Source organism: Symphalangus syndactylus, chromosome 22, assembly GCF_028878055.3.
Source record: "Symphalangus syndactylus isolate Jambi chromosome 22, NHGRI_mSymSyn1-v2.1_pri, whole genome shotgun sequence".
In the NCBI taxonomy this organism is placed as follows: Eukaryota; Metazoa; Chordata; class Mammalia; order Primates; family Hylobatidae; genus Symphalangus; species Symphalangus syndactylus.
In genome coordinates this window covers 12,198,411-12,452,500 of record NC_072444.2, presented here as the reverse complement: position 1 = coordinate 12,452,500, position 254,090 = coordinate 12,198,411, and the positions used below count along the sequence as shown (strand labels likewise).

The window sequence follows — 254,090 nt, the reverse complement described above, 5'->3', positions numbered from 1 at the left end:
TGGTCTTGGGAATTCTAGGGAAGATTTCTCCCCCGCCTGTGGCATGAAAGCATGAGTCATTTTTGTGAACCACACTAGCGCGGTGTCTAGTGAAGGAATGTGCCATTGGTGGAAAGATCTGGACGGGAACGTTATAAATTTTTAAGCACAAGTGAGGTCAACCCACTATCACTTGGTGTAAAATACGGTCATCTGCCAACCCTTCCCGCTGAGGGCCGAGCTCACTGGCAGAAGGAAACAGGACCTCAGGCCCTCACCGCATTTCCGGAAGGCGGTAGAATACGCCATCTAATGAGAATGTGACATGAGGAAAATATATGGACGCCTACTGAAGCCAGAGAACAGATTCCAGCTGATCCTCCATCTCTCTGGCCTTTGCAAAAGCAACAATAGTTTCATCCTTCAACCACTTACCAGGGTGGCAGATCAGCAGGCGACAATGGTCAGGAGCCCATCTCTGGCCTCACGTGACCCTGAGCCAGTAACCTGTGCCTCAGTTTCCTTATGTGTAAAACATAGTCGGTGATAATTACACGTTCCTCCCTGGGCGGCTGTGAGGATTTAATGCGACTACACAGGTTTCGGTTCTTAGCAGAGGACTTGGCACATGGCGAAGTCTCCCCACGCAGAGCTGATTTAGTATGGCGTTCCCTCCCTCCAGGCACCATGCTAAGTCTTGGCCTGCACCATTTCATGAACCCTCACAACACCTCATGAGGTGGATATTTTATTTTCTTGTTTTACAGAAGAGGAAACTGAAGCCCAGCAAGGTGAAGTGCCTTTGGCCATGGGCATGTAGCCTCAAAGCCTGGCAGGACTCTGTGGGCCACCCCAGCTGCCTGCACAATGCCCTCCCACGGTCCTCACCGTCCTCACCACCCTCACCGCCCTGCCTCACGTGCAAAGGCCTTCCTGAGCCTTGCTGCACCCCTCCTTCATCTCGCCACCCTTTCTTGCCGCGGAGTCAGCTTGCTCTCCTGAGACCGGGTTCCAGTTATCTTAACACAAAAGCAGCCCTATTGGAGGCAGCCTCTGGGCCAGGGCTCTCCACGAGGGGTCTTCACGTGGTCAGGACTGCCCTCACCCAAGCTGCAGCCTCCTCGCAGGCAGCCCAGCCCCACGGACCTGCCCGTGGGCCTTCTGCTCCAGCCCAGGCCTGTCCTGCCTCTCTGCCCAGATCCAGGCTCTGCTGTGCCTTTTCTCATCTATAGCCCAGCTCCTAATTACTGCCCAGCAAGCATGCTGCCCTCACTCCAGAACCAGCCAGCGAAGGAAAAGCTTTAGGCTCTCAAGCAGCCTCCTCGAGCCTCCCAGCCATGAGGGTGAGCCATGTCCCTTTCCCTGGCAGGTTCCCTTAGGGAGGCAGACCCAGGGATGGAGCCACACACCCTGGGCCAACTGTGCCATTAGAGATGTGTTTCATGGGAACCAGAAAGGGGGAAGTGTGTGCGTGCATGCGCGTGTGTTTCCCAATGCCTCCTGGGGCTGTGCCCAGAGCAATTCGAGAAGAGGGATATGATAGGGGTAGGCTCCTGCTACTGCTGCTTCTGGAAGGGTCCAGGGCCACCTGGAGGGCCCCTAAACATGAAAACATCTGCTTTCCCACCTGAGCAGGCAACAGTGTTTGCCCCAGGGTCAGGGGTGGACATGGACCATTGTCTTCATGTGGTAAATGGAGAAACTGAAGAAAGGTGTGTGGGCTACATCCTGGCCTCTCCCACATCCACCCTCTTGAGCACACGGTGCACAGCCCCAGGCCTCCAGTGCCTGGGCGTCATGGACTGGCTGCCCTAGGCTCACAACATAGCAGCTTTGCTGTGTGACCTGGAGCAAGGCCTCAGCCTCTCTGGGACTCAGTTTGTCCTTAGTCTTAGTATCAGTGATGACTAAAAGGTGACAGAGGCCAGGAGTGGTGGTTTACATCCCAGCACTTTGGGAGGCTGTAATCCCAGCACTTTGGAAGGCTGAGGCAGGCGGATCACGAGGTCAGGGGTTAGAGACCAGTCTGGCCAACATGGTGAAACCCCATCTCTACTAAAAATACAAAAATTAGCTGGGCGTGGTGATGCGCACCTATAGTCCCAGCTACTCGGGAGGCTGAGGCAGGAGAATCGCTTGAACCCTGGAGGCGGATTTGCAGTGAGCCGTGATCACACCACTGCACTCCAGCCTGGTGACAGAGCGAGACTCCATCTCAAAAAAAAAAAAAAAAAAAAGGTGACGGAGCGCTGACTGGGTGCCAAGTACTGTTACCGTCATGACAACCTTTTGCTGAAGGGAACTGAGAGATGATGCCGTGCACAGTGGCTCACGCCTGTAATCCCAGCACTTTGGGAGGCAAAGGCAGATGGATCACCTGAGGTCAGGAGTTCGAGACTAGCCTGGCCAACATGGCAAAACCCTGTCTCTATTAAAAACACAAAAATTAGTGGGCGTGGTGGCAGGCACCTGCAATCCCAGCTACTTGAGAGGCTGAAGCAGGAGAATCGCTTGAACCCAGGGGGCAGAGGTTGCAGTGAGCCAAGATCGCACCACTGCACTCCAGCCTGGGCGACAGAACGAGACTCCGTCTCAAAAAAAAAAGGAAAGAAAGAAAGCTGGACTGAAATCCAAATACATATGTCAGTACTGATAGACACCAAACATCTTTGAGATCATAGAGGGGAAGGGAAGGGTGCCCTGAAGGATGGAATGAGTGGGGTTTTAATCAGGTAAGAGAAGGCGGGCAGAGGCTGCTAGTTCCTTCCAGTTCAACTTTATAAAATAACTCATCCAGTTGAAAGCTAGAAAGCCCCCACCTCTCACTCCACAGAAGCAAGATGCTGTCCAGTTCCCATCTCAGCACCTCCCAGAGAGCCTTTCCAGCTGGAGCAGCTCTGCGAAACATTTTCCAAACTCATTAAGCCCTGCAACAATCTAATTTTGCTTGCAAAATTTCCCCCGGCCCTACCAACGCTCTCTAAAATTGCTCCCCCTTTCATTCCATCCTTCCCCCCAGGTCTCACCAACCTCTTCCCACATCACCTGGCAAAGAGAAGCCTCAAGCATTTACTGCCTACAGAAAAGAACTTGAACTTGAGTTTGGATTTGGTGTGAGAGGGAACTACCCTAGTTTTAGCAAACAGCTTTGCTCTGCACTGCAACCCCCACCCCACCCACCCACCCCCAGCCTGATTTTCTTTAGCCGGTTTCTGTTTTCTTTCAGGCCTTGTACCTGGGACAGTTTTCACATCTACAGCTCAGTGCCAGGGCAGACCCTGCCTGGCTCTGAATCCCACCTAAGTCCCAGCCCCCCAGAGCAAACATAGAGCCGACAGCAGCCTGGAACAGACGCCTTGATTTACAGTCAAGCATAAGCTCTGCAAATTCTATTTCCCCAGAAACACATGAAAAACTTGGCTCTGTCATTTTGCTGACACAAATCTTTTTTTTTTTTTTCCGTTATTCCTCCCTCCACGGTCCCTTCCTTCCCCACCCCTCCTTCCACCCCAATCACCAGTACAAAACTGAAAAGTTGCAGTTGTGCAGGCAAAGAGATTGGACAAACTGACTCAACTTGAACATAATCTTCTTTCTGAAGCTGCAGCTCCGGTGGTGCATACATTGCTTATCACATGTCAAGGGCAGGAGGAGGCATTTCCTAGCTCCCCGGCTTGCCTTTGCCCGGCACCCAGCAAGACCACTCACTCTGAGAGGCTCAGCAGAGTGGAACAAAATTGGCAGGCCCTGCGCCCTCCTTAAGGAGTGAAAGCCTGCTATGGAATCCCCTACAACCCGCGGGGCCACGGAGCCTCCCCACTCCTTCCCCAACACATTCTCCCCAAATCCCACTATGGCCCAAGTCAGATGCATTCACTGCACATCAAATGAGAAAGCTCCCCCCTCTCCTTCCGCCCACACAGACTCACCGAGGACAGTCCCACCATCATCCAGGGCATAGAAATGTCAGAAGCAGCAAAACCTCAGAGCAAAACCACGGGGCCTCAGAGTCCTCCCCAAGGAAGAAAGTCCCCATCCCCTGTCTCAAGTCCTCTGCAAAAATGCTCACTCTAGGGGCTGGGCATGGTGGCTCACCCCTGTAATCCCAGCACTTTGGGAGGCCAAGGCGGGCAGACCACTTCAGGTCAGGAGTTCAAGACCAGCCTGGCAACATGGCGAAACCCCATCTCTACTAAAAAGAGACAAAAATTAGCCAGGCATAGTGGCACACACCTGTAATCCCAGCTACTAGGGAGGCTGAGACAGGAGAATCACTTGAACCCGGGAGGCGGAGGTTGCAGTGAGCCAAGATCATGCCACTGCATTCTAGCCCGGGTGACAGAGCAAGACTCCATCAAAAAAAAAAAAAAAAAGACTCACCATCTAAGCAAGTTGTTTAGATGTTGGAGGATTTTGGTGTGTTGAAGGGGGGTGCTGGGTGGTTTTTGTCATTTCACATTGCCTGTTGCTTTTGGGTCAGGGACAGGAGTCACCAGCTGACTTGGGGGTGTAGAAACCTGATTAGGACATTTCACACAACACAGGAGGAAAGCATCCGCTTAGCAAGGGCTGTGCCAACTGGCAGGTGTTCACACCTGTCTTCAAAGGCCTTATGACCTATGACAGCATCAGCACCGTTCAGAGGCCAGGGAGGGTTGGGCAGCACAAAATCTGGAGGGAATCTAGAGTAGCCCCCACCCCGCCCCCTCAGCACCCTCAGGTCCACAGGGGAGATGAGCGATCTAATTAAAAGGTTGTGAGGGTGCGATGATGGCGGCAATAATAACCTCCTGGCTCTCTGGAGGTCTCTGTCCTTCCTGAGAGCCCTAAGGGTCTTCTCAAAGACAGTCTTATTTGTCCTGCAACAGTTCTGTGAAGGTAAAATTCCACAGAAGCTGTATCATTGAGTTCTAAGCAAAGTTGAGGCCCAGAGAGGTTAAAGGTCATGCTGGGTGGCTTTTGTCCAAGGTCATACTGTATGATAAAAAAAATAAACTGAAATTGGCAGTTTCTTAAAAGTTAAACACATATCTAACATGCAACCCAGGCATCCCACTCCTGAATACTGACCCAAGAAAAATGAAAGCATATGTGCACATGAAGACTTGTACCCAAATATTTACAGTTTTATTCATAACAGCCAAAAACTAAAAACAACTGAAATATCCATCAAAAGGTGAATGGATAAGCAAATTGGGATATACCCCTATGCTGGAATGCTATTCAGCTATAAAAAGAAATAAATTAGGCCAGGTGTGGTGGCTCGCACCAGTAATCCCAGCACTTTGGGAAGCTGAGGCGGGGGATTGCTTGAGCCCAGGAGTTCAAGACCAGCCTGGGCAACATAGTGAGACCCCATCTCTCAAAAAATAAAAATAAAAATAAGGGCGAGGCACAGTGGTTCACACCTGTAGTCCCAGCACTTTGGGAGGCTGAGGCAGGAGGATCACTTGAGCCCAGGAGTTCGAGACCAGCCTGGGCAACATAGTGAGACCCCATCTCTCAAAAATAAACATAAAAATAAAAATGAAGAGCTGGGTGCAGTGGCCTCACTGGTAATCCTAGCACTTTGGGAGGTCAAGGTGGGCGGATCGCCTGAGCTCAGGAGTCTGACACCAGCCTGGGCAACACGGTGAAACCCCGTCAACACTAAAAATACAAAATACTAGCCGGGCATGGCGACCTGTAGTCCCAGCTACTCAGGAGGCTGAGGCAGGAGAATGGTGTGAACCCGGGAGGTGGAGCTTGCAGTGAGCCAAGATAGCTCCACTGCACTCCAGCCTGGGTGACAGAGCGAGACTCCGTCTCAAAAAAAAAAAAAGGAAGCCAGACTGAAAAAGAAAAAAAAACAAAGAGTACATACTATAGACTCCATTTATACAAAATTCCAGAAGATGCAAACTAATGTATCTTAGTAGAAAGCAAATCAAGATCACCTGGGGACAGGCGGCATGGATTACTAAGCACATGAGGAAACCTTTAGGGGTGATAGAGCTGTTCACTATCTTGATTGTGGTGATAATTTAACAGGTACATACATATGTTAAAATTTATCACATTGAGCACTTTAAATATATGCAGTTTATTATATGTCAATTATACCTCAACAAAGCTGTAATAAAAGTTGTTGTAATTTTTTGTATCTTCCTCTATAAAAGCAATTTTTGTACTTTTTTAATATAAAAAGGGAAGCGAAGCATGGCAGCATGTGCCTGTAGTCCCAGCTACTTGGGAGGCTAAGGTGGGAGGATTGCTTGAGCCCAGGAGTTTGAGAACAGCATAGGCAACATCCGAAGACCCCATCTCTTAAAACAATGATAGTAATAGGCCGGGTGCGGTGGCTCACACCTGTAACCTCAGCACTTTGGGAGGCCGAGGTGGGTGGATTGCTTGAGGTCAGGAGTTCAAAACCAGCCTGATCAACATGGCAAAATCCTATCTCTACTAAAAATACAAAAATTAGCCGGGCATGGTGGCAGGCACCTGTAATCCCAGCTATTCAGGAGGCTGAGGAAGGAGAATCACTTACCCAGGAGGCGGAGGTTGCAGTGAGCCGAGATCGCACCACTGCACTCCAGCCTGGGCAACAGAGTGAGACTCCATCTCAAAAATCAATCAATAAATAATATGGTGTGGGGGGGTTTTTTGTTTGTTTGTTTGTTTGTCTGTTTTGAGACAGAGTTTTGCTCTTCTTGCCCAGGCTGGAGTGCAATGGCGCAGTCTCGGCTCACCACAACCTCTGCCTCCCAGGTTCAAGTGATTCTCCTGCCTCAGCTTCCCGAGTAGCTGAGATTACAGGCATGCGTCACCACACCCGGCTAATTTTTGTATTATTAGTAGAGATGGGGTTTCACCATGTTGGCCAGGCTGGTCTCGAACTCCTGACCTCGTGATCCGCCCACCACGGCCTCCCAAAGTGCTGGAATTATAGGCGTGAGCCACTGCGCCCGGCCATAAATAAACAAATAATATGTTTTAAATGTTCTCTTAGCCTTAGTGCCATCTTCTTAGAAACCTACATGCCATGAGAGCCAAACACAGGCTAAAACGCAAAAGAAGAAAGACGGGGCAGAGGTGCAAGCTTGTGTACCCATGGAGGCAGAGGGAGTGCCAGAGGCTGAGGACACTGGTATAACCGTTGGACTGCATGCTACTGTCTACAACTTGTCTTTCAATGGATCCAGAACATCCATCGCCATCTGATCACCAAGAGCACCTCTAAGAGATCTCCCTGGGTCACCAAAGCAGTCCCTTTGGTCCTCTGCCCTGGACCTGGGACAGCCTGGACCAGTTCTGTTCTCAGTGGTGGCTGAGTGTCACACATATACACTAAGTCATCTCTTCTGTTGTCACAGCCAAAGCATCAAAAAAATTTTAAAAGAGGAGGGGATGACAAGTAAAAGAAGAAACACAAGGAGGAAAATAAGGTGCTAGAAATGGTGTCAGGATGCAGAATATAAGCTGTGCTACTTGCTAGAGGTGGGACTCAAATTTGTTTCTAAGTTTTCTAACAGTGAAGGCAAAGAAGAGGAGGGATATTAACATGATTCCGTGTCCAGGAGCTAGAAATGAAATCAGTTGTTTAGGAAGACCCACTTCTGAGCGCATGAGGCTGTTGGTCTCATAATTTCTCTGGAATAGTACACACCCATTGTCAACAAGATTCCTAATAGTGCAGGCAGAAGCTGTGGTGGGCTAGTAAATGTCTAACAACCAGCTCATGGGGTGGATTGGGTGATGTGTAGTGTCTGCCAGTTTCTGTGGTGTAAATACGCCCACCACAGCCAATTTCAAGCTGCATATGTGAAGTCACTGAACACTAGGTAAAATAACCTCAAGAGTATAATAATAGCAAAGTGTAGAAAAATCATTAGGCAGTGGGGAGTTTTGAATACTTATTGTCTTTTTAAATAAAATCCAATTGTAAGCTTATATAATTTGATTTTTTTTTTTTTTTTAGACAGGGTCTCACTCTGTCACCCAGGCTGGAACACAATGTTGCTGTCACAGCTCACTGCATCCTCAACCCCCTTGGCTCAAGCAATCCTCCCACCTCAGCCTCCTGAGTAGCTGGCATCCCAGGCATGTGCCACCACGACTGGCTAACTTTTGTATTTTTTTTGTAGAGACAGGGTTTTGCCATGTTGCCCAAGCTGGTCCCAAACTCCTGGGCTCAAGCCATCTGCCCACTTCAGCCTCCCAAAGTGCTGGGATGACAGGGGTGAGCCACTGCACCCGGCCTATAATTTGATTTTTAATGCTGCTGGCTCATGAAATGCCTGAAGATTGAACGATTGGATCTCACAATCTACTATCAGTTCCAGTTCACTGGCTGAAGGCATAAAATGTTCTAGTAAAGTTATCAACTTTTCTTTGTTGAAAATACTGCTTTTTAACCTGGCATATGTTGCTTGCTTTTTTTTTAAGGTCCTTTCTTTTAGGACATGTTGCCTCAACTGGCAAAATAAACAGGCTGTCACCTCAAGTTGTCCTGAGATTGAGAAAGGTGGATTTTTACAAATCTGTGAAAGCCCAAAGGCCAGGGACTCGGCTGTCCCCTTTGGGCTGGGACTCTCCTTGAAAGTCCGCTAAGGTCCCGGCGCCACCCCAGTGGGACGGTCTCAGGGAGGACCCCTGCCTCTTCGGTGTCCACTTCGGGGTGGCTCAGCCTCACCTCCCTCCCAAGAATTCCAGAGAAAATTACTCCCACCCACCACCACTGGCCCATTTGCAAAAAGGTTCTGGTGGCTCCACTGACCCACCGAGGGCAGAACCCTTGCTCCCCAGGTTGCGCCCTGAGGGTCCAGTTGACAGGTTGGCCCAGAGGAGCCCCACTGTCCCTGGCAGGGGGCGCAGAAGTAGGGCTTCACCCTGGAAGGAGGGTAGCGTGAGGGTGGTCCTGAGAGCTTGGCCTAAAAACCTGTATGCCCAGAGCTGGGGGCAAGGGAGGGAGGAGGAGACTGAAGGAGGTGCTGCTGCCAGGACCCAGGCGGCGGGGCCGGCGGCCGGGCGTGAGGACATCTCCGGGGCTCTCAGAAGTCAGGGATAAAGTCCACGGGGGACCTTTCCTTCCGCCCCAGCTGGGGGATCCAACAGAATTCCTCTCCCTCCCTCTCAGACCAACCCCCCAGACACCCTCAGACGTGTGCACACACACTGCTCCTCACACACACACATTCTCACTCATATTCACTCTCACACTCACACATACACATACTCTCATCCACACACTCTCATAACACACCCTCACGCATATAGCCACAGACTCACAGCGACATGCTTATACACCCACAGCACACACACGCTCACACACACTCACTGACACACTCACACTGACACACAGTCTCACACTCATTTACTTTTTTTTTTTTTAATGAGTCTCACTCTGTCCCCCAGACTGGAGTGCAGTGACGCGATCTCGGCTCACTGCAACCTCTGTTTCCCAGGTTCAAGTGATTCTCCTGCCTCAGCCTCCCAAGTAGCTGGGATTACGGCGCCAACCACCATGCCCGGGTAATTTCTGTATTTTTTAGTATAGATGGGGTTTCAGCATGCTGGCCAGGCTGGTCTCGAACTCCTGACCTCAGGTGATCCGCCCGCCTCGGCCTCCCAAAGTGCTGGGATCACAGGTGTGAGCCACAGCACCAGGCCAACACTGTCATTTAGTCACACACACTGACACATTATTACACTCATATAATCACACATTCTCATATGCACACTCTCGTGCTAACACACAGCCATAATCATTCAGCCACTCTCATAACATTCTCACGCATATATTCACACACTCTCCACACTCATACTGACACACACTGACACCCACGGCACACCCCACCCACACCCTCATACCCACAATCATGTACACACTCTCCACACTCATGCTGACACTCAGACACCCACAGTACACACACCCATGCTTACACACACTCCCACCCACATCCTCGCACCCACAATCATGTATACACTCTCCACACTCACACTCACACACACACACACACACTCTACTCCAAAATCTTTCCACCAAGACATCCCGGGCACATCCCCACAGCTACGCCAGCCACGCCCCAAACTCCCCCAACCCAGGTCTAATCTGGCTCAGGGAACTGGCTTTCCTGTGGCTCAGACTCTGCCCTGCTGGGGTAACGCTGAACCCTGATTTGACATTTCAGTCACTGCCTGCATCAAGTCTGGCCGGGGAACAAAGGGACGTCAACAAGGAATGGAGCTACACCGTCAGACAGCCAGGGCCCTGTCCCTGCGTGTCCACAGATGCCTTCCCCCGGGCTGCGGCGGCCGCGTGACAGCTCAAGCTGCTGCAGTCAGTGAGCAATGCAGGAGCCACAGGCCAGCTCCTTCTTGCATAGGGGGAAACGCCAAGGCCACTTGGCAAATGCCACGTCAGCTCTACACAAAGGTCATGCCTACTCAGGCCTCTAGAGAAACAGCACCACCAAAACTTCCGTTCTACAGAAGGAGACACCGAGGCTGGGCTGTGACCTGGTGCCCTGCCAGCTGCCTGTCCTTGCTCAGCTCCAGAGCAGGTGCTGCTGCAGCCTCCACACCCAGCCGAGGAGCCGAGGGAAGAACCAAGTCTCAGAGCTCAGCTGCATCCTCCCATCCCATCCTGGCAGCACCCCCTCTCATCCCATCCTGGCAGTACCCTCCAGGGCAGGGACTGGGAACGCTCCCATTTTGCAGATAAGGAAACTGAGACTCAGTGAGGTGGGGTCAGTTGTCAACAATCAGCCTGCAGGTGGTAGAGCCCGGAGCTGAGCGTGGGCCAGCCCAGCCCAGTGCCTGAGCTGCTCAACACCATGCCTATGGATGAGAGAGTAGACGCTCAATTAATATTTGTAGGATGAATTTTTCGAAGTTCCCTGGGTGATTCAGAAGAAATTTCCATCCCAGATGGCGAATGGTCCCACCCAAGCTCCCAGTGGACACTGGACTTTCCCACAAAAATGGGGCCCATCTACCCCGCCCCTGTCCTGATTCCTAATAAAACAACAAACATGCAGTACTGGCTTCCTCCACGCCAGGCATGGTCCTGGACGCTTCCTGTGACAGAACTCGCTGAATCCTCCATTACAGCCCTGTAGTGTAGGAATTGTTATTATCCCCATTTGACAGATGAGGAAACTGAGGCACGGCACGATTAGGTAGTACAGCCAATAGGAGGCAAGGCTGGACTTTACAGCCAGGCAGGGCAGCTCCGCACTCCACCCTGGGTGGTGACCCTTGGCACTGCCCCCTGGCACATCCCTGAGGCTGTCAGCAGCCAGGGCAGTGGCATTGTTGAGCAGTGTGATTTTTATCTTGACAAGTGGCTCTTTCACAATTGCTATTTCCCCTCCACAGCCCAGGGCGGAAATGAGAAGGGGAGAAAAAGAAAGAGGGGGCAGCGGAGCCTGATGGATGTGCCGGGCAGGATCACACCTTGAAACCAAAAATCCATTCTCTTTTGTCTACATAAACAATGCGTGCAAGCAGTGGGCCGGAAGCAAAGGCACACCCCAGCCACCCCCAACCAGAGAGCTTGGCACACCTCTGGTGCCCACACGGCCACCCCCCTTCCTAGGGACAGTGGCAGGAGGGGAGGGGCAGGTGCACACAGGTTCTAAGCAGATGGTAATGTCAGGGAGGAGTGGAGCAGGTAACGTGACAGCCCAGAGGACAGGCCTCAGGGAAGACGCCCAAATGCCCCAGAAGGACAGACTGGAGAAACACTTTTCAAACCACCAGGCCACAGCCCTCCCACCTGCGAACAACCAGGAAAGAGTATCAGGAAAAACCTTTCCTATGTGGCCTCAAGTCCCCAAGAAACCCAGCCTACCCCTCCCAGGCTACAAGATTCAGGGAACCTGGGGACCTGGGGGTGTGGGGACCAACACCCATGTCGATTTGACACTGAAGCCTTGTCTGTGCTCCTCCTACATGCAATGCCTAAGGAACACAGAGGTCTTTAAGGGCCCCCAAAAATGAGCTAGATGGCTGGGCGCAGTGGCTCACACCGGCAATCCCAGCACTTTGGGAGGCCGAGGCAGGTGGATCACTTGAGGCCAGGAGTTCGAGACCAACCTGGCCAACATGACAAAGCCCCATCTCTACAGATATTACACAAATTAACTAGGCATAGTGGAGGGCGCCTATAATCCCAGCTTACTCGGCAGGCTGAGGCAGGAGAATCGCTTGAACCCAGAGGTGGGGGTTGCAGTGAGCCGAGATCACGTCACTGCACTCAAGCCTGGGCAACAGAGTAAGACTCCATCTCAAAAAAAAAAAAGAGCTAGACACACACATTAAGTGTGACACCAGGCAGGCCGTCTCACTGAAAGGACCGGCAGGTAGTGTCTGATGAGCTGGCACAATGATGATAATAACATAAATTAAAAGTTCACAGCCGGGCGCGGTGGCTCACACCTGTAATCCCAGCACTTTGGGAGGCCGAGGCAGGTGGATCACAAGGTCAGGAGATCGAGACCATCCTGGCTAACACGGTGAAACCCCGTCTCTACTAAAAATACAAAAAATTAGCCGTGCTTGGTGGCGGGCGCCTGTAGTCCCAGCTACTCGGGAGGCTGAGGCAGGAGAATGGCGTGAACCAGGGAGGTGGAGATTGCAGTGAGCCGAGATCATGCCACTGTACTCCAGCCTGGGCGACAGAGCAAGACTCTGTCTCAAAAAAAAAAAAAAAGTTCACATTTATCAACCATTTGCTATGGGCCAGGCACTTACATGGGTTATCGCATGCAATCCTACAACAACCCTACAACCACGTGGGCACAAGGTAAAAACCTGCCTTTTACAGATGAAAGAATGAGGCCCAGGGTGGTTAAGTGATGTGTCCGAGAGCACGCAGCAGTGAGTGACACAGCAGGAAGCTGAACCGGGCAGCCCGACTCCGGAGGATGAATGAATACCAGCAGGGACGGGGATTTAGAGGGCTGGTGGTGGGGACGAGCCAGGGCACGGAGCAGGTGGAATCTGGGTGGAGAGGCGGTGTCCCTGCCCCGACCCTGAGACCTGCCATTTAGGAACCCTAAGGATCCATGTCTCTGCTAATACAACCAAGCGAAAGGTTGTTCTAAGCGGGCAAAGCCACCCGGGCCGGGGTGGGTTGGAGGGGTGGGAGGTGGAGGCAGCCTGGGAATGGAATAGCTGGGAAGAGCTGTAGGGCAGTGAAGACTCGCTCCACCCCACTGGGCAGCCCGGGAGTCAGGATCCTGGCTCAGCCCCCTGCCTGAGTGTTGAGGGCAGGAAAACAGTGCATAGAGCACTCCTAGCCCAACGCCTGGGTAAACAGCAGCGGCCACCAGTCCCATTAAGGGACCACACGCCCTCACTCATGCTAACTAAGCCTTGCTGTCTTTGAGTCACCCGTGTGGCCATCATTTGCTGTGCTGGGCAACTCCGTATCTTTTAATGCCTGTGCTGGTAACCTGTGGCTCCCCCAAAACTATGGCTGGGCCCATAAATCCTCACCCAGCACCTCCAAGATGTCAGCCAGCCCCTGGGACACCCCGCTGAATTTACGAGCTCTAAAGTCCAGGCTTGCTCTGATGAGGGAAGCAAAGGATCATGTTGCCCATCAGGGACCTGGTGCTCAGAAGCCATAAACCACGCTGGTGACAGCGCCATGACAGGTCGAGGGCCCTCGGTGGGTTATTTGCACGCTGGTTAATGGCCATCATGATGAGGCAGTAGCTGCTTGAGAACCCCTTGTGGGCCACTAATGAAGCTTTAAATCTGTCACGGGAGGTTAAAGGAGGAGGTGCCTATTTTATCTTCTTTTTGGGGTGCTTAATCCCAGCTCTTGTCTTTTTCCTCTCTTATTCCTTTTTGTTTGCTCTACCTTGGCAGGCACAATCTCACCACGGCCCCCTGAACACACACGTCGAATTGTAACTTGAGGGCACTGGGGAGTGACAGTCACTGCATTTCCCAATCTTTTTTATTGTCTTTGGAACAATAGTCTGCTGCGTTCCAAAGCACACAGGCTCATCTCAGACGGGGCAAAACAGAAGGAATGGGGAAGTCTGCGAGGAGCAGCAGCTGAGCGGGCAGAGGAGAGAAAGCTGCCTGGGGCAGTGCCCACCTGGAAGCAACGATGGGGAAGTCAGGGGTGCTCATGTCCCCACCGGTCCTGCCAGCCTTAGCATGGCCTCAGCCACCACTTCCTTGACTCCTCTCTCCCTGGACCCAAACCTCAAGCCCACAGGACTAAATAGCCATTGGAGAAAAGAGCTGGGACTAACTCTCTTGCCTTGTCCTGGGGCAAAAACTATCCGAGTCTTAACCAAGGAAATTACTAACAACTAGTATTCTTATTTGATCTAAGACTCTGTGGGCGTGGGTGTGGATGTGGGTATGTGAGAGAGGAAGAGAGAAACAGACAGAGACACAGATAGACAAAAAGAGAGAGGCAGAATTGAGGGCAAAAGAGGGGCATAAGAGGAACTATTTGTTGGCACAGGAAAGAAAGATCTAGCATCTCTTGGCAGGCTGTGAATACCCTTTAATTAAGTAATAAATTTGGAACCAGGGAAATAAGTATCAGTAGGGAAACACTCGGTTTAATTACCCATTCATCTGCTTGGCTCTGCCAGGGCGCTGCTGGGCCACTGTTGCCAAGACACACCAGCTCGTGGGCACTCAGGACTGAGGCTGCCCAAGCACACATTCCAGTTTGGTTCCAGCTCCTTCCGTGTTGACAGAGAGAAAGAGAAACAGAGGTTGAGCGAGACAGAGGCAGAGAGACAGCGACGGCCCAGAGGAGCAGCTATAATTCCATCAAAGGGCTCTGGGGACCCTGTAAGCCACCAGACACAACCAGAGTGGTTTGTCACCAGAGCCCCAGTGGAATTGACTCAGAAGGCATTGTTGCAGATTTTTCCAACATGAAGCCAAAATACAGAGGCTGAGTGTGTTCTCGGAGCCGTGCATTACTGCGAAGAGCAAACCCGGCAGGGTTGATCCCGTGTTCAGCTCCTATAGCCATCGCAGTGAGCAGTGTAGCCAGCCACACACTGTGTGCGCCTCCACCAGGGATTCAGAGCCCCGCAGAGGGCGAGGCAGGGTCCGGGGAGACAGCCTAGAAATCCGGAGCAAAAAGCCTTCAGGATTCTATTTCTGCGTCCAGGGTAGAGCTGAAAGACCTGAGGCTCTGGGCCTAATTACAGAGCTTGGGGTCCTGGGTCAGTGCCACAGAAGCCACTCACAAGGCCCTCCCAAGGGGCCGTGCAGAAGGAGAAGCTGGGAGGAGCCGAGAGGAAGGGAAGACCCCCCTGAGCAACGTGAGACCAAGGCTCGTGAGACCTACACTGCCTTGTAGGTCTCTGGGGTCTGTGGCTTTGAGTTCAGCAGCATTTCTAGAATCCAAGAGAAGAGAAAAGTGAGGAGGCTTTGGGAGACGTCTCTAAGGTGCCCAGGGGTGACAGAGGAGGTACTCCCTGACCTCCACCAGGGATCCCAAGCCTCAGTCCCTTGTTTCCAGGGCTTTCTCCCCACGTGGAGGATGGAGGGAGGTGTGCTTAATGGGATGGACCAAACCTTTCTTGCTTTAGCCTCTGATTCCTAAAATCTGCTCCTATAAACAGCTCTCACCCAGCAAGTTCCTTGTGATGTGTCAAGAGTAAACGGATCTGAAACAGCAAAGGAGATCGCCTTCCAAATAGTCTTGACTTTAAAAATTAAGGCAAAGAAAGCATTTGCTGAAGGACGTTTCCAGTTTGGCCAAATCCAGGGCTTTGGAAAAATATCTTAAGATATTTCACCAAACCCCGAGCAAAGCCGGCAGGGCCCCGCTCTGGTCATTATGAGTTATTTGTAGCTTGTTTCTTATTGAGGTCATTTTCTTCTATCTGCAGGCTGAGCCCTTCTGAGCCAGCTTGATTTCGGCAGCTGTTATGCACAACGCTTCGCCTTTACAACCTGACAGGCATTTGGAGACAGGGCTGGCAGGCAGTAGGAATGTGAGGGCCCCCACTCCAGTCCACGCCCTCAAGGACCCTGGCCCAGTCTCTTTGTGCTACAGAGGCATCCACCACAGTGCCCAGGGACGGCGTGCTCACAGGACACCACGAGTCGACATTCGCCCAAGCTGGGCATGGCCAGGCTGGCAAAGGCCTGCCTATCTGGGCCAGGTCTGTAGGGAAGAAGCATCTACGGGAGAAGGCCAAATACCACGTGGTATCCAAGCTCTGACAGGCAGGGAGTCAGGACAGATGGCAGGGGCACTGGGAGAGGGTATGCGGGCACCTGGGGCCTCCGAGAAGAGCCTTAATGAGCAGGCAGGGCTGAGAGGAAGTGTGGCTTGGTGGATGAACAATGGGGCTTTGGCAGCCAATAGGGCTGGATTGGAAGCCCCACCTTGCCACTCACAGCAGTGTGGTCTGGAACTGGTAGCGTAAACCTCTGAGCCTTTGCTCCCTTGTCTGGAGGGCAAGGACAACCACAGTGCCCAGCCACAGGGCTCTCATGCTCCGAAAATCAGCTCCTGTGTGTGAAGTTTTCTCTATGTGAGTGGAATGGCTCTTTAGGCTCCCACTTGGTGTGTGTTTGTTTGTCTGTTTGCCTTTTGAGACAGGGTCTCACTCTGTCATCCAGGCTGAGGCCGGAGTGCAGTGACGTGATCATGGCTCACTGCAGCCCCAAACTCCCAGGCTCAGGTGATCCTCCCACCTCAGACTCCCAAGTAGCTAGAACTACAGGCAGGCACCACCACACCTGGCTAATTTTTTTTACTTTCTATGGAGATGAAGTCTCACTATGTTGCCCAGGGTGGTCTCAAAATCCCAGCCTCAAGCCATCCTCCTGCCTTATCCTCCCAAAGTACTGGGATTACAGGTATGAGCCACCATATCTGACCCCTCTGCATCTTTTCTACATTTCTTGATCCTCCCGCCTCATCATATTTAGTCCCTCCTCTGTTACAGTTGTTTCTGGACTTGCCACTCCCCTCAGCTTCATTCCGTCCCACACGGGCCTCCCCATCCAGTAGACCCCACCGCAGCTCCTCTGACAGTCAAGGCCATCAGCTTCCATGTTCACCCTTCACCCACAGCGCTGGAGGTCGCCTGTCGGAAACAGACTCTCTGGAGCCCTCCACGAGATCCGATCAACAGGTAAACAAATCCCCGGGAATGTGTCCTCTGAAACTGCCTCCTCTCCCTCAGTAATGTGATCCTAAAGGCCTGTCCCACGCCTTTGTTCTCCAACAGCGTGGCCAATTGAGAAATGCGGAGGACTTGAGGCCAAGGAAGGATCTAATTACCAACACCTTATGCTCATAAGCCACGACCCTACTTCACCTTCCGCACCTCCTGCAAAAAATGAGAGTGAGGGCTGTTGAGAACCAGGGGATGTCTTTCTATATGGTTTGGATGTTTGTTTGTTCCCCCCAAATCTCACGCTGAAAGGTGATTCCTAATGTCGGGGGTGGTGCCTGGTGGGAGATGACTGGGCCACCAGGGCAGATCCTTCATGCATGGGTTAACGACATCCCCTTGGTGATAAGTGAGTTCTCGCTCCATGAGTTCTCATGAGTTCCGGTTCTTTAAAAGTCTGGAACCGCCAACCCCCCACTCTTTTGCTCCCACTCTCGTGCCTGCTCCCCCTTTACCTTTCACCATGATTGCTTCCTGAGGTCCTCACCAGAAGCCGAGCAGATGCTGGCACCATGCTTCTCATACAGCCTGCAGAACCGTGAGCCAATTAAACCTCTTTTTATAAATGACCCAGCCTCAAGTATTCATTTACAGCAAGGCAAAAACAGCTGGCCGGATGCGGTGGCTCACACCTGTAATCCTAGCACTTTGGAGGGCCAAGGCAGACAGATTGCCTGAGCCACAGGAGTTCGAGACCAGCTTGGGCAACATGGCAAAACCCCGTCTCTACTAAAAATACCAAAAAAAAAAAAAAAATTAGCTGGGCGTGGTGGTGGGCATCTGTAATCTCAGTTACTCAGGAGGCTGAGGCAGGAGAATCGCTTGAACCTAGGAGGCAGAGGTTGCAGTGAGCTAAGATCACACCACGACACTCCAGCCCAAGCGACAGAGCAAGAGTCTGTCTCAAAAAAAACAGCCTAGCACACCTTCCCCCAAGAGCACCCACAAACACTTTTGTTATTACTTCTGCCTTGTGCACCTGTCGACACTTCCCAAGACAACAAACATAGAACGCTGGGGAATAAAACACCAACGCGCCCCAGCACATTTATTTCCAGATGCCCTAGTACGACTCTGCTTACAAAAGGGACCTTTTTCCAGCGGTCAAAGTCAGTCTCGGGGTGGGATCATGAGCCCACTCCTAGGCGGGCTAATGCGTTCCTCTACAGGCCAACACTGAGAGTTAAAAACTAGCCCTGGAGCTAACAAATTGTCCTGACCATGCAGTTTGTTTCTTGCCTCGTTTCCTTCCCATGGCCTGACAATGGCAAGCTGCAGGCACATGTGTTCTGAAGAGCAGCCTCCTGCCCTTGGTCACTCTGCCCTGTGTCTCTCAGACGTTTAGTCCCGCGGACAGGGACTGCCACAGTTGGACCAAGGCTTCCGGCTCCTCTCACTCACTAAAGACCTCAATTTAACTTAATGGACTAAATAAGGAACCATTTCTATATGATTAATTAATTAGGGTCCTACTAGGAAGGATAATAATATAATAACGTAAGGAAGACTGCAAGGCCTAGCTACCAGTCTATAAAAAGAACACCAAGAATAGCATAATTAGGAAGATGTTCAAGACAGAGGAAGCTTGGAGCAGGGGACTCAGCTCTGACTAATGCTAAGATTGGTTCATGGGGTTCAAATTCAGGGTCCAGCTGGCCTTACTTAGAGAGTTACCTGACTTCTTCTTTTTTTTTTTTTTTTTTTGACAGAGTTTTGCTCTTACTGCCCAGGCTGGAGTGTAATGGCACGATCTTGGCTCACCGCAACCTCCGCCTCCCAGGTTCAAGTGATTCTCCTGCCTCAGCCTCCCAAGTATCTGGGATTACAGACATGAGCCACCATACCCAGCTAATTTTGTATTCTTAGTAGAGATGGGTTTTCTCCATGTTGGTCAAGCTGGTCTTGAAATCCCAACCTCAGGCAATCCACCTGCCTCAGCCTCCCAAAATGCTGGGATTACAGGTGTGAGCCACTGCGCCCGGCCGAGAATTACCTGACTTCTCTGAGCTGTTGCCTTCTTCTGAAAGATAGAAGAATTGATGTGTATTTGTCAGAGTATTGTGGAAATTCAATAAATGCAATATATGAAAATTACCCAGCACAAAATAGGCTCAAAACACCTGGAAAATATTGCTTAAGAAATTCCAGACCGGGCGCAGTAGCTCACACCTGTAATCCCAGCACTTTGGGAGGCTAAGGTGGGCAGATCATCTGATGTCAGAAGGTCGAGACCAGCCTTACTAAGAAGGCAAAACCCTGTCTCTACTAAAAATACAGAAATGGTGATGCATGCCTGTAGTCCCAGCTACTGAGGAGGCTGAGGCCGGAGAATCACTTGAAGCCAGGAGGCAGAGGTTGCAGTGAGCCAAGATCACATCACTGCACTCCAGCCTGGGCAACAGAGTGAGACACTGTCTTAAAAAAAAAAAAGAAAGAAAGAAATTCCAGTGCAGTAGCTGGTACTAAAGATGGAAATAAATGCAAAGAGGTTTGTCTAATGTGGTCCATTCTGTTTTATTGGCAAATGTCTTCTTTTTCTCTGCACTTTTAATTTGCACACTCACCACAAGTCCTTTGAAAGTACATGAAAATTTAAAACAGATGTAAATTAAAATCCCAACAGGAATCATCTTCATTGATTACAGATGGATAAATAGTTGTTATTTACAGATGAGTCAAGGTGATCCTAATTGGTGGGTTTGCTGGTTGGTATTTGTATTTGTGGGCATTAGCATATCAATTGAAAGCATCTGGTTGTCCCCTCTCCACGCCTCACCCAAGCCTCTTATCTCCTCCATACTGCTCCTACTCTCCCCCCACCCCCCAGAAACACTCTTAGCCATTTCACTACTCAACATCTCCCACCTTGGGTCCCTCAACTCTCCTGGAGCTAATGACCCAATTCCTCAAGGCCTTGCTAAATAACCTCTGCATCTATCTAACCCTTTTTACGTAAAGAGCCAGATAGTAAATATTTTAGGCCATCTGTCAACTCTGCCACTGTAAACTGAAAATAGCCAGAGACAATATGCAAATAAGTGTGGCTGTATTCCAATAAAACTTTATTTACAGGCCAGACTTGGTGGCTCACGCCTGTAATCCCAGCACTTTGGGAGGCTGAGGCAGGCAGATCACGAGGTCAAAAGATCGAAACTATCCTGACCAACAAGGTGAAACCCCGTCTCTACTAAAAATACAAAAATTATCTGGGTGTGGTGGCGTGAACCTGACTGAGACAGGAGAATCGCTTGAACGTGGAAGGTGGAGGTTGCAGTGAACCAAGATCGCGCCACTGCACTCCAGCCTGGGTGACAGAGCAAGACTCCATCAAAAAAAAAAAAAAAAATTAACTGGGCGTGGTGGTGCACGCCTGTAATCCCAGCTACTCGGGAGGCTGAGGCAGGAGAATCACTTGAACCAGGGAGGCAGATGTTGCAGTGAGCAGAGATCACGCCACTGCACTCCTGCCTGGGCGACAGAGTGAGACCTTGTCGCAAAAAAATAAAAATAAAAATAAACAGATTGCTGGGCCCCACTCCCAGAGCTTCTGATTCAGTAGGTCTGGGTGGAGGCCAGAGAATTCACATTTTTAACAAATTCCTGGGTGCTGCTGTTCCAGGGAGGACAGTATGGGAACCACTGGCTGCATGTTAAAAAAAACCTGAAAGTGCACTGCCACCTAGTGGGCAATTCCTAGAAGTACCCTATGCCAAATATTGCTTTGATTTTAGAATATACAAAAAATTGCATTATCTTTTGTCATGGAGAAGAATCAAATTCACAAAGCCAATTTGTCATTCATATACTTGGGATTCCATAACCACATTCCAAGCTTCTTTCAAGAAATGAAGTGTCACATTATTTACAATAACATGGCAGTGATTTAAAATCAAGTTAAACCAGAAACATATTATTTTCCACCAGGGGAAAAACACTTTAAATAATCTAAATAGAATAAAACTGCTGCTGGCTCTGTTCTCTGGCCACTCTCCCCTTGCCAGACGCACATACCTCTCCTGAGAAGCAAAATCCACACCCGATCCGAGCTGAGGCAGCTGATGAAATTCAGCAGGAGATGGGTCAAAATCAGCTCGTGTCAGACCCCAGAGTCTGTGATCTTTGGACACACAGAACTGTATCAGTGGTGAAGGACCCCATTAATAGGCAACTGTTAAATATTTGCTACACATGGTAGAAAACAATGAAAGCCTCTTGTTAAAGCTGAGAGCTCCTGCTCACCTCTGGTTTTCGTTTCTCACATCATATTTACATTAACCCAAATTTGTCACTGGTTTCCACCGTGCATTCAAAATTTCCAAAAAGCACTTCTGTTTTCCCCATGAAAACTGCAGTCCGACATGCCGGAAGTGAAATTACCCACTCCTACCTATCTGTCCCAGCAAAAGACCTGGGTCTCTAACTCAACCTCTCACAAAGTAAAAGGGTATTACAGTCACCAATGGCAGATGACTTGGGAGTCCATGCTTAGCAAGCTACAGGGTTTTTGTCAGCATGGAGGAACGTATTAGAGCCATGCTACAAAAGATGGCCTGGTACCAGGAGAACGGAAATGACAGGGACCGGAATGGTTTTTGAGGCCAAAAATTTATATGTGATCTCCAGATGTGATGCAGCTGACAGCTAATTAGTTAGATCTACACAAATCCAACCCCCCTTTCTTCCACACATGCTGTGGGGAGGCTGGTGTGAAAATGTGTCTGCCTGGGGTCGTGTTTTGATTGAGAATTCTCTGGAATGAACACTTGGAATCCCTGAGAACACCGAAGCCCCAGCATGTGGGACATCTGGTGAGATGCTCTTTCTCCTTTCAGCTTGACCCAAGAGCAGGTAATGAAGTGGTGTTCTTTATTCAAGTGGCTGATTCCATCCTAACAAGGCTGGGGTAAACTGTTCAGCTTCATGTTTCAGTGTGCGAGGCCACCATTAACTGCAAACCTCAGTGGTCAAGAGCTACTGGATGTGAATGCTGCGGCTACTAATGAAAAAGCAATTGTGGTACATTAGCTGCAGAGCTGTTTGTGAGCAATGAGAAAGACACACAGAGCAAGATGGGGGCCCTCCCTGGCAGGACACACTGAGGCAGACATAGGTCCTGCTTGTCCGGCTGCCATTCCTCCCTGCTTCCTTGCTGGTTAGGGTGTTATAGTTATCGAGGACAGCAGAAGTACCAAGACCTTAGCTACCCAGAGGATCAGAGCTAACACTTATGGCGCCTTACTATGTGCAAGGCAATTTTAGAAGCACATTTTTTTTTTTTTTTTTTTGAGATGGAGTCTCGCTCTGTGGCCCAGGCTGGAGTGCAGTGGCACAATCTCGGCTCACTGCAACCTCTGCCCCCTGGGTTCAGGCGATTCTCCTGCTTCAGCCTCTCAAGTAGCCGGGATTGCAGGCGCCCGCCACCATGCCCACTAATTTTTGTATTTTTAGTAGACACGGGGTTTCACCATGTTGGTCAGGCTGGTCTCGAACTCCTGACCTCAGGTGATCCACCCACCTTGGCCTCCCAAAATGCTGGGATTACAGGCATGAGCCACCGCGCTGGGCCTAGAAGCACATATTAATATAATCATCACAACAACCCTAAGAGGTAGTACCATAACTACCCTCATTTTACAGATGAGGAACCTGAGGCTCAGAGACATAAACAAATTGCTCGAGGACAAATAGCTAGCAGGAGGAGAAGCTGGGATTTGATCCCAGAAGTTCAACTCTACAGCCCATGCTCTTAACCACTATGCCATACAACTTCATAAATTGTGCTTGGACTAAGCTGTTCATGGCAATCCCAAATCCTGTTGACTGGTCTCGGGAAAGGCAGGATGTTTGGCCTTCAGTCCCCAGTAGGGGAATCATACCTGTACCCCTTATCATGTCTTCATGGAAGACTAAGTGGATTTCCTGCCCCTTTGACTTTGGTCTTGGCCATATGACTTGCTCTAGCCAATGGGACATTTCATAATATCAAGCAGGGGTTTGAAATGTGCTTGTGGCTGGGCACGGTGGCTCATGCCTGTAATCCCAGCACTTCTGGAGGCTGAAGTTGGTGGATCACTTGAGGTCAGGAGTTCAAGGCCAGCCTGGTCAACATAGTGAAACCCCATCTCTGCCAAAAAAATATAAAAAATCAGCCAGGTGTGCTGGTGCATGCCTGTAATCCCAGCTACTTAGAAGGCTGAGGCAGGAGAATCGCTTGAACCCAGGAGGCAGAGGTTGCAGTGAGCCAAGATCGTGCCACTGTACTCCAGCCTGGGCCACAGAGTGAGACTCCGTAGCAAAAAAAAAAAAAAAATAGAAATGGCTTGTGCCATTGGTGTGCCCTCCTTGTGCTAACGGGCCCCAGAACGAGACCCATGGAGCCCACCCAAACCAGACCTGAAGCCTAGAGCCACACGCAACTGAGCCCAGCCTGAATCAGCAAACCCCAACCAACCCATTGAGTGTTTACTGCACACCAGCATGGGGCTGATACAGCTCATGATCCTGTTCTAATCAATGACACCAGGAAAGATTTCCAGAATAAGCAGAGCCTCCAGAGAAGAAACATTTTTGCTGCTGCCCCTCTGCTCCCTACTGGGCACTGCTATGAGGACATAATGGTTAGTGTTGGGGCACCGTCTGGTGACCACAGGCAACCAGGACAAAGGCAACAGGCCAATATGCTGAGGATCCCCAAGCTGAAAAGACTGAGCCTAGGACCATGATGATCTTGTCCAGCCACTGAGCACTCACCCACCTCTATATTTTTGTGAAAAAAACAATCTCCTCTGTTTCCAAGCCTTTGTTAGTTGAGATTTCAGCTGCTAATGGCCAAAGCCATTCCTCACTGCTGTTGACTTTCCCAGGTATGGCAAAATCTGTTACAGATGCTAGATCTTTATATCTCCCTCTTTTTTCTTTAGATTGGCTGGTTCCCCCACACCTTAGAATAGCAAGAAAGAAGTCACAAATTCTTGCTAATATCATTCAATCAATACCTGCTGCTACTTGCCCCGGAGGGAGCAATTTAGAGTTGACCATGTGAGAAGCTGCATCTCCACCAACCTAAAAACATCAACCCTTAAATTCAGAGCTGCTGCATTTCTACTTCAAGCTCAAGCTCAAGTTCTGTTTTCTCTGCTCATCTGGATCCACTCCAGCCACACTGGCCTCCTCGCTGCTTCTCAAAACACACCAGCCACATTCCTGTATCTAGTTCTATGTTCTTGTTTTGCCATAGCACTAAAAACCTTTGGACATAGTATATCATTTACTTATTCATTATGTTTCTTTTTTATTCGTTTGTCTTCCCCTGCTAGGACGTAAGCCAAAGACAGGAATCTTTGTTCTGTTCATTGATATAGCCAAGGTTCTAAAGCACTTCCTAGCATATAATGGGTGCTCAATATAACTTGTTAAATGAATGATTTAATTGATTTATTGATCTTTCTCTGCATGGGCAATCACATGTGTCTCTTGGGAATCTGTTTTGGCTGTTTTGTCTTTGTCTTCTCAAGGGGCCCCCTAGATATCATAGCCAAGTGAATTCTGCAGAGACCACACAGCCTACATATCAAGCAGACCTTCCAAACTCAGTGGAAGTCTTTTCACAGTATGGTTACAAACAGAAACCATAGCAGCTTTACTGAGATATAATTCACTTACCTTGAAACTTACCCTTCTAGGGGCCGGGCACAGTGGCTCACGCCTGTAATCCCAGCACTTTGCGAGGCCAAGGCGGGCAGATCACGAGGTCAGGAGATCGAGACTATCCTGGCTAACACAGTGAAACCCCGTCTCTACTAAAAATATAAAAAATTAGCCGGGCGTGGTGGCGGGCGCCTGTAGTCCCAGCTACTCAGGAGGCTGAGGCAGGAGAATGATGTGAACCCGGGAGGCGGAGCTTGCAGTGAGCCGAGATCGCGTCACTGCACTCCAGCCTGGGTGACAGAGCAAGACTCCATCTCAAAAAAAACTTACCCTTCTAGAATGCACAGTTCAGTGGTTTCTACATATTCACAGGGTTACGCAACCATCACCACAATATAATTCTAGAACATTTTCATTACCCCAAAAGGAAATCCCATATCCATAATCAGTCACTACCCCACCTCACCCAACCCCTGACAACCACTAATGGACTTTTTGTCTTTTATGGATTTGCCTATTCTGGACATTTCATACAAATTGAATCATACAGTATGTAGTCTTTTGTGTCTGACTTCTTTCACTTATCAAAATGTTTTAAAAGTTCACACATGTTATATCATGAGTCAGTACCTCATTCTGTTTGTTTGTTTGTTTGTTTGTTTGTTTGTTTGTTTTGAGATGGAGTTTCTCTCTTGTTGCCCAGGCTGGAGTGCAATGGCACAATCTCAGCTCACCGCAACCTCCACCTCCCGGGTTCAAGCGATTCTCCTGCCTCAGCCTCTGAAGTAACTGGGATTACAGGCATGCACCACCATGCCGGGCTGATTTTGTATTTTTAGTAGAGACAGGGTTTCTCCATGTTGGTCAGGCTGGTCTCTAACTGCTGACCTCGGGTAATCCACCCGCCTCGGCCTCCCAAAGTGCTAGGATTACAGGTGTGAGCCACAGCGCCAGCCAGTGCCTCATTCTTTTTTATGGCTAAATAATATCCTGTGACCCTGGCAACCAAAATCTGTGGAGATTTCTCCCCACCAACCACCAATCAATTCTGTGTCCACACCAGCTGGATGTCCTAGAATGTAACCCAATTCTGACAGTATCTACCTGGAGACAGCATCAGATCCCACAGGTAAGGGCTCAGTCCCACAAGACTGCCCCCACTCCACATATCAATTGCAAGTAATAGGTTGTCACCCACACTTCTGACCACCTGGCTATAAACTGGAGTTCCTACTACCCCCTCCCTGGGTTCAATTTCATTTGCCAGGACAGGTCACAGAACTCCGGGGAACACATTTGCCAGTTTATTAGAGCGGATGTGACAAAGGATAGAGATTAATGGCGGAATGGGCAAGGTAATGGAAGGGGCACAGAGTTGCGCTCTCTTGGGAACCATCCTCCAGGAGCCTCCATGTGTTCAGCTGTGGGGAAGCTCTCTGAACCCTGTCCTTTTGGGATTTTATGAAGGCCTCACTACGTAGGCATGATTGATTAAATCACTGGCCACTGATGATCAGCTCAATCTCAGCCCTTCGCCCCCCTCCCCTCCCTGAGGTCTAGGGGTGGGAGGAAGGAGAGAGAGACTGGGGGGAGGAGTTGAAAGTTCTAACCTTCTAATCAATCACTTGTTTAGTTCCCGTGGCAACCAGCCCTCATCTGAGGCTATCCAGGAGCCCACCAAGTCACTTCACTAAAACAAAAGATACTCCTATCACCCAAGAAATTCCAAAGGATTTAGGAGCTTTGTGTCAGATGCTCCTATCACTCAGAAAATTACAAAGGCCTTAGCAACTTTGTGGCAGGAACTGGGGTCAAAGACCAAATATTAAAACAAAAGATTCTCCTAGTGCCTCTTCTACATGGGTTTTAGTACCTCTGTCTCAGGAACCAGGGGCAGACACCAAATATATATTTTACAATATCAGCCAGGCACAGTGGCTCACACCTGTAACCCCAGCACTTTGGGAGGCCAAAGAAGGAGGATTGCTTGAGGCCAGGAGTTCAAGACCAGCCTGGGCAACATGGTGAGACCCAGTCTCCAGCAAAAAATACAAAAATTAGCCAGGTATGATGGTGTGCACCTGTAGTCTCAGCTACTGGGGAGGCTGAGGTGGGAGGATCACCTGAGCCCCAGAGATTGAGGCTACAGTGAGCTGTGATCATGCCACTGCACTCCAGCCTGAATAACAGAGCAAGATTCTGTCAAGCAAGCAAGAGAGAAAGAAAGAAGAAAGAGAGAGAGAGAAAGAAAGAAAAGAAAAGAAAAGAAAAGAAAAGAAAAGAAAAAAGAGAAAAGAAAAGAAAAAAGAAGGCCGGGCGCGGTGGCTCACGCCTGTAATCCCAGCACTTTGGGAGGCCGAGGCGGGCGGATCACGAGGTCAGGAGATCGAGACCATTCTGGCTAACACGGTGAAACCCCGTCTTTACTAAAAAATACAAAAAAATTAGCCGGGCGAGGTGGCGGGCACCTGTAGTCCCAGCTACACGGGAGGCTGAGGCAGGAGAATGGCGTGAACCCCGGGGGGCGGAGCCTGCAGTGAGCCAAGATCGCGCCACTGCACTCCAGCCTAGGTGAAAGAGCGAGACTCCATCTCAAAAAAAAAAAAAAAAAAAAGAAAAGAAAAGAAAAGAAAAGAAAAGAGAAGAAAGAAAAGGAAAGAAAACAAAAGAAAAGAAAAAAGAAAAATCAACCCTACAAGCATCTTGGTTTAGGGCTTTTGCCCTCCAGAACAGTGAGAAAATACATTTATGTTGTTTGGTCCACTGGTTTATTGTACTTTTTTTTCACATCTTAAGACCCCTTTTTTTCTGAGACAAGGTCTCACTCCAATGCCCAGGCTGGAGTGCAGTGGTGTGATTAGGGCTCACGGCAGCCTCAACCTCCCGGGCTCGAGTCATCTTCCCACCTCCACCTCCTGAATACCTGGAACTACAGGTGCATGCCACCGTGCCCAGCTAATTTTTATATTTTTGTAGAGATAGGGTTTTGCTTTGTTGCCCAGGCTGGTCTCGAACTCCTGAACTCAAGCGATCCTCCCACATCAGCCTCCCAAATTGCTGGGACTACAGGCATGAGCCACTGTGCCCGGCCTTGGTACCTTTTTACAGCAGTCCCAGGAAAGTTGTATGTCACCTCCTGATGGAGGACCATCAGCTCCATATTGCAAGAAGGGCACAGATGTTGGTGTGGCCATCCTCAGAAAGTACAATCCTCTGCAGCCCGTCCTCTCTCTGGTCACAAACATTTATTGTCCTCCCACACGCAAAATATATTCACCCCCCTCATTCAAAACCACCAGTCTCATCCCTTTCAGCATCAGCTCAAAGTCCGGAATCTTTTTTTTTTTTTTTTTGAGACAGAGTTTCACTCTTGTCGGCCAGGCTGGAGTGCAATGGTGTGATCTCGGCTCACTGCAACCTCTGCCTCCCAGGTTCAAGTGATTCTCCTGCCTCAGCCTCCTGAGTAACTGGAATTACAGACGCCCACCACTGTGCCCAGCTAATTTTTGTATTTTTAGTAGAGACAGGGTTTTGCCATGTTGGCCAGGCTGGTCTGGTACTCCTGACCTCAGGTGATCCATCCGCCTCGGCCTCCCAAAGTGCTGGGATTACAGGCATGAGCCACCACGCCCCGCCCGGAACCTTGTCCTCTAAATCTAGTCCACCTGAAGTTGCAGCTTCAGAGAAGAGTTAAAGAAGACGGCTCCTCTCAACCTGAAGAGTTGTCAGTTAAAGAGACAAGTTATCTGACCCTCCCCCCGCCTCCCGACAAGCCACACACAATCGTGGGACAAGTCATTGAAGACTTCGCCTTTCAAAGTAATCATTATTCTCCTGAAGAGCTTGAAGCCATCAACTCTAAAACGACATCAAGGATCTCTCTCCAATTTTATTCTTCCCTCATTTCCTCCCTCCTTACAGAATCAGACAGTCTCAAAGTTGGAAAGCAATTTAAAGCTGAAGCTAGTCCTACACACAGCCTGGACAAACTTCACAGACAAAATGCTGAGCAAAGAAAGTCAGACTCGAAAGAGTAAATACTGTAGGATTCCATCTGTAGGAAGCTCAAAAACTGGCCAACAAATCCAAGGTGATAGAAGTCAGAACATATTTCTGGAATTTTCCACTTAAAAAAATGCCTGTAGTCTCAGCTACTCAGGAGGCTGAGGTGGGTGGATCACTTGAGCCCAGGAGTTCAAACATATTGAGACTCCATCTCTATGAAAAATAAGAATTTAAAAAAATGCTTATAAAAGAAGTCAGGGCCAGGTGCAGTAGCACACGCTTATAATCCCAGCACTTTGGGAGGCCAAGGTGAGTGGATCACCTGAGGTCAGGAGTTTGAGACCAGCCTGGCCAAGATGGCAAAACCCCATCTCTACTAAAAATACAAAAAATTAGCCAAGCGTGGTGGCGTGCACCTATAATTCCAGCTACGCAGGAGGCTGAGACATGAGAATCACTTGAACCTGGGAGATGGAGGTTGCAGTGAGCCGAGATTGCACCACTACACTCCAGCCCGGGCAACAGAGCAAGATTCTGTTTCAAAAAAAAAAAAAAAAAGTCAGAATAATGGTTACCTTTGAGGGATGGTTTGACTGGGAGATGTCATGAGGGATCCCTCTACAGTTTGAGCTAGTTGGTGGTTGCACAGATTCACCAATGTGTAAAAATGTATCCAAATATACACTCAAGAGTGTGTAGTTTACGGTTTGTAAATTTTATCTTAGTATTTTTTAAAGAGGTATAAGTAGTCCTGTAGTTCCCATACTTAAGTATTTCATAAACCAATAAGACTTCATACTTCCCTCAATCCCTCTCTTCAAAATCAGAGGAAGTAACTTTATACAATGACTATGGATTAATATTATAACTCAAAAAAATGCCTTTTTTTTTTTAAGGCTCCCCCATAACAACGCCTCTGGTGGAATGCTTGCTGCTTGGGTTTTAAAAATACAGAACTGGGGCCAGGCGCAGTGGCTCATGCCTGTAGTCCTAGCACTTTGGGAGACTGAGGGAGGCGGATCATCTGAAGTCAGGGATTCGAGACCACCCTGGCCAACATGAAGAAACCCTGTCTCTACTAAAAATACAAAAATTAGCCAGGCATGGTGGCGCATGCCTGTAATCCCAGCTACTCGGGAGGCTGAGGCAGGAGAATTGCTTGAACCAAGGAGGCGGAGGTTGCAGTGAGCTGAGATCGTGTCACTGCACTCCAGCCTGGGTGACAGAGTGAGACTCCATCTCAAAAAAAAAAAAAAAAAAAAAAAAACAGAACTGAGCCAGGCAAGGTGGCTCAAGCTTGTAATCCCAGCACTTTGGGAGGCCGAGGTGGGAGGATGGCCTGAGCCCAGGAGTTCAGGACCAGCAAGACCCCATCTCTAAGAAAAAAAAAAAAAAAAACTTTGCTGGGCATGATGGTGCGTGCCTGCAGTCCAATCTGCTCGGGAGGATGAAGTGGAAGGGTCACTTGCGTCCAGAAGTTCAAGGTTACCGTGAGCCATGATTGTGCCAATGAACTCCAGCCTGAGTGACAGAGTGAGATCCTGTCTCTAAAAAAAAAAAAAAAAAAATTTGATTTTGAAACTATGCTTCTCCAATCATCCCATAAGAGGGCGATAAACCGTTGCTGTGCTCACTTTGAGGAGCTGTTTAATTTTTCCCAGATTCCCAAAGGGGAATGTTCGGTCACTAAACACACAGGCCTCTGAGCAACAGGAGAGGACTAAGCTGGTCTTTATTCAAAGGCTCCTATTATAGTAATAAGAATGAGAAATGGCTCACGCCCGTAATCCCAGCAATTTGGGAGGCCGAGGCAGGCGGATCACCTGAAGTCAGGAGTTTGAGACCAGCCTGGCCGTCAAGGTGAAATATTGGCCGTCTCTCGTCTCTACTAAAAATACAAAAAATTAGCCAGGTTGGGCCGGGCGCGGTGGCTCACGTCTGTAATCCCAGCACTTTGGGAGGCCGAGGCAGGCAGATCACGAGGTCAGGAGATCGAGACCATCCTGGCTAACACAGTGAATTGACCCCGTCTCTACTAAAAATACAAAAAATTAGCCGGACGAGGTGGCGGGCGCCTGTAGTCCCAGCTACTCGGGAGGCTGAGGCAGGAGAATGGCGTGAACCCCGGGGGGCGGAGCCTGCAGTGAGCCGAGATGGCGCCACTGCACTCCAGCCTGGGCGACAGCGAGACTCTGTCTCAAAAAAAAAAAAAAAAAAATTAGCCAGGCATGGTGGGGCGTGCCTGTAGTCCCAGCTACTCAGGAGGCTGAGGCAGGAGAATGCTTGAGCCCAGGAGGTGGAGGTTGCAGTGAGCCAAGATCGGGCCACTGCACTCCAGCCTGGGTGACAGAGTGACACTCCATCTCAAAAAAAAAAAAAAAAAAAAAAAGAATGAGAAATGCCAAGACAGGATTTTCTAAAAATTGTGGTATATTTTAAATGTTTTACTTTAACCTTGACATATATGTGGTGAATACCTTCCACACATTCTAGGGTGTATTTCTGACATTACTGGGTATTTTCTGCATCTCTCCCCAATGGACCATTTCCAGCTGAAGAAACACGCGCATCTGCCCCGACTGTCACATACACTCGTGCACCAGACAGGCGAGATGTCAGTATCTCCCAATTTCTTGTGGTGCCTCCAGCCTGTAGAGCTCCCAACAGCATGTAGGTTTCCAAACAAAAACCCAACAACCCCATTCACAGGGACAAGATTGAATCCAAAGCTAGATGATTCATCCAAAATGGGACTTTTTTTTTTTTTTTTGAGACAGTCTCACTCTGTTGCCCAGGCTAGAGTGCAGAGGCACAATATCAGCTCACTGCAACCCCCGCCTTCCGGGTTTAAGTGATCCTCCCACCTCAGCCTCCTGAGTAGCTGAGACTACAGCTGTGTGCCAATAGGCCCAGCTAATTTTTATATTTTTAGTAGAAACGGGGTTTCACCATGTTGGCCAGGCTGGTCTCAAACTCCCGACCTCAAGTGATCCACCCACCTCACCTCCCAAAGTGCTAGGATTATAGGCGTGAGCCACCGTGCCCGGCCTTAAAATGTGAACATGTTTAAAAGATATTTTGGATTGTTGTTTTTAACAAATTTACCTGAAGTGCTGCTTCTGTTCCAGCAAAAAGCCAAGGAGAACCTCCGGCCCTCAGATCCCTGGGTTCTGCAAGGAGTCGCCGTTTCTCAGAAACTAGATTTTGACTCTAACTGCTTCGGATTGGAGAAGCCGACCAGGGAGCGTGTAAAATCATCTTGCATAAGTGATGAGCTTATAAAGAGAGCCCCAGGGGAATGAGCATCACTTAGCTATTGCTACCTGGCCGACTGATGCAGGAGAAGAGATTCTGGGGAAGGGAGGCTTCAAAGCTCCCGGATATCCTATTGTTTCAAACCATCAGATTGGCAGAAAGAGGAAGTCTCTGCTAGTTCTTCTTGAGAAAACGGCCAACACCTTCATGAGCAGGGAGCAAGTCACATGGGAATTCTACCCCCCTTGATGATTTCTGAAAGTTCAATTTGGCATTATCTTGATTTGGACGTGAGGAAAAAAGAGCAGATGGAATGCAGGGAATGTCCATGAGGATGATACTACTTATTGATTATATTATTACTATAAATGGCTTCTTAGCCTTTTGGCTAAGATCAAGCAGTTTATTATTACTATAATGACTCAAACTGCCGGGTCCAGTGGCTCACACCTGTAATCCTAGCACTTTGGGAGGCCAAAGCGAGCAGATCACAAGGTCAGGAATTCGAGACCAGCCTGGCCAACATGGTGAAAACCCTGTCTCTACTAAAAATAAAAATAAAAAAAAATTAGCCAGGCATGGTGGCAAGCGCCTGTAGTCCCAGCTACTTGGGAGGCTGAGGCAGGAGAATCGCTTGAACCCAGGAGGCGGAGGCTGCAGTGAGCAGAGATCGCACCACTGCACTCCAGCCTGGGTGACAGAGTGAGACTCTGTCTCAAAAAATAATAATAAAAATATAAAAATAACTCACACCATGCCCACTTTGAAGCAGGCACTGGTCTGTACATGTCACACTCATCTGATGCTCACAATAACCCTCTAAGGTAGGTATTAATAACACTTTTTAAATCCAGGGAAACTGAGGCACAAAGTGGTTGGGTGATGATATGCACTGAATTGTGTCCCCTTAATGTATTTGTTGAAGCTTTAACCCCCAATGCGACTGTATTTGGAAACAGGGACTTTCAGGAGGTAACAATTAAGGTCAAATGAGGTCATGAGGGTGGAGCCCTAATCTAATAGGACTGATGTCCTTATAAGAGGAGGAAGAGACACCAGGAGTGTGAAAGCAGAGGACAGGCCATGTGAGGACACAGGGAGGAGGCAGCCATCTGCAAGACAGGGAGAGGGATCTCACCAGAAACCAACCCTGCCGGCACCTTGGTGTTGAACTTCCTGTTTTCCAGAACCGTGAAAACATGAATTTCTGTTTGAGCCACTCAGTCTGTGGTACTCTGTTATGGCAGCCCAAGTGGACTAACAGAGTGAGTTGCCGGAGATCTTTCACCCGGCAAATGGGAGAGCTGGCATTTGAATCCAGGCCGTTTGGCACCTGAGTCTGTGCTTTTTATCAGCTACTGGAGTGCTCCGGAGAAAAGGAGAGAGTAAGAGCGAGAACTACTGGAGAACATGATGATGATCACAGGAGCCGCCAACACTCGTGGGCATTGACTCTGCACCAGCCCGACCATCCTGGCTAATACGGTGAAACCCCATCTCTACTAAAAATACAAAAAATTAGCCGGGCGTGTTGGCGGGCGCCTGTAGTCCCAGCTACTTGGGAGGCTGAGGCAGGAGAATGGCGTGAACCCGGGAGGCGAGGCTTGCAGTGAGCCAAGATTGCGCCACTGCACTCCAGCCTGGGCGACAGAGCAAGACTCCGACTCTGCACCAGCCCACCTAGAGAAGCACTTCCCATGGATTAGCCACTTAATCCCAACAACAATCCCATGAGGTTAGTATTATCATCACCCCCACGTCACCAAGGCCTGAAGAGAATTCCAGTGGGGCACACTCCCTCCAGAGCCATCCCAGAACACGATGCTCTACTGCAAGCCATTCTAAGCATGAGACCACTTTGTTGTGCTCAGCTCCACCACCTGGCCAAAAGCTGTGCAACTGTGCCTCCGAGGGAGAGAACAGTGTTGAGTCGAGTCGTAATGAAGCCCCCACATCTCTGAGGAGGTCTTTGAAATAAGTGGGCTAATGAGGAAGGCATCTTCACCAAGAAGTCACACCCTTGGAGAAAAAGGGCCCATGGGGAGGCAACCCTTCCCTGATGGGCAGGAGCAGGGCAGAGGGGAGCACCATGAGAGGAGCAGAATTAGCCAGGACTGTTGCAGCTGGGGGTGAACAGAGCCGCCCATCTTCCCTTGAAATAAGCAATGGCTGACAAGGATTCAGCAGCAGTCACGTGAGAGTCAAGGGTGACCTAACATCATCCCTGTCCCCAGCCACATCCACCCAGAGAGAGAGAAACCCCCATTTCCATTTCCACCACTCTCCTGTACCTCCCCACAAATAGGCCTTGTTGCCTTGTTTAGGTGCCCCATTTTGTCAGTCCCACGGATAGGTTAGGAATGACTGAAATAAAAGCTCTCCATTCTGTGGGCACAGCATTTTCCAAAGGGTTAGATGTGTCTCACAGGTAGGCACACCTGAGACAGGCCCTTTGCAATTCTTCCTCACTCTTGCCTAGTCAGTGCCCAGGAGAAAGCCTCAACTTGGTGCTAACGTATCTTTCGTACACCTCTCATATTTGCTCATATTTGAACAAAGATCAGATTTGAGATCCAGAGCCTTCCACGGGGGGCAGCGTCTGCCCTTCTACCTTTGAGGAACTCCAGGTCACACGTACAGGGTCCCACGATTCACGGAGGCTTTGTTCCTATTTGTTCATTCTTTTTACTTTCTGTGCTTCACGTTGGATGGTTTCCGTTGCTGTATCTTCAAGTTCACTAATGTCTTCTGTGATATGTCATCTGCAGTCAAATCCATGCTGTACATTTCCCATCTCAGAAATTGTCATGTGCATGTCAAGAATCTCAGTGTGGGTCTTTTTATATCCCGTGTCTTTTTAACTTTTCGATGATATACAGTGATAACTTTTAACTTCCTTGCCTCTAACATTTGTGTCAGTTCTTGGTTAGATGGATTGATTTTTCTTCTCCTTATGGGTCCTATTTTCCTGTTTCTCTTATGAGACACTGGGCATTGTGAATGTGACGTTCTTGGGTACTGAAGGTTTCTGTGTTTGTTTATAATTATTCTTGGTCTTTGTTCTGGAATGCAGCTAAATTATTTGCAAACAGTTGGATTATTTCAGGTCTCTGAAGATTTGTTGGGCAAGACTCAAGCAGTGTTTAGCCTAGGGCTAATTATTTTCCACTGCTGAGGCAAGAACCTTCTAAGTATTCTACCTAATGCCCCGTGAATTATGATGATCATAGGAGCCACCAACACTCGTGGGCATTGACTCTGCACCAGCCCACCTGGAGAAGCACTCCCCATGGATTAGTCACTTAATTCCAACAACAATCCCATGAGGTTAGTATTATCATCACCGTATCTTCCATTCTGGCTGGTGGGAAAAGCACTATTCCTGGCCATGAGTGCCAAGTACTGTCCCCTCTAATCTTTTCAGGTGGTTCTTTCCCTCGCCTCTAGGAGTTCCTTGCATACACGTGCTGATCAGTACTCTGCCTGGTATTTGAGGGGATCCTCTGCAGACATTCCTGTACCTCTCTTCTCCCCAGTGCTCTGTACTCTGAGCTCTTGCCTTGGTCCCTCTAGACTTTCAGCTCTAGCTCCTAAACTAAAAGAGTCTTCTGGGTTCCTCTGGGTTCTCTCTCCACACACCACAGCCTATACAGCCATCTCCAAAGAAAGCAAGCTGGGGCGATCATAGCTGGCTTTCCCTTGGGTATCACTCTTCTTCTATGTCTCATTTCCAGTATCTTGAAAACTACTGTTTTATATATGACATCCTTTTCTCTTTTTTTTTGGTTGTTCCACCGGGAAGGTAAACCCATTCTTTGTTAGTCCATCCTGGTTTGATGCAGAAGTCTCCTATTTACTCTGTTTTTGTTTTTGTTCTTGAGCCGAGTCTCACTGTCACCCAGGCTGGAGTGCAGTTGCACAATCTCAACTCACTGCAACCTCTGCCTCCCGGCAGAGTTCAAGCGATTCTCCTGCCTCAGCCTCTCGAGTAGCTGGGATTACAGGTGCGTGTCACCACAGCTGGCTAATTTTTGTATTTTTAGTAGATACAGGGTTTCACCATGTTGGCCAGGCTAGTCTTGAACTCCTGACCTCAGGTGATCCGCCCGCATCAGCCTCCCAATGTGCTGGGATTACAGGCGTGAGTCACTGCGCCCAGCCCTGTTTACTCTCTCAATCAGATTTTATAATCTTCTTCACATAGATCCTGTGCTTTCTCATTAAATTTGTGCCTAAATATTTTTGTTGCTATTATAACTGGACTATTTATTTCCTCCCCTTCTCCATTTCTAGGTACTTACTTCTAGAGTGGAGAAAAACTATTGATGTTTGCTATCATTTACATTTAATTTGTTGACATTTGCCCTGAATGAACCATCCATGGATAGGCTACCACAAAAGTAATTGCCATTTTTGCTATTGAAAGTAATGGCAAAGGCCGGGCATGGTGGCTCACACCTGTCATCCCAGCACTTTGGGAGGCTGAGCTGGTGGATAACCTGAGGTCAGGAGTTTGAGACCAGCCTGGTCAACATGGGGAAACCCTGTCCCTACTAAAAATACAAAAATTAGCCAGGTGTGGTGGCAGGTGCCTGTAATCCCAGCTACTTGGGAGGCTGAAACAGGAGAATTGCCAGAACCCGGGAGGCGGAGGTTGCAGTGAGCCGAGATCGTACCACTGCACTCCAGCCTAGGCGACACAGCAAGACTCCACCTCAAAAAAAAAAAAAAAAGTAATGGCAAAAACTGCAATTACTTTTGCACCAACCTAATAAATTTATTCAACAGCAAGTAAGGGTAAAAGAGGTGAGCATCTATGTGTAGATGCTCAGCACTGCAACACAAGCTCTGCTCCACTCTCCTCTTCATGCTGACTTTCGCCCTCATGCTTGCTACTTCATGACACAGAAGGGCTTCTGCAACTCCAGGCCTCCTAGATGTGATCCAAGGTGGAAGGCAGGAGAAAGGGAGGAGCAGCACCTCCTCCCATATCAGGAAAGAAAAGGTTTCTCAAGATAAATTTAGCGTATGTCCTATTAGCCAGAATTATAACATCTGACCACCTATAATAGTAAGTCAGCCTGGGGAACTAAGCGTTTACCTGGAAATATTACAACAAATTCACAAAAAAAAATCTGCGTGCTGGTTGGTAATAAAGAATTAAATTAGGCCAAGGCAGGTGGATCACAAGGTCAGGAGTTCAAGACCAGCCTGACCAATATGGTGAAACCCCGTCTCTACTAAAAATACAAAAATAAGCCGGGTGTGGTGGCGCGAGCCTGTAGTCCCAGCTACTCAGGAGGCTGAGGCAGGAGAATCGCTTGAACCTGGGAGGCGGAGGTTGCAGTGAACTGAGATCATGCCACTGCATTCCAGCCCAGGCAACAGTGCGAGACTCTCTCAAAAAAAATTAAATTAAACCAGGCAACTCATAGTCTAAAACACTACTCTTGCATTCTTAGAACAAACCCTGCTGAGTCACAGTGAATTGTTCCTTTAAATACATTGCCATATTCTATTCGACAATATTTTTAAGGTGTTTTTTAAAGCTATTGCGATATTCAGGATCAAAGACCTAAGGTAATGGAAATGGGAATAAAAAGATTGAAACATAGTCAAAGTATTTTCAGAGGCATCAAGGCTTTGTGATAGATCTGTGATTAAATGCACATAGAAATGCCAGGAGAGGAGCTGGGCTCAATGGCTCACACCTGTAATCCCAGCACTTTGGGGAGGCCAAGGCAGGAAGACAGCTGAAGCCTAAGAGTTTGAGACCAGCCTGGGCAACATGGTGAGACCTCATCTCTACAGAAAAACAAGTAACCTTCTGTTATGTCCTTTTTCACGCTACAGGTGGGTATGAAAAAAAAAAGAAAGAAAAGAAATGCCAGGAGAGGAAACAAAGGGAGAACAGAAATTTTTTCTAAAGTGCTGCTAATTTAAAAAGAGAATAATTAATCACCAGTGGCATCATATGTTATGTTGTCTTTAAACACTAAAGTTGAAGTATTTGGATTTTTTTTTTGAGACAGAGTCTTGCTCTCTTACCCAGTCTGTAGTATAGTGGCGTGATCTCGGCTTAGTGCAACCTCTGCCTCCCAGGTTCGAGCAATTCTCCTGCCTCAGCCTCCCAAAGTGCAAGGATTACAGGCACCCGCCACCACGCCCAGCTAATTTTTGTATTTTTAGTAGAGATGGGATTTCACCATGTTGGCCAGACTGGTCTCAAACTCCTGATCTTAAGTGATCCACCTGCCTCAGCCTCCCAAAGTGCTGGGATTACAGGCGTGAGCCACCGCACCCAGCCAATATTTGAAATTTTCTGAGCTTCAGATTTCTTTGAATTTAAAATATCCCAATTAGATATTTAGCATTTAATTCAACATACAGAAAAAATAACAACCTTTCCCTCGGGAGTTTTATAAAAATAAATCTATTGCAGTGATAATAGTATTGTGGTCATTTACGTCTTTATCTTTCAGAGATACATACTAAAATATTTACAGATGAAATTATATATCTAGTATATGCACCAAGTAAGAGTCATGAAAAAAGTACATGGAAATAAAGATGAAGCAGGATTGGCCATGAGTTGATGATTGTTGAACAGGGTATTGGGTATATGGGACTCACCAAGGGTATTGGGTGTATGGAATTTCCCATAATAAAATGTTCTTGCAGTGTTTGTAGAATGGAAGCATGTATGTATATAAAGAAATGTATATATACAAATATCTGTTTTAAATGATACATTAAAAATGTTAGGAATTCTAATCCCAAGCATTTTATTGCTTTTTAAAAAGGGAACTGTACATGGTCAGATCATGGAAGGATAGCTCCATTCCTCCCTGACCTTGGTCACAGGCCGCCATGAGGAGGGACTGCTCCAGTCCTCCGGTGGCCACTGCCATCTTCCTCATCACTGTCCTTGGCTTTGGAGTCCACAACCCCAAGTGGCCCGAGTCTAGACTCTATCAAATTCCACACTGATAGCAACAATGACTGCATCTGATGTGTGCTGCTGGCAATCTTAAGCCCAAAATTCTTCAAAGATTAAACAGCCATATACATTTAAAATACATAGAAAAATAATATAATTAGAATGTATACAAAGTAGATTACAAAACAACTTCACTACAAGAAATACATCATATCCAAGCACAAAAATGTGGAAATATACATGAAAGAATATATGCTTAAGAAACCACATTTTTATTTCTAAATGCTGAGTGAGAAGGCATAGACTACTAAATTCTGGATTACTGATAAAATTTCAAAAAGAATTTGATTTTGCTAGCAGAAATTTTTACCCCATTCTCAAGCTTCTATAAACAGTTCTTGAAGGGATTAGACAGCTGTTCCTCTTTCCAAATTCTGTTTAATTTCAGCTGTGTATTTCCCATAGAATCTTTCGGCTTTCTTGTTGAATTTGGCATTCCTTTCATTAATGTAGTCGATATCTGCATCATCATTATAAGGACGTCTCCGGCTATATTTGTCTCGTTTTTCAATCCTGGGGAAAGAAGAAAATTTACAAAATTCAAAATTGCCTTCTCTTTTGATCTTTTTTTTTTTTGTAAGAATTATTTTATTTTTTTTTGCACACAAAACAATAACATTTTCTAAAAGTACATACAAACAAAAAGATGCATATCAAACATATTAGGAAGGCTGCACATGGGAAGGTGGGGAATAGAAATGGGGGGTGGGAATTAAAGAAAATAAATGAGAGAGGGACTTTGTATGGATCAATGATAATAACTCAATCCTCTATTTGACAAAGAAGAAGGAGAAGGAAGAGGAAGAAAAAGAAAGTGGGATAAAGGATCAGAAAGGGAGGAAAATAGAAAAAATTAGTGTATGACTCCAGGGTAGACCTGTTTTGTTGTCGCTTGGTTGGTTGGTTGGTTTGTCAGTTGTATTTTTCATATGTTTCGCCATGTTGGCCAGGCTGGTCTTGAGCTCCTAGTCTCAAGTGATCAACCCGCCTCGGCCTCCCAGAGTACTGGGACTACAGGCGTGAGCCACCACGTCCAGCCCCCACATTGCTTCTGGCCTCTGTGGTAGGCCTCCCAGATGGGGCGGCCGGGCAGAGGCGCTCCTCACTTCCCAGACGGGGTGGCCGGGCAGAGGCGCTCCTCACTTCCCAGACGGGGCGGCCGGGCAGAGGCGCTCCTCACTTCCCAGAAGGGGTGGCCGCGCAGAGGCGCTCCTCACATCCCAGAAGGGGCGGCCGGGCAGAGGCACTCCTCACTTCCCAGACGGGGCGGCCGGGCAGAGGCGCTCCTCACTTCCCAGATGGGGCGGCCGGGCAGAGGCGCTCCTCACTTCCCAGAAGGGGCGGCCGGGCAGAGGTGCTCCTCACTTCCTAGACGGGGCGGCCGCCCAGAGGCGCTCCTCACTTCCCAGAAGGGGCGGCCGGGCATAGGCGCTCCTCACTTCCCAGACGGGGTGGCCAGGCAGAGGCGCTCCTCACTTCCCAGATGAGGTGGCGGCCGGGCAGAGGGGCTCCTCACATCCCAGACGATGGGCGGCCGGGCAGAGGCGCTCCTCACTTCTTCCCAGACGGGGCAGCCGAGCAGAGGCGCTCCTCACTTCCCAGACGGGGCGGCCGGGCAGAGGCGCTCCTCACTTCCCAGACGAGGTGGCGGCCGGGCAGAGTCGCTCCTCACATCCCAGACGATGGGCGGCCGGGCAGAGGCGCTCCTCACATCCCAGACGATGGGCGGCCGGGCAGAGACGTTCCTCACTTCCTAGACAGGGTGGCGGCCGGGCAGAGACGCTCCCCACCTCCCAGACGGGGCGGCGGCCAGGCAGAGGCTGCAATCCCAGCACCCTGGGAGGCCAAGACAGGCGGCTGGGAGGCGGAGGCTGCAACGAGCCAAGACCACGCCACCGCACTCCAGCCCGGGCAACACCGAGCACCGAGTGAGTGAGCCTCCGTCTGCAGTCCCAGCACCTCGGGAGGTCAAGGCCGGCAGAGCACTCGAGGTCAGGAGCTGGAGACCAGCCTGGCCGACATGGCGAAACTGCGCCTCCAGCCAAAGGAGAAAAACCAGGGAGGGGTGGTGGCTCGCGGCGGCACTCCCAGGCAGCCCGCAGGCCAGGGCAGGAGAATCACGGGAGCCAGACGCAGGTCCCTGCAGTGAGCTGAGTGTACTCCAGCCTGGGCCACAGAGGGAAACAGGACGGACGGACGGAGGGAAGGAAGGAAGGAAGGAAGGAAGGAAGGAAGGAAGGAAGGAAGGAAGGAAGGCAGGCAGGCAGGCAGGCAGGCAGGCAGGCAGGCAGGCAGGCAGGCCTCTTTTGATCTTAATAAAACACGACCAAACATAATCTACATTTAGAATAGCACATGTTGTGAGGGCTAGAGGAAGCCAAGACAGTTTTCATCAAGTTCAAGTTGAAACTGAATTAATGGCACAACTCAGAATATGAACTGTGAAATCCAGTAAATACAAATTCATCTTCAGAATGCTAGAGCAATGACTCATTGTTGGAAATTTGACTGTACTGAAGAACCACTTAAAAGAAGATAACTTTGCAACCTACTCATCTGACAAAGGGCTAATATCCAGAATCTACAATGAACTCAAACAAATTTACAAGAAAAAAACAAACAACCCCATCAAAAAGTGGGCAAAGGACATGAACAAACACTTCTCAAAAGAAGACATTTATGCAGCCAAAAGACACATGAAAAAATGCTCATCATCACTGGCCATCAGAGAAATGCAAATCAAAACCACAGTGAGATACCATCTCACACCAGTTAGAATGGCCATCATTAAAAAGTCAGGAAACAACAGGTGCTGGAGAGGATGTGGAGAAATAGGAACACTTTTACACTGTTGGTGGAACTGTAAACTAGTTCAACCATTGTGGAAGTCAGTGTGGCGATTCCTCAGGGATCTAGAACTAGAAATACCATTTGACCCAGCCATCCCATTACTGGGTATATACCCAAAGGACTATAAATCATGCTGCTATAAAGACACATGCACACGTATGTTTATTGCGGCACTATTCACAATAGCAAAGAGTTGGAACCAACCCAAATGTCCAACAATGATAGACTGGATTAAGAAAATGTGGCACATATACACCATGGAATACTATGCAGCCATAAAAAATGATGAGTTCATGTCCTTTGTAGGGACATGGATGAAACTGGAAACCATCATTCTCAGTAAACTATTGCAAGGACAAAAAACCAAACACCGCATGTTCTCACTCATAGGTGGGAATTGAACTATGAGAACTCATGGACACAGGAAGGGGAACATCACACTCCGGGGACTGTTGTGGGGTGGGGGGAGGGGGGAGGGACAGCATTAGGAGATATACCTAACGCTAAATGACGAGTTAATGGGTGCAGCAAAACAACATGGCACATGGATACATATGTAACAAACCTGCACATTGTGCACATGTACCCTAAAACCTAAAGTATAATAATAAAAAAAATACAAAATAAAAATAAAAATAAAAAAAAAGAAGATAACTATTGGCTGGGCATGGCGGCTGTAATCCCATGCCTGTAATCCCACTACTTTTGGAGGATAAGGCCTCCCAAAAGGTCCTCTGGGAGGATCACTTGAGCCCAGGAGTTCCAGACCAGGGCCTGAACAACATAGGGAGACTCCATCACTATAAAAAAAAATTTTTTTAATACATTTTCTAAAAAAGAAGATAACTATAACAATATTAAATAGGCCAGGTGCAGTGGCTCATGCCTGTAACCCCAGCACTTTGGGAGGCCAAGGCAGGTAGATCACCTGAGGCCTGGAGTTTGAGACCAGCCTGGTCAACATGGCGAAACCCTGTCTCTACTAAAAATACAAAAATTAGCCAGGAGTGGTGGTGCACGCCTGCGGTCCCATTTACTCAGGAGGCTGAGACAAGAGAATCGCTTGAAACCGGGAGGCGGAGGTTGTGGTGAGCCAAGATCATGACACTGCGCTCCAGCCTGGGCAACACAGTGAGACTCCGTCTCAAAAAAAAAAAATTATATTAAATAATAACCACAGCTAATACTGAGTGCATAATATGTGCCAGACACTTTTTTTTTTCCTGAGATAGGGTCTCGCTCTGTCGCCCAAGCTGGAGTGCAGTGATGCAATCACAGTTCACTGCACCCTCCACTTCTTGGACTCAAGTAATCCTCGTGAGTCTCCCAAGTAGCTGGAACTACAGGCACGCACCATCATGCCCAGCTAATTCCTGTATATTTTTTGTAGAGAGAGTTTCGCCATGTTGCCCAGGCTGTTCTCAAACTCCTGGGCTCAAGCAATCCTTCTGCCTCAGCCTCCCAAAGTGCTAGGATTATAGGCAGGAGCCACCACGCCCAGCCCAGACACTATTCTTAATACTTTTCATGTATTAACTCCTAAAATATATTTTCATTCTGCTCTACCTAATAGTCGCCTCTATCAGTATTAAGAAACACAAACCTAAGTGAGGAACATTTACTACAACATTCTTGCTTCTTCAAATCAAACAGCATTGTGGTTAAAGTAAAACCCTTGAAGAAGGATCATTTTTTTAGACCTTTCCCCTTCAATAATAACAATTCAATTTCATCAATATTCTTCATCTCCATTCCAAATCAGATATATTCAACCCATACTTGCTATCCATCCCCAAACCACTATAAACAGGTCAAAAATTAGCAAGTATAACTGTATAATTTCCATCTTTTGAATTCATTCTAAGCACGTCAGATATAGGTGCATATTCTAAGTGCATTTTGTCATGAAGTATTTACAACGTCAGGCTGCTCTACTGAATACTTACTGTTTTTCCAGATCTATGACCATCCTGTCAATTTCCTCTGTGGAAGGCACATGTGTTCCATGAAGAAGACTATTGGATGTTGGGAAAAACTCTTCTCCACTGAAAAGACAGCAAAATGAACTTACAGTAACACTATAAATGCTCCATTTTCAAATTTCAAACTAAAGCACCATACACAATAAGAAAATATACACATATATTTACTGTGAGATCCTACTTTAATTTTTTTTCTTTAAAAACATACAGGCTAAGTGCAGTGGCTCACGTCTGTAATACCAGCACTTTGGGAGGCCAAGGCAGGCGGATCGTTTGAGGTCAGGAGTTCAAGACCAGCCTGGCCAACATGGCAATACTCTGTCTCTACTGAAAATATAAAAACTAGCCGGGCATGGTGACACACACCTGTAGTCTCAGCTACTCGGGAGGCTGAGGCAGGAGAAGCACTTGAACCCGGGAGGTGCAGGCTACAGTGAGCCAAGATCGCCCCACTGTGCTCCAGCTTGGGCGACAAAAGTGAGACTCCATCTCAAAAAAAATTTTTTTTAATTAAAAGAATTAAAATAGGGCCGTGTGTAGGCCAGGCGCAGTGGCTCACGCCTGTAATCCCAGCACTTTGGGAGGCTGAGGCGGGCGGATCACAAGGTCAGGAGTTTGAGACCAGCCTGGCCAACATGGTGAAACCCCATCTCTACTAAAAATACAAAAATTAGCTGGGCGTGGTGGCAGGTGCCTGTAATCCCAGCTACTTGGGAGGCTGAGGCAGGAGAATTGCTTGAACCCGGGGCGCAGAGGTTGCAGTGAGCCAAGATCACGCCACTGCACTCTAGCCCGGGCGACAGTGAGAGACTCCGTCTCAAAAAAAAAAAAAAAAAAAAATAGGGCCGTGTGCAGTGGCTCACGCCAATAATCCCAGCACTTTGGGAGGCCAAGGTGGGCACATCACCTGAGGTCAGGAGTTCAAGACCAGCCGGGCCAACATGGTGAAACCCCGTCTCTACTAAAAATACAAAAAATTAGCCAGGCGTGGTGGCGGGCACCTGTAATCTCAGCTGCTTGGCAGAAGAATCACTTGAACCCAGGAGGCAGAGGTTGCAGTGAGTCAAGATCGTGCCACTGCACTCCCGCCTGGGCAACAGAGCGAGATTCTATCTCAAAAAAAATAAAAATAAAAATAAAAAATAAAAAATTACAGAATTGAAAGGAACCTAAGACATCATCTACTCCAACACCTTCACTGCACAGATCAAAGAGCCAACAGGCAGAGAGGCTCCAGGACGTATCAGAGGTCACAAAGTGGTAGGAAAGAGCTGGGATTAGAGCTGCATCCTGAGGTTATTTCCTTTTCCACTAAAACAAGCTGCCAAACTACAGCAGCCCACCACCTGTTTATGAAAAGAGGACTCATTTATGAATCCTCTGCAGCTGCTTTTGCACTGCAGCAGCACAGATGAGTAGCTGTGACAGAGACTATATGGCCCACAAAGCTGAAAATATTTACTATCTGGTCCTTCACAGAAAAAATTCACCAACCCCAGCACTAAAGCATTCTGCCTCCTAAAATAATATCTAAGTAACTATGACAATCAGGGTGTTAACCAATCAACAACCAGTCTTAGAATGCCCAGTTAAGAAAAAAACAAAAAACAGGTGATTACTTTAATTGCTGTGAAGTAAACAATAAACAGTGCTGTCAAAACAGAGACTAGGCCTGGCACAGTGACTCACACCTGTAATCTCAACCCTGTGGGAGGCCACAGAGGGAGGATCCCTTGAGGCCAGGAGTTTTGAGACAGCCTGAGCAACACAGTGAGACCCCGTCTCTACAGAAAAATTAATTAGCCAGGAATCGTGGCACATGCCTGTAATCCTAGCTACTAGGGAGGCTGATGTGGGAGGATCCCTTGAGGCCACCAGTTTGAGGTTACAGTGAGTTATGACGGTGTCAATGCACTCCAGCTTAAGCAACAGAGCGAGACACTGTCTCTTAAAAAAAAAAAAGGAAGGGCCAGGCGCAGTAGCTCACACCTGTAATCCCAACACTTTGGGAGGCTGAGGTGGACGGATCACTTGAGGTCAGGAGTTCAAGACCAGCCTGGCCAACATGGTGAAACCCCATCTCAGCTAAAACTACAAAAATTAGTCGGGCATGGTGGCGGGCGCCTGTAATCCCAGCTACTCGGGAGGCTGAGGCAGAAGAATCACTTGAGCCTAGGTGGCGGAGGTTGCAGTGAGCTGGGACCACACCATTCACTGCACTCCAGCCTGGGTGACAGAGCAAGACTCCATCTCAAAGGAAAAAAAATCCAGAAAAAATAGAGACCATCCTTAGGCAACTGTTAATAACCTATACTTTAGCATTAAAGCATGTTTCTATTTATGTACATGTATACACACACACACACACACACACAAATACATCCACATCACCTCAGGTTGAAAAAAGGACTTACTGTTTTTCTCTCAGTCTCTCATATGTTTCCATGTCAGGTTTGATCTGCTTGGTCAACCGATGATACTGGCGTAACTGGGCAGCAGCATAATCTAAAAATATGAAATGAGAATCAGAGATAATATATTTCCTTGTTTGGACCTTCCTATTGAGAGAAAAATCTAAATTATCACAGGTGAGTATCTTTTATCCAAAACGCTTGGAATCGGAAGTGTTTCTGATTTTTTTCAGATTTTGGAATATCTTTATTATACTTAAATTCAAAATCTGAAATGCTCCAATCAGCATTTCCTTTGAGCATTATAGCACCATGTTGGCACTCAAACAGTTTTGGATTTTGCAACATTTTGGATTTCAGATTTTCATACTAGGGATACTCAATCTGTGTGAAGTAATATATGCCCATAACACTATTCTAAGCACAGCTTCTATCCTGAAGATGCTGACAAACAGACTTTGATAAATTTTATCATCAAGTATTTAAAAACCTGGCTAACTGAAGTACAGCCTTTTTTTAACTTCTCTCGTAAGAGACATATTTGTACTTTTCTTGGTCTTAAGCCTCGTCAAGAATATCCCATGGCCTGCCTTCCTTCCTTCCTTCCTTCCTTCCTCTCCCTCTCTCTCTCTCTCTCTCTCTCTCTCTCTCTCTCTCTCTCTCTCTCTCTCTCTCTCTCTCTCTCTCTTTCTTTCTTTCTTTCTTTCTTTCCCTCTCTGGCCCAGGCTACAACCTACTCTGCTGCCCGGGCCGCAAACTGCCTGGGACTGCCGGCGCGCGCCACCGCTGCCTGCCTTTTCTCCTTTGGACGCAGGCACGCATTCGCCATCTTGGCCACGCTGGTCGCCAGCTCCTCACGCCGAGTGCTCTGCCCGCCTCAGCCTCCCGAGGTACTGGGACTACAGACGGAGTCTCGCTCACCCAGTGCTCGGTGTTGCCCGGGATGGAGTGCAGTGGCGTGGTCTGGCCTCGCGGCAGCCTCTACCCCCCGGCCGCCTGCCTTGGCCTGCCAGGGTGCTGGGATTGCAGCCCCTGCCCGGCCGCCGCCCCATCTGGAAGGTGGGGAGCGCCTCTGCCCGGCCGCCCCGTCTGGGAGGTGAGGAGCACCTCTGCCTGGCCGCCCCGTCTGGGAAGTGAGGAGCGCCTCTGCCCGGCCACCCACCGTCTGGGAAGTGAGGAGCGCCTCTGCCCGGCCACCCACCGTCTGGGAAGTGAGGAGCGCCTCTGCCCGGCCACCCACCGTCTGGGAAGTGAGGAGCGCCTCTGCCCGGCCACCCACCGTCTGGGAAGTGAGGAGCGCCTCTGCCCGGCCACCCACCGTCTGGGAAGTGAGGAGCGCCTCTGCCCGGCCGCCCCGTCTGGGAAGTGAGGAGCGCCTCTGCCCGGGCACCCATCGTCTGGGAAGTGAGGAGCACCTCTGCCCGGCCTCCCATCGTCTGGGAGGTGAGGAGCGCCTCTATCCGGCCACCCCGTCTGGGAAGTGAGGAGCGCCTCTGCCCGGCCGCCCCGTCCGGGAAGAAATGAGGAGTGCCTCTGCCCGGGCGCCCCATCCGGGAAGAAGTGAGGAGCGCCTCTGCCCGGCCGCCCCATCCGGGAAGAAGTGAGGAGCGCCTCTGCCCGGCCACCCACCGTCTGGGAAGTGAGGAGCGCCTCTGCCCGGCCGCCCCGTCTGGGAAGTGAGGAGCGCCTCTGCCCGGCCGCCCCGTCTGGGAAGTGAGCAGCGCCTCTGCCCGGCCGCCCCGTCCGGGAAGAAGTGAGGAGCGCCTCTGCCCGGCCGCCCCATCCGGGAAGAAGTGAGGAGCGCCTCTGCCCGGCCGCCCCGTCCGGGAAGAAGTGAGGAGCGCCTCTGCCCGGCCGCCCTGTCCGGGAAGAAGTGAGGAGGGCCTCTGCCCGGCCGCCCCGTCCGGGAAGAAGTGAGGAGCGCCTCTGCCCGGCCGCCCCGTCTGGGAAGTGAGGAGCGCCTATGCCCGGCCGCCCCATCCGGGAAGAAATGAGGAGCGCCTCTGCCCAGGCGCCCCGTCCGGGAAGAAGTGAGGAGCGCCTCTGCCCGGCCGCCCCGTCCGGGAAGAAATGAGGAGCGCCTCTGCCCGGGCGCCCCATCCGGGAAGAAGTGAGGAGTGCCTCTGCCCGGCCACCCATCGTCCGGGAAGTGAGGAGCGCCTCTGCCCGGCAACCCACCGTCCGGGAAGTGAGGAGCGCCTCTGCCCGGCCACCCACCGTCCGGGAAGTGAGGAGCGCCTCTGCCCGGCCACCCACCGTCCGGGAAGTGAGGAGCGCCTCTGCCCGGCCACCCACCGTCCGGGAAGTGAGGAGCGCCTCTGCCCGGCCACCCACCGTCCGGGAAGTGAGGAGCGCCTCTGCCCGGCCACCCACCGTCCGGGAAGTGAGGAGCGCCTCTGCCCGGCCACCCACCGTCTGGGAAGTGAGGAGCGCCTCTGCCCGGCCGCCCCGTCTGGGAAGTGAGGAGCGCCTCTGCCCGGCCACCCATCGTCTGGGAAGTGAGGAGCGCCTCTGCCCGGCCACCCATCGTCTGGGAAGTGAGGAGCACCTCTACCCGGCCACCCCGTCTGGGAGGTGAGGAGCGCCTCTGCCCGGCCGCCCCGTCCGGGAGGAAGTGAGGAGCGCCTCTGCCCGGCCGCCCCGTCCGGGAGGAAGTGAGGAGCGCCTCTGCCCGGCCGCCCCGTCCGGGAGGAAGTGAGGAGCGCCTCTGCCCGGCCGCCCCGTCCGGGAGGAAGTGAGGAGCGCCTCTGCCCGGCCGCCCCGTCCGGGAGGAAGTGAGGAGCGCCTCTGCCCGGCCGCCCCGTCCGGGAGGAAGTGAGGAACGCCTCTGCCCGGCCGCCCTGTCTGAGAAGTGAGGAGCGCCTCTGCCCGGCCGCCCCGTCAGGGAAGAAATGAGGAGCGCCTCTGCCCGGGCGTCCCATCCGGGAAGAAGTGAGGAGCGCCTCTGCCCGGCCGCCCCATCCGGGAAGAAGTGAGGAGCGCCTCTGCCCGGCCACCCATCGTCTGGGAAGTGAGGAGCGCCTCTGCCCGGCCACCCACCGTCTGGGAAGTGAGGAGCGCCTCTGCCCGGCCGCCCCGTCCGGGAAGAAGTGAGGAGCGCCTCTGCCCGGCCGCCCCGTCCGGGAAGAAGTGAGGAGCGCCTCTGCCCGGCCGCCCCGTCCGGGAAGAAGTGAGGAGTGCCTCTGCCCGGCCGCCCCGTCTGGGAGGTGAGGAGCACCTCTGCCCGGCCACCCATCGTCTGGGAGGTGAGGAGCGCCTCTGCCCGGCCACCCATCGTCTGGGAGGTGAGGAGCGCCTCTGCCCGGCCACCCATCGTCTGGAAAGTGAGGAGCGCCTCTGCCCGGCCACGCCCCATCTGGGAAGTGAGGAGCGCCTCTGCCCGGCCACCCATCGTCTGGGAGGTGAGGAGCGCCTCTGCCCGGCCACCCACCGTCTGGGAAGTGAGGAGCGCCTCTGCCCGGCCACCCACCGTCTGGGAAGTGAGGAGCGCCTCTGCCCGGCCACCCACCGTCTGGGAAGTGAGGAGCGCCTCTGCCCGGCCACCCATCGTCTGAGAAGTGGGGAGCACCTCTGCCTGACCACCCATCGTCTGGGAAGTGAGGAGCGCCTCTGCCCGGCCACCTATCGTCTGGGAAGAAGTGAGGAGCGTCTCTGCCTGGCCGCCCCGTCTGGGAAGTGAGGAGCCCCTCTGCCCGGCCGCCCCGTGTCTGGGTAGAAGTGAGGAGCTCCTCTGCCTGGCCGCTCCGTCAGGGAGGTCTACCACGGAGGCCAGAAGCAATGTGGGGGCTGGACGTGGTGGCTCACGCCTGTGGTCCCGGCACTCTGAGGGGCGAGGCGGGTTGATCACTTCGGGCTAGGAGTTCGAGACCAGTCTGGCCAACTTGGCGAAACATGAAGTATACAACAGACAAACCAACCAACCAACTCAATGACAACAAAACAGGTCTACCCTGGAGTCATACTCTAATTTTTTCTATTTTCCTCCCTTTCTGATCTTTTATCCCACTTTCTTTTTCTTCCTCTTCCTTCTCCCTCTTCTTTGTCAAATAGAGGATTGAGTTATTATCACTGATCCATATAAAGTCCCTCTCTCATTTATTTTAACTCCCACCCCCATTTCTATTCCTCGACTTCCCATGTGCAACCTTCCTAATATGTTTGATACGCATCTTTTTTTGTATGTATTTTTAGAAAATCTTTATTGTTTTTGTATGCAAAAAAAATTAATAAAAAAAAAAAAATGAAAAAAAAAAAAAAAAAGAATATCCCATGAAGCACAAGAGGCACATCCTTTCTTGAAACCAGAAACAATGAAGGAAATGACTGTCTAACAGCCCAGTCAATAAAGTTCAATAAACGTCAATCTGACCTGAAAATCCCAGATCAGGGTTTTTCCTCTTCTTTTTCCTCTCCCATCTTTCTGCATCTTCTGCACTGATCTCCAGCAACTTCACTTTCTCATAGTCTTCTCCTCTTGCTGCACATTCCTAAAAAGAAGAAAAAAGCTGACACCTACAATTATGATACATGCAATAATTTGATCTACTTTACATCAAGAAAGATCCAATAAATATCAACCAATACTTTAACAGTATTTTTTTTAGTTGGAGTTTCACTCGCTCTGTCACCCAGGCTGGAGTGCAGTGGCGTGATCTCAGCTCACTGCAACCTCCACCTCCCAGATGCAAGGGATTCTCATGTCTCAGCCTCCCAAGTAGCAGGGACTACAGGCATATGCCACCATGCCCGGCTAATTTTTGTATTTTTAGTAGAGATGGGGCTTTACCATGTTGGCCAGGCTGGTCTCAAATTCCTGACCTCAAATGATCTGCCAGCCTCAGCCTCCCAAAAGTGCTGGGATTACAGGCATGAGTCACTGCATCCGGCCACTTTAATAGTATTTAAAGGAAATTTGGGAATATACTATGGTATATAAGTGAGCACATGATACTTATTATCAGGTGTCAGACCTTGTTTTAAATGTTTTACATGCATTAACTCACTTAATTCATAATGAACTCAAATAATTATTGTTACAGTCCCTGTTTTATTGATGAGAAAACAGAGGTACAGAGAAGTTAAATAAACTCACCCAAGGTGTTCCAGTTGGTACTGAGCAGAGCCAGAATTTCAATTCTGGCAGCTTGGCCTAAGAGCCAGTGTATACAACCACCATGTTGTAGTGTCTTGATACAACAGAATGATTGACTAAATCACTTATGAAAACAGAATAGTTCCTAACCTTTTTCTTTTCTTCTTCCTGTAGTTCCCACTCCAAACGAGCTTTTTTGGCTTCCCAATTTGCAGGTAATTTTAGTCTTTTATCTTCTTCCACAACTTCCTGGTGATTTAATTTACGAGCTTCATTCTAAAACCATAACACAAGAAGTCTGTCAGCTAGAACATGAAAATAAATCCAGATACATCTTGCCTTCTTTGAGGAGGGTCAGGCAGGACATATTAATAAGCTGACCCCATTTTATCCTAAAAGCAATAGAGAGCCATCATAGGATTTTAAGCCAGGGAATAGCCTAATAGGGTCTACATTTTTATGCAGTCCAGAAAAATGTGTTGAGTTGCACTGGTTTGCTGTTCCAGAGCCCTGGAGGTTAAAATCAGCTTTGCCTCTATTGAGTTGTGTGGTCCCTTTTTATTGGATCAGAACAAGGTTTTGCAATATTGGAGACCATACTATAGTGGCACTTAAGTAGACTTTATTTGGCATTAATATTAAATTAGCCAGGCACGGTGGCTCACGCCTGTAATCCTAGCACTTTGGGAGGCTGAGGCAGGTGGATCACCTGAGGTCAGAAGTTCAAGACCAAGCTGGCCAACATGGCGAAACCCCGTCTCTACTAAAAATACAAAAATTAGCCAGGCATGGTGGTGCGCACCTCTTTAATCCCAGCTACTCGGGAGGCTGAGGCAGGAGATTCACTTGAACCCAGGAGGTGGAGGTTGCAGTCAGCTGAGACTGTGCTACTGCACTACAGCCTGGGTGACAGAGCAAGACTCCATCTCAAAAAAAAAAAAAAAAAAAAAAAAAATTATGTCACATGATGTGAAAGACACTCTTTTTTTTTGAGACAGTCTTACTCTGTCACCCAAGCTGGAGTATAGTGGAGCCATATCAGCTCGTTTCAACTTTCGCCTCCGGGGTTCAAACAATCCTCATGCCTCAGGCTCCCGAGTAGCTGGGATTACAAGCATGTGCCACAATGCCTGGCTTATTTTTTTGTATTTTTGGTAGAAACAGGGTTTTGCAGTTTGGCCAGGCTGGTCTCAAACTCCTGGCCTCAAGTGATCTGCCCGCCTCGACCTCCCAAAGTGCTGAGATTACAGGCATGTGCCACCACACCAGGCCTCAATTATCTTTTAATCCTAATTCAAGAAAAAAGCCTCAATTTGGGTTAGAGGATTTAAAACCTATCTTAATGCCTCTAATGCTTTCCAAGTTCCCCTCCTTTTAAATATTTTCACAGTTTACATTGACAAATGAAAAATGAAAGGAATTTTCCATTTGAAGTACCATTGAAGAGTCTTTTTTTTTTTTTTTTTTTGGAGCTGGGGTAGCAGGGAGAAGAGTCTATTTTTAAATAAACTTAATTGCATAAAGCAAAATAAGTGTATCGTCTTAAGGAAAACTTGAGTTAGGCACTCCTTAGGTCACAAGCTGGTGGCAGTTTGTCCAGGAAGCCCTGCCTCCTAATTTCCAGACATGTGTTCCTTACACAATCACTCTAAATATTTAAGCATGTCTTTTTAATTGTTTATTAGATTAACTTTCCCTTGGCAAAGAGAGATACTCCTCCTAACTACCATCCCTAGTATATTCTTGGCCCTGGAAAAGCCATGCAATTAAAGACACCAAGAACACACCTATGGTCAACAAAGTTGAGTCTGTTGCACAGAAGACAGCAAACCACGGGAAACCGTGGGCATTTGAGTGACAGCGTGTTAGGAGGGGCTTGTTCCAGGATATGGGTTTGTATCAGGTGACTGAGGGGAGGAGGGTTAAGGATGTGGATTGGGTACTGTCACAAAGCAGGGGCTTTCTACAATTAGGTACTTTTTTTTTTTGAGATGGAGTCTCGCTCTGTCGCCCAGGCTGGAGTGCAGTGGTGCGATCTCGGCTCACTGCAAGCTCCGACTCTCGGGCTCACGCCATTCTCCTGCCTCAGCCTCCCGTATAGCTCGGACTACAGGCACCCACCAGCACGCCCAGCTAATTTTTTCTATTTTTAGTGGAGACGGAGTTTCAACGTGTTAGCCAGGATGGTCTCGATCTCCTGACCTTGTAATCCGCCCTCCTAGGCCTCCCAAAGTGCTGGGATTACAGGCGTGAGCCACCGCACCCGGCCCAGTATCTTACATTTTTATATAGGAGGCAGAAGTAACAGAGTGAGACTAATGCTGTATTTGGTAATAACAGTCACTGGTGTTAGCCAGAAGAAAGAAATATGTGGTCATTCTTGTGATTTGAAAAGTCTTCTTTGTTTTATCTCACTACAACAGTCGGAGTGATGTTGGGATTTTGTGAAACCATGGCCTGTCAGGTCACTCCATGCTGAAACGGGGGCTGCTTTTCTCTTTCTCTGCTCCAACTGCAGCCAGCTATTTGCTGGACTCTTATCCCTAACACAAATTCTCTTTCTTTGAATTTGTTCCCTTTGCTTGGATATCTCTTTCTCTAACTCCTTTAGTTGTCCGGCTTTCAAACAGTAGTTTAGGTGTCACCTATTACACGAGGCACCCCCTGGAGACCCACAAACCGCATTCCTCTCTCCTCCTCTGCACTTCCAGGGCACTTAAACATCCGATTCCCTATCAACTGGCTGAACTACCACACTGTAGACTTTCAAAAGTTTGCCATTTTTTTATTTTCTTTTTATTCTTTTCCCCCAGAAGTCCTAAAGACAGATGATTATCTTCTTTTCACTCAAACAGATTCTGACAGAAGATTATTATTTTTTAAAGTAAACCAGGTCTCTTACTGACACTAGACAAGTTTCTTCCTGCCTCTAGCTCTACATATTTCCCTAGGTAAAATGAAGAATTTGTTAGAATCACGGAGCAGGGAGGTTGTTAGTAATGGAGACTCCCAAACCTAACCCAGATACATTAAATTGGATGTGGGTGGGAGGGGGACTGGAGTGAACAGGTATATTTTCAAATGTTCTCAGAATGATCCCAATGTGCTGCCAGGGTTGAGTATCACCGAACAGAGCTTTCTTCTCAGATGATCCTGCTCTGCTGGTCTGTCAGACGCAGTGGTGTGGCTTCCTCGTCCCCTCTACAAAAGCGCACAGGCTTGGCCAGGTGATGGATCTGAGCCGGCCTCCAAGACTACTCACCCGCATCAGGTGCAGCTCCCGGAATTTGCGCAGTCTCTGTTCGCGCTTCTGGGCGGCCAGCTCCGCCGCCGCAGCGAGAGACCCCTCTTCCGCGCTGTCCACCAGCACCTGCAGCAAGGAGAACTGGCTTCAGGCAGAGCCGGCTCAGCTTCTCCCAGGACTGCCCAGGCCGAGTCCCCGCCGGTCCCCACAGGCTGGGCCTAAGGCCTCCACCGCCGACTTGACCGCAGTGTCTGAGCCTCCCTGAACCGAAACTAGACTTCGCCTCCACCTCTCTCCAGGCCGCTCTCCGGAACCCTCCCCAACAAAAGCCCCGGGGTAGGGTCGGTCGAACTCACCTCGGATGCAGCGACAGCCGCCATCACCACCTTTCTCTCTTCCCACTTCCGGCAACAACATAGAGCATTTCCGGCAATCTTCAGACAACCGGGCTGATACGTACGAAAGGGCTACCATAAGCCCCGCCCCTTCCGGGCGGCTTCCGGAAGTTGGGACTCTTTCAGCTATGAAATGTTTTGGATTGTGCCGGGTCTTGCGCAGCCGCGAAAAGTAGCCTGGGCAAGGACAGCGGGAGATAAGTCGCCAAGAAAAGGATTGGGAAGAGCTCAGAATCGGACGGCTAGGAAGAAATGACCAAAAGGAGCCTGATAGAAAGCCCCCTACTCTGCACGCTGTTCCTGGAAACCGCCTTTGCAAAGACAGTGAGAGAAATCTAACATGGCTCACTCCATCTTGCTTCTAGCCTCGCAGGCCGGCTGTCTTCGCTCATTCTTGGACATAAACCAAGCTAACCATGGGAGAATTTATAGTTTAACTTTTAAGCAAGGATGATCATAGTCCCTCCCTTAAACAGGGCCCCTCCTTGTTCGGGGGCTGCAACTGCCCTTATAAAACTAATGAAAGACCGGGAGGTTAGGATTATGAGGGGAGAATTCTGCTAAAATATAGTTAAACGATAACCAGCCATTGTTTCGGAGGACATCGGATGTGTAACTTCCCCAGTTATTCCTGTAGATAACGTTATCGTAGAACCTAAAAGATTGGTCTTTTGAGGCATTTTTCAGACTTTCGCATTCTGGCAACTAACTGACCCCACCCAGGCTCTTGACCCATGACCCAACTGCTTCTTCTGCCCCACTCCTCCCCCAAGAGGCGGACTCAGCTGTTGAGGAGTGTAGTCCACACCCCTATGATTGCATCTCCAACCAATCAGCAGCACCCATTCCCTAGTGCCCTGCCCACACCAAACTACAAAAAGCCCTAACCTCTGAGCTGACCCTTCAGGAAAACTTACTTGAGTGGTAACCCTTCTTCCCTGAGGCCAGCCTCAGGTTAATACAACTCTATACTGCAGTAGCACTTCTCAGAAATTGGTTTTGTCTGCAGTAGGCAGGAAGAACCTGTAGTGCCATTTATTCCCATGAGTGGAAAGTTCTTTCCATTTAGAGCTTAGGGTGTTGTCACTTTCTCCAAGAAGCAGGTCTTGCCCTTGGCCGGGTGTGGTGGTTCATGGCTGCTAATCCCAGCACATTGCGGGGCAAAGGCGGGAGGATTGCTTGAGCCCAGGAGTTCAAGACCAGCCTGGACAACAAAGTGAGAATCAGTCTCTAAATTAAAAAATAAAAATAATTTTTTTTGTTTTTTGTTTTTTTGTCTTGAAACAGAGTGTTGCACTATCACCCAGGCTGGAGTGCAGTGGCACCGATCTCGGCTCACTGCAACCTCCGCCTCCTGGGTTCAGATGATTCTCCTGCCTCAGCTTCCCAAGTAGCTGGGATTACGGGTGCCCGCCACCATGCCCAGCTAAGTTTTGTATTTTTAGTAGAGACAGGGTTTCACCATGTTGGCCGGGCTGGTCTCGAACTCCTGACCTCATGATCTGCCTGCCTCAGCCTCCCAAAGTGCTGGGATTACAGGCATGAGCCACTGTGCCTGGCCATAAAAATAAATTTTTAAAAATAGAAGCAGGTCTTCCCTGACTACCCTGTCTCACTTTTAGTACTGTCATTTGACACTATTTTAATTCTCTCCAATTGCATAAGTTTTATTTTTGTCTGTTGATTTTCCATTTTTCTCATCAGCGTTATTATTGGAGAACAGCAGGGTCCACCAATCTTGTTTACTCTTACATGCTCAGTGGAGAGGCAATGCCAGAATTACTAACAGTGCTAAAGTTATTAAGATAATTCAGGCCGGGCGCGGTGGCTCACGCTTGTAATCCCAGCACTTTGGGAGGCCGAGGCGGGCGGATCACGAGGTCAGGAGATCGAGACCACGGTGCAACCCCGTCTCTACTAAAAATACAAAAAAATTAGCCGGGCGTGGTGGCGGGCGCCTGTAGTCCCAGCTACTCGGAGAGGCTGAGGCAGGAGGATGGCGTGAACCCGGGAGGTGGAGCTTGCAGTGAGCCAAGATTGCGCCACTGCACTCCAGCCTGGGCGACAGAGTGAGACTCCATCTCAAAAAAAAAAAAAAAGATAATTCAGTAAGGTGCTGGATATAAGAGGAATATATGAAAATTATTTTTTTATGCACTAACAACTACTAGTTAGATACAGAAATGAAAAAGTAGGCCAGGTGCGGTGGCTCACGCCTGTAATCCCAGCACTTTGGGAGGCCGAGGCAGGCAGATCACGAGATCGGGAGATCAAGACCATCCTGGCTAACACGGTGAAACCCCATCTCTACTAAAAATACAAAAAATTAGCTGGGCGTAGTGGCGAGCACCTATAGTCCCAGCTACTCGGGAGGCTGAGGCAGGAGAATGGTGGGAATCCGGCAGGCAGAGCTTGCAGTGAGCGGAGATTGCGCCACTGCACTCCAGCCTGGGCAACAGAGCGAGACTCTGTCTCTAAAAACAAAAAAAAAAAAAAAAAGGAAAGAAAAGTAATCCCTAAAATGAAAAGATACCTAGGTACAAAATTTAAATGGTAACATAAAAATAAAAGATAATTTGAAGTAAATTAAATCTGAATAAATGGTGGATAACCTATTTTCTGGTTGGAAGACTTCATATCATAAAAACAATATCACAAAGGAGTATCTCAAATGAGTTTATAAATGTCACGTTATTCCCATCAGAACCTCAATGGGTCATTGTTTTTGTTTTTTGGAACTGGAAAAAAATGTGGCAAAAATCTTAAAAGTTCAATAACACACCGTGTTGATGAGACCGAAGAAAAATGAATCCTACACATATTGCTGGTAGGACTAAAAATTGATTGAACCCCTAGGGAAGGCAATTTGGCAATATCTGCAGAAATTAAGGCATTTACTCTTTGACTCAGCTATCATAATTCTGGGAATTTATGTTACAGATACAATTACACATTGAAAGGAAAATAAATCTTGGGGCCCCAAAATCTCTAAGCCAAAGGGAAAAGTCAAGCTGGGAACTGCTTAGGGCAAACCTGTCTCCCATTCTATATGTGAAAAATCCACTAAGATAAAAAAGGTACATACCTTCCTCACAGGGAATGTCCTTGTGGACAAAGGACAGACAGAGGCAGGCGGATCACCTGAGGTCGGGAATTCGAGACCAGCCTGGCCTACACGGTGAAACCCCGTCTCTACTAAAAATACAAAAATTAGCCGGGCGTGGTGGTGTGCAACTGTATTCCCAGCTACTAGGGAGGCTGAGGCGGGAGAACTGCTTGAACCTGGGAGGCAGAGGTTGCAGTGAGCCGAGATCGCTCCACTGCACTCCAGCCTGGGCGACAAAGGGAGACTCCATCTCAAAAAGAAAAAAAAAAAAAGCCATCATCTGTTTTGGGGTGTAATAAGATATATGTACTTCTGAACCATGTAAGTATTTCGGCCGGGTGCCTTGGATCACACCTGTAATCCCCGCACTTTGTGAGGCCGAGGCAGGCAGATCACCTGAGGTCAGGAGTTCGAGGCCAGCCTGGCCAACGTGGCAAAACGCCCTCTCTACAAAAAACACACACACAAAAAAAAAATTTAGCCTGGCGTGGTGGCAGGCACCTGTAATTCCAGCTACTCTGGAGGCTGAGGCAGGAGAATTGCTTGAACCCGGGAGGCAGAGGTTGCAGTAAGCTGAGCTCACCCCATTGCACTCCAGCCTGGGCAACAAGAGTGAAACTCCATCTCAAAAAATAAATAAATAAATAAGTATGTCAATTCTAAAATTAAAAAAAATTTAAAAGTTTGTATGGAAAAACAATAGTCAACAGTATTTCTGAATGAAAAATAGAATCGTGGCTGGGCACAGTGGTTCACGCCTGTAATCCCAGCACTTTGGGAGGCCAAGGCGGGTGGGTCACGAGGTCAGGAGATCAAGACTATCCTAGCTAACATGGTGAAACGTCGTCTCTACTAAAAAATTAGCCGGGTGTGGTGGCGGGCGCCTGTAGTCCCAGCTACTCAGGAGGCTGAGGCAGGAGAATGGCGTGAACCCGGGAGGCGGAGCTTGCAGTGACCCCAGATTGTGCCACTGCATTCCTAGGAGACAGAGCGAGATTCTGTCTCAAAAAAAAAAAAAAAAAAAAACTATATTTGGTTTTGTGCCTCTTGGATTTTTCAGGAAATCCAATAGTTATTGGGGAAGAGTAGTGCCTATATCTTATTTTACTGTTATTAAGAATTGTGGCTGGCACAGTGGCTCAAGCCTGTAATCCCAGCACTTTGGGAGGCCAAGGCAGGAGAATCCTTTGAGCCCAGGAGTCCAAGACCAGCCCTGGCAACATAGCGAGACCTCATCTTTACAAAATAAAAAAATAGCCAAGCATAGCGGCCTGCCCTTGTAGTCTCAGCTACTCGAGAGGCTGAGATGAGAGGATTGCTTGAGCCTGGGAGGTCAAGGCTGCAGTGAGCCCTTATCGCACCACTGCACTTCAGCCTGGGTGACAGAGTGAGACCCTGTCTCGAAAAAAAAAAAAAATCCTATTCATTATTTTCTCCATTCCTGCCAGTAAAATTGAGCTCTATATTACCAATTTGTTTAAATTGCAAATTAAAATCTGCAAGTCTGGACTTAAAAAAATGGAAATGTTCGTAATTAACTAATGAAGTTTCTGGAAGTGATTAAAAAAAGAAGCAGTATAGAAAGGAAAGATTATGTGTGGTAAAAATTGTTCAACTCTGATTTTATAAGGATGTATTAAGAATATTCACAGGATTTTCAATGTTGCTTTTCTGTGCAATATGATAATTTGTGTGATTTTTAAAAACTGGGCTGGGTGCAGTGGCTCACGCCTGTAATCTCAGCACTTTGGGAGGCCGAGGTGGGTGGCTTGCCTGAGCTCAGGAGTTCCACACCAGCCTGGTCAACACGGTGAAACCCCGTCTCTACTAAAAATACAAAAAATTAGCCAGGCGTGACTGTGTGCGCCTGTAGTCCCAGCTACTCAGGAGGTTGAGGCAGGAGAATCACTTGAATCCAGAAGGTGGAGGTTGCAGTGAGCTCAGATGGCACCACTGCACTCCAGCCTGGGCGACACAGCCAGAGTCCAGCTCAAAAAAAAAAAAAAAAAAACTGTTCTGAACTGTATCATTTCTCTATTGTGGCATAACAAATCACCCCAAAACTTGGTACTTTAGCACAAATATTATTTTATTATTATCTCTCATAGGTCTGAGAATTGGTGTGGTTCTCACACAGGGTCTCTCGTGCAGTTGCAGTCAGATTAGGGGCTGGGGCTGGAATCATCGTAAAGGTTTCCTCACTCAGAAGTCTTGTGGTTGATGTTGGCTGTCGGCCTGAACGCCCACACCTGGCCTCTCCATTGGCCTGGACTTCCTCAAACATGGGGGCTGGGTTTTAAGAACAAGTATCCCAAGAGAACTAGGTGGAATCTGTTAGTCTCAGAATTCACAGGTCACTCCCTCCATAGTCACAGATACAAGGATTAGGGATAGAGACTCTACTTCTAGATGGAAGGAGTGCCAACGTCACATTGTGAGACTAGCACATAGGATGGAAGATCTTCCAGCATTTAGAAAAATTCAATTAGACACATCACTTGTTCTGTTCTTTGTTAATAAATATGTATAAATATAATTTGAACAGACTTCTTATAAGACTCCAATTTTTTTAATTGTTGCCATGTCCTGTTGAAAAAAAATTTGTGCTAGATATTTTCTGTCTGCCCTGTTAGAACCACTCTCCATTGGCCGGGCGCGGTGGCTCACGCTTGTAATCCCAGCACTTTGGGAGGCCGAGGCGGGCGGATCACGAGGTCAGGAGATCGAGACCACGGTGAAACCCCGTCTCTACTAAAAATACAAAAAAATTAGCCGGGCGTGTTGGCGGGCGCCTGTAGTCCCAGCTACTCGGAGAGGCTGAGGCAGGAGAATGGCGTGAACTCGGGAGGCGGAGCTTGCAGTGAGCCGAGATTGCGCCACTGCACTCCAGCCTGGGCGACAGAGAGACTCCGTCTCAAAAAAAAAAACAAAAAAAAAACTCCTCTCCATTGGTCTCCATGTTCTGTGTCCCTGAGTGCTAGCCTGAATGGACTGCATCAGTAAACTCTCTTGCCCTCTACCTTCTTGGGTCCTACCAATGCATAGTACCTACATAAGATCAGAGGTTTGGAAGAAATGAGGTCAAGGTATTTATTCCCTGGCTAGATTATGGATTTGGTATATTTCTGTAGTCACCGCTTCTGTCTGAAGACTATCTTCTATCCCTCCTGTCTCAGCCTCCCGAGTAGCGGGGACTACGGGCACCTGCCAACATGCCCGGCTAATTTTTGTATTTTTAGTAGGGTGAGTTTCGCCTTGTTGATCAGGCTGGTCTCAAACACCTGACCTCAGGTGATCCACCCGCCTCGGTCTCCTGAAGTGTTGGGATTACAGGCATGAGCCACCGCGCCCCGCCTAACCCTGTACTTTCTGGATTCCCATTGCTGCTCCCTTCTTTTGCCTCTTTTGGGATAGTACTAGTGATGGATCCCCCTATTGCTAGCCCTGGTATGCTTCACTCTTTGGTTGGTTTTTCTTACCCAGTCTACAACTTTATAAACAATCCCTTGATTAAGCTCTCCTTAATTACTTAGCACATGTAAGCCTAGTAACATAACTTTCAAAACCTGTAATTCTGATAAGTGATCTTACTGAAAATAATTTTATAATTGACCTTATTTTTAAAAGACAGGGTCTCATTATGTTATTTAGGCTGGTTCCGAATTCCCAGCCTCAAGTGATCCTCCATCCTCAGACTCTTCCTCTGAGTAGCTGGGATTACAGGCATGAGCCACCATGCCTGGTTTATAATTGACATTTTTATATTCTTAAAGAATGTAAATACCTGTAATATTGCTCTATCAAATCATCTATAACATAGAAAAAATTCCTGTTACTCTGCTATATTTGCTTTTTTTTTTTTTTTGAGACAAGGTCTTGCTCTGTTGACTAGGCTGGAGGGCAGTGGTGCAATCTTGGCTCACTGCAACCTCTGCCTCCTGGAGGATACTCCCACCTCAGCCTCCCGAGTAGCTGCGACTACAGGCACCTGCAACTATGTCTGGCTAATACTTCAATTTTGAGGGGGTGGCAGGGTCAGAGGTAGAGACGGGGTCTTGCTCTGTTGCCCAGGCTGGCCTTGAACTCCTGGGCTCAGGTAATCCTCCCACCTCAGCCTCCCAAAGTGCTGGGATTACAGGAGTAAGCCACAGTGCCTGGTCAAATATTTGCTATTTTAATAGAGGTTAAGAAATGTCTCATTTAAATTAACTATCCATTAGGCCGGGCTCAGTGGCTCATGCCTGTAATCCCAGCACTTTGTAAAGCCTAGGCGGGCGGATTACTTGAGGTCAGGAATTCCAGGCCAGCCTGACCAACATGGTGAAACCCCATCTCTACTAAAAATACAAAATTTAGCCGGGCGTGGTGGCGGGCGCCTGTAATTCTAGCTACTCAGGAGGCTGAGACAGGAGAATCACTTGAACCCAGGCAGCAGAGGTTGCCGTGAGCTGAGATCGCGCCACTGCACTCCAACCTGGGCAACAGAGCGAGATCCGTTCAAAATTTGGGGTTCAAAAGAAACCCAAATTAACTACATTAAACAAGCAATTCCACACTTATTTAATTACATTTATGTAAGTGCTGCAAAGAAAATGTAAAAATGTATGAAGAGCTGTAACAGGGGAAACTGACTTTTAAAGTGGTAAGCTGGCTTCCCTAAAGAAAGGCATTTAAGGAAATCTGAGGAAGGAGGGGGATACGTCTGCCTTCAGGTTTTTGTTTTTGAGATAGGGTCTCACTGTCACCCAGGTTGAGATCATAGCTCACTGCATCCTCGCGTCTCCAGCACAGGTCCAGGTTTCTCCACCCAATGCGCCTGCGCACAGGCCTAGCCCAATTGGACACAGCCCAGGACTGCCAAGGGCGGGGATTGCTTGGGTTCCCCAGGAAAGGCTGGATTACGTCCGGAAAAGTGAGTCTCCGGGGCCGCCGAAAGTGAGGCCCGGGGTTCCAGTTAATTGTTACCGGAAGTGGGGGGAAGCGTTGCCAGGGGAGGGCGGAGACTGTGGCTGACACGATGGGTGACAGGCCCTTCCCTGGGGGTATCGAGGTAGGGAGGTTTGTGGCTACCTCTGTCCTAGAGAAGGAGGCGATGCCGGGGGAGAGGGAGGAGCAGACACTGGGACTAGGTGGCCAGCCGAGGCCCTCGGAAGCTAAGCCACCCCGTCTGAAGACGCTTCTCCTCACGGAGCCCAGAAGCGCGAACGGAGACTACGCAAATCCCGGGCGCTGCGCCGGAAACGGATGCATAGTGTCGGACACTAGCTCAGACCTGCCGCCTGGCCAGGTCCGTGCGCGTTTGTAGTTTGTAAAGAAATGTTCTAATGTATTTCCACGTTTATCTGTATATTATTCACTTGGGTTGTCTTCTGTTTGTGTTTAACGTGAAGCCTAGAGTTGACCTTGGGAGCTTCAGAGGCAGGGTGCTAATTTTTCTTGCAAGCTATGTAGGCAGTGAAAAGAATGTGACAATGGCTACAGGAAATTCACCCTAGTCCCTCCTCTTCCCCAGAAGTGGTCACAATTACAGGTGCTTTCCTGTTCCATGCTCTATTGCACAGCCCAGGTGCATTTATGGGAACAAAACCGTAGAGATGGAGACTGATCTGTGATAACATTCTGTAAAATGCCATCCTTCAAAAACCAAATATCCTTGTAAGAAAGTTAAGACATTTGGTCAAACTATTATTTTAGGCCAGGCACAGTGGCTCACGCCTGTAATGCCTACACTTTGGGGGCGCCGAAGCAGGAGGATTGCTTGAAGCCAGAAGTTCAAGACCAGCCTAGAGTAACAGAAATCCCACTCATCTTTACCCCTCAAAAATTAGCCAGGTGCGGTGGCATAAGCCTGTATGGTACAGGCTGTGGCAGGAGGATTGCCTGAGCCCTGGAGTTCAAGGTTGCAGCAAGCTGTGACTGACTGCACTGCAGCCTGGGTGATGGAGCAAGAAACCCCTTCTCTAAAAAAATAAGAGTCGGCCGGGCGCGGTGGCTCACGCTTGTAATCCCAGCACTTTGGGAGGCCGAGGCGGGCGGATCACGAGGTCAGGAGATCGAGACCACGGTGAAACCCCGTCTCTACTAAAAATACAAAAAAATTAGCCGGGCGTGGTGGCGGGCGCCTGTAGTCCCAGCTACTCGGAGAGGCTGAGGCAGAATGGTGTGAACCCGGGAGGTGGAGCTTGCAGTGAGCCGAGATTGCGCCACTGCACTCCAGCCTGGGCAACAGAGCGAGACTCCGTCTCAAAAAAAAAAAAAAAAAAAATGAGTCTATCTATAAAAATCAGTCTACTTACTTAGAACAGCTGTCTAGATTCTCCAGTTCATAAAGTTTAATACCCACTTAAAACTTTATGTGCTTAAGGGTCAGGCGCGGTGGCTCACACCTGTGATCTCAGCACTCTGGGAGGCCGAGGCTGGTGGATCACCTAAAGTCGGGAGTTCCAGACCAGCCTAACCAACATGGACAAACCCCATCTCTACTAAAAATACAAGCCTGTAATCCCAGCTACTCGGGAGGCTGAGGCAGGATAATCGCTTGAACCTGGGAGGTGGAAGTTGCGATGAGCCAGGATTGTGCCACTGTACCACAGCCCGGGCAACAAGAGCAAAACTCCGTCTCAAAAAAAAAAAAAAAAATTATGTGCTTCATAAAGATCCTTCCCAGCTGGGTGCAGTGGCTCACACCTGTAATCCCAGCACTTTGGGAGGCTGAGGGTGGATCACCTGAGGTCAGGAGTTCTAGACCAGCTGGGCCAAGATAGCAAAACCCCGTCTCTACTAAAAATACAAAAATTAGCTGGGTATGGTGGCACGCACCTGTAGTCCCAGCTACTCAGGAGGCTGAAGCAGGAAAATCATTTGAACCCAGGAGGTGGAGGTTGCAGTGAGCAGAGACTGTGCCACTGCACTCCAGCCTGGGTGACAGTGTGAGACTCGGTCTCCAGAAAAAAATCCTTCCCAGTTCCAGTAGCACCAATAAATTTCAAATTAAGAGTTTATTTAGAATACTTTGGCCGGGTGCAGTGGCTCGCACCTGTAACCCAGCTCTTTGGGAGGCCAAGGTGGGCGGATTACAAGGTCAGGAGATCAAGACCATCCTAACACGTTGAAACCCCATCTCTACTAAAAATACAAAAAAAATTAGCCAGGTGTGGTGGCGGGCGCCTGTAGTCCCAGCTACTCGGGAGGCTGAGGCAGGAGAATGGTGTGAACCCGGGAGGCAGAGCTTGCAGTGATCCCAGATTGCACCACTGCACTCCGTCTCAAAAAAAAAAAAAAAACAAGAAAAGAAAAGCATAATAATTTTAACTATACCTCGGATTTTACAGCTTAATGAGGGATTCCATTTCTCCTCTTTCTGGCTTACTTTCTTGCCTTGAAGCCCAGTATTCCATAAATTTTTTAGGGCAATTTTTCAAGTTGAAGTATTGACCTCAATTGGGAATACTGTTAAAATTCAGTTTCTAATTCAGCAGGTCTAGGGTAGGGACTTGAGATTCAGCATTTCTAAAAATCCCAGGTAGGGCCAGTCAGCCTTGGACTTGGGATTAACAGGGCTTTAATCAACACACACCTCCTTATATCTCTACATTAAATAAAGACCCATTAGGTAATATATATACAATAAAGACTATAAGAACGAAAACAAGAAATTTATTAAATATACAAAACAGGAATACAGTTCAATTACTGTGTCTAAAAAATCTCATTTTTACATAACCAAGACAATATTTACAACTATATACAAAAGACTCCCACCTGTGCATAACCTTTGGTCCATCTGTGCTATCTCTCATATCTGCAAGAGAAACCTAAAATGTTAATATTTGAGTATTAAGTATTTACATCTTTTTGTGTTGGTTTTTAAATGCACAAGTACCCCTGAATGGCTCAAAGGGATGGGATAATGCTAGAAACACTAACTTGCAATAAAGTGCAGTTTTCATGCAAACTTCGCCATTAGTTTTCTTCTTTTAGATAGGTATCCACAGTCCATATGGACTTTTTTTCTGATCTATTTTTGGTGATCTTGAAGATGTCTCTTCTGTGGCAGCTTTAGCTGATTTTTGTATTGGCTTTGCTACAGAATTCTGTAAAAGAACAAATTCAGTCAGCTTCCCAAACATACATTGTACACTTTTTTCACACAAAAAAGTACACTGAATAATCCCATGTATGAGCCTTAGAGATATTATCAACTGCTGGGCACAGTGGCTCACGCCTGTAATCCCAGCACTTTGGGAGGCTGACGTGGGTGGATCATGAGGTCAGATGTAGACCATCCTGGCCAACATGGTGAAACCGTGTCTCCACTAAAAATACAAAAATTAGCCGGGCATGGTGGCATGCACCAGTAGTCTCAGCTACTCGGGAGGCTGAGGCAGGAGAATCGCTTGAACCCAGGAGGCAGGGAGAGGCTGCAGTGAGCCAAGATCGTGCCACTACACTCCAGCCTGGGTGACAGAGCAAGACTCTGTCTCCAAAAAAAAAAAAACAACAAAAAAAGGATTATCAACCAAACACATAGTGTGAACCTTAATTGTAGCTTCATTCAAAAAGTGAAGATACTGGGGCAGCGGGGAGACGCTGGACATACACAAGGTATAATGATTTTGAGGCTTTGTTTTTGAAATTCTTATTCTAAAACATTGTGATTAAGGAGTATTCTAAAGATTTCCCTTTAAAATATTTCAATAAGAGGGGACACTTAAAAGAAAGGCAAAATATCGAAGCTAATGTGAATGTTATATATGTTATGAACCCATTATAATGGCCACTTATAAAAGTGGCTCAAAAATAAATGATTTTGGCCGGGCGCGGTTGCTCACGCTTGTAATCCCAGCACTTTGGGAGGCCGAGGCAGGCAGATCACGAGGTCAGGAGATCGAGACCACGGTGAAACCCCGTCTCTACTAAAAATACAAAAAATTAGCCGGGCGTGGTGGCGGGCGCCTGTAGTCCCAGCTACTCGGAGAGGCTGAGGCAGGAGAATGGCATGAACCCGGGAGGCGGAGCTTGCAGTGAGCCGAGATTGCGCCACTGCACTCCAGCCTGGGCGACAGAGCGAGACTCCGTCTCAAAAAAAAAAAAAATAAAATAAAATAAAAAATAAATGATTTTAATTCTATTTAAAAAGTTTGTCAGTAGGCCCCCAACTATCACCACAAAGATAAAAACACAAAGATGCAAATATATCCTCAATCCAATTTTTGAGTGATCAATGCCTGGATATACTTACATTAGAGCTAAAAGCTATGCTTCTTTGCTGGGTAGGTTTTTCATTGGGATTTCGAGTTCCATCTTCTGTTACCTTTTCCAACAGCTAGAGAGGTTAAGAAAAAGTGTAATTTTAAAACACATACCCTTGGTTTCTAAATCCTATATTAAAAAATAGCCTAATTGTATACAAAATTTAGTTGTAGACACAAAAACCAACTTGGATCTAACAGCCTAAGTAACAGAACTATTGAGTTTTCCCCTTAACAAAACCGATTTAATATTAGGCTCAAGACACTCTTCCCATAATTATTTTACTTCCCTGATGGCAAATTTAAACTAATTTTTTAATCAGTTTTCTCAGGTTGAATCAAGTTAACTTTTGAAAAGTAAAGCCACGTCAGAAAATACCTCGTTTTAAGAAACTAAGGCATTTGCCAATTAGGCACCTAATCGTCTGAACGAAGACCTTGTCTATTAACACTGAGCAAACCCACGTCTGGGCCCAATTGCACAGATTCATTTAGATACAGCATCTTTTTTTTTTCTCTTTCCCCCGAAACGGGAGTCTTGCTCTGTCACCCAGGCTGGAGTGAAAAGTACAGTGCAATTTGCTAATGCACATCCTGCACATTTCTGGAGAATTATAATAAACTTATCTGCAAGTGAAGCAGGCCTCCTCTTCTGTAATCTCTCAAAACATCTGGAATATATTGCATATATTATGAAAGGGACATCTTTTTCACAGATGCCCCACCATTACAACGTGTACCTTTGCTTAGTTTAAAAATTGACTTTAATACTTTATGCAAATAGTACCTGTCCCAAATTCTAGCATGCACATGGATCTACCAACAAAAAAAACTAAGTTTTCAGTGTGTGAACATAAACTTCAAATTAAACCTCTGATGCTTTAGCCCATGTATCAATTACCAACAGATTTTCTTCATCAATGTCTGCAGACCACATTCATGATTTCTATAAGACAGAAATAAAGCAGATAAACTCTACTGTATATGCTGAGTACAGAATTTGTGGGAACATAATGCTGCAAATGAATGCTACAAACACTCTGTAAATAGCTTAGAAAAACTAGTAATAGAAATCACCAAAGTACCAGCTAATAACGGTGTTATAAGAGTATAGTGTTAACTGAAAATGAAAAAAATAAATGTATTTTTTGAGACAGGGTCTCACTCTGCTGCCCAGGCTAGAGTGCAATGGTGCAATCTTGGCTCACTGCAACCTTAGCATCCTGGGCTCAAAGATCCTCCTGCCTCAGCCTCCCAAACAGCTGGGACTACAGGCATCACCATGCCTGGCTAATTTTTGTATTTTTTGTAAACACGTGGTTTTGCCACATTGCCCAGGCTAGTCTGGAACTCCTGGACTCAAGCCATCTGCCTCATTACAGGCATGAGGCACCATGCACGGCCAAATAAAGCTCATTAATCTCCCATTTTCATGGGTATGACCTTGCCTATCTTCAGATTTGCTACTTTGAATTTAGCACATTATATATATCTCTAGACTTCCCAAAAAGTATAGTCTTAAGGTAAGATATAAATGGCTAATCAGATTTGACAGTTGGCTTTCTGAAAGCTTTGTTCGGACAAACCTAGAATACTTACTTCAGGCTTTGCACCATTACTTGACACACCTATTCCACGGCTTGTTTCTTTGGCTACAGGTACAGTTCTGAGACTAGGTGGCAAGTCAATGTTGGTTGTTCCTAAAGCTTTCGCTGCATTGGCTTTTGCTATTTCTAACAGCTCCATTCGATCTTAAAAAAAAAAGAGAGATTTTAAAATACTCATTAATCTGGTAGTTATTTCCCAAGAGAACTCAGAATTACACGATATGTTATTTTGTGGTATTAAATATATTAAGTCATTTGTTTTACAATAGGTAAACTAAGGTTGCCCTTGAACACTGGTAGCTGCGCTGGTCCACTTTATACTTTACTAAATGCAGATAGAAAGTACCACAGTAGCCGGGCGCGGTGGCTCACACTTGTAATCCCAGCACTTTGGGAGGCCGAGGCGGGCGGATCACGAAGTCAGGAGATCGAGACCACGGTGAAACCCCGTCTCTACTAAAAATACAAAAAATTAGCCGGGCGTGGTGGCGGGCACCTGTAGTCCCAGCTACTCGGAGAGGCTGAGGCAGGAGAATGGCGTGAACCCGGGAGGCGGAGCTAGCAGTGAGATCGCGCCACTGCACTCCAGCCAGGGTGACAGAGCGAGACTCCGTCTCAAAAATAAAAAGTACCACAGTATTTGAGAGACTGTAAACCCCAAGTGTGCGCGAGAGTTCCATATGCGTCCTGGCACCAATCCCCCGAGTGAACAGAGGGACAACTGTGTAACTTTATTCACTGAAAATTCTATTCTCCAGCTCATTTCTTGCTGAAAAGAATAAAATTCTTAAATTGGCCGGGCGCGGTGGCTCACGCTTATAATCCCAGCACTTTGGGAGGCCGAGGCGGGCGGATCACGAGGTCAGGAGATCGAGACCGCGGTGAAACCTCGTCTCTACTAAAAAATACAAAAAAATTAGCCAGGCGTGGTGGCGGGCGCCTGTAGTCCCAGCTACTCGGAGAGGCTGAGGCAGGAGAATGGCGTGAACCCGGGAGGTGGAGCTTGCAGTGAGCCGATATTGCGCCACTGCACACTCCAGCCTGGGCGACAGAGCGAGACTCCGTCTCAAGAAAAAAAAAAAAAAAAAAAAAAAATTCTTGAATTATCAACAATTAGTTTTCAGTTTTCTTGACTAAAGGCCTGAGCGTCCTATTATTTTGTCTTTTTGTTGTACTTAATTTTCTCTAGTTAATAGTGATATTTTGTTTTCTCTTCAAAGATGTATTTCTCAAAACCAGGGTTTTCTGCTATACATTCTTTATATAATACAATCATCACAACCACTGAACCAATACTGGTAACACTACTGAAGTGTATTTCTACCAGCACCGCCGGCTAATTTTTGTACTCTTACTAGATAGTGAGCTACGTTGGCCAGGCTGGTATGGACCGCCTGGCCTCAAGTGACCCGCCCGCCTCCGCCTCCCAAAGTGCTGGGATTACAGACGTGAGACACCGCGCCCGGCCTCCTAGGTCATTTAGAATACTCGACAATCCAATTTTATTCCGCAATAATGTCAGCTAAAAAAAGGCGTGTCTTGATATTGTTCTTCCCAATCACGTTAACTTAGAACCTTTAACTTAATCATAACATTTAAAAGGCTCCACCAAGAAGAGTCAGCCAATAGGAAAAAAAGTTCCCTACGTCCTGAGCCATTTAACATCTAGTTGACCTTTAACCCTAAAGAGAATGCTGTCCACTTAAATACAGGTAATGTCCTTCCTCTTTCCTCCAACAAAAAACGATTTCGGGCACTAAAAGAACTTACATTGAAACTACACAGCAACGTTGGTTCCCTAGCCGCCTCGTACACTGTCGCCATACGTTACCACAAATGGAAAGGTAAATGACCCACCCACCTTTTTCACTTAAACGAAAGGGGGTTCTGCTCCGCGACCTCGTCCTGGATCTGTCCCTCCATCTGCTGTGCTCCTCCGGGTACACCGTGCGACCAAAGCCGTAGTAGCGCTGCCCCCGCGCGATCGCGTACGCCCTTCCGCAATATGACCTTCCCCGAGAGTGCGACCTGCTACGGGACCGGGACCGGGACCGGGACCGCGAAGGAGACCGGTAGTATCTCCTGGAGAATCCGTGGCGCCTCTCTCGGTAACGGCGGATGCGGGATCGCGACCGGCTCCGCGAGTATGACCGCGAGTAGCGCCTGTACTTCCGCTGGTGGCGCCTTCGGGAACGGGACCTTGACTTGCTCCTCCGGCTCCGACTCTTGGACGAAAACCGACTCGAGACGCGGGAATGGGACCGAGAGCTTCTGGAAAAAGAGCGGCTCCTAGACCGCGACGAGAGCCGGCTGGACCCGCCCGACCGCGAGGTCGAGGGCGAATCCTTCTCCTGCGGCGAGCCCGGCCACATGTCGTTCACGTAGTTGGACATCTTCCCCTGCGGCTTTAGCCTGCGCTTTCTCCGGAAAAGATCCCGCAAGCCTCAACTCCGGACTTCTAAAAAACCGAGAGAAAAACAAGTCGCGTCGCGGAAGCCGGCGCCTGGCCACCCGGAAGCCACAGTCCGAGGCCCTCCGGGAGGCGGAGCCACGGCACGGGCGGCGGCCGCCGCGACGGGAACCGAGCCCTAGAAACTCCGCTCGGCGCCCTGAGGCCACGGCCTTGAAGCGAAACGCTGCGTTCCCCAAACGCGGGGCCCGGCACGTTTCCCGTCCCTCACTCCTGAGAGACCACCGCGGTGGTCCTGAGAGACCCCGTCAGCAGAAAACTTACCGCAGGCCGTCGACGCCTCCCTCACGACTGAAAGAAAGGCCCAACGCACGCCTTCTTTTCGGAACGTAAGACCAAGAAGGGCTTTTCGTCCCTGCTCTCGAACAGTGAAACCCACAACCTCCACCTCCGACGTCTGGACGCGCACTGAGGGACTACATCAGCAGACGCGTCGAAAGTACTAGAAGCTGGCGCCCGGCGCATGCGCAGAGACGTTCTGTGGTGGGCGTGGCTCTCCTCTCGCCCAACCACCGCCCTGCCTCCTCCCTCCCCAAGCCGCGCCCTGTGCGTCGCGCCCTTGACTCCAGGCCGCGCATGCGCAATGGGGCTCCAGGGGGCGGTGCTTGATACATCTGGGTGTCCCGTTGCCTTTGCCTTTCCTCCGCTACCCTACCTGGGATAATTGCGGGACCGACCCAGTCACCAGAAAACTTCGAAGAAGGGACGGCCCCGCGTGGGGCTACACCAGGCTCTGGCCTCACTGCACGGGCGGGGCTGGACGTCAGTGCCGGGCGGGGAGTAGGGCCGGGAGAGGAGCGGCCGCAGGCTGTAGAGGGCTCGGAGCAGGGCTCGGAGCTGGGGCCCTCTGACGGGCTGGTGCCCACAGGGTCGTTGCCGCCACCCACCGGCAAGTCGCAGACCCGGCCTGAGCCTCCCTGGACACTTCCTGGCCTCTTCCTCCTGTCCTAGGTACCGCGGCGCCAGGAGAAGGCGACCGCGTCCACACCCCGCCATGACGGAGAGGGGACCGCACTCTCCCCCCGGAACACCCCAAGATCCCTGGAAATGCAGTATTGACGTAGAAAAGATGTTTTACTTCCATGTTTTGGCTAGGAAGGTAATAAGGTCGAGACAAAATAAAAAGACAACTGACCTTTAATCTGGGGATAAGAATGAAGTCTGAGATACCTCTTCCAAAAACTGGTGTGAGTGTAAACAAAGGTGACTATTTTACTTCTAGGGATCTACAAATGGGATGCATTTCAAACACTTCTTGTAATAAAGCATAACAATTGCCTTGAAAATTGTGGGTTAATTGCCTTTTTTTTTTTTTTTTTTTTTTTTGAGACAGGGTCTCACTCGCCCAGGCTGGAATGTGGTGGGGCCATCACGGCTCACTGCAGCCCAGGCTCCCGAAGAGCTGGAACTACAGGCATGCACCACCATGCTAATTTTTGTATTTTTTTACCCACGGGATCTAACTGTGTTGCCCAGGCTGGTCTCCAACTCCTGGGCTTAAGCAATTCTCCCACCTCAGCCTCCTAAAGTGCTGGGATTACAGACGTGAGCCCCTTTGCCCAGCCTATACACTTCTTTACAAGTACATTTTGACAAAAGCCACTTTCTTTAGAGGGAGATACAAACTCACTCATCTCTTGTTCATCTTCACCCCACATCTCCGCAGTTCATCCACATCTCCTGAGGATGCATCATGATGGAAGTAGTTCTTAAACAGTTTCTTCTCTAAATCTCAAGACAGTGAAGATACAATGCCCATCCATCAGAAACTTTTGCCGAAAGTTCTCATAAAGCTGTGTGAGTGGACAGAAAAATAACACAAGGCCAGGCGCGGTGGCTCACGCTTGTAATCCCAGCACTTTGGGAGGCCAAAGCGGGAAGATCACCTAAAATCAGGAGTTCAAGACCAGCCTGGCCAACATGGCAAAATCCCATCTCTACTAAAAATGCGAAAATTAGCTTGACATGGTGGCGGGCGCCTCTAATCCCAGCTACTCGGGAGGCTGAGGCAGAAGAATTGCTTGAACCTGAGAGGCGGAGGTTGCGGTGAGCTGAGATCATGCTATTGCACTCCAGCCTGGGCAACGAGCAAAACTCCGTCTCGAAACAAATAATAATAACACGAGTTTCACATTTGACAAGTATAAAAATGATGTGTTAGGGGAACTAAAGTTAAACTATACTTATGATACAGTTTTGAGCTCTTGGTTATGAATAGGAAAGGATGGAACAAGTCTCCGTAGACAGTTCATAGTATCAGTTAATGTGTGCCTAAAAAATGGTGATCAGAAAAATCCTAATTTTTTTTTTTTAAGACAGTCTTGCTTTGGCGCCCAGGCTGGAATGCAGTGGTGTGATCTTGGGCTCACTGCAGCCTCTGCATACTGGGTTCACACAATTCTTGTGCCTCAGTCTCCCGAGCATCTGGGTTTACAGACGTGCACCATCATGCCCAGCTAATTTTTTTTGTATTTTTAGTAGAGATGGGTTTTTGCCATGTTGGCCAGGCTGGTCTCGAACTCCAGACCTCAAGTGATCTGCCTGCCTCGGCCTCCCAAAGTGCTGGGATTACAGGCGTGAGCCACTGTGCTCAGCAAATCCTAGATATTAACAGGATTTTGGAAACAGTGGGAAACATTACTTTGCCCTCGTGCAGAATGTTGGTGTATTTGTCTCAAAAACATACGCGGTCTACCTGAGTTAAAGTCTGCAAAGGATGTCCCCTTCCTTTATTTCTCTAAACAATACATATTCTCTGAGCATCTATCCACTCACCTAATGAAAAAAATTCAACTTTAGTTATTAGAACATCTAGCACCTAATTTGTAGGCTAATTTAGGCAGAAATAACATCTTTACAATAGCAAATCTTCCCATCTAAGAATGTGACAATGTTGTAACCAAGCGAGTTATAGAGAAACGCCACACTTTGAGACAAATTATGGAGTCCTTTATTAGCCAGCGACCGAGAGACAGCTAGCACTCAAAATTGTCTCGGCCCCGAAGAAGGGGCTAGATTTTCTTTTATACTAAGGTCTAAATAGGGGAGGGGGGTTTAACTGAAGCAGTTTTACAGAAGCAGAACAGGCAAAAAGTTAAAAAAATTAATTGGTTATAGAAGCAGTTACAAAAAATAAACAGTTCCAGGTAAGGGGCTTAAACTATCACTAAGAGATAAATGCAGGGGCTTTAGGTAACTTCCACCGAGCACATTCCCAGGAGCTGCTGGTACAGCCTGTCTCAATATCTTATCTTATGCATTCCTGGATGTGCTTGGAGTCAGCTTGCACTAGTTACTCCCTTAGAGGGGATAAAGGGGGCTGCAAGTGAAGAAACTAAAATGGAGTCTGTCCGGCTCTCTCTGCTAGGAGAGAGTCACTCAGGTTTAAACAAGGTAGGGTATCACAACAAGTTTTAAATATGCCATTTAAGTTGGTTTTTTTGCTTATGTCCTTCATTATGGTAGGCAAACCAATCGCCTCCCGAACATGTCCATTCCCTAATTTCCTGGAACCTGTGAATATGTTACCTTAAAGTGGCAAAAGGAATTATGCAGATGTAATTACGGTTAAGGATCTGGAGATGAGATTATCCTGAAGTATCTGGGTAGGCCCAATCTAATCTCAGGAGACAGTCAAAGCATGAGAAGAATTTCATGCCCTGTTGCTGCTTCTGAAATGTAGGGGCGGGCCAGGCGCGGTGGCTCACGCCTGTAATTCCAGCACTTTGGGAGGCCAAGGCAGGCGGATCACCAGGTCAGGCATTTGAGACCAGTCTGGTCAACATGGTGAAACCCCGTCTCTACTAAAAAATACAAAAATTAGCCGGCCGAGGTGGCGTGCGCCTGTAATCCCAGCTACGCAGGAGTCTGAGGCAAGAGAATCACTTGAATCCAGGAGGCGGAGGTTACAGTGAGCTGAGATCACACTGCTGCACTTCAGCCTGGGCAACACAGCGAGACTCGTCTCAAAGAAAAAAATAATTGGAAAAAAAAAAAAGAAATGTAGGGGCTTATGTGTAAGGGCAGGGAAAGAACTCTAGGGGCTAATGGTGGCTTCCAGCTGACAGCCAGGTAACAGACCTCAATCCTACATCATAGAACTGAATTCGGCCAACACATGGATGAGCAAGTGTTGGGGATCTTCCCCTAGAGCCTCCAAAAAGAAACAAAATGTGACTGACACCTTGACTTTAACCTGGTCAGACTCCTCACCTATAGAACTATGAGATACTAAATTTAGGTTGTTTTAAGCCACTAACATTGTGGTTATTTATTACCACAGCAATAGGAAAATAAAACATTCAGTAGAATTTATAGTTTTCCTTTTTTTTTTTTTTTTTTTTTGAGACGGAGTTTCACTCTGTTGCCCAGGCTGCAGTGCAATGGCGCAATTTTGGCTCACTGCAACCTCCACCTCCTGGGTTCAAGCGATTCTCCTGCCTCAGCCTCCTGAGCAGCTGGGACTACAGGCGTGCACAACACCCAGCTAATTTTTGTATCTTTAGTAGAGACGGAGTTTCACCATGTTGGCCAGGCTGGTCTTGAACTGACCTCAGGTGATCCGCCCACCTTGGCCTCTCAAAGTGCTGAGATTACAGGCGTGAGCCACCACACCGGGGCTTTTTTTTTTTTTTTGAGACAGGGTCTTGCTTTTTTGCCTAGGCTGGAGTGCAGTGGTGCAGCCACAGCTCACTGCAGCCTCAACTTCTCAGGCTGAAGTGATCTTCCCAGCTTAGCTGCCTGAGTAGCTGGGACTACAGGCCTACACCACTACCCCCAGCTAATTTTATTAATTTTTTGTAGAGATAGGGTCTCCATTATGTGACTCAGGCTGGTCATGAACTCCTAGGCTCAAGCAATCCTCCCACCTCAACATCCCCAAGTGCTGGGATTATAGGCATGGGCCACCACAGCCAGCCCTATAGCATTTTTCTTTCTTTTGTTTTTTTTTTTTTGAGACAAAGTCTTGCTCTGTCGCCCAGGCTGGAATGCAGTGGCGCAATCTCAGCTCACTGCAACTTTCACCTCCTGGGTTCAAGCAATTCCTCTGTTTCAGCCTCCCAAGTAGCTGGGACTACAGGCGCACACCACCACACCCAGCTAATTTTCATATTTAGTGGGATTTCATCATATTGGTCAGGACAGGATTTCACCATATTTGTCAGGGTGGTCTTGAACTCCTGACCTTATATGATCCACCAGCTTTGGCCTCCCAAAGCGCTGGGATTACAGGCGTGAGCCACCACACATGGTCCTATTCTGAAATATTTTAATAATATTTGTAGATTGTGAATAAGATTTTTGTTGTTAGATGTTAACTTTGGGTTTTTTTATTTTTTTATTTTTTTGAGACGGAGTCTTGCTCTGTTTCCCAGGCTGGAGTGCAGTGGCACAATCTCAGCTCACTGCAACCTCCACCTCCCAGGTTCAAGCGATTCTCCTGCCTCAGCCTCCCGAGTAGCTGGGATTACAGGCGCCCACCACCATGCCCAGCTAATTTTGGTATTTTTAGTAGAGACAGGGTTTCACCATGTTGGCCAGGCTGGTCTCGAACTCCTGACCTCAGATGATCTGCCTGCCTCAGCCTCCCAAAGTGCTGGGATTACAGGCATGAGCCATTGTGCCCCGCCTAGATGTCCACTTTGTTTTAAATGTTTCAGCAGGTGAACAACACCTCCTAGCTGAGTTAGATGAATAACATCTGAGTTTTTAAAGCCAATATGAAGTTATTTTCCTTTGATAGGTAAATTCAACCCTTTTACTGGAACAAGTGCAGTGTTGACCTTATCCCTTTTATTGGTGTCTATTTTTCATTACAGACTGTTTTTTTCACTTTTTCCCATTTTATTTTGCCAGCTTATCAAGTATCTTTTTTCCTCCCATCCACTGTTTTTTTTTTTGTTTTTTTTTTGAGACGGAGTCTCACTCTGTTGCCCAGGCTGGAGTGCAGTGGTGAGATCTTGGCTCACTGCAAGCTCCGCCTCCTGGGTTCACGCCATTCTCCTGCCTCAGTGTCCCGAGTAGCTGGGACTATAGGCGCCGGCCACCACACCCGACTAATTGTTTTTTGTATTTTTAGTAGAGACGTGGTTTCACCGTATTAACCCGGATGGTCTCAATCTCCTGACCTCATGATCCACCCGCCTTGGCCTCCCAAAGTGCTGGGATTACAGGCGTGAGCTACTGTGCCCAGCCAGCAACTAGTGTTCTCATGGGAGAAGAAGGCTTTTTGGAAGACCCTGTCATTGCATTTGTGAGACTGGCTCCTGCTGTCCTCCTCTCAGAGCTATCTGAGGTTTCTGTTTCCATGACATAAAGAATTAGTTCCAATTATTCTCTCAGTAGGTTCAAAACCAAAAATTTTTATCTGCTGAATGAACAACAATACTGCTTTATGTAATAAAAACTCATTTAAATTTTTAATATTCAGTCATTATACCAAATACTTTGAGTATTAAAGCATAAAGAATTATCTTTCTTTCTGGAACCAAACAATGAAATAAATATCTCTTAAAAAAAAAAAAGCTGTGTTTGTATCGTTATAAGTTTGGCATCGGCCGGGCGCGGTGGCTCACGCTTGTAATCCCAGCACTTTGGGAGGCCAAGGCGGGCGGATCACGAGGTCAGGAGATCGAGACCACGGTGAAAACCCCGTCTCTACTAAAAATACAAAAAAATTAACCGGGCGTAGTGGCGGGGGCCTGTAGTCCCAGCTACTCGGAGAGGCTGAGGCAGGAGAATGGCGTGAACCCGGGAGGCGGAGCTTGCAGTGAGCCAAGATTGTGCCACTGCACTCCAGCCGGGGCGACAGAGCGAGACTCTGTCTCAAAAAAAAAAAAAAAAAAAAAAAAGGTTTGGCATCATAGGAGATTTGGCCTAGAAAACACTGTCATTTCAGGTGTTATCCAATGTTCTGCGCAGGCACTGGAGTCAGAGAAAATGGAGTTGAATCCTTTCTCTGCCACTCTTTGAGGAGAATCTCACCATTTATTATGCACTGTAGAATACAACAAAATAGGCCGGGCACGGTGGCTCACGCTTGTAATCCCAGCACTTTGGGAGGCCGAGGCGGGCGGATCACGAGGTCAGGAGATCGAGACCATGGTGAAACCCCATCTCTACTAAAAATACAAAAAAAATTAGCCGGGCGTGGTGGCGGGCGCCTGTAGTCCCAGCTACTCGGAGAGGCTGAGGCAGGAGAATGGCGTGAACCCGGGAGGCGGAGCTTGCAGTGAGCCGAGATCGCGCCACTGCACTCCAGCCTGGGTGACAGAGCGAGACTCCGTCTCAAAAAAAAAAAAAAAAAAATACAACAAAATACAGCCATATACCATATAACAACATCTTGGTCAACAACAGACTGCATATATGATGGTGGTCATCCAGTAAGCTAAGGTTAATTTATTCTTCTTCTTTTTTTTTTTTTTTTTTGAGATGTAGTCTTACTCTGTCACCCAGGCTAGAGTGCAATGGCACCATCTTGGCTCACTGCAACCTCCGCCTCCTGGGTTCAAGCGATTCTCCTGCCTCAGCCTCCGAAGTAGCTGGGATTACAGGCGCCCACCACATCTGGCTAATTTTTTGTATTTTTAGTAAAGATGGGGTTTCACCATGTTGGCCAGGCTGATCTCAAACTCCTGACCTCAAGTGATCTGCCCGCCTCGGCCTCCCAAAGTGCTGGGATCATAGGCCTGAGCCACTGTGCCTGGCTTTGTTTGCTTTTTAAACAGATAACAGTGTGCTCATAGAAACTGCTTTGACATGACTGCAATCATGTGCTTCATAGAAACTTAATTAGATTATATCACTAGAGTCTTCAGATTTTTATACTTTTTTTTTTTGAAACGGAGTCTCACTCTGTCACCAGGCTGGAGTGCAGTGCTGCAATCTCAGCTCACTGCAACCTCCGCCTCCCAGGTTCAAGTGATTCTCCTGCCTCAGCCTCCCGAGTAGCTGGGATTACAAGTGCGCACTACCACGCCCAGCTAATTTTTGCATTTTTAGTAGAGATGGGGTTTCACCATGTTGGCTAGGATAGTTTCACCAGGATCTCTTGGCCTCCTGATCAGCCTGCGTCGGCCTCCCAAAGTGCTGGGATTATAGGTGTGAGCCACCGTGCCCAGCCTATACTTCCCTTTTTGAATACCATTTGGTGTTTTGAAGAATTAACAGCTTTGTGAACGTGGCAGTGCTTGTGATTCAGGCTTCCACTGAGACCAAGGGGAGAACCTGGCTGCAGGACAAACAGATGGACAGCGTGTGCCAGTGTTTAAATGCTCTTCTGAAAGCTGATACCACAGCTCTCTGTACACTGATTGCACATGCATCCCAAGATTATATTATTGTTTTCTATTGCTGTGTGTCACACTTTGCCAAACAGGATGTGGAAAATGAATAAGCAGTTTTCTTAGGCACTTCTTAACAGACAATTGGTCAAATGAGCTCCATTGCTTAAGAAACGCATAAACACCATTTAGTCACTGAATATAGCTATATGTATAGTTGTTACTATGGGGAATCTTGTTTTGCCAATTTTCTTTGAAAATTCTGGCAGGCCAAGGTTCTTTTTGTTTATGTAATACTTGAAAAATAAAAATGAACAAGCTAACAAACTACCAAGTTTTCACTTACATAAATGTATTTGCATACAGAAAATGTGACTGTGAGTTAATTTTTCTAGGACTTTTAAACTATAAGCACTATTTGCATGAAAGAGAACCAATCTATCAATTACAAACTCACAGAATTTTATAGATTTTTTTTTTCCTACCCAGCACATAAAACAGAAGGAATTTGAAGGCACCCTCCAAACACAGGGGAAGGAAGTTGTGTGTATATCCTCATTGTCTTTCACATTCTAAGGTGGTTCCACTCAGTGACTGAAATCCTTAAGCATTGTATTAGTCTGCTTGGGCTACCATAACAGCAGCTTAAACTGTTGTTAAGCCACTCAGACTTAAACAACAGAAATTTATTTCCTTATAGTTCTGGAGGCTGAAAGTTCAAGGTGCTGGCAAGGTTGGTTTCTGGTGAGACCTCTCTCCCTGTCTTGCAGATGGCTGCCTCCTCCCTGTGTCCTCACAGAGCCTGTCCTCTGCTTTTACACTTCTGGTGTCGTCTTTTTTTTTATTTTTTATTTTTTTTTGAGACAGAGTCTCGCTCTATCACCCAGGCTGGAGTGCAGTGGCCCGATCTCGGCTCACTGCAACCTCCGCCTCCCAGGTTCAAGCAATTCTCCTGCCTCAGCCTCCCGAGTAGCTGGGACTACAGGTGCCCGCCATCATGCCTGGCTAAGTTTTGTATTCTTAGTAGAGACAGGGTTTCACCATATTGGCCAGGCTGGTCTCGAACTCCTGACCTTGTCATCTGCCTGCCTCGGCCTCCCAAAGTGTTAGGATTACAGGCGTGAGCCACCGCACCTAGCCTCTTTCTCTTCTTATAAGGACATCAATCAGTCCTATTAGATTAGGGCTCCACCCTCATGACCTCATTTGACCTTAACTATTATTTCTTTAAAGCACCTATTTCCAAATACAGTCACTTTAGGGGTTAGGGCTTCAAAATATGAATCTGAGGGAGATCAATTCAGTAAATAGCAGTAGTCATTAATGGACAATATATACAAAGATAATTTCATGATTACTGTCCTATGTATAAACGTCCTCAGTGTTCCACTACCTTTATCCAGATTTACTGTCACAGACTTTGCTCTGAGAAAAACGTGATTTCTTTTTTTTTTTTTGAGACAGAGTCTCACTCTGTCACCCAGGCTGCAGTGCAGTGGCGCAATCTCGGCTCACTGCAACCTCCGCCTCCTGGGTTCACGCCATTCTCCTGCCTCAATCCCCCGAGTAGCTGGGACTACAAGTGCCCGCCACCATGCCCAGCTAATTTTTTGTATTTTTAGTAGAGACGGGGTTTCACCATGTTAGCCAGGATGGTCTCAATCTCCTGACCTCGTGATCCACCTGCCTCAGCCTCCCAAAGTGCTGGGATTACAGGCATGAGCCACCACGCCTGGCAGCTTTTTTTTTGAGATGGAGTCTTGCTCTGTTGCCCAGCCTGGAGTGCAGTGTTATGATTTTGGCTCACTGCAACCTCTGCCTACCATGTTCAAGTGATTCTCCCACCTCTGCCTCTCGTGTAGCTGGGATCACAGGCACATGCCACCACACCCAGCTACTTTTTGTATTTTTAGTAGAAATGGGGTTTCACCATGTTGGCCAGGATGGTCCCGAACTCCTGACCTCAAGTGATTCTCCTGCCTCGGCCTCCCAAAGAGCTGGGATTACAGGTGTGAGCCACTGTGCCTGGCCAAAAATGTGATTTCTTATTTCCCACATTGCCAATTCCATTTCAATTAACTATAATAGCTATGTCTATTGAGCACTCAAGTGTATTCTAGAAACTGTTCCTGATTCTGGGGATATATCCATGAATGAACTATAGTCCCTGTTATTCAGTAATTTGTAGTCTGACTAAACCATTAGAAATTCAAAAAATGGCTACTTTCAAAGACATCTTGGAGTTCAGGAGTCCCACACTGCAAACCATATTACCTAATAATCCAACCTGCTTGTAATTCACTTATTTAACTAATATTTATTGAGTGCCAACTTTGAGCCTAAGATACAGCAGTAAACAAACGGATAAAGTCCCTGTCCTCATGAAACTTGTATTCTAATGGAAGAAACAAAAAACAAACAGATACAGGATGTAGTATCAGGTAGGGATAAATACTTTGAATTCAAACAAAAGTATACGTAGTCAGGGTTCTCCAAAGAGACACAGCCAATGGATACATAGATATATAAGAGGGGATTTATTAGTTAGAATGGGCTCACATGATTACAGAGGCTGAGAAGTCCCACAACAGATTGTCTGCAAGCTGGAGACCCAGGGATACTGGTAGCATGGTTCAGTCCAAGTCCCAAAGCCTCAGAATCAGGAAAGCTGATGATATAATTCTTAGCCCAAAGGCCTTAGAACCCCAGCAGTGATGGAAAGGCTGGTGTAGGTCCTGGAGTCCTGAGACCCAACAGCCTGGGATCCTGAAATCCAAGGGCAGGAATGGAAGCATGTATTCCAGCTCCAAGAGAGTAAGACCAATTTGCGTTTCTTCCGTTTTTGTTCCAAGCCAACTGCACGTTGAGGGCGGATGGTTTCCTCTTAGTCCATTCAGTCATGTATCAATCTCTTCTGGAAATACCCTCACAGACACACTAACAAATAATGCCTTTCCAGTTCTCTAGGTATTCTTTTTTTTATTTTATTTTATTTTATTTTCTAGGTATTCTTTAATCCAGTCAAGCTGACACCTAAAATTAACCATCATATAAGTTAAGGAGAAAGAAGACAACTTGTAGGGGAGGCTGCTATGCAAGACAATGTGTGAAGGAAGGGCTCTTTGAAGAGGTTAACATCTCAGCAGAGACTTGAATGAAGTGAAGAAGTGAGCCATGTGGGTATGCGGGATACAACTTCCAGGTAGAGAAGATAAGTGCGGTGTGTATGAGGGTCAGCAAAGAAGCCATGTGACAGAGAAGGGTGGGCCAGGGAGAGAGAGATAAGTGATCTAACTCCTGAGGAGGTGGCCTGGAGCTAGAGCATGAGGATCTCGTAGGATTTTATTCTGCAAGGTGAAAAGCCATTGTATTAGTCTGTTCACAAACCCGAGACTAGGCAATTTATAAAAGAAAGAGAGGTTTAATGGACTTACAGTTCCACATGGCTGGGGAGGTCTCACAACCATGGCGAAAGGCAATGAGGAGCAAGTCACATCTTACATGGATGACAGGCAAAGACAAAGAGAGCTTGTGCAGAGAACCTCCCCCTTATAGAGCCATCAGATCCTGTTAGACTTATTCACTATCACAAGAACAGCATGGGAAAGACCTGTCCCCATGATTCAGTTACCTCCCACTGGGTCCCTCCCACAACGCATGGGAATTCAGGATGAGATTTGGGTGGAGACACAACCAAACCCTATCATTCCACCCATGGCCCCTCCCAAATTTCATGTCCTCACATTTCAAAACCAATCACACCATCCCCACAGTCCCTCAAAGTCTTAAATGATTTCAGCATCAACTCAAAAGTCCACAGTCTAATGTCTCATCTGAGACAAGGCAAGTCCTCTCCATCTATGAGCCTGTAAAATCCAAAGCAAGTTAGTTACTTCCTAGATACAATGGGGGTACAGGCATTGGGTAAATACAGCCATTCCAAATGAGAGAAATTGGTCAAAACAAAGAGGCTACAGACCCCATGAAAGTCCAAAATCCAGTGGGGCAGTCAAATCTTAAAGCTCCAAATGATCTCCTTTGACTCCACATCTCACATCCAGGTCAAGCTGATGGAAGGGGTGGGTTCCCATGGTCTTGGGCAGCTCTGTCCCTGTACCTTTGCAGGGTACAGCCTCCCTCTCAGCTGCTTTCACGGGCTGGCATTGAGTGTCTGCAGCTTTTCCAGGTACACGGTGCAAGCTGTCGGTGGATCTACCATTCTGGGGTCTGGAGGACCTCTTCTCACAGCTCCACTAGGTGGTGCCCCAGTAGGGACTCTGCGTGGGGTCTCTGACCCCACATTTCCCTTCTGCACTGCCCTGGCAGAGGATCTCCATGAGGGCCCTGCCCCTGCAGAAAACTTCTGCCTGGGCATCCAGGCATTTCCACACATCCTCTTTAATCTAAGCGAAGGTTTCCAAACCCCAATTCTTGACTTCTGTGTACTCGCAGTCTCAACACCACATGGAAGCTGTCAAGGCTTGGGGCTTGCACTCCCTGAAGCTACAGCCCAAGCTCTACCTTGCCTCCTGTCAGTCATGGTTGGGAGTGGCTGGGATGCAGGGCACCAAGTCCCTAGGCTGCACACAGCACGAGGACCCTGGGCCTGGCCAACGAAACCATTTTTTCGTGATACCTCTGGGCCTGTGATGGGAGGGGTTGCCATAAAGACCTCTGACATGCCCTGGAGACATTTTCCCCATTGTCTTGGGAATTAGCATTTGGCTCCTGTTACTCATGCAAATTTCTGCAGCCAGCTTGAATTTCTCCTCAGAAAATGGGAATTTCTCTTTTCTATCACATTGTCAGGCTGCAAATTTTCTGAACTTTTATGCTCTGCTTCCCTTATAAAACTGAATGTCTTTAACAGCACCCAAGTCACCTCTTGAATGCTTTGCTGCTTAGAAATTTCTCCTGCCAGATACTCTAAATCATCTCTCTGAAGTTCAAAGTTCTACAAATATCTAGTGCAGGGGCAAAATGCCGCCAGTATCTTTGCTAAAACATAACAAGAGTCACCTTTGCTCCAGTTCCCAACAAGTTCCTCATTTCCATCTGAGACCACCTCAGCCTACGGACTTTATTGTCCACAGTGCTATCAGCATTTTGGGCAAAGCCATTCAACAAGTCTCTGGGAAGTTCCAAACTTTCGCACATTTGCCTGTCTTCTTCTGAGCCCTCCAAACTGTTCCAAACCCTATCTGTTACCCAGTTCCAAAGTCACGTACCCATTTTTAAGTATCTACAGCAGCACCCCACTCTACTGGTACCAATTTAGCCACTGAAGTAGTTGGAGAACAGAAGTAATAGACTCTGGTTTACATTGTAAAAGCCTCTCTGTGGCTGCTGTGTGAAGAAAATATATGAGAATGAAGCCCCAAGATGAAGCAGGGACACAGCTGCAGTGGTTAGAGTAAGAAATGATGCTAGCTGGCACTGAAGTGATAGCCTGGAGGTTTGCGTGTGCACATGCATGTGTATGTGTTTTACAATGGTAGGCCCAACAGATACTGTAATCCACACTATTTTTTTTTTTTTTTGAGACAGAGTCTCACCTGTTGCCTAGACTAGAATGCAGTGGCACAATCTTGGCTCACTACAACCTCCACCTCCCAGGTTCAAACGATTCTTGTGCTTCAGCCTCCCAAGTAGTTGGGATTACAGGTGTGTGCCACCGTGCCCAGCTATATTTTTTGTATTTTTAGTAGAGATGGGGTTTTGCCACATTGGCCAGGCTGGTCTTGAACTCCTGGCCTCAAGCGATCCTCCCACCTTAGCCTCCCAAAGTGCTGAGCCACCACACCTGGCCGCAACTGATTTTTAATCATGAAATGACACATACATTTAAAAAACCCAATACCTATAATATTCCTGGCTAGTACTCTTCAAATCTATATCATCAAAAACAAAGAAAGTATGTGAAACTGACACAGCCAAGGGGAGACTAAGGAGACATAACGACTAAATGTAATGTGGTATTCTGGAGGGGATCCTGGAACAGAAAAAGACATTAGTCAAAAAACTAAAGAAATCTGAATAAAATGTGGATGTCAGTTAATAATAATGTATCATATAAGTCCAGTAATTGTAACAAATATACCACAATAATGAAAGCCATTAATTATAGGGAAAATGGAGGGGTTAATATGGGTGGCTGGCTTTTGCTATTTCTAGCAGCTCCATTTTATCTACAAAAGACAAACATTCATTAAGTCCCAAAAAGGTAAAGAATGACAAATTAAGCATGTATCTTATTAATAGGAGTAATATAAAGATGTTCACTCATATTTATAAATATTTGACAATCATGTTAAGGCCAGAAAAGATAAAAAAGGGTAGGGGCAAAAAACGCAAAGATAAAGGAGTTAATATCTTTTCTCCTGCAGTCATTAGCTTATTAACAGAGGATGTTTGTTTAAAGCTGCTCAGAGCTGGTCAACTAATGTTAAGTCACTAACAGGAATTTAAAAGGTTTCATTAAGAACTGCCTGCACTAGATTCCTCCACCCTGAGACATTAAACAATCACGATAAACCTCCTGAGTGGTAAGAAATTGTCCATTTAAAAATAGGCTATAGATTGTATTATGCAGTTTTATCTACTAATCGGCTAATACCCCGCCAAAAACAAACAAAAAACCCCAAAGGGATATAAGTTTCATCCATCAAAGGAAACAACAGTCACCTTGGTTCCCATCCCACTCATATACTGCCGCCGTACATGTAAATCAGATGAACCTGTGCGTATCTCTTAACGACAAGTGACCCACCTTTTTAACTGAAGTGAAAGGGGGTTCTGCTCCGCGACTTCTTCCTGGATCTCTCCCTCCACCCTCTGGGTTCTTTCGGGTGCACCACAGGGTCAAAGCCGCAGCAACGCCGTCTCTGTGTGATCGCATGTGCCCTTCTGCAGCACGACCTTCCCCCGAGAGTGACCAGCTACCGGACAGGCACCAAGGAGGGGTACCGAGCACCTCCCGGACCGGCGGCTGCAGGATCGCGAGCGCCTCGCTAGGGAGACCGCACGTTGCGCCTGTGCTTCCTCCAGTGGCGCCTTCTGCAAGGAGACCTCGACCCTGCTCCCTCTCCGGGGCTGGATCTGACTCCTTGACGGTGATTCCAGACGCGAGACCCAAACTGACGGCTTCTAGAAGAGGGGCAAGCCCGGTCACAAGTCGTTCACGTAGCTAAGACATCGTTGCTTCCGGCTTCTTACCGTCCTCCCCTTTGTAAACGGTCACCTCCCGAAAACTCAGGCTCTCCTCCAACAGTGGTTCTCAAGCGAGGCGATCTTCCCCGGGAGGGGATATTTGGCAAAGTCTGGGGGAATTTTTGGTTCACTGGGGCTGCTACTTGCATCCACTGGGTAGAGGCGGGGGATGCAACTACACATCATCCTACGAAGCACGGGACGTCACCCTCCCCAACCCAGACAGAATTAGCCCGCCCAAAACCTCAGTAGTGTCCAGGCTGAGAAACCCTGCCTTAAACAAACAGCAAAGAAAGGCCAAGTCCCATAAGTGGGTCACCGCGCCGAGACTGGGGTCCACGGGACCCCTCAGCCACGCCAAGCCTGGAAGTCCCCGCCTCCTGGAGCTGAACCCGCCCCTCTCCCAGAGGTGGAGCTGCGGGGGGCGGGAACAGGCACGGAGAAAATAAACAAGGCTAAAAAGTCCTGAGTAGCGCTGTGTGGCTGCAAACCTGAACCCACCTTTTGCACGGGACCCGGCACTCTTCCTGCCACCCACACCTGAGAGGGCTAAGAGGCCGACCCCAGTACTAGAAAACACTCGTCACCTCACTCAAGACGGGTACAAAGGCCAACGGACCCCTTCCTTTAGAAAGCTCAGCACACAGAGCAACTTCTCACGCCTCCTCTCAAAGGGCGTACCCCAAGCTGGCACTTCCGACGTCCAGCTGTGAACCCAGAACTGCGGAAAGCCCCTTCGCCGAGCGCCCGGGCACACGCAGACGCGTTGGCGTGGTGGGCGTGGCTCCCTCCGTACCCCCCCCCCCCGCGCTCCGCCCTCCGCCCCGTGTCCGCATGCGCGGCTGAGCCGCGGGGGTGGTACTGCTGCATCCGGGTGTCTGGAGGCCGGGGCCGTTTTGTTTTCTTGGCTGAAACCGGGGGAGTGAGGCGGGCAGGCGCGGCGCGACACCGGGCTCCGGAACCACTGCACGGCGGGGCTGGACGTAAGTGTCGGGCAGGGAGTGGGGACAAGAGAGTAGCGGCCGCAGGCTGGAGAGGCCTGGAGCCGGGGCCGTCTGACGGGCTGGTGCCCACAGCACAGGCTCGTTGCCGCCACCCTCCGGGAAGCCGCACACCCGGGCTGAGCCGCCGCGGACCTCTCCTCTGCTGGGTCCGGCGGCGCTGGGAGAAGACGACCGCGTCCAAACCCCGCCAAGACGGAGAGGGGACCGCGCCCTCCCCCAGGACACCCCAGAATCCCTGGAAATCCCCCGGTCCCGCACTTCACAGCTGGACAGGCCGAAGCCCGGAGAAAGGAGCGTGACCCGGCCGGCTCCCTCAGCGAGGGGTGGCCGGGCTAAAGGTGGCTCCCCGATCTTCCAGCCGCGCCCCTCGAGACCTAAAATTCCCAGCGTTTGGAGGGCGGGGTCTGGCTTGAGCGTGCCAGTCGTCGTGCAAAGAAAAATGGATTCGGGGCGGGGCCATTGGGATGAACCGAAAATAACACTTACTGGATTGCAGTTCTTCCCGGGGAAGAATCAAATGAGTGAATTTCCTAAATTGAACTTGTCCCAAAGGCATCTTAGCAGTGGCTGTAATCATATATTTTAATACTTAATTTTTAAAAGAGAAGTTAAAAATGGGAGACGTTGCTCTTTTTTAGGGTGTCATATTTTTGGACAACGATAATTGCGGGCTACAAAGTAACTTAAGGGACTCAAGTTCGCTGTAGGAGTTTGGGTGTTGTTATTCGCAAATTATACGTATTTCAGGCTTTTTCATACTCTGAAATAGAACATGGCTGTGTCTCAGGTCTGTACAGCTCGGCTTACAGGAATGTTTTATATAATTTGTAAAGACAGCTTGGGTCGGCTATATTTAAATAGCAGTTGGATTCTTGTAATCTGAATTAATATTAACCACGATTCTGTGTTTGCTTTTGGCTGGAATCACCCGTTAGGATCAGAGATAGGGATATTAAAGTGAATGTTCTTTATATAGAAATGACACCAAAAGGCAGGCTTGCAGAAAGACAAATAATGAAGTGAATGAAGTGAAAGGAAATGATGTGGGTAGAGGTAAGAAGTGCAGTGCAATGTTTAATTTCTTAATTTAGGTGTGAAGAAACACGTTCTGTGATAAAAGATGTAAACTAGAGAAATATTTTTCATTTGAATCTGTACTTCCACTCAGAACCAAAGTTTATCACTTCTCTCTCTACTAATGTTAGTGCTCCTGGACTATAAATATCAAATTCATTTAATAAGTTTGGAATCAAAATGATACAAAAGAGCTCTTGTGGACTAGTAATCATATACTTGGTATTAAAAGTACCACCTAAACTAATTTAATACCTACTTAGAAATAATAGGATGTGACAGATTTTCAGGAGGAGGTCAACCAGTAGTTAAAATTTTTTCAATATTTGGAGACCCACCCTTGTTAATATTGCTTAAATATATCCAAACCATTTATTTCTATTTATTATTATTTTTGAGACAGAGTCTTGCTGTGTCGCCCAGGCTGGAGTGCAGTGGCACGATCTCGGCTCACTGCAACTTTCGCCTCCCAGGTTCAAGCAATTCTCCTGCCTCAGGCTCCCAAGTAGCTGGGATTACAGACATGCGCCACCACGCCCAGCTAATTTTTGTATTTTTAGTAGAGATGGGGTTTGCCATGTCGTCCAGGCTGGTCTCAAACTCCTGACCTCAGGTGACCCACCCACCTCAGCCCCCCAAATTGCTAGGATTACGGGCATGAACCACCACGCCCGGCCCCGAAACCATTTTTTACATTAAAAAAGATACTAAATGAATCCAGATGTTACTTTCCAAAGTTATAATGTGGAAATTCATCAAAAACTAAATCAAATATTCTGAAGAAGTATGTGGAACCAAAACAAAGCATTTGTAATTTCACTTTTATCTAATTATTCCTGAGCTATTAATTGTTTTTCAGGTTTGAAGCAAGTAAATGGAAGTACTTATTTAATTGTTTGTTTGTTTGTTTTTAAGTGACCTGAAAAAAATGTCTGGATTTCTAGAGGGCTTGAGATGCTCAGAATGCATTGACTGGGGGGAAAAGCGCAATACTATTGCTTCCATTGCTGCTGGTGTACTAGTAAGTGTTACTGATTATTTGGACCTTACTTGTTGGTGCGTTCGTGTTTATGGGCTTTGAATTCTGCAGGATGTCTTAAAATATGTACTATTTATTTTATATTTGACCACTTTGACCATGTTGATATTTTGTTGTTTATGGAGAGTTATTAGTTCCACTTTAAGAGTTTATGGTTTAAAATTTGATTAACAGAGTGGGTGGGTTATTCTAACTGCATGGTAAAAATGGCATAATAAAACATTTGTTCATTATATGGATTATATCTCCTTTTAATGAGTACATTAAGGTACAAGGAAGTGTTTAAGAAGCAATCAGGTCAAAACCAGTCAATAGATACGATTGCATTTCTCCATAATCCAGTTAACTTTCTTCTCAGTCTCAGGAAAAAAAAAAGTGCTCACTTTGGCAACAAATACACTAAGATTGGAATGATACAGAGAAGATTAGCATGGCCCCTTAAAATTTTTTTTAAAAAAGCAAAAACAAAAAGGAAACTCATTAAAATACATGGTGTAGAAGTAATTTACAGAATAAAATTCTTATTTACACTTCAGATCCCGCAAGGGATCTGCTATTAGTTTTTTATGATCATATGGTGTCATAGGCTCTAAAGAGTAATTTTTTATTTTATTTTTTTTTTGAGACAGAGTTTTGCTCTTGTTTTTTTGTTTGTTCGTTTTTGAGACAGAGTCTCGCTCTGTCGCCCAGGCTGGAGTGCAGTGGTGCGATCTCAGTTCACTGCAAGCTCCGCTTCCCGGGGTTCACGCCATTCTCCTGCCTCAGCCTCCCGAGTAGCTGGGACTACAGGCGCCTGCCACCGCGCCCAGCTAATTTTTTTGTATTTTAGTAGAGATGGGGTTTCGCTGTGGTCTCGATCTCCTGACCTCGTGATCCACCCGCCTTGGCCTGGCAAAGTGCTGGGATTACAAGCGTGAGCCACCGCGCCCAGCCTTGCTCTTGTTTTAGTAGAGACAGGGTTTCTCCACGTTGGTCAAGCTGGTCTTGAACTCCCGACCTCAGATGATCTGCCTGCCTTGGCCTCCCAAAGTGTTGGGATTACAGGCTTGAGCCACTGCACCAAGCCATTTTTTCTTAAGCTTTAAGATTGATTTATTTATTTTCGAGACAGGGTCTCACTCTGTCTCCCAGGCTGGAGTACAGTGGTGAAATCACTGCTTATTACAGCCTCGACCTCCTGGGCTCAGGTGATCTTCCCACCTCAGCCTCCGGAGTAGCCTGGACCACGGGTGAAGGCCACCGCACCGGGCTAATGTTTGTTTTTTGTTTTTTTTTTGTAGAGATGGGGTCTTTCCATGTTGCCCAGGCTGGTCTCCTACTCCTGGGCTCAAGTGATTCACTGGTCTTGGCCTCCCAAGGTCCTGAGATTACAGGCCATTGCACCTGGCCAAAAAGCTTTGAGTTTTTAGTCTATGAAGAAAATATCTTAAATATATTGAGCTGAGGGTAAAAAGAAAGGCATACGTACTCATGCTAGCCATTAAAAATGTTATTAATCGAGTATGGATCTGTCTGTAACCTAATAAAAGTAATTTGACTAGCCTAAAATTGTTATTTTAAAATCATTACCAGAAGATGTCAGTTCCCAGAGCTAACTGAGCCAGGGTTTGGTGTGGGGATAGGAAAGGGGGTTACTTTTAAAATCTAGGCTGCTTCTCAGAATTTGGTTAATATAATTTTATTGTAAATTTCTGCTCAGATAATAAAAACTATTTGTGAAGTTTTGGGGTTATTTTGTTATACCTTTGCCCTTGTTAATATCTAGAGCTAAATTCAGTTAGATAAATTGTAATCTGGTGTTTAAATTGAATTTAAAATCACACCTGAAACCATCTTTAGACTGCACTGGAATTCATCAAAAGCAGAACCTCAGAGCTGTTATTTCACACCAAGAAGATAGCTAAAATTCTGTGAACAATAATTGTTCTCCATATTAATTTGAATGCTTTTTTCTTGATTTTGGGGACTGTTTCTCTGGAAGCTTATCATATATCAACAGGACACTTCTTCTGTCAGTTGGAATTTGAGTCACTTTTTTCCTTTCCCCCTCCACGAGATAACTGGTTTCTAGTTCACCAAATTAGATTACAAGGCTTTATTATGATAAAAATTAAATAATGATTGAAGTAGGCTTAGAGAAAAGTTATTGTTAATAAATGTAAATTGCTGTCAGATTTAAGGGTACCTAATCAGCTATTAGGCCATGTGCAAATTACGTGTCGGAAAAAGCTAGAACATTTTTGAAATGTATTAAAAGGTATCTCCTCACTTAAATCCCTTGCTTTTAGCCAGTGAGATACAGAATTGCTATGATTTCTCATTGGTATCTCCTTTGTTTTAGTTTTTTACAGGCTGGTGGATTATCATAGATGCAGCTGTTATTTATCCCACCATGAAAGATTTCAACCACTCATACCACGCCTGTGGTGTTATAGCAACCATAGCCTTCCTAATGTAAGTGTCATCATAATTGGCATTACTTACATAGTTTGCCACCAAATAAAAATGTTTCAAATATAGTTGCATAGATTTAAAATTCTAAATATTATCAGATTAACATACTGGACATGATTTAAAAGTCATACAGTAGAGATGGACTTACACAGAAAAGCAGCAGTCCTCTTTGTTCTTTTTGTGTACCTCTCCACTCCCTCCCAGCTTCTCTCAGCTATTCTTTTATTTTTATACCCCCAGGGTTTATAGCTTTATATTTAAGTCAGAAACTGTATTTTGTCTGAGGGATAATTCTTTCAACGATATTAAGCTTTTATATTCCAGACTCTGCTCTAGGTACAGGGCATATAGTAGTTAATAAAACAGGAAAAATCCATGTCTTTTTGTCATTTAAAATAAGTGCAAAGGAGAAAAAAATAGAGAAAAGAGATATGGGATGTCAACAGGAGGGATAGAAATTTAAAAAAAAAATTTTTTTATAGAGAGGGTGTTTCATTATGTTGCTCAGGTTGGTCTCCTGGGCTCAAGTGATCCTCCCACCTCGACCTCCCAAAGTGCCAGGATTACAGGTGTGAGCCACCACACGTGGCCAGAAATTTTCAGCAGAGTCAGAGAAGATCTCACTAAGAAGGTGACTTTGAGTAAAGACTTGAAGAAAGTGAAGGAGCTGACCAGGGGATGGGGATATATAAGAGAAGTTCATTCCAGGCAGGTGGAACAGCAAATACAAAGGCTTTACGGCAAGGAGACCAGTATAACTGCAGTAGCAAGATCAAGGGAAAGAGAAATTGATGAGGTCAGAGAAGTGATGGAGAGGGACAGATGGTATAGGGCCTTGAAAAGCATTATAAGAACTTTGCTTTCAGCTGGATGCAGTGACTCATGCCTGTAATTCCAGCACTTTGGGATGCCGAGGTGGGTGGATCACTTGAGCTCAGGAATTTGAGACCAGCCTGGGCAACATGGCGAAACCTCATCTCTACCAAAATACAAAAATTGGTAGGGCATGCCTGTGGTCCCAGCTGCTCCAGAGGCTGAGGCGGGAGGATTGCCAGAGCCTGGGAAGTCAAGTCGAGGTTACAGTGAGTCATGATTGTGCCACTGCACTTCAGTCTGGGTAACAGAGCGAGACCCCATCACAAAAATAAGAACTTTACTTCATTGTAAGCATAATGGAAGCCATTGGAAGGTTTTGAGCAGAAGAATGAAATGACCTTATATTTTAATAGGAGCATTCCTGTTGAAAAAATTTTTAAAACCGGTAAACAAAATTTATTGCAGTGCCAACTAGTATAAGCACCATGACTCTGTGCTTCTCAAATTTATCAATATATTTTGAAAATATTCTTGTATTCTTACCAGTTTCTCAAATTCATAAAATCGTTTAGTTTGCTTCATACTTGGGCTATGACTTTCTTATTTAGTATTGTTTTTTTCCTATAGTTTTTTTTTTTCTTTAATTAAGACGAGGTCTCACCATGTTTGCCAGGCTGGTCTTGAACTCCTAGGCTCAAGCGATCCACCTGCCTTGGCCTCCCAAAGTGCTAGGATTATAGGCGTGAGCCACTGTGCCTGACCTTTCCTAGAGTTTCTGATTGCTTTTTTTTTTTTTTTTTGGTGGTCGTTGGTAGAAAGAATGTGTATTTTCTTTAGGATTCATTTCATTCTTGAATGCCGCAGTTCTAATTTGGACAGTTACTATGTGGACTGTAGTTGTTAGGTTTTTTGTTTTTCCTAGAGTTTCTAGCTGCCTTTTCTTTGTTTTCTTGCGTTTTCTACTATTATCACATCTTTATTTTTTTCCCAAATTCCCAGTTATATTCTTTAATATATTATAACCTCTTTTGTAATAGAAATCAACATCCCAGAAGCCCATATCTGTCTGTTTCATTATGAATTGATGACTGTGTAAGCCTGCTGCAGCACTGTCACCGTGGGACTTCCCTCCCCTGTCGATCAGGGTTGAATCCACTGTTTTTCCAGTTACCACATCTTTTTTTTTTTTTTTTTTTTTTTGGATACAAGAAGTATTTACTTTGGCCGGGCATGGTGGCTCACGCCTGTAATCCCAACACTTTGGGAAGCCGAGGCGGGCAGACCACCTGAGGTGAGGAATTTGAGACCAGCCTGGCCAACGTGGTGAAACCCCGTCTCTAATAAAAATAATTTTAAAAGGCTGGGCGCAATGGCTCACGCCTGTAATCCCAGCACTTTGGGAGGCCAAGGCAGGCAGATCACGAAGTCAGGAGATCGAGACCATCCTGGCTAACACAGTGAAACCCTGTCTCTACTAAAAATACAAAAAATTAGGCGAGTGTAGTGGCACACGACTGTGGTCCCAGCTACTCGAGAGGCTGAGGCAGGAGAATTGCTTGAACCCGGGAGGCAGAGGTTGCAGTGAGCAGAGATCACGCCACTACACTCCAGCCTGGGCGACAGAGTGAGACTCTGTCTCAAAAAATAAAAAATAAATTAGCCAGGCCCAGTGTTGGGTGCCTGTAGTCCCAGCTACTCGGGAGCCTGAGGCACAAGAATCACTTGAACCTGGGCAGCAGAGGTTGCCGTGGGCCGAGATCATACCACTGCACTCCAGCCTGGGCGACAGAGGGACTCTGTCTCAATAAATTTAAAAGAAAAAAATATTTATTTTAATTTATTAATTTATTTTTTTGAGATGGAGTTTTGCTCTGTTGCCCAGGCTGGAGTGCAACGGCATGATCTCTGCTCACTGCAACCTCCACCTCCCAGGCTCAGTCGATTCTCCTGCTTCAGCCTCCCCAAGTAGCTGGGTTTACAGGCACACGCCACCATGCCTGGCTGGTTTTTATATTTTCTGTAGAGATGGGTTTCACCATGTTGGCCAGGCTGGTCTTGAACTCCTGACCTCAAGTAATCCGCTCGTCTTGGCCTCCCAAAGTGCTGGGATTACAGGCGTGAGCCACCACACCCAGCCAATATGTTTTCTTAGAATTCTCATCTCTGTATCTTTTTATTTTATATTGCAATCTGTTAAACATTTTTGTACTTCAGTTCTCATGTTTTAATTTCTAAGGGGCTTTTTTTGTTTCCTTAATTATGAATGCTTCCTTTAGGGATCAACTCTCTCTCTGGGCCTTTTTTTTCTTTTTTTTCTTTTCATGTTAGACGGGTAAGGTGCTGATGTAAGAACAAGGTTTGAGGGAGGCACATCTCAAACATGCACATGAACACCCAATCATCATGTCTAAGAACTGCAAAAGAATCAGGTTTTCCTTTTTAAATTAAAAAAAAAAAATGTTTTAGAAGTAGGGCTTCACTTTGTCACCCAGGCTGGAGTGCAGTGGCATGATCATAACACACTGCTGTCTCAAAATCCTGGGCTTAAGCAGTCCTCCGGCCTCAGCCTCCCCAGTAGCTAGGACTACTTGCACATACTACCACACCCAGCTATTTTTTAAATAGTTTTTTTGTGAAGACAGGATCTCACTATGTTGCCCAGGCTGTTCTCGAACTCCTGATCTCAAGTGATTCTCCTGCCTTGGCCTCCGAGAGTGCTGGATGACAGGTGTGAGTCCCTGTGCCTCTCTGCCTTTGTTATTTTAAAAATGTAATATAAAATGCATTCTGGCCAGGCATGGTGGCTCACACCTGTAATCCCAGCACTTTGGGAGGCCAAAGTGGGCGGATCACTTGAGGTCAGGAGTTCAAGACCAGCTTGGCCAACATGTGGCTCTCAACCCTGTCTCTACAAAAAATACAAAAATCAGCCAGGCATGGTGGTGCATGCCTGTGGGTCCCAGCTTCTCAGGAGGCTGAGGTGGGGAATCGCTTGAATCTGAGAGGCAGAGATTACAGTGAGCCAAGATTGTGGCACTGGATTCCAGCCCAGGAGACAGACAAAAAAAAAAAAAAAAAAAGCATTTAGTGAGATACATAAAGTGCACGAGTCATATATACATCTCAACAAATTTTTACTTACATATACACCCATGTAAACAGCATCTAGATCAAGATTTAAAACATCACCCCAGAACGTTCTCAATCAGCACTTCCGTCACAGCTGTATAGCCCCCATCCTGACCTCTACCATTGTCCATTAGCTTTCTGTAGAACTTTTTTTTCTTTTGAGGTAGGCTCTCGCTCTGTTGCCCAGGCTGGAGTGCAGTGGCATGATCTCGGCTCACTGCAACCTCTGCCTCCCGAGTTCAAGCAATTTTCCTGCCTCAGCCTGCCGAGTAACTGGGATTACAGACACCCACCACTGTGCCCAGCTAATTTTTGTATTTTTGTAGAGACAGGGTTTCACCATGTTGGCCAGGCTGGTCTCGAACTCCTGACCTCTCAGATGATCCACCTGCCTTGGCCTCCCAAAGTGCTGGGATTACAAGCGTGAGCCACCATGCCCGGCCTTCTGTAGACTTTTAATTTAGGTTGTAGAGCCATCTCTTCCAGGCTTCCAGGTAATCCAAGTTGAAAATTACACACATTTTTAAATTTTGCTACAGTTACTTAAGTGTAAACACAGTAACTTGTATTTTCAGAGTAAAGCAAGTGGCTAAGGGCAGCCAGTTTGACTGTGCCTGGCGTGGAGTCAGTGCCAGAGTAGTTATTCATTCGCAGAAGTAAAGGTCTGACTTCAGAAGCCACTGATAGCAAAGGGCTGTGGTCTTTTTCTTTGAAGTTCGGCCAGTATGCAGCTATTTCTAGTTCTTTCCATTTTGTTGCAATTTATTTTACTGTAATAATGATGCTGTTAGAATTCTTTTAGAAAGCTGACACCTAAATTTCAACATTGGTTTAGATTTAAAAGTTTTACTTTTGTAATTGTATTTTTGTCCTGCTTTTGTCCTCAGATCTTTAAAATATTATTTTGTTCCCCTTTGAAGCAGTAGCAAGTCTGACTATGGAGGGGAAGTATAGCTGTATATGAGCTTGAATGTACTATTCAAACGTGTTTCCTGCTAAACTTACACTCTGTTGCATTAACATAATTATAGCAGAGCTGACTTCATGTTTTTATAAATGTTTATCATCTATTTGGCTTCAGTTTACATCTTTTTTTATAGTGTCAGATAGTATCAGGCCATAATTTTAAACAAAAACTGTTAGTTAATTATAACTCAAATGGATAGGAGTCAAAAAGCAGCTATTCTTTCATTAATAACTTTATTATTTTTTCTCTTATTACAAAAGTTCTCTGATTTTGTGGCTTTAAAAATGTTAATAAATGTTCTGTGTATTAACTCTGTATTTTTTAATTTTAAAAATGTAGGGTAGGCCAGGCACGGTGGCTCACGCCTGTAATCCCAGCACTTTGGGAGGCCAAAGCGGAAGGATCTCAAGGTCAGGAGATCGAGACCATCCTGACCAACATGATGAAGCCCATCTCTACTAAAATACAACAAATTAGCTGGGTGTGGTGACACGCGCCTGTGGTCCTAGCTACTCAGGAGGCTGAGGCAGGGGAATTGCTTGAACCCGGGAGGTGGAGGTTGCAGTGAGCTGAGATCGTGCCACTGCACTCCAGCCTGGCGACAGAGCAAGACTCCATCTCAAAAAAAAAAAAAAGTAGGATATACCAATAAGCAAAAACGAAGTTGCCTGTAATCTCACCAAACTATAACATTTTGACAGATACTCTACCAGTGTTTTCTTCTGTTTTCTCTTTCTGTAACACACATCTATATGTTTTAAAAGTAATATGTAACTCTTCTCCTCTTCCTTTCCTCTTCCTGGAAAAATTCAGTCCAAAAACTATTAGGTGAGGTCAAGCATGACAGGCATCCTCTATAGAAAGACAAGTTGTGGTGGCCCAGAGCAGGCTGCTGGGCTCAGGCAGGGTGGGAAGGGGCAGCTCAGCATGGGCTCAGATCCTGAGCGGGGTGAGGAGGGGATCCATGCAGCGGAGTGCGGGGTGGAAGAAGGCAGCCCTACGTGGGATGCTAGAATCTGAGTAGGGTGAAGAGGCTGTCCAGATGGGGCAGGGGAAGCAGTGTGGCAGCTCTGTCCGCTCAGAGTGCCCAGAACAGCTATACCCCAACACCAGGAGCACACCTATAACCCCCAATTATGGAGCATCATGTTGACAAATAACAGACGTTTCAGGAAAAAGATTATTTAACTAGTAACTTTTCTATAAATTTGAGAACATACATAAAAATAGTCATAGCAGGGAACAGATAGAGATTGTTCATTCCAAAGTGTCCCTAACAGTGAAGACAGGATTGTGGTGGCTCACAGAGGGCCCTGAAGTTTATTCAGATGGCTCAGCAAGGAAGACAAGAGCTGAGAACCAGTAACCCAAGAACATTTATTTGTGTTTTACTTTTAAATATGAAGCCTGTTTTTAATGTATTTATTTTATATACAAAATAATTTAGTACTGTACAGAGATCACTGAAAATAATTGAGTATTTTGATCATTCTGAAACTTAGATTTGTATGAATAAATTAAGACATCATATTACTGTGAAAAAAACTAGGATTCCTATATTCAACACTTTTTTTTTTTCATAGATACAAGGTCTTACTATGTTGCCCAGGCTGGTCTCAGAAGTCCCAGGCTCAAGCAGTCCTCCTACCTTGGCCTTCCAAAGTGCTGAGATTACTGGCACAAGCTACCAGGCCTGACCTAAACACATTTATTGAGCACCTACTATGTGCGAAGCCCCTAGCCTTGTGCTAGGCATTGAGAATGAAAATGAGAAGCAAGACAGACAATGGCTCCTGTCCTCATGAAGCTTATATTCTAGTGTTAGACACACACAACTAAATGGGTATATATATCATAGGTATAATGTTTTGTCACTTTAACTTGATGTATTGTGAACATTTTCCCATGACATTTGGAATGTTTCAAAGGATACTTAGAAAGAAAGCAAGCCTATCTCAATTTAGAGTGGTATGCTATGAAAAGTTAGTAAAACAATTCTTATGTTTAGAGCTTGTATCAAGGATTAAAAAAAGATTTTACCACTTGAATCTCTATTCAGTAATGTCTTCAGAGCAAAAAGTTATTGTGTTGTTTGAAATATAATTATTTCTCCAAAGATTTGACATCAGTACAAAATTACTACAAAAAATTTATTCCAAAGCCAATTTTAAGAAATATTTGGATTATCTAGGGCCCATTTTCTCCCTCTGCCATCGCCATACATGAGTACATGTTATGTCTGATGTATACAAATGGAATATCAGATAGAACCAAGGGAAATTATCTTTTTACCTGTTCCAATCTTAGCAAAAGAAAATTTTGAGAATTTTGTTCCCGATTTTTTTTTTAAGAGATGGAGTTTCACTCTTGTCACCCAGGCTGAATCGCAATGGCGCGATCTCAGCTCACCACAACCTCTGTTTCCTGGGTTCAAACGATTCTCCTGCCTCAGCCTCCCGAGTAGCTGGGATTACAGGCATGCACCACCACGCCCAGCTAATTTTGTATTTTTAGTAGAGATGGGGTTTCTCCGTGTTGGTCAGGCTGGTCTCGAACTCCTGACCTCAAGTGATCCGCCCACCTTGGCCTCCCAAAGTGCTGGGATTATACACATGAACCACCACGCCCAGCCTCGTTCACAAATTTTAACAATCCAGACTCACCTGAAAGACTTGTTAAAACTCAGATTTCTGGGCCCCATGCTCAGAGTGTCTGCTTTGCTAGGTTTAGGTTAGGGCCAGAGAATTTTCTTGTCAAATAGGTTGCCAAGTAATGCTGATTCTGCTAGTCTGGGGCCCATGACCACTGCTCTAGAGAGTATCTGGCCGGGCGCAGTGGGTCATGTCTGTAATCCCAGCACTTTGGGAGACCGAGGCGGGCAGATCACAAGGTCAGGAGTTCGAGACCATCCTGGCTAACACGGTGAACCCCTATCTCTACTAAAAATATAAAAAAATTTAGCTAGGCGTAGGTGGTGCATGCCTGTAGCCCCAGCTACTCGGGAGGCTGAGGCAGGAGAATGGCGTGAAACCCGGGAGGTGGAGGTTGCAGTGAGCCGAGATTGCGCCACTGCACTCCAGCCTGGGAGACAGAGCGAGACTCCATCTCAAAAAAAAAAAGAGTATCTGGTTGAAGAGACCAGTCATATGAACTCTTTACTCAAGAACTGAAGGCCTATGAGCCAGGTGTGGTGGCACTTTGGGAGGTCAAGGCAAGGAGGATCTCTTGAGGCCAGGAGTTTGAGAGCAGCCTGAGCAACATAGCGAGACTTTGTCTCTACAAAAAATTTTTAAAAATTCGCCGAGTGTGGTGGTGCACACCTGTAATTCCAGCTACTCAGGAGGCTGAAGTGAGAGGATCACTTGAGCCTGGGAGTTCAAGGCTGCAGTAAGCCATGGTTATGCCACTGCATTCTAGCTTGAGCAACAGAGTGAGACCCTGTATCTTTAAAAAAAAAAAAAAAAAAAAGGACTTTCAGGCCTAACCTTAAATTTGAGAAACTGTAGATTATTGTTTCTGGTAATTGGTGTCATGGACCCTGATTTCTTGGTTTTATTTTATTCATACAGGATTAATGCAGTATCGAATGGACAAGTCCGAGGTGATAGTTACAGTGAAGGTTGTCTGGGTCAAACAGGTAAATAGGTGCAAACAGCATCTTTTTATACATGCTTAAATCCTTAAGATGAGAATTTCACATGGAAATACCACTTTTCTATTTGTTTTAATATATCTGTGAGTAACAGCTTATTATTTTGAATCTATTGTTTTATGTTGTGGGCTTGAAATTGGGAATTAACATATAACATTGTATTTGCTGTGCTTTATTGAGCTGTAGGCAATGTTTTTATTAAAATGTATTTATGCAAATTAAAGAGGCCCTATCAGAATTCATTTTAGGCAGTCATGACTCCATTTATTATTTATAGCAAATCTTCACAAACATGTTAATGTGATTTGAAGGTTGGCTGTCCTCCTCTGTTAACATAATTTTAATGCAACCTTCCTAAGTTTTAGTGACAGTAAATTTGAATTTATTTTGCTGCCTAACTTCCCAGAAAGTGAAATATGGTAGCTTTGAGATTCGTGTATCACTGAATATGAATTTTTTACTGTATGTCTGTGTTACTGTTTGAAAGTACTCTTGGAGGATCTGGGAGCGGCCGGGCGCAGTGGCTCACGCCCGTAATCCCAACACTTTGGGAGTCCACGGCAGGCAGATCACAAGGTCAGGAGATCGAGACCATCCTGGCTAACACAGTGAAACCCCGTCTCTACTAAAAATACAAAAAATCAGCTGGGCGTGGTGGCGGGCGCCTGTAGTCCCAGCTACTCTGGAGGCTGAGGCAGGGGAATGGCGTGAACCTGGGGGACGGAGCTTGCAGTGAGCCGAGATGGCGCCACTGCACTCCAGCCTGGGAGACAGAGCAAGACTCTGCCTCAAAAAAAAAAAAAAAAATGTAGGAGCATTGTCCATATAAAAGCATAAGGAGAATGAGCCTCTAAATATGGTGAAACAGATTTTATGAGATGTTTTATAGGAAGGTTGAATATAGGTTTTCTCAGTGTAGGCAGTTGGGGAAAGTAAGTATATGCACTTATACAGACTCATAAATAATTTTTAAAAATCTATACAGACCAACCAAGAAGAAAAAGGCCAACAGGTACACTGATGAAGTTGTTTAACACATCTTCTACTGTTCTTACATTAGACTTTAATGGCAGTTGCACTTTTTTTTTTCTGTTTGGGTTTTGTTTTCTTTTTGAAAGTTCATTGTACTGCCCTATGAGAAAGAATTCTGGTAAAATATTATTTCTTTCAAGGTGCTCGCATTTGGCTTTTCATTGGTTTCATGTTGGCCTTTGGATCTCTGATTGCATCTATGTGGATTCTTTTTGGAGGTTATGTTGCTAAAGGTAAGAGAAAACATAGGTTACAATTTACTTCAGTGGAATACTGGAATTTCGCATTAAAGTTGGTTATTTTAGAATAAAACTTTTTTCCTATAGATGGGCCAACTACTAGCGATGCATTTATATCCGGGACCCCCCGCCACTGACAGTGTTTGGTTTTCTTTGTCTTGTGTATTTTTAGTATTCCTTTCTTCAGTCTTTTTTCTTCTTATCCAGAGCCTGGAAGGGATGAGACAGCTCTAAACACTGCTTTTCTTTGGCTTCCAAAAATCTCAAAAGCAGAACATATGTTATCTAGCTAGTTAGCAAGCTTTGTTTGTTTCTTTTTTAGAGACAAGAGTCTCACTATCACCCAGGCTGGAGTGTAATGGCATGATCATGGCCCACTGCAGCCTCAACCTCCTGGGCTCAAGCCATCCTCCCACCTCAGCTTCCCAGGTAGCTAGGGCCACAGGCACACACGAACGACCACACCCAGCCAATTTTTAAATTTTTTGTAGAGATGGATCTTGCTATGTTGCTAAGGCTGGCCTTGAACTCCTGGCCTGATGCCTGGCCTAACAAGTTCTGACTTTCAGAATATCTGTGCAAAGCTCTAACATCCCAGAATTGAGTTTTATTCAGTTAAACCTCCCTGGTAATATGATGTCACCTCCTTTCAAACAGAAAAGTAAACTAACATTTAATATACATCTGCTATATAAGGCCACTTTAAGGCAAGCTCAGGAAAAGGTATACTGTTAGACCCTGGGTGAAATTTCACCTTGAGGGACCCTAGAAAAATAGAAAACCCATTTAATGGTCCAGGTAAAATTGCTATGGCTGTCATAGTAAAAATACAGTATTAATGATTTATAAAAACTGGACCAGGTTATATATATTCTGCTCATATTTTAACACTTATTTGAATAAAATGTAACTTGTAGATTAAAATAATGTTTCCTAAATTTTTATTAAAATCATTTAATCTCATAGACAGGAGTAATAGATATTTCCAAATATTTGTATTTTTTATTTTATTTTTATTTTTATTTTTATTTTTTGAGACAGAGTCTTGCTCTGTCACCCAGGCTGGAATGCAGTGGCACAATCTCAGCTTACTGCAACCTCCACCTCCCAGGCTCAAACAGTCCTCCCACTCAGCCTCCTGAGTAGCTGAGATGATGGGCACATGCCACCACGCCCTGCTAGTTTTTTGTATTTTTTGTAGAGATGGGGCTTCACCATGTTTCCCAGGCTGGTCTCAAACTCCCGGGCTCAAGTGATCTGCCTGCCTCAGCTTCCCAAAGTGCTGGGATTACAGGTGTGAACCACTAGGCCTAGCCATGTGTAATTTATTATTAAAATCATGTAACCAAAATTGTAGAAAATAAAAGAGGGTGGGTGCAGTGTAATCCCAGCACTTCGGGAGGCCAAGGAGGGAGTACTGCATGAGGCCAGGATTTTGAGACCAGCTTGGACAACATAGGGAGACCCCATCTCTACAAATAATAAATATTTAGCCGAGTATGGTGGCGTGCACGTGTGGTCTCAGCTACTTGGGAGACTGAGGTGAGAGGATCACCTGAGCCTGGGAGGCAGAGATTGCAGTGAGCTGTGATTGCACCACTGTACTCCAGCCTGGGTGACAAAGTGAGACGCTGTCTCAAAAAAAGAGAAAAGAAAAGAAAAAAAAAAGAAAAAGAAGTAATAATTTCACCACTCTTAAATATTTTGATTTCCTTTTGTTCTCTTTTCTTATGTTTTTAGTTATTATAATTTTTATCCCCCATTTGCATTTAACATGATATTATAAGTTAGTTGTTCTTTTGCTGCTATAAAATCTGTTTTATATATATATATTTATTGCCCAGGCTGGAGTGCAGTGATGCGATCTCAGCTCACTGCAACCTCCATCTCCCAGGTTCAAGCGATTCTTCTGCCTCAGCCTCCCAAGTAGCTGGGATTACAGGCGCCTGCCACCATGTCCAGCTAATTTTTGTATTTTTAGTAGAGACAGGGTTTCGCCATGTTGGCCAGGCTGGTCTTGAACTCCTGACCTCAGGTGATCCACCTGCCTTGGCTTCCCAAAGTGCTGGGATTACAGCAGTAAGCCACCACGCCCAGCCATATATATATTTTAAAATGTATATATTTTGAGTTTGAGACCAGTCTGGCCAACATGGCAAAACCCCATCTCTACTAGAAATACAAAAATTAGCCAGGCATGGTGGCACACACCTCTAATCTCAGCTACTTGGGAGGCTGAGGCACGAGAATCTCTTGAACCTGGGAGGTGGAGGTTGCAGTGAGCTGTGATCATGCCACTGCACTGCAGCCAGGGCAACAGAGGGAGACTCTCTCAAAAAACAAAACAAAAAAAAAGGAAAAAAATTGCCTTTTTATCATGGGAATTGCATAATACTTGTTCATTATAGAAAACTAAGAATGTAAAAGAACTCAAAAGAAGAAAATGAAATTACTGATAATTCTTTCCCAGATACAACTATTAATACAGGGCCCCTTTTTATAGGAATGTCTTTATCTCATAATTTTAGGCTATTTTCCTGAAAGCTTCAGGAGCAAGGTTATGTTTTGAGAATTATTAGCAGTTGATCTGTAATTTTATAAAGTTGGCTTAATAACATTTTTAGAAGCCATTCTAGTGGTAATGGTTATTTAACGTGAAATAGTGGTGAAGACCTATGCAAACCATCTGTTACGTTAATCAGATTAACCAAAGCTGTTCTGAAATGAGAAAAATTTGACAGTTCACCTATTTATTGTGCCTCTGTCAATGAGCAGTCATTAACAATTCCAGTAGTGGAAATTTATGAGAATTTCAACTTCACTTCTAGATACAATCAGAAAAAAATGTTGCTCCAGCAGTCCTTCCAATCTTAGTTAATGGCTGGCTACTCTGTCTTTCCAGGTGTTTAGGCCAAAAGCCCTGGATGTTCATGAAGGCCTGTCAAAGATGACATTTGTCTTCCTCCCATGCCCATATCCAATCTATCTGCAGATCCTGTTGACTGTGCTGTAAAATATATCCTGAGTCTAACCACCATTTACCATCTCTCCATTGCTACCACCCTGGTTCAATCCATCGTAATCTTTCACCTGGTTTCCTGGAAGAGCCTCCTAACTGGTTTCTGTTTCCTCTCTTGCCTCTTTTAATCTACCCTCAGCACAGCAGCCAGAGGGATCCTCCTAAAATATGTCAGCTCAGATCACTTTTCTGCTCACAACCCAGTGGCTTCTCATCTCACTCAGAGTAAAAATCAAAGTCCTAACTGTGACTGCCAGGTCTCCGCCGCCCAGTTGCCCTCTTTCTTTACCCTGTCCCTGCTCTTCCCTCTTTTGCCTACGTGGCTGTTCCTGTAATCACTGGCGTGCTCCCTCAGGGCGTGTGCATGGCTTCTGCCCTCACTTCCTGTGTGTCCTTACTCCAGTGTCACCTTCTCATGGGGTCTTCCTGGCCATCTGTGTCTGATGTCACACTACACTTCTCCACCTTTCCTGCATTATTTTGTCTTCTTTTTATTCAGTATATTCTCTAGTTCCATAAGGGCAAAAAAAATTTTACCTGTTTTGTTCATTGCAGTATCCTCAGCATTAAATAGGGCCAGCATACAGTATGCCCCCAGTAAATATTTGTTAAATGAACTAAGGGAGCTATCATTTACTAAAGCCGTGCTAGACTAAGTTACACATCATGTCTTTTAATACTCAAGCCAACCCTAATTCTAAGAAAAATCAATTCTTCTAGGCAGGAAAACTGGTATTTGCCAATATATCTGAAACTAAATGTTTTGAGATCATAACCCTCTAAACACTGCAATTATTTTTACAGAAAAAGACATAGTATACCCTGGAATTGCTGTATTTTTCCAGAATGCCTTCATCTTTTTTGGGTAAGTTTGTTTTGCATTCTTTATCTTTTTTTTTAAAAATAGCTTCTTTTATATCATTTTCTATATTGAGTTGCCTAATTACTCATCCAATGCCCCTCCTCCATGATATTTTCATAAAACATGAAGAGTAAGGTTGAGAAGGATATTTTAAATAGATGAGTTGGTTTGCTGCCAACCTTAGGAGCATATATTAATTTTTAAGATTGCTACCACGCCCCCTTTTAATGAGTGAGTAACTATGATTCATGAAGATTTAGTTATATAACACTGGTGATGTTCATTTTAAACTTAGATCTCTAACAGTTGCTTTAAGTGAAAGCCTGCCTGAAACCATTTATCCTTAAATTTTGGTTTCTGATATATTTTATAGTTCTTCTGTCCTTGATATCATAGAATTTGTGAGTGAGATTTGAGGTGTGGAGGAAAAGCCCAAACATTTTTTATCCTTCCCTTTCAATTATAAATGAAAAGATGACGAAAATCTCTAAAAACCTCAAGGCTTTTATCAATAATCTTCTCTGATGTTCATCTTTCCTAGAAATTTAGGGCCTGCCCTTTTCTCTACCCATGCTATTCCTCCAACCACCACCACCCCCTCCAGCCCCCACAACCTACCCCCGTGACTGGCCGAAAAACCCCATAAACAAAACAGCTCAACAGCTCTTAACCCTCTGCATCAGGAGTGTTTTTTTGTGTGCGTGTGTGTGTTTTTTTCTTTTTTTTGAGACGGAGTATCAGTCTCTCACCCAGGCTGGAGTACAGTGGCACGATCTCAGCTCACTGCAACCTCCACCTCCCGGATTCAAGTGATTCTCCTGCCTCAGCCTCCCGAGTAGCTGGGACTACAGGGACACGCCACCACCCCTGGCTATTTTTTTTGTATTTTTACAGGGTGGTCTTGATTCCTGATCTTGTGATCTGCCTGCCTCAGCCTCCCAAAGTGCTGGGATTACAGGCGTGAGCCACCACACCCAGCCTGCATCAGGAGTTTTTGTTTGTTTGTTTGTTTGTTTTTGAGACAGAGTTTCACTTTTGTTGCCCAGGCTGGAGTGCAATGGCTCCATCTCGGCTCACTGCAACCTCCACCTCCTGGGTTCAAGCAAGTCTCCTGCCTCAGCCTCCCAAGTAGCTGGGATTACAAGCATGGGCCACCATGCCTGGCTAATTTTTTTGTATTTTTAGTAGAGATGGGGTTTCTCCATGTTGGTCAGGCTGGTCTCGAACTCCTGACCTCAGGTGATCCACCCACCTTGAACTCCCAAAGTGCTGGGATTACAGGCGTGAGCCACCACGCCCGGCCTTTTTTTTTTTTTTTTTTTTTTTTTAGAAGGAGTCTTGCTCTGTTGCCCAGGCTGGAGTGCAGTGGCACGATCTTGGCTCCCTGCAAACTCTGCCTCCCAGGTTCAAGTGATTCTCCTGCCTCAGCCTCCTGAGTAGCTGGGATTACAGGCACCTGCCAGCACGCCTGGCTAATTTTTTGTATTTTTAGTAGAGACAGGGTTTCACCATGTTAGCCAGGATGGTCTTGATCTCCTGACCTCATGACCCACCTGCCTCGGCCTCCCAAAGTGCTGGGATTATGGGCATGAGCCACCATGCCCGGCCAAGAGTTCTTAACCTTTATTCTTTCAGTAGCCTTCTGAAGGTGAGGTATCACCGGACATTTCCATATGCAGGAAATTGGTGTTTTGCGTATTTCTGGAAAGAGAGAGTCTGTGGCTTTCATCGGATTTTCAAAGAAGTCCCTAATCCAAAAAAGGCTAGGAATCTGATGTACATTACAGGACTTTTCCTTCCCCTTCCCTTCCCACCCACCTCCAAAAAAGAAACAAAAATCCCATGTCTACTGAAGCCCTCTTGAAATAGTAATAGTTGCCCTTGAGAAAGAGCCACCAGTGGGTATTCACACCTGTTCTATTCCATCACCAGGCATGTAAACTTAGATGTGACAAGATGCACAGCCTCGTTGGGTTATACCTTGTATCCTGTAAGCAAATTGAACCCCAGGTAATGGATGCAGTTAGCAGAGTAGTTGTAGGAGATTGCCTGTTGTGTGAGTCCATTTGCATTGCTATTTAGGGGTACCTGAGGCTGGATAATTTAGAAAGAAAATAGGTTTGTTTTGGCTCATGGTTCTGCAGGCTGAACAGGAAGCATGGTATCAACATCTGCTTCTGGTGAGGGCCATAGGAAGCTTCCAGTCATGGCAGAAGGCAGAGTGGGAGCCAGCATATCACATGAAGCAAGCGAGAGAGGAAGAGGAGGTACCAGCCTCCTCTAAACAACCTTTCATGTGAACTAACAGAATTTACTCATCACCAAGGGAATGGCACTAAGCCATTCATGAAAGATTTGCCCCCTTGGCCGGGCACGGTGGCTCATGCCTGTAATCCCAGCACTTTGGGAGGCTGAGGCAGGTGGATCACGAGGTCAGGAGTTGAAGACCAGCCTGGCCAACATAGTGAAACCCCATCTCTACTAAAAATACAAAAAAATTAGCTGGGCATGGTGGCGTGTGCCTGTAGTCCCAGCTACTCAGGAGGCTGAGGCAGGAGAATCGCTTGAACCTGGGAGGCGGAGTTTGCAGGGAGCCGAGATCACGCCACTGCACTCCAGCCTGGGTGACAGAGCGAGACTCCCTCTTAAAAAAAAAAAAAAAGATTTGCCCCCATGACCAACACCTCCCACTGGACTTTACCACCAACATTGGGGATCACATTTCAACATGAGATTTGGAGGGGACACCTGCCATTCTGATTCATAACAGAATGGTACTCAGCAACAGCATAGAATTAATATTTCAGAAGTCAGAATGGACAGATGTCAGTACCAGAGGTGACCATCTGACAGTGTAGGAGGGACTGGTCCATGGCTCCTGCCCATGAAACTCTTCAAATTAGAGTTCATATCTTGTGACGAGTATTCTGAAGTTACAGCATCTCTTTTAAGCTATTTGGACAGTAGAGGCCTCTAATAACCAACTTCAGTTTTTCTTTGTTACAGCAGTAGATCCGATATTAACTAGAAGAGCAAAGATCTGGGATTACAGGCGCATGCCACCATGCCCGACTAATTTTTGTATTTTTTGTAGAGACGGGGTTTTGCCATGTTGCCCAGGCTGGTCTCAAACTCCTGGGCTCAAGCGATCCACCCACCTTGGCCTCCCAAAGTGCTGGGATTACAGGCGTGAGCCACTGTGTCTGGCTTATGGCCCCCATTTCATTTGGTGCCTGGGACTGTGCGCCAGCTGCCCCATAGAGCATGCAGGCAGGCATCTGCACTCTGGCTCATCTAAGGCACCTGTGGGTAATTTGCCACCCTTGGCAGTTGGCTTCCCAAAGCCTGGCTGTGTCCATTCCCTGCCTCCTCATGGCCAACCATAATCTGGTCATGGTGGATTCTTTCTTGTTCTGTTAACACCTCAGGTGTCATTTTATGCATACAGTTGCCCTCTTGCCTCTTTTAAATTGAAGCCTCAAGGACAACTGTAGACATTCCTTCACCTAAACCCTAGACCAGGGGTGTCCAATTTTTTGGCTTCCTTGGGCCATATTGGAAGAATTGTCTTGAGGCCCTCATAGAATACACCAACAATAGCTGATGAGCTTTAAAAAAAAAATCACAAAATAAATCTCATAATGTTTTAAAAAAGTTTACGAATTTGTGTTGGGCCACATTCAAAGCCGTCCTGGGCCACGTGTGGCCCACGCTTTGTGGGTTGGACAAGCTTGCCCTGGACTGTAAGTTCTGTGAGGGCAAATTCCTGTCATACCAGTCTCCTGGGCTTTTCCAGAAGCCCCATGCTTTTTTATGCCTCTGTCCCCTTTGATGTACTGTTTCCTGTCCCCGAAACACCTGCCTTCATCATCCTGCTAGGTCTTGTTCTACCAATCTCCCATTCAAACCCCTGTTTTTCCACAAAAGCCCATCTCAAATATTATGGCCCCCATTTCATTTGGTGCCTGGGACTGTGCGCCAGCTGCCCCATAGAGCACCTCTGTAAATCCTTTTCTAACTTATTCAGGGCGACTGAATTCTGTGTTTCTGTGCCCCCTTAATACTTGGTGTATAAGTCTCCTTCTCCAACTACCCCCACACTTACCACATCACGTTAGCAAGAATAAGAGCAATTTGAGGGCAGTGGCTATGTATCTTATTTTATAGCCCTGGCACCAAAACAGTTTGTTGAATGAATTTTATAAAATCAGACATACAGGGCTGGGCACGGTGGCTCACACCTGTAATCACAGCACTTTGGGAGGCTGAGGCAGGCAGATCACAAGGTCAGGAGATCGAGACCATCTTGGCTACCATGGTGAAACCCCATCTCTACTAAAAATACAGAAAATTAGTCGGGTGTGGTGGCGGGTGCCTGTAGTCCCAGCTACTCAGGAGGCAGAGGCAGGAGAATGGCGTGAACCTGGGAGGCGGAGCTTACAGTGAGCCGAGATCGCGCCACTGCCCTCCAGCCTGGGCAACAGAGCGAGACTCTGTTTCAAAAAAAAAAAAAAATCAGACATATAATGGTTACATAGTAAACACTGGTAACTTTCAGTACTGGAAAGTTAAGGTTGTTGGGAATATGGTGGTTAATAGCACAGTTGAACATAATGGAAGAATTCACTACCTTAGTATGATCAGTTTCTGTTTTGATACATTTCGTACCAAAATTTCTTCTACAACTCATCAGTTATTCTTTGTTGCTTGTTTCACACCATTCTCGAAATCTCACATATTCTTTTCTCAAATTCAGGGAGTCATGTGATATTTCTTGTTTTATTCACAGAGGGCTGGTTTTTAAGTTTGGCCGCACTGAAGACTTATGGCAGTGAACACATCTGATTTCCCACAGCACAACAGCCCTGCATGGGTTTGTTTGTTTTTTTACTGCTCACTCCCAACCTTTTGTAATGCCATTTTCTAAACTTATTTCTGAGTGTAGTCTCAGCTTAAAGTTGTGTAATACTAAAATCACGAGAACACCCTATTTAAACAACAACCAAAAATCTATTGTGGTATGCACTTGATTAACTTATAAAATGTTAAAGGAAACTTTCACATGAATAATTTTTGTCAAATTTTATCATGGTATAATTTGTAAAAATAAAAATAAATTACAAAAGAAATTATGGATTTGTCAATATAAGTATTTGTCATATCTGAGGTCCAAAACCACAATGAAAGTGCTCTGAAGATTGAATGTGTTTATTCAAATGTGGTCTCTTCTGTGTCAAATGTTAAATGAAATATAAACATTTTTTAGTTTTTAAAATATTTCATGGTCAAAGTTCTTCCTCACTATAATTGGTATTTACTTTTACCAAAAATTCTGTGAACATGTAATGTAACTGGCTTTTGAGGGTCTCCCAAGGGGTGAGTGGACGTGTTGGAAGAGAGAAGCACCATGATCCAGGCACCAGTCTCCCCGTGTCCCTTCCGTGTGAAGCTCTTCCGCTGTGCCTCTCATTCCAAGGGCAGGAGGATGTGACTCAGCCATGACACGTGGTTCTGGTGGGACGCACAGTCACTCCACACCCACCATTGAAGGAAAGAGGAAAAAAGGGTGCAGAGACTTGACACTCCAGTCTTACACAGGGGACAATTTCTTTGTAGTTGTTCTGATAATAAACTGGGTTCCATGTTTCATTTCATCTGTGTACTGAACCACTAGCCTAATAGACCAGCACAGTCAACTAGAATGACAAACATTAGCTACTGGGAACTCTCGTTGTCTCTTCCTCTTCAGAACTCTTGTCCCCACAGGCTCCCCACCTCTGCAAGATGGGATACACTCTTCAGGACCACAGTTTGCAATGTCTTTCATAAAATGTGCTACAGTTAGCCTTCGGAATATTTGCTGGGTGATTTAAATATGTGGGTCTCATTTCCATGCTAGCCATCGTCATCTGACAGTCTCTATGCTGTGAATATTGCCTGGTGATCAAGACTCTTCTCAAAGAAATGACTTGCTGTCATCCCACATGAACTCCTGATGTTTTTTCTACAAAGGTCCATAAAATGTGAAAACTGGAGAAGATCTTAGAGGTTGAAGTCCACCTTCTCTTTTCACATAGGAGGGAACAGACCATGGAAATTTAAATGACTTCCTCACGGTCACAGAACTAGTTTTTTAATCCTCAGGCAGTGCATCCCCCCACCCTACAACTGAGCACAACCTCTTACAGTGCAATTCATAATATGCTCAGGGAATGCCAGCCACCTTGTGAAACTGCTGGGATAAAAGCATGATTCCCACAAGGACTAAGTGTCAGTGATTCGTAATTTTCCTGTTTTGTATTATCTGCTTTGCTGATGTAGATAAGAGTTAACTGGGTAGCAATGCTTTATTAAGCATGAGAAAGAATCTTAAGAATTGTCAATAAAATTAACCCAAAATTTTAATAATGTGTCTGTAACCAAGAAAATATTGATAGCATCATCCTAATGAAACTAAACATTTATTTTAAACTTATTAAATTGACTCAAACTAAGTTTTTAGTCTTTTATTTTTTCATATCAAATCTGTCTCTGACCTTGTTTCATTGTACATAAGGAGACGTTGCTGTCATGAGCGTTTCTCATGTCCAAATGCAGGCAACAGTGAAAGGAAGTTGTCTTGTTTTTGAACAGGGTCTTGTTTTTCTTGGATGCTTTTGCTTAAAATCCAACAGCCAAATGAGGAAACTGTAAAAGCAAAACAAACATTTTTATTGCAGATGAACCCACATACTGATTTTGGCTTGATCTCTTGAAACAGCCTAAATGTCTCATTACAAAGACCTTAGAAATTATTTAATAAAGTCTGAATTTGAAGAGATCTTAGATACATAGGTTTTATTTCATCTAACGTTTTACATGGATTGTTGATAAATGGCCATCTGGCTTTTGTTTGAATGCCTGCAAAGACAGAGGACTCACTACTGCCATATGAAGTAGCTCATTCCATTTGGCAGACAGTTGAGATTGTTAGAAATTTATACTGCACCTCCCCTGGACCTAGTTAAATTCTTTGGAGAAGCGTAGAGAAAAAATATTTTTCTTCTACATGCCAGTTTTGTTTTTGTTTTTGTTTTTTTTGAGATGGAGTTTCGCTCTTGTCTCGGGCTGGAGTGCAGTGGTGCAATCTCAGCTCACTGCAACCTCCGCCTCCTGGGTTCAAGCAATGCTCCTGCCTCAACCACCCGAGTAGCTGGAATTACAGGCACCCGCCACCATGCCCAGCTAATTTTTGTATTTTTTAGTAGAGACGGGGTTTCACCATGTTGGTCAGGGGGGTATCAAACTCCCAAACTCAGGTGATCCATCCGCCTCAGCCTCCCAAACTGCTGGGATTACAGGCGTGAGCCACTGCGCCCGGCCTACATGCCAGTCTTTCAAGTGTTTGAAGAGCCTTCTTAGGTCTTTGGCCTTCTCTTCTACAAGCTGTGCATTGCGCTGAGTTCTGAAGTGGTGCCACACCACAGCCTACCATACAACATCACTGCATGTGGCATAAACTGGGACCACAGAGCTCTGAAACCGGAAATCAGGGTAGCTAACACTTGTTTGCTAACATTTTACGTACATTATCTCCTTTAAACCGTAACAACACAGTGAGACAGTTACTGTTATCTCCATATCAGAGATGATGAGACTGAAGCTACAAGATCACAGAGCTGGCGGTGGTAGAACCCAGATTTGTCTGACTCCAGAGCACAAACTCTTAGAACATGGGATTTGATCTCATTTTATAGAGGAAGAAACTGAGCCCCAGAGAAGTGACCTGCCCAAGGGCACCAGCCTGCCAGTGGGTGAACTAGGACTAGAATTCAGATCTGCCTCCCAGAACACTGGCCCTCACCGAGGCTAGGGGAGTCTGTTGGCAGGCTGCTGATGTGTTTTCCTACTTTACTTTTTCTTTCTTTTTTTTTAATATATGTATTTTTTGAGACAGAGTGTCCTCACTCTGTCGCCCAGGCTGGAGTGCAGTGGCAGGATCTCAGCTCACTGCAACCTCCCCCCAGGGGTTCCAGTAATTCTGCCTCAGCTTCCCAAGTAGCTGGGATTACAGGTGTGCACCACCACACCCGGCTAATGTTTTGGTATGATTTTGTTTTGTTTTGTTTTATTTTGAGATGCAGCCTCCCTCTGTCCCCCAGGCTGGAGTGCAGTGGCACGATCTTGGCTCACTGCAACCACTACCTCCCCAGTTCAAGCCATTTTCCTGCCTCAGCCTCCTGAATAGCTGGGACTACTGGTGTGCACCACCATGCCTGGCTAATGTTTGTATTTTTAGTAGAGACAGGTTTTCACCATGTTGGCCAAGCTGTTCTTGAACTCCTGACCTCAAGTGATCTGCCCACCTCAGCCTCCCAAAGTGTTGGGATTACAGGTGTGAGCCACTGCGCCCGGCCTGTTTTCCTCCTTCGAAAGCTGGCTCTCCTTGGGTTGTTGAACAAGCATTTGTTGGGCCCTTACTGTGTCTCTAGAACATTTATTTGAAATCAGAAGTAGGGGTGATACCACTGTGACAAGAGTAGGTTTTTAAAACTTTGCGTAAAACAGCAAGAGGGACTCAACACATTTTGTTGTTTTTGTACCGAAACAGTAGTGTTTGTATTTCTTGGCAATAAAATCATTTTTAAAAATAAACTGCAAATACTCATTCAGAAGCCAATGGATGATCTTCAGCACATTGCAGTTATTTCAGAATTCGGCCTACATGCTTAATTCGATCACTCTACTTCCCTCTCAAACTTTCATTGTAAGCATTGCTTCCCCACTCAAACCTTTGGGAGTTTCCCATTTGCCTCAAGGATGAAATGGAAGTGGCTCTAGCCACCTTTCAGCCTTTTCACACACTGCCGAGCCAGGCTGCTCATGCTGCTTCTGTTCTTGCACATGCTCCCCACCCGCCCCCCTCCGCTTGCTTGGAATGCCTTGCACTTCCTGCTGCTTAGCCAAATCCAACACAACTCCATGCTCCATTCTCCCCAACCTCCCTATGACCTCTCCCTCCTCTCATTCCAGCAGCTACTGTCAGGATTGCTTGTTTCTTATTTTACGTTATTTGTATGTATTTCTTTTTATTTATTTATTTTTTGAGAGAGAGTCTCACTCTGTCGCCCAGGCTGGAGTGCAGTGGCGCGATCTCAGCTCACTGTAACCTCCGCCTCCCGAGTTCAAGAGATTTTTCTGCCTCGGCCTCCTGAGTAGCTGGGATTATAGCCACGCACCACCACACCTGGCTAATTTTTTATATTTTTGGTAGAGACGTGGTTTCACCATATTGGCCAGGCTGGTCTTGAACTCCTAACTTGAAGTGATCTGTTGGCCTCAGCCTCCCAAAGTGCTAGAATTACAGGCGACCAGCCAGAATTAGTTTTAGGAAGTGCATGTCAGTGAGCCCTTGTGTTTTGCAAAGCATGAAATAAAATCCATGGTTTATTAAACTGAAATAAAGAAGGGAACTGTTTATTCTTTTAATGAAAGCAGAAGACGCATGAAAGATTGTGTTATAAACTGAAGTTTTGGCCAGGCATGGTGGCTCACGCCTGTAATCCCAGCATTTTGGGAGACTGAGATGGGCAGATCACCTGAGGTCAGGAGTTCAAGACCAGCCTGGCCAATGTGGTGAAACCCTATCTCTACTAAAACTCCAGAAATTAGCCGTGGTGGCAGGTGCCTGTAGTCCCAGCTACTCGGGAGGCCGAGGCAGGAGAATCGCTTGAACCCAGGAGGCAGAGGTTGCAGTGAGCCGAGATCATTCCATTACACTCTAGCCTGAGCTACAGAGCAAGACTCTGTCTCAAAAAAAAAAAAAAGTAATAAAATAAGAAACAAACTGAATTTTTGTAAATAAGTATCTGTTAAGGACCACTGTAAACTGCAGGAGGATAGGAGATTAGCATATCTGGCTCCTTGAGACCTATATTTTGTTTAGAATTATCTCTCTGGTACTTCACACCATGTCACAAATTAGGTAATACATGTAGTGGAATGAATTAGCAAATGATGAGTGCATTTTAATAAACCATCAGAGGATGAGATGGGTGCCCTTGGGGAGTGGTGAGTGCTCCCTTCCAGAAGTGCCAGGCGTGGTCTGGCCAACCAGCGAGGCAGTGGCTGAGCTGGCTTTAATGTCTTTCCAATCCTGGCAGTCAGTTCTATGAGATTCAATAAGAGTATTTAAAATGTCTTGTTGGATGGTTTGCAAAAAAAAAAAAAAAAAAAAAAAATCACCCCTGGATTTATCAGGTTTGCAAGTTTGCATCCTTGCCTCTTTAATGGATATTTGGCTTTCAACTGCAAGCTGAGAATGGTACACTGCCGAATACATGGTCCTACTCAACTGTGAGAAAACAAGTCAGAAGATTTCTGGGGGTGGGGTGGGGGTGGAATAACTTTTCTCTAGTAACTGTACCCAACACATATGTGGGGTGTCTTTGGAGCCAAAAGACATCAAATTTCTTCTTTTCTATGCATTAGTTCTGTCATTTTGGGCAAGTTACTTAATCTCTCTGGGCCTCCATTTCATCATCTTCAAGACTGAGATACTTACTTTTTTTTTTCTTTTTTGAGACATAGCCTTGCTCTGTCACCCAGGTTGGGGTGCAGTGGCGCAATCTCATCTCACTGCAATCTCCACCTCCCGGGCTCAAGCAATTCTCCTGCCTCAGCTTCCCAAGTAACTGGGATTACACGCATCCACCACCATGCCTGTCTAATTTTCTTTTGTATTTTTAGTAGAGACAGGGTTCACCACGTTGACCAGGCTGGTTTCAAACTCCTGACCTCAAGTGATTTGCCCACCTCAGGCTCCCAAAGTGCTGGGATTATAGGCACGAGCCACCGCACCTGGGCGAGATACTTACTTTTATGCAGGATTGTTGTGAGGATAAAATCAGGTAATGTGGAAAAGCACCTAGCGCAAAATCAGAAACTGTAGGCTTGCAATATCACAGCTGTTAGGCTCACACATTCCCTTGTGGTTGGCTAAATCCCTATAGTAAACTTTCACATTCATGTGGTGGTCTGCATTTTACAGAATGTTGTTACAGACATTATTAGCTCACTTGATCTTTAAAATAACCCAGTGAAGTAGAACAAAGATTACTACTCTTATTTTACCAGTGAGAGAGGTCGAGGAACTTGCCTACATAATATATACATTAATACATAATACATTACGTAATACATGGCATTACAGAATGATGGCTAACATCGGGTTTCCTCATTCCAAATTCACACTTGTTCTAGTTTACCTGTTGCTGCAATGGCTAGTGTTAGATGGGGTTCCTCAGATTTCCTTAATTTATCCAGCAAATATTTTTTTTCAGAGACAGGGTCCCACTCTGTCACCCAGGCTGGAGTGCAGTGGCATGATCATGGTTCTCTGCAGCCTTGGCCTCCTGGGCTCAAGAGATCCTCCCGTCTCAGTAATCCCCAAAGTGCTGGGATTACACGTGTGAGCCACTGCACCTGACCTATCCAGCAAGTATTTATTGCAACTCAAGTGACTGAGCTGGAGATTTGTCCTGTTTGTGGTATCCTTGGTTGATTAGCATAGTACTTGGTATAGAATAGTTATTCAATAAATACTTGAGGAATGAATGAATAGATTAAACCAAGTTTCCGAGTCCTTTCAATAGAGTACCCTGATTTCTGCTAAACAGGCAAGAACACTTGCAGGGGACAAAGAGAGATCGGCTGTTGGGAGAAGCCAGGAGCTGACGGCTGCAGAGAGAAGCCGATGAAATCAGTTACACGCAACAACAAGAACGATTCTCAGAATAATCATGCTGAGCAAAAGAAGCCGGACCAAGGGGAGTACGTGCTGCATGATTCCCTTTGTGTAACGTTACAGAGGGCTGGGCACAGTGGCTCACACCTATAATCCCAGCACTTTGAGACGCCAAGGCAGGAGGATTGCTTGAACCCAGGAGTTCGAGACCAGCCTAGGTAATACGGTGAAACCCCATGTCTACAAAAAAATACAAAAATTAGCCTGGCATGGTGGCATACACCTGTGGTCCTAGCTACTCAGGAGGCTGAGAGGGGAGGATCACCTGAGCCTGGGGAGGTTGAGGCTACAGTGAGCCATGATGGTGCCACTGCATTACAGTCTGGGTGACAGAGTGAGACCCTGTCTCAAACAAAAAAATTACAGAAAATGCAAACCTTAGTGACACAAAGTAGCTCAGTGGTTGCCTTTGGGTGGGACCAGGTGGGTAGGGCGGGAGGAATTTCAAAGGAGCAGGAGGAAGTGTGTGGAAGTGATGGGTATGCTCCTTGTTCTGATGGTGGTGATGGTCTCTTCAGTGTATAAATACGTTAAAATGTATCAAATTATATACTTTTGTGATACCCTAACCTGTATTAACTTGACTGACTCTCTCTTAGCTGAGAAAGCCGGAGGGATTCCATTTGGCTCCTTCATTTGCAAGACGCTAAGGGCTCCTTACCCACCCCCTTCCTCAAGGACTTAACTTGTGCAAGCTGACTCCCAGCATATCAAAGAGTGCAATTAACTGATAAGGTACTGCGGCAAGCTATGTCCGCAGTTCCCAGGAATTTGTCCGGGTGATAGTACTCTAAAGCGCCTGCGTTTGTGTCCGACAAATAGCACCCAGAGCCCCCGCACCTATCACCTTGTGATGGATTTAAAGCTCCTGCACCTGGAACTGTTTGTTTTCCTGTAACCATTTGTCTTTTTAACTTTTTTGCCTGTTTTACTTCCGTAAGATTGCTTCAGCTCAATTCCCCCTCCCCTTTCTAAACCAAAGTATAAAAGAAAATCTAGCCCCTTCTTTGGGGCCGAGAGAATTTTGAGCACTAGCCGTCTCTCGGTCGTCGGCTAATAAAGGACTCCTGAATTAGTCTCAAAGTGTGGTGTTTCTCTATAACTCACTTGGTTACAACACTTTAAATATGTACAATTGTTTTGTTTTTGAGACAAAGTCTCGCTCTGTCACCCAGGCTGGAGTGCAGTGGCATGATCTCAGCTCACTGCAAACTTCGCTTCCCAGGTTCAAGTGATTCTCCTGCCTCAGCCTCCCAAGTAGCCGGGATTACGGGCACCTGCCACCACGACCGGCTAATTTTTGTAGTTTTAGTGGAGACGGGGTTTCACCGTGTTGCCCAGGTTGGTCTCAAACTCCTGACCTCAAGTGATCCACCCGCCTCGGCCTCCCAAAGTGCTGGGATTACAGGCGTGAGCCACCATGCCCAGCCTAAACGTACAATTGATTGTATGCCAGTTACACCTCAAAAAGCTATTTGAAGAGGAAGAAGAAGAGAAAGGAGAGGAAGGAGAAGGAAAAGAAGGGGCAGGGTCTCTCCCCAGGTTCTCTCTGCTTGGCCCCCATGCACAGGCGTCCAGGCCCATAATAAGGCTGCTTCTCTGTCTCTTTAATGAGCAACATCTTGGATGCTGGGTGGGGCAAGTATTGGCCTGGGACTCAGAAGGCCTGGGTTCTGGTCTTGGCTCTGCCACTCACAAAAGTACAACACCGGGCAGCAGCCTGACCACTGTTGGCCTGGACTTGCTGTGACAATACTGGTCCCTGTTGGTCCAGCCTACCCACAGCATTGACTAGAGGATGGCCTGAGGGGACACATCAGAGTGCTGCGTGAACTATGAGTGTAGGTCAAAGGGAGGAGAGTGGGAGGGGAGGCAGGGAGTGAGCCCCAACCTTCTTTACCTTCTTTCTAGCCCAGTCACAACAACAAACGCTACAATGTAACATGGGACCCTCAGCAGCTGCTGAGTTGTTTGAGCTCTATGTCCCTTTGCTAAGTGACCTCCGACTCCTGTACTACAAATTTTTTTGTGCCTGCTTGTTATCATTTATCAAGAGCTGTGTTCAGGACTCAGCCTGGATACTCACACACTGTAAGATTTTTTTTTTTTTTTTTTTTGAGACAGAGTGTCAGCTCTTGTCGCCCAGGCTGGAGTGCAGTGGCACGATCTCAGTGCACTGCAACCTCCGCCTCCTGAATTCAAGCGATTCTCCTGCCTCAGCCCTGTGAGTAACTGGGATTACCGGCATGTGCCACCATGCCCAGCTAATTTTTGTATTTTTAGTAGAGATGGGGTTTTGACATGTTGGCCAGGCTGGTCTTGAGCTCCTGGCCTCAGGTGATCGCCCCACCTCAGCCTCCCAAAGTGCTGGGATTACAGGCATGAGCCACCGTGCCCGGCCAGCTGCAAGATGTTGATAAGTCATGTCTCCACTCTTAGCATCTGTCAAAAAAGGGGTTGGACTCCAAGGCTTGAGGTTTCTTCTAGCTTTTGCATTGCGGGGTTCTGTCACCCGCATGTCAAACTATTTGGCCACGTTGAGGACTGCAGATGGGGGAGGAGAAGTGTGGCCAGTGGCAGCTGTCTCATCCCTGACTCTGAATGAATTTGAGGTATTAGGGAAATGGTGACCTTTACCACCTCCCCGCCACCCTCCCCCCCACACATGCATATCATGGATTTGTTCCTCCTCCAGTTCCTCCTGCAATGCTCCTTACTCCGTGTTTCTTTCTGTTTTACTCATGAACAGCAAGTCAACATATATACCCAGGTATGTTTTTAAGTTCATGCACTCAAAATCTATCACGTTAATAGGTGAAAACTCTTACCTTCCAGAAAGCTTGGTCATCAAAATATTTAGCCACATGAGGTGCTTTCCATATTTCAAGATTTAGGAGCAAACCTGTTTAAATGCATAATTTGATGTTAAAACATTTGGAGCACAGGATTTTTAATCTCAAGATTAATTGAAATATTGTGTGTCACAGTGACAGTATCTCAACAGAAATCCTTTTTCTCCCACAATTGAAAGACAAATAAATGGAAGCCCTGTCATTCCTGGACCAGCTTAATTCTGTAGACTATTTTATTTATTTTATTATTTCATTTTATTTTATTTATTTAATTTTGAGACGGAGTCTCACTCTTATTGCCCAGGCTGGAGTACAATGGCATGATCTTGGCTCACTGCAACCTCTGCCTCCCAGGTTCAAGCGATTCTCCTGCCTCAGCCTCCCAAGTAGCTGGGATTACAGGCACCTGCCACCACATCCAGCTAATTTTTTTTTTTTTTTTTTTTTTTTTTTTTGTAGAGATGGGGTTTCACCATGTTGGCCAGGCTGGTCTCAAACTCCTGACCTCAGGTGATACACCCACCTCGGCCTTCCAAAGTGCTAGTATTACAGGCATGAGCCACCACACCCGGCCGATTCTGTAGACATTTTTTTTTTTTTTTTTTTAAAGAACTGGGAATGGCAGTGTACTGAGCAGTACATGAGAGCCACAGATCTGACGCCCTTCCCCAGATGGAGTAGAAGGGCCCCACGAAAGCTGATCCATGGAAGACATACGGACTACTATGGAGGGTGACTCCAATTGGGTGCTCCTATAGGTCTGTCTTCTCTGGCTCCAGTCAACTCCCGGGAACCTCAGCTTAAGATTCCACTTGTGTAGTTAGGAAAGTAGCTTATAACTTGCTTTTGTGCCTGTCCTTCCTTTTCCCCATCTTTTTAAGTGTCTTTTATTTTATTTTTTATTTTGGGGACAGGGTCTCATTCTGTTATTCAGGCTGGAGTGCAGTGGCACAATCACAACTCACTGCAGCCTCAAACTCCCAGGCTCAAGCAACCCTCCCACCTCAGCCTCCCAAGTAGCTGGGACCACAGGTGTGTGCTACCATACCCAGCTCATTTTTTTGTATTTTTTGCAGAGACGGGGTTTAGCCATGTTGCCCAGGCTGATCTTGAACTCCTTAGCTCAAGTAATCTGCCCGCCTTTGCCTTCTAAAGGGCTGCGATTACAGGTGTGAGCCACTGTGCCCAGCCTCCATTCCCTGTCTACTCTCTGCCCAGATAGCTTGGCCATATGTATTCCTCCAGCTTCCCGAAGTTGGCTGAATTTCACAGGACACATGGAATGAGTGCTTCCTTTCACAGGAAGCAAGGAAATGCTCCTGATAGGTTTATCTGTGTATTATTAAGGATGATCAGCTCCAGTGTCATTAACAAGAATGGGCGAGTGCTTAGTGAGATTTGTATTTCCCTTTCGTGGTGCTGCTTTCAGCTGATATTGGCAGGCAGGGTACAACCAGCATGACGCAGTTAGCTTGGATTACTCAGTAATGATCTCTGGCACCTGCACGAATTTTCCAGATAGCTGAGACTTATCACTGAAGAGTATCTGTCTAAAATATATTTTGTCTTCTGAGACAACATTAAACATATTTAGACTTTAAAAAAAAACTCAGAACCACCACTAGGAACACCCACTTATAACATGCCATATAACGTGGCAGAAGTTGCAGTGAGCTGAGATCGTGCCACTGCATCCCAGCCTGGACAACAGAGCAAGACCCTGTCTCAAAAAAGGACATGTGTAGCCGTGGAGGGTTATTGGTCTAATCTCTCAGCAGCCCAAGCGTTTTGTGTTCTTGTGTCCAGTTTTAAGAATTTCTCGGCCGGGCGCAGTGGCTTATGCCTGTAATCCCAGCACTTTGGGAGGCCAAGGTGGGCGGATCACCTGAGGTCAGGAGTTCAAGACCAGTATGACCAACATGGAGAAACCCTGTCACTACTAAAAATACAAACTTAGCCGGGCATGGTGGTGCATGTCTGTAATCCCAGCTACTCGGGAGACTGAGGCAGGAGAATCGCTTGAACCCGGGAGGCAGAGGTTGCGGTGAGCCGAGATAGCGCCATTGCACTCCAGCCTGGGCAACAAGAGCAAAACTCCGTCTCAAAAAAAAAAAAGAATTTCTCTTCCTCTGTTAGGCTCTTTGCTTTCACTTCTAACTTCTGCTGGTGTACTTCACCTCTAGAAACCTAGCCCACCTCTAATCTGCTATTTCTAATCTACCTGGGCTGAGAAACCCAATAACCATGCTTGATAGGATTGTTTCTTAAATAAGTATAGACAGGCCCATAGAGGGCTCAATTAACAAGTTAAATGCTTGGCTTCTGGGAGTGCATTTGGTGCAATTTTGGCTGCTTGAGGAACTTTTTCCCCCTTCCATTGTCCAAGTTGTTTTGTTTCCTTTTTTGAGACAGGGTCTTGCTCTGTTGTCCAGGCTGGGATGCAGTGGCACGATCTCAGCTCACTGCAACTTCTGCCTCCCAAGCTCAACTGATCCTCCCATCTCAGCCTCCGGAGCAGCTGGGACTACAGGTGTACCACCACGCCTGGCTAATTTTTGTATCTTTTGTACAGTTGGGGTCTCACTATGTTGCCCGGGCTTGAATTCCTGGCCTCAAGCTGTTCTCCCACCTCAGCTTCCCAAAGTGCTGGGATTACAAGCGTGAGCCACCCAAGTTGTTTTTAATCACCAGTTCGCTCATGTCAGAAACAACATGTAAAGAGGAAAGCTTGCTGGTCTTAACTCTTAAAGGAACAATATGGTTGTCTTTTCTTCTATTCTCTTTTTTGACTCCAGTGAAGCATAAGAAAAGACCCCCAGGTACTTTGCAAGACAGAGGGCAAGTCAGCACCACTTCGAACATACCAGTGGTAACAGTGAATAGTGTGATTCCCAGGATAGGGTTGCCAAATAAAATGCAGGATACCCAATTCATTTCGAATTTAAAAACAGACACCTTGCATTTTTGCTAAATCCGGCAGCCTTTCCCCGGGTTGGATTGCAGCTGCCACGAACTGAACGTTAACTTACGGAATTAACTCTACTCCGCCCCTGCTTCTTCACACAGACTCTGCCGAAAGCTAAGGCCAGACGTTGGTATATTAAAGCAATTCTAGCCAATCTCACACTCAAAAATCACCCAGGTAACTCCAAAAAGTACCTCCATATAGTTTGTTAAAGCTGGAAGGAAGCCACCTTAGTCACTATAATCCTTTCATTTTACAGAGAAGCTAACCAAGGCTCAGAGGGAGTGAAGTGACATGCCCAACGTCACACAACTCATAGTGTCTTACGCCATTTGTCTCTTATTTGGCATCCACCTCCTGCTTAGGGACACATATATGGGTATCTAACCAATAAAAGATGTTTGCGTGTAGAATAAAGGTGAACAGTTCTGAATGGAATGTATATTTTCTTTCTTTTTTTTTTGAGACAGTCTCACTCTGTCACCTAGGCTGGAGGGCAATGGTGCAACCTCGGCTCACTATAACCTCCACCTCCTGGGGTCAAGCCATTCCCCTACTTCAGCTTCCCGAGTAGCTGGGACTACAGGCACATGCCACCAAGCCTGGCTAGTTTTTTGTATTTCTGGTAGAGACAGGGTTTTGCCATGTTGGTCAGGCTGGTCTCGAACTCCTGACCTCAGGTGATCTGCCTGCCTCAGCCTCCCAAAGTGCTGGGATTATAGGCGTGGGCCACTGTGCCTGGCGTGAATGTGTATTCTCTTTTTTTTTTTTTTTTAGACAGAGTCTCGGCTCACTGCAATCTCTGCCTCCCGGGTTCAAGCAATTCTCCTGCCTCAGCCTCCCAAGTAGCTGGGATTACAGGCACCCGCCACCACACCTGGCTAATTTTTGTATTTTTGGTAGAGACGGGGTTTCACCATGCTGGCCAGGCTGGTCTTGAATCCTGACCTCAGATGATCTGCCCACTTCGGTCTCCCAAAGTGCTGGGATTACAGGTATGAGCCACTGCACCTAGCCACATATTTTCACCTGGCATATAAGTAAAACTGGCTAATTAGCAACGCCCCTAGATTTTTTGCTGTTCTATTATATTGTAAGAACAGAAACATACTTTACCCCTTTGTTGAAAGACCTCCAGTGTCTTCCCATCTTTTATAAGGGCCTGCTCCTCACTATCCTTCCGCCCTCAACCCCTGCCGCTCCTTCTCACTCCATTCACACCAACCACACTGGTCTCCTTACTGTTCCCTCAACACACAAAGCATGCTCCTGTGTCAGGGCTTCTGCACTTGCTATCCTATTTTCATGGAATGTTCTTCCCCTAACTAAATGCATGGCATATCTCCCTCCTCTTCACTGGGGTCTCTGCTTAAAAGCCAACTACTCAGATAAGCCTTCCCTGACCACCCCCCTAAAAGAACACCCCATCCCACACTGACTCTATGTTTCTCTAGTTTGCTCTGTCATCACAGCCACTTCTTACCATCTGACATCGTTAGACACTCATTTGTCTATTTATTGCTAATACCTTCCCCCACTAGAAGGTCAATTCCATGAGGTCAGGGAATTTGTTTTGCTCACTGCTGTGTCCCCAGTGCCTGGCTCATAGTGGATATTGAATAAATATCTGTTGAATAAAATAGGATTATGGGTGTTCTCAGAAATAAAAGGTAGGCTTTTGGGTGTAAGGATTTTCTCGGGCTTCTGTGCAAAACTGAGCGTGATCACCAGCCCTGGGTTCAAAAGTCTGCAACGTTGCCACTCACCCTACTTATAACCTCAGGGATGTCCCTTCCCTGACCTGGCCTCACAGTCCACATTAGCAGCAGGTGACCTCTAAGAACCTTTCGAATTCTGAAGTTATGTGATCCTCAGGGAAGAAGATGGGGCACATATACATCCAGCCACATGGCAGGGTGCGCTCTGGACGTGGGTGCTGTGTCCTGGCAATGGTGGAAGAAAGGTGGCCTCACACTGACCTGTCAGGAGACCAGACGTGAGAGCTATCGCCATGGCCAAGCTGAGTTCCCCAGTGCTGAAGAGGATCTGGAAGCCAATCCTAGAAATGACAAAGCAGAGGTGGTCACTTGGGCATCAGGCAGCAGAGGTCATCAGGGACGAAAAGGACTGTTGGTGTCAGTAGTGCCATTGCCAGGAAGGGCCATGAGGAAAACAAGGGTCCTCTTCCTGGCTGGTACATTCCCCTGTCATTTTCCCAAAAAGCCATGCAGACATGTGGGAGGGAGGGAGGCGAAGGAGATTCCAAGATCATCTGTGGCTTATTTTAGTTCTCAGCACCTCATGGATAATGAACCAGACCAGGAGTCAGAAAACCCAAGCTCAAGTCCCAGCTCTGTCACTTACTAGCTGCAAGACCCTGGGCAAGTCCCTTAACCTCTCAGAGCCTCCAGTTTTCTCTCTCTCTCTCTTTTTTTTTCTTTTTTTGTTGTTGTTGTTGTTTGTGAGATGGAGTCTCACTCTGTCATCCAGACTGGAGTGCAATGGTTGGCTCACTGCAACCTCTGCCCCCCAGGTTCAAGCGATTCTTGTGCCTCAAGTAGCTGGGACTACAGGCATGCACCACCACACCTGGCTAATTTTTGTATTATTAATAGAGACGGGGTTTCACCATGTTGACCAGGCTGATCTCGAACTCCTGACCTCAAGTGATCTGCCCGCCTCGGCCTCCCAAAGTACTGGGATTACAGACATGAGCCACCGCGTCTGGCCAGCCCCCAGTTTTCTCATTAGGCAATTAAAGATGAAGGTTCTATTTCTCTTGGGGCAAGGTGGGTGGGGTAGAGCTTGGCTTTCAGACCCATCTCCCCTGCCCATCCCGACCCCTTGAACATACACTTCCAGGACCTCTCTCCTTTAAGGCAACCCCAGGGGTTCAATTCAAACATTAAGCTATTACGGGGGCCCTTGGATGCTGAATGTGATTGTCCCAGGGTTCAGCCTGCACCTGGGCACTGCCAGCCCCTTCACTGCAGCCCCACGGATAGTTGTACACAACAAGCCAGTTTTTTAAGCCTTTCCTATTTCTTGTCTCAACAGGTGGGCAGCTCATGTTCTCATTTTTAAGACAAAGCAAAGCTCCAAGCCTGCAGCCTCATGGGGTGGACCCCACCTTGTATGTCATTTGGTTATCTTCCGTGTCTTTACTGATTGTTCATTATAAAGTGGGAGAAATAATGACAGTCCCTACCTCATAAGATCACGGGAGAGTGGAGAGAATTAAAAAGAATTACCTGCAGACTAGAAAAATAAATTAAGGCCGGGCATGGTGGCTCATGCCTGTAATCCCAGCACTTTGGGAGGCTGAGGTGGGCGGATCACGAGGTCAGGAGATGGAGACCATCCTGGCTAACACGGTGAAACCCCATCTCTACTAAAAATACAAAAAAATTAGCCGGGTGTGGTGGCAGGCGCCTGTAGTCCCAGCTACTCAGGAGGCTGAGGCAGGAGAATGGCGTGAACCCAGGAGGTGGAGTTTGCAGTGAGCTGAGATCGCGCCACTGCACTCCAGCCTGGGCGACAGAGCAATACTCCATCTCAAAAAAAAAAAAAAAAAAAAAGAAAAGAAAAATAAATTAAAAAGATAAAAAGAGTTGCCACCCTGCTGCTCACGTAGTGAGTGCAGATGTCAACAACTACCTGCCCAACCATCCAGGCAGCCATCCCCCCTTCCGTGTGGCAAGCTCTAGTCCCTCATCTTTGCCATCTTTGTATATCTTCAATAGTTTGCTTCCTCCCCAGCACCAAACACAGTTCAGGTTATCAAAACCTCAGGTAAATGTTTGTTGAATGACTGAAAAATGGAGTCAATTACTCAATTCATTGATCTAATATTAAGTGATTTTTAGAAAAAAATTCAGGGGGACATCTGCATGACCTTGCAAAATTTCTTTCTTTTTTTTGAGATAGAGTCTTGCTGTGTCGCCAGGCTGGAGTGCAGTGGCGTGATCTCAGCTCACTGCAACCTCTGCCTCCCGAGTTCAAGCTATTCTCCTGCCTCAGCCTCCCGAGTAGCTGGGACTACAGGCAAGAGCCACAATGCCCAGCTAATTTTTTTGTATTTTTAGTAGGGACAGGCTTTCATCATGTTGGCCAGGATGATCTCGATCTCTTGACCTTGTGATCCACCAGCCTCAGCCTCCCAAAGTGCTGGGATTACAGGTGTGAGCCACCGTGCCAGCTGCAAAAATTTTTAAACAGGACATAAAAGAACTAAACATAAAGGGAACAATGATAAATTGGGCTATATTAAAATTAAGAACCTCTCTTGTTCAAAAGACACCATTAAGAAAGTAAAAGGTGGGCTGGGCATGGTGGCTCACACCTGTAATCCTGGCACTTTGAGAGGCCAAGGTGGGCCAAAGTTGAGGCCAGGAGTTCAAGATCAGCCTGGCCAACATGGCAAAACCCAGTCTCTACCAAAAATTATTTTGTCTATACAAAAATTAGCTGGGCATGGTGGCACGTGCTTGTAATCTAAGCTACTCAGGAAGCTGAAGTATGAGAATTGCTTGAACCTGGGAGGCAGAGGTTGCAGTGAGCTGAGATAGCACCACTGCATTCCAGCCTGGGTGACAGAAGGAGACTCTGTTTCATAATGAAAGAAAGAAGGAAAAAGGTAACCCACAAAGTGGGATTCATATCCAGGATACGTAAGGAATTCCTACAAATCAATAAGAAAAAGACAGAACACCACAATAGAAAATGGACAAACTAACTGGAATAGACATTTCACAAGAAAAGATATTCAACTGTCCAAAAAGCATATGAAAAGTGTTCCATTTAGTTAGTTATTGGAGATATCAAAATTTAAACAATAGGTTTGATTGCTAAATGACTAATCAAAAAGAAGGAAAACACCAAATGTTGGCAAAATGTGGAGTAAAAGGAGCTTCTATACACCACTGGTGATTAGATTGGTGCAAATTACTAGAGAAAATTGTTTAGCAGTAGCCACTAAAGCTGACTGTGTGAATACTGTATAATTCAACAATTTCATTTCTAGGCATATAATCAACAGAAGTGCATTCGTGTGCTCCAAAAATAAAAGTGCTAGAATGTTCATAGGAGCAATACTAGAATATTCATAATAGCTCCAAACTGGAAACTACCCAAATCCTCCTCAATAACGGATAAATAAATTCTGCTGCATTCACATAATGGAACACTTGTTCCAACTATCTTTTCTTAGATTCTCTATTTGTCTATCTGGCATTCATTTATCACAGGGCCACACTAATGGCCAAAGTTGTTTATCTCATTTTCTTGCAAGTCAGCTTTCTCAGGCATGGGAAACTCATAACCCCCTCAGCTACAAATTCTAACATGTGTTTTCACTTCCTGCCCATTAGTGGATGCCCTCACCCAGTTACTCTCCCACCATTCTTTTTCATAAAGGCATAGTCCCAGTTCCCCCTTTCTTTCTGCTGCCTGGTCCCTGGGTGATAGTTTTGTGTGGCCCTGCATGATGTGTTCTGCCTCTTGTTTACAGGCGAACTGTGAACAACAAAACTTACCTTCCAATAATACTGGAAGAAAATGCCACTCTGTCACCTTTATAAATTAAGACCCAAGCATGACAGAACACTATATCCCAGTGGAAAAAGGGTACAGCAATGCTTAACAACCTGGATGAATCTCACAACTACAATGTTGAGTAAAAGCAGCATACAGAAGCACAGACTTACTGTATGATTCCACGTATATTATCTCAGTTCATTTTCTGTTGCTATAACAGAATAACACAGAATGGGTAATTTATAAAATAAGTATATATAGCTCATGGTTCTGGAGGCTGGGAAGTCCAAGAGCATGCTGCTGGCATCTGTTGAGGACCTTCTTGCTGTGCCATAACATGGCAGACGGTATCACATGGCAAGAGGGCAACAGCATGTCAACTCAGGTCTCTCTTCCTCTTGTAAGCCACCAGTCTCATCATAGGGGCCCCACCCTGATGACTTTATCTAATCCTGGTTACCTCCCAAAGGCCTCAACTCCAATTTCATCAACATATGAATTTGGAGATTAAGTTTCCAACACATGAAATTTGAGGGATGCATTCAAACCATAGCATTCTGCCCCAGCCCCCAAAATGCATGTCCTTCTCACATGCAAAATTCATCCCAATAGCACCAAAGCCTTTTTTTTTTTTTTTTTTTTTTTTTTTTTTTTTTTTTTTAGAGATGGGATTTTGCTCTATCATCCACACTGGAATGAAGTGGCATGATCATAGCTCACTGCAGCCTCAAACTCCTGGGCACAAGTAATCCTCCTGTCTCAGTCTCCTGAGTAGCTAGGACTACAGATGTGTGCCACCATATCCAGCTAAGTTTAATTTTATTTTATTTGTAGAGACAGAGTCTCACTCTGTTGCCCTGGCTGGAATGCAGTGGCACGATCATAGCTCACTGCAGCCTCACACTCCTGGGCTCAAGTGATCCTCTCACCTCAGCCTCCTGAGTAGCTAGAATTACAGGCACATGCCACAATACCTGGCTAATTTTTTTATTTTTATTTTTTGTAGAGACAGGTCTCACTATGTTGTCCAGGCTGGTCTTGAACTCCTGGGCTCAAGAAATCCTCCCACCTCGGCCTTCCAAATCACTGGGATTACAGGCATGAAACACCATACTTAGACAACCCCCAAAGTCTTAACTTGTTCTAGCACCAACTGAAAAGTCCAAAGTCCATGGTTTCATCTAAATCAGATGTGGGTGAGACTTAAGGTACAATTCATTCTACGGGAGATTCCCTCTGTCTGTAAGCCTATAAAGTCAAAACAAGTTAGCGACTTCCAAAATACAACAGTGGAACAGGCATAGGACAGACATTCCCATTCTAAAAGGAAAAAGAGGCAAGGGAAAAAGGGTAACTGGTTCCAAGAAAGTACAAAACCCAACATAGAAAACAACATTAAACCTTAAACCTTCAGAACGATCTTTTATTCTATGTGCCACCTTCTGGACACACTATGGAATTTGGACCCCGAAGCTTCGGGGAGCCCTGCCCCTGTGGTTTTGCTGGGCTCTGCCCATGTTGCAGTTCTCACAGGTTGGAGTCTCATGCCTGCAGTTCTCCCAAGCTGGCATTGCACTATGACAGCTCTACTGTTTTGGGGTCTTGGCAGTGGCCCCACCCTTATAGCACCACTAGACACTGCTCTACTAGGGGCTCTCTATGGTGGCTGTTCACAGCCTCCTTTGAAATGTAGGTGGAAGAAGGCATGCCCCCTCAGCTTTTGCATTCTGCACACCTGCAAAATTAGTGCCATGTGTATGCTGCCAAGGTTTATGACTTTTACCTTCCACATCACACCTGTGGCCACTTCAGCCACAGCTGGGATGGCTGAAGAATGCTGCACCAGAAATGTGGGGAGCAGAGACCCAAGGCAGCCCTGGGCAGCAGCTGGTCATTCCAAACCATTCTGCCCTCTTAGAGCTCTGAGCCAGTAATGGGAGGGGCAGTCTTGAAGATCTCTGAAATGGCTTTGGAGTTTTTCTCCCTTGTCCTGATGAACGGCCTCTGGCTTTGTTCTATATATACTAATTTTCTTTCTTCCTTTTTTTTTTGTTTTGAGACAGAGTCTTGCTCTGTCTCCCAGGCTGGAGTGCAGTGACGTGACCTCGGCTCACTGCAGGCTCTGCCTCCTGGGTTCATGCCATTCTCTTGCCTCAGCCTCCCAAGTAGCTGGGACTACAGGCGCCCGCCACCACGCCTGGCTAATTTATGTGTACTAGTTTTCTTATCAATCGGTAGCTTGGTCACACTCTCAGTTTTCTCAGCTGAAAATGTTCTTTCATTCTCTACAACATGGCTGACCTACAGATTTTCTGCCTTCTATAAATAACTCTGGCACAGATGAAGTTCAGCTAAGATCTTCGCTTCTTTATAAAAAGGATGACCTTTGCTCCAGTTTCCAACACGTGGTTCTTCAGTTCTATCTGAGACCTCATCAGAATGGCCTTTACCAGCCATATTTCTATCAGCATTCTGATCTCAACGACTTAAGTAACCATTAAGAAGTTCCAGACTTTCCCTAGTTCTGGGGTCTTCTTTTAAGCCCTCACCAGAACTGCAGAACTGTCTTTAATGCTCCATTCTTTTTCTTTTTCTTTTTCTTTTTTTTTTTTTTTTGAGATGGAGTTTTGCTCTTGTTGCCCAAGCTGGAGTGCAATAGCATGATCTCAGCTCACTGCAACCTCTGCCTCCTGGATTCAAGTGATTCTCCTGCTTCAGCCTCCTGAGTAGCTGGGATTACAGGCATGTGCCACCACGCCCAGCTAATTTTTTGTATTTTTGGTAGAAACAGGGTTTCACCATGTTAGCCAGGCTGGTCTCGAACTCCTGACCTCAGGTGATCCACCTGCTTCAGCCTCCCAAAGTGCTGGGATTATAAGCCTGAGCCACCGTGCCTGGCCTAATGCTCCATTCTTGACAATACAGGCTTTTTCTAGCCTGCTCCTCAAAACTCTTCCAACCTATTCCCATCACCCAGTTCCAAAGCCAGTTCCACATTTTCAGGAATCTGTTACAGTAAAAACTCTACTTCTTGCCTTAATTTTCTTTCTTTGTCCATATTCTGTTGCTATGACAAAATATCAAACTGGGTGATTATAAAGAAAATAAATTTATTTAGCTCACAGTTCTAGAGGCTGGGAAGTCCAAAAGCATGGTGCCACCATCTGGTGAGGGCCTTCTTGCTGCATCATAACATGGAGAAGTCATCACACGGTGAAAGGGCAAGAGCACGCCAACTCAGATTTCTCTTTCTCTTCTTACAAGTCACCAGTGCCATCATACCTCACCCCATGACCTTATCTAATCCTAATTACTTCCCAAAGACCCTTCCTCCAAATACCATCAACATATGAATTGAAGGATTAAGTTTCCAGCACATGAAATTTGGGGGACACATTCAAACCATCACATATATAATGTACAAAAACAGACAAAACTGACCGATGCTGTTAGAAGTCAGGTTAGTGATTATCCTGGAATGAGACAAGAAGAGGTTCTGGGTGTTGGTTATGTGGGGATATCAGAAGATTCATCAAATGGTACTTGTATGATATTTGCACTTTTCTGGATATAGCTTATACTATGTAAGTTGGGTTTTTTTTTTTTTTTTAAGTAATAAGTGGCAGAATAGAAGATAAACCCAAACCTGCTGACTGCCACCCGACAACTCATTCTATATGATGCTGCCTGGAAAAAGAAACGAATGAAGCAGAAGTTCATCACCACGATAACAGTCTCCCTGCACGGGGTCTCCCCTGGCCAGACCCTCAGCTCAACACATGTCCTCACAGCAGCCCTGTGAGTGAGCTATTAGTGTCCCTGTTTCACAGAGGGCAAGTTCAGGTTAGGGAAGTGAACCAAGAATTCCAATGTTTTGTGGCTTGGAATGGGTGGCTCTTGGGATTCAAACTAGGCAGGCCTGTCCACAAAGCTTGGCCAGATGCTTCCCAGATTTCAGGATTTGAGGACAACATTCATGAATTTAGCCATACTGGCATTCCAGAGATGCTATTAAAAATTTTATTTTCTCCAAATAGACTTATTTTTACATTTAAATAAATGAATTTAAAAGAAAACTGTGTTACTAGCTTGAAATAGAAGGGAAATGGGAGGTAGCTGTAAAAAGAGATACAATGAAAACAAAATGTTGCTAAAATCTCTCCCAGATATGGCAGTCTGAGGTTTTCTCTGCTATTCAAAAGAGTGGTTAACAAGAGCTAGAAGGGTGCAGAGATTCTCAGCCCAAGTGGGGACTTTCTTTTCTCCCTGATGTAATCAAAGGACTGAGAACTGAAAAAGACTATCTGCAACTGCATGATTCAATGCCATTTCACTGTGCCTTCCCATCACTTAAAAATCCCACAGTTTGTGGGAAATGCTCCATCCTGGCTCTGATCACAGCATCTGACTCAATCACATATGCTCATCTGAACAGGAAATTGGGAAATATTGTTCGTGGAATTAATGCAAAGTCAACTGACTTGCCCAATGCCACCAAGTAGCTAATCCACAGTTCCCATTAAGTGTTGTGACTTTGCACTTAATCCTCTCTCCATCTTTCCATTACATAGAGACGTCCTCATACTGATGCAGCATCAGTCATCATGAAGAAAGGGGCTATGTTCTATTGCTAAATCTGCACAGCAACCCTGTGACATAGGTCTTATTTTCCCATTTTACAGATAGAAAACTGAGATTTAGAGAGTTTGAGTACCAGGACTAAGGCTGCGTGACTGGTTTCACGACTGGTGAAGTCCACGCCTTTTACTCTCAGCAGACCAAAGGCCTCCGGAAGAGAGATCATCACTATCACTATGCCCTTCCCTATGCCTGGGTCCTGCAAAGGCAAGAGGATAACTGCTTCTTGGTCCTCAACTCACTCACCCTGATGAGAGTTGACTTGCAGAGATGTGCTGGAGCCAGTTCCCATAGGCTCAGTGAGCTGACTGTTCTCATCTCTTCCCAAGTCCATGTGCAGTGATGTCTCCTTGATGGCTTGAACTCAGTCACGTGGGAAGCGTTTGTACCATAGAAATTGCAAGTGCTACCAATCAAGGCTTTATTTTCTTGGAAAGCCAGTTGTTAAGTTAATCCTTTACCAGCAAACCACTGATTGGCTTTTTCTTTTTTGGCTACAGGTCAGTGGTTCTAAAATTTGAGCTTGCAAAAGAACACTTGTGGGGCTTGTTCAAACATGGACTGATAGGTCCCACCCTCAGATTTCTAACTGGGTAGATCTGGGGTGGGGCCGTAAGTAGGGCTTGCATTTCTAACAAGTTTCCATGTGATGCAGGTGCTGTGGAGAACCAATGCTTCCAGAGAACCACAGAATCACAGAATTGGGAAGCTCGGCAGCCCACAAGCAGAATTTAGCCACACAGTGTTACTAACAATCTTGAATTTTCTGCCAGTACTTGGGAGAGCACATGCAAAACTCTAGATTTTGAGCTCTTGAGAAGTCATTGGATCTGGCAACACTGAGCCTGGGTCCCTGCACTGTGAGGGTGGGTGCAAGCTGAAGAGCTTCCCTTCCTTCACTGGCTTTTTTTTTTTTTTCTAACTTCCCCTGCCTGTTCTCTGCAGGCATCTGAGTGGGACCTTGCTAGGTCAAGTCCTCATCTTACAGAGGGGAACTCTCAAGCCCAGAGAGAAGAAAGGTTCTGCTTAGAATTGCACAGTTATTAAGATAGTGGCAGACACATCACTGGAACCCATTACAGAGGCGCCTTGCTTCACACAGGCCATCCCCTCCTCATCCCAAGCAAGGATCTCTCACCCACTGATACGTTCTCCCTATAATGTGGGGCTACAGTTGTCTCTGTAGAAGGCATCCAAGAACCAGAAGGAACCCCAGCGCCTCCATGATTTCTCTGAGACACCTCCAAACACATCAGCTCCTCATCACCTGCTTCAGCCATTTTTACAGCCAGGTTCCAGCCGAGTGACCTTGGGCAGATAACTTCTCCTAAATTTCATTTCTTAGAGTCTGAGAATACCTCAGTAGGCGGTTGTGAGAATTCAAGGAGATAATGCATATAATGGTTTTTAGCACAATGCCCAACACTTTTAAAGCAGTCAATAACAGTAGTAAATGTTATCAGTGAATGTGATTATCATCATGCTATCAGTTCATCTCTAAAAATCTATCCCTATATCGTGCCCAATTCACTTTTTCATTTTATATAAGCCATGTCCAGAAAATATTCACACAACATCCAGGAGGTAATGGCTAGAGCTCTGGTGTGTCAAACTGACCATTGCTGTCCACTGTCTAGGGGCTACAGGACCTACCTCTGGTCTGGAGGCCCACATTCCCACCTCACAGAGAGACCTCAGCCAAGGTCCACCCCTCTCTGGGCCTCAGGGATGGGTTGTGCTTAGCGTGTTCCTGCATTAGCTTATTAAATCCAGTAGCATCCCAACAGCCCTGTGAGGGGAGATAGTATCATTATCTCCACTTACAATGGGGCGACTGAGGCCGAGAAAGGTTAAGCCACATGCCCAGCCAATATGCAGTGGGAGCAGGTCCACAGCAAAGCTCTGCATCATGACCTGAACCACAGTCTCAATTGGCTTGGGCCTATTTGACCTGCTCTGTGTTTGTGGGGTCTCAGATTTCGCGTCTTTGTCCTACACCTAGGCTGCCCTATTTGGAAAGAAGAGGTGGCCTGGAGAGGTGATAAATCCATCCAAGGTAGGGGCTGGACAGAATTTCTGAATAAATCAGCCAATAAATATTCACCAAAGCCTACTGAGCACCTGGCCCTGAATGCACACGCCCCAGCTAAGGACTCTGTGCACATTTCTTCCTGAGTTGGAGGGGAGTGTTAAGGGGATAGGGGGTAAGCCCAGTGACCCACATGTAATTGCCGGGCCAGACGGTACGAAGCACCACCAGCACAACGCAGGTGATCTCTCCAAGCAGAGCCGGCAAGCCGAAGGTGTAGTGCACGCCGTGGCTGTCGTGAATCTCCAGCACTCTGTTAAAACACACCTGTGGACAAGTGTTATTATAAGCAGACTGGCAGGAGAGACCCATATTCCCTACCCACCCCTTTCACACACCATTGGTATCCAGGGCACCAAAGGGGGATGGGCACTAAGGCTCACCTCAAAGAAGCCCTTCTCGGACTTGAATGTGCACTCACATCATCGGGGAGTTTGTTGAAATGAAGAGTTGGCTTTAGTGGATGTGGGGTGGGGTCTAAGAGCATTTCTAACAAGGTCCCTGGTGATGCCGATGCTGCTGGTCCACAGACCACACTTTGAGTAGCAAGGGTCTAGTGTAGGCACTATTCACAATTTCAGCTGATAATTCCTTGTGGTGGGGGCTGCTCTGTGCACTGTAGGATGTCAAGCAGCATCCCTGATCTCTCCCCACAAGCTCCCAGTAGCAGCCCTCACCCCACTCTGTCAACCAAGAACGCCTCCAGGCATTGTCAGATGTCCCCTGGGGGGTGACCGAGACCCACTGGTCTAGCCCAAATTTAAGCACCGTCCCAAAGACAACACAGCTGGTTAGAAACAAAGCATGAGGCCACACCTCCAGATCCCTACGCAATAATCCTTCCTCCCCATCACTCAGCCTCCCACACAGCCGTGAGCCAGCAGATGTGGACACATGTGCAAATCCAATCAGGCTGGTTCCTTCCTTAGGATCCCCATTAGTCTTCAGAATAAAAATCCAGGTCGGGCGCAGTGGCTCACGCCTGTAATCCCAGCACTTTGGGAGGCCGACGTGGGCGGATCACCTGAAGTCGGGAGTTCAAGACCAGCATGGCCAACATGGCGAAACCCCGTCTCTACCAAAAACACAAAAAATTAGCCGGGTGTGGTGGCGGGCGCCTGTAGTCCCAGCCACTCAGGAGGCTGAGGCAGGAGAATGGCGTGAACCCGGGAGGCGGAGCTTGCAGTAAGCCGAGATCGCACCGTTGCACTCCAGCCTGGGCAACAGAGCGAGGCATCGTCTCAACAACAACAACAACAACAAACAAAAAACACACACACACAAAAATTAGCCAGGCGTGGTGGTGGTCACCTGTAATCCCAGCTACCCAGGAGGCTGAGGTAGGAGAATCACTTGAACCCGGGAGGTGGAGGTTGCAGTGAGCCGAGATTGCACCACTGCACTCCAGCCTAGGTGACAGAACAAGACTCTGTCTCAAAAAATAAATAATAAACAAAAAATAAAAATCCAGACTCCTCAACTAGCCCAGGAAGTGTGCCTGAGCACCTCCCATCTTTCAGGGATCTGGGTCCACCACGCTCCTGGGTGGACCCTATGCCTTTAGAATGCCTGTTTCCTGGTTGGGCCACACACTTTTCTTACCAATAAGCTTTCATACATACTGTTCCTTCTGCCTGGAATACATTCCCCATGTCTCTGCCTGGCTAATACTACTTATCTGTCGGCACTTGGCTGTTAACTGTTTCCTCTGCTCCAGGAAGCATTTCCGGACCCATCCCAGGCTAGCTTAGATGTGCCCTGTAGCTGTTCTCACACTGTATTGTGTTTCTCCATTTCCCTCACTAAACTATAGCTTGAAAAGCAAGATGAGTGTTAAAACGTATGTGTTGAGTGAAGGAAGGATGAATGAATGAATATATGAATGAATGAGTGAATCATTTTTGAACAGTCTTGCCAGTGATGAAGTCAAGGAAACAGGCTCAGGGAACGCGATGGGGCTGAGCCTGATGATAACTTGCTATGTGTTCTTTTTTCTGCCCTTCCTCCTTTCATTTCAGGGTTTCAAAGCCAGAGGAGATAAACGAAATTTGTTCCCCTTGCAAAGATGAAAATCAGATTTGCCCTGGTTTTGGCCAAATCAAAGTATTGATACGTTTTTCCTTATTTATTTTATTTTATTTTTTAATGACCTCCAATTCCATCCATGTTGCTGCAAATGACAGCATTTCATTCTTGTTATGGCTAAATAATATTCCGCTGTGTATATGGACCACTTTTTTTTTTTTGAGACAGAGTCTTGCTCTGTCGCCCAGGCTGGAGTGCGGTGGCGCGATTTCGGCTCACTGCAACCTCTGTCTCCCAGGTTCAAGTGATTCTAGCGTCTCAGCCTCCTGAGTAGCTAAGATGACAGGTGCCTGCCACCACGCCTGGCTAATTTTTGTATTTTTAGTAGAGATGGGTTTCACCATGTTGGCCAGGCTGGTCTTGAACTCCTGACCTCAGGCAATCTGCCCGCTTTGGCCTCCCAAAGCGCGTGAGCCACCGCGCCTGGCCAGTTTTTCCTAATTTTAGGTTGAAATGGACTCCCTGAATAGCCACTGTTCATCCAAATCCAGCCTTCGAAAATCTACTCCTTTTTCCTCCATCAAGCCTTCAAACCCATGAAGATTTGTTGTCCCTAAATATTTCTCTTAGAGAAGCACATTATAACCAATTGGCTATAATGAAGTCTTCTGGAATGATCAGGATTTGCTGAGTATTGGGGAAAGATCCATCCACTTAGAAGAAGAATTAAACAATCAGAAGTAGACACGACCTGGACCATCAGCCCAGCACTCCCTCTTCTGGGTACTGCTCCTCTCACATCATCCACGTGGTTCCCCAGCAGCAGTGACATATGCACGATGTGCCCACCCCCAGCTGAAGACAACATTATCCAAGTTAAACCAAAGAGCCCCTTCTCCAGAGAATTTGGGATTGGGGCCAAGAGATTCCATCCACCAGGCTGCTTTCTTGAAGCAAAAGACTACAGCCCACAATGTGGGGTGAAAGAGGAGGAAGCAGGTCTACAGAGTAAGAATAAAGCAGATATTCAGGAAAAGCAAAGAAAGAAGTAAAACAGGGGCTTCTGGGCTCCCCACAACACTCCAGTCCCTGTCCTTGAGTTCTGTGACACCCCAGTAGCCTGATAACAAATTCTCCCCAATGCCCAAGCAAGCTCAAATGGGTTCTGCCACCTGCTCCCCAGCATCCTAACAAATGCACCACCGAGCCAGGATGGATCCCTCACCAGGCGTTGAAGCCAACAAGAGAATGCGCCAACACCTGCCTAATGCAGCTGTGCACTGCACAGTGGCCCATCAGGTCCCAGCGTCCTGCTGGCCTTCAGCCAAAGCAGAGAGGGTTAGTTGTCTAGTTTCTTACCGGCAGGCACTTGGCTCCCCCGATGGAGATCAGCCCAGCCACAAGACCCAGCACCATGGCAAGCCATGGAGAAGAGATCAGGTGACACGAGGTACCCACAGCCACGCCTCCTGCCAACACCGCATTGTGCATATAAGTCTGCAAAGAAATAGCTTGTGGGTAAAGGAAGCAAGGTAGAGAGAGAACACCATCTTGCTGCAAGTGACCAGCGCGCTGGGAACAAGTCAACCCTGTAACATCCTCCCTGCTTTGCTGATCCAGAAACCACCTCTCCCCTGTGTTGGGGCAATGTGTCCTTCATCAGTGGACATGATGGGCCAGTTCACTACTGCCTCTTAGGCTCAGGGCACAGTTACCCTGATTGTGCAGCATTTAGGGAATGAGCTGGGAAATCCAGGTGCTCAGCATCCTAGGCACCCATCACGCTCATTAGTGATGTGTCCCCGGGCAGTGGGGAGAATGGGTTTTTGTTTTATTTTTCAGAGAGAGGGTCTCTGTATGTTGCCTGGGCTGGTCTTGAACTCCTGGCCTCAACCAATCCTCTTGCCTCAGCCTCCCAAAATATTGGGATTACAGGTGTGAGCCACTGCACCTGGCCTAGAAGAATGGGGTTTTGGATGTACCTTCTTCACAAGGTTATTTTAAGGATTAAATGAGTTTCCACATATAAAGCTCTTGGCCCAGTGTCTGGCATAGAACATGACTAAATGTCCAGTAGACACAAATCATTGTTATTGTTTTTATTATTATTATTGGCTACTTGGTGCCTGTGCCACCCTGTATGACTGGGCCCAGTTCCAATAACCTGGGCCTTGCTGCTGGGTCATAGCTCTGCTATGTCCTTCACTGCTCCAGAACCGGAGTCTGGCCTTGCTCTTATCTGACACCCTCAGCTGTCACCTAGGATTAGCCTCTGGGCTTCCCTGAGCTGACATCCACTCCTGCCTTGTTGGGTGTCTTAGACTTGCTCTCACCATGGAACTCATGGCCACTCACTTCCTCTTAGCACTGAATTCTGCTGAAGCTGTCATCTGTGGCCACATTCTTTCCACTCCAGCCCCCGAGTCCCTCCCACCCCAGCCCCACCACTGGTCTGTCCAGACTTCCCTCCAACACCACCAGCTGGACCCCTGCCCCCATCATCATGAGAACTTGTTTTGTCTCCCCTCTCACCCATCTCTGCCCACAAGACTCACACACACCATCCTCTCTCTGTGTTAATAGCAGCAGCTAATGTTTGCCTACCGCTTACTCCCCGTTAAGCATTCTACATGCACCACCTCTTAATTCCCACTTTACAGATGAGGCCACTGAGACTCAAAACGTTGAAGTGGCTTGACCAGGGCCACATGGCTAGTGTCACATACTTCTCAACTTCTGATTCTGATGGTTCCATTCTTGAGATTTGTTGGGGGGAAGAGAGAGGCTGGCTAATTCTAGTCTAGTCTGTTGCTGCTGACTCTTGCTCATGGTGACTGACTTTTAGCAACTAGCAGAAACGGGGTTCAAACTCAGGTCTGTTTCATGTTAGCATGGATGGATTTAATCACTCCCCCCAGAAAGCCTTTGGTCACTGGACAGTCTCCTGAGTCCCAGGCCCACTGTGACCCACCGTTCTTCCTAGAGCTCCACTGTAGAGGCAGGCACAGCTCCACCACCCAGCACGCCCTCTCCCAACCCACGCTGGCCCTGGGGTGGGGAGGAGCATAAATATGTGTGTCAGTCCTGTTAGACCCAAGTGCTGCCCAAGGGCAGCGCCCTACTCACCATGTCGATCTTCCCTTGAGGGTGAGCCAAGGATGACACTGAGATGGCTGTCACTGTGCTGACTGCTAGAGCATAGTAGGTGTTGAACACGGCATTCTTCCTTTCGATTGGATTTGTCAGCAGAGCAGAGTTGAAACTTGGCCAGAATATCCACAAGAGGAGGGTGCCTGGGGGCCAGAGAGGGTGGTTGGCCAGAACCACACTCCTGCTCCAAAGGTCTGAGCCTCAAGGGGTTTTGGATGAGAATCCTAGGGCTGGAGAGTCTCAGCCTTGTCACTTAAGAGTTAGATGGGGAAGTCACGTCTCCCCTCCAAGCTCTCAAGCTGATACCAGCTAACCACATTTTACAGACAAGGAAACAAAGGCCAGGAGGGTTGAAATCTGCATACCCCAGGCCTCCTGAACCTGCTCTGTGATGGTCAAATGCTTATTTTTATTTTTTTATTTTTCTTTTTAATTCAGATGGAGTCTTGCTCTGTTGCCCAGGCTGGAGTACAGTGGCGCGATCTTGGCTCACCACAACCTCCACCGCCTGGATTCAAGAGATGATCCTGCCTCAGCCTCCCAAGTAGCTGGGATCACAGGCTTGCACCACCATGCCCAGCTAATTTGTTTGTATTTTAGTAGAGATGGGCTTTCGCCCTGTTGGCCAGGCTGGTCTCGAACTCCTGACCTCAGGTGATCCCCCTACCTTGGCCTCCCAAAGTGCTGGGATTATAGGCTTGAGCCACCATGCCTGGCCCAAATGCTTATTTGTTTTTAAATGAATGTGCTGCTTTAACTTGACCCCATGGCCTGATAGTCCTTTGCCTACTATCAAGCTCACTGCCTGCTTTTCTATTAGCCTCTCCCAGCAGTCTAAGTTCATCATTTTCAAAGCAGATTTTCAAAGTACAACATTATTACTATTCCCACCCTTGTTCCTTCACTCCTGGGCCCTACTTTCTTCACTTGTCCATTTCCCTCCTTTCAGTTGAAAATAAAGGGATTGAATCAACTTATTGAAACTCACACATAATGAGTCTCTCCTTTCTAGTGGATACTAATGAAGAGAGGTCCCTAAAAAAGGAAACGCTTAATTCAAAGGTATGAATTTAACAAACACTACTCAAAGAAATGAATCATGATGAAAGGGCTTCAGACACGCAGGGGAAGTTGGTAGAGGGAGATTTTTCAGCCAGAGCCTTTTCTGAGCCATTCTGCTCAGCCCAAGTATGAGACCACTCACCCCACCTTGTCCTTACCCAGCATGGCAGACAAACTGGTGCTGTTTCGTATCTGTTCTTTATCCTCCGTTCCCTCGGATGGAGGCTTTGGCAGGCACCAGGCCACAGTCAGCCCAAAATAGGCTGCGAACACGTGGATGTGCATTATGTTCACGTGGTAGTCTGTCTGCAATAAAACCCAGTAAGAGCAGTGAGTGTCGGCATCCTCTGCCCACAGGCAAGCCCTGATGGTCCTTGGAGAAAGTTCAGAGCTTCACTTAGGAGGTGTGACTTGAAGCCATGAGACTGGTGGTCAGAGCTTACCCAGCCCAACCCAGCAGGCTTTGCCCAGACTGGAGTGCAATGGCGCAATCTCGGCTCACTGGAACCTTTGCCTCCCAGGTTCACGTGATTCTCCTGCCTCAGCTTCCCTAGTAGCTGGGATTACAGGCATGTGCCACCATGCTGGGCTAATTTTGTAGTTTTAGTAGAGATGGGGTTTCACCGTGTTTGCCAGGCTGGTCTCAAACTCCTGACCTCAGGCGATCCACCCGCCTCAGCCTCCCAAAGTGTTGGGATTACAGGCATGAGCCACTGCACCGGCCTTTTTTTTTTATTGTTTGTTTTTTCTTTTTTTGAGACAGAGTCTTGCTTCATTGCTCAAGCTGGAGTGCAGTGGTGTGGTCACAGTTCACTGTAGTCTCCAACTCCCGGGCTCAAGCAATCCTCCCACCTCAGCCTCCTGAGTAGCTGGGATTACAGGAGTGCAAACCATGCCTGGCCAATTTTTAAATTGTGTGTAAAGATGGAATCTCGCTATGTTGCTCAGGCTGGTCTCAAACTCCTGGGCTCAAGAGATCCTTCCCTCCCAAAGTGCTGGGATTACAAGCATGAGCCATCACACCCAGCCTATCAGTAGCTCTTATATGCTTTTGACCAAGGTTCACTTAGGTGTGGCAAAAACCCACATGGACACGCACCTCACTGATTCCTACTTCTCAGCAGAATTTTAACTCTGCAGGGAGTGATGAGTGATATAAATTTTGCAACATGAAGCAGCCAGACTTCTTATAATACCAAACTAAAGTCTTTGGTAAATTCTAGATATATTCTAATTTTGCATCATGACTATCACATTTTAGTAATGCTTAATAACTTACTTAGTGGGCTACTGGAGAAAGCTGGCAGCTGTGCTTTCTAAAAATACCCAGAATTGGCAGGATTTTTAGCACCATTTCCCACTGACCCCATCTTGGTTTAAGCCACCATCACCACTGCCCCAAATTGTTACAATAACCTCCTAACTGGTCTCCCCATTTCCACCCTTGTCTCCCTGTGGACTGTTCTCCACACAGCAGGCAGAGTGACCCTGTTAAAATGCTAGTCCGGCTGGGTGTGGTGGCTCACGCTTGTAATCCCATGTAATCCCAGCACTTTGGAAGGCTGAGGTGGGTGGATCGCCTGAGGTCAGGAGTTTGAGACCAGCCTGGCCAAGATGGCAAAACGCTGTCTCTACTAAAAATACAAAAATTAGCCGGGCGTGGTGATGCTTGCTTGTAATCCCATATACCTGGGAGGCTGAGGCAGGAGATTCACTGGAACCTGGGAGGCGGAGGCTGTAGTGAGCTGAGACGGCGCCACTGCACTCCAGCTTCGGCGACAGAGTGAGACTTTGCGTCAAATAAATAAATAAAATAAAATGCAAGTCAGATCGTACTACTCCTCTGCTCAGAAGCCTCCAGAGGCTCCCATGTCACTCAAAGTCAAGGTCCATGTTCTTGCCATGACCCTGCAGGATCCACTCTTGCCTGACCTCTCAGGCATCACCTCCTATTGCACTCCTCCACTTGCTCTTCTCTCATCCTCAAACCCACTAGCGTGTTCCCACTTTGGGTCATTCAGCTGCCTGAAATATTGACCCCCAGCCAGGGTGTAACAAGGGCAGAGTGGAGGGAGTAGTCCACCCTGGGTGCAAGCAATCGGGGTGCCTTGTCTGTAGAGAGTTTCTAACAATTCTAAAGCCAACTAAAAAGTCTGTCTGCTTTTTATTTTTATTTACTTATTTATTTATCTTTGAGACGGAGTCTCGCTCTGTTGCCTGGCTGGAGTGCAGTGGCGCGATCTTGGCTCACTGCAACCTCCACCCGCTGGGCTCAAGTGATTCTCCTGCTTCAGCCTCCCAAGTAGCTGGGATTACAGGCGCCCACCACTGTGCACGGATAATTTTTGTATTTTTAGTAGAGACGGGGTTTCACCATGTTCCCCAGGCTGGTCTCTACCTCCTGACCTCAAGTGATCCATCCGCTTTGGCCTCCCAAAGCACTGGGATTACAGGCATGAGCCACCGCACCCAGCCTATTTTTTTTTTTATCACCATGTGCTGACAATTCTAAACAGCGTGTGCGGCAAACAGCCCTCCCAGCGCCCTGCCGTTGTTCTGCCGCTGTTCTCAGGTACCCATGTGGCTTGTGCACTCGCTACCTTCAGGTCTGTACTCAAAAAACCACCCCCTTGATGAGATGAAGCTGCCCCTGGCCACCCTCTCAAACAGTTATCCTCTCTCCCCAACTTTTCGTGTTTTGTTTCTCCATTTTATTTTTCTCTGTGGTACTTACCACTTTCTAACATGCTATATCTTTTGCCTATTTTATTGCTTATTGGCAGTCTTTCCTTCTGGAACAGACGTTCCATGAAAGTTGTATTTTCCACTGCCACAAGAGTGCCTGGTATATAGTAAATATCAAATAAATATTTGTGAAGTGAACAAATGATGGGAAAAAGCCCTCAGTCATACATAAAGATGAAAGTCCATGCAGTGCCCTGGTAAGAACTAAAAAGCAGGCTTGCGTTTTTCATCTCTTTGAGCTCCACCAGGAAGGAGTTCAGGAAGAACACTTGGGGATTCTTGGCCTGGTATATTCATTTCTTGAGCTGCCTGCACTGACATGACTCTGGTCCCTGGCTCTGGTTCCCCCGAGCCCTCCTGCTGAAGAAACCCAGGATGAATTGAAGTTTTGAGGAAAATGAACACTCGAAATCAGTGCTAAGCCCTCCTCTAGACCAGTTAAGCTAGCAAGTCAAAGCTGCAGAGAAGAGAGGAGATGATATTACATGAATGCAGCCTTTTAAAGTAATCGTTATGAAGACTGCAACAAAGCAGGAAGAGGTTCGGGCTCACAGGGAGTGTTCTGCTTCTGAAATTTACCCCTCTTCTTGACAGCCATGTTTTTACTGTGTGAACTATCCATGCCAGCTGCAGCTGGTTGGACCAGAGTGGAAAAATGACCCAGGGGACTGATCAGATTCTCTCCCTGGACTACAGAATTGAGACTAACTGAGAGAAAAGAGTGGTTTTCTGCAGGATCTGGGACATAGAAATGCAGGAACAAGTGGAGGTGGGTAGGTGGGTGGAGGGGACACGTTTTTTGCTAAAGAGAAAGCTGGTGTACAGAGATGTTAGATGTACAGAGAGAAACAGAGCCAAAAGATGGAGAGCACAGACTGCCTGGGATCTCAGCAGCTTCTTATAGCCAGTTCCAGTGCCTTCCTGAGTCTGGCAGCACCTCCTGCCCTTGGAGGTTCTTTTTGTTTGTTTGTTTTTTAAAATTGTCCATACTACACAGATACACCTTTATGGTTCTTACACTGAATTCTCTTCATTCTGCCTAAGAAAGCTCTGGTGACATTTTCTTCCTGGGAATCAGGGAGATCTCATTAATCCTTATATTAAACAGAGAGAAAAGGCAGAAAATGGGAGTATGCAAACCGGAATCCAGGAGCCCATGGTGATATAAACAAATACATAGATGAGTGGATGAACAGAGAAGCGAAAGCTTTTCCTTACAGAAGAATGCCAACTATTGAAGGGAAGACGGAATTAGAAAACCAACATTGGCAATTATTATAGTACTAATTTATTCAGGGAACAATCAATGAACACTAAAATCAGTGGGTGAAAGTTGGATGATAAACAGGATTTCTGTAGGAAATTATCTCCTCACAAGATGTTTATTAATTACAAAGGGGAAAATAGTAACTTTGCAGCGGAAGATCCTGGCAGGTACCATCTTAACCCAATGATCACAGTTAACACACCTAGTAATGGGGCAAATTGATAGCATGTCTTCTGATGTGATATACTAAGAAGGGCACACATGGCTCTTGGGGAATTCCTACCAAAAATGCATACCCACAATCTACTCATGAGGAAGAGCAGACAAACCTACATTTTACAAAATAACTGGCTCAAAACTTCAAAACATGTCAAGGTCATGAAAGATTAAGAAAGATGAAGAAACTGTTCCAGATTGATGGAATTTAATAAGACATGAGAACTAAATGCAAGATGTAATCCTCAACCACAAAAAAATATGTATTTTTTTCTAGAAAGGATATCATTGAGAAAATTGGTGAAATGAGAATAAGGTAATCATAATATATCAATGTCAATTTCTCATTTTTGTTAACTGAACAATGGTTATGTAAGAGAATGTCCCCATGTTTTAGGAAATTGTGTTAGTCTGTTCTCACACTGCTATAAAGATACTTCCTGAGACTGGGTAATTTATAAACAAAAGAGGCTTAATTGACTCACAGTTTGGCATGGCTGGGGAGGCCTCAGGAAACTTACAATCATGGTGGAAGGTGAAGCGGAAGCAAGGCACATCTTACCTGGTGGCAGGTGACAGAGAGACAGAAAGAGAGGAAGTGCCACACTTTCAAACCATCAGCTCTCCTGAAAACCCACTCACTGTCACAAGAACAGCATGGGGGAAACCACCTCTGTGATCCAATCACCTCCCACGAGGTCCTGCCCTCAACACGTGGGGATTACAATTCGAGATGAGATTGGAAGGGGATACAGAACTCAACTGCATCAGAAATATACACTGAGGCCGGTTATGGTGGCTCAAGCCTGTAATCTCAGCAATCTGGGAGGCTGAGACAGGTGGATCAACTGAGGCCAGGAGCTCAAGACCAGCCTGGCCAATATGGTGAAACCCCATCTCTACTAAAAATACAAACATTAACTGGGCATGGTGGCATGCCTCTAATCCCAGCTACTCGGGAGGGTGAGGCACAAGAATTGCTTGAATCCAGGAGGTGGAGGTTGCAGCGAGCCGAGATCACACCACTGCACTCCAGCCTGGGTGATCTGGGTGATGGAGCAAGACTCTGTCTCAAAAAAAAAAAGAAACATACACTGAAGTATTTAGGGGTTAAAGTCACACACACAGATGAAGACAACCAAAAATTAATAAATACAAACTTCCATGCTGGGCGTGGTGGCTCACACCTCTAATCACAGCACTTTGGGAGGCCAAGGTGGGTGGATCACCTGAGGTCAGGAGTTTGAGACCAGCCTGGCCAACATGGCGAAACTCTGTCTCTACTAAAAATACAAAAGTAAGCCAGGCGTGGTGGTGTGTGCCTGTAATCTCATCTACTCCAGAAGCTGAGACAGGAGAATCACTTGAACCTGGAAGGCAGAGGTTGCAGTGAGCTGAGATTGCAACATTGCAATCCAGCCTGGGTGACAACAGCGAAACTCCATCTCAAAAAAAAAAAAAAAAAAAAAAAAAAAACTTCCCATATTCCCTCCCAGACCATTGTTCTTTTTTCCACCCCAAACATCCCCAGCTCCCTTAAAGAAGATGCCATCACACTCTCCCTTCCTTGCTGCGGTCTCAGCCTCCTGGCTGCCTCCTGGTCACTGATGATGTCAGTTTCTGCCCTTCAGCCTTTCTCTCCATCATTCTTCCACAAATGATCTTAGTTCACCCAACTCCTTCCTTCTCGGCTCCTTGACCGTTCGTCTCTTTCCCTACGTTACACTTCTGCCACCCACTGTCAAGCCTTAGACCTTGTCATTACCAGTAACTGTGTTGCCTCCGAAGCCTCAGTTTCAAGCATTACACCTGATAACCACCACCACCTCCTATCTGTCCGGCTCACTTCCTTAAATTGCCTCCCTTCAGCAGCTCCAATCAACGGAGCCTGAGAACAATGGTGATGATGAAAATAACAGCACTGCTGTAACTTACCCCATGCCAGGCACTGTTCTAAATGCTTTAGAACAGTGTTCAAAATTGAACAAGTGTTCGTTCACTCGTTCAATTCTCACAACAGCCCTAGGAAGTAGCATTATTCTTATCCCCATTCTATAGATAGGGAAACTGAGGCACAGAGAGGTCAACTAAGGGGCCCAAATGGATTCAGCTAGTGTGGGTTGAGCTGAGATGTGTACCCAGGCTGCCAGGCTGGGCTCCCCATTTTCGCTCTCTCTCCTTTCTTAACCAGCTCACATTTTGTGGGCTACCGTTATACTTCCTGCTTTGCAAACAGCCCCATCTCTGGTCTCCCTTGGGCTTTGGGCTCACTCTGGGCAGCACCCCAGGCTGGGCAAGTTCAACTCTGCTTCTTCCACACCTGCCTGGAGCAGCTGCACACAGCCCTGGTCACTGATGCACTTTCCACCAACTACAAGCCCTAGGGACCCTGGCGCCAGCCTGCAGTCCCGCTGCACCCCTCCAGCCCTCTCACTCTCTTCCACTCCCACAGATGACCATAACACACCTTCCCTCTCTGCAAACCCCACCTCTCCTTCCCACCCTCACATGAGACTGATGATGGTGCCCCTTGTTTCTCTGAGAAAATACAAGTAATTAGTAAGGAATTTTCTCCTCTCCCTGCAGGAGACTGAACCTGTGGCACCCACCACCAAGCCAGCCTATTCACAGTCCCTGCCATTTCTCTTGTTAAGATGAACTGTCCCTGCATCAGCCTAAAGGTATCAGTGCTCAAAATCCCACTCCTGCTTTCCAGCTCAAAGGCTTGACTCTTACAATTCATCTCTCTTCTGTATCATCAGATTTTTCCTCTCGCTATCGGATTATTGCCCTCCTGCCTCTCCTCCATTTCTCTGTTCCCCTTTACAGCAAAGACCTTGGCAGGGCTGCCCCTGCATGCTGTCTCCACTTTCTCATCTCCTGCTCTTGAATCAGTCAAGCCAGGCTTTTGCCTTCATCCTCCTCTAAAACCATGCATGCCAAGGTCTCCTTGCCAAATCCAATGGCTACTTCTCAGCCCTCATCCTACTTGACCTCTCAGCAGCATTCAGCCCACCTGGGGCCCTCTCTTTCCTTGCCTTCCAGGACCTCACCCTCTCCTGGGCTTCCTCCTACCTCTCTAAGCACAATTCTGTCTCTTTTGCTGGCTCTTACACATGTCCCCCTCTAAAATGCAGGGTGTTCTAGGACCCAGTCCTCAGACTTCTTCCCATCTCTCTTTATCCTCACTCCTGATGATCTCCTTGGGTCTCATGGCTTTAAACACCATCTGTATTGTAACAACTCCCAAATGTGTATCCCTGGCCCTAACCGTTCCACTAAGCTTTAGACTTGTACATTTCCATTCAGTGTCTCCACTGGGGTGTTTCATACACATCTCTACCCCCACCCGACCTTAACCCTAACGCTACCACATTCGACACTGAACTCTGGGTTTTCCCTCCCAGATCTATCCCACCCCAGTGTTCCCCATCTCAGTAAATGGCAGCAGCAGCCGCTGAGTTGTGCCAGATCAGAACCTTGAAGTCATCTTGACCCTCTCCCACCCCATGTGCAGTCCATCAGCAAATCCTGTCAATTCTGCTGTTAAAATACGGTCAGGATCCAACCGCTTCCCACCACTCCCGCAGCTATTGTCCTAGTCTCAGTCTGGATGATGGCAGTTGCTGCCGCTCTGGTCTCCACCTGCTTCCTCTCTTGCCCCTTCAGTCTTTTCTGAACCCAGAAGCCGGAGTGATTATCTTAAAACATAAGTCAGATCACAGCTCTCCTCTGCCCAACACTCCCTAGTTCTCCCTGTATTTCTCAGAGTAAAATCCAAAGTCCTTTGGGATACTGAGGCACGGTAAAGGGGCTTCATGCTTTTTTTTGTAAACATGCATCATCTCATGTGATTAATTCAATTACTCCCTCAAAACCCTATGTGGTAGTACTGCTACCCTCATATTACAGACAAAGAAACTAAAGCTCTAAGAGGTTAAATTGCCCAGAGTCACAGGGGGATTTATGGCAGAGCTGGGATGCAAACCCCAGCCTTTGACTCCAAGTCCAGTGCACTTTCTTCTAAGCCAGGCTGGAACTGTGGGTTCTCGCTTGGGTTCTGCCACTATCTTGCTATGTGATCTTGGGCAGTCCCTTCCCCTCTCCAGGCATCAGCTTTCTCACCTATGAGATGGGAAGGTTGGCTATGTCCTCACTCAGAGTCAGGGTTACAGCAGAGGAGCTGGGAGAGCCATTTGGATTGGCCTTCCCTTCACAGCTGCCTTCAAACTTAGACTTTCGACAGGCTCTCCCAATGAGAGGACACGTGCAGTTACTGACACGCACTGACTGAAAGAAGATGCTGGCTGTACAAACTTGCTGGACCCACTGCTGGTGAGGCTCTGAGAATTAATTACTTTTATACAACCATAATTATGTCGTGAATAGCACAATCCTACAGGATTATACTGTAGTAGTTAAAGGCACTGGTTTGTTGTGTTTAAACATTTGCACAGACCACACTTTTGTAACCTCATTTGGGTATCTATCTATCTATCAATCTTTTCTTTTCTTTTTTTTTTTTTTTTTTTTGAGATGAAGTCTTGCTCTTGTCCCCCAGGCTGCAGTGCAATAGCACGATCTCGGTTCACTGCAACCTCCACCTCCCAGGTTCAAGCGATTCTCTTGCCTCAGCCTCCTGAGTAGCTGGGATTACAGGCACCTGCCACCCTGCCCAGCTAAATTTTGTATTTTTAGTAGAGATGAGGTTCCACCATGTTGACCAGGCTGGTCTTGAACTCCTGACCTCAGGGGTGATCTGCCCTCCTCAGCCTCCCAAAGTGCTGGGATTACAGGTGTGAGCCACCATACCCAGCCTGTCTGTCTGTCTGTCTATCTATGTATCTGTCTGTCTGTCTGTCTATCTATCTATCTATCTATCTCTCTGCCTATCCATTTATTTAGAGATGAGGTCTTGCTATGTTGCCCAGGTTGGTCTCCAACTCCTAGGCTCAAGCAATCCTTCCAACTCACATCTCAGCCTCCTGAGTAACTGAGACTACAGATGCATGCCACCACAACTGGATAATTTAGAAAAAATTACTTTTTAGAGATGAGGATCTTGCTATGATGCCCAGGCTGGTCTCAAACTCCTGGCCTCAAGTGATCTTCCCCCATCAGCCTCCCAAGTAGCTGGGATTACAGGTTGTCTTTATTTTTTAAAACCCTGGAAACCCCACCAAATGGAGATTTTGGCCCTTTTCTCCCAGGTCCCTCCTCCCAGCACCGTGACTCACTTTGAAGATATTACTGATGACCATCCTCATGGTGCCAAAAGCTGTCAGCTCCACCAGCACCATCACCACCAACTGCACCAAGTTGACCTTCCCCAGGACAGCACCCACTGAGATCAGCGACGACATAGCACTCATGGTGGCCAGCCGAATACTGGGGGAGAGAGGGAGAGCCAGGATGACTGAGAAGGAAGTATGCCTCCCATTCATTCATTCATTCATTCAACAAACACTGTTGGACACCTACTTCCTGTGGGAATAGAAGACAAGATTTCTACTCACCTGGACGCTGATGCTGCAGACTGGAGTGACCATCTCTTCTCCCGTTAAGGTGACCTCTGCAGCCTGAGCCTTGTGGTCTGGCAGATGACTTAACCACCCTGTGCCTCAGTGCCTTCATCTATGAGGCATTGATCTACACACACTCATCCAACTGAGGATGATCGGGGTGACTGTTCCCTCAGGGGATCTGACAACTGGGATTCTGCCCAGTCTTCTTTTCTGCCGCCATCATTCAGATGCTCAACAGAGGGCACTCTTCCCCCACGGGCCTGCCCACATCCAGTCACCCCCATCCACATCTGGGGCCACTGTCCCTTCTCTCCCTCTCCGTGGTAGTGGAAAGAAACTGGATTTGGAATCAGGACAAGCCTGGCTTCCAGTCCCAGCCTTGCCACTCGAGTGGCTATTTCATCTCACTGAGCCTATTTCTCCTTCTGCAAATTAAGAATGATGATCAAACATATCCCATGTTGGTGTCCTGGGGATGTGAAGGAGTATTCTTCCTATCGGTGTGTCTAGCACCAAGACTGGCACAAAGAACCAACTCCTGAAAAGACGCTAGCGTTATTAACACTATTATGATTCCTTCCTTCCCTCGACCAATGAGCATGCTCAGGAGGAGAAAATGATTTTTGTCTTGAAGGTACTTACGATCCAAAAAAAAAAAAAAAAAAATGTACTTATGATCCAGACAGGCTACACCATTAGCCTGTCAACTAAGAATATATGTGATGTCACAAGGCTAGTGGGGTTCATTGGAAGGAGAGGGTGATGCTGACTGGACTTATCAGGGAGGACTTCCTGGAGGAAGTGGTACTGAGCTGGACAATCCATGGACATCCAGTCTCCCCTGAGCACTTTGCTCTGAGACTCCCTCCTCCCTCTGGGAGTTAATGATGACAATGCTACAACCACAGCAACAGTGATGATCATGATTTATTATAAGAGCATTTTGTAAAACAGGCTTGTAACAGCATCACCTCTTTTAAATTTTAACCCTATAAGGCTGGGCGCAGTGGCTCATGCCTGTACTGCCAGCACTTTGGGAAGCCAAGGCAGGTGGATCACTTGAGGCCAGGGGTTCAAGACTAGCCTGGCCAACATGGTGAAACTCTGTCTCAACTAAAAATACAAAAATTACCTGGGCATGGTGGCACATGCTTGTAATCCCAGCCACTCTCGAGGCTGAGGCACGGGAGTCACTTGAAACCGGGAGGCAGAGGTTGCAGTGAGCCGAGATCGCACCACTGCACTCCAGCCTGGGTGACAGAATAAGACTCTGTCTCACAAAAAAAAAATTTAACTCTCTGTGCGACTCTCTGTGAAATCGTGCTAGCTTACCATTCAGTATCCCCATTTTACAGAGGGTCACGTAGAGGATTAAAATGGATTTTTTGGAAACAGTCATGCCAGCTGATCACAAATGTGAGGTTCAAATCCAGCTGGCCTGGATCCAAAGCCTGTGCTCTGAAGTCTGGACTCAGCTTCCCCAGTGTTTGCTGCAGACTATGCCCGCTTAAGCCTCAAGGACTTTAGGGGAAGGTCAGAAAAGGGCAAAGGGCATGGGGAACGACTCTTACAGGGACCAGGAATTTAGAATAAGGGGTTATTCAATGTTCCAACGTGCCTGGACAGGTTATTCCTTTTAAGTGGGTGTTCATTTCATTGACAAAGGCTTAACTCAGGAGCGTGTGTGCCGGCGGCGGTATTTCATTCCTCAAGGGCCAGTTTGTGCTGGGGAGGTGCTAAGACAGTGATGTGCAGTGGTCAGGAGCGCGCTCTCAGGTCTAGGCTGCCTGGGCTGGAATCTTGACTCAGCCACTTTCTGGCTGTGTGATCCTGGGCAACTTATTTAATCACTCTGTGCCTTGGTGCCTCCATTTATAAGGTGGACCAAATGCCTCTGGAGCCACAGTAAGGGCAAAGTGAGTTGATATATGTCAAGTGCAATAAAAGAGTTGGTTATTGCTATTATCTTCTAGGGAGAGTCCTGGAGATTTCAAAATACATTAAAAATGTCACACTTTTAAGGCCAGGAATGGTGGCTCACACCTGTAATCTTGGCACTTTGGGAGGCTGAGGTGGGAGGACTGCTTAAGGCCTGGAGTTTGAGACCAGCCTGGGCAACATAGTGAGACTCCATCTCTACAAAAAGCAAAAAAAAAAAAAAAAAAGCTAGGTGTGGTGGTGTGTGCCTGTGGTCTCAGCTACTCGGGAGGCTGTAATTCCAGTAGTTTTCGGAGCCGAGGTGGGCAGATCACTTGAGCCCAGGAATTTGAGACCAGCCTGAACAACACAATGAGATCCTGTCTCTGCAGAAGACAGAAAAATCAGCTAGGCATGGTGGTGTGCACCCATAGTCCCAGCTACTTGGGAGGCTGAGGCAGGAGGATCACCTGAACCCAGTGAGGTTGAGGCTGAGTGAGCCATGATCGTGCCACTTCACTCCAGCCTGGACAACGGAGTGAGACTCTGTCTCAAAAACAGTTTTAAGCCAGCCACAGTGGCTCATGCCTGTAATCCCAGTACTTTGGGAGGCCTAGACGGGTGGATCACTTGAGGTCAGGAGTTCGAGACCAACCTGACCCACCTGGTGAAACCCCGTCTCTACTAAAAATACAAAAATGAGCTGGGCATGGTAGCGGGTGCCTGCAAAAAAATTTAACTCAGGAGGCTGAGGTGGGAGGATCACTTGAGCCCAGGAGGCAGAGGGTGCAGTGAGCTATGATTGTACCACTGCACTCCAGACTGGGCAACAGAGCAAGACCCTGTCTCTAAAAAAATACAAATAAAAATTTTAAAACATCCCACTTCAGGGTTCCGTTTATTTTCATTTTTGTTCCAATAGCCATTTGCTAAGTTATTAGTATGTGAGGAAAACAAAGAACAATGTTGAGTAAGATAGGCCCCTCCCCTGAAGGGACTCAAAACAGAACCAAATCAGTCTCAAGTCAAGTGGCAAAAGCTGGAGTGTTGCCAAGGGGGAGTACCCCGTCCCCAGGGGCAGGCCTGGGCACCACCCATCAGCACAGCCCTGATGGTCAGGAGGGAGCCAGTTTCAGCAGGGGTCACCCCTAGGGGGATCCAAGCAGTCGGGGTGGGGCAGGGGAGTTCACTCAGGCTGTGAGTGACTTCTCTCTCTTCTCGTCTTCCTGGATTAAGTCAAGAACAAACAGGTCCCTGTGGACATCAGATGAAGGGAGCAGCCCTAGACGCCTCCTGCCCCATTCTGCTGTGGTGCAGAAGGCTGAAGGCTGGTGTGACCTTAAGCTAAGGCAGCGACACCAAACCAGGGCCACCACCGTTTGAATTCCCCCAGGGTGCCCTTTGTCACTTCCCAGGTGGATGCAGTGTGTGAATGCGTGCGTGTGTGTGTGTGTGTGTGTGTGTGTGTGTGTGTGTGTGTGTATTGAATCCCCATGGGAATTAACTCTAAGACTGCTTTTTTGTTTTGTTTTGTTTTGTTTTTGAGACGGAGCCTCGCTCTGTTGCCCAGGCTACAGTGCAATGGCACGATCTCGGCTCACTATAGCCTCCGCCTCCTGGGTTCAAGTGATTCACCTGCCTCAACCTCCCAAGTAGCTGGGATTACAGGCGCCTGCCACCACACCCAGCTAATTTTTGTGTTTTTAGTAGAGACAGGATTTCACCATGTTGTTCAGGTTGGTCTCGAATTCCTGACCTCAGATAATCCACCTGCCTAGGCCTCCCAAAGTACTAGGATTACAGGCATGAACCACCACACCTGGCCTAAAACTGGTTTTTTGTTTTTTTTTTTGAGATGGAGTCTCGCTCTGTCGCCCAGGCTGGAGTACAGCGGCATGATCTTGGCTCACTGCAAACTCCGCCTCCTGGGTTCACGCCATTCTCCTGCCTCAGCCTCCCGAGTGGCTGGGACTACAGGCGCCTGCCACCACGCCCGGCTAATATTTTGTATTTTTAGTAGAGACAGGGTTTCTCCATGTTAGCCAGGATGGTCTCGATCTCCTGACCTCATGATCCACCTGCCTCGGCTTCCCAAAGTGCTGGGATTACAGGCGTGAGCCACCGCGCCCCGCCCCTAAAACTGTTTTTTGAGACAGGGTCTCACTCTGTTGTCCAGGCTGGAGTGAAGTGGCACGATCATGGCTCACTCAGCCTCAACCTCACTGGGTTCAGGTGATCCTCCTGCCTCAGCCTCCCAAGTAGCTGGGACTGTGGGTGCACACCACCACGCCTAGCTAATTTTTCTATTTTCTGCAGAGACAGGGTCTCACTGCATTGCTCAGGCTGGTCTCAAACTTCTGGGCTCAAGTGATCTGCCCACCTCGGCTCCCAAAAGTACTGGGATTACAGGTGTGACCCACCATGCCCAGCCTCTAAACCTTTTAAAAAAGAAAAATACATAGAGTTTTTTTCCCCCAGGGCCAATCGGGAGCTGGCTAGACTGTGTTTCATGTTCTGACCACTCTGGATCATGTGGAAAAGGTTATAATAAGAAGTTGGAGCCACCTCCACCACTTAGCTGTGTGGCCCTAGGCAATGCCTTGCCCTCTCTGAGCTTCCACTTCCTTACCTGTATACCAGGTTAGATCCCTACCTGGAAGAGTTAAACAAAATAATATTTGTGGAGTGCTCAGCACAGTTCCTGGCTCATAGAGAAATGTTTAACAGCAGTGCCCAGAGGTTTAGCACGGTCTTAGAAGGGGAGGCTGGAATGGCCTTGAGAGGCCTTGAGAGGTCCCTAAGATGCCTAGGATGCCTGGGCAGCACAGAGATTCAGAGTTTTGAACAAAACAAAACAATGTTACAGGAAAGAATTTAGCCTAGTTCCTCCTATTAAGTGCCAATGCCCTTTTAAAATGTGTATAGCTTGATGTGTAACCATCACCCAGGTGAACATAGAGAACATTTTCTGCATCCCATGAGGTTATTTTGTGTTCCTTCCTAATCAATATCCACTTCCTGCCCAGGTAACCACTATTCTGATTTCTAGCACCATACATTAGTTGTGATGGTTCTTAGCATTTCACACAAATGCATCTAAACAAAGCACAGGTAATTTAATGAAAATAAAGGCGTGGCTATTTCTTGTCTAGCAGCATTAGGGGGCTGAAAGTCCTTTCTTTTCAAGAGAATGTCTCTTAGGCTGGACGCGGTGGCTCATGTCTGTAATCCCAGCACTTTGGGAGGCCGAGGCGGGCAGATCACCTGAGGTCAGGAGTTTGAGACCAGCCTGACCAACACGGAGAAACCCTATCTCTACTAAAATACAAAATCAGCCAGGTGCGGTGGCACATGCCTGTAATCCCAGCTACTCAGGAGGCTGAGGCCGGAGAATCACTTGAACCCAGAAGGCTGAGGTTGTGGTGTGCCGAGATAGCGCCATTGCACTCCAGCCTGGACAACAAAAGCGAAACTCCGTCTCAAAAAAAAAAAAAATAGAATGTCTTTCTAGGTGTGGCATGCCTATTTCTCTCTGTCTAACGTGTTTCTTTCCTTTTCCATAAACTTATATTGATTATGTAACTTTACAAAATCATAATCGACAATAACAGGAAAGAAAGGATGCAGGAGGAATGTAGGCCTGGACTCCTTGTGATACACAGAGTAGGGCTGTCCAGTAAAATACAGGATGCCCAGTTAAATATGAATTTTAAACAATGAATAATCTTTTAGTATAAGGATGTCCTAAATATTGCACCGCATTGGTGCTAGACAGAGAGGGGCCAATATCCCAGATCTTTTGGAACCTGTCCTTTCGGGTTCCATTCCCTCTATGACCCAGAAGTGATCCAGCCACCATCCCAATACCTGAGCAGTTTGATGACCACCTTCCCGGGAGGGAACTGGCTCAGGAAGCCGTCCAGCAGGATTGCCCACTGCACACCAAGCGCCAGCATGAAGAGGTTGAAGGCCACACTGCTCCAGCTGTGTCTCCGCAAATTCGAGGTGAGGAAGCCCAAGCCAAGAGCCGCCATCACGGTCAGATCTTGGCCGACTGCTCAGTGGGGAGATGGCGAGAAGGAGGAGGGGGAAGCAGACGAGATTTAGGGTGGTGTGAAATTAGAGTCTTACAAAATGGCAGCTGGAAGGGACATGCGAGATCATTTACAAGTATTTCGTCAAGTTACTTTGCCTCTTTGAGCCTCAATGTTCTCAGCTGAATAATGGGGATAACATACACATGCCGTGTGGGGATAAGGTAAGGATTAGAGGAGCTAAAGCTAATTAAGCACTTAGGGCAGGGCCTGGCCCATATGAGTGCTCAGTAAATGTGGCAATGATTGTATGATTAAACCTAATAATAAGAACAAGTGTCAAGCACACGTGCTTGATGCACATGGACACTCAGTAAAGGTCATTGCTGCTGTTATTGCATATCAGGGCCAACCGCCTGGCTGGGCACATGAGAAAATAAGACCACAGAAGCCAAGTGACTTGGCCCAGGACACACAGAAAAGAGAGGGCAGAGATAGGCCCAGTGCTCTTGTTTTTGGGAACCACATAATCTTCACAGCAAACCTCCCTCCCTTTGCTGCCTGCTGCGACGGACCTGGGGAGCTGGCTGGCAGAAAACATCAGGGCCACCTGGGTAGCCCTCACCTTTCCCAGTCTCAGACCCTGAGCAGAGGCTGCTGTGGCAGGTGAGTGGAAGAGATGCATCTGAGGGCAGGGAGGGGCCCAGCAAAGTGAAGAGGGTGAGCACTTTGGTTTAATTCCAGTTTTGAAAAAGGGTTAGCAGCTTAGCTCCAGAACGAGACAAACTTGGGTTCAAATCAGGACTCTGGCACCCTCTAACTGTGTGGTCTTGATCTAGTTACTTAACATCTCTGAGCTTTATAACAGCCCACATTTCTTAAGCGTTTACCATGTGCCTACGCTGTTTTAATCACTTTACATAGACTATCTTGTTTCGTTCTCACAACAACACTTTGACGTGGGCACTGTTACTGTCACCATTTTACAGACATGAAAACCAAGGCACAGAGGAGTTACGTAACTTGCCCCGGTAGGTAGAGCTAAGATTTTTTTTTTTTTTTAATTTTGAGATAGAGTTTCACTCTTGTCACCCAGGCTGGAGTACAGTGGCGAGATCTTGGCTCACTGCAACCTCTGCCTCCTGGGTTCAAGTGATTCTCCTGCCTCAGCCTCCCAAGTAGCTGGGATTACAGGTGCCCACCACCATGCCTGGCTAATTTTTGTATTTTTAATAGAGAAAGAGTTTCACTATGTTGGTCAAGCTGGTCTCGCACTCCTGACCTCAAGTGATCTGCCCGCCTCGGTTTCCCAAAGTGATGGGATTACAGACATATACCACAGGGCCCGGCCTACAGCCAAGATTTAAACCTAGATAATCTGCTGGAGCCTGTGCCTTGGACTACCACACCATCTGCCCTCCCTCTTCCTGTTCTTGTCTGCTAAATAGGGGAAATGATCATATCTCCTTCATTAGGTTGCCAGAATCAAATGGTATATGTAATGCACATAATTGCTCCAAATTGTAAAAGCTGTTTTATCAATAATCACCAACTATTTTCGCACATGAATAAATGGCTGCAGAGAGAGAGATCTTGAAGAATTTTTTTTTTTCCATCATGAATATTGCCTCTAAGTTTGGGAGATGTTTTACTTTTTTAGTTTTAGTGTTTAAATTTTCTGCAACCAGCATGTAGACAATTTTTTTTTTTGTTTTCGAGACAGAATCTCTCTGTTGCCCCGGTTGGAGTGCAGTGGTGTGATCGCGGCTTGCTGCAACCTCCGCCTCCAGGGTTCAAGTGATTCTTGTGCTTCAGCCTCCTGTGCTTCAGCGGGAACCACAGGTGCGCGCCGCCACGCCTGGCTAATTTTTATATTTTTAGTAGAGACAGGGTTTCACTATATTGGCCAAGCTGGTCTCAAACTCCTGACCTCATGTAATCCACCCGCCTCCGTCTCCCAAAGTGCTGGGATTACAGGCATGAGCCACCGTGTCCAGCCTAGACAATGTTTTTTAAAAAGGTGGAAAGGGAAGCATAGGCTTGGAGTTCACAGAGCTCTGTTCGATCCCAGCTCTATCATTTCCTATTAGATTAAACCTCACTAAATTGCCACCAATTGACTCTTTTGGACATACAAAAATATTAACTTAGGAGGCTGAGGTGGGCGGATCATGAGGTCAGCAGTTCAAGACCAGCCTGGCCAACATGGTGAAACCCCATCTCTACTAAAATTACAAAAAAATTCGCTGGGTGTGTTGGCGGGCACCTGTAATCCCAGCTACTCGGGAGGCTGAGGCAGGAGAATCGCTTGAACCCAGGAGGCGGAGGTTGCAGTGAGCCGAGACCGCACCACTGCACTCCAGCCTGGGCGACACAGTGAGACTCCGTCTCAAAATAAATAAATAAATAAATAAATAAAATAAAATAAAATATCAATTTTTGTGTTTCAACTTCATAGCCCTGTGGTCTTGTAAGTTGCTTACTTTCCTTATCAGCTAAATAAGGGTAATTAGACCCACCTCAGAGGTTGCTGGGAAATCCAAAGGAAATAATGTTTTGTTCAGGTGCTTAGTACAGTGCCTGGCACATGGAGAGCGCTCAATAAATAGTGGCTATTCATCAACATCATCATGACAATCACAGCAATAGGAACTCACCTGCCACTGGTCTCCGGCCCTGGCTTTGATAACAATGAGAAGCTCTCATTACTGGACCTCTCCAAAGTCTCAGAAAAAGTTTTTGATTTATAAAGTACATTTAAAGTCACTTCCATTGAAACATACACACACCTAGGGTCTGCCAGAGAGGACAAGGGAGGACACTGACATTTCCAAATCAACCTGACACCACCAGGATATAGGAGGCCCCCAAGGACCTCCACGGGACCTGGGGATTTGGGGCGTGGGTGAGAAGTGGGCATTAGGAAGGATTCAACTCTTTGCACTTCTTCTGACAGCAGGGAGGGAGGTGCAGGGAATGTTTCTGTCTCCTGCTTGCATCCTTAGGAATGGGGGTGTGTGGCCAGGGGACATTATATACAGAGGTTCCTCTTGGGATTACTCAAATTCCCTCAGGAGCCAAGCAGGAAATATATATATGAAGGTGCAATGCACATGTGGGAACAGTGAGGCTCGTGTTCAGTAGGAGACTGCACGCCCCACTTAAGATATGCAAATTCAACCTTTTATTAAACACGATTGTTAAAGTGCATCTGCCATTTTGCAGCAATGCTGTAATGCATGGGGTCCAGACTTACTGAAGATTCCATGAGTAGCGCAATTCTTCCGTTTTCCTCTCATTTTACAGAAGGGGACCAGAGAGAGCCTGTGAGGGGTGCCCATGACCGGGCCCAGAGGAGAATTGTACTTTCTAAGGAAGACCTTCAGGAAAAGTTTATGAAAGCCCCACAACTTAGAGAAAGAAAATCTAACCTGGTAGTTCAGCAGTGAACTAACTACCAGGCCCCAAAACATGCCGGCAGCAGAGCCCAGCTCTGAATGCCTGGAATATGTCCTTGCACAGGCTAGGTTGTCTCTAGCTCTTTTTCTCTCACCTCACTAAGCGATCTTAGGCAAGTCCATTACCCTCTTTAGGCCTCAGTTTCCCTGTCTGTAACACATAGGAGTTGGACTTGATACTCTCTAACGCTTTTACAGCTCTGGAATATTCCAAAGAAGTTAGTGGAAGATGGGGAGAGGAGAGTTGCCTGGATAAGGGCAGAGTTGGGGCCCTAAAGATGAGGAAGTCAGACCGGGTGTGGTGGCCCATACCTGTAATCCCAGCATAATCCCAGCACTTTGGGAGGCCAAGGAGGGAGGACTGCTTGAGCTGAGGAGTTCAAGACCAGCCTAGGCAACATAGCAAGACCTTGTCTCTACAAAAAATACAAAATTAGTTGCGCGTGGTGGCGAGTGCCTGTAGTCCCAGCTACTCGGGAGGCTGAGGTGGGAGGATGGCTTGTGCCTAGGAGGTTAAGGCTGCAGTGAGCCGCGATCACACCACTACACTCCAGCAGCCTGGGTGACAGAGGGAGACCTTGTTTCAAAAAAAAAAAAAAGGCCGGGCACGGTGACTTATGCCTGTAATCCTAGCAATTTGGGAGGCTGAGGTGGGCAGATCACTTGAAGTCATGAGTTTGACACCAGCCTGGCCAACATGGTGAAACCCCAACTCTACTAAAAATACAAAAATTAGCCTGGCATGGTGGCGCATGCCTGTAATCCCAGCTACTCAGGAGGCTGAGGCAGGAGAATCGCTTGAACCCAGAAGGCTGAGGTTGCAGTGAGCCGAGATCGCACCACTGTACTCCAGCCTGGATGACAGAGTGAGACTCTGGCTCAAAAAAAAAAAGAGAGAGATGAAGAAGTCAGAGGATCCTGGGTGGGGGCTTTATCGGTCACAGCTGCTGCCCCTGATCCCGATTTCCTGATTCCAGGTATAGGCGCTCGGGGCCTTCCTCCCCAAGGCTCCACACTGTCCCTGAGAGAGGAATTGTGCCTCAGCCAACAAGATGAAATTAGGGCAGCAGTTTCCATGAGCTGTTGACAGAGCTCATGCACCCCAAACTGGTCAGGAAATAACATTTGATCAGGCTTCTCTTCCCCCTGCCCCCTTATCCTCCCACCTCTCCTGGGCTCCAGGCCCATTTCCACCCCTCCATTATCTGAGCTCCCGCTTCAGGGCTGGGCCCCAGCTTGGAGCATCCTCATTGGTGTCAGCCTCCACCTCTCACAGTCTGCTCTGCACTCACATCAGCTGCTGGTTTGATAAGCTAATGGGCTCTAAGGTGTTCAGGGGTGATAAGAAGTGGATGTGCTACCTGGGCGCCCATGCCTGGGCCCAGAGGGGAATTGTATATTCTACGGAAAGCCTTCAGGAAAAGTTGATGAAAGCCTCATGACTTGCAGAAAGAAGTCTAACCTGGTAGTTCAGCAGCGAGAGATAAGGCAATACTCACCATCGTTGTAACAGCAGGCACATAGACAGTACCCCACGTTCCAGGCACTGTTCTACGTGCCTTACAGACTTAGCCCACAATGGCTTCAGGCAGGAGGTACGATTTATTATCCCCATTTTAGAGATGGGGAAAGGGAGGCACAGAGAGGTGCTATAACTAGTCCAAGTCACAGAGCTAGTAAATGGTAGCAGGAGGATTCGAACCCTACCTACCTAGATTTAACCATTATGCCATCCTGCCTTTCTATACAGCATATATAGCGTTAACAGTGATGAACAGTGTGGGTCTCTGAATCAGGTTGTCGGTGTTCAGAGCCTGGCTCTTCCCCTGTGTCCCAGCTTCCTGAGCTGTAAAATTGGGATGAAACAATGCCACCTGCTCAGAGGATTGCCATGAGCACTGAGCTCACTGGCTCATGCAAGTCACTTCGCCCAGCATTGGGTACGTAGTGAGTGTTAGTAACTATTACCCCGTGCCGGCTGCTGATTAGCGGTGTGACTTTAGGCAAGACTGCTCTCCCCCAGGCCTGTTGCAAGGAGACCACTTGCAAAGAGTTCGTTTGGATAACAGCATTTTGGCCTTCTGAGTCCATCCCCGTGGGCAGCTGCCTCCTCCAGTCAGCTGCCTCTGTGATTCTGGATCTGCGCCCCCTCCCACTCTTGCCCCCCCTCTGGCCTGCAGAAACTTCAGCACCAACAGCTCTGAAGACAGACCCAGCTTCACTCCCCCAGGCTCTAGGGTTGACCTCCACGCTGTGCTCCCACTGCTGCCTGGGAAGACCTCTGCAGCCTCAGGCTGCCGCCACCTCCTCGCCCACAGCCTCTACTCTACCGGCGACTCTCACCCCTGCAGCAGCCTGGGAAGAAAAACAGATTTCCCAAAGGGGCAGACCAAAGCCGCAGTGTGGAAGGTGCCAGGGTTTGGAGTGTTTACATGTCACTGGGAAAACTCCTCTGTCTTCTAGTAGCCCCTCTCTCTGCCTTTGAGGAGTATGGGGTGGGGATGTGGGACTGAGTGGTATCCACAGCACAGGACCCAGGATAGTCTCCCAGTTTGGTAGCCTTAGGGAAGCTCTGCCTTGTAGGCAATTGTTATAGTAATGGCCCCCAATGAATCACCAACTGCCAAACATGTGAATGAGGTCATCTGAGGCCATCCTACCCCAAACTGCAGATGCATGAATGACCCTGGGTGAAACCAACAGAAGAACTGCCCAGCTGAACCCAGCCCAGTTGTTGCACCACAGAATCACAATCATGAGTAAATTAAAAGGTTGCTATTTTAAGCCACTAAGTTTGGGGTGGCTGTTATGCAGCAATAGGTAACTGATACTCTCTGCTTCCCCTAAGCATATCATAGGCCCCTTAACTCCAAGCCCAGAATGAACATATCATTGTTCATTCATCCTCACAACCTGTCCCTCCCCTTCTGACTCATCTCAGGAACTGGTAGCTCTCTATGCCAAATCATACATCTGCAGCCAGCCTTAACTCCCCACTCTTTTCATCAAGTACAGCTGATTTTATCTCCTAACTATCTCTAGAATCTCCTCCACTGCCCCTGCCCATCTGGTCTCATCACAGGTCCTCCAGACAAGTAGTCACTACAGCAAAGAACACACGCCCCAGAAAATGCTCAATACAATCACCAGGGTAGCTGGAAGAAAACAAGCAATTCTAGTTTTATTTTTATTTAAACAATTAAGAAACTAAAGCTTTGGGGCCAGGTGCAGTGGCTCATACCTGTAATCCCAGCACTTTGGGAGGCTGAGGCAGGTGGATCACCTGAGGTTGGAGGTTTGAGACCAGCCTGACCAACATGGAGAAACCCCGTCTCTACTAAAAATACAAAATTAGCTGGGCGTGGTGGCATATGCCTGTAATCCCAGCTACTCAGGAGGCTGAGGCAGGAGAATTACTTGAACCTGGGAGGCGGAGGTTGCGGTGAGCCGAGATCCCACCACTGCACTCCCCTGGGCAATAAGAGCAAAACTCTGTCTCAAAAAAAAAAAAAAAAAAAAGCTTTTGATAATAAAAGCTAATACTCTTTATGTGTGTCAATTCATTTATCCTTTCAACAACTTAATGAAACAAGTACTATCATCCTCTGACAGAAGTTGAAACAGAGACAGAAAGAAGTTGACTAATCTGCCCAAGGTCTCTAAGATACAGAGGCAAGATTTGAATCAGTCTAGCTCCAGGAATTCTCCAACTTTCATGCACAGAAGAATCACCCAGAGGGCTTGTGAAAACACTGATTGCTGGGCCCCAGGCCCAGAGCTTCTGATCAGTAGGTCTGGGCTAGGGCCTGAGAATCTGCATTTCTACTAAATTTCCAGGAGATGCTGAGGCAGCAGGTCTGGGGACCACACTTGGAGAAACATGGATCTAGGCTATTCTATCTCTAGAGGTACTTTGTGAAGTTTTCAATTCTGCAAATATTTAATATTCAGATTCACCTAGAAGCCACCCCTCACTTGCTCAGGATGTCATACAGCCTTGAGTCTCCTAGCTTTGGAAGGTGCCCTAAGGGAATATTGGTCCAATGAGAAGGATTCGATATGCATTTTTCTATATTCATCATGTTGCAACTAATGGCAGGGTTTTATGTTTTATTTATTTTTACTTTCATTTTTTTTTTTTTTTGAGATAGAGTCTCGCTCTGTTGCCCAGGCTGGAGTGCAGTGGCGTAATCTCAGCTCACTGAAAGCTCCGCCTCCTGGGTTCACGCCACTCTCCTGCCTCAGCCTCCCGAGCAGCTAGGACTACAGGCACCCGCCACCACACCCGGCTAATTTTTTGTATTTTTAGTAGAGACGGGGTTTCACCATGTTAGCCAGGATGGTTTCCATCTCCAGACCTCGTGATCTGCCCGCCTCGGCCTCCCAAAGTGCTGGGATTACAGGCGTGAGCCACCGCACCCAGTCTTTATGTTTTATTTATATTTTTAAATTTGTTATTACATCCTCGCATCACCTCAAATATTTTTATTTTTTTTTGAGACAGGGTGTTGCTCTGTCACCTGTGCTGGAGTGAAGTGGTACAATCCCGTCTCACTGCAGCCTCAAGCTGCCAGGCTCAAGCAATCCTCTCACCTCAGCCTACTGAGTAGCTGGGACTACAGGCATGTGCCACCACACTGGGTTAAATTTTAAAGTTTTTTTTTTGTTGTTAGCAATGGGGGGGCAGGTCTCCCTATGTTTCCTAGGCTGGTCTTGAACTCCTTGGTTTAAGCGATCCTCCCCACTTGGCCTCCCTAAGTGCTCAGCCAGGGTGGTTTTTTTTAAATTAACTATTACAGAACTTTTAAAGCATATACGAAAACAGAGAGAATAGCACGATGACCCTACGTGCCCATCTCCAAACTCTGATGATTGTCACATGAGATCAATCTTGTTTTTATAATCCTTTTCTACTTTTTCTTTTCTCTGGCATAAAAGCAAACCCCAGATATCATGTCATTTCAATGTGCCTCTCTAACAGATGGAGCTTTAAAAAAAAAAAACCCACCATGCTTTTATCATACCTAACAAAATTAACAATAATTCTTGTATATCATAAGACATTCATGCTATATTCAGATTTCCTGATTGTCTCAAAATGTCTTTTTAGAATTGGCAGGTTTTAATAATCTATTATAGTTTACCAGGACTGAATTCAATTAAGTGGATTGACAGATTAAGTTACCTAAGTTTAACTCAACAAACTTTCACAAAATGAAGTAATGGCTTAACCAACTCATGCAGAAAAACACAGATTGGAAGCATAGAAATAATGGCAGTCAAGTGAACAAAAAGGAAAAGGCAGAGTGAAACTTCTCCTCGTACAAGCTGTCAGTCACATTTGAGATTAAAAAAATGTCGATCTAATCAGATCTGACAAGTCAATCAAGACAATTTCAAATTATCAAGAAGACTCTGAGGAGTGAATTTTCATCCACTATCGTCAACTGTAGCAATGGACCCTGCCTGGAGATTGACACCATTATGATTAGTAATTTGAAAATATTATATATTTCATTTTGATTCTTTCAATTTCCCTAATTTGTACGTATTTATTATAACATACAAAATACATTAATGTAGTAATACTTAAAGTGTAACATACAACCATGGTACATGCTCAAAAAATGGTGTGTACACCATCAGAAGGTTGAAGCCCTCGAGTCAATACTACACTACAGCCTCCACGCTGGTCTTGTGTCTCAAGCCCCTTCCCCTGTCCCCTACGCCAGCCCTGGCATGGCTTCCTCCATGACCCAAACCCAAACTTGTCGCACTTCTGTTTACTATTCAGACCTCAGACTGAAGCCAAACTGCGTATGCAGCCCAGTGAGTCTACCACCCGCTGCTTCCCTCTTTATTTTTATTTATTACTATTATTTTTTTCAGACAGAGTCCCACTCTGTCACCCAGGCTGGAGTGCAGTGGCGTGTTCTCAGCTCAGCAACCTCTGCCTCCTGGGTTCAAGCAATTCTCCTGCCTCAGCTTCCCAAGCAGCTGGGACTACAGGCACGTGCCACCACATCCGGCTAATTTTTGTATTTTTAGTAGAGACGGGGTTTCACCATGTTGGCCAGGCTGGTCTCGAACTCCTGACCTCAGGTGATCTGCCTGCCTTGGCCTCCCAAAGTGTTTGGGATTACAGGCGTGAGCCACCACGTCCAGTCCCTGCTTTCCTCTTTGATTTTGTTGTTGTTGTTGTTATTGTTTGGTTTCTTGAGATGGAGTCTCGCTCTGTCACCCAGGCTGGAGTGTAATGGCCTCCCAAGTAGCTGGGATTACAGACATGTGCCACCGCACTTGGCTAGTTTTTATAATTTTAGTAGAGATGGGGGTTTCACCATGTTGGCCAGGCTGGTCTCGAACTCCTAACCTCAAGTGATTCTCCAGCCTTGGCCTCCCAAAGTGCCAGGATTACAGGCGTGAGCCACCTCACCCGGCCCCTTGCTTCCCTTTTGAAGCTCCAGGGCAATGCAATATGAAGCCCAGGCTCAGTCTGCTCTAGTGTGTGCACACGCAATGGCACCCACCGTGCCCTCACTTGGATGACCCTCCTTTGTCCCACGAGTAATTCCTACTGAGCCTTCAAGACCTGGCTGGGCAGTCACCTCCCTCCAGAAGCCTCCCCTGACACCATCGTCTCCCCTGCCTGGGTTGTGGACCCTCCTCTGAGCTTCCATATAAAGTGAGTTTCTGAGGACAGTTTGTACTTACGTTAGTAGCACGGTGCAGGGGTAAAGAACATGGACCCTAGAGTCAATCTACAGGGTTGGAATAGCGGCTGCTACACCTACTGGGTTATATGACAAATGACAACCCCACTGTAAAATGGGGCCATGATGCATAATGGTTAAGTGTAAGGAAACTAAATCCAGGATGGCTAAATTTAAATATGCTGTGCTATTGCTAGCTGAGCGACCTTGGGCAAATTACTCAACATCCATATGCCTAGTTTCCTCATATGAAAAACGAAGATCATAATAGTACCCACCTCATTGGGTTGTTGTGAGGGTTCAATGTAAAGCACTTAGAATAGTGCCTGGTACATAGTAAGTGCTCATAAATACCAGCTCTAATCATCATGTGTCTGGATCCCACACTGGATGTCATACATGGTTGAATGAATGGAATGCACTGAATTGTATTGGATTGAAATGAATTAAAGTAAATTGAAATGAATTAAAATTGTGCCAGCTCTTGTTTGTCACTGAAGGCTCCTCTCTGGGCCAGCCCTTTAAATGGTATAAGGGCTTCCCTCCCTAAGTCCTACTTGTCACTGCCACGGCCCCCAGGATGACTTCTCTTTGCCTCCAATTAACTTGCCGTTAATATCACCTAGGAGCAAGCAAGCACTCAACCAGGCTCAAGCTTCAACTTTGTCTCAGGGACATTCTTCAAGGAGGCCCTGTCCATTATCAACAACCTATCAGCCCACTGAGATGCCTGAAACTCATTTCAATATTTTTAAAAAAGCAAAGTCACACCATTGTGGACATCTGTCTTATTTACAGTTGTCTCATCACAGTCTGGGAATATTTTTAGCTGAATATAAAATAACCATCATCCTACCCTCCCCTTCAGCCATACCTTCTGGTTCTGGATTTACAGACAGCATGCAGACTTCCCAGCCCCTAAGTGAGAAGAAAGCTGGGGTCGGTGGGGGTGGGGGTGGGGGTGGGGGGTAGCAACAGGCTGAAGCTTCCAAAAGAAAAGTAGTATAGATATGAGCAAGAGAGCTGGGCACAGTGGTTCACACCTGCAATTCCAGCATTTGGGAGACTGAGGCTGGAGGATCGCTTGTGTCCAGGAGTTTTGAGACCAGTCTGGGAAACACAGGGAGACCCACATCTCTACCGAAAAAAAAAAAAAAAAAATTAGCCAGGCATGGCAGTGCGCTCCTGTGGTCCCAGCTTCTTGGGAGGCTGATGTGGGAAGATTGCTTGAGCCCAGGAGGTCAAGGCTGCAGTGAACCATGATCATGCCACTGCACTTCAGCCTGGGCAACAGAGTGAGGGTCTGTCTCAAAAAGAAATAAGAAATGAGCAAGAGGCCACAAAAAGGAAACAAAAACCAAAAACCCAACAACAACATGAAATTGCTTGCATAAGATAGCTGCACTTGTATCCCCTAAATCTATAAAAATAAAAAATTTTAAATAAAAAGATTCCTTGCCACTAAGGAGAGAGAAGGGGAAGCAGAGAAGCAGAGAATTATGAAGACCATTTGGCAGAGGGAATTTGAGGAACACCAAAGAGGATGCCTCTCACTGCGCTGAAAAATCAAGGCAGGCTTCACGGAAGAGGGAATGCCCAGGCTGCTTCTAAAGGAAAGCTTACATTGTTGGCTGAATTTTGGTGCAGTCTACCGAAGAAGATGGGGGAATTTTTCTCCTTGGAATTTTGTAGAAAGGAACATCTTTGCCCCTGGAGAACCACAAGCCTCCCCCACCCCTGCCCCTGCTATTTGCTCCTGTGACCACTTTTCCAATGAATCCTCACCTTGATAGGTCGCCACGAGCCCCTTTTGATCTTCTAAGGAAGCGTCGTAGTGGGTAAAAAAAAAGAAGAGGAGAATGAGAGCTGCTTCCAGTGTTAGGGCCCAGAGGGGCAGGCAGCCCCGGACAGACCGCGGGTACTTGGAGCTCATCCTGTGTCCGTCTCTGTGCAGGGGTTCCACCAGAACCAGGCATCACCCCTCTCTCCAACACCTACTTGAGGGCTTGAGGGAGCGATAGGGGAGACACCCGCCAAAGGCCTTATCTCAGGCTGCAAGGCTGGCTGTGCTGGCCTGTCTATGGAGTTAACACGGAAGCAGAGGGACTGTGATGGGGAGGGGAGGAAATGTATGTTTTCCAATATTAAGTCATTCATTCAACAAGTTGCTGTGTTCCTGTTACAGGTTCCTGCTGTGCTCAGTTTGAAAGAAGGCATTCTATTCCTTTGACACCCAAACATAATCCTTCTTTACTCTGTACTTCAGTCACCTTCACCATATCCTTGTAAGAAAAGCAAGGAAGGGATCAATACTCCTATTTTATGAATAAGGAAACCGACGCTCAGAAGAGGCTTTCTTTTTAAAACCTTACAACATGACAGAGAGGGCACCCAGTGAGCTCTTCAATTCAATACAACAGTGTATTGAATGAGAATGAATGAAAGCAAAGAATGGAGCTGAGCCCTGGGGAGGATACAGATAGGACCCACGTAGAATTGACTCCTCATAGTTACACAGTTGAAATTACTTACATCTGAATTTGTATTTAAATCTATGTGTTTCTAAGCATTTTAAGGGTGAGTGGCAGAAGGGAAAGGAGACATGGGTTTGGCTCTAGTAAAAACCTGGAGGGGATCCTGATCCAGCCTTAAGGTGAAGTTGCTCTACGTCTGGTCACCTCCTCACAGGGCAGCCCAGGACTCTGCCTGGGGCACTACAGTGCATTTGAGGAAGGCCACCAGCCTCAGCATCCCCATCCCTCAGTAGTGGACAGTCCAGTACCCTGGCATGAGCTTTAGGGGACTTGGGACTTAGTTCTAACCCTGCAGCCAACTTCCCCTGTGGCTCCCATCCATGTGCCTGGCAGAAGGTCTGATACATGGTGTCAAGGAAGGAAGGAAGAGAGAGAGGGATGGAGGGAGGGAGGAAGGGATGAAAGAGGAAGAAAAGAAGGAAGGAATTGGAGTTTCCTTATTTTCTACAATGGCCCCAGCCACTGGCCACTGAGTGTAAACCGAATGTGTGGAGCCCCAGAGAATAAAGCCAGGGCCAGGAGCTGCAGGGAGGTGGAAAGTGGAAAGTGGATACTTTATTGACCATTACAGTTGTCCACTGAAATACTCAGGAGGTAGTGAGCACCTGTCACTAGAGGAATGCAGAAATTAAAAACAATTCCTATGTAGATCAGAGGAGATTTTAATCACCCAGTAGAATCCTGTCATTTTATTTTTAGACGAAGAAACCAAGACCCAGAGAGGTCATACCTAAGGTCATCTAGTCATTTGGCATCCGTCACTTCTTGCTCAGTGCAGCTTTATTTACAGAAGGAAAAAACTGAGACTAACCTAAATGTCCACTAGCAGGGGCTTGGTTAAGAAAACTACAGGACATGAAACTTGCTACCAATATGATGGCTCTGAACATATGCAGGAAAAGCAAGAGGAAAATGCTTTTATCAAAACTGACACAGAGGATACAGTTTAGTGAAAAAGCAAGTTATATAACAGTATGTACAATATACTCCCACTCTTATAAAATAATATGTTAGCACATGCATAGAAGAAAGTTGGCTGCAAGCCACTAAAACATTGGTTAATTTTGCTTTATACATTTTCAGAGCTAACTGTTATTAAGTTCTTGCTAGGCACCATTCTAAGCACTTTACATATATGAACTTAGTTCATGACACAGGGCTAGTAAGTAGTAGAGCTGGGATTTAAACCCAGGCAGCCTAACTTCAGGACCTGGGTATTTGACCACTTAACTGTAGCCTAGATCAGGGGTCCCCAACCTTTTTGGCACCAGGGACGGGTTTTGTAGAAGACAATTTTTCCACGGACCAGGGTGAGGTTGGAGGGATGGTTTGGGGATGAAACTGTTCCACCTCAGATCATCAGGCATTAGTTAGATTCTCCTAAAGAGCACGCAACCTAGATCCCTCTCATGCGCAGTTCCCAGTAGGGTTTGAGCCCCTATGAGAATCTAATGCCGCTGCTGATCTGACAGGAGGCGGAGCTCAGGCGGTAGTGCTCGCTGGCCTACCTCTCATGCTGTGCGGTCAGGTTCCTAACGGGCCACAGCCTGGGGGTTAGGGACCCCCAGCCTAGATTACTTCTAAGTCTTCTTCCAAATCTAAAAGTCTAGGAACATGGGCTTCTAAGCCCTCTGCTACCCCAACAGCAATTAAAGGGGAGGGTACCCCAATCCCCAGAGGTCAGAAGTCTCCATTCCTCTCACAATTGCCTCCTGGTTCTGATTTCTGCTCTATTTCTGGCAGTCAGTACTTCTTATAAACTGGGTTTCCTGAGAAGGAACTCCCCTGTGCAGTGGGATAAATGGATGTGACCCCTGCTAACCTGGGCCCAGTACAAGCTCTGTAAACCAGGCAGCCAACTGCACCTACCTGCCCAAGGGCACCAGATGTCAGCAAGATGAACACTAAAGATTTCCAGGCAATGCCAACCCCTGGACCTGACAGGCATGTTTACCAGCTGGCAAACAGCATGGGTGGTGGTTGCGTCCAAGGCACTCCAAATCCCTGTGTGTCCCGATCCTGCCCCAGTAAGCAAGCAGCAGGGACTGACTGCTTGACAAGAGGACCCCGTTCCTCGCAGAACAGAAAGGCTTTCATTAAAAAAGGGAGGTATCCCTGCAGTTGGCCTCTCCCGACAGATTTGTCAAAAGCAGAGTTTTTGCTCTTCCCCTCTGACTCTTATAAAAGGCCCCATTTTCTGACTACATTTCCTGATATTCTGTCTTTAAATCTTCAAGGCAGGTCACCTGCTACAGAAAGCAAAAGGGATCTAGGATAGATAAGTCAAAAACCAAATACAGTAAAATGTTAATTGTTGATTCTAGCTGTGAGATGTATGGCTTTTCACCGTACAAGTCTTTCAACTTTTTTTGGTAGATGTTTGAAATTTTTCATAATAAAATGCTGGGGAAAAAAGCACTCTGTGCACCTGCTGTTCTCTCTGTCTGAAACACTCCTCCTACCAGATACAGATGGCCTCCGACTTACGATGGTTTGACTTAACGCTTTTCAACTTTATGATGGCACGAAAGCAACACACGTGCAGTAGAAGCCGCGCTTAGAGTACCCATCCCACCACTCCATCTTTCACTTTCCGTCCAGTACTCAGTACATTACATGAGATATTCAATACTTTATGATAAAATAGGCTTTGTGTTAGATGATTTTGCCCAACTGTAGGCTCATGTAAGTGTTCTAAGCATGTTTAAGGCAGGTGACACTAAGCTATGATGTTCCGTAGGTTAGGTGTATTAAATACATTTTTGACTTACAGTATTTCCTACTTACCATGGCTTTATCAGGACATAACCCCATTGAAAGTTAAGGAACAACTGTACTGGCTTGCTCCCCACCTCACCTCCCTGGATCTGTACTCCACCATCCCCTTCTCAGGGAAGTTTTCCCTGACTGCCCTATTTTTTTGTTTTTTTTTTTTGAGATGAAGTTTTGCACTTGTTGCCCAGGCTGGACCGCAATGGCACAATCTCGGCTCACTGCAACCTCCACCTCCCAGGTTCAAGCGATTCTCCCGCCTCAGCCTCCCAAGTAGCTGGGATTATAGGCGCACGATACCACACCCAGCTAGTTTTTGTATTTTTAGTAGAGACAGGGTTTCACCACGTTGGCCAGGCTGGTCTTGAACTCCTGACCTCAAGTGATCCACCCGCCTCAACCTCCCAAAGTGCTGGGATTATAGGTGTGAGCCACTGTGCCCGGCCTCTGACTGGCCTATTTAAAAGGACAGCATCAACTCCCCTTTCTGCTCCCCTTGACAAGGGTTCCTTGTGTTCCCCTTTTAGTTTCCTTCACAGCACTTACTAGCATCTGACGAAGTCTATATTTTTACTTGTGTATTTAGGTTTTTTTTTTAGACGGAGTACTCTGTCACCCAGGCTGGAATGCAGTGGCACGATCTCGGCTCATTGCAACTTCTGCCTTTTAGGTTCAAGCGATTCTCCTTCCTCAGCCTCCCAAGTAGCTGGGACTACAGGCATGAGCCACCACACCTGGCTAATTTTTGTATTTTTAGTAATGACAGGGCTTCACCATGTTAGCTAGGCTGGTCTCGAACTCCTGACCTTAGGTGATTTGCCCACCTTGGCCTCGCAAAGTACTGGGATTACAGGCATGAGCCACTGTGCCTGGCCATGTGTTTGTTTATTATCTGCGTTCCCCTATGAGAATCTGAGCAACACAAAGACAGGGACTTTTGACTGCTGTGGTTGCTGTTGTATCCTCAGCACCATGGAAGTCCATAGTAGGTGCTCAATAAATATTTGTTGGCTGAATAACAGCTACCATTTCTGGAATGCCAAGCACAGAACCAATCATTTTGCGTATGTTATTTCATCGGATCTTCCTCTCAAGCCTGTGAGTGTAGGCATCATTACGCTTACAAAAGAGGAAACTGCTGCTCAGAGAGGTGGCGTGAGTACCCAAAGCCACACAGCTAATAAATGGCAGAGCTGGGACCTAACCCAGATCCATCTGACACCATGGCTTGTGTTGCTAATTACTTTGCAATTCTGCCTCCCAAGTTACTAAATCGCCCAGTCTCAATTTCCATATGAGTCAAATAAGATGATGTACTCTGGTCTCCCCACAGGGTTATTACACACGTGAAAATTTGTCAGCAGGCCTGGCAGCCTGAGTTACGGAAATGAAGCTGAGCAAGTGGTGCTACGACCGCGGCGTGCTGGTCTGAGCAGCCAGGCTTCCTGCAGGTGTGGTGAATCAAGCCAGGGAGCCCACAGCTTTCACGTGTAATCATGACTTTCCTGTAAAAACTGGACTCCCTGAGAATACCTGCCATGCCCTCCTACCTGAGTCAAGCTCAGTCATGGGCAGTGACCAATGAGGTAGGAGGTCCTCTGGTCCCTCCCTGGAAATGTGTCCATGCCAAGGGTGTGACCTTGCTCTGGGCACGTTTGGCTAAAGTGCAGCTAAGTCAGTCATTCACTGATTTAACACACATGAGCTTTGGAGTTAGACAACCTGGTTCAAATTCTGGCTTTGGAATGAGCTGTGTGACCTTGGGTAAAACAGTCAGTGTCTCTGTGCTTGTTTCCTCATCTGGAAAGGCAGAAAATCAGAGTGTCAATCTCACCGGGTTGTTGTGAAGATTCAACAAGGCAGTGCATAAAGTGTCAGATGTGTAGAAAGCACTCCATAAATGTTAGCAATTATGATTATCACACAAGCTTGGCAAGTTTACTGTAGAAACCTTTGAAAATACAGATGCATAAAGCTAACATAAAATGTCCATTTCAATCTCTCCAAAAACCAGCACTATGTTTTGAATGTATATCCTTTCAGATGTTTTTCTATTCCTGTCAATTTAGGCCTTGTTTTTCTCCCTACAAAAATGGGATTACACAGCACATACTGTTTGGTAACTTGTTATTTTCATGAACTCTATATCATAAGCAGTTTCCAAGCCAGGAAAATCTGTCTACAACACTATAACATGGTGGTTAAAGAGCCCAGGCTCTGAAAGCAGACTGCCTGGATTTGAATTCCCAACTCTGTTAGTATGTGACCTCAGGCAAGTGCCTTAACTCCTCTGTGCCACAGTGTCCTCATCTGTAATATGGTGCCAGTAATCCCTATCTCATGGGATTGTTGTGAGGATTAAAACAGAATGTATCTGATACTTGGAGTGGTGGCTGCCATAGTTAGTGCTGTGTATAATCATCCTCCGTGCCACACTGACTTCCATGGTACGGATATGTGATAACGGGTTTGGTCAGTCCTCTTCCAAACTAGCCCTGTTCTAAACACTACAGTGAACATCTTCCATTAACATGGCTCTGGCCTGGTGTGGTGTCTCACGCCTGTAATCCCAGCACTTTGGGAGGCCGAGGCAGGTGGATCACCTAAGGTCAGGAGTTTGAGACCAGCCTGGCTAATGGCAAAACCCCATTTCTACTAAAATCACAAAAATTATCCAGGTGTGGTGGCGTGTGCCTGTAGTCTCAGCTACTCTGGAGGCTGAGGCAGGAGAATCACTTGAACCCAGGAGGTGGAGATTGCAGTGAGCTGAGAATGCACCACTGCACTCCAGCCTGGGTGACGGAGCAAGATACCGTCTCAAAAAAAAAAAAAAAAAAAAAGATTTCTCTAGGGGATACAGGTACATGTGTAAGAGGTGGCCATCGAAATGTTTGGACTTTTCTGTGATTCTTATAGGGCAGGAACAAAGCTCAAGACAGCTAGTGGGCTTGCAGGGATTGAACGGGATGACAGAAGTGGGAATACTATTTCCTTATATGTAAAACAGGGTTTAATGATCTGGCCTCTAGAGCTGTTCTGGGCTCAGCTGAAGCCCAAGTGCAAATCCCTTCATCAGAAAGTCCCAGAAGGAGGGACAAGCCTAAATTCCTATGTAGGCCTTGATCTTCTGAATGAGGGTAAATTACTTCCCTTCCTTGTTTTACTCATTTGTAAAATGGCCACTGCTGATCTTTGCTTCCTGACTGGTGAAGGTGTGGGGAGCTGGGGCCTTCTGGCAGGAGGCCTGCCTCAGGTCAGCCCACTTCTGTGCCCTTAGAATCCCAAAGGGCCATTTCAGGTCTCAGAGGAAAAAGGCTGGCACTTGGCTGGAGCCAAAAGGGCTTATGCTAGAGTGGGTCATGGAAAAAAGAGCTGGGTCTGGAGGAGTGAAAGAGGAAGAGTATGGAGATGGGCAGTCCTGCTCTGGCCTGTCTTTGGATCTTGGCAAGAAGGCCATTCCCATCATCTCACCCCAACTCTATCCATCAATAGCTATACACAGGCACCACAGCTTGCTCAGCTTGCGCTTTGAGCTAGATTGCTCTACCACACCTATTATGTGACCTTGTTTCCTCTCAGCCTCAGTTTTCTCACTTGTAAAATGGAGCTAGCACGATCTGCTTCTAAACACAGAACTAGAAGCACCACCTCCAGAGGAGATCTTGGCACAGGGTGGGCTGGTGACTCAACCAAGGACACTGGTGAGTTGCCATGTGAATTGGGATTGGAACTTAGACCTCCAGACCTTCAGGATCGTTTCTCAGCCATCACCCTGAGATTTTCTCTGCCCTTTCTCTGCTTCCACGTAGTCCTAGAGCTCAACACTAACTCTCAGCCACACCCCCCATTGCTCCCAGCCACTCTGCACTTTTGCTACAGCATGAGATGCCCTGTCAGGAGCCCACTTAATAGTAGGCTAGATACTGAGCCTCAGAAAGCTGGCATGTGTCCCCAATGCCTCTCATCTTTTCTTTGGATTACTCATCTAACCATCCCACTTAGTCTCTGGCCCAGGTAATCTGGAACACTGCAGTCATGGGAATGAGGGATATTCAAGTCTGGGGTTCCCATGGAGTCTGGAGCCAGGACTTTACCATGTACCTGTTCCTGCCCACCCCAATGCCTTTAAGCTTCCATTTTGATTTGGTACCCACCTGTATCTTCCTCTGTGAACCAATCTGCCTTGGCAGCTGAAGACTTTTTTCCGCTGCTCCACACATAGCATTCTGTTCATATCCTTTCTCAATGATGGGCAGGCCTTGGTGAAACTTTGAGCTCACAGAGTTTGTTTTCTTGGCCACTCAGTGCCACTTGATCAATATACTGAAATAGAGTTAAGGCATGAGAAACAAGTACACTGCTAACAGCAGTTACTTTCTGTTACCTACTGCTTGTCTGGCTCTGAAGGCTCATTGTCCTCCAAGCCTTAAAACAAACCTGAGTGGAAACAGACTCTGAGAGATTTAGTAACTTGTCCAAGTTAGTAAGTGGCCAAGCTAGAATTTCAGCCCTAGTCTGAAAAAGCAAGTACTTTGGCTATTTTTCTGAACTGTATCTCTGCAGGGTATAGACTTGATCTCCAAGAAGCTTTTTGCCTAAGTGGATGGATAAGCCTTGCCTAAGAAACCACACACCAGAAGTGGCACTGACAGGGATGCTGTGTTGGGGCAGAGGCAGGAAGGGGGAAAGATCGATTGCAGTGGATTTAAGGATAGTGAGAAAAACGGTTTGCTTGCCTGGTGTAGCCTGGAAAAGGAGGGTAGGTCCCCATTGTGACCAGCTCTGGATGCCCTTCTAAACAGAATGAGTTTTCTCTTCCAGGCACTGGGAGATCTTTGAAGGTTTGTGAGCAGAAGAAAGTAACACAGAGTCATGATTGAGGACAATGCATTTGGTGTAAAGTTTCTCCCTGGGGTAGATGTTGATTAAGGGAGGGGTGATTACAGGCCAGAGAGAGTTCTGTGTGTCCCAGGACAAAACAAAATGGCATCTACTTCCTGAGAAGTTTTTTTTTTTTTTTTTTTTGAGACAAAGTCTCGCTCTCCTGCCTCAGCCTCTCCAGTGGCTGGGACTACAGGTGCCCACCACCACGCCCAGCTAATTTTTTTGTATTTTTAGTAGAGACGGGGTTTCACCGTGTTACCCAGGATGGTCTCGATCTCCTGACCTCGTGATCTACCCGCCTCGGCCTCCCAAAATGCTGGGATTACAAGGGTGAGCCACCACGCCCAGCCCTTCCTGGGAAGTTTTTAAAATGCACTGGAAGACTAACTGCCCCATTGTCGTTGAGGGATTACACTGGTAAAGCTACTGGATAGGACATCCCGCAATATTTTCAGAAATATTTATAAAAGCTGCATTAAAACAAGTAAAAATGCTTATGTTAAAAACAGTATGACTACTATTCTAGTATGACCACTATTCTATTTAATAGCAATAGTAACATTATCATCCATAGGGGAAAACTGGAAAACAAGCAAATACAATAAAATGTCAACTGTATTTGTGTTAATGTGATGAGACCCATGGGTGTTTTTTCCTTTTCGGCCACTTTCCTACATTTTCCCCAGTTTTCTCTAATGATAAACATTCTTATTTCTCTCAAAAAAAAAAAAACACCCTGCGGCCTTTTCTAAGTGTTATTTTGCCATACGTACGTGGCAGGGGAGTTATGAGGAGTAAACGAGCAAATACACGCAAATTACCCAGCACGGTGCCTGGCATAAAATCGGCGCTCAATGAGTATGACGCGTAAAGGGTCGCCGGCCCCGCCGAGCAGGCTCCCGGTCCGGCCCGGCCCGGAGGCCGATGCTTTGCGGTAGTGCCCTCGCGGGTCCTGCGGACTCGGCGCCCGCGGGGCCCACAGCGCTGCCCAGCCTGTGGACGTGGAGCCCGGGCCGCACCGCCGCACAAGCCCCGGGCATCTCTGCTCTACGTCGCGCGCCCCCACGGCTCCGCCCCGTGACGTAACCCGGGGCGGGGCCGCCACCTCCGATTGGCCGGCGCGCTGTCACCACGTCGCGGGAAGCTGGCAGGGTGTGTGTCTGTGTGCGTGTGGGGTTTGCTTTGTCATTCGTACCCCCGGTGCGCGCTGACGCGGCCGGCCTGGCCGAGCTCTCCAGCATCCGCAGAAGGGTCCCCGGCGCTGTTCCTGGGATGCTGCCTTACATAATGACGCGACTGGCTGAAGCGCACGTCAGCGCAGACACCGCACATGCCGCAAACCCGGGCCTTCCGATTTCATACATTGCTAGACGAGAGCCTACAATGCCATGCCGTACGGTATGCTCTAGTAGGGATTACAATACAACGAAACGCAACCCAATAATAATAAAGCATACCTTCGCAACAAGGCGTAATATAGGATGTTATATTTATAGGGCCTATTTATAAGCCTCTATTTAAATCTTTTCTGATAGGCTCAGCCGCGGACCCAGACACCATAATGATTGGCGCATTCTTCTGTCCTTCAAAGAGGCGGGTTCTAGAGTCAGTTTTGCCTCAGCGGGCCCTGGGATTGGCCGACAGCGGTTTACCGGTGGCTTCGATTGGCCTCCCGGGCCGTCCGTCGGAGCTGGGGAGGCGGGGCAGGCGGGTGGCTGGTGCTGGGCGGGCGGGCCCCGGAATTGTCATTTCTTTGTTTCCGAAGGCGGAGAAGGCTCCGAGCCCCCCCTCCCCGTGCCACCCCCTCCCCCCGGGTGCTGGCTCCATGTCTGTGTGACCGGCCCCAGGGGTAGAGTCCAGGGCCGACGCGGGGCGGGCCAGCGGCGGCGGCGGCGAAGAGAGACGGCGGCGGCGGCGGCGCGGGCACCCGGCCCCCCAGCGGGAGGATGAAGCGGCGGAACGCCGACTGCAGTAAGCTCCGCCGCCCCCTAAAGCGGAACCGTATCACCGAGGGCATCTACGGCAGGTGAGCGGCTGCGCCCCCACCCCGCGGGCGCGGGCCCTGCGGTTCCCCTCCAGCTCCGAGGGGCCCGGCCCCGTTATGTAACCCCGAGTAGGCCGCACGCCCGCGCCGGGGGCTCTCCTGAAGAGCGCTGGCCCCGGAGCCGCTGGCCGGCCGGCCGGGGGTCCGCGCCGGGGGCGCGGGGCGTGGCGAAGGCCGGCCCGGCCGGGCGGGCAGGGCGCGGCGGGTGCTGGCTGAGGGAGCCGCCGCGCCGCGGTTGGTAAGCGCCGGGCCCGCCGGGGGGAGGGGCGGAGAGCCCCCCCCCCCAAACCAGCCCGGCGTTCCCCAGCATCCCGGCCATGCCGCTGGGCCCGGAGGGACGCTTCCGGGACCCCTGACTGGCCGCCGCTGGCCCCCGAGCCCCCCGGTGGCCTGGGGGTTTGCTGGCCTGAGCCAGGAGGCGCGTGGACCACAGCGCGGGGGGGTGGGGGAGGCTGACAAAGTTGAGAGTCCACTGTGGCCCCTCGTTCCCCCAAGCTGCCAGCAGACTGGCCTGGGGCCATGCTGTCACTTCTTTCACCTTCTACTTCCCATATGGGATCTCAAACTTGGCACCCAGGGCTGAAGCTGATACCCCCAAATCATGCCCTGAGGCCCTGCTCCAGACTCGGAAGGGTCTGATGACCAGTTTTTCAGCAAATACTGTTTTGACAATTCCAAGCAGAGAGCTTGCTTTGAACGTTTTTAAGAAGGGATTTTCTCCAAACTCTTTTTTTTTTTTTTTCATCCGCAAGAAAAGCAGTGTCCCTTTAAATAGAAATTGAATTCAGTCCACCGGTAGAGAAAGACAACAGGTTCATGGGGCAACTTACTATCATAGCTTCCCCAAGTCGATTTGTGCACGACTGTTATTTTCTGGTTCTTCTCAGAATGTTAATTGTAAATGGTATTTGCCTTGATACAGATTTCGGTGGAGTGGTAATTAGTTTACAAAGGAGAATTCTCAGCATGTGGATATAGGCTTAATTGAGTCCTCATGGTGTTTTACAATTAGCTCCTCTAGCTGTGGGATTTCAAGAAATATGTGAGGTAGCTGATGACACCCAAGTTGTCTTAACATAACTGTACACCTTGCACATGCTCTTGTTTACAGATGTGGACTGATTGCTTTCCACAAGCAGCTGACTGATGTAAACACTGGGGATTTTCTTCAAGTTTCAAAGCATTAAGAAATCAATTAAAGTAAAAATTTCTTGGGTATATTCTTATAAAATGAGCCATAGAGCATAGGAGTAATTCATTCATTTAACAGTTATATATACTATGTGCCAGGAACATTTCTAATCAGTGAAGATAGAGCAGTGAGTAAAACAGACTCGAATCTATGCTGAATCAACCTAACGACCATTTTAACTAAAACTGTAAAAGCAAACAATTTTTTCTACACATAGATGGAGGAAAGGTCTCTTCAATTCACGTTACATACACTGTACATTCTTGAATTAAAGAAAGTTTTTCCCCTTTGGCTATTGAAAAATATTTGACCAACTTAACATTAATGGTAACATAAAAATAGGAAAGGGATATTAAACAGAGTTGGTAGACTTAGCACAACTGTGGCATTTAAATAGCTGCTATTTACAGTAACATAAGATGATGTACCTCCATTTATAGCAAGAAGATTGAGAGTCCCATATTGTTTATGTGTTTTCTGCTGTATTTCAATTTCTCTTTGTACTTGAACAAATAGACCCAGTTTACAACCTGCGCCATAATAGCTACTCAGTGTGAATCGATGTGAAGAAGTGAATTCATTGTTTAATGAAGATTTATCATCTTACTGATGGCTTTTGAAATTTGAATTTTCTTACCCTAAAGGTTAATTGTAAATACTCTATGCAAGTTATTCAGAGCTTCATCTGCAAAATTTTAAAAAGCAACAGTGTATTAGCCTTAAATCTTCTTAGGCTTCTCTGTTTTGCATTCTTTAAGTTAAATGTTAATAAAAGACCTAAATGTATTTCTACCTGTCTTTCCTGGTTGGAGCATCATATATCAAATGAGCATTTCAACTCACTTATCTGTTTCTTGGTTTATATTATGGAGTATTGGGCTGAAGAACAAGATTTTTTTTTTCTTGCCCAATTCTGTTTTTAAAGAGATTCAGAAAAATTTCCTGTTATTTCTAAAGCAAACAGGATGAGTGGACTGGTTATAAACTAAAATGCTTGAGGATTCATGAATATCAAATTTCTGGTGATCATCAAATTTAAGTCTATGCTAAGTTGTTTTTCACACCATCTATTGCCCATTTTGTTTCTCAACAACATCTGGCCAATTTTGGATTCATTAAATAGAGAGCCTTGTTTTTCTTCTGGGGCCGTGTTGACAGTTTTGATAACCACTGTCTACTGTTTCATAGCCAAACCTTTCATGGACTTATTATTTTCATGTTCTCAGTCTGTACAACTTTCTGAGCCTTGGCATAGGAAGGAGGCAGCTGTGGTGAAAAGCGCACTGGACTGCAGGAATCAGGAGACCCAGGATCAGACTCAAAATCCCAGCTCTGCTGCTTTAGGCAGACAGGGCATCCACAGCTTTGAGCCCCGGTTCTCCCATCTTCAAATGAGTTTTGAGGACTAAAGGAGATATGTACAGTTTGTGAAATGCTTTATAAATCCTAGTGTAGTTTACAGATACTATTTACCATGTTGTTGCTATCACAGTTTAACATGTGTGGTTTTATTTTTTAAGGAGGCAGGAAATACTATAAGATTTGGTGCAACTGTAAACAAAATTTGAGTAGCCAAAACAAGGGGTCAGTTGCTGTTTGGTCTTGCTTTAAAAAATCCTGTTGTGGACTCACTTTTAAATCATGGGCTGCAGTCCAACAACTGTTACTGAGGTGACTGTCAAATGATATCATTTATTGTGAGTATCATGGCTGTCTTGGAATTCTGTTTCGGGGCGAGATACAAGGAAAATTAATTTTAGACATTATATTAATGTAATCTGCATTTATACATATGAAATATTTGAAAAGTGAAACATGCTATAGAAATATTTTAGTCCAGTTAATAATTAAAAATAGGAGAAAGGAAATAGGAATAGTGATCTTTTCATCTTACTAGGGGCTAAAGTTCGACGTAGTTTTAAAAAAATCAGACCCAGCCCAGAGCCTGACAGAGAGTCGACATTCAGTGTTCAATAAATGTTGAGTGAGTAAATTAATAAATGAATATAAGCTAGTCCATTTCATTCATGAAGTGCCTACGTTGTTCAGGGAATTGTGGAGGATACAGGATAACACATGGCTCATTGTCTTCAAGGAGTTTACAGTTTAGTAGGCCGTAGCAATACCATCTTAAATTTGTACAGTGGTTTAGAGTTTCCAAAGAACTTTAAGTTCTGTTCAAGTAAAAATATTTCTATTGTACTAAATTTTAGCTTACTGTTTTAGTGGTTCACCTGACACATTAACAGCTGTATTTTGCTCTGTGCTATTTTATGATAAAGTAGACAGTTGCCACTATATGAGGGAGTCTTTTCTATCTCAAATGAGATAGATATGAAAGTACTTTAAAAATTATGAACATAAGTTATTAAGTACCTAACTTATATTTCTAAGGTCGTTTGGTTTTCTGGGCTGGGTTCTCTCCCTGTGTCTGCCTGGACACATGTGCACCAGACACTCCCAATAGTAATATCTCATTGCCGGCAGTGATTTTCCAGGTGAGGTGAGGTTAGGGTACTATGTAGTTTTTAAAAGCCTTAAGGGGATTCTGTATGGTTTACCCCTACCTCTCACTCTGCCATACTTTCCACTCCCTTCCCTCAGAGAATTACTGACTTTATAATACAAAAATGAGGAGATAAGATGTGGTAAGTAGAAGAAGGAGGCAGAAACATTTATGTTTAAAGTATACATATATTCCAAGTCTCTACAGTTAAATGGTTATTTATACAAGTAGATATAATACGAATTTTAAGTAAGGTATATGTTTTAAGCTTCTGGAAATGATTTTATATCTGTGTTACTGGTGGCTGAAGGAAGTACCCCTTCACTGTGTATTTAAGACTGCTTCCTGTCTTCATGTACTGGATTCTGCTCGTAGTGCTGTGTGAAGCTCAGGCAGTGCAATATTGTACCTGTCATATTTTTGCAGCTTAATGCCTTAAAACTAGGACTAAGAACTCAGCACTGGTGTATATGTTATTATTTCCCATTTTTATTTCAGAGAAAAATTCTCTGGTCCTTGGGGCTCCTCAAAAGTGACTTTAAAGTGATTAAATTTTGCATTCTTCTCAACTTCCCAATTTCCTTTTTCAGACCCTTGTCTACATCTGATCTCCAGAGGTTTCATTTGACTGCTTTTTCTGCCTCCTTAATGATGTTTTCTAAGCCTAGTTTTAGACTCCTTTGGGCTATGCTTATTAAAGTCACTGCAGGCTGTCATGACCCTTGGCTGCCTTGATTGTACATGTGTTCTGCAACTGAAACGCCAGATACCTGTGTTGCAATCTCATAGCCTAAAAGCATTTTGGTAATCTTGGTAGGCTTTAACTTTAACAATCCTGGACCTGGCACGAAAATGATAGATTCTGTATTGTTTTAGAGGAGTGTTGGGGAAGGAGAAATTGAAATGTTTTCACTAACCTGTGCAATGAAGTGTTTATTAGCTAAACTCTTCTATTTGTGGTTTTCACAAAATACACTTTAAAAATCGGCCACGCTGGGATGAAAAAGCACTTTCTTCCAACTTTCATTGTGATTCTTCCTGTCTGAGCAGTCTTGGCAGTTTAGTTTCATTAGGTGTTTTGAAAATCCCTTTAAATTGCTGCTGGGTTGAGGAGGGGAACAGGAGAGAATGTGATTCACTTCACATTATTTGCTTAAAAGCTTCCTGTTTTATCATTGATAGTCTCCTTTTTCTTCACATCGATTCCTCATGGCCTCTCTTGAACCTCACTAGATTTAGAGATTGATCTTAATGGTAGGTTTAACAAATAATTATTTTCATTTTCTTACTAGTTATATGCTTGTATATATCTCATGGACCCAGTCCATGTTTTGTAAGCATTTATGTTCCTAGAATCTTTTTCTTTGGCCATTTCTCCCAGATCTCCCCATTGATATTGTTAAGCCTTTGGGGTTTTATGTATATAAATGTGCACTTTGTTTTATCTGTTTCTAGGCTACCATCTCATGGAGTTTGGAGGGCAAGTAGAAATTTCACAAACATAGTTAAGTGAAAATACTGTAATTAGGTTACTTTTCTTCATAAAATTTAGTGTGCTCTTCAAATATACTGATTACTTTATCCCCAGGCTTACTAGATTTGGGCATAATTATTTTACTTGGCTCTTTCTCAAGAATTAAGTCCAGAGGAAAAATAAGTTGGCTGTCCAGCAAGCTGCATAAGTACGATGGTACATACAACAGTAGATACACACATCCTTGTTAGACTTTTTCCACTGGATTTCTTCAGATGCTTAAGTAGTGACTTTTCAAAGCCTCTCACCTTGCATCCTGGCAATGGAAACTTGAAAAAAGTTAATCAACTTTTAGAGAATATTGAGGCTTTGTATCTTTAATTTGACATTTAACTGACATCAAATTATCTCAGCTGATGAACCTTCCAAGGCACTTGTCTTCCCTGGCCTTTGAAGACATTCATAGTACTGACCTTGATTGCTTTATATTTTTTTCTCTGCTGCCTTTAAGGATGATATGCCCACTTTGAGTCATGGGATTGTGGCACCAAAAATAATGTATCCCTCACCCCATCTCATCTCTGTTGCCTTCTCTTTTTCAGAGCTTTTGCATTTAGTGATTAAAATGGTATGACTAGTCCACTTTCATGTATCTGTTCATATCACTGATGCCTTTGAGCCGTTTAGGACCGATCTCCCACCCAGCACAGAGGAGTGGCTAGAAATAATCTCATTCTGTTTTTTAATCATATTGTTACATTGTTCATCTTCAAAACACTTTTTTTTTTTTTTTTGACACAGGGTCTCATTCCGTCGCCCAGGCTGGAGTGCAGCAGCGAGATCACAGCTCACTGTATCCTTCATTTCCTGGGTTCAAGAGATCCTCACACTTAAGCTGACCGAGTAGCTGGGATGGGACCAAAGGCATATACTACCATGCCTGGCTATTTTTTTTTTTTTTTTTGCATTTTTGCGTTTTCATAAAGATGGAGTCTCGCCGTGTTTTATAGGCTGGTCTTGAACTCCTGGGCTCAAGTGAGCCACTCACCTTGACCTCTCAAAGTGCTGGGATTATAGGCATGAGCCACCGCACCCACCCAACACTTTTAAAAACCAAATAAATGGCTGAGTACTAAAATCAGTACTTTGCCTATCTTGTAGCAAGAACGGTTGAACATTAAAGAGAATGAATACTATGTTCATGTTCAAAGTAAGGATTCCTGTCTCAGAAAAGAGAGATACTGTCTGAGGCTTGAGTTGTCTTGCTCAGATGTAATAAGAATTTTTGGCCGGGTGTGACGGCTGTAACCCCAGCACTTTGGGAGGCTGAGGCAAGAGGACCGCTTGAGTCCAGGAGTTCAAGACTAGCCTAGGTAACATAGCGAGACCTCATCTCTACTAAAATTCAAAAAAATTAGCTGGGTGTGGTGTCACATTCCTGTAGTCCCAGCTACTCAGGAGGCTGAGGCAGGAGGATCACGTGAGCCCAGGAGTTTGAGGCTGCAGTGTGCCATGATCGTGTCACTACACTCCAGCCTGGGCAATAGAGCAAGACCCTGTGTCATAAAAAGAGAGTTGGCTGGGCGTGGTGGTTAATCCCAAAGTGCTGATATTACAGGCGTGAGCCCCCATAACCAGCCCCCAATTTAAAGGGAAAAAAAATTAGAATGGAAATCGCTAAAAAAGGTTTTCACAGTTTTGTAGTATAACATTTTTATAAAGGTCTGTATAGACCACAGAGATATCAAGGACAGGTATTGTAACCTAATGCAGGTGGTGAGTTTTAGAATTTCTGTTTCAAGAATACTTTTAACAGTGTGGAGTCTATGGGGTTGAGGAAGGGGCGGGGTGAAGAAGCATAGGAGGAGAGAGAAAACAACTCACAGGCGCTAAAAAAAACCTGTTAACATTATATAAACATTAGAAATTCATTTCGTAAGGGAATCAAAATTATGCTTCATATAATTGATAGTAATCTGCTTAATCACACCTTACATTTCTATCATACTTGTAACTTTTCCAAGTGTTTTCATATTATCTCATTTTATCCTCACAAGTGTGAAATAGGCAGAGTAGTTATTGCCATTTTATAGGAAACAAACCTGAGGAATAGAGAACTAAAAAGCTGCAAGGCACTGTTGAAAGAGTACAGAAAGAGAAGTTAGGAGACTGCAGAGAACAGTGTAAATTCTATGTGGAACTCTGTGTTGCTGCTAAAATGGATAAGGGAAATTCTATATAAAGAAGTGGACATGGCTGGGCCCGGTGGCTCACGCCTGTAATCCCAGCACTTTGGGAGGTCGAGGTGGGTGGATCACCTGAGGTCAGGAGTTCAAGACCAGCCTGGCCAACATGGCGAAACCCCGTCTTTACTAAAAATATAAAAATTAGCTGGGCGCGGTAGCATGCGCCTGTAACCCCAGCTACTTGGGAGACTGAGGCAGGAGAACTGCTTGAACCCGGGAGGCAGAGGTTGCAATGAGTTGAGATTGTGCCACTGCACTCCAGCCTGGGCGACAGAGTGAGACTGTCTCAAGAAAAATAAAATAAAAAACTAAAAAAAAAAAAGAAGTGGACATGTCAAACAGAAACCTGTTTTTGTTAAGAAAGAAACACATTTGTTTATATAGAAAAAACAAACTATATTTATGAGTTATATAACAGCAATCATCTTGGGGCAGGACTACGAAGGGCTTCTATATTATTATACATTATATTACCTTTTTAATAACAAGTATGTGTTGCTTCTTTTTAACTTCTCATTTTGAAATAATTTTAGATTTAATTAAACAGAAAAGTTGCAAAAATAGTACAAAGTACTTACACCTTAGTGAAAGGCATAAGGTACCCTATTTATTTATTTATTTTTAAAGGAAAAAAAATAGCCAGGCATGGTGGCTCTTGCCTGTCACCCTTGCTACTTGGGAGGCTGAGGTGGGAGGATCGCTTGAGCTCAGGAGTTGGAGGTTGCAGTGAGTTATGATCGTACCACTGCGCTACAGCCTAGGAGACAGAGTAAGACTCTGTCTCTGAAAAAAAAAACAAACAAAAAAGGGCATATTTCACACTGTTAGATTTGTCATTGCAGTGGCTGCACATGTACGCGCACGTGTGTGTGTGTAATTGACACTAGAAAGGTTCCCTTTGCAGTATGCAGGAGGCCTAGAATAGAAAAGAGAAATATGGAACAGCTTGGTCTTCTCAGCCTGCTCCCCTTTTTTGGATTTTATACAAGGAGGTGCCTGCAGAATGCAGCAGTGGTTCCAGTTTATTTTATGTTAAGGCTCACACACAACTTTATATATATATATATATATATTTTTTTTTTTTTTTTGGTCAAAAAATTTTTTTGTTTCTGGATCTCTTTATACTCTTAAAAATGATAGAGGCTGGATGCTGTGGCTCGCACCTGTAATCCCAGCACTTTGGGAGACCAAGATGGGTGGATCACCTGAGGTCAGGAGTTCGAGACCAGCCTGACCAACATGGAGAAACCTCGTCTCTACTAAAAATGAAAAATTAGCTGGGTATGGTGGCGCATGCCTGTAATCCCAGCTACTTGGGAGGCTGAGACAGGAGAATCACTTGAACCCAGGAGGCAGAGATTGCGGTGAGCCAAGATCGTGCCATTGCATTCTAGCCTGGGCAACAAGCGAAACTCTGTCTCCAAAAAAAAAAAAAAAAAGAGAATATCACAGAGATTTGGTTTATATGGATTATATCTGTCAATATTTACTGTATTAGAAATTAAAACTGGCTGGATGTGGTGGCTCATGCCTGTAGTCCCAACACTTTGGGAGGTCAAGGTAGGAGGATCACTTGAGCCCAGGATCTTGCTATGTTGACCAACCTGGGCAACATAGCGACATCTCATCTCTACAAAAAAAAAAAAAAAAAAAAAAAAAAATTAGCCAAGCATGGTGGTATGTGCTCGTAGTCCTAATTACTCTGGAGGCTGAGGTAGGAGGATCACTTGAGCCCAGGTTGAGGTTGAGGCTGAGGCTGAGGCTGCAGTGAGCTATGATTGTACCACTGCACTTCAGCCTGGGCAACAAAGGAAGACCCCAGTTCTGGAGAAAAAAAAAAAAGAAGAAAGAAAAAAGTTAAAATAGAAAAATTTAAAACATTAGTTCACTTAAAAGTAAAAATAAATTGCTGAGCACAGTGGCTCACGCCTGTAATCCCAGCACTTTGTGAGGCCAAGGCGGGCAGATCACCTGAGGTCAGAAGTTCGAGACCAGCCTGGTCAACATGGTGAAACCCCATCTCTACTAAAAATACAAAAATTAGCCAGGCATGGTGGTAGGCACCTGTAATCCCAGCTACTCGCGAGGCTGAGGTGGAGAATCCCTTGAACTGGGAGGTAGAGGTTGCAGTGAACCAAGATCATGTCATTGCACTCCAGCCTTGGCGACAGAGTGAGACTCCGTCTCAAAAAAAAAAAAAAAATGAAAAGTAACAATAAATTAATAAATTCATGAGAAGACTGGTGTGGTTTTACATTTTTGCATAGCTCTTTAGTGTCTGGCTTACTAGAAGATACTTTGAGAACCACTGCTGTTGTCAGAGCCAGTGGCAGGTAGGCCAAATGGAGTGATAGTCTGGCACCCAGAACAAGGCTTATTAAATTTGTTTCTTCATAGTGAAGAACATTCAGAACAGATGGGAGCAGGTTCATGGTAATCCTTCAGGCAGAAGCTGCATTGGTTATCTTGGTTGTTGTTGCTTTGTCCAGATACCTTCCCAGTCAGTCACCTGTGTGTCATCTCTCCCTCTATATTCATTGTAAGTATGTGCTTTGGTAAAAGTCCTACTGTCAGTCCTGAACGCTTTTCTACATTACAGATCATTCATTCAACATTTTTTTTTTGAGGCAGAGTTTTGCTCTTGTTGCCCAAACTGGAGCTCAGTGGTATGATCTCGGCTCACTGTAACCTCCACCTCCTGGGTTCAAGAGATTCTCCTGCTTCAGCCGCCAGAGTAGCTGGGATTACAGGCATCTGCCTGGCTAATTTTTTTGTATTTTTAGTAGAGACGGGGTTTCACCATGTTGGCCAGGCTGGTCTCGAACTCCTGACTTCAGGTCATCCACCTGCCTCAGCCTCCCAAAGTGCTGGGATTATAGGCGTGAGCCACTGCGTCCGGCCTCAACAAATATTTTTTGAGAAAAAAAATAGTTAAGCTTCTGTAGTCAGAGTACTGTGCTGGGCACTAAGGAGATAAAGCAGGGAACAAAATGGGCAGCTCCTTTTTTCTTGTGGACTTTACATCCGAACAGCTAATTACACAAAATATTATTTAATTATCATTGTGATTCAGTGTTCTTATAGTACAGGATGCTATGTGAGTATGTAATGGGGTCCTAGTCTTTACTTTGGGGTTAGGGCGGCTTATTGTGAGGAAGTGATATTTGTGCTGTGTGCCGAAGGATGAGTTTTATGCTTCATTTAGTTTTAATTGTACTTAGGTAGGGATCTTGGCTTTGACTCAGAAAGAAATGTAGAAAAATGGAAGAACTAACCCTGAACAGTTTGAATGTTCCCAGTTATGAGGAGGAGAGTCAACCGTTGGGTGATAAGTACTGATTATCTGATTAGGGCATTGTCTTTTTTCTGAGACATCCTGTAATTGAGTGGAAATTCCATGACAATGAGAAATTTATATTATATACCAGTGCTTCTAAAATTTGATTGTATGCACAAGTAGCCTAGGGATCTGGTTAAAATGAAGGCTTAGATTAAATAGGTCCTGAAATTCTGCTTTTCTAAAAAGCTCATATGTGATGGTGATTCTGCTAGTCCAGAGACCAATACTTTGATTAGCAAGGCTATAATTAACAAATGGCCAGTGTGAGACTTCAGGTAGAGTACAAGCCAGATAAGGGTCTGAACAAATGTTCTAGAGGTGATGTCCAGTAGGGAGAGGTATTGGATAACAGAAAAGATAAAGCAGTTTGGTCTAGGAAGTATCATGGCAGATACTGAATGCAAAAGGTGACTCACAGTTGCCATTACCAAGAGGACAAGAAAGCTGGGATTGAGATGGATGGCTACTAGCAGAGCCAGTGAAATATTCCACAGACTCATTTCTGTAGTGAGGACCAAGTGAACTAAATGGCCATTAGTCTGCCTAGGGAAAAGGTCAGGTACTAAGGATTGATGGCCAGCTCGTGGTAATTGTGTGGGCTCCAGAAAATGATCTAGATGATAAGCAGCTAGAGATACTGGAGAAAAGCTGCACTTTACTTGGAATAAGAAGAATGTTGAATACTGTTTCTCATTAATCATAGATGATTAATCTATGGATGGAGAGTACTGCTAAATGGATTGAGGTAAAAAATGGTTGTAAATGGCAAAGGTAGGAATAGAATGGGGGGAAAATCTTATAGTTAATATTCACTTTGATAGAGTCACCACCATTAAGCCTAACAATTGCATAAGACTGCTTAATTTCATTGGCACTCAGAATAGAAGCTTACAAGACCATCAGAAGATGTTACTCATTTGTCCTTGTTTCAATATATTATTTTGGAAAATATCTTTTTGTTGCAGTTATGCTTTAAAATTTTGTTTAAGATACAGTATAGTTATTAGCAAATTTATTTGGATCAGAGAGTCAAGGTAACATCACATTAGCCATGAGTCATATAACGAACTGTGTATAAAAGTATTTTATATTTAATCATATTTTCTTCATAGTTTAAAAGAAATATTTTAGAATGCCATGATGGCTTAAATCCCTGCCTAATTTTCTCATCCTTTGGAATGTCATCTCTTTAGATTTGGCAAAAATCTTATGACCGTCAGAATATGAAAGGAGAGGAATTAGGGCTTTTACTCTGATGAGCAGTCATTTTAGATTACTTGTCTTTTAACTTCTGTACATGTACCTACAGAAGGATAAGAGGCATCATTTACTGATGGAGAGGGCTAAGTGAATACTGAATCAGGCAGCTGTCTTAAACTTCTAAAACCTCTAAGACTAAAATGACTCAATAAAATTCAAGATTAGACTTAGAGAAAGTTAGTTTGTTAATTAGGTTGTCTCTTGATTTTAGAAGCAGGCCTGCCTGAAAGGAGAGCCAAAGGAAAGTTGAGGGTATGGCATATGTTTGTAAAAGATCAAGTTTTCTTAGATATCTATACTTCTAAACTGTGACTCAGTAAGAACTGGGTGTCAAGGAACATCAAAGGTATGAAAGCAGTTGTTTGAAAAGAAATGTATCAAAAGGAACCCCGCCTTAAAGTTATGCAATTGAAAAAGAATAGTCACTAACAAAGATGGTAATTTTTGAACTGCCTTAGTTTTAAATGATTGAATTATTAGAAAGTACGTATTCAACAGGCTGCCATTCTTTGGATAATGCTGTCTAAATAGTGAAGCGGAATGTTGCCATGGCAGGATCTGACTGGGGTCTGACTGGGATCCTGCCATGCCTTGGGGGCATTTTGGGCAGAAAGCAATTGGTGATACTCTTTCTTCTCCACTTTGGGAATGGTAAGGACTAGACCTGATGGGGTACCCTTCATTTCTCATTCAGCTACATTCCAGAGATAGCTCCATGGGGAAAAGGATTAATCAGGAAAAAGAATATATTTCCATGCCTTTTTTTTTTTTTTTTTAAGAGATGGGGTCTTGGCCAGACACAGTGGCTCACGCCTGTAATCCCAGCACTTTGGGAGGCCAAGGCGGGCAGATCACTTGAGGTCAGGAGTTTGAGACCAGCCTGGCCAACATGGTGAAAACATGTCTCTACTAAAAAAATACAAAAATTAGCTGGGCGTGGTGTGGTGGTGTGCACCTGTAGTCTTAGCTACTTGGGAGGCCGAGGCAGGAGGATTGCTTGAACCTGGGAAGTGGAGGTTGCAGTGAGCTGAGATCATGCCACCACTCTCCAGCCTGGGCAATAGAGTGAAACTCAGTCTTTAAAAAAAAAATAAATAAATAAGTAAAGAGATGGGGTCTCATTTTGTTGACCAGGCTGGACTTGAACCCCTGGGCTCAAATGATCCTCCTACCTCAGCCTCCCAAATAGCTGGGACTACAGGTGCACGCCACTGCTTCTAGCTATGCCATTTTTAAAAAAATGCTCTGAAACCATGGTGGAGAGGCTGTTATTCATTTTTCAAAACGTAGAAACGGTTCTAGACACAAGGAAAAAAACTCTTGGTTTTAAAGTCAAGCACCTTGGAAATCTAGTTTCAAACTAGATTTGTGCTCCCGAATACTTGCATGAGAAACTTGTGTTTTTCTTGTTTTTGTTTTGAGACAGGGTCTTGCTCTGTCACCCATGCTGGAGTGCAGTGGCACAGTCATGGCTCACTACAGCGTGGACCTCCTAGGTTCAAACAATTCTTTTACCTCAGCCTCCTGAGTAGCTGGGACTACAAGTGTGCGCCACCACACCTTTTAAATTTTTTTTAAATTTTTAAATTTTTTGTACAGATGGGGTCTCACTATGTTGCCCAGGCTGGTCTTGAACTCCTGGACACCTTGGCCACCCAAAGTGTTGGGATTACAGGCATAAGCCCCTGTGCCTGGCCCTCATTTGTTCTTTGTAATAAAATGTGCATTGCTCTCCAATAGGTCAGTTATGGATTTAATGAGTGAGAATTACAAGGGCTCTATCTTCATCTGGCCAGCAGAACTCTAGTGAAATGAAACTAAAAGGTGGGACTTAGGATTCAAGACTGTGTTCTGGCCGGGCACATACCTGAAATCCCAACACTTTGGGAGGGTGAGACAGGAGGAGCCCTGGAGTTTGAGACCAGCCTGGGTAACATGGTGAGACCCCCATCTCTATTAAAAAAAAAAAAAAAGATCGCCAAACGTGGTGGCGCATGCCTATATTACCACCTACTTGGGAAGCTGAGGTAGAAGGATCACTTGAGCCCAGTAGATTGAGGCTGCTGTGAGCTATGATCGTGCCACTGCGCTCCATCCTGGGAGACAGCACAAGACCCTGTCTCAAAAACAAAACAAAAAAAGATTGCGTTCTTTTGTGATTTGCTTCAGATTCCTTTATGGCAAACCTGTTAGTAGAAACTTATTATCAAACCTAAAGAAGTTCTAAGGATAAATATTAGAAATAGACCCTAGATGACAAATTATGTATCACTGTGAATACTGTATCATTGAGGGTCAAATGTTTCTGTTCTTGACATCTCTTTCCTGAATGGCTTCAAAGGGCACAAAATAAATCCTCAATGCTGGATCCTGCTTTTTTTTTTTTCTTTTTTCTTTTTTTCTCTTTTCTTTTTATTATTTTACTTTAAGTTCTTGCTTTTGTTTTTGTTTTTTTCCTCCAAGTATGTAAGTCTTTTGTATCTTATTGGAATATATTTCAAAATTATTTATTAAAAATCTTAATTTTGTTGTTTTTTTAAATGACTAATTTGATCACATCAGTATTGGAATATTTGTATTACAAAATACTGTGCAAGGCTTTATCCCAAATGAAAGTGAATTTTAGGGATTTCCAATTTGTACATTGTGGAAAATATTTTTTAATACCTAAATTTGACCTCCAGAATTGGCAGGATTAGAGCACAGAAATAGAGGCTTGTTAACAAGTAGAATCTAAAGGCCTCTGTTGTCCATTATGCAACTAATGAACTGGAAAATTGACCTATAGAGTATATGAAAAATAATATTTTTTTCTGTGTCCTTGTTTGACCTACTGCAGTGGTTACATATGTGTCCTAACTGGCTTGTCTGAGTGTTTCTGTTTAACACAAGTCCAGAGGGAACTGGGAACACACATTTATATCTCAGCTGGAGCATGGCTTAGATGTTTAAGGATTTTTTTCTTTAATGTACATTTTTATGCTTTCACAGCCCTTGGTAGTGATTAGCATCTGCTCCCTAAGTTTGTTTCTGTCTATTTGGGGAAGTCATCTGGTTTTTGTTTGGTTAATGCAGATGAATACTATATACAGAGGCAAGAGGAAAAAAGGGAAAAAAAAAGACAGAATTCTTTAAGCATGTAAGCATGTGCATCAAGAATTTCAAAGACTCTTCAAACAGATGTATAGGGGTGGGGAAACAGCAAATTTGAAGCCTTTCAACTGTGACATTTTCTTCTAATGAAGAACAGCTTGAAAGCTGTAATTTTGAGAGTGTTGCAGTATTTTGAAGTCAGACACTTAGCACATTTTTAAAATAGTGGTGGGATTTAAATGGTTTTTTTTCCATCTTAAGTGGAATTAAGCATTTCTGATTATCATCTTATCTTGATAGTTTTGGGTCTGAGAATGAACACCAGAGCATTTAAAATGCAGATGGGCCACGGCAGCATCTCTTTTTTGTGCTTTATCTCCATTGTTTTCATGATATATGGAGGTATTTTTTTTGTCATTTTAAACAGAAAACAGTGAATTTTCTATTTCTAGTTATTCACAAATGACCTTAAATTAATTCTTTATTTTTATATTTTGCAGTACATTTTTATACCTGAAATTCCTGGTGGTGTGGGCACTTGTCCTTCTAGCAGATTTTGTCCTGGAGTTCAGATTTGAATACCTGTGGCCATTCTGGCTTTTCATCAGAAGCGTCTATGATTCCTTCAGATACCAGGGACTGGTATGTCTACTAATACTCGTTTTCCATTTGTGGGGACCGTTCAGCTGTTTAGAGTAGATGTTATTAGCAATACTCAAGTGACTATGTTAGGATTAGCTAATAGGGTCTGTTAACTGAAATTGACCTCTAAACTATTTTGTCTAAACCCATTGATCAAATAGTTACATTTTCTCCTCCTCTCCCATTCCAGTGAAACAGAACAGTGGAGGAAGCAATAATTACTCAGGCTTTTGGAGGGCGGCAGCCTAGTCTGGGGATGGCATATTCCCTCCTCTTCCGTTTCCCATTGCAACCAATAAAGGCCGTTCCTACCTTAAAAAAAAAATTGCTCAGTCCTGCTTTGAAGTGTTTCTGGGTTCCCTGTTGCTAGGTTAGTGATTGGATTCGAGTAAGAGTAGTGTTTCAAACGTTTTGGTCTCAGGGCCCCTTTTCACTCGTAAACACTATTGAGGACTCCAGAGAGCCTTTGTTAATGTGGCTTATATCTATCCAGATTTACTGTATTAGAAATTAAAACTGAGAAAAATTTAAAATACATACTTATTAATGCACTTAAACATAATAATAAGCCCATTACATGTTAATAGAAATTACATTTTTAAGTGAAAAATAGCTATATTTTCTAAAACAAACAGAATATAGAAGAGTGGCTTCATTTTTGTACATCTCTTTAATGTTTGGCTCCATGGAAGACACCTATATTCTCATATCTGCTTCTGAAGTCAGTCTGTTACTGTATCACATGTCATGTAACTTACAGAAAATTCCACCATATGCATGAGTGAGTGTAAAAAATGCAGATAACATCTTAGTATTGTTATGAAAATAGTTTTAACCTCAAAGAGCCCTTGGAGGGATCTCAAAGACACCCCAGAAATCCCCAAACCACATTTAGACAGCTGCTGGATTGGAGCAAGCATAGGCCTGGGCTTGTTCCCTTGATTAATGTGTTAATTCTGTTGTGTTCTACAGCCACATCTTAAAACTATAACTCTCCCACCCAGGCCTGGTGCTTTGGTCAGAGCAAATCCATGCTTTAAAAAGATGGTTTCGGCTCATGTTCTATTGGCGGTAGTGGTGTCCAGAGGAAAGCTGCATTATTAAAATTATTATTAGTTTGGTGCAATTACTTTTGCACCAACCTAATAGCATCAGTGTATTTCTTACTAATATTATGGTTCATCTGTGCTGCAGACAGCCTGTCTTTTAAGAATGAAGCTCTTTAGGAATGGTTTGTGAGGAAAGAGAAGACTTTTCTGTGTTAAAATTCTAGTTTTTTCAGGGCCAGACGTGGTGGCTCACACCTGTAATCCCAGCACTTTGGGAGGCCAAGGCGGGCGGATCACAAGGTCAGGAGATTGAGACCATCCTAGCTAACATGGTGAAACCCTGTCTCTACTAAAATTACAAAAAATTAGTTGGGTGTAGTGGCAAGTGCCTATAGTCGCAGCTACTCAGGAGGCTGAGGCGGGAGAATCGCTTAAACCCGGGAGGTGGAGGTTGCAGTGAGCCAAGATTGCACCACTGCACTCCAGCCTGGGTGACAGAGCGAGACTCCATTTCAAAAAAGAAAAAAAATTCTAGTTCTTTCAGGTAACCCACATTTATTTGGAATCCAAACGAATTCACTGTGGTCCCACCTCAGTTCATTCTGATCCAGTTCTTTTTCATGATTTGAGGACCATAAAGTAGTAGTATTCTTTAATGTTAAAGTAACCGCTAGTTTTTATATGGTTGATTTTAAATGTTTAAAATTTCCTTTTGTGAATTTGCTCTATAGTTACCAAGTTATCTCTTAGCAGTTTCAATAATTTTGTCCAACATATGGTTAACAACGTGTGGTTGAAAATAACAGGTTCTAAGATGTATCTTTTATTTTGTTTTATTTTTCCCTTTAGGCCTTCTCAGTATTTTTTGTTTGTGTAGCATTCACATCAAATATAATATGCCTGCTGTTCATCCCCATACAGTGGCTTTTTTTTGCTGCTAGCACATATGTATGGGTTCAGTACGTATGGCACACAGGTAAGTCTTAATGATTTCTTAGATGAATAGAAATCTTAGGTTCAAATTTTTAAATGTGGTTATTTCTTTGAATACATTATTTAGAGTTGAGTTTAATGTGGACATTTTAAAGTTTTCTTAATAGATTATAATATACTTTCAAAAATATGTATCTTTTTTCATTATTTGAATAAAAACTTTAAGCTGTTATGATTTGATATTTCAGTTACAGGCATTGCAGGTACCAGCTCTCACTCTGAATATGTCTTTTTTTAAAAAAAAATAGTTGGACTGATTTCTATTTGGGTATACTTGAAGACAGCCATGTGCCAAAAAAGAAAAAAATGTTCATGGAATTTCATCATTGAAAGGAATGTCATTTAGATGAACCCTTAATTTGGCACAAGAATCCTCACAGCATCCCTGGCACGTGGTGGTTTTACCTCTGATGGAAAACCTACAGTGACAAGGAACTGACCTACCGTTCCTGGTACTGTACTCTGTTTTTGGGCAGCTATAAAATAAAGTTCTTCCTCATATTAAGCCAGAATTTTCTTCCTTACATTTTGACCCAGTATGTCTTAACTGTTTTTGGGCTTGTTTATTTCTTTTTTTAAACTTTCTATTTTTTTTTTAAGATGGGGTCTCACTGTGTTGCCCAGGCTGGACATGAACTCCTGGGCTCAAATGATCCTCTCACCTCAGCCTCCTAAGTATCCGGACTAAGCCACAGCTTGCTGATTTCTTAGAGGATCTACAGAGGTTTTCCCAGAAAAATATAAGGGAATGTATAAAACTTTTCCTTAAAATGTCAGGGAGGCCAGGTGCAGTGGCTCACACCTGTAATCCCAGCACTTTGGGAGGCTAAGGCAGGCAGATCACCTGAGGTCAGGAGTTTGAGACCAACCTGGCCAACATGGTGAAACCCCACCTCTACTAAAAATACAAAAATTAGCTGGGTGTGGTGGCACATGTCTGTAATCCCAGCTGCTCGAGTGGCCAAGGCAAGAGAATCACTTGAACCTGGGAGACAGAGGTGGTAGTGAGCTGAGACTGCGCCACTGCACTCCAGCCTGGGTGACAGAGCGAGGCTCCATCTCAAAAAACACACACAACAAAACAAAACAAAATAAAAAAATATTAAGGGACCTACCAGACCATCCCCTCAATCCCAAACATTGAACCTCTGCATTAGAGCCACACTGAATGAATGTAATCTCCCTTCCACGTTAACATTTCTTTAGAGATTTAAAGACACTGTCATAACCTCTTAAGTCTTTTCTGTAGGCAAGAACACCTCTGGTTTCATCATCTTTTCATTATATATTTTAAGCACTTTCACCCTCCTAGTCTGCCTACCTCAGTGGTTCTCTACACTGTTGCAGGTGTGTTCTGACTAGAGTACAGCCCCCTACTTCTTAGAGCTATACTTCTGTTACTTCATACTAAGATCAGATGAGATATTTTGACAGCCTCAGCCCACTGTGAAAGCCAGAGCTTGGTATGCACTAGGATTTGAGGATTGGCTGTCAGAGTCAAATTTGTCTGCAAAGCTGTGTGAAACTTGATTCTTGGGCCTAGCTACAACCTGTAGGATTTTGACCAGAGAGGGAGCACCAAATAATAATAAAAGCTGTCTAGACCAACATTCATCCTCTTCTCAGAACTGCTAAGATGATGATGTTGGCCCATGTAGAAGACACAGTTGAGCTGTGTTTTTTAAAGTATCTGCTATGAGCATGATTTTCTCCATGTTTCACACTCTTTCATATCTGACTTGATTTGTAAGCTACGATGAAGGTTCTTTAGTCTGCTTTCCTCTAATTAAAGTGATTTTTCTTCCCACCAGTTTTTAATTTGTATTTTCTTATCCTGGGCCTCAGTTTCTAGTGAGCTGCATTTTACATTCATCACTCTCCCTAAGTCTCAGCTTCTCTGTTATATAAAGGTGGAGTAATCTAAATAATGGCTAAAGAACCTTCCACCTCAAATATTCTGTGACTCTGATGAGCTGTGGCGATTTCTTAAATTTCTTTAGTAATATCTTAGTAGTGGAGAAGAAACTAACCATACAACTATTAATAGAACCTATTGGAAACTAGTTGAGTGGGTGACCCACAGGGCAGCAGTGTAGCTAATGTCATAAAATGCTACTGGCCCCTGTTTAGCCCTAGGTTCAAAAGTGCATATTGGAATAGCTAAGTTACGAGATATGTTTTAATTCGGGATGACTAGTTCTTAAACGAAACAAAAAACTGCTCTTATTGGGCTGACAAATATGAGTCAATTCCTATAACTTGGGGTAGTTGTTAAAATTTAAAATTATTTCCTGACAATATTAGGAATGGTTGATGAAATTACATATGATTACAAAGAATAATATTGTAGCATAAGCTTTTTTCCTGGTGGTTAAGAGGGGAAAAAAAACAGGATATAAAACTGTATGTACAATGTGATTATTATACTTGCTCAAAAATGCTTTCAATGTGATTTTGTTTATTTCATAGATGTATAATACAGGTATTTTGTCCAATTTTTCTATTTTTTTCTGTAATGTGCTTATTATGTTTATAATAACCTTATAAATTAGTATAGAGAATAGGGCAGATAAATATTTGAAAGTGCATTTTGAAATGATTTTGAAAATGCATTGTCCTCTGGGTTGCTGTTCTTCCTCCTACATTGTGAAAATGCCTATTTTTGGGCTGGGCACGGTGGCTCACACCTGCAATCCCAGCACTTTGGGAGGCCAAGGCGGGTGGATCATTTGAGTTCAGGAGTTCAAAACCAACCTGGCCAAAATGGCGAAACTTGTCTCTACTAAAAATACAAAAATTAGCCAGGCATGGGGGCGTGTGCCTGTAATCCCAGCTGCTCAGGAGGCTGAGGCAGGAAAATCGCTTGAACCCAGGAGGCAAAGGTTGCAGTGAGCTGAGATCGCACATGTACTCCACTGCACTCCAGCCTGGGCAACAGAGCGAGACTCTGTCTCAAAAAAAAAAAAAAAGAGAAAGAAAAGGAAAAAAAGTACCTATTTTTGATATGTTTAATTCATAAGAATGGTTGAGACCATTAGCTGGCTTCACAGAGCATCCATTGTCAACTTCACTCAGGTACTAGGACTAAGGGAGGTTCTCCTCAGAAGCAGATTTAGTACTGTCTCTGTGAACTTGGGCCCAGTTTGTTTAAACTCTGGGGTTTACTCTTCAAGAAAATGAGGAAGTTAGACAAAATGATCTTCCTAGTTTCAAGATACTATGATTTTTCTTTAGTTTCATCCCAAAGATCCTTAGCAAAAAGCCCTCACGTCACTGATTTTTTCTACCCTCATGCCCATGTAGTCCACATTCATAAATATCCCATTATTAGTCATGTCCTGATATAGATGGACCTTAGCCTGCAGATTTTGATTCTAAAAGCCAATGGACATTTGCCTTTATTTGCATCTTATTTTGTTGCAAGTTTCTTTTTCCTCCCTTGAAAATTGTTTTTAATTACAAAAGGAATATGAGTTTGTGCTTCAGAAAAAAAATTTTTGAACAATACTTAAGTGTCAGAAACATTTCTTTGTCCTACAACTTGTTCTTAAGGATTTTTTTTTATGTCATTCCATGACAATGTAGATCTTCCCCATTCTTTAGGAAACCTTCAACATATTTAATTATATAGATTTATCATAAACAGTTTCCTGTTGATGAACATTTAAATTCTAAATTTTTGCTATGGCAAATAATATTACGGTGAATTGTTTTTTTTTTTTTTTGGGGGGCGGAGTCTCGCTCTGTTGCCCAGGCTGGAGTGCAGTGGTGCAATCTTGGCTCACTGCAACCTCCACCTCCAGGCGATTCAAGCAATTACCCTGCCTCAGCCTCCCGGGTAACTGGAATTATAGGTGTGCACCACCATGCCCAGCTAATTTTTGTATTTTTAGTAGAGATGGGGTTTCACTACGTTAGTCAGGCTGGTCTTGAACTCCTGACCTCGTGATCCACCCACCTCGACCTCCCAAAGTGCTGGGATTACAAGCGTGAGCCACCACGCCTGGCCCTACAGTGAATTTTTTTTTTTTTTTTTTGAGGTGGAGTTTCGCTCTTGTTGCCCAAGCTGGAGTGCAATGGTGCGATCTCGGCTCACCGCAACCTCTGCCTCCCGGGTTCAAGCGATTCTCCTGTCTTAGCCTCCCAAGTAGCTGGGATTACAGGCGCCTGCCACCACACCTGGCTATTGTTTGTATTTTTAGTAGAAACAGGGTTTTGCCATGTTGGCCAGGCTGGTCTTGAACTCCCGACCTCAGGTGATCCACCCTCCTCAGCCTCCCAAAGTGCTGGGATTACAGGCGTGAGCCACTGCGCCCAGCCCAGTGAATATTTTTATGTATTTATCTCAAGACTCTTTTATGTTTCTATAGGGTAGATTCTTAGAAGTGGAGTTTCTGGGCCGGGCGCGGTGGCTCACGCCTGTAATCCCAGCACTTTGGGAGGCCGAGGTGGGCGGATCACGAGGTCAGCAGATGGAGACCATCCTGACTAACACAGTGAAACCCTCTGTCTACTAAAAATACAAAAAATTAGCCAGTCGTGGTGGTAGGCGCCTATAGTCCCAGCTATTTGAGAGGTTGAGGCAGGAGAATTGCTTGAACCTAAGAAGTGGAGCTTGCAGTGAGCCGAGATCACACCACTGCACTCCAGCCTGGGCAACAGAGCGAGACTCAGTCGCAAAAAAAAAAAAAAAAAGAAGTGGAATTTCTGGGTAAAAGAAAGGTACAAGTATTTAAATTTAAATATACTGCCAAATTGTTATCTAAAATAGTTGCCCCAATTTATATTATTGCCAAGTATGAAAATGAACCTTTCCCCATACCCTCCCTATGCTATTATCTGTCTTTAAAAATTTTATCTAATAGTTAAGAAAATGGAATCTGATTGGTTTAATTTGTATTTCTCTATTCAGTAGTTAACATCTTTTTCTGTTTTTTAGCCATCTATATTTCTTTTTTTGTGACTTGTAAATTATTTTCTTAAGTTTTTATTGATTTGTAGGAGCTCTTTGTATGTCAGGGCTATGAATCCTTTGTTTTACATACATTGTAAATATTTTTTGCCAGGATGTTTGTCTTTTATTTTTATCAGTGATTCTGTGGAATCATTTGTCATATAAAAGCTTTCAGTTTGGATCAGTTTGCCTTTTAATTTAGTTTAGGCGAAGGTCTTAATGAAAGTTACTGTCGTTGAATTAGTCTCCCAAACAATCGATCTGTTAGTTACTATATCATTTATTTATGCTTGCCTCTCTGCTGCTTTCCCACAGAAAGGGGAGTGTGTTTGCCTACTGTGTCTCTCTGGATCCTCTTTGTTTATATTGAAGCAGCCATTAGATTTAAAGATCTCAAAAACTTTCATGTAGACTTTTGTCGTCCATTTGCTGCTCACTGGTAAGTATTACATAAATGTGTGTGTGTATGTATATGTGTGTGTGTGTGTGTGTGTGTGTGTGTATTTTTTTTTTTTTTTTAGACGGAGTCTCGCTCTGTCACCCAGGCTGGAATGCAGTGGCACGATCTTGGTTATGCAACCTCTGCCTCCCAGCTTCAAGCGATTTTCCTGCCTCAGCCTCCCAAGTAGCTGGGATTACAGGCGCGTGCCACCATGCCTGGCTAATTTTTGTATTTTTAGTAGAGACAGGGTTTCATCATATTGGCCAGGCTGTTCTCGAACTCCTGACCTCAAGTGATCCACCTGCCTCGGCCTCCCAAAGTGCTGGGATTATAGGCGTGAGCCACTGCACCCAGCCAGTATTATATATATTCTTTATCTATAATTCATTTCACTGTAGAATGTTAAGTTCAACTGTAAGTTTATTCTTGGACATTTTACATGGACCCAGAAAGCAGTACAGCATGGTTGGAAAGAGCATGAGCCCCCCCTTTTCAGGCAGATGAGTGAATCCCAGCTCTTTCCGCTGACAGCTGTGTTGCCTTGTCACTGCCTCTAAGCCATGGTTTTCTTATCTGCCTCACTGGGTCATGGGAAGAAGGAACTGAAGTGATACATGTAAAGTATTCAACTTAATGCCAAGCACATAGGTGTCTGATGAATGTTAGCTATGTTTATTGTAATCAGGTAATGATTCCAGAAGGTCTTGATGAAATATATGGCTAATTCATGAAACTTAAAATAATTTAGAATTTCCTTAGCCTATTATAAGTAAGAGAATATTATTAATAATTTTTGAATGAATATTATTTCTCTTTATGACATGTTAATGAATATTAAGATATTATTCATTTAATCTTAACCATGAAACATTTTTGAAAAATGAGCTTGGTTCTTATTTATATCTATTGTGGAACTTACCACCTAATGTATGTTTCTCCTAAACACGCCAATTTTTACTAATATTTATGGCAGAAACCAAAATGAACAGTAATCAACTAAAAAAATACTGTTTCCCGTATTTTTAGGCTTTTTACAAACAAGTAAATTAAATGAACTTGGTCAATAAAACATGTCACTGTAAGTTTGTAGTAAGACCACATTTAGACTAATTATAAATTGATACATTTTCATGTTAGTGAAACTTATGTGGGCTTGACAGTGTTTGCAGAGGCTTTGAAATGATGTTAGGCAGGCTGGTAAGTTCAATGAAAATATTTAACTTTCTATCCCAGAGATTAGAGTTCTAAGTACAGGTGGTTTATTTGGTGATACAAACCAAATATTGGCACTGATCATATCGGATACTTATTTTAATGATTCTTGAATTTATGTATGACAGAATTTATATATGACAGAGTGTTTGTGAACCAATCTTCAAGGAATAGCTGGTGACAGTACCCCTCAGGCAGCAAGATTAAGTTAGTCACCTGAATTTGACCCTGCCTTCTAGTATTGAAAATCAAATGATGTCCTTGTGATTTTTTTTTTTTTTTTAACACTTAATGTTTACTTTTGGCTACCCATAAAGTCTCTACCCTTTTAGTTTTTAAAAGCATACAGGCCAGGCGTGGTGGCTCACACCTGTAATCCCAGCACTTTGGGAGGCCGAGGCAAGTGGATCACGAGGTTGAGAGATCGAGACCATCCTGGCCAACATGGTGAAACCCTGTCTCTACTAAAATTACAAAAATTAGCTGGGCACGGTGGCGCAGGCCTGTAGTCCCAGCTACTCGGGAGGCTGAGGCAGGAGAATCACTTGAACCCAGGAGGCGGAGGTTGCAGTGAGCCGAAATCACACCACTACACTCCAGCCTGGGCAACAGAGCAAGACTCTATTTCAAAAAAAAAAAAAAAAAAGGGTACAGGTATCTGCCTAAGTTCTAATGCATAAGGCAATTCTTCAATATTTCTTCAAAGGCATTAGCCACTGTATCTGACAGTCACTGTGGTGACTCCTTGAATTAATTTGAAGAATGCCAAAGTCTAATGGGAAGTGTCCTCTTATGGTCTAGCAGTCTTGTTGTTCCTGGGGGTTTTGTTCTGTGTGCCAATTGCTTCCGATTTCCACAGTAGACATTACATTTATTTGTGTGTCTAGTGAATGCTATTCTCAACTACCATCATCAATTAGAATTTATTTTTAAATTTTAAGCCATAGGTATTCTCATGTGCTTGAGGCACATGTGGTTCATTTTAAACCTACAGTTACTGGCTGGATTGTCTTCTTTCTAGTATTGGGTACCCTGTGGTAACTTTGGGCTTTGGCTTCAAAAGTTACGTAAGCTACAAAATGCGGTTAAGGAAGCAAAAAGAAGTACAAAAAGAGAACGAGTTTTACATGCAACTTCTTCAACAAGCTCTCCCTCCAGAGCAACAGATGCTACAGAAGCAAGAAAAAGAGGCTGAGGAAGGTAGGTCTTTACCCTAAAGCTGTTGGCTCAATAGGCTAGTCATTATTTTGTCTCTTGGTAGAATTTTCTTTTCTGGAAAAGTAGCTAGGATTTTGTTTTTTTCTGTCTAATGGTGTTCCTCCTCAGGGTCATTGTTTTATTTGGTCAATGAAATACAGATTGTGAATGAAGTTTTTTACATACTTTCTGAAGACTATGTGTTTAAATATGTTTATTTTATTATTTTAAAATATATTTATATCTTTTTTATATTTTAATTCTGATATTTTTTTTTTAATTTAGTTTTTTGAGACAGGGAGGGTCTCACTCTGTTGCCTAAGCTGGAGTGCAGTGATAACAGGGCACACTGCAGCCTCAGACTCCTAGGAGCGAAGTAATCTTCTCTTCTCAGCCTCCTGAGCAGCTGCTACCATAGATAGGCACGTGCCACCATGCCTGGCTAATTTTTTTAAATTTTTTTTTGTAGAGGTGAGGTCTCACCATGTTGTTCAGGCTGGTCTCGAACTCCTGATCTCAAGCAATCTTCCCACCTCCACCTTCTAAAGTACAGGGATTACAGGCATGAGCCACTATGCCCAGCCTGTTTTACATATTTTAAAATATATATTCTCAGCAACAAAATAGTATGGAACTACGTGAACTGGTAATTGAAGCAAGCCAAGAACCAAAGTATAAGCACAATGGAGATGTAGACATGTAGAAATGAACTTTAGAAGCCAGATGTCTTCTGAATAGAGCCAAGATGGATAGGTCATGTTCTAAATGCTTCATGTAATGTAATGCAGATTTTAAATTGAATCATTTCTAATGGAATCTATCTCATGGGCATTTGACCAATAGAAATAGATAATTGGCAGTAGCTAGTTTCCATTGGTTTGAGAGTTGAAAGTTTGAGGTCATGTTTTTATTTAATATATTTCAAAATTATCTTTTTGTCTGATGTGGTGCAAAAATATCTCTTCAAGTAGACTTTAATAAATTGGAATGTGTAGACCCGATACACAAAATTCTTTCTGAGTGGTCTGGTAAATGATACAGACTTCCTTATTACCTCAACACTAGAGTCCAGAAAAAGGATAGATGTCCTGTATCCTAAAATTATTCTTCTTCTTTTGTTTCATTTAACCTCTTTCTTTTCAGTAAAGTTATTAGCAGTTCGTTTACTCCAGGCACTTAAAAAAATATGACTTCTTAGGATCTGCCTTTGTCCTCTCACCTTAGTGATAGGCGAGTTTGATTTGACTAATACACAAAGTGTGACCTAATTATAAAACCCTGATCTTGTTTTCGAGACTAGACCTTTAGTGGCCATCATTTTCATAAATGATGGTGATTTTCTAAATGTGGAGTTTGTCAAATGTATTTGGATTTTCTTCTGTTTTTTCCTACATCTTCTAGTAAACTATGAGGATTTGCTTCTTGATTAGCATATAATGAGTGTACAAACTAATGTGAATTTCTTAAGTGTAGATAGTAGTTTGTTGAATTTGTGTTGTTAAAAAACTAAATATTCCGGTGTGGGCTTTTTGTTTGTTGGTTTGTTTTTGGTATTGTAGCAGCCAAAGGATTACCTGATATGGATTCTTCAATCCTTATACACCACAATGGAGGTATCCCAGCCAACAAAAAACTCTCCACAACTTTGCCAGAGATAGAATACCGAGAAAAAGGGAAAGAAAAGGACAAGGATGCCAAAAAACACAACCTTGGAATAAATAACAACAATATTCTACAACCAGTAGACTCTAAAATACAAGAGATTGAGTATATGGAAAACCATATCAATAGTAAAAGATTAAATAATGATCTTGTGGGAAGTACAGAAAATCTCTTGAAAGAGGACTCATGCACTGCTTCCTCAAAAAATTACAAAAATGCCAGTGGAGTTGCGAACTCCTCACCTCGAAGTCATAGCGCCACAAATGGGAGCATTCCTTCCTCATCTAGTAAAAACGAGAAGAAGCAGAAATGCACTAGCAAGAGCCCAAGTACACACAAGGACTTAATGGAAAACTGTATTCCTAATAACCAGCTAAGCAAACCAGACGCACTGGTCAGGTAAGTGCGCATGCTGCGTCCTTACTAACACTTTCCAGTAAACTTGACATACTCTTGACATACTCCTATATGGGCCTGTAGGGATTGTTCGTAATCAGATATTGTGACTAGTGACATGTGGTGTTTTACATGAGTTTGTTGGCCACCTTGTGTTATTGTGTTGAAGCATTGACTTCAGCTCTTTGCAGTGTTCTGAATAAAGAGTGACACTGATTACTTCCCACATGTGACAAATTGACCTGTAACTTGATTCTTCTAGTCGTGTTGTAAGGCACTTCTTTGGTCCTTGTCCTTTTCCGTTTGCATGTCCAAAGTTCTTCTGGCATAAACACAAAAAGAAGAGTTTGTGCTTGTTCATGCAAATCTCTGTCAAACAGATATACATTGCAGGAGAGGGGTGAGAAAGTTGTCCCTACTACTTTGTGCTTGTTTTGTTTTTCTGCACTTAGAATATGAATTATCCTAGATAACTCTGGGAAAGTTAGATTTGAAAAGCAATCTCTTTCACAAAAATCCATGGACAAACACAGTGTTAGACACGAAGTTTAATTAGGAATGTTCCTTTTCTCATTTTAATTAAAAGAATTTTTTTTTTTTTTTTTTTTGAGACGGAGTCTTGCCCTGTCGCCCAGGCTGGCACGATCTTGGCTCACTGCAACCTCCGCCTCCTGGCTCCAAGTGATTCTCCTGCCTCAGCCTCCTGACTAACTGGGATTACAGGTGCTTGCCGCCACACCAGGCTAATTTTTTTGTATTTTTAATAGTGACGGGATTTCACCATGTTGGCCAGGCTGGTCTCAAACTCCTGACCTCAAGTGATCCACCTGCTTCAGCCTCGCAAAGTCCTGGGATTACAGATGTGAGCCACCGTGCCCGGCCATAAAAGAATAACATTGTTTTATTACATTGACTGGCTCAGACTTAATTTTACTATATTTTATATGGCGTATGTTAGGCAAACACAAATATGTTCCTTTCACCTCAGATCTTTAATTTGGAAACTGAGATCTAAACTGGAGCTTTTTTGTGTGTATGTAACTCAAGAGGGCAATTGAAACTCTCCCCTTCCAGTAAGTTATATTCTTCTTTCTCTGGCTTGCTTCAGGCAGCCCTTTAGGCAGTCCGTTTATTCTAGGAGGGAGGTTTTCCAGCATTATAAATGGTATGAACTAGATTATTAATTTGTTTCAATTTTCTGATTGGCAGTTAAACTAAGCGAGATATATTTGGGTTCTACTAATACAGGCTTTAGAGATTTCACAGCCCCCAGGCTACTTTTGGAAGCGTGCTATTGCTATTGCCTGGCTGGCATCCATATCCATTTATTAGGACATTCTGGCCATTGTGTCCAGCAGAAAAAACACATGGAAGAGAACCCTCCTCCAGATGCCCATGGGAGAAAGACCAATTAGTTGACCTTCTATTTCAGAGGAATATCCCACAAATTCACTAAATGCTATACACAAAACATCTGTCACAGCTATTTACCATCCTTTCTCCTACACAATTTTTTTTTGAGATAGGATCTCACTGTTTTGCCCAGGCTGGAGTGTAGTGGCGTGATCACAGCTAACTGTAGACTCCACCTCCCCAGGCTCAGGTTTTCCTCCCACCTCATCCTCCTGTGTAGCTGGCAATACAGGCGCATGCCACTATGCCTGGCTAATTTTTTAATTTTTTTATAGAGAGGAGATCTCGCCATGTTGCCCAGGCTGACACAAGTTTAGTAATAGCAGTCAAGCCAAAATACTTTGGTGGTTGTTGCAGAGAAAGCAGTCAGGGCTCGGTCTTGTGCTACCGTTGCCCTTGGGCCCCGGTTGTGATATTGATTGACTCTACTATCTGATCTGCTTTTAGTAGAGAAGTTCAAGGACCCCGAAGGCTAATTGTCCAGTAAGCTGGGGATGATGACATGGGTGCAGTGCCCCCGTGCCTACACCTAAGGAGTATGCTTCTTCTTGTGGTCACTAATGCGTACTCTGCCTTGACCTATAGTGCCCCAGGTATTACTCTGTTTTGGAGAGCTACTTACTATCAAATGACTAATAGACAACATTATATTTAAGTAGGTTTATAAGCTCCCATGGTATTATTTTCAACTTTTAATGTTATAAAAAATAAGGGGATGATCTGAATATCCAATAATGGGAGAAATTTAAAATAAATTATGGTCCATCCATTTGATAAACTTTTAATATAGATAGTATAAAATCATACTTTTGAGCCATATTAAAGAATATGGAGAAGTATGTCAAAGCATTTCATGAATAAAGGAGAAAGCAATTTAATGAAAAACAATTTTTTCTAATATACATAGAAAAATGATTTAAAGGGAAAAGAACCAAATTGTTAGCAATAGTTGTTATCCCTTGATAGTGTAGGGCATTTATTTTTTCTTTTTATTTTCATACATTTTCACATTTTTCTATGATGAACAATAATGAAAGAGTTTAAAAGGAAAGGCATCTATCTGAGCAGATTATCCAGCTTGGTTGGAGGAGGTCTTATCTTACTTCCTCCCACCCTTAACTGTCTCCTCTGTTTCCTCGTTTGACTTCATGTATCTTTTGATCCATGTCAATAAGATTGTGACTGATTCAAACCTGAAATGTTTGAGTTGTTAGCTAGAGAGTGGGTTTGTTATCCAGATGGAGCAGGCTGGACTCAGCGGTCTCTAAGACCCCTTCTGATGCAAACATACAGGGCTGACAGTATGTACATGCACTGTTTGCTTCTGCAGGCACACTTGGGTTGGTGCACAGTTTCAGGCCAACAAACTTCCACAGGGATTCTTTAGCGATAAAATTGATCTCTCCTTTTTTTTAAAATTTTAGATTTAGGAGGTACACGTGCGTTCATATGCAGGTTTGTTGCAAGGGCATATTGCATGATGCTGAGCTTTGGGCTTCTATTAATCCCATCACCTAGACAGTGAACATAGTACCCAATAGGAAGGTTTTTCAGCCCTTGACTGCCTCCCTCTCTTCCTCCTTTTCAAGTCCCTAGTGTCTATTGTTCCAGTCTTTCTGTCCATGTGTCCCCAAGTTGATCTACCCTTTTCTAAGTGTTGAAGACAAAATTTGAAAACCAGTACTATATTAACTAACCAGTAACTCTACTGTAATAATAGATTAATTGCAACACATTCTACAGCTATGTCTGTCTGAAAACTGTGGGTGAGAACTGCTATTTTTGAGAAAACAATTCAATGACTTTTGGGGGGAAAATTCATTTCTGCTCCACCAGTTTCAAGGAGAATTCTTGTAGCTCAGTTTGGCTGTCCAATTAAGGTTTGATGGCTATTCCCTGTAAAAGGGCGGGCAGTCTGGCAGGTCTTTCTCAAGCTCTCTCAGCTCCAGGGATGTTCTTTAGTATGCTGTATACCATGGGTTAGCAAACAACAGCACACAGGCCAGATCTGGCCCACTGCCTGTTTTTGTAAAAATAAATTTTACTGGAACACAGCCACTCTCATTCATTTACATCATATCAATGGCCACTTTCGTGCTACAGTGGCAGGGCTGAATAGCTGCCACAGAGACTATGGCCTGCAAAGCCGAAAGTATATACTGTCTGGCCCTTTACAGAAAAAGTGTGCTGACGTCCATCGTATAGTAGTCACTTGTTTTGACGATCTTTCCCCCTTATTAGATTGTGAGCTCCAGGGGGCAGAAGCTGGTTCTCTTCATTTTTAATATCTCTCTATAAAAACAGTGCTTAGTGAATGTTGAATCAATGAATGATATATGGTCACAAGGAACTGGGTGAATGGAAGAAGCTCTGCTTTACGAGGAAATACAAGAGAAAGTGGAGCAGAAGGTCCTGGGTAGATTCCTAAGGTAAAGAAATGTGGAGGAAGGTGAGGAACCTGGGAATAAATAGGGGTTGCCTATAGGGTCCTTTCCTAGAAAGTTTGGGAACTTGCGAAAGGCAGTCTGGAGTACTCTGTTGGTTTTAGAAACATATACCTTACAAAATGACCCTGTTTTCTGCCAGCTTGATTTCTGAATTGTTTATCTAAGACATTTAAAAACACTTAATGTTGGAAGCCAAAAATGGTTTTGATTCCAACATGAGAAAAATTCTAGTCAAAAACAGAAAAAGCAATGAGGAAGATCAGTTGTTTTAACTAAGTACTGAGTTGGAAAGGAATAATATAAATTAGAATAAGGTTGGTTTAAAATTTTTCCTCAGTGGTCAATTAAAAATATTTTAAGTGTGAAAAAAATCATTACAATTTTAGATAAAGGAAAAAGAGAAAATAGTCCCACAATCATGAGACAAATTGCTGTTAAAATTTTGTTGTCTTCTCGTAGGCTAATTATATATAGTTGTCATCATAGCATTTTATAGTGTTTTTTTTTTAAATAGATTTTAATTTTTAGAACAGTTTTAGGTTCACAGAAAAATTGAGTGGAAGATACAGAGATTTCTCATATACCTGCTGTCCCCACACGTGCCTAGCCTTCCCATTGTCAGCATCCCCCACCAGAGTGGTACATTTGTTACACAAGACGAACCTCCATTGACACATCATTATCATTTAGTCCACAGTTTACATTAGGATTCATTCTTAGTGTTAAATAGTCTTATGGGTTTGAATACATTTATAATGGCATGTATCTACCATTACAATATACAGAGTAGTTTTACTGCCCTAGAAATCCTCTGTGCTCTGTCCATCTATCCCTCCCCTCCCCTGACCGCTGGGAAGTGCTGATCTTTTCACTATCTCTTTAGTTTTGCCTTTTCCAGAATGTCGTATGGTTGGAATGATATTGCATAGCCTTTTCAGATTGACTTCTTTCACTTAGTAATGTGCATTTAAGATTCCTCCATGTCTTCTATAATTTTTTTTTTTTGAGATGGAGTCTCACTCTGTCGCCCAGGCTGGAGTACAATGGTGTGATCTTGGCTCAGTGCAACCTCCACCTCCCAGGTTCAAGCGATTCTCCTGCCTCAGCCTCCTGAGTAGTTGGGATTACAGGTGGCTTCCATCACACCTGGCTAATTTTTGTATTTTTGGTAGAGATGGCGTTTTGCTATGTTGGCCAGGCTGGTCTTGAACTCCTGACCTCAGGTGATCTGCCTGCCTGGGCCTCCCAAAGTTCTGGGATTACAGGCGTGAGCCACCGCACCCATCTATAATTTCTTTTTTTTCCCCCCCGAAATGGAATCTTGCTCTTGTTGCCCAGGCTGGAGTGCAAGGTGCGATCTCAGTTAACTGCAACCTTCACCTCCCAGGTTCAAGTGATTCTCCTGGCTTAGCCTCCTGAGTAGCTTGGATTACAGGCACCCGCCACCATGCCCAGCTGATTTTTTGTATTTTTAGTAGAGACGGTTTTTTAGTAGAAATGGAGTTTCGCCATGTTAACCAGGCTGGTCTTGAACTCCTGACCCCAGGTGATCCACCCACCTTGGCCTCCCAACGTGCTGGAATTACAGGCATGAGCCACTGCGCCCAGGCAATTTTTTTTTTTTTTTTTTTTTAAATATAGAGACAGGAACTTACTATGTTGCCCAAGCTGGTCTTGAACTCCTGTGCTCAAGTGATCAACCTGCCTCGGCCTCCCAAAGTGCTGGGATTACAGGTGTGAGCCATCATGCCCAGCCTGCTCTGTGTCTTTTCCTGGCCTAATAGCTCATTTCTTGTTAGTACTGAATAATATTCCATTGTCTGGATATACCACAAGTTTATCCATTCACCTGCTGTAGGACATCTTGGTTTTTTCCAAGTTTTGGCAATTATAAATAAAGCTATAAACATCTATGTGCCAGTTTTGGGGTGGACATAAGTTTTCAACTTCTTTGGATAAATTCCAAGGAGCACAGTTGCTGGATCATAGAGCATGTTTAGTTGTAAGAAACTGCCACAATGTCTTTGACAGTGGCTATACCATTTTGCATTCCCACCAGCAATGAATGGGAGTTTCTGTAAATCCTGGCCAGCACTTGGTATTATCAGTGTTATGGATTTTGGCCACCCTAATAGGTGGATAGTGGTATCTCGTTGTTTTAATTTGCATTTCCCTGGTGACATATCATATGATGTTACATCTTTTTATATGCTTGTTTACCATCTATGCATCTTTTTTTGGTGAGGTGTCAAAGTCTTAGCCCACTTTTAAAATTTGTATAAATTCATGGTGTACAAGTGCAATTTTGTTACATGCATAGATTGTGTATTGGTCAAGTCAGGGCTTTCATCCAAATAATATACATTTTACCTGTTAACTAACTTCTCATCATCGACCCTCCTTCTACCCCTTCATCTTTCCGAGTCTCCATTGTCTATCATTCAACTCTCTGTGTCCATGTATACACACTTTTTAGCACCCACTTATGAGTACAAACATGTAATATCAGGCTTTTCGCATCTGGCTTGTTTCACTTAAGATAATGACCTCCATTTCTACCCATGTTGCTGCAAAAGACATAATTTCATTCTTTATGTGGCTGAACAATATTCCATTGTGTATGTATACCACATTTTCTTTATCCAGTCATCCATTGATGGACACTTAGGTTGATTCCATATCTTTGCTATTGTGACTAGTGTGGTAGTAAACATACAAGTGCAGGTATATTTTTGATACATTGATTTCTTTTTCTTTGGGTAGCTAACCAGTAGTGGGATTGCTGGATCAAGTGGCAGTTTTACTTATAATTCTTTGAGGAATCTCCATACTGTTTGCCATAGAAATTGTAATGATTTACATTCTCACCAGCAGTGTTTAAGGGTTTCCTTCTCTCCACATCCTTGCCAACATCTGTTACTTTTTGTCTTTTTGGTATTAGTTCGGCCCATTTTATTTATTTATTTATTTATTTTTGAGACAGAGTTTCACTCTTGTTGTCCAGGCTGGAGTGCAATGGTGCCATCTTGGCTCACTGCAACCTCCACCTCCTGGGTTCAAGTGATTCTCGTGCCTCAGCCTCTCGAGTAGCTGGGATTACAGACATGCAGCACCATGCCCGGCTAATTTTGTATTTTTAGTAGAGACGGGGTTTCTCCATGTTGATCAGGCTGGTCTCAAACTCCTGACCTCAGGTGATCCACCTGCCTCGGCCTCCCAAAGTGCTGGGATTACAGGCGTGAGCCACCTCACCCAGCCAGTTGAGCCCATTTTAAAATCAGTGTGTTTGTTTTCTTATTGTTCTAAGAGTTCTTCGTATATTTTCGATAATAGTCCTTTATCAGATGCCTTTTGCAAATGTTACACTTTCTCTCAGTCTGAGGCTTTTTATTCACTTGACAGTGTCTTTTATAGAGCAGAGATTTTTATTTTAATGAGGTCTAGCTTATCAATTTTTTCTCTCATAGATCATGCCTTTAGAGTTGTTTGTGTAGTTTTTGTGTCCTGCTTTTTTCACTTAAATTATATAAAAATCACTTTCTCAACTTAGTCTAACACTCATTTTTACATAGGGTGGAATATTCCATGGCAGGCCAGTGCAATCATTCAGAAATCATGGTCGGCCGGGCACGGTGGTTCACGTCTATAACCCTAGCACTTTGGGAGGCCAAGGCGGGTGGATCACTTGAGGTCAGGAGTTTGAGACCAGCCTGACCAACATGGTGAAACCTCGTCTCTACTAAAAATACAAAATTAGCTGGGCATGGTGGCACACACCTGTAACCCCAGCTACTTGGGAAGCTGAGGCAGGAGAATCACTTGAACCCAAGTAGTGGAGGTTGCAGTAAGCCAAGATCACGCCACAGCACTCTAGCCTGGGCAACAGAGCGAGGCTCTTTCTCAAAAAAAAAATAAAAAAGAAATCACTCTCTAAGATCAGGCAGAGCAGGGTGCGACACCTGAACTGCTGTCCTGAAGTTTCAAGGCCTGCAAACAGAGGAATCAACAATTTTGTTTGCACTTGCCACAAGATTCCCTCTCAAAACAGCCCAAGACCATGTAGTTTCTTGTCAGCAATTGTTACTTCTTTCAGTTTCCTTGTTAAGGGAGAGAATTTAACACTTTGAGTTAACAAAATACTAAGTGATCCATAATCTGCAGAAATGTTGAAGCAAATGTCTCTTCTCTATTTATTTCCATTCCACTGCCTTTTTTGTTAAGACAGATTCGTCTTTTTTATTATAGTGTTTATTTTTAATATGATATCAACCCTTTAAAGTAGTTGAATTGTATCTGGTATAAAGAGTCATAAAGGAAATATATCCAGAGTTTGCTTGGTAGAGTACCATTTAATAAAACTGAGTAGAATTTAGAATGATGATTTTTTTTTTTTTTTTTTTTTTTTTGCAAGTAGAAGAGATCTAAGAGCTATCTAGACCAGCTTCCTTGAACTCTGTTTTTTTCATTTTTATCAGTGAAGTGAATGAACCCTGGAAGATTACATGGCTGGTGTGAGTGACCAAGCTAGGGTGACGGTGCCAGGACCAGAGCTGAAGTTTCTTGACTTCTGGAACCCTTTCTGTTATACCATAGTACTTTAAAAATTTTTATCAACTCGCTTTTTCTGCTTTATATTTTTTTTGGCTTTTTGTTTTGAATGCAAATACAACTAACATTGGCCCAAGGATTGGCACTAGAATGAGATTCTAGGATCTCATGGCTAAAATCTGTAGAAAAAATGGTTAGAATTTCAGAATTTTTTTTTCCTACTAGAGAGGTGCTGTTGTGTGTTAAAAATTCTTGCTCTTGCCAAAGACACATGAGTGTACTTACTTATCTCTAAATAGAAGGGGGCCAGCTGCTTGTATCCTTGAAAGCTTATAGGATCTCTGAGACTTCAACTCTGGTTAGGGCTAGCTTGGGAATTGGTCTGGTCCAGACAGCCTAGAGCCCCACAGCATGGGAATTGTTCTTTATATCTGGAGTAGGCTTAGCTTGGCAGCAGCAGATTTAAGAACCCTGAACTAGAAGATGTTGAGACCAGGGTTGTAACCATCAACTTACCCTGCAGAGAGGCCACCATTAACCTTGTTCCTCATTCTTGCTTCGAAGGCCTAGAGTCCTGGGGTGTGCACATTGCCATGATGGTGAGCTCCTAGAAATTTTGAAGCCATGGAAAAGAGAGTGCCTTTTCTTAAGGAGAATATGGAAATCTGGGTAAAGTGTAATGTATTGAATACTCACTCTTTTATTCCACTTCAAATTCATTTGGTTATTTTAGGCACATCAAAATGATATTACTTATAACTTGGTTTGCTCCCATAATTAGTTCTGTTTATTTAGAGACTTGAGAGCCTGAAAGGAAATGGGGAAAACATTGCTCAGGATTTTTTCAGGAATCTCCAAGCAACTGGTAGACCTGCCTCAGAGAAGAGGGAAGCATAGAGAAGCACTTTGGGAGATTTTAACTCATTTGTTTACACTGAGAAGTGTCTTTTGGTTTTTTTGTTTTGTTTTGTTTCTGGAGACGGAGTCTCACTCTGTCACCCAGGCTGAAGTGCAGTGGCACAGTCTCGGAACCTTCACCTCCTAGGTTCAAGTAACTCTCCTGCCTCAGCCTCTCAAGTAGCTGGGATTACAGGTGGTGCCACCACATCTGGCTAATTTTTTTATTTTTTTTAGTAGAGACGGGGTTTCACCGTGTTGCCCAGGCTGGTCTCGAGCTCCTGACCTCAGGTGATCTGCCTGCCTTGGCCTCCCAAAGTGCTAGGATTACAGGCGTGAGCCACCACGCCTGGCTGAGAAGTGTTTAACTTACACTCATATGCAAGTACTAATTTAAATTAACAAATCTGAATCTAGAGAAATATTTTTAGAGCATATATATTGATAACAACATAATCTATAAATAAGCTATATAGTGTTCTAGTCATCAGTGAGTATGTTGATTAGTATTGTGTTTAGTTGTCTGTGATACAAGTTTTTGTGACTCATTCCTTTCTAGTTTATGTTGGTGAGTGAGCAAAGTGTCATTGCCCTTCATTGTACTTTCTAGCCCACTTAAACCTTGTATTTATGTTTTTTGATTTTAAAACATAAATCTGCTCTTTTTTCCTTAAAAGGGCAGATGAAGATAGGAAACATTAAAAATGATCAGCTTTCCTCTGTGACTAGACTTTCCTGATGGCACACATTGCTCAAATGTGGCTTGACTAGGAATTCACAGACTTTCATACTTCTGAATTTAACCTTGTCTTCCAGCTACCAGCATTTAATACTGCTGTGTAACCTCTGACTTTTTTTTTTTTTTTTTTTTGAGACAGAGTCCTGCTCTGTCACCCAGGCTGTAGTGCAGTGGTCCGATCTTGGCTCACTGCAACCTCTGTCTTCTGGGTTCAAGTGATTCTCCTGCCTCAGCCTCCCGAGTAGCTGGGACTACAGGTGCGCGCCACCATGCCCGGCTAATTTTTGTAGAGACGGGGTTTCACCATATTGGCCAGGCTGGTCTCGAACTCCTGACTTTGTGATCTACCTGCCTCAGCTTCCCAAAGTGCTGGAATTACAGGCGTGAGCCACCGCGCCCGGCCAACCTCTGACTTTTATAAGACTCCTTGGTGTATTTGGTCTTGCAGTTTAGGAAAAAACTAAAGTAGACATTTTAGGGTACTTATTTTTTGTTTCTCCACATTATAAGATGTCTACACCCAATTTAAAATTATACCTTGGTTAAATAGAAAGGACTATATTTTTAGATACTGATTTTTCATAATCAGTGGATTCAATATGATTTGGTGTGAATAACTATAAAATAGAGCAAAGTGAAGAGAGAATCCAAGATGTCCCTATTGTGTGATCTTAGAGAAACATTTCAAAGCCACTAGTAAATTTGGGGGCTAATGCTATTTACTATCTATATTTCTATCATTCTCTATCTCTTATAGGGAACTGGCCTGGGTCAGGGTTAGGAGTGATTGAGGCTGGCTCCCAGCTCCAGGGCAAGAGAGTAAGTTGCAACAGAAGGTGGAGAAGAAGGTTGTAGGCATGAAGCAAGAATCGAATCCAAAGCTAGGACCTGACCATTGGATTGAAGCAAGACAGAGCAGTCAGTTTAGGAGACAGAGCCTGTGAGCATTCCCTGGACTGGTAACCCAGGGGCAGGTGGCTTTTCGTGGATTATTCCATCCTTCCCCCAGGGCCCTGACGAGTCCTTAGTGGGAAACCACAGTAGTTAAGTGGGAAAGATAACAAACAATTCTCTTGAAAAGTTCAAGCCCATCTTAAGGTAATTAAAGGAACCCAAGATTGTTTGCTAAAGTGGGGTGGGGAGGGGGCAGGTAGCAAAACAGATTGTATAGTATGAATCCATTGAAAAATATGGGTAGGGGCCGGGCTCAGTGGTTCACACCTGTAATCCCACACTTCGGGAGGCTGAGGCAGGTGGATCATTTGAGGTCAGGAGTTCAAGACCAGCCTGGCCAACATGGTGAAACCCCATCTCTACTAAAAATATAAAAATTAGCTGTGCGTGGTGGCATGTGTCTGTAGTCCCAGCTACTCAGGAGGCTGAGGCACGAGAATCGCTTGAACCTGGGAGTCAGAGGTTGCAGTGAGCCAAGGTCGCACCTCTGCACTCCAGCCTGGGCCACAGAGTGAGAACCTGTCTTTAAAAAAAATGAAAGATATATATGGGTAGGGCCAGGTGCGGTGGCTCACACCTGTAATCTCAGCACTTTGGGAGGTCAAAGCAGGTGGATCACGTAAGGCCAGAAGTTCGAGACCAACCTTGCCAACATGGCAAAACTCTGTCTCTACTAAAAATACAAAAATTAGCTGAGTGCGGTGGCGGGTGCCTGTAATCCCAGCTACTCAAGAGGCTGAGTCATGCAAATCACTTGAACCTGAGAGGCAGAGATTGCAGTGAGCAGAGATCTGCCTCAACCAAAAAAAAAAAAAAAAAGAAAAATATGGGTAGATGTATTTCTCATGTGCACAGAAAATTACTTGAAATATATACCAGATGATCAATTGTAGTTGGCTGTCAGAGACATTTACTTTCTGCATTGTTTATTTCTGTATAGTTTAAGTTTTTATAACATGCTTATTATACCATAATAGAATGTAAGCTCAGTAAGGGCAGGGAACTTATTTTCACTGGTTTGTCACAGTACACAGTGCTTGGCTTGGCACAGAGTAGATACTCAATAAATACTTGTTGAATTAATAAATACTACCTTTGTGCAGGGAAAATACTGGGAAGCAGGGAGGATGGCACCCAGTAATTTTATCACAGTGCAACTCAAAGGCTTTTGAAGTTAGAAAACCTGAATATCACATTAGACCCAATCGAGGACTACACATCCAGTGTCAAACTCTTTGTTATTTTTGAGGTTATTAACAATTTTATTTCTAAATAGAAAGTCTTTTTGCTCCAAACCCCTTTTCTTGGTATTTCATAGGAAGTTTTAAAATCCAGCACTCTGTCAGTAGTTTTTCCCAAGGCTTTGAAAGAGGTGTAAGAATTTCTGGAAGTTACAAGGGAAAAGAGAAAAGTCCTCTGAGACTGCTGTCAAAAAAGGCATTTGCTCTGGCAGTGGGGTTGGTTGTGCTTCAGGGCCAAGGAATCTAGACACAAGCCTCATCTCAGCCAGGAACAGGAAGGATAATCTCAGTTTGCCTTATCTTATTCATCTTTCCTGGTGGGTCTAGCCCTCTCTGTCCTCGCCAGTCCCAGATCATTCTTTGTCTTTGTGGTAACTGGAAATACAGCTCAGACCTCATATTAAAAAAAAAAAATTAAGTTCTGGGATACATGTGCAGAATGTGCAGGTTTGTTACACAGGTACATACATGCCATGGTGGTTTGCTGCACCCATCAACCCGTCATCTATATTAGGTATTTCTCCTAATGCTGTCCCACCCCTAGCCCCCCACCCCCTCAACAGGCCCTGGTGTGTGATGTTCCCCTCCCTGTGTTCATGTGTTCTCATTGTTCATCTCCCACTTATGAGTGAGAATATGCGGTGTTTGGTTTTCTGCTCTTGTGTTAGTTTGCTGAGGGTGATGGTTTCCAGCTTCATCCATGTTTCTGTTCCAACCTCTCCAAGGAGATCCTCCAGGTTAGAATATGTGTTTGGCTGCTTTCTCTCTAGTGCTACAGAGAGAATAGTACATTTGTTTCTTCTCTTCTGCTTTGAATGCATTTTGCTTGTGTCAGGAGTAGTTTGCGGAAGAAAATCTGATCTTGGTAGACAGTGATTCAGGCTTTGGGGGTTCCCCTAGCTGCTTTCCCTGCAGGTGGCTACACAACAGGGTGCTGACAGATTGCTGCAGAGTCACCTGCTTGTCCCCTCCGTGAGTGATGGCGACCACAGCCGGCCTTTCTGCTTCTGTGAGGCATAAAGTAATTTTCTGGAACAGCATTATTCTAGCTGAGAGATAAAATTGTAATAAAAATGTATGAAATTTTAGAATGGGAACTATGAAAACTAGACACTTAGATGTTCTAGCTAGACTAAATTGAATATGTTGGCTATAGCTGCTGCTAAATTATTTGGAAATTATCAAGTGGGAAAAAATAAGTAGTAGAGCCATCTGTCTATTTAGTAAGTTTAGTGTGTTTTCTGTCTCTGTGGAAACATGTTTTTGATTTATGTTTTTCTAGCACTATGTCTGAGCAGATATACTTTGTTGGACCTGGTTAATTTTCATTTTCTGCTATGCCCATAATATTTTATCTACCTATGGTTTGACTCTGTTTATATTAATATACAATATAGTTTGAGTTTATTTTAACCATTGCAGGAATTTAAAACTATCGTATTCTGGGATATAAATGTGGTAATAGAGGCATGATTTTATACTTAAACAGGGTTATTTTGTGGCTTGAAAACCACGTGGCATTTTAGAAACTAGGCATAAGTGAATTTAAGCAAGCAGTTTACCGAATGTCTCCATATCTAAGAGGCCAAACAGGAAAGTGATTATGGTGTATGGATAAATTATGAAGTAACACGTAGGTTATTGGGGAGGGGGCTTCTACATAAACATGAAAAAAAAAATTTTTATGTTGAGTCCCGAGAGTTTATCAAAACTGATTTCTAGATAGGCTGTTTGAAAGTTTACTCCTAGAATTGAGAAGGAACTATTACACAACGTTGAAAGGCTTTATGTTAAATTCTGAGTCAGTACCTCTGTTGGCATATAATGAATTTAGTTTTTCATCAAAGGGGGTTGGGGTGGATTCCCTGAAGGGAAGGTAACCGCAAGGAAAAGGAACCATATTCGTTAAATATTATTCATGCTATCATTTAGAAACTGGCTATTTGGATACTTTGCCGGCCAATGTGGGTATATTTCAGTCTTTGCAAATCTCTTGGGTACCTCTTAGATCTTTAAAACCAACTTTCAGTTTCTTTTTTATAGGTAGAATGACAACTCTCCTCTATCACAAGGTACATTTCACTCTTTTTGTTAGAGTGTTCCAATAGATTCAAAACAGAAACACAAATTAATGAATTAGAAAGGACCATTGCTCCCCCCACACTCTGCTCCAGAGCAAGGAATGCAGATTCAGACTCCTACAGGAGTGAGTGAGGCAGGCTGGGGTGAGCATTCTGGAGTCTGGCATTGTCATCATTCTCATTCAGTACTGAACCTGACACCCAGGATTTGGGAAGCAGAAACCCTTCCAAAGGGGACAGCCAGTTGTTGCCATGGGGGATTGTAGGCCCAATGTTGCCAAGTCTTCTGATACTTTGGAGAGATGCTGAAAATATCTTTACATGAAACCTCTCAGTTAAAAAACTTTTTTTTTAACATCATATAGGGGGAGGGTCAAACAAAACACGTTTATGGGCCAACCTCTGTGCCTCACCTTTTCTGTTATACTTGTGTTTTGCTCCCTGTAGCCCTCTGGCCCCACCAGTGAAAACTTGACTTTCCTTTAGCAAGGACTTTTCTATTAGGGAATACCTGGTAAATCCTATGAACTAATCTGCCATATATTAATGGGACCTTTTTGCTTTTTCTTCTAAAATCTTCTGTGCTCCTAGAAAACAGGCCATGTTGACCGTACCTCTAGAGTGAAACACCACTCCCTTTACTGTTAAATTCCCACACCTGAGTGTGAGGCTTTCATACCGCTTAGAAGGAGAGGGGACAGCCTTGTGATAAGGGTGGTTTGGGGCCTTCTGGCATTCTTCAAACTATACTGTGCGGAGAGCTGCTTACTCCATCTGTGTCTAGGACTGGTAACTTCTTCTACATCAAGATATTTTTCTACTTTGTTCTCAGAGCACAAAATACACCAAAACTCAGAATGTGGGTCCTGCTTATTCACAGACAACACAGGGCTGGCTTAGAATTTGAACTTCGCAGCACCATTTCTTGTAACGTGTGGTACAGTGAAGTCTCAAGTCAGAGCAGTGCCTCCTCTCCTGCAGTCAATGTTGTACGTGACCAAGAGATCTTTCCAAAGAGAGCAGGACAAGCAGGACAATAAACTGCAGCTACAGAATCTAAATTTAGAAAAACTATTATTTTGATAGGAGCTGATGAATAGGAAGTAGTTGAGGTAGATTTAAAAACTGAGGCATTCTTGGCCGGGCACGGTGGCTCACGCCTGTAATCCCAGCACTTTGGGAGGCCAAGGCGGGCGGATCACGAGGTCAGGAGATCAAGACCATCCTGGCTAACATGGTGAAACCCTGTCTCTACTAAAAATACAAAAAAATTAGCTGGGTGTGGTGGCGGGCGCCTGTAGTCCCAGCTACTCGGGAGGCCGAGGTAGGAGAATGGCGTGAACCCGGGAGGCGGAGCTTGCAGTGAGCCAAGATCGTGCCACTGTACTCCAGCCTGGGCGACAGAGCGAGACTCGGTCTCAAAAACAAACAAACAAACAAACAAAAAACAGGCATTCTCTGTATCAGAAAGTTAAAGTTTCCCTTTTTTGGAGTGACCTAAAAAGTTTATGTTGGCTGCGCATGGTGGCTCACGCCTGTAATCCGACACTTTGAGAGGCCAAGGTGGGAGGATCACTTGAGTCCAGGAGTTAGCTTGATCAGTCTGTCAACATAGCAAGACCCAGGCTCTACAAAAAAAAAAAAAAAAAAGTAAGAGACTTGGATTTTCCCTAAGGTTTTGGGTTGTTCTGAAACTGCCCTGTGACGTGGGCAAATCTGAGAGTGTCAGTGAATGCAGAACAGAATGGGGAGCAGGTTAGCAGTGTCCTCTTAAAATTATCGAATAATAATTAAAATGTTAAAAATAAGTTATGCATATTGTATCTGATTTTGAAAAGGAAAAGATAACCACTATTTTATATCCTTCCAGCATTTTTCTCTTGCATATATATTCTTTTTACAAAATTAAGCTCATACTATGTATGTTTTGTAGCTTTTATTTTTCACAGACTCTATAGTGAGCATTCTTCCATGTCACGGAATATTCTTCATTGGTGATTTTTTAATGATTTAATTTTTTAATGACAAACAAATGTGAATGTGCTGTAATTTATTTAGCCACCCCTCTGTGGAATATCTAAGTGCTTATGATGATTTTTTTCTTACTATAACAGACAAGCTTTTACCTAAGATATGAATATTAATGACTGCTGATACACACTTGTCAAATCTGACTAGATTCCTTTATGGGCCTTACTAAAATGACTAGTTCTTGGCACTCACAGCTTTATTCTTGAAGAACTTTAAGAAGTCAGTAAGTACCCTGTTTCCCTAAATGACCAGTTGGGTGAAAGTCTCTAGAATTCTTTTCTGTCTCTCTTTGCATTCCTTTAGGAAAATTAATGTGTTTGCCTTTTGTGTTTGACAGATTATGGAGCAGAGACATAAAGTACTTTGCAACATGGCTTCACCTAGTAATCAGGTCATCAAGCTCTTGCTTGTTTTTGTACACTTATGCCTTGTAGCCACTACAATGACACCAGAGGCAGCTTCATGTCAGTATTTCCAAATCTGTGGTTTATACCTGCTACACTGGAACAGGGTCATGTTAGTGTAGGCCTCACTTAAGATGGGATATCTCTACCATATACTTAAAATACATTTTTCTGTGAATGACCCAAGCCACCTATCCTGTCAGTGTGAGTGACCTGGAAAGGAGAGGGGGAGGAGTTGGTATAGAGGGTAATCAGTATTTCTTCTGGGGACAGAGCTTTGATTTATGAGTTCAACTTTCTGCACAGACAGCTGTGTGGTCCTTAAACAAGTCTTGTCTTGTATGATTAATGTGTACCAGGGGAACTCCTAATGGAATTAGGTACTAATCGAGATGAAGCAGTTGCTCTTCGTTAATTCTTTTCATATGCACCTGCCTTCCTTAAAAGCAAATGCCCACTTACCCCTGTTCCCTTCAGCCACTATTTAAATTAAAAATCGGATGGTCTGCTGTAGATAGGTTTCCAGAGCCTGCTGTGTCGTAACACTGACCCTGTTCTATTGTGAGCACTGAGGAGATAGACACAGAGTGAAGATTAGTGACATGATCTATAAGGATTGGAAGAAACTTTAGAAATACGGTCCCAGCTTCTAATTTTGTAGCACAGTCCCTGGCTTCAAAGAACTTATAGTCTTGTTAGAAATACGATACAGACACAGGAAAAGATTAAACATCAGAACAACAGCAACAGAAAGAAGCCCAGCACAGGGTGATGGTTTGATGCCAGATGTGAAACACTAACATGGAGAGCTTTAGGGTTTTAGAAGAAGGGATGTTGGGCACCTTGTGCTGGAGAGTTTAATTTTTGTTGTTTTTTTTTTTTTTTTTTTTTTTTTTTTGAGACGGAGTCTCGCTCTGTCGCCCAGGCTGGAGTGCAGTGGCGCAATATCGGCTCACTGCAAGCTCCGCCTCCCGGGTTCACGCCATTCTCCTGCCTCAGCCTCTCCGAGTAGCTGGGACTACAGGCGCCCGCCACAACGCCCGGCTAATTTTTTTGTATTTTTAGTAGAGACGGGGTTTCACCGTGGTCTCAATCTCCTGACCTCGTGATCCACCCGCCTCAGCCTCCCAAAGTGCTGGGATTACAAGCGTGAGCCACCGCGCCCGGCCTAATTTTTGTTGTTTTTTAACTGAGCCTTGAAGAATGGGTAAGATTGAAAAATGGAGGCCATTCCTCCCAAGGATGTAGCATAGTAAAAGGCAGAAAATGTCTGGAAAACAAGGAGCTTTGGCTGATGTGAGGGGTTTGTTAGAAAACCTACCTTTCAATCAGTTGGCTATATAACTTGGAGATGACTTTCTGAAGCCCCTTCTACAGAGCAAGCAGCAGGGTAAGTTCTGTATTGCAGAGCCTAGAGTCTCTCTGTCACTTGCTCTTTAGAGTTCATAGATAACCAGCAAAGCTGAGGCTCCTTATCATCCCCAGGGGTTCATGGGGTCCAGCCTGCAGCCCACAGACATATATCCTTAAGTAGTTTTCTGAAATGGATATGGGCTGTGACTCATAGTCACCCCTAGGTGAAGTCTTGGCTGAGAAAAAGGTCTGCTTCTTTTTTATAAGACTTGATTCCTGGGGAAATTTACTACCCTGATGCCTTAAACTTCCCCTGTGCTTTCAGTTAGGCCTCACAAAGCTGAAGTCAGGCTTAAAATCATGAAGTTATTGTCAGTAGCCACTGAAGGCTTTTAAACTTTCAGTTTAAAAGTGTGGGCTGTAATTCAGGTAATTAGTGGTGTGGGCTGTAATTCAGGTAATTCACAAGAGATAAGAATTACAAACATTTAGACATAGTATCTCCCTACCTTTTCAGATACTTAAAAACAATACCCATTTCAACTAAAAGCTAATACTTAAATACTGTATTTCAGCTGGGCATGGTGGCTCACGCCTGTAATCCCAACACTTTGGGAGGCCAAGGCAGGCAGATCACTTGAGGTCAGGAGTTCAAGACCAGCCTGGCCAACATGGTGAAACCCCATCTGTTTCTACAAAAAATACAAACATTAGCCAGGCATGGTGGTACGTGCCTATAATCCCAGCTACTCGGGAGGCTGAGGCACGAGAATCGCTTGAGCCCAGGAGGCAGAGGTTGCAGTGAGCCAAGATCATGCCACTACACTCTAGCCTGGGCAACAGAGCGAGACTCTGTCTCAAAAAAAATTTTTCAGTAAATAAATACTGTATTTATTTTACTACCAGGTGTTCTTCCAGATACTCAAAGATATTTTTCCTATTTAGCCTGTCTGAAAGGCTAACATTTGAACTTCATTCTTTTGGCCAATTAGCAGATTAACCTTTATTAAAATGTAAATCTCTTCCTCTTAAAATTAAATTTAAATAATTATTAATCAATTTACATTACAGTTTATCTTAATTGGATAGGATTAGGGAGAAGGTGAGATATAGTTAAGGTTTGGAATAAGAGTGATCCTTAAACTTGACACTTTTGCTTTCAAGTCAGCCTGGCATCTGACACAGGGACCTGAGAAAGTGCTGCTGTATGGGTCCCAACTCTTGCTGTGAGTTAGATAATAGGATGCAGAGGTAGCTTCACAACTCCCTTAGAAGTTGAGTGCTATCTTTTGAAATTATCAGTAAAGTGAGTAGGAAAGTTGCCTGGACCTGATGTGTAATAATTTAGAACCCTGGCTTGTTCAGTTGGACAAAAATGGACATATTTATTGTACATATAAACTCTAGCTTTGCCATGGGCTCTGTGTCCAAAGTGGTGATGCCACAGGGCAGGCCTTTGTAAGGGTGAAAACTGGTTCCACAAGAGTTAGGCAAGAAGGAAGTGCATTTATTTCCTGACTAAGCCTTAATAAAACTTGGTTCAGATGTATCTGGCCCATTATTTTTTTTTTTTTAATGAGATTGTAGCTCTTGTGGAGAAAACTTCTCTTTTATCCCTTAAAATCTATAGTCTAGGGAAGAGTGTGGCCCTTAACTCAGGTAAAAGGGGTTTGATGTTTTCCTCCATTCTCTCTATCCCTATCTGCTGAGATTAGTTTCAGGGCCTATAATCTATTACTTCTGCCTCGTTTTCTTCCTGATCATTGCTTTTAATTTAGGTTTCAGCTAATGACATTTTAATAGAATCATATTAATACATTTGGCGATTTTGCATTAACCTGTTAACACTATTTAATAAAAACTTCTTTGTACTTCACACTAATAAATTATATAGCTGTATTTTACCTATAAAGTATTGAACTTCAGCACCAAAGGGTTAAGTATGCCATTAAGACAAGTAGTAGTTATCTGTTTAATAAATGCTTCTAGCACTCGACTATCTTGATTCAGTTCAATTTGCTAACACATAAATCTTTTTTTTTTTTGAAATGGAGTCTCCCTCTGTCGCCCAGACTGGAGTGCAGTGGTGTGATCTTGGTTCACTACAACCTCCGCCTCCTGGGTTCAAGCGATTCTCCTGCCTCAGCCTCCCCTAGTAGCTGGAGCTACAGACACGTGCCACCAAGCCCAGCTAATTTTTTTTGTATTTTTAGTAAAGACAAGGTTTCACCATGTTGGCAGGGCTGGTCTCGAACTCTTGACCTCAGATGATCTGTCCGCCTCAGCTTCCCAAAGTGCTGGGATTACAGGCCTGAGCCACTGCACCTGGCCACACATAATTCTTTCAAAACTCATGACATACATTTTTCTATTGGGCAAATGCAAAAATTGAGATATATCTTAGAAAATAGGATTGTATAGTATATCCATACAATGGAATATTAGACAGCAATTAATTATGGAAAATGTCTAATAGTGTGAGAAGGTGCTTATGATTTATAAGGTGTATATGTGGTACTCTCTCACCAATATTAAATGTATTTACATGTATGAAGAAATAGAAAAAAACATACAGAAAAGAGGTACTCCAAATAGTGAGCTGTTCTGTCTGGATAAGAGGATTATGAGTTATTTATATTTTTATGTATACTTTTCCATTGTTTATTCAGTTTTTGATACTGTGACTGGGTATCAAAAATAAACTCAGTTCAGGTGGTAAATCATTTTGCTGCCTACCTTAGTAAAGATTTAAAATATATAGTGGACTTTCAAGGCAAATTAATGCTTTCTGTAGACAGCTTATGAAAAATTGTGCATCGTAAATTTTTTTAAATTGCTGAGAATTTTGCCGTTTACTGCTTTATGTTATCTGCATGCCATTAGCCATTAGGCAGTATTCTTGTAGAGCAGTGTTTCTTAAACTGGGAATGCTGGTGTTAACTCTCAGGCCTGCTGCAGCAGTTTGAAAAATAATTCACAGTTTGGAAAATAATTCAGTTTTACAAAATTCATGGTAGCAGTTATGAAAATCCTGAAGTATTTTAGTTCTGTGTCTTGTGAGATTATTTTATTTTTTAAATAAACCTTTTCTTATTGAAGTATAACATGTATATACACCAGTGCACAAATCAAGTGTTCCATTTATGGATTTTCACAAAGTGAACACATTCCCGGGCCGGGCGCAGTGGCTCACGCCTGTAATCCTAGCACTTTGGGAGGCCGAGGCGGGCGGATCACAAGGTCAGGAGATCGAGACCATCCTGGCTAACACGGTGAAACCCCGTCTCTACTAAAAATACAAAAAAAAATTAGCCGGGCGAGGTGGCAGGCGCCTGTAGTCCCAGCTACAAGGGAGGCTGAGGCAGGAGAATGGCGTGAACCCCGGGGGGCGGAGCCTGCAGTGAGCCGAGATCGCGCCACTGCACTCCAGCCTGGGTGAAAGAGCAAGACTCCGTCTCAAAAAAAAAAAAAAAAAAAAAGTGAACACATTCCTGTGACCACTTCATTTTATTTTTGTTGTATTGTGCCACTATTAGTCTTTGGCAAAATTTTTATAGAAGCTTCACATTAAAAAATATATTGTTGGCTGGGCACGGTGGCTCACACCTGTAATACCAGCACCCTTTAGGAGGCCAAGGTGGGTGGATCATCTGAAGGAAGTCAGGAGTTCGAGACCAGCCTGGCCCACATGGCGAAACCTCATCTCTACTAAAAATACAAAAATTAGCTGGGCGTGGTGGTGGGCACCTGTAATCCCAGCTACTCGGGAGGCTGAGGCAGGAGAATCGCCTGAACCCAGGAGGGGGAGATTGCAGTGAGCTGAGATCAGCCTGGGCAACAGAGTGAGACTTGGTTTAAAAAAAATATATATATATATATATATATATATATATATATATATATATATTTCATGTTCTTTGGTCTTCAGAAGTTATACTCTAGATATTTTATGCTTTTTGGTCTCATAACTGCATTAGCTCATTGGATTTTTAACATTTTTCAAGGAACTCTAAAATTTCACTCAGAATAAATATTGTTATTTTTAGTTTGTGGTGGGAAAAGATTAAAAAATGAAAGAAAGTAACAACTACAAAATTCTCACCATCTAGCCTCTACAGATTTAATTTTTCTTTCATTCCCAACTGTGGCATATGTTTTGCCCCAGCGACTGGTTGGGTGGAACTTGATTCCTATGCATCTGCATATGATACAGCTTAGTTTGCTAATCTAAAGAGGCACATCAGCAGCCATCTGTAAGTGTGTCAGGCCTAGAAATCCTAGCGCAAACTGGGAGGAACTTTAGAGATATCAGCCGTGGATGAGGAAACAGGCCTGGAAGATTACACGTCTTGTGCAGGGTCAGAGAATTGGCGCCAGAGCTGAATGTAGAACCCTGATCCTAAACTCTGTTACTAAACCATGCTTAGCCCTATTTTCACCTAAAAACTCACCCTTTCTACTGAAACTGCAATCCTCAGACTGTGAAATCAGCTTCTCAAGAAAGACAAATTACCTAACACATTTTTCAGCCAAATTTCTCAAAGAGGATAGCATTGACCTGACAGCATTGACCTCTTTCGGAATATATTCTTTGGGCTACTTGGGAGTGAATGAGAGACAGTATGGTGATGGTATAAATGCCGATCTGTAATTGTTTAGAGCAGTTCTGAGAGTACATTCAACTGGAATAACCCTGGCAATAGGGAAAGTGTGGTGTGATGTCGACTTGTGACCCTTCCCTGGGGACCAAGCTGTCAGGACACCCAGCGGTGCTTTTGGAACAAAAGGTTTCTAGGCCATGCTCCCAGGCACTGGACAGGAGGACTGGCTACTTGCACCTGCAGGGTGACTGTCAGTGTTTTATGATTTGGGGTTTTGGGGGTTTTTTTAAGTTGCCTAAAGGTAGATATGTAAATAAAGCTGCTCTGTGTCAGGCAACATTTATTGAGTAAGCGTTGATCACTGTGGAGGGCTCTGGGGATTTAGTGCTTAATAAAACATGTCTCTAAGACTTAGTCTTTGGAGCTGACAGTTCCAAAGAGATCACCATTGCCCTTCAGAAATCTTGGTTCTGTTGGTATATTGAATTAGTGACAAGAACAAGAGTCTCATCAGAGCAAACTGACTTTACCTACCTGTGAGTTTGTATCCTGATAGAAAAAGCCTCTTCTAAATAAATATTGTTATTCCTAGTTTGTGGTAGGAAGAGATTAAAAAATGAAAGTAATAACTACAAAATTATTGAGATCTAGCCTCTGTAGATCTAATTTTTCTTTCATTCTCAACTGCAGCTCACATGGCAGCCATCCTTGACCTGACCTTCAGCACCACTCTCCACAGTCCTATCTACCAGAACTGTTCTATCCTTTCCTACTCTGTCCCCAGTACAAGCCTTTCTCAGAAGCCAGACTAATGGCTTGCCCACACATGTCGATGGCTGTTCCTGCCTTTGAGTTTTTTAATACATTTCTCCCCTCATTTAGAATGTCCTCTCCTCCTCTTCTACTTCTCCAAATCCTATCCAAATATCAGGGCCCAAGTCAATCTCTACCTGCTCTGCAAAGCCTTTCCCAGTCTTCTCTCCTCAGACTCACATAGCACTTCTTCCTCTACCATGCTGTGGATGACATGGCTATAGTTTGGCCTAATGGTGGAGAATGGACTCTGGAGCTAGACTGCCTGGATGACCTTGGGCTGCATCCGTTCCTAGCCTAGAGTTCTTCATCTGTAAAAATGGGAATAGGAATTGCATTTGGCCCATAGTTGTACAGATCATAGGATTAAACCCTATAGAACAGTGCCTGGCCCGTAAGTTCTCATTCAATGGTAGCTGTTGTTATTATTCCTTCTAGCATATATTTAATCATGGCCTTCCTTGTGTTATTGTTTAATCGTTTAAATTATGTATTTCTTGGTTCCTATTTCTTGGTTCCTAATTGTGAAGTTTTCCCATGAAGAAAGAGACTTGATTTTATCGTTTTTGTTTGTTTGTTTTTTGAGACAGAGTCTCACTCTTGTCGCCCAGGCTGGAGTGCAGTGGCACAATCTCGGCTCACTGCAACCTCCACCTCCTGGGTTCAAGTGATTCCCCTGCCTCAGCCTCCTGAGTAGGTGGGATTACAGGCGCCCGCCACCATGCCCAGCTAATTTTTGTACTTTTAGTAGAGATGGGGTTGCACCACGTTGGCCAGGCTGGTCTTGAACTCCTGACCTTAGGTGATCCACCCGCCTTGGGCTCCCAAAGTGCTGGGATTACAGGCATGAGCCACTGCGCCCGGCCAATAGTTTTTGTTGACCGTTTTCAGCACTACATATGCATAGTAGGTCTCCAATACCTGTCGCTTAAAGTGAAACTATTACTGCAGTAAAGAAAATAGATGGAACAAGAGTAAGGAATTGAGGAGAAAAGATAGGCTTCATTTTGCACATGGAGTTCTCTTATGATTCTTAGAGCATGTAATTTGTTCCTTTTTTCATTGTTGTTGAGTCTCGTGAGCTCTTCTGCCACACTCACCGAGGTGTGAACGTCATTCAGCAAGGATGCTAGCAATTTCTGGAGGTTGTCGCAGACCGTTTTCTTCTAGGCCCATGGTGGGACAGAGTCTCAGACAGTAGATTCTGATTTATCAAAATATCACAGAGCATTAAGTGGTAGGTCATGAGCTGGTTGTTTGAACGTATTTCCCTTGCTGAGGGCATGAAAAGCCACCAGAAAGGAGCCTTTAGTCTTCAGCCACCCTCTCTGCTGTCCCCTTCTCCTTTATCAGCAGCTCGGATGGATATTCACAAGCACCATACTCACCTGTCAATATTCATAAACATTTGGGGGAAGTTGAAAGTTACACCCCAGTAGGAAGAGGTAGGGACCCAGGTGGAATCATTCAATAAAATTAACCCAATTGCAGACAGGAATCCTCATGATGGTAGGAACTGCCAGCGGGGTCCTTCTTCTGCCATTCACGCAGCAGACCAGGACCCCCACCAGGTCCCTCTCAGCTCTGTGGGTGCCCTCACCTGGATGAAAATGCTGCATTTCTCCTTCTCCTAGGCTGGAACAAGACATTAAAAAGTTAAAGGCTGACCTGCAAGCCAGCAGACAAGTGGAACAAGAGCTCCGCAGTCAGATCAGCTCCCTTTCGAGCACCGAGCGAGGGATCCGCTCAGAAATGGGCCAGCTTCGGCAGGAGAACGAGCTGCTGCAGAACAAGTATGTGCACCTTTTAGGTCTTTGGCCGTAAGCCCAGCAGCTTCACTGCTTCTCCTGTTTCCAGGGGTTGGAGCACAAGATTTATGGTGACAGAGACCTGCTGAGAGGTTTTTAAATAAAATGTTTAAAATACTTTATTTAGTACCAGATATTCAACATGTTTATAAAACCTATAAAAACTCATTTCATTGCCACAAAACAGTTTATTAATATTACTGTTTTTGTCTTCTCTCATTTAATAACTTCTTAGTTTAAAATAGTTATTGAGTTTTGGGATGGTAAAATTGACAAGTAGTTCTGCCACAGTTTGAAAATTTTGCTCCTTTGAGTGAAAATTTCTAGAGTATTTGACTATATTTACTTTTATTTCCAGAACTAAAAGATGACATTGAACTTTGATTTTATTTGAAAAGGCAGGCAGAAAGCCAGGTCTTCTGTGTGAATTCTTTTAGGCTTTTGATTAGTTCATTCTGGAATTACTTCTTAACTCAGTGTAGGTCTTTCCTTTTTTCTTTTTTTAAATCTCCCAGCAATGTGTGCCCGTGGTAGCGATGATCATTACAGGCTGTTGGCTTTCTGGGCTTTCCCTATTGAAAGAGGAGTTCAACATTTTTAAGGAATGTAACTCAAAAGCTAGGGCATTACAGGCAAATAACCTCTCCATTGCCTCTGACCAGCATTTGTGGTGGTTCTAGCATTGATATGTAGAGAACATCCCAATGATAAACTCACCTCATGCTGATAGCTAAAGCTGGGGGTGGTAGTAAGCAGGAAATATGGCTGAAATTTCTTTCTGAAATTAAGCATCCTGTGACTCTAAAAGAGGGTTTGGGGACACTGTGAGCAAACATCCTGAGCTGGAAAGGAAAAGCTGTAGTAGGCTACAGCAAAATTGTATTCAGGAAAAATAAAAACCTTCCCCTTTCCACCCGTTACCTCAGTTTCACTGGGGCTGGTCCCATCAGTGGTTCTTTGGTGGGACTGAAGTTCTTTCAGGGTGCTCTGGAACATTAGAATTAGTTATACAATTATCTCCCCCTCTGTTCGAAATTTGTTTTACCCTGTTTTCTGGATGACCTTTTGTAGATCACTTACTTGAACAGAGCAGAGGCTAGGTCTGAATCTCTGTTTTGTAAGGCGGCTTGTTTATTGGTGTTTAGGAATTATTAAAGCATAACAATGTGTTTTTCTCAGGCATTCTGGGAGTTGACATTTTTGATTTGCTGTTCAAACCTCCTGTTTAGTTGGCCTTAAGGTGATAAAGAGATGTTTCTCAAGGGTTTATAGTGGGCATTTGTGATTTTAAGACTTTGTATGACAATCATTTCCATATAGGTTACATAATGCTGTGCAAATGAAGCAAAAAGACAAGCAGAATATCAGCCAGTTGGAGAAAAAGCTAAAAGCTGAGCAGGAAGCCCGAAGTTTTGTAGAGAAACAGTTAATGGAAGAGAAAAAAAGGAAGAAGTTAGAAGAAGCCACTGCTGCCCGGGCTGTTGCGTTTGCTGCTGCATCTAGGTATGTCCATGTCACCTGAGTGTTTAATCCAAGGTTGACTTTCCTTTACCAACAAAGACATGGGAATTTGATGCCTTGGGCAGGATTGGACGTACAGCAACCATGCGCAGATGGATTGCTTTTAAGTACTGTTTTATTAGCTGGTTTAAACTCCATCTATGCAAGCTTGTACTATCTTATAACAGCTTTATCCCTCAGTGACCTCATCTATAAAGTGGGATGAGGGAATTACCATGTTTCCCATACCTGGGAGGCAAAGTACTGCTCATAAAAAGGTTTCCAGTCACTTTTTGTCAGACTGATGATTACTAAATGCATTGAGAGATTCCATCTGGAAGTTCGTTTCCTTTAGAGCGCTATCATTACTCTCCACTCTTAGGTATATGTGTTTCTGAAGTTTTTATCTTAAAATGGAAGAAAGATAAAATCTTGGTTGCCCAAGCACTGTGTACTGGCTGCTCAAATGGATATCAGCAAACTGTCAAATGAAATGGCAAAAAAAGTGAAACATAAGTCTCTACTAGATGGAATTACATTTGTGGCATGATGAAAACTGGGGACTACCTCCAGTACCATTGGAAAGTACCCCGTGTGCAAGTATTCCAAAAGCTATTAGATAGTTAAGAGCTTTTTCTGTTTTCTTTTTGCTTCTACTTCACTTACCACTTTTTCCTTTGTTTTCTTGACTAGTGAAGTCCCTCTGCATGTGGGAATCAGTTAGGTGTTTGCAGATATAGAGCGATGGTAAATTATTATTTATTTCACTTTTAAATTCCATCCTAATCTGTATCTATGTGGTATAATTCAACTGTAATTTTTCCTTGAATTTTGCTTTGTTGTAATTTAAGTAATTTAACTTTTGGCATGTCGATAGCCTTCTTTGTGGGTTCTGGCATTTGCAGGATAATTGGTGAATCATTTCACCTTTTAGGAAATAACAGCAAGTGAGAACTCTGTCCTGTGTGATCCTGTCTCCCCCCAGCAGATGGCTGAGCTGGCTTGGCCCATCAGCATCTATACAGACTTACAAGGCCCTTGACTAGCCTGCCTACAATGTGGGGTTGTTTGTTTGAAGATGTATTTGCATTCTGAAGCACTTATACTTGCAGGAGATGTTCCTGAACAGTCATCTAGTGATGACTGTTCTCCTCTCTCCTCAATTCATCCAGCACCTGCCCTTTCTGAAAAATTCCACTCAGGAGGACATAGCAGTTCCTTAACGATATTGCTTAGTGTCTCCCATGCCCGAGAATCAGCAAGTTGGTTTCAGTGTCTACCCCAAATCCCTTTTGCTTCCAGTTAAGCTTATTTATCTTATCCCTGGACAGTCCTTGTTTGCTATAACTTATTCTTTTTTTCCTTCTTTTTGAGACGGAGTTCTTATTCTGTCACCCGGGCTGGAGTGCAGTGGCACAATCTCAGCTCACTGCAACCTTTGCCACCCAGGTTCAAGCGATTCTCCTGCCTCAGCCTCCCAAGTAGCTGGGATTACAGGCTTCTGCCACCGCGCCCAGCAAATTTTTGTATTTTTAGTAGAGACGAGGTTTCACCATCTTGGCCAGGCTGGTCTTGAACTCGTGACCTGAGGTGATCTGCCACCTTGACCTCCCAAAGTGCTGGGATTACAGGCGTGAGCCACCACGCCAGGCCTGCCATAACTTATTCAGTAAATCTCAGGGCATAAATCTCTGACTGGAACTTCCTTTTTGGTAGGCAGAGAACACCTACTTCCTTCATTGGGCTGTTTCTGGAACCTAGACAGTTCCAGCTTTGGACTGGCCATTGCCATCATATCTTTTAGCTCAACCTTATGATAGCCCTGAGAAGCAGCTCAACGGTGTGCCCTTATTTTTCTGTTTACTCCAGTCTTGTGGCAACTTTATGACAAGAAAGACAAAAGTCCCAATGCATAGCCCCTCAAAAGTGGGGGGAAAATTTTTTTTCTAGTTCACCGCCCCCTGCTGGACATAGTACATGTTCAGTTCTATCTGGCTTTGTGTGTATTGTCTCAAGTCTCATGGCCTGGTGGGAAGTTTGCTGGATTGGAAAGCCAGAAAACCTCAGTTCTTATCCCTGTTCTACGACCTAAAAGCTAGGTAATCTTGGACTAGTATTTTATCTATGTAGCCTCAGTTTTCTTATCTGGAAAATGGGATAAATATACCCTAGGTTGTTATAAGGATTGAAGAAGGTAGTATGGGTAAAGTACCTTAGTGTCTGGCTCATCTAGACACTCAGTAATAATTATTATATATATGTATGTATTTTGAGACAGGATATCATTCTGTCACTCAGACTGGAGTGCAGTGGTGCAATCATAGCTTACTATAACCTCAAACTCCTGGGCTCAAGCTGTCCTCTTGCTCAGCCTCCTGAATAGCTGAGACTACAGGCATGTGCTACTATGCCCAGCTATTTTTTAAATTTTTTGTAGAGACAGGGTCTCTCTGTGTTGCCCAGGCTGATCTCAGACTCTGGGCTCAAGCAGTCCTCCCACCTTGGCCTTGGGAGTGCTGGGATTACGGGCATGAGCCACCATGCCCAGCCCAGTTATTTCAGAGTATTATTGAAATTATCAAAGGACACAGAGAACTGAGCAGACTGAGCCAAAAGCTAAAACCCGACAGACCCTGGAGTATAAAATAAATTAAATATAAATCCCACAATACAGGTAAACCTATAGTCTTTTTTTTTTCTTTTTTTTTGAGACAGAGTCTCACTTTGTCACCCAGGCTGAAGTGCTGTGGCACCATCTCAGCTCACTGCAGCCTCTGCCTCCCGGGTACAAGTGATTCTCCTGCCTCAGCCTCCCGAGTAGCTGGGATTACAGACATGTGCCACTACACCCAGCTAATTTTTGTAGAGGGGGTTTCACTGTGTTGGCCAGGCTGGTCTTGAACTCCTGACCTCAAGTGATCCACCTGTCTTGGCCTCCCAAATTGCTGTGATTACAGACGTGAGCCACTGCACTCGGCCAACCTATAGTCTTTTTTAAAATTTTATTTATTTATTTATTTATTTATTTATTTATTTATTTATTTATTTTTGAGATGGAGTCTCACTCTGACTCCCAGGCTGGAGTGCAGTGGCACAATCTGGACTCGCTGCAATCTCCACCTCCTGGGTTCAAGCAATTCTTCTGCCTCAGCCTCCCCAGTAGCTGGGACTACAGGCATGTACCACCATGCCCAGCCAATTTTTTTTGTATTTTTAGTAGAGACGGGGTTTCACCATGCTGGTCAGGTTGGTCTCGAACTCCTGACCTCAAATAATCTGCCCGCCTCGGCCTCCCAAAGTGCTGGGATTACAGGCCTGAGTCACAGGGCCCAGCCCCAACCTATAGTCTTTTAAATCACTTTATTTCCTTCTCTTCTTTTTCAAAAGGGGAGAATGCACCGAAACCTTACGGAATCGGATCAGAGAACTAGAAGCAGAGGGCAAGAAGCTCACGATGGACATGAAGGTGAAAGAAGACCAAATCAGAGAACTAGAACTGAAAGTCCAGGTAAGGGGGGAACAAAAGACTTCCCTTGTATTTGAATTCCACTTTTATGCTAAACTTGTGCTCTGTGTTGCAGTGTAGAGATGATGCCTTTTAATACAGATCAAATCTCATTGCATCTGAAAAATCTCTATGTGACAAAAAGATTTGAAGTTCTAATCTTGTCCAGCTCATTTCAAGTCATATTAATGTAGCCAGATTCTAATACAAACCAGCAATGTTGACAATCCCTTGGTATGTTTTATACCAGGATTTAACTTGCTGTAGATTCATTTAACTTTTTCAGGTTGTAGGCCAGATTAGTGTCCTCTGAAACTTATACACCTCCTTTTAGCCCCAACCCTCTTTCTGTTGCCAGGGGATTGGCCCTCCTGCATGGCTCTGAGCCTTGCAGATTGTTGTTCATAGCAGTGAATGATAGGAAAGGTGCTAGTGCTATGGACATAGCCTGTTTTATGGGCTATGTATACTTTAGCCAAATATTTGTCATTTAAACTAATGTCATATATATGTAAAGTTACAGTAATTTGAGCCAGGTGGGACAAGTGAAAAATTACTGTCAAGTCAGTGGACTAGAATGATGGCCTGGAGTACAGTACCGAAAAAAATACCAAAAAAAGTAAAGATGGCATCAGAGATAGATGGGAAAGGTAAGGATTAGTCAGTAAAAGGCTTTGGAATAGCTAAATAACTGGAGAAAAAAAATTAGAAGCTCATCTCATGGCACATATAAAGAAATTCCAGATGAAGAGTTGAAGGCAGAAAAAACAAAGAATAAATGAGTTTTTAAAAACTAGGTGGAAATATACTTGACCTTGAAACAAGGGAAAGATTTTCTAAACATAAAAGCAATGGAAAAAAATCACAAAGCAAAAATCATAATAATAAATGAAAAAATTGGGGAAGGTACAAATATTGCAACAAATATTATAATAAGGAATTAATATTCTCAACATATCTGTAGCTCATAAAAGTTGCTAAGGAAAGCTCAAATATATAGCAAAATAGGCTGAGGATGTGAACAAATAATTCAGAGGAAATACAGGTGACTGATAAGATCATAAAAATATAAACTCACCCATCATGAAAGACATGCAGATTAAAAGTAGATATCATTTTTCTCCTATGAAATTAGCAGATAATTTTTAAATGAGAATATCAATCGTAGTGAGGATGCAACAAAATAGGCCTCATACATTGCTGGTGGAAATGTAACTTTCTGGAAAAGATCTTGCACTTTTTAAGTATTTACCTTTTTTAGGAATCCAGCCTAAGGTAAACAATTTTAAAACCTCACCAATGAGTGATGTACAGAGATGTTCATCATAGTGGTATAAAAATGCAAAAAAATTGAAAACAGTCTTAACAATGGGAGAGTCATTTAAATTTTGGTATGTAAACATTCAGGAATATCGTACAGCCAATAAAAATTTCATTTTCAAACAATAGTTGAAATCATTTAGTTTTTAAAAGACCATGTACAAAACTGTACATAATATTTCACTTATGCTAAAAGATACACATATGCATAAAAGATTAAAAGAAATATTAAATTTTTTAGTGTTGTATTATGAGTAATTTTCATTTTCTTCTTTGAATTTTTCTATATTCCTAAATTCTCTGTAATAAGTTTGGATTTTTCTGTTAAAAAGAAAAATTCAAATATCTGTATATATTCATTGTTTACATTAAAGTGGGCTTATTCTGCAGTATGCCCTGTCAAAATAATTAACATTTTTACAATTATTAATGCAGGTTGAGAGAAGAGTTTTGGCAAGTTCGATTACAGCATTATGATAATTTGCACGTGGCCAGCAAGGAAAAATGTTCTCCGTGGTTCTGAATTAGGCTTATAAGAAAAGTGTTTTATTTGGAAGCAGATTCCATTGTTTTCTAGACACGTGCCCAGCACAGTCAAATGATTATCTTCTAAATGTTTTTGTGCATATTGCCATATAAACACATTTAGCACTTGCCTAAACCCATGAAACACCAGATTTTGTGTTCTAGTGGCCAGACCAAGAATAGTGGGATTTAATTTGTGATTTCAGGCTAATTTATAGACATCGATGCCAAAACTACCTTGTAGCATTGCTGTTTTGATGATATTGATAGGAGCTTCGGAAATATAAGGAAAATGAGAAGGACACTGAGGTGTTAATGTCAGCCCTCTCAGCCATGCAAGACAAAACACAGCACCTGGAGAACAGCTTAAGCGCAGAGACGAGAATCAAGCTGGACTTGTTCTCCGCACTGGGCGATGCAAAGCGGCAGCTCGAGATTGCCCAAGGTAGGAGAACGTGGGCCCCTGGTGAGGTGGTGTGACTGATAATGCACAGGGATGCACAGGCCAGACCTCTCCTGAGAGCTCTGAACCAAGGAGCATTTCAGTTTTCTCTTCAAGAGTCTTGGTAAGTGCCCAACATTGAAATATAGGAACAATCACATTAATTCATTTGCAGATATATTTTGAGATGAAAACATGTCAAGTGCAGAGCATACAGAGAATAGTATGTTTTCTACGTTCAAGGAGCTCACAGTGTTGTTGAAGAAGTAGAGAACTGCAGAGGCATCAAAAGGTGCTTAGGTAGAAGGATATATGGGGCCTGAGGGAACATAGAAAGAGGCAGGGACAAAACTTGTTTGGGGAATTGGAGAGGGCCCCTCCCCAGGGGAGCTGATGTCTGAGGTGGGCCTGAATGATGAGCAGTTGGCCCAGTGAAGCAGCAGTGTGGTGGAGGGTGAGGGGTAGAGGGGTCCACACAGAAGAAACAGCTTAGGCAAGGGCTGGGAGCTAGTGGGACTTGATGTGTTCCAAGCTGCAGCCAGCCTGCCTGGCTGAAGCAGAGGTTACGAATGAGGGAGCCGCAGGTGAGAGTCTGGAGAGTAGGCCATGGTCATCCACTTGGCCAATATTTACTGAGACCTACTTTGTGCCAAGCGCCATAAGATTCCTTGAAAATACAGCCCTGGCGATGACAGGTGATAAACAAACCAGCAGGGAGTATGTCAGGTGGCCGTAGGTGCAATGATGGAAATAAAGCCGTGGTGAGGCAGAACGTATGTGGCAGGGGTCTCCCTTTTTAACAGGGCAATCATGGAAAATCCCTTGAGTAGGTAGTATTTGAGCAGAGGCGCAAAGGAAGAGAGAGGAGTGAGCCGTGTAAAGAGCTGGAGGAAAGCACTTCCGGGGAGGGGGGCAGCAAGTGAAAAGCCTGGCAGGGGGAGTGTGGGTACTCTGCAGGCAGAGGGTAGGGGCTGTAGCCTGTGTGATAACGGGGAGAGTTGTCAGAGCAGGCAGGAGTAACAGCAGCCAGATTGTGTGGGACTTGAGGCCGATGGAAAGAACTTAGGGTTTTACCGTGAGTGCCATAGGGGAGCACTGGAAGGCTTCTGAACAGAGGCATGGCATGACCTGAGAAAAATAAATTTGGATTTTTGTCCAAGCAATTGATTAGCTATCCAACCAGAGTACTAAATTGAGTATAGTACTGGAAAAACAGAGTACTCTGTAGCGTACTAAATAGAGTACTGCATAAAATAGAGTACTGAAAAGAATTTTCAAATGGGTGACTTAGTGGAAAGAAAAGAGTATTTTAAGCAAGGCATGGTGGTTTGTGTCAGTGCCTGCCCATAGTCCCGGCTGCTCAGGAGGCTAGGGCAGGAGGATCACGTGAGCCCAGGAATTTGAGACTAGCCTGGGGAACATAGCGAGACCTTGTCTCTAAAATAAAGAATATTTCAACAGGGACTGACAGAGTAGTCACACTCTGTGCGAAGCATTGTCCTAGAAGCTCTGGGGGAGACAAACATGAATACAACATGGTTGTGTGAACTTTTGTCTTAGGGACCCCTTTACACTCTTAAAATTATTACCCCAAAGAGGTTTATTTCAAGTGGATTATATCTATCAATATTTACCTACTAGAAATTAAAACTTAAAACATTTATCTATTTTCAAGATGGGGTCTTGCTCTGTCACCCAGGCTGGAGTGCAGTGGCACAATCTCAACTCACTACAGCCTCGACCTTCTGGGCTCAAGTGATCCTCCCACCTCAGCCTCTCCCTAGTAGCTATGACTATAGGCATGTGCCACCATGCCCAGCTAATTTTTTTTTTTCTAGAGACGAGGTCTCACTTTGTTGCCCAGGCTGACCTTGAACTCCTGGGCTCAAGAGATCCTCCCATCTCAGCCTCCCAAAGTGTTGGGATTGCAGGCATGAGCCACTGTGCTCAGCCAAATTAATTATTCATTTTAAAATAACATACAAACATATTACATGTTAATATAAATAACTTTTTTATTTGAAACTCTATTTTCCAAAACAAAAAAAAATTCCTGAAAAAGTGGCATTATTTTACATTTAGCAGATCTCTTTAATGTCTGACTTAGTAGAAGATAGTTTGATTCTTTTTGTTGGTTTGTTTTTTGAGATGGAGTCTTGCTCTGTCAACCAGGCTGGAGTGCAGTGGCGCGATCTCGGCTCACTGCAAGTTCCAGCTCCCGGGTTCACGCCATTCTCCTGCCCCAGCCTCCCGAGTAGCTGGGACTACGGGCGCCCGCCACCACGCCCAGCTAATTTTTTGTATTTTTAGTAGAGGTGGGGTTTCACCGTGTTAGCTAGGATGGTCTCGATCTCCTGACCTCGTGATCCGCCCGCCTTGGCCTCCCAAAGTGCTGGGATTACAGGCGTGAGCCACCGCGCCCGGCCAGATAGTTTCTTAGCTCTGTTTCTACGTTTATTCTGTTGTGATTTCACACTCCACCTAATTTCTAGAAGACTCCACTTACACTTGTGACAGAATGAGCATGAAGAAGGGACGTAATGTCTCAGTACTATTATGAAGGTAGTTTTGAGCCTGTGGACCCTGACTGTACTTTGAGAATTGCTGAACTAGGGTGAGCCCAGCAGAAAAATAGAGGCATGAGGTAGAGGCAGGGGGCTAGAAAGGCCAGAGGGAGATGAGGGAAGGCCTCGTGAAGGAGGGGGCATTGAGTGGGCTTTGAGGGTGAATTTCAAGAGCAGAGAATGCCAGGGAAAAACATGTTGCCTGAGGAAGTAGTATAAACAAAGGAAAGAAGGTGCCGGGATGTTCAGGTGAGCAGTCCAGCAGCCTTAAGCTGGGGGCAGGGAAGGAAAGAGTGGGAGGGTAGGGGACCATGAATGAAGCCATACTAGAGAGGGTATTCCCTAGATCTTCCTGAGGGAAGAAGGAGGGGACGTGTTCAGACTGTTAGGTGGGAAATCTCCCTCCTATAGCAATGTGAAAGACCGATGGAAGGGGTGAGACTGAGTGGAGACAGACTGTGAGGAAGTTACCACTGTCCTCTATCTAAGAGATGATAAGTATGGGGAGGGCGGACGGGCCAGACAGATGAATGGAGAGTGGAGGTGCCTGAGAGTTCTGGAAGGACAAAGTTGTTGGAACCAAGGAAGGAGAGCAGAACAGATAGAAGGAGTGAAGGAAGAATAAGTTTGGTTTTGGATGTTTTGATTTGAAGGTACTCCCCAGAAACCCAAGTAGGAAATATTCCTCAGTCAGTGGGAACTTTGGGCCTAAACCAAAGACGGAGGCCCAAACCCCTGGGAGTAAGGGGTTGGATTTAGAAGTTGTGAGAAGTTAGTGAAGCGCAGGAGTAGCTTGGGATGGCACAGGTGATTGAGCAAGAGAAGGAGTTTGAGAATCACACTGCTTTAATCTGTGGACTCGAGGAAAGGCATTTAAGAAGGTTCCCAGGAATCCTGCTTTGAAGCTGAGCTTCTGACCTTACACTGACTTCTTTTTGCCTGCCTGGCTTAGCTCCCTGAGGAGTGGCCACCCCTCAGTGCTTCAACCCTGTTTACTTGGTCTTGCAAACTTGGAAAAGATTCCCCCTGGCGTGAAGCAGCACCTGGCCTCAGAGTAGCCAGAGGAGCTTGGCTTCCCAGCTCAGACTGTGTGCTCTGTTGTCAGCCCAGAAATCCTCATAAAGTGACAAAGAAGCAAAAAGAACTTTTTCCAAAGCACTGGGTATGTTTTCCTGTTACTGATTGAAGAAATCAAACTTAAATCGGCAGGGAAAAAGATACAGTGGCTCATATATCAGATGCTTTTAGGTATTTTATTCATCTGAGGCTTATTTTGTTCAAAGAGAAGGTGGATATTTGATGCTTCCTTGAAGCTTAGGGGACATGAAGGAAGTGAGGGGGGCAGTTCCTTTCTACTGCTCTCACTGCTGCCTTCCCCACTCCCTCCCTCCAGGGTTGTGCTCAGGATATTCTAATAAGAACCCAACTTTGTAATTTAAATCAAACCTCTTGTTGCTTTTCTCCTTCCTACTCTCTATATCATTTGATACATCCTGGTTCCAAAATGACTTTCAGGCCGGGCACCGTGGCTCACGCCTGTAATCCCAGCACTTTGGGAGGCCAAGGCGGGCGGATCACAAGGTCAAGAGATCGAGACCATCCTGGCCAACATGGTGAAACCCCATCTCTACTAAAAATACAAAAATTAGCTAGGTGTTGTGGTGCATGCCTGTAATCCCAGCTACTTGGGAGGCTGAGGCAGGAGAATTGCTTGAACCCCGAAGGTGGAGGTTGCAGTGAGCAGGGATCACACCACTGCACTCCAGCCTGGCGACAGAGCAAGACTCCATCTCAAAAATAAATAAATAAATAAATAAATAAAATGAACAAAACAAAACCAAAATGGCTTTCATCTCTACTACATCCTTTTAAAAAATATACTGCCAAGCTTTCTTATATTCCAAATAGATTATTGTCTTCTATAGGACCCATGAGCAATCTCAAAATTAATGCAACTCAGATGCAACCTTTTTCTTTTTTAAGCATTTTTGTGGGGTTTTTTTTTTTTTTTTTTGAGACAGGGTCTCCGTCGCCCAGGCTGGAGTAGAGTGGCACGATCTTGCCTCACTACCTCCGCCGTCTAGGCTCACGTGATCCTCCTGCATCAGCCTTCTGAGTAGCTAGGATTACAGGTGTGAACCACCAAGTCTGGCTAATTTTTGTATTTTTTGTAGAGACAGGGTTTTGTCATGTTGCCCAAGCTGGTCTCGAACTCCTGGGCTCAAGCAGTCCACCCACCGCGGTCTCCCAAAGTGTTGGCATTACAGGCATTAGCCACCACACCTGGCCAGCATTTAAGTTTCTGAAAGACTACTCCTAAGTGTTCTAAGTGCTTTTACATATACCAGCCATGTCTTTCTTCTGGTCTCCCTAGAAGACCAGGAAGCTACATAGCATGATGAAAGTCACGTGGGGCTTTGGAACAAAGTGGTCCTGGGTTTAAATCCTGCCCTACCTTTTGATAACTAAGTGACTTTGAGCAAGATACACAACTTGTAGAACTCCAGCTTTCTACTGGACTGGGCAATAGGGAGCTAACAGTGGAAAAAAAAAAAAAAAAGGTAGACACAGTGTCTGCCCTCATGGAACTCATGGTCCAGCAGAGAGATGATGGACACAGATCATCACCAAATGAATAGTTGCCAGAGACTGAAGAATGCTGTAGGTAGGAGTGTACATTTGAAACAGACTGCATGGAATTGAATCCTGGCTCTGTCGCTAGCTGTATACCTTGAGCAAGTCACTCAACTTCTCTATGCCTCAGTTTCCTCATCTATAAAATGGATAATAATAATTCTCCCATCATGGGGTTGTCGTAAGAAAGAAATGAGTTAGTATACATAAGCATTTAGCATGCCTGGCATATATGAAGCCCTATGTGTTAGTTTTTGTCATTATAAGTGACAGAAAGGGAAGTTGAGGGTGTGTTAAGAATCTAGGAGTTAGGCCAGGCGCGGTAGCTCACGCCTGTAATCCCAGCACTTTGGGAGGCTGAGGTGGGCAGATCACCTGAGGTTGGGAGTTCAAGACCAGCCTGACCAACATGGAGAAACCCCGTCTCTACTAAAAATACAAAATTAGCCAGGCGTGGTGGCGCATGCTTGTAATCCCAGCTACTCGGGAGGCTGAGGCGGGAGAATCGCTTGAACTGGAGAGGCGGAGGTTGCGGTGAGCTGAGATCTCGCCATTGCACTTCAGCCTGGGCAACAAGAGCAAAACTCCATCTCAAAAAAAAAAAAAAGAATTTAGGAGTTGTAGGAAGCTAATTTAGACAGGAGGCTCAGGGAAAGTTTTGCTGAGGAAGTAGAAACAGAATTCTCAAGATTTAGCTAGCTTCACAAAGAAAGCAGGAGACACACAGGACAGGAAGTGGCCCGAGGTAAGCAGGAGCTGACTGGATCAAGAAACTGAAGCATAGTGAGGGCAAGCCTGCTGGAAGGCTAAATAGGGTGATGCTGCCAAAGTAAGGGCAAGCGATGTGGATCACACTAGCGTTCCTCCCAGTGCAGCAGCCACAGAGCTTCCTCTGCTTTCTGTCAGAGAACCTGGTGGCAGAAGCGTATTACTGTGACTGAGTCTGAGGCCTTGGTTATGCCGTATTCCTTGGTCTGACATTCAGAGAGAGTCTGTCCTCTCAAAAAAATTCCAGCTGAAGAGGTGGAGCCAGAGATCAAAATCACTAGCCCTCTTACTCCGTCATAGGTGACTGCCATGTTCAAAACATGGTTCCTGGAAACTGACTTCTTTACATCAATCACACCTGTATGAACAGAATCCCTTCTTAGCTGTATGCCAAGAATCAGTAAACTGTGGCCCATGGGCCAAATCTGGCCTGCCACCTGTGCCTGTACTGCCTGCCCATGAAGAATGGTTTTTACATCTTTCCACGGCTAGGAAGAAAAGATGACAAAGATAGTACACCGTATATGGCCCACGACACCTAAAATATTTACTGTGTGTCCCATTACAGGACAAGTTTGCCTGCTCTTATAAATCACCGAACCTGGAGCTGCTCACACCGAACCGAATCTACTCAGGGATTGGCCCCTGGGGATATTGTGTTGGGTGAGGCCTCCCTTTTCACTAATGATGGGTCTTTGATCTTACAGGACAAATCCTTCAGAAAGATCAGGAAATCAAGGACCTAAAACAGAAGATAGCCGAAGTCATGGCCGTCATGCCCAGCATAACATACAGTGCTGCCACCAGCCCCCTGAGCCCTGTTTCCCCCCACTACTCTTCCAAATTTGTGGAGACCAGCCCCTCTGGACTTGACCCCAATGCCTCTGTTTACCAGCCCCTGAAGAAATGAAGGCCAGCTGTGTGTTGTGCCCAAACATTTGGTTACCGGAAGGCATTGCAAAGGAGCGTCTCTGGCAGTCAAGATAAAAAAACAGTTTCTCTTGTATTTTGTGGAACTGTATCTGTTGTCATTTTTAAAAAGGGGGGAAAAGATAACATCCAAGTCTGATTAGAACTGCCCATCAGTTTTTCTTGTAAATTTTTAGAAGACCTCACAGAACTTTACAGTTTATTTTTCTCGGCCAACACATTAAAACCGTTCTTGGATTTCAAGTAGCCAACTTTGCCTTTTATGTATTCTTACATAGTTTCCTCTTGAAGAAAAAAAAAAGCAGAGTTTTTGTTTTTTAACCCTTTACGTTTGTTTTGTTTTATTCTTAAATAAGCAAGCAAAACCTGCACATTGGATTCACATGAGATGATAATGAAAACTTTTAGTTTAAGAGTGAAGGGTTAAGTAACCTAACAGAGCTTTGATGTTATAGCTGCATTAAAGAAGGTGATTGTCAATATTACAGAAAACAAAAATGGATTGCCCCTCCAAGGACCAAACAGATTCAAGGAGCATCATTTAAGCTAAGAAGAGACCTAAGTGATGAAACTAGCTATAAGAATGTAACAGGGGTTGTGTTTGAAATATTTATATTCCCATCAGTGTGTTTAGTCCTAGAAAATTGCTAGCAGCAGTCTTCTTCACAGTGCCTTGGGAAAAGACATTTCAAGAGGAAACTTGATAATTTTAAACTCTTTTCCCCCTTTACCGTCATCTATCCTCTATCTGTATCAAGCTCACTGCGGATCCTGCTGTAAAACTGGTGGGTAGCTGGGCTGTCCGTTACCACCACAGCTACATCTTCTGTTTCTTTGAACAGAAAGCACCACAGTGTTTTGCACTTGCCTCCAGTAAAGTGCCCTGGGAAGGGAGCCGGGCAGTGTTTGTGGACGAGAGACTGTAACGATGGCTAATGAAAGCTGCGGATCTAGGTTCTTTTTTTTTTTTTTTTTTTTTTTTTTTTCATTTCATTTAACTGTGCTTTCTCCACTTTTCATCATTTTGTGTTTGATGATTTAAAAGAAGCTTGACTATTCCTCAGCTCTTGTGCCAAGGAGGGTTTTTTTTTTTTTAAGACTCTTAAAACTCTGCACAAAGATTTCAGTTTCAAATGTGTATTATACATGGGTAGAAAAGTGTTTGCACAGGCAACTTTTGGAAGTGTTTAAGAATCAGGGTGGGGGTGGCGGGAGGGACCGGGTGGGGGCAATGCAAAATTGTATTTGGAAACTAGGAAAAATTAAGAAACCAAATAAATTGGTTTTGCTTCCTTGCCATGGATTCTGGAAGGACGTAGTTCTTCTAAAATTTCCTGTTAATTGGCATGTACGTCTCATTTAAAGCAAATTAAGTAGTACAAGCAAGTCAGTAAAATAGAAGTATTAAAAAGAATCATCCTTTAAATCACAGATCTTATTTTGAGATAAAAAAATACTTCTAGCTTTAGCCAGGTGTGCATGTTGCTGCCATTTTGCATTTTTGAATCATCTTGTGTAATTGTCACCATGAAAGTGTTACTCAGAATTGTCATAGATTTTCTCTTCTTTGTGCAAAAACATGGAAAATTGTCACTGACTTTGTGTTGAGGTTTCCCCCATTTTGCTGCCTTTTGGGACACTTCGTTAAATACTGGTCTTGGCTGCATTCTTTTTTTTTTTTTCCTGTGGGGTTCAAAAGAATAAACATTTTCTTACAGATAAAACTAGTTTTCTGCCTTTTTAACTTTCAGGAGAGCACAGCAAGGTAGATTGTTCTGAGTGGGGCTTAGCCGGTTGCTATCTTGTTCTCATCTCGGCCTGGGTCAGGTGGGGGTCCCCCCACACAGCCGATCCCTGGGTAGGGGGCAGACCCAGGATTTGGGGGAGACCCATCAGGAACTCAAGTTGGTTTGTTTTCTGTGCATAAGACATGTCTGTTCTCATTTGTTTTCTCCCTTCTCTGGCATCTGATTAGAGCCAAGGCTGACTTGTTTTCTGGTACAACCCTCCTTTCCTAAGAAAGCAAATTAGGGGTGGAGTTGGGGGGTAGTTGGTGAGAAAATCTTGAGAGCAAATTTCCTTCATCAATGCCTTGCCTTCTATTTTCTAGAATCTTGTTTGGCCACTTAGTGACCAGTACCCTATTGGGCTTCCTGTCTGCTATAGATCCTGAACTAACCTCCACTTTTGTCATCCTCCCTTGTTTTTAGGGGCTTTGTCTGTTTTCATCTTCTGAGAAGCCAACTGCCTCTCTTGGCCATTGCTACAATTGATCTTGGCTCTAGTTTTGGAAAATTCTGCTCTTGGCACCTCACCCTCTGTCCTTATTGCTAGATAGCCTTTCTGAGTCTTGGCCATCAAGTCTGTTGCAGACACTCCACACTTAATATCATGAGCAGAATTCCCCAGGGGGAACATGTTGGCTTGCCTTGGCTTTTGCCTTTGCCTTCCCTGAAGGAATGTGTCTGCCTACAGAACTCTCATTGGCACGTTCTTTTCCACCAAGGAAATCTCCAGTTGTTGTCTTTGTTATTTTAGGCCCATCATAAAGCAGCAATTAACTATGAAAATCAAAAGGCTGTAATCGTGATGAACTAATGGGGACAGACTAGGAGAGAGAGAGAGAAAACTCAGATCTTCAAGTTTCATTGCTTCTTTTTCTTTTTTTTTTTTTTGAGATGGAGTCTCACACCATCATAAAGCAGCTCCACATCTCAGTACATAATTTGTTACGTGCTATAAAGCAGTGTTTGCCATTCTAGATGGTTAAATATTTAGAGGAAGAGTAGGCTGAGTGTGTTTTGACTGGCCAAATAACCTCTCTCTATTGACATCTCCCACCTTTACATAAGGAAATAGCTGTCTATGTTCATTCTCCCTGTGGCAGTCTTTCCAGGAGATCCTATGGAATGAGAATGAACAATTCCTCGTGACTCCCAGCCTGCAGGAAGGGCGTAATCCTTTTTCCTGCCATCCCTCTCCCCTGCCTATGTTAATCTGGGCTATGAAGAGCCACCTGGGAGGGCTGTACATTTCTGACAGCTGCCCTCACTGCTGCTTTTGAAATTCACACCACAGCAGAGAACTAAAGAGGTAAACCGGAAGCCTACCCCCAAGCCACTGGCCAGAGTAGCTAGGCCTGTTTAGATTAAAGGGCCTCTGAGCCCCATAAATGCCTGGTTACATATGACTCTCAAAGACGCTTACTGCTGAGCTGGCCTCTTCCCAGGCCTCACAGGACTTGCCCAAAGGCATCCCCCTCATCCTTCATGCAGAGCCCTAGGGCCCAGCCAAGCCCTCCAGACAGGGATGGGAGTCAACTCCCAGCTTTGCCTCCACAGGCTCTGTGACTGCCCTTAACCTCTCTAGGGTGCCGTTTCCTCACGTGACAGGAGTTGCTATGGAGACTGGGTGACATGATGCAAAAGGGTACCCTGAAAACCATCTAGGGTGCTCCCAGGTGGAAGCGCAGACCTGCCACAAGGAATCATGAGGAGGGCAGGACCTGGCCAAGAATTCCTGCTCGTGGGGCTACTCCATCCTTAACAGCCTGACTCCTAAACTCATGACACTCAAAAACATGGTCTGCAACTGCAGCCCAGCAGCACCGGTGTCCTATGTGAGCTTGCATCGGGCTCTTGCCCAGACCCATCTGAATCTGCATATTACAGGATGTGAGTGGGTAATTCAGTTGCATATTATTTTAGAAGCCCCATCCTGAGCTGACTTTCCTAACACGAAGACTCTAAACATTGTCACCCTCTCTCTTCTAGTCCAGAAAAAAGCTGATACACAGGCTTTGAAAATTTAGAATTAAAAATTTGGGCCGGGCGTGGTGGCTCACACCTGTAATCCCAGCACTTTGGGAGGCCAAGGTGGACAGATCACGCGGTCAGGAGTTTGAGACCAGCCTAGCCAACATGGTGAAACCCTGTCTCCACTAAAAATATAAAAATTAGCTGGGCATGGTGGTGGGTGCCTGTAATCCCAGATACTCGGGAGGCTGAGGCAGGAGAATCGCTTGAAACCAGAAGTCAGAGAGGTTGCAGTGAGCCAAGATCGCGCCACTGCACTCCAGCCTGGGCAACAAGAGCAAGACTCTGTCTCAAAAAAAAAAAAAAGAATTTATTGACGAGAGGCCATGCAGGAGATGAATTCTAAGGCTTACTCCTTTTTACTTATTTTGTTTATTATGTTTCCCCACCATTAGAATGTAAGCTCTATGAGGGCAAAGGTTTTTGTTTATTTACTGCTGTAACCCAGAACCTAGAACAATGACTGCCACATAGTAGGTATTCGATAAATACTTATTGAGTGATTAAGGTTTTAGGTTAGACATGTAATCTGAAATACCATGTCTTGATTGAGTCAGAGCATCTCTGTAATAGTATTATTAGAATGACAAGCATAAACAGAATTGTTTCTAGAAGAAGAGGGATAAATTTGAAGTAGCGTATTTACTATGACATCTCCCATCTGCCTGTCTCAAACCTTGCTTTTTTGTCAGATTTTCTCTACAAACTCCTGCTTGATTTAGCCAGGTGCAAAAAGATTTCCTTACCAGCTAGATGTGCTGCGAACAGTCACTTCTCTTGGAAGCCTGGCAGCAGGGGCCTGCTGGGGGCCTGTCCGTGCTTCACCCTTCTGGAGCCTTAGACCACTTCCACAAGAGCCAGCACTGCTGCGTTGTGAGTCAGTGTGGGGATTTTTAATGTTGACAGTAATTGAATTATAAAGCATTTCCTTCTGGAAGGTATCTGGGTGATTGAATTGTCTCAGAGAATTCCTTTCCATCTGACCAAGGGGGCCACACTTCTTTTCTCTCCTCCCTCCTTGAGCCTATTTGAAGTATTTCTGTTTGTTCCATCTCAACGTTTGCTTTTAGTTCCTGTCTTTCCCTGAGGTTCAAGTCTTATTTCCCCTCAGGATGGGCTTTCTAGGGTTCTGGGACCACTCTGCTGTGATACCCTGATTTTTCTCCTAAGAATCCCAGACTTAGCTTCACACACGTGGCAGGGCCTTTTAAACCCTGTCCGAAGGAGCCTGGACCGGTTGCTCTGAGAGAGGTGCATTCTGCCCGCTTCCCAGCTCTGCAGCCTTCGGGTTGAGAGGGAGGTGCAGGTGAGTGTGGGCAGGGACCTCCATGAGCCGCGTTTGGCCTGGCACCAGCATATCCTGCATGCTGTTCTTCGCCGTTCTCTTCCCTTCTGAGTCTATTGCAGACACTCCACACTTAATATCATGAGCAGAATTCCCCAGGGGGAACATGTTGGCTTGCCTTGGCTTTTCCCTTTGCCCTCCCTGGAGCCCTAGGCCATGTTGGCACATTTCTCCAGTACCAGGCCCGTACTTCCTTAGAACAATCATTCTCAAACTTGTTCACCAGAACAGCCTGAAGTCACCTGCGAAAACACAGATTACAGGGTCCCACCCCAGAGTGTCTCATTCATGAGGTCTGGGGGTGGGCCTGAAAAACTGCATTTCTAACACATTCCCAAGTGAGGCTGGGCCCCACCTTGACAACCACTGGCTTGAGCACGAGGGCTGACACAGCCCTGCCCGAAGCCACCCCCCAGCTGCCACCAGAGGGCACATGCAACCTGAGCCAGAGGTCTTGTTTCACCTCCAGCTGCCAGCTTCCCACCTGCCACCCAGCAGAGGTTCGTTCCAAAAGATTTCTTTCTAGTTGTAATTTTTGTTATCATGTATTAGGAAGAAGAAACGCAGATCTAAAAAATAAGGTGGGTTCTCAAAGTCTGTCTCTGACAAATATTAAAGGTCAGATGGATCAGCCTTTTGAAAGTGTTGAATGTCCTGACTTTTAAGAAATGGAACAGGCTGGGTGGGGTGGCTCACGCCTGTAATCCCAGCACTCTGGGAGGCTGAGGTGGACGAATTGCTTGAGCTCAGGAGTTCAAGACCAGCCTGGGCAACATGGGGAAACCCATCTCTACTAAAAATACAAAAATTAGCTGGGTGTGGTAGTGTGCGTATAGTCTCAGCTATTTAGGGGACTGAGGTGGGAGGATCATTTGAACCTGGGAGGTTGAGGCTGCAGTGAGCTGAGATCACACCACTGCATTCCAGTCTGGGTGACAAAGTGAGACCCTGTCTCAAAAAAAAAAAAAAAAAAGAAATGGAACAAATGGTTCCCACTGGAGGCTTCCAGGGTTTCCGTCACACTGGAGTGGGGACTTCCTTTCAGAACATCGTAGAATCTTTGTGTATTCAGAACCCAAAAGGCAGTTAAGATGATAGGTGATTTTCATTTTCTTCTTTATACTTTATATTCCAAATTATCTAATATTACTTTTATAACAAAAAAAGATTTTTAAAACACATTTTAAATGTGACCAAAAGCCAAAACAACAACTCCAAAATAATAAAAACAAACCCGAAGAGGAACTTGGAGTGAGCAGCGTGGGGTGAGGAGAAAGCCCCCAGCTGGCACTTGTCCCCTC

At 45.3% G+C, this 254,090-nt stretch overlaps 5 protein-coding genes, 1 long non-coding RNA gene and 1 other non-coding gene across 31 annotated transcripts; 2 read left to right on the top strand and 5 right to left on the bottom strand.

Annotated features, from left to right (window-relative positions):
* Positions 1–38,815: 38,815 nt before the first annotated feature.
* SYF2 (SYF2 pre-mRNA splicing factor) lies at positions 38,816–56,260 on the bottom strand. 2 transcript variants are annotated; one of them, XM_055261130.2, is made up of 7 exons: positions 54,990–56,260; positions 54,652–54,759; positions 51,540–51,665; positions 50,667–50,784; positions 46,301–46,391; positions 43,851–43,949; positions 38,816–39,567 (listed from the first exon to the last, which is right to left on the bottom strand). In XM_055261130.2, exons 1-7 carry the CDS (start codon positions 55,011–55,013, stop codon positions 39,402–39,404), a joined length of 732 nt encoding a protein of 243 aa, XP_055117105.1. In that variant the 5' UTR covers positions 55,014–56,260; the 3' UTR covers positions 38,816–39,401. The 2 variants fall into 2 exon arrangements, with proteins under 2 accessions (XP_055117105.1, XP_055117106.1); XM_055261131.2 differs by lacking the exon at positions 51,540–51,665 and having other exon boundaries at positions 54,990–55,145.
* Positions 56,261–65,768: 9,508 nt separating this feature from the next.
* Positions 65,769–71,939, bottom strand: RSRP1 (arginine and serine rich protein 1). Of its 10 annotated transcripts, none has more exons than XR_010118918.1 (6): positions 71,727–71,939; positions 70,854–71,450; positions 68,985–69,136; positions 67,376–67,459; positions 66,061–66,227; positions 65,769–65,948 (listed from the first exon to the last, which is right to left on the bottom strand). XR_010118918.1 is itself a non-coding variant. In XM_055261124.2 (5 exons), exons 2-5 carry the CDS (start codon positions 71,383–71,385, stop codon positions 66,111–66,113), a joined length of 885 nt encoding a protein of 294 aa, XP_055117099.1. In that variant the 5' UTR covers positions 71,386–71,450; positions 71,727–71,939; the 3' UTR covers positions 65,769–66,110. The 10 variants fall into 10 exon arrangements, 2 of the variants coding, with proteins under 2 accessions (XP_055117099.1, XP_055117098.1); XR_010118919.1 differs by having other exon boundaries at positions 65,769–65,935; XR_010118923.1 differs by lacking the exon at positions 65,769–65,948 and adding an exon at positions 68,287–68,331 and having other exon boundaries at positions 66,155–66,227; positions 67,376–68,056.
* Positions 71,940–82,261: 10,322 nt separating this feature from the next.
* Positions 82,262–87,753, bottom strand: LOC129471948 (uncharacterized). The gene is made up of 2 exons (XR_008653810.2): positions 86,517–87,753; positions 82,262–85,739 (listed from the first exon to the last, which is right to left on the bottom strand). It is a non-coding gene; the product is annotated as an uncharacterized lncRNA (long non-coding RNA).
* Positions 87,754–87,778: 25 nt separating this feature from the next.
* On the top strand, positions 87,779–112,737 carry TMEM50A (transmembrane protein 50A). 2 transcript variants are annotated; one of them, XM_055261132.2, is made up of 7 exons: positions 87,779–87,939; positions 89,950–90,055; positions 92,415–92,527; positions 101,009–101,076; positions 102,264–102,356; positions 106,186–106,246; positions 111,033–112,737. In XM_055261132.2, exons 2-7 carry the CDS (start codon positions 89,963–89,965, stop codon positions 111,076–111,078), a joined length of 474 nt encoding a protein of 157 aa, XP_055117107.1. In that variant the 5' UTR covers positions 87,779–87,939; positions 89,950–89,962; the 3' UTR covers positions 111,079–112,737. The 2 variants fall into 2 exon arrangements, with proteins under 2 accessions (XP_055117107.1, XP_055117109.1); XM_055261134.2 differs by lacking the exon at positions 102,264–102,356.
* On the bottom strand, positions 95,666–95,769 carry LOC129472784 (small nucleolar RNA U13). Its single transcript, XR_008654062.1, has one exon. It is a non-coding gene; the product is annotated as a small nucleolar RNA U13 (small nucleolar RNA).
* RHCE (Rh blood group CcEe antigens) lies at positions 111,032–179,622 on the bottom strand. Of its 12 annotated transcripts, none has more exons than XM_063631561.1 (11): positions 179,605–179,622; positions 177,680–177,848; positions 157,882–158,068; positions 151,810–151,960; positions 142,503–142,650; positions 141,259–141,425; positions 139,492–139,629; positions 136,241–136,374; positions 125,825–125,904; positions 120,857–120,930; positions 111,032–112,930 (listed from the first exon to the last, which is right to left on the bottom strand). In XM_063631561.1, exons 3-11 carry the CDS (start codon positions 158,046–158,048, stop codon positions 112,904–112,906), a joined length of 1,086 nt encoding a protein of 361 aa, XP_063487631.1. In that variant the 5' UTR covers positions 158,049–158,068; positions 177,680–177,848; positions 179,605–179,622; the 3' UTR covers positions 111,032–112,903. The 12 variants fall into 12 exon arrangements, 11 of the variants coding, with proteins under 11 accessions (XP_063487631.1, XP_055117092.1, XP_055117089.1 ...); XM_055261117.2 differs by lacking the exons at positions 157,882–158,068; positions 179,605–179,622 and adding exons at positions 178,262–178,358; positions 179,231–179,453; XM_055261114.2 differs by lacking the exon at positions 179,605–179,622 and adding an exon at positions 179,183–179,200.
* A 524-nt stretch (positions 179,623–180,146) lies between these two features.
* Positions 180,147–248,928, top strand: MACO1 (macoilin 1). 3 transcript variants are annotated; one of them, XM_063631548.1, is made up of 12 exons: positions 180,147–180,435; positions 196,065–196,206; positions 198,105–198,231; positions 203,518–203,641; positions 205,878–206,056; positions 207,613–208,114; positions 217,084–217,188; positions 233,268–233,426; positions 234,762–234,944; positions 238,329–238,449; positions 240,562–240,736; positions 247,407–248,928. In XM_063631548.1, the coding sequence occupies exons 1-12, from the start codon at positions 180,356–180,358 to the stop codon at positions 247,607–247,609; spliced, it is 2,100 nt and encodes a 699-aa protein (XP_063487618.1). In that variant the 5' UTR covers positions 180,147–180,355; the 3' UTR covers positions 247,610–248,928. The 3 variants fall into 3 exon arrangements, with proteins under 3 accessions (XP_063487618.1, XP_055117075.1, XP_055117076.1); XM_055261100.2 differs by lacking the exon at positions 217,084–217,188 and having other exon boundaries at positions 180,151–180,435; XM_055261101.2 differs by lacking the exons at positions 205,878–206,056; positions 207,613–208,114; positions 217,084–217,188 and having other exon boundaries at positions 180,152–180,435.
* The last annotated feature ends 5,162 nt before the right edge of the window (positions 248,929–254,090 follow it).

Coding starts and splice junctions, on each gene's coding strand:
- RHCE (XM_055261110.2), bottom strand. CDS start 170,152: ATGAGCTCCAAGTACCCGCGGTCTGTCCGGGGCTGCCTGCCCCTCTGG. Junction 158,072..170,004: donor GCTCGTGGCGACCTATCAAG/GTGAGGATTCAT, acceptor CTCCCCACTGAG/CAGTCGGCCAAGATCTGACC. Junction 120,931..125,824: donor CACGTCTGGTCTCCTGACAG/GTCAGTGTGAGG, acceptor GCATTTAAACAG/GTTTGCTCCTAAATCTTGAA.
- RSRP1 (XM_055261124.2), bottom strand. CDS start 71,385: ATGTCCAACTACGTGAACGACATGTGGCCGGGCTCGCCGCAGGAGAAG. Junction 67,460..68,984: donor GTAATGGTGCAAAGCCTGAA/GTAAGTATTCTA, acceptor TAACCTCTCTAG/CTGTTGGAAAAGGTAACAGA. Junction 66,228..67,375: donor GCATAGCTTTTAGCTCTAAT/GTAAGTATATCC, acceptor GTTCTTTTACAG/AATTCTGTAGCAAAGCCAAT.
- SYF2 (XM_055261130.2), bottom strand. CDS start 55,013: ATGGCGGCTGTCGCTGCATCCGAG. Junction 51,666..54,651: donor GGGAGCTGCACCTGATGCGG/GTGAGTAGTCTT, acceptor TTATGGTTTTAG/AATGAAGCTCGTAAATTAAA. Junction 43,950..46,300: donor GAGAGACTGAGAGAAAAACA/GTAAGTCCTTTT, acceptor CTGTCTTTTCAG/TGGAGAAGAGTTTTTCCCAA.
- MACO1 (XM_063631548.1), top strand. CDS start 180,356: ATGAAGCGGCGGAACGCCGACTGCAGTAAGCTCCGCCGCCCCCTAAAG. Junction 196,207..198,104: donor CCTTCAGATACCAGGGACTG/GTATGTCTACTA, acceptor TTTTCCCTTTAG/GCCTTCTCAGTATTTTTTGT. Junction 198,232..203,517: donor TCAGTACGTATGGCACACAG/GTAAGTCTTAAT, acceptor GCTTTCCCACAG/AAAGGGGAGTGTGTTTGCCT.
- TMEM50A (XM_055261132.2), top strand. CDS start 89,963: ATGTCTGGATTTCTAGAGGGCTTGAGATGCTCAGAATGCATTGACTGG. Junction 90,056..92,414: donor CCATTGCTGCTGGTGTACTA/GTAAGTGTTACT, acceptor CCTTTGTTTTAG/TTTTTTACAGGCTGGTGGAT. Junction 101,077..102,263: donor AGGTTGTCTGGGTCAAACAG/GTAAATAGGTGC, acceptor ATTTCTTTCAAG/GTGCTCGCATTTGGCTTTTC.